Source organism: Urocampus carinirostris, chromosome 9 (genome assembly GCF_059441175.1).
Source record: "Urocampus carinirostris isolate Australia breed hairy pipefish chromosome 9, RoL_Ucar_1.0, whole genome shotgun sequence".
Taxonomy (NCBI): Eukaryota; Metazoa; Chordata; class Actinopteri; order Syngnathiformes; family Syngnathidae; genus Urocampus; species Urocampus carinirostris.
This window is the reverse complement of record NC_142357.1, coordinates 14993167-15247842: the sequence shown is the minus strand read 5'-3', so window position 1 is coordinate 15247842 and position 254676 is coordinate 14993167. Positions and strand designations below refer to the sequence as shown.

Sequence of the window (254676 nt, the reverse complement as noted above, 5' to 3'; positions counted from 1 at the left end):
CTCCAAAGAACGGCATTCATTGATTAAAAAGTTGATTTTATAGGTTCTTCCCTCTCCAGAGGTGCTAAAAATTGTTGGCTGTTCAGCTAAAACGATTTCCAATGCCTTAAAATGGGTAGAAATACCAGACACACGTGGAGGAAAACTATTTAAATGGACGGGAGAAAAACCAGAATGGCAAAGGCTCAGCCAATGATCATCTCCAGGATGATCAAACAGTCTGCAGAAAATGTATTTTCAAGATTACCACGCAAAGTCCTTCTGTTAAAAATAGGCATGCCAAGAAGAGGTTACAATTCGCCAAAGAACACATCAACTGGCCTGAAGAAAAATGGAGGAATATTTTGTGGACTGATGAAAGTAAAATTGTCCTTTATGGGTCCAGGTGCCACCGACAGTGTGTGAGTCACCCACAAACTCAGAATTTAACCCTCAGTACACGTTTGAGACAGTGAAGCATAGGGGTGCAAATATCATGGTCTGTGCATGTTTCTCCTACTCTGGTGTTGGGGCCATTTATCCCATGCCCGGAACACCTCCCGAGGGAGGCGTCCAGGAGGGATCCTTATCAGATGCACGAGTCACCACAACTGGCTCCTCTCAATGCGGAGGAGCAGTGGCTCTACACAGAGTCCCTCCCGGATGACTGAGCTTATCACCTTATCTTTAAGGGAGAGCCCAGCCACCCTGCGGCGGAAACTCATTTCAGCCACTTGTATCCGAGATCCTGTTGTTCGGTCATAACTCATAGTTCATGACCATAGGTTAGGGTAGGAACAAAGATCGGCCAGTAAATAGAGAGCCTTGCCTTCTGGCTCAGCTCCTTATTCACCACGACAGACCAATACAGGGTCCGCATGACGGCAGACACTGCACCGACCCGTCTGTCAATCTCCTGTTCCATCCTACCCTTACTCGTAAACAAAACCCCAAGATATTTAAACTCCTCCACCTGGGGCAAGATATCATCCCCAACCGAGAAGGAACATGCGACCCTTTTCCGGTTGAGTAATGTACCATGGTCTCAGACTTGAGGTGCTGATCTTCACACTCGACTGCAAATCGCTCCAGTGAGAGCTGAAAATCATGGCCTGAGAAAGCCAATAGCACCAATTCATCTGCCAAAAGCATAGATGCAATGCCGAGGCCTGCAATCTGGACCCCTTCCCCACCAAGGCTGCACCTAGAAATTCTGTCTGTAAAAATTATGAACAGAATCAGTGACAAAGGGCAGCCCTGGCGGAGTCCAACTCGTACTGGAAACCAACCCGACGGCTTACTGCCAGAAATGCGGACCAGACTCTGGTACTGGGCATACAGAGACTGCACAGCCATGATAAGGTGTGGTACCCCATACTCCCTAAGCACCTCCCACAGGGCTTCCCGAGGAACACGGTTGAATGGCTTCTCCAAGTCCACAAAACACACGTAGACTGGATAGGCAAACTCCCATGCACCCTCAAGGAACCTGCAGAGTGTGTAGAGCTGGTCCACTGTTCCACGGCCAAGACGAAAACCACACTGCTTCTCTTTAATCGGAGATTCAACTTCCTGATGGACCCTCCTCCGCAGTACCCTGGAATAGACCTTACCTGGGAGGCTGAAAAGTGTGATTCCCCTGTAGTTGGAACAGACTCTCCGGTCCCCCTTCTTAAAAAGGGGAACCACCACCCCAGTCAGCCAATCCAGAGGCACTGTTCCGATGTCCATGTAATGTTGCAGACGCATGTCAACCATCAACATACAGAGCCTTAATGAACTCCAGGCAGATCTCATCAACCCCTGGGGCCTTGCCACCAAGGAGCTTTTTGACCACCTCTGTGACTTCAACCCCACAAGTTGGTGGACTCTATGCAACACAGATGTGAAGCAGTTGTAAAAAACTGGTCATGCAAAGATATACTAAAATCTCAGATATTCTGCTCAGTCACATTACATGACAGCAAGGGAAGTAACAGGAAAGTGCAGACCTCACTCTCTCCAGCCTTTCCTTCCAGCTCAGGGGTCAGCAACCAGAAATGTCAAAGAGCCATATTGGGCGTAAGAAATAACTTTGCCTGGAGCCGCAAAATTTTAAAGCATTCTATAAGTTTTTTTACTGAATGTAACACATGTTGTATGTATCTATTTTAGCTATATTAGCCTAATATTAAAATGACAAAGTTGGATGCAGCACACGTGGGCCTGAGCAAGAAAACACAATATTATTCCCCAAGTGTCATTCCAAATATATACAAAATAAATCAGCAGTCATTCTATAAAAACAGCTACTTGGTTACTAAATAAGCACCTATAACAGGTTTGTTATAGTGATCTTACCCGCTTAACGTGACTTCTGTGTTGAAATAAGGGGTGCAGCTGGAAGCAGTTGCATTGTGACTTGGTCCCTTTAAAAGGGGCAATGTTCAGGCCTGCACAGCTGAGCTCTAACACAGGTGACACAGGAGAGAGAGCAAAAGAATGGAAGAAATTCCTATGAGTTTAACATTGCAGCTAAGTTCTCCTGGCAGGAGTTCAAATCATGAGAGCCGCAACTTAATGTAACAATACATGACGTTTATGCATTCGAGGCGTCAACTTGTATCCCGTTTTTTTCAACAGCCGGTACCAGTGAGAGAGCGTCAGTCAAACCGGTCACTTCCACCTGTGAACCCATACCAGCTGATATTCCTTCTCGTCTCACCGTTACATCCCTAGTTGAAATATTTTTAAAAATCTACACATTTTTAAAGCATTGGAAAACATTAAAATGTTTGTAGCTTGTTTGCCTTATTAAAAGAAACCATATTAAAACAAAAATATATTGCCTCCCCAGTCTTTTTAAATTCGTAAACATTTCTGGAAAAGCCCCAGCGCTAAAAAGCTGCATACAGCTCCTAAGCCACAGGTTACCAACCCCCGATCCTGCTCATCCGACGGGATCCTGAGCCACACCCAGGTCAGCCTGAAGATGTAGTCTCTCCAGCGTGTCCTAGGTCATTTTTTAACATGTTTCACCAATTTGTGAGTCTATAGCAGGGCACTCAAACTCAATTTACATGGGGGCTGCCAGAGTAGGGTCAGAGTGAAGTTGAGCTAAACGGGTTTTCCACAAAAAAAAAAACGCTTATAAAAACATTCCTCGTTTTCAAATGTTTTACAATTTCTCACTCAAAAAAAGATTTAAAAATTTAAAAAAACATTAAGAATTATTGTTTAAAAATAAATAAATCAATCAATCAGTAACAAATGAATCCATAATCTAAGTGGGTTACGCTTAGAGGGACACTGCCATTTGTGCATTTTAGTGGTTAAAATCTTAAAAAAAAATAATATTTGAATAATAAGGAAACATCCTTGAACTATTATAAAAATAGATAGATAGATAGATAGATAGATAGATACTTTGTTCATCCCCGAAGGGAAATTCACATTTCCAGCAGCATCCCTGAGCTGAGAACAATCGAGAACAATCGAAAATAACACGGGAGCTGCTGGAGTGGCTGCCATTCGTGACGGCGCCGGAAGAAAAGATTCAATTTGAATCATTTACAAACAAACAAACAATTGAATCATGTACAAACAAACAAACAAAATATGTATATTTTTTTAAAATGATTAGGTCGAGAATCTTATTTCACATAACACAAGGCATGTAACATATTGTCCTCCATCTTGCTGCCACAGGTACCCCCCAAAAAATCTTGCTAGAGACAGGGAAAAAAATTAAAACATTTCTTTATGATCACTTTGAATCTCTAGTTTATAAATTCCTTGTGCTTTATGGCACTTGTTTTCGGTCATATAACAGGGTACAGCAGCCTCTTGTGGTCAAATAATACACGCTGTACATTTAATATTAAACTTCCATATCATCCTATGAGCAGCAATTGGCCCAAGGACTGCTAGTTTGAGACTACTGATATAGTATTGATCCACCTTTGTTTTGTCTGTGTTGTATTATTCTATTTAATAGTCATTTACATTGCATTACATTTAATATAATTCTAACATAGTGAAATCACTTATTTTAATGGTGAATTGAAGTAGCAAATAAAAAACTTCTTAAAACAAAAGTTTGATGAATTACAAGTGAAGATCGATGGAACTCTTTGTCCATAATACTAAATTTCAGACATGGTTAAATAAAAAAATAATACTAATAATAATAATCCACCAAGTTACGTACAAAACACATGGAAGCAATGTAGAAACAACTTAATGTCAACATATTTTTGAAGGATCTTTAATCCATTGACCCTTTGAAATCATCTGCAGATGTGACATAAAAGTAGAAAAGTGTCAAGCTTAGAAACATCTTGAACGTTTTTGAGTACAAAGAACTGACGAGTCCTACAAAGTATAACAAACTGAATGTCGGCATGGCGACCATCCACCTGTTTGAGATTTACTGGATCAGAAAATGTCCGTGTAATGGCCTGATGCGGTCCTTTGCCTATAGGAGGCATTTGAGTGTGAGTGCGTCCAGTGACTTGACTGTGAAGGTCCAAAATAACTGCTAAAAGGCCGAAGAACGTCGTAAAAAGATGTCGTAGCCTCCCAGGACCATCGAAATCGGCCTGCAGCCTACAGGGCCGCGACCTTCTTGGTCGTCATTGTTGGACGCACCCCGCTGTCACTCGACGTTAAGAAGGTTCAGCATGACTTTGCCTCGTGCGTGAGATCCCAAGCGTTTTCCGGGGGATCATATGCCACCACAGGGCGGCGCTGTGAACCCTTGGAGATAAGGAGGCCTGACTGAAGTGAGCAGGAAGGTGGACCTCAAGAATAACCTTGCTTGTCACTCCACTTTCTTAATGAAAATCTGTTGAAAACAACACACTATCAAAACATGCTCATGGTCATCACGTTTCTCATCCCAAACTCATTCAAGGTCTAGTACACGGGTCAGGAACCTTTTTGACACAGAGCCATGAAAGCATTTTTTTTTTAACTTGAGAGCCACACCATATATTTTAGGACAAAATTCAACAAAACGGACAAACCCGCTCTCCAGACAATGATGCTTACTTTTCACATAAGGCAAAATAAGCCTAGATTTTTTTGTGCCTTAATAAATGAAAAAAAAAAAAAAACAGTTTAAAACGGCATTTTGTATTTACTTGAGTTGTCTCTGTGTGATATTTTACTTTGTTTGATGATCTTAACCCTTTGTGAGTGATAAGTATGCAAAAAACGGGAAGGAGGAAAATACTTTTTTCATGGCACTGCATTTCGGGCAGTGTGCTTTGTGTGCAGCGATCCACGAAGCCCTACGGCTCACCCAATCAAATTGCCCTGGTTGTTTTGCTGTCGTTTTCGGGCGTTTACAGTTTGTTGACGGAAAGGATAAAATCTTTGTTTTTGGGGATACCTGTAGCAGCAATTTGGCCAACAATGATATCAGCTCCATCTAATTGAAGCTAATGATACATACAATAAATGCAAATTTCCCTACCCATGAGTATTTTAAAACATGGATGTTCATTTAATAGTTCATATATTTTCAAAACAGTATTTGTTTCTTTAATAAATGATATTTTTCCCACCGGAAATAATAATACACACTGTCCATTTAGACATTCTTTTTAAGGCTGGGGCTTCAAACTATTACCACATAGGCCGCAATTAGCCCCCAGGCAGTGACTTAGAGACCCCTGACAAAGTATTATTTAGAAACAAAAAGGAGTCTGTTGGTGTAACACCATGAGTGTAAACTGTAGTTGAAACTTTGCCCCATATATTTTGGACCAACCCGTTGGTTTTACAAGTGTTCCTTTTGCTTTGCATACACTACAATTGAAAAAGTCACATGGAAGTCTACTGAGGCCCATAATTTATCTGCGAGCCAAATGTACTTGTGAAAAGAGCCATATCTGGCTTACGAGCCATACGTTCCTGACCCCTGCTCTAGGACGACCACAACATACGTGCGAGAAATTATCTCTTCCTTCCTGGAATCAAAATCAATTGGTTTGGGTTTCACATGCTTTAACAAAGAGGCCCAATTAAGTCATTTGACTATTTTGTACGATCTTGGTTGCAGGAAGGAAGCCACTGCGAGCAGCAGCACGAGCATCCCCACCTCACTAAGGATGATCCACACGGGGGAGTCGCTGATCACGCTAAGGCGCATGGCCTCCAAGGGCCCAAAGGCAGGATCCACTTCCCCTTCAGCAACGCCCTTCTGGAACATTCCTGAGTCGAAGAAAAGGTGGGCAAAGGGAGGATCATTGGAGGCCATAGAAAAGCCTTTTGGGGGGTTTCATCACCTCCACTGGGTATGTTATTATGCATGGTATAGTCAGTGTGAGATCGTAATTTGGGTTTTAGAATAAAGTGTTTACAATAGTAACACCATATACATGGGCTGATTTAGTTTCTGCATTTTAAGTTTCACACGAAATCAAATATTTATTCCATGTTACTCACCACAATCAATAAAGTACTGTGGTTGCTTCAAAAGTGTTTTGTTCTCATGTGTGTTACAAGTTAGGCTTGTATGTTGCCTGCCAGAATGAAGACTTACACGATATATGGATGTATACAAATGCGGCATTTTTGTCAAATGAAAAGATCCCAGGGAGGCTTGTTGAGCGAGTTAGCTTCTATGATTAATTTCTCTTCAATGAGAACAAAGTTAAATGCAGCACCAACAAAGACAGGAACGAACAGGTTTACATGAATAAGTAGTCCTCGTAAGAGAAGAATAACGTCACCGTCTAATTCATACTATAAGCAGTCCGATTAAAAAGCAAATTCAGTTTTTTGCAGGTTAACGTAAGATTCCACAAAACCCAAATAACGGCAATATTCTGATCATAATCCGACTAGTCCCTACATGTGGACTTAATGACTCTTAATGCACTTCTCTGCATTCGACTTTGCACGAGGACTTATCGGTCATAATCCACCTCGTCCCCCCTCCCAAACCCATCAAAGTGTAGCAAAAAAGGCCGTCAAAAAGGCACATAAAGGGGTGTAAATCTTGCGACGTCCGGTGATAATATCATTGCCATTACTTCACGTGTGACGGTAATGTGGAATCTTAAAGATGTGGCTACTATGATCAAGGTATTACATTACCGGTGTAGGATAATTATCAAAATCAAACAGCTAGCTAATTTGTCATCATTTACACCTTTTCTCAAACGACATTACATCCAATAAATTCTGCATAACCTAGCACCTATGTCCTCTTCAAGTTTTTTTTTTTTTAATTATTTGAAGAACAACTAGTTCAGATATAGTCCAGCATCCGTTAAGGGTGACTATCAAGTCAACCTTTGATCTTTTACAATTGGATCAAACTGCTTCTCAAAGATTCAGAATGTGCAATTATTTTCCAGTAGCTATCAATACGCAACATTTCAGGATACACCTTCTACAGTGGTAGCTCTAATTTAATTTGTTCTGTAAGTGCCATCGTGACCTGAAAATTTGTAAGTATGGGCGCATTTTGAATGTAAATGTGTCAATCTGTTCCAAGCCCCGCAAAATTACAGTGTGATATTATTTTAATAAATTATAAAAGAATCAGAACATGAAACAAATACACGTTAAAATCACATTACCGCACAATAAACATAAAACGTAATGTGAAAAAACAAAGAATGAAGGGAAATACATTAAATATTAATTTACCTTTTTGCCTCAAGTTTTTTGAAAAATGATCCAATCACGTCTGCTCTTGCCAGCTTTTGACAATCTGTCGGAAATGTGTGGGGCAGAAGTAGCGATAGCCCGTCTTGTCAAAATTTTCCAGGTGATTCCTTTCCGGTGAGACATTAATCATGGAATTTTGCTAAAATGTATTTAATTTGGGCTTATTGAATAATGGCTGCGTCCTCCTCTCTGCTATCTTGCCAGAACCCCTCCTACTCATCTCTGAACTTTGAACTGGGACGGTGACATGAAGAGCATGCTGGGAGCACGCATGGACACTGGGTTGCCTGGCAGCTTTTAAGCGATAGCCAGTTTGTTCACGTTTGGGAAACTCTGGGAGCGGTTAATAGCATCGCGTACTTTACTTCATTTTTTAAATTAGTGTCCTGAAACGCTTTTGTAACTAGAGGCAATAGGTTACCCGTTCAGCTACTTCGTGACCTGAAACTTTCCTATGTAGAGACACTTGTAAGTAAAGGTACCACTGTATTAAACAAAAATGGGAAATGGGTAGATATTTGTTGAATTGAACGTGTTTTTGTTGCAACACGTTTCTTTTACAAAAAATAGCTTATAGTTAAATCTTGTCCATGCAACATCTATGTTAAACTTTAATAAAAAGAGCACTGGCTTAATGTGTGGAGGCAGCATGCACGAATCATTAAGAGACCTGCAAGGCGTCCATTAAAGGCACGGTGCCACCGCCGCTTATGCACGATTAATGCACAACAGAGCTGCTGGTAGAGAGTGAAAGTGGGGGAGGGGCTTGAGGTTAAAGTCAGCACTCATTATAATCCGCACGCTCCCCTATGCAGTCCCATCTCCCCGCTCGGGATGCTCGTAAGCTCTAATGGGACAACAGGCGTGTCGTTGATTGCTTCGAACTATTGCCATCATATGCTTTTTTTGTGTCTTCTAATGCTTTTGGGTGGTTTAGCCACCATTAGCGGTCGCAGTTTTTTTCCATCCTCAAAACATTTAACGGGATGATCTTATGTTTGTTTTGGACAATAAGTGCGGACTGCGAAATTATTTATTTGAACACAAGAAATGTGCTGTTGTGTCAGAGTGTTGAGAAAACTTTATGAAGCGGACTTGCCTAACAAATCTATTAGGAACCATTATTGAAAATATGCAAACGTAAAACAGGTGATGTTGACCAACCAATTCGGAGGAATCCGTCCTCCATTCGTTGATATTTGCCTTTTTGATCCCTGCCATCTGCCAGAGCTTCTTTTTCTGCCTGAATATTCTAGAAAATAGCATGTGCAGGTGTATAGTCAGACTTTCGTTTGTTTCCTCGGGTCAGCTCGAAGGAGAGAGGTCTCACGTCGAAGGGGAGCACCTCCACCGAGGCATTTAGCAGTTTGTCCCCGGGATGCTCTGGGTTTCCGCTTCGGAAAAAATACCTAGAAGGAAACACCACAAGGGTTTTTCTTGCTTCAGGCACACAGAAACGCCATCGCGCACACAGATTGACACCCACCTGTGGACGCGCACGGGTGTAAAGAACCGAATGCGGATGAAGTCACCCGCCACAGGGGTGAACGCCCAGAAAAAGTCCTCCCCCAGGTAGGCTTTCTCCAGGGTGAAGTGCTGGTATGTCTTAAGGCTGGTGCTGAGCTCGGCCAAGGGATTGGCATGACCCTTGTGGAGGCCCTGCTTGCCAAAGTCCTTGTCCTTAGAGTAAAAATTAAGCCATGGATGTGACCTGTTGGTTGACCTTTCCCCACTTTGCCCCATTGCTACCCAGCCCGACTCACCTTCAATTTCTGGATCTTGCCAGCCAGTGACGAATGCGTCCCCACGTGCTGGAAGAGGGATGGCTTGAAGCGGATCCTCAAGTTTGCCTTCTGGCGGTCGCAGTGTTTCTGAAGGGCCCAGATGGGCACAAACGGTCCATGAAAAACAACAAGGAGAGGGAGAAATCCTCATTTGCGAGAAAGGCAACTATATTTTCTCAGTGGTTGTTTGTGGTCTTTTCCTTTATGGATGAGCCTACTGACTGTGTTTGTATTCTTTAAATGAATGTTATTCATCATGATCAATTACGTCCTAATTTGTAACTGCGCACTGCCATCTTCTGTTGGACTGCTGCATCACTATTTTGAAAGGGCGGGCTCCCGGTTTGAGTGCAAAGTTTTACCTCCGCCGTGGAGGTCACACTGTGCAGGGTAAGGACTTACCGCATCCTTCTCTGGGTTGCAGACTTTGACCCACATGATGTGATCAAGGAGCCAGTCTATTGGCTTGTCCTTGTAGAACATCAACATGAACTCCACAATCAGGGACAGGTCGGATGACTTAAACATCTTCCCTGTGCACAAACAAGTGTCAACCCCCCTTTGTCTGAGGCATATGCGCAGGAAGAGCTCACCGATAAAGCCGAGCTGTGAGAATTCCAAGATCATCCATTCCTCGGAAGGCTGCTGCAGCGCAAACTTCTTCATGGTGCTCAAGTAGGCGGGCCGTGCCACGATGTCGTCCTCCAGCTGCCAGGACGCAAGTCAACTTGGAAAAGTGACGGATATGTGTGTGTGTGTATATGAGCTTGCATACTTGCACATAATATGTCCCTTTGGAGCGGGCGTACATCATCAGGAAGCAGTAGTCCAGATTCTGCTTGGTGCGCCACCTGGGCCGAAAACAAGGTTAACCCTTCAGAGGATGCTTGTCTTTGAGGCACATTGAGCGGAAGGATGGCCGTGACATTTCAACATAACAAGGTTCCAAATCCCCTTCCCGCTTTCCCCTCCATCCATGATTGCCTCATGTTCCTACTTTCTCGATTGTTATCCTTTTCTTTGCAAGATTCAAGTGAACTTGTTTTGATAAACGGAAACAAAAAGACATTTTAATTGCATTCTAACTAGATGGTATCCGACTGTATCCTGAGCGTTTGATTCGTCCTACTCAGTCGTGCAGGGTTTTTGTGTTTTTACGCCTTTTTATCATTGCCACCTACCTGACTCTCTCTTTTGGGTCTCCAAACGATTCACGGAGTTGCGAAAAGTCCGGGTAGAAGTGAACTGAAGGCGAGACCACCTCCAGAAGGCCTGTCTGGATCTCTGATGGAAACCTGTCAAGTGAACAGAGATCAGCTGCGCTCACTTTTTCTAATCGGAGGGAAAAGAATGGACAGGAGAACACACATACAGTACGGACATTTAAGACACAGTATAGACCTGCACAGGCACACACACACACTATTGCACACTTACACACATTTTGTCTCACGTAAGGGGAAACACACAGCCAGCAGAGACGAAAGGGCAGACAGGGAGTGAGGAAACATGTTGCCACGGTACAACCCATCATGCAGACCACTCACAGGAGCTTCAGGTTGTCTGCCACACTCGCGGCATATTGATGGTCAGCCTGCATGCACGCATACATGTCGGTGAAGAAAAGTTTGTCATTGCGTGCCAACATGTGTCGTCAGTTGAAGTAAGCGTCAAGCAAACCTCGGCAATGAGCACAACGATGACACAGTCGTCTTTCTCGGCTGGGCTGAGTTGTGTCATCAGAGAGTTGAGTGTGTCAGTCAAGTACGAATGGACCTCCCGCTTCACGCTGGGAACACCCATTACGATGGAAACTGTGACACACACACACACGCAGATTTGGGATGTACGTTGTGGAACTTAGTCATGCCTGAGAGATTAGGACGCAATGGGAGAAACTAGGGACGGAGGCCGTCTTGTGACTTTTTCCACTTTTAATGATCTGTCCCTTGCTAATCTTAGCCAGCTCGCGAGTGGGGCCAAACAGACCGCCAGCTTGACAAGCTTCTTAGCTCACTGGCAAACATTTTTTTTGTAGATCTTAGAACTTTTGGTTTTAAATATTATTAATAATATGCCACTCCCGGGTATTGCAGCTTTCTAATCTGCAATTATTAAACCCATACTTAGGCGACCTAACCTTGACCCAGAATACCTATGTAATCATAAACCAGTTTCATATTTATAATTCTTTTGGTAAAATTACTTGAAAAAGTTGTCGCACAGCAGCTGAATTACATTGTCTAGAAATATTTTCGAATTTGTGCAGTCAAGACTTAGGGCTAATCATTCTCCTGAAACAGTCCTGGTTTGAGTAAGCAATGATCTTCTCCTGGCCATAGATTCTGGCGTCTCTTAAATATTAGTGCTCCTGGATGTCAGCGCTCCCTTTGACACCATTGACCACAATATACTACTGGATCATCTAGAAAAATGAATTGGTAGTCTAATTGTTTAGGTAATACCTTTCATACAGGACACATTGTGTTAGTCATTGCAATATTACCTCAGAGCCTTTTGGTGTCAGCTGTGGTGTTCCACAAGGTTCAGGACTTGCACCCCTACTATTCAGTGATTATACGATTGCGCTAGGTGATATTACAGTATTCATAAATATGATAGTGTATTACTGCTATGCAGATGACATTCAACTGTTTCTACCATTGGAGACATCAGCTCAGTTTACTTGTGAAAATTTGAAGGCTTGCCTCACTTGGATTAAAGTATGTGTATCGTAACTTTTTTACACCTTAACCTTGAAAAGAAAGCTATTAAATGTTTGTCCAGCTCAATGTCATGTCTTCAAAACTGCTCCGAACCTTGACAAATGTAAACTCACCCAGAGTTACTCTATTAAAAATCTTGTCATATTTGACTAATCTTTCATCTTGGTAACATGAAATGATCTGCATTTATATAGCGCTTTTCAAGTCAAGATTTCCCAAAGGGCTTAAAATTTAATCCTTCGAGCCATGTGAAAAATATTACCCGAACAGGTTTTTTCATCTTTGCAGTAGAGCATAGTGTCGCCCAATGTTGTCCCAATCCGATGCTGAGATCATAATTCATGTGTTTGTTTCACACTTTCTTGATTAGTGTACTGATCTCTGGTCTCCCAATGTCTAGCCACAAAAGCTTCGCAATTTGTACAAAATGCAGCATAGAGACATTTGACTAGGATGAGAACCTTTGATCATATTTGGATCTTTGTCCATTCAAAATGTGACTTTAAGGTTCCGTTACTAACATACAAAAGGTTGGAAGGTCTTGCTCCCTCCAAACTGTCTGATTTTGTTGTGCTTTATGCTCCTGCTGACCTCCGCTGCGTCCTTGTCCTACATGGACGGCAGGCTGCAGGCTGTCTTCTCTGTTGACAAGGTGAGGAAGATGATGGAGGACAGAAGGAAGTTGTAGGAAGTTCTTGCTGATGCTCACATTCCACAACTTCATGCGGGTCTCCTCTGTAAATAACACAAAACAGCAAGCGGTTCAGAATCCAAAAGATATCTCACCAGCTGACGGTTGACCCCAAAACAAAAAATTGCTCCGAAAAGCGTTCCATTAGCCATGTGTGTCTATTCATACCTGAAAGACTGCTCCAGGTACGGTTGATGTCCCTGAGCACCTGCTTTTCTGCAATGGCTTGCTTAATCTCATCAAGGACCAGGCTCAACTCTTTGGAGCGACGCAGGTTCTCCTGCTCAGCTGAGTGCAGGCGCTCTTTCAGGGCTAGGAAGTCGCGCTGGTAAATGTCCACGTCTCCTAAAAGAGACACACAATATATGTCAACACATACCTGTGTCCAGTACCAAGTCCAAATCTGTTGCCTGACCCTTGTGCTGGTCACGGATGTATTACAGCACCAACCTGAAAGACTGCCACACAGACCACAACCTTAAATCAACAGCAAACCATAACTTATGGCAGGCCAGTACATAGAGTACAGATCAAAATGTGTCATGGCCGTGGATCACAATAGGATTACAACCTAGATGACAGACCGAGAATAATATAGACAATCCCGTTGTTTAAAGACTGAAAGAATAGGCCAAAAACCAAGACCAGGATGAAAGTCGTGGACTTTGATACGCAAAAGGAAGAAGATCACCAATGGACCGCAACAGACAATGGATGAAAAGATAAACCTGACTGAGAATCAGAACTCAGACCAGACTATGGATCAGATTACTCGTACCAGGCTCGGATGAATACAAGCCTGACATTTATCGATCAAAGGCTCACTTCTGCACAGTCGTAGACTGAAACAAGAGCTTCCATTTCTCAAGTCACACAAAAACACAAACCTACACATTCACACACAACATTGTTTCACATCATTGTTTTCAAAGTCTTAGTCAAAGTTCTACATAAAAGGAATATGCTGGCAACATGTGTGCAGATTTCATGTTGGGAAGATATTAGAGGTTCTGTAAATAGTCAACAAATACCATGAAAACAATACAATCTGAGTGGGAACTTTAAGGACAATACTGTTCGGTCAAAGGGTTTATAAAAGCACAAAATGCATCCTTTTTGCTTAACATACACGTACTACCGCAGTATAAAAAATGTTTTCAAGGGAAAATACTTAGCTAATGTAAAGTTGAGTTGCGCAACGGCCCATCAAGAAAAATAATAGATTGTTCATCATGGTTTGGTGGAAAAATATTGACACTCAAATATTTGAATTCTTTAGTGTACTCATACAAAAGTCAAACAGTCGGAGTCATCATGGCAAACAGGCACAAAACGACTAGTGAGGTTGAGGGCTTCTACGACCCTGACTTTGATCCTCCGTCTGGGATGTCTGCAACACTTCTGTCCGCCTCCATCAACTTGCAGACAGTAAGTCCTTCACAGCCAGGCCAAGGTGCCAACAGGAAATGGCTCAAATCAGTAGAAATTGGTCACCCCGCCCAGAAACAGTATTTAAATTCTAAGATAATTTTCTGGAATCAACCTGTTGAGACTTACACTCCTAAAATGTTGTCTTGCTAAGACAACAATGACAAAAGACATGCTATTGATTTTTGCTATCAGGTGAATGACGTCTAAGATGTATTTTCTTGTAAAAAATTTAAACAAGGAATAACAAATATTTTTTCACTGATTGAAATAATTTGAATTATTTGATCATTTAGTTTGACGATCAGATATTTATCACAATGTGTTTCTCATCAAAATGTAATATTTCATTTAAATGGCAAGTTATACTTTTATTTATTATTTTGTAACTTTCTTTTAATGGTCATTACACATGCAAGTGGCAAAATGATATGATTTTCACTTGCACCACTTGCAGCGGGCCTCTTTTACCAGACTGCAGTGCAGCCACCATGCATGCTGCCTGGCGGTGCCCACCATCTCAAATGGCAGCTGCCACACCCAGCTGGCAAGCGGCACACCAGCATCCTTGTGCTTTGCGGAGGCCTGCCTGAAGGTGCTGAGCAAGCCTGTGGCAGCCTGCCCAATAGCTTTTCTACACAGCTTGTCTCTTTCACCCAGGACCAGAGTTGAGCTCAAGTGAACAGGAGTGACATGCAGCAGGTTGCTTGCAATAATTAAAATATCTGCCAAACTTTTTTTTTTTTAAATTCTATTCTATCTGTAAAATTTTATATGACATATACCGCATTTTCCGCACTGCAGATGCATCGACCTATAAAGGTGCATAAATCTGAGGGCTACTGTATGCATTTGTGTATAACTTTAGGGCTTTTATACACTAATGATATAATAAATGCAAAGGTTGATCAGTTGACAAGTGTTGCTGACCAAAATCGCAAAGGTTAATCAAACCTGAGTAGTGGCGGCGAAAGTGCAAAAATTTTACAACTAAACTATCAGAGGTACAGATGACATACAAAAAGGCATTGGAGCTTCTCATCACCACACTATTTTCAGTCACGGTGCCAAGAACATGATTTGCATGGTGCATTTTGACAGGTCAAACATTCTCTCAGCTTCTTCACCTGCATGTCAATAACGTTGTGGTTCAATATGTGAATGTACATAAAACAAATTGTTTAGTGTTTTGATGAAAGTTTTTTTTTCCATTTTCTAACATTTTTGGCAAAGAAATCGAACGACTGTTTAACATGTAAGAATGCACTATGTAAATCAGTGTTTCTTGAACTGTGAGTATAATAGTTTGATAACAAGATAATTTCTAATGCTTTGTTTTTTGTCACCTGTAACACTTGTTGTCTGGTGATTAAGTGTCAGCGCTCGGCATGTTGCTGTTCTGGTTCGAATTCCAGTTGTTAAATTCCAATGTAATGCAGGTTTGGTCAGCAAACATTATCGATTGATCAATCATTGCACAAATACAGTAGTATACTATAAAACATCTTATGGTATAGTAATGCATACCTAAAAATACTGAATGCATTAGCAATCTTATCCACCTTATTATGCAGTATATAGGCGCACCTAGTGATTAGACACACTTTCAAATCCTGGCCAAAAATTGAGTTTTTCTGGTGCGCCTTATCTTCCATAAAATATAGTAATATAAGTAGTCATCGATTACTGTACATGCTCAAGTGAGAGTCATTGCAAGATGGATCCTTCAGACTGTCCTTGCCAACACTCTAACACCAGATTTTCTGTGTGTGTGCACGTGCATGTGTGTGCATGGCCATCTGCAAAACACCGCACAGTCTTCTATTTCACCCAATGTTAGGACATCCGCTGACGTCATGCATTTTCTAGCTGTCAAGGCTACCCGAACCTCAAACAGCACATCGGATTGCCCAACAGGGACCAAAATCAATTTAAAGCCTTAGCTGGAAAACTAAGTCTTGACCCTCAAAGCAAAGTCTGCAGTTGTAATGACCGGCAAAACTGTTCTCGCCCTGTCGTTAAAAACACATTCCGGTACCCACACTGACCAGAGTACAAAAACAAAACACACACAAGTGTGCAGAGGGTTTTGTCAGAGGGAGAAATGGTAGATGATTTAGCACTGCGAGTTGTTCTCCTCAAGCCCAGTAAATCTTACTAAACATGACTACATTTTTGTAGTTGTCATCTACAGATACATGCACGTCAACACTCAAGCAGACCCATTAATTGTCCTTTTTGTTTAGGTTGGTTTGCTGCTCTAACAAAACAGGAGAAGGAATCTTCACGATGAAAGCGGAGCTCTCGTCAAATATTCAGCAGGTCTTACACTCGCACACAAAATCATGCACGCACACAGGACAAAACAAGGGCCTGTTAGTTAATTTGTGTGCAAATGTGTGTGTGTGTTTCAATGCCGTCATGAAGCATTTATGAGGCCGGAAAAAGAAAGAGGATCGCAGGAAGCAACAAGTCAAGTGGTCCTAAAAGTGAAGAGCCCCCAGAGGATAATTTTGACACACACACACACACACACACACACACACACACACACACACACACACACACACACACACACACACACACACACACAAGAAAGTGAGGCTCTTAAACAAACGCAGCCAAAATGAAACATTTTTTCCACGACAGGGCACAACTCCCACATAGAGGCGACTTAGAGAATGTTGCGCTTTGTTTTGGCATTTCAGACAGGCAGCCCTTGATTTGGAATGTCAGATCTCAGAGGACAACACACATCACAACACTGTTTACATTTTTACCATGCGAGAAGCTTATACATGTACGTTGCTTGACAAGTGGCTTCCACACGCAACCTTCAGGAGATGATTTTATCATGTAACACGCCCAAATGAGTAACATTGCAAAGGGGCATTAAAGAAGCGAGCTCATCGTTTGATAAGACCCTTTAAACTTGATTCATCATTAGCCTCAGAAGTTCATTTGCTTTGCTTTTCCCCCCAGAGAAGTTCAATATTTACGGAGGTGATTAATTAGTACATTTTGTTGAAGGTGGGGTGGGTCTGTTGAGTCGTCCTTAACGAGTTGGAAGTAAAATATTTTCTCTATTAAGTACGTACCAACAATCACTAACTGAGTTCAAAGAACACTTATGTTTTAATTTATTTTCAACTGCATTTATCCGATTTTAATCTTACTATTCACAGAGCTGTTCGGGGCAGAACACATTAGGTGGGATGAATGTAGGGTGGACTGAGTGCTGGAGATCAATGTCATGCTCATCACCGCAGGTTTTTTTATACTTGTATTTGTGGCATGGAAAGGTCTAAAGTAAGAAAATATCTGCTTCAAGTAGAGTACATACACCAAACACCAAGATAGTTTAGCCGAGCGCATCAAGAAATGCTTGTACTTGCACGCGCATTATGAATAAGCTGAGGCTGCGATATTTATACAAGCCACGAGATGGTGGCAGGGAGTAACAAAGTTCCGCATTCCGTACAGCTCATTTAAATGATCCGTTTTAGGTGTTGTATCACCTTGTGTGATGAAATCTAAAACCTGAGCTGTCGCTGCTACGCATGTCAAGAATGATGGTATCAAGCTAAGCACATTTGCTGAAAGTGTTTTTTTGACCCACAAATAACTGACGAATTCTTGTTCACCTGGATTGAGTTTATTGTAAAAATAAAGTCTGTGGCATTAATTTAAAAAATGCTCTTGTCAAAAAGGAGGGCAACCCAAGGGATTGCATAGAAATAATATATTTGCCATTAGTCCAAACATGGCATTTTGCCGAATATTTAATTTATAGGGTGGTTTCCCATAACCACTAAGGTTGTAGGTGGACCATTGCCTGTGGTGTGTCTTGGGCAAGTACAGCCTGGTGACGCCCATCCCTATTCAGGCCAACAAATGTTTCCACTCAGTCTTTAACGGGGCAGCCATTTTTAGAATGCTGTTCTACCCGCTTTCTGAAGCAGATACAGTACATTGTCATTAGCTTAAATCTGAGCGTTTGCAATGTCTTCCTCCTTTTCAACCAACTCTCAGGTTGGCCAGCCACAGTGATTGTTTAAAACGGATGGGTATTACTTCTTAAATTAAATTGTACAAATTACAAACTGCCATATTTAGAATTACAGGGATCCACACGACGTAAAACCGTTTAGAAATCATTATGTTTGACTTTTATTCTAAATATAAAACCAAAAAAAATCTGCAATAGGAGAGGGACTTTGACGTGAGCGCCAATGGCATTGACGGAATCATGGTAGGACCTGAAATCAAATGTGGACAGGCGCTACCAGTAAAGAATGAGTGAATTAGTGTGCAAAGATTTCACTGTTGCATTTGCTTACAAATCACAACCGATTTCTGGGAACTTTGTTAAGTCAGGTTTTGGGCATCTTCCGTTGGACCTGACCCTCGAGCGATAAAATGAGAAAATGTTTGCTTGCTGTGTCCCAGTAGATTTACAGGCCCAAGTTTTACTCTGTCCAAGAACACATTTTTTAAAAAGTCACCAAGAGAGCTTGTGTTAACTTGCCCCTTGCACACACACGTGACTCACGCTGGCCCCGCAGTCAAACACTGCGACAGTTGTTAGCAAGTAAAACTTTGTTTTAGAAGGGCGGCACCTGAAAGGAACACAGCACAGCGTTGTCAATGCGTCGGACACACGCAGATGCACTAGTACAGATAATTTCTCAATGAGAGACCACTGCTACTCACCACTTTCTTGGAGAAGTGCCGGTATAAAATAAACAACAATTTTCAGAATTACCTCCATGTGTTTGTCAACATTGACCGAGGCAATTATTCGTATGTTTTTACAAATTTACTTTAACAGGTAATACGTTTACAACAGTGCGACTTCATGGGAATTGTGTCATTTGTTGAAAAGGATTTGATGTATTCCCTTTTTCAAATGTGCAATGGGCATTAAATCATTCCATACTAAACTAAGGGATGAACAATGCCTTTTCTTATCAATTAAAATGTATTTTTGTGACATCAGGAAGTATGACGCTTTGTTTGGCTTATAATCCGTTGTGCCTTGGATGATTTTGAAATACATAGTTACAATTAAACAATACTGCATACAGTAACTATTTTGCCTTTAAGAAACAAAGTGGTCTTTAGGTGCCCTATAGGAATTAACATGTTAATTGTTTGTTGTTACAAGGAAACAAAGGAGAAATGCAGAACTTTGACGGCAGCACTTACAACAGCTCTCGAATGCTCATTTAAAATAATTTGTTGTTTCTTTGGATAATAATGGTCTTTAAGTCTTAACAGATTGTACTTACTTGAAGATTTTTGTTTATAGTAGCATTTTGAACAAAATGACATACTCTTGTTTGAATTGTTGTTGCCGTGTCTTGGCTTATTATGTATCTGTATGGTGAGCAAGCTAACTGGATTTTTTTTATGCTTTCATTTTAGTTTTTGAGGATAATGGTTGTAGCCATTGTCTGAATAAACAGCATCTAAAGAAGAGAAGTCTGGTTATATGATGTCGTTCACTAGCTGGCAAAAAAGGGGATACTTTGGAGTGAGGACAGTACAGTAACCATTTATGAATTAGTTAATGGCGAAACCTGATGTTATTATGTTGATTTATGTTATATGAAATACATTCTTTTAATTTAGATGTTTTCATGCAACCTTTGCTCTTACTGTGGTTTTAATCATATGAGCTTCGTAGTCCAGTGTGCCATATACATGAAAAATATATCAAAAAGGTTTGTGTTTCTCGTGGGGTGCACCTTGTAACTTGGTGCGTCTTATAGTCACTTGATAAACGGTAATCGTAAATAAAACGAAGTATGGCTCAGAAAGCCATTTATCAGTAAAGTTGTGAATACAAAAGTATGAACCCAGGCGTTTTGACGAGATTGTGCTTGAATTTCGCTGATGGCCAATTGGAACAACAGACTGGTTTTGTTTGAGTGAATGATTGTCATTAAAAAGACAAAAAGCTTCAACAAGATATGTTCCCTTTAAGGTCATCTCTCACGTTTAAAACAAGCGGCACACTATCTAAAGGTAGGAGATTATAGACCATTGATTTATTGTTTGGTTTTGAAAAGCCATTTGACCAGCATGCATTTGCTCATCCGGGTGGGGAGAAGCTGTGAGTCTAAATCATTTAAAAGATCACCAATTTCCAAAGGAAGCACATTTTAGTCATCCCTTGACCTTGTGGCCTTTGCCAACAAACGTTGCAGTTGGTTGTCAGGCAGCCTTTCCAATGACAAGCCCTTTGGTACTGGCACCATCTTGAGAAGTAGTAAAGCTGGGTTTTTTGGGTCGGGAACTTCAAGGTGTTCACAATTGCAACTCACGTAGTGTCATGCAAGGACACCCGCCAATTCACACTTGGTCTCAGCCTGTATGGTATGCGCTGCAACGCAAAACAAGCCCCCCCTTTAAAATAAAACATGTCCCTCGACACACTGTGCAGTTGTATGAGCAGGAAACATCTGTGAGAAGCCAACACACGCTCAAACAAAATGTAGGAATACAAACACACTCACATAGTCAAAAAGTCCACAAGTATCACACAGGACCTGATATACCATAGATTTACTCAAATATTAAATCATAAACACTAAGCTTACACATACAAACACAGCACGCATTTGCTCTCACATGCACAAACAGTTCTCACAAAAGACATACCTCTGGGTACACACTGATGCAGTAAAACACTGCGACTCCCACAGGCCTTCACTACATAAAAATTAGATGTGCCCCTTCACTCCCCCCTGTACGTGTCGTACCAATAACCAAGTGCACCCTGGATACGCAACTCAATCAAGACAAGTGTTAAGTGCAGTCCGCATATCAAGCAGTTTTTACTTGACACATTTTGATCAGCAGAGCGAAAAGCAAAAGAGCAAAGGACATGACGAAATGTTTCCTTTCACCTAAAGAAAACATGTGACGAGAGGCAAAAACAAGCGCGGTCTTCAGGCCACATGGACATTTGCACCGATGCTTTAGTGCAATCCAAGCACTCCTTCAATGACGAGGCCCCTTAATGGGTGCGTTGAATTGACATTTTAAAGTTTGCTTAAAATGTATCAGCAGACATACGGTACTTTTTTCGAAGTAAGTTTCACTTGCTAAACAGTAATTGTAACTAACAGAGTATGGCTAAGAAAACCATTCCATTGCAAAGAGTCCCCAAAGTTGTGGATAAAAAAGTATGAACCCAGACGTTTTCACAAGATGGGTGGACACTTGAGCAATCAAGTCCATCCCTCCATTTTCTGCACCGCTTATCAGGAATGCGGGGGTGCTTGTGTGCATCCCAGCCACTTTCCGGCAGTGGGCAGGGGACACCCTTGTCTGGTTGCCAGCCAGTAGAGGAGCAATGGAGACAGACAACTCACTCACTCATTCACACCTAGGGACAATTAGGACCTAGGGACGATTTGGACCAGCCAATGAACCTGACATGCATGTTTTTGGAAAGTGGAGTGCCAGAGGAAACGCACATAGGCATGGGGAGAACATGCAAACTCCTCACGGGGAAGCCGCGGAAGCTGGAATTGAACCCTGGACCTCGGCACTGTGGGACTGGGCGCTCACCGTCCATCCGCCGTGCCGCCCAATAACTGAGTCGATTTTTTTTTTTTTATTATTCAAAGTATGTTCAATATCTTCTTTAGTGTACTACTGCAACATAATATAGATGATACTGATGAACAAATATTGGACGGGGGCATTTTAGGATCACTAGTACAATACCTACCAAATACACAGAGTTTTGGACTACTAGTGCAGCGGAGTTTGCCATGAATGTTGCATTGTTTTTAATAAAGCAGCATTGGAACAAAATTTCCACTAAAACACTTGATGAAAAGACTAAATTCTTTGTCTTTGAGTACTTGACATATGAGTAGCAAAGTACCACTGCCTGTGATGCAAAAATAGTGGTTGTTATAAGTGCACAGTGCATGCCAAGTGTTGCCTTACACTCTAAAAACAGTTGGGTAAAAAATAACCTTATGTCCTGTGTTGCTTTGGAGAAAAACCCAAAACAAAATTGTATCATGTTTTACTTTTCCACGTACAAGGGAATTCTGCAGAATTTAGTATTTTTGTTTAAAATAACGACCCCAGAAATTGGCTAATTTTATTCTAGAGTCATTTTCATCTTGTTTAGAGCAGTAGTGTTCAACCAGTCTGACTTCAAGACGCACCATCTCAATCTAATAACAAGCCGCGACCCACATTAAGAAGGATATTCCACTAGATTGTGCGGTTTAAACTTAAGATAGTAGATGATATGTTTTTTTTTAAAAACAAAAAATAAAAAAATGACGAGTAAAACCAAAACGACCTCAATAACAATATTCCGGTGTGTACTTTTTAAAGACTCATAGTGGTAAAAAAAAAAACATAAATCATTAAAAAACAATATTTACAACAGATTTGTTAGCCATCTTGCTGCTACGGGTACCTGTGAACAAAAAGCTTTTTAAAAACTGGGAAAAAAAAAAAAAAGAAAATTGGTGCGATTTGGGGGCAGCACGGCGGCGCAGTTGTTAGCGCGTGTGCAGCACAGTTCTGAGGTCGTGGGAACCTCCTGCGTGGGTTCAAATCCAGCTACCGGCCTTACTGTGCGGAGTTTGTATGTTCTCCCCGTGCTTACGTGGGTTTCCTCCGGGCACTCCGGTTTCCTCCCACATTCCAAAGACATGCATTTCAGGTGGATTGGCCGGTCCTAGGCGTGACTGAGCGAGTGAGTTGTCTGTCCCCTGCCCACTGCCCGGAGATGGCTAGGATGGGCTCCAGCCCCCCCGCGACCCTAATAAGGATAAGCGGTACAGCTAATGAGATGAGATGAGGTGCGATTTGGTCACTTAGTTGCCGTTGTTTGTATTCTTGTGCTTTTTAGCACTAGTTTTCTGTTGCACTACACAATACAGAGACATTTAGTGGTCCTACAATATCCACTGTTGCTTTAATGCTCAATTAGCTACATCTTTAATCAAATTTAATATGCTTCATTTCAGTAGCTTTGTATTTGATACAATCTTTATATTCTTCACTGTATCCCAGTTTGGCAATTCTCAAAATTAGAAGACAAGCTTGATTAGTCTTTCTGTGACGTGAAATTGTATGTGTCAACTACTATTTTCAGGGCATTGCATACCTGTCAACCTGTACGGTTTTGCTGTACAAAGTACGTTTATTATGCATTTTAAGACATGTACAACGTACAAGAAAATCTGTACGGGAAAACGCAAATTTGTCAATTATGGGTACCATCCGGTATACACCAACTATCACGAAACAGCAAATCAATCAAGTCAAACGAGTTCGCCGCGGAAGCCTCAATCTCGGTATCGTTTTTTTCGTTGCAAACGAAGCGAGCGGTTTGATGTAGTGAAAGGAAGTCCGTCTCTTTTTAGAGAACCGGCTTTTTCAGTTCAACTCATTAAAGCGACCCGTCTCTCAAATGGCTCACTTGCTTTGATGCATTATATTACGAATTATTATGTTGTATAAACAAGTTGGAAAAAGGAAGAATTAAATTAGAAAATGAAAAAAAGACAGGTCTGTGGTTTTCCTTTTAATCAGTAAATTACAAACAATAATTTAATGCAGAAAATGAATTGATAATTTGAATAAGAAAATGTATTATTCTACCTAATTATATTTGCATGCATCTTTCCTTCTACAGTGAACATCCAAGCTACTTAAGTTTTGAACTTTTTTGTAATAAACCTCATTCATGTCTAGCAACTCAGGATCTCACAACAAAATGTTAATTAACAATATGTATGATATTGCGAAACACATAAACAATATAACATATTAAACTACATAAATGAATACGTTTGAAAAAAAATAAATGTTGTGAGATGATTTTGTATTTTCTAAGGGAAAATACGACAATTTGTAAGGGCATGGAGCCGTGGAGGTTGACAGGTATGGCATTGTCACCATCTACTGTTAAGTAGTGCAATTGACCCCCAGTTCTTTTTTTCTTTTCTTAGCATTATTTTGATAAGGCAAAGGCCAGCGAACCACTGAAAACGGGTCTCCGACCCACCTACCCACCACGTAAGAAACAGTTTTAGAGCAACCCAAACAATTGTGTCATTTTTGTGTAAAACGACCCAGACAAAAAGGTTAAATTGATCCAAATACTGTATTGGGTAAGTCTCATTTTTTAACCAAGTAGTTTTAGAGTGTAAGATAGAGGTATGACCCGAGCCAGCCCGCAATTTTTAAAGCCTGAGCCCAACAAATTAACTTGATTTGAGGGTCCGAGCCCGAAGCAAACTTTCATATCTTATGTTTGAGGACTCGGAAGGAGAAAATAGGGTTCTCCTTTAAGTGCACAGATGCGGGGAGCCTTGCACAATAGGGGTATGGAATCCATTGTGTGGACCCTCAACAAAGAAAAAAAAAACAATGACAAGTGGATGATTTAATATATATATATATATATATATATATATATATAGGGCAGCACGGCGGCGCAGTGGTTAGCGCTTGTGCGGCACAGTTCATGTCATGGGAACCTGTCGTGGGTTCAAATCCAGCTCCAGACTTCCTGTGCGGAGTTTGTATGTTCTCCCCGTGCTTGCGTGGGTTTCCTCCGGGCACTCCGGTTTCCTCCCACATTCCAAAGACATGCATTTCAGGTGAATTGGCCGGTCCAAATTGTCCCTAGGTGTGAATGAGCGAAAGAGTTGTCTGTCCCTGTGTGCCCTGCGATTGGCTGGCAACCAGTTCAGGGTGTCCCCTGCCCACTGCCCGGAGATGGCTGGGATGGGCTCCAGCCCCCCCGCGACCCTAATGAGGATAAGTGGTACGGCTAATGAGATGATATACATATATATATATATATATATATATATATATCAGCCCAAACCCGAACCTAATGATTGACATTTTACTGCCGACAAGAATTTCGGGCCGGGCTTCAGATCTTACCTCTAATGTAATATCACTTGAGGGAGTAGTTTTGGCATGGACGGAGGGGACGTGTGCCCACCAATAACGAACAATCAATGTCTTGCCCCCATCACCATTATGTGATCACTTAAAAGAAGAGCTATCTCGCCACAAATACCAAGACAAAACCTATACACTTGAGATCATGCAGTCTCCTGGTGCACAGGATTGTACTATTAGTGAGGACTGAGACCAAGGAAAGTTCTCATTCTGCAAGAGTATCAAGTATGTTAGGCCTCCTTCTGGGCCTCTTGTTTGATTTCTTGTTTTAATTCCCACACTGATTCCACGTGTCGCAGGCCACCAAACGAGTAGCCAACACAGCGACTCAGCATGGAGCGTCATGTCACGTGATTTGCCTGCAAACAAATGCACTATTTGGAAGCCCCCACCTCACCTAACTCAAACGACCAGCCCCCCCAAACCAATGACGTGATTTTATTGCATTGCTTTGCTTTCTCCCTGCGAAGCCTAGTGTTTTATTATCAAGACAGCATCAGCCTCACCGCGATCTCCATCATCTTGCTCCTTTTTTTCCTACCCGAGGCGACGTACAGGGACGCAGAGAGGGTCGGAGGTGTAAAGCCAGTCTTACCTCTGGAGGAGCTGAAGGCGGTGTACCAGGACAGCGAGACCAACCCGCACAATCCGAACAACAAAAGCGTCAAGAAGGACACATTGCGGAACCTCATCTCCACACCGACTGCAGCATGTCCGCACCGAGAGGAGGGATGAAACAGGGTGGTTTGGGCAGCTGTTAAGCGAGGGGAAAATGAGGGATTCAGCTAGGAGGCGGAGGAGGGACACAGCCAGGTAAACACATTGGAGAGCGACACACGAGAGAGAGAGCAAGAAAAAGAATGCGTGGAAGAGGGAGAGAGGGTGGACATCAGTGCAGCTAGCGAGCAACTAAATTGACTTGGAGAGAAGGGGCGGGGGAGGCAAAACTAGGGAGAGGGGAGGAGACAAAACCGGGAGGAAGAGCCCGAAACAGGTAGGCAGTAGGGGTGGGCGATACTGGGAATTTTAATATCGATCAGCTCCAAGTAAATTTAGAGTAGTATCGATCGACAGAGATACTTTTTCCTCGGAAATGTCGTAATCGTTGGATAATTGAACACCTGCCTTATAATTATGATAAATACACGATTATTTTCATTTTTATTGAATAACTACATTGAAAACGTAAACCATAGAACAAATAATGCTGTTTCTGAACAAAAGCCAAGAGCCATACTTCTTACCACCTTCTTTCACCTGCTGCCCTCAGGGAGGCGATATGACTCAGTAACAGCCTCAGCATCTAGATTGGCTAACAGTCAATTTTCACCAGTGTCTGAAATAACGTTTGCCCGGACGTGCATCTTTTACGTCGGGCGTACAACTTACAAAACGTCTCCGCCCGGGTGGCCGACAACTTTTTAAAGGAAAAAAAATAATATATATATATTTTTCAAATCAAACGTTTGCTTTATTCCAATTTCGAAATCTTCGTTCGGTTTGGAAATTTTGGTTCGTTTGGCAATTTGCATACTCGGCAGCCAATCAGAAGCCTGCATCGAATAACCTTGTGCTTCCGGACTCTCCCGAGCGTTATGAGGCCGTACATTTACATATCATTTTTCCAATTTAGACGCACAGAGAACTCACAAAAAATGGAGACGTGGTTAGGAATTAACCTAAAACCTCAGCCCCAGAAGAAAGATTCAAAAGAAGCTAACAAAATGCATGACTCTACAAAACGTAAATGTACATTAAAAGCATCACGGAAAGAGGAGTTCACGTGCAGACGACGCAACGCAAACATTGCATGAATGAAAATGAGTAAATGCGGGTACATACTGGTGGCAGATGGAAAACAGCGATGTCATGTGCATGCAATGAATGTTATAAGTAGATCTATAAAAAACTCAATTTTAAAGTGTTGTTCTGTTATATATTCTGATTCTGCCACCACTGCAGCGACTTAGTGTGGGGGCTGCTTGGCTTCTTGTGTCAAGGTACTTTGCAATAATTGCTTTTTTGCGATTAGTCGTCTTATTGTGTTTCAAGTTGGGAAAAATGGGGCAGACAACTTTATGGCTGGACAGGCAACTTTTCACAGTGGTCTGCCCTGGTGTCCGGGAACTTTTTGTCATGAGTTTCGGACACTGTTTACACGTTTTTGTTAAAAACAGCAACATGTTTACATTTTCGGTTGCAGCTGGTTTTTCATGTGTCTTGTCAAATTTGTGGTGTTGCCACAGTTGCAGACCACTTTTCCACACAAATCATACCTCAACTTCTGATTTCATTGTCAAATATGAACAGCATACAGCACAGATGAAATTACTTCATCTTCCCCTTCCCCGCATGCAAACATGCAATAAACAAGATACAATACGAGAATCAAATAGCAGCAAACTTCCTATTTGCTTGTGTCATTTTTGCATATTGTAGAGGTGGACACATCCATGTTGGCCTTCTCTTCTACCAGGCAAACGGGATGGAGCAGCCGGCCAGAAAAGGAAAGTTGCTAAAAGTGTGCCAGTTAGTCACACAATCAGGCATAAACTTAGCCCTAGAGGACACATGGGTTATAATTCTCCAAAGAAGAAAATAATTCTCGTTTTTTTCCTGGGTTAGAGAATACATGTGGAGTGTGTGTAAAGGGATGCACTATCTAGAAAAAAAGCAGCGCTTTGAGTGAATTGTCGATTCCAGGAGAATAGTGTCGATCCGGTGCAAGTACTAACGTAGTATGGTTAATATCAACATTTGGATCGATCTGCACACCCGTAGCAGTCAGCTGACCTCTGCTAGTGTTGGGGATCCCGGCTCTTTTGGAAGAGCCTTGCTCACTAAAAATAGCCTCTTTCGCCACCCAAACGGATCTTCAGATTTGGCTCAACGGTTCCCAAGTGCCTGTAGTGTTGTCGGTTGAGGCAACTCTTTCGGAAATATTGGTCTTGCAGACAATACAATTTGCTTTTGAGCCATCAATATCATACCTGTCAACCTGTACGGTTTTGCCATACAAAGTACGTTTATTATGCATTTTAAGACATGCACGACGTACGTGAAAATCAGTACTGAAAAACGCAAATTTGTCAACTATGGGTACCATCCGGTATACACCGACTATCCCAGCCATCTCCGGGCAGTGGGCAGGGGACACCCTGAACTGGTTGCCAGCCAATCGCAGGACACACGGGGACAGACAACTCACTCGCTCATTCACACTTACATTCATTTAAATCCCACTGTGCTGTTCGACACAATGAAACCGATTGTGGTGGATTTAGGCGGAGTCAATACGACACCTTGCGGCCATTTTCTGTAGGTGCATCTTGGGTGCGAACAGAAAATGCCCTTGCTATTTTAATTAGATCAATCCAGGACTTGTGGCTTGGATTGCGGCATACGAGTTACCTTGAAACGGTGACAAATAATCCAGGTCATTTTATTACAGTTGCAATACTCAAAATACACCAACAAGGAAGACGGCCTTTGAATGGGGAGAAAACAGGAAGCAGCAAACGATCAAGCGGGAAGTGACGCTTCTCTTCGCTTGTTGACTTTCAGTGTATTGACGTGAGGGCGGGTGTCGTGATCCCAGCAAGAGGAAGCCTCCTTAATCGTCATCAGCGAGTAGGCGAAACGCGCAACATGTGGAAAGGCAAAGGGCGGGGGACTCATACCGGCTTGCAATGTCACAGGTCGAACGTAAAAAAATCCTCTTGGTGGCAAACGCGACATACGTGGTCATCGAACGTGTTTATTGTTTTCAATCAGGTGCATGACGTGACTGGAAGCGAAGTATGGCGGACAGCAGAGCGACTCGAGAGGAAGCCGTGGACGGTAGCATTGCGAGCCCAGCGGCAAGGCTGGAGAGACCCCTGCAGGACTCTCGGACTTTGGGTCACAGCTTCAAGAGGGTGACACTCACCAAGCCCACCTTCTGCCACCACTGCAGCGACTTCGTGTGGGGGCTGCTTGGCTTCTTGTGTCAAGGTACTTTGCAAACATGTCGACGTCCAGTTAAGCGTTTCCAATCAGCCCTCGTTGTGTCTTTAAAGCATCGCCATGCATGTCCAAGGGAATCAATCCCAAGAGTCTTTTAAATTTCCCCTTTCGACAGGTTCATTTGTAATCTGCCGGTGTTGTGCCTCAAATACACCCCATGAAATAAAACGGCTTCGTATCTAATTTTGAGTGGCATGGTTTTGAGCAATTTAAAAATACTTACTTTGGCAAAATGACACCACCTTTTGAAACCAATCGATGTACATGTTTAAGAGTTGCCTTTATTGCTGTTAGTCAGCGATTCAAATCAGTAATCTACCCAATATGTAATGTATTGAAAACCTATGTGTTCTACCATAAAGCTTATTACACTGAAAAGAAATGTCAAATTCAAAACAGAAAAAATGGTAGACAAACGTTTAGAAAAAAATGCGTCATTTATTTTCATCTTGCTCAGAAGTGATTTCTACTACAAGCTATACAAAGTGCAAATGCTCCCTGCTTTACTGATCTATTATATTTCCCAAACAATAAAAGGTTGTTTTACTAGCGTTTGTGCAAAGGGGGACATTTTATGCAGGGGGGCTGGGGTGGGTTTGTGGTTGTGGCATTTTTCAGCACAACACCGGCCTCTCAAGGAACAAACAGTGCAAGGAAACCTATGCTTGAAAACAGTGGTGGGCAAAGTATGGCTTACGAGCCAGATATAGCTCTTTTCAAGAGTACATCTGGCAGGGAGTTCAGAGTATTTGTCTCTGTGTGTTTCCAATTATAATGTACGCAAAGCCAAAGCAACACAGAAAACCATGTTTTGTTTTAAAATATAATGAGGCAAAGTTTCAATTATAGTTTATAGTCAAAGTGTCACATATCCAAGGAATCATTTATATGGAATATGTTGTTTGTTTAGACACTTTATGATGAAAACCTACGAAACCAACTGTAAACAACTCAAAACGCCAGCCACCTTCCGGAATGAAGATCGATAAAACCCAATACCCACAAATAACTCAGTATAGACATTAAAAGTGAAGACCTAGTACCAGAATAACTCAATAGCAGCATAATTAAATGGGTCAAAGTGGAATTGTGTTCGACTATCATCATCGTTCCCATTAGTAGTTTGATTGATAAAGATGTTGAGTAAACACCCGAAAACGCCAGCTAAGCACCCAGAGGATTTTGAATGGTTGAGCGGTGGAGTGTGTGGATGTCTGCACACATAGCGCACTCCCCTAAATACATCTGTATCCTTTACATCTGCACTGTTTTGTTAAAATTTTAGAAAACAACTCTGCTCGCACCTTGTTTTAAAACTCTGATTTCTGACAAAAATGAGAGTCAAATTAAGCCTCTATGATCTTCAGTAACTCTGGGAGAAAAACACATTTTAAGCCGTATATTTGTTTTTATGGGACACAGGCTCTTGCATTGTTATTATTTTAGAGATCTTATCAAATCATTAGACGTCACACAGTGAAGCAAAATGTGCTTAAAAAAATTATCAGGTTCTATGGTTTATAATCTTTCATGGATCTTTGAGTTAAAAAGGTTCCTGACCCCTGCTCTAAAATAATGAATTTTCAAAATTGGCTAGCAAAACTGTCAGCTACATGACACTCCTTGATATACTAGATTGATAACTTGTACAGTTTTTTTTTCTGTCATTAGAGGTGGGGTCGTTTTAGGAACTCATTGTCCCTTTAAATCATCTAGGACCACGGTCCCTTCTAGAAGTCTGAAATTTCACTTGTCCTGTCGTGGTGCAATGATAGACTGGCAGTGCGTTTGGACTTGGGCGGACATACACTTATGCAGACCACAAAAAAACCTTTTGAAGGTGTTTTGGCTGTTAGAAACGTAATGTTTGTGGATCGGTCATAATGTTGCAATGGGTGCACTCTTTACGACTGGATGACAAAAGGTGCAACATATCCAGTGGAAATAAATAGCCATTATACAGTAGATCAATCTGGACGTCACAGAAACGTGCGTCTTCCCTTGTGTTTGTATGTCCTATAAATGTTCCGTTGAATACGTTGCTTTCGTGATGACGATTGTGCGCTGTCCTTCGTTGCCATGGTAATTGCATTTTCAATGCGGTGCTTGAAATAGATGAGGGTGATTCCAAATGGTGAAAGGCAAATCCGGTCCTTGAGTGTGGAGCGTTTTAGAGGTTTTTCACATTTACCACACTTGAGCAGGGCTTTTTATGATGATATGCATCAGCTTTAATGGGGGAGAGAAAGCTCCTAAACGTGCAGGGCTGGGTGGATGCTGATTTTAAGTGTGTCTGTATTGCCATGGAAACTGCAGTTGTGTTGTCCTGTTGTTGCCATGGTGACCCCACCTGTTCTCTTCAGAGTGCAACCTAATGTGTCATGAGAAATGTCTGAAGACGTTGGGCTCACTGTGCTCCGGAATGATGCCGTCGGGGGTACGGGTGAGTGATGCACAGTTGCACTGAAACATGATGACACAGCAGTGACGTTGCTCTATCCCCCGCCCCCACCCGCTCCGTAGGTTCCCGTGGCTCACTGCTTTGGTCCAGACACCCACAAGAAGCGTGTGTGCTCCTTGTGCAGGAAGCCCACCGAGGGAGACAGCGCTCTTCGTTGTGAAGGTCAGACCAATGCCCAGGAGCGTTATGGGGCACTAAGAAAGAAATGACACTTACAAATGTTTGATACCAAACTTTATTTACTGTATTTGTCGGACTATTCGACACAAGCAAAAACCCAAAATTGGCCAGAAATTCAAATGTATGCCTTATTACCCACTGATATTTATCACTGACCACAATTGCATAACAATGGTGGCAACACGAATTAAACCCAGATAGCTGTGTTAGCCTAGGTCAGGGGTGTGAAACTCAATTGCAGTGCCTAAACTCAAACCACACCTTTGGTTGTGGGCCGAACAGGATAAATATTTATTGAATACACTAAAACTTGATTAAAAAAAACAAAACAAACGAAAATATGAATTAAAAACAGACGGGAATATTATTCCAGAATAAACAAACTTGTAAGTAACAGCTAGGAAAAAATTAACACAATGAGATTTTTTTTAAAAAAGAAATTTAAAAAAAAGTAGAGAAAAAAACACGGAAAAATGAAGAAAATTTCCAATTATATCAAGTGAATCTTGTTGCCAACATTGTACTTCCACTGAAAATGTGATTAAATACAGTTGTGTATCGTGCAACCGACTAAATAAGCCCCCCAAAATGTTAGTATTATGCGACAAAAGATAACAGAAAAAAAAATGGAAATCTTGTGAAAGAATTGTAAAAACAAATGACGTTTGTAGGCCGTACAACCTTTGCAATAATACATTAGTCAATTCATTCAAAAGTGAAAATGTTTTTTGCATTGCGGGAAATTCAGCAAAATGTAACGTGATGTCAAGTTTTGGACATGTTTGATAATGGATTAGTTGCCACTTTTGGGGTTGCTGTTGCCCACTGTTGTTTCAGGCGTTGCTCTCCGACTTTGTGTGAACGCTCAGACCCGTGGAAAATTACAGGGAACATTGGTTAGAGCTGCCGCTTTTTTCACAAGCAGTCATCTTGTCTTATCAAAAAGGGTAATACTGTACTTGAATTTTATGTCAATATGAACTTGTTTAAAATTTAAGTTTGTTTTGAATCCTTTGATTTAAAATCGTCAATATTTTTAAAGCGTCGCCATACCTAATTGATATTTACAAGGAAGTTGCAAGGGGGTCGAACTGAGTCTCGCCAGTGCTAAGTGGAGCTAGCCCAATGGGTGTTGCTAACACCGCTAATGCTATCACATACACATAGTTATTGCCGGCTGCCGCTCCTATGTGTTCTTCTCCCCCAGCTGACTTCTACACAAACCACAAAATTGCGTGTTCTCTAATTCGATTCTCATTGGGGGTACTTTTAATTTATCAAAGACATAAAAATAGAACTCTTAATATTGGTCATCTGTGAGCATGGTATCAATGACCTCTGTCTGATTCACTCAGCCATTCCCAAATATTTGTTTGTTACACTGCTACTCACTGTACAGAAACTACAAATTCATGCCCAAGGCATGTTAACCCGATACGTCATCTCCAAAGCCCTTTCAACTGCTAAGTTGCAATGGTCTGGGTAATTCTTCTGGGCTTGTCTTTCAGTGTGTGAACTGCACCTGCACGCCAACTGTGCTGCCTTCACGTGCGCCGACTGCCGCCTTTGTCACACAGACGTCTCTTTGCAGCAGGTGAGTGCCCGCCGCTCACCTTGCAGGGGGTTTCACCACCTCGTCTCAAAAGAAGCACTTGTCATCCACAAATTGCTGTGGCATACCCACAGGAGCTGTTCCATCACCATTGGCGGGAAGGCAACCTGGCACAGGGCGCACGTTGCCAGCTGTGTCGGCGCTCTTGCAGTTCGTCCGAGGTCCTGGCTGGGATGAGGTGCGAGTGGTGCGGCATCACGGTAAGATACATCTCGCGGCGACTCTACAAGCAAGTCAGTGGCCTGACTGACTTTACCTGCCTGAATGTTAAAAGTCCAAATAGACTGCTTCGCTCTTCCATACTTTCAGTCAAAGCTAGACTTTATTTTGTATTTACTTGATCATTTTTCTTGGTTGCATTTGAAAACAAATCTCTTTACTTTTTCTTCCTTACATTGATTTATATCGATTTAATAGTGTGTTTTGCAAAGCAAAATCTGTAAGTTCAGCAGATAATGCATTTTTTGAGCCAACCATGTGTGAGTTGGATGGCTCGGGGCCCTGCTACCCACAATAATTTTTCATGTTCTGCATATTCAGTCATGTCAAATATGTTAGAGGAGCTGTACATAATTTGGAACTTTTTTACATGCTGAAACCATCTCTTGTCTTGTGTCATAATTGCAGCCTTTATCAAGCTCCTTATGTTACGCGGTGAAGTATGTGCATTTCTTACAAGCGCAAGAGTTAACTGTCCTTTTTTCATTTTTCTTGTTGTTGGAGTTGACTTTACTTGCTGCAGGCTTTTTTTTCTTACACCATTTTCATGATACACTAACAAATATAAAAAAGGACCCAAAAGTAAGCATGACAACACTTTCCAGCGCTCCCCCCCTCGATTCCTTTTCCCCATAGGGTTCTGCCCCCAACAGCTTTGCGAAAAGTAATTTTAAAGATGAAAGGCACAGTTGAAAAGAAGCTCAGTTAGGCTTTAACACATACTTCCATTTCACACATACTTCCATCCATCCATTAGTTGCACTGCTTGTCCTCCGTAGAGTCGCAGGGGGCGCTGGAGCCCATCCCTATCCTCAGGCACTCTGCAGTGGACACCCTCAACTGGTTGCCATCCAGTTGCAGGGCACAGAGACGGACAACTCACTCGCTCATTCACACCCAGGGACAATTTGGACCGGCCAATCAACCTAACTTGCTTCTTTTTGGAATGTGGGATGAAACCGGAGTGGCGAGGAAACCCACGCAGGGACAGAACATGCAAACTCCGCACAGGAATGCTAGTAGCGGGATTTGAACCCATGACCTCAGAACTTTGCCACGGACACCCTAACCACTGCGCTGCCGTGGCGCCTGTCAACACATACTTAATAGATAAAATATCCTATTTTTAACTTTTTAAAGGACATATCGAAAGACGCACCACACAGTTTTGTTGTGCCAACTTCTTAAAACTTCTTTTTTTGAACATCTACTGCAGTGTCATGCAGCGTGTCGCCTGCGAGTGGCCCCGGAATGCACACTAGGCCCTCGGCGGCACATGATTCTGCATCCCGGCTGCATCTTCCTCCAGTCCAGAAACTTCAGCAAGCGCCATTGCTTTCGCATCACGGAGGACAATGGCCAGCAGCTGGGTACTGTCCCGCCTCAGTCCCATGGTGTACATGGCGATGATGTTGAGTGGCGCTTTTCCTTACCTTCCACAGATGCTGATGAGGGCGCAGATGCGCCCGTCGTGGCGTTCATCGACGGGCAACCGGGAACGCCTGAGCACGGTGGGTGGTGTCCCGGCTGCACTAGTGGTTATAAATGGGCAGTGTTCACTCATCTGCCGTCTGTGGCTCAGGCAAGCGGGTTCTTCAAGTCTTTGATGGTGACGACGCCCTTCAGCGTGGCCACTCCTGTTCGGTCTCTGTCACTAAAGCCACCGGAAACCAGGAAGTTGTGGTAAGATCGGGGAGCGCCACTAATCGCAGTCTTTCAACTTAAACACATATTTGCCATTTTTGTGCCACCGAGCACTTTGCTTTGTCTTTGGCATAGGCATTCTCATGTGAAGTCCCTACATATGCTGTGGTGGTTGATTGAACACTTGATGGAAATGAGAAAAGAATGGAGACTGGTTTCTCTCTTCATAACATTTAACAATGCACATCCGTAGCTTGCAGTGCAAGTCACCAAAGTAAAACAGCTGCTTCAGTTCAAATTGAAATCAAATGTGAACAAATCATCAAAAGTTGTGCATATACAAATAATTATGAATGTTTAGTCAGATTAAAATCGGGTTCTGCATTTATATATCGCTTTTCAAGTCAACGAGGACCTCCCAAAGTGCTAATCAATGTGCTTCACACGTTTCTCTTTTACACACCAACTAACCAATAGCAGTGTTAGCCATGCAAGGCAATTATCTGGTATCGGGGACATTAGGGACTCAGTGTCTTGCCCAAGGATACTTTGACATATATGACGGAAGAGCTAAATCATATATTTTAAGAAAATTTGGCTACAGATACAAAGAGCTGAGAAACTTGGATGAATCGTGGAACAAGTTTTAGTTCAAGATTTTGGAAGAAATCAATTAAAAAAAAAAAAAAAAACTTTTTCACATTTTCTCTGATATCGCTGCGTGAGAAAAAACTGCTGATAAAAGCTACTTTTCCGATCAAGGCCCTAACGGCTCTTACAGTACCACCGACATCTCCGCACACCTCTTGCTGAAAGTCAACACGTAAGAATCTGTTGAGGCGCTATTGAGCTGTGTGATGGTTTACACCATAGGCAGGGGCATTGCGGGCCTTCCACTTGCCAGGCCGACCAGAGGATTTCCAGCTGTGGGAAGTGGGCCGACCGGAGCATCTCCAATGTGACGATGACCTCAACCGCAACAGCGGTGACGCTTGGATGCTAAGGGCCAAGAATGTCGGCGCCGAGATCCTGCAAGTGTACGGGGGCGACCCAAGGTCCCACCTCTTCTTTTGCAGGATGATGTGGGTGCACACCAGCACTAGGAAGTCAACAACTATGTCTTCACCTTACAGATATGGTCAGTATCACATAGATGTGCACGTGACAGAGGACAGCACGGCGGCGTCAGTCCTCGCCGAGGTCTTGGTGCAGCTCGAGCTTGGCGTACGCGTCTCACTCACTAACCTTTCAAAACTAGAAGGCAATTTCGAAAGTGTAACATAGACATTCTGCTTTTCCTTTTAGAAAGATGATACCACGACCGCGTTTGAATTGCAGGAGGTCCTCATGAGCGGCAAACAAGGTCAGCGACTCTTGATTTTGGCTGCACAATTTTGGAAAAAAAACTTAGTTGCGATTTTTCAGCCCAGTATCACAATTTCAATGTGATTTTCAATTTTAAAAACAAAAGTGAATTTTCTGTGCTAGTTATTTTTGTGGATACTTGATAATAGTGACATGCTTAAACCTTTAAACAGCGCACACTTCGGAGGAGCTTCGTTAAGGGTTGTTGTCTCCTGAGCATTATTTAGTTTTTGAATTCCTTATTCGGTGTAAGTACCTAATAGGTACAAGGGTCAAACCTACCTCAAGATGATGTCATTATTGACTGAGCATATACTACTGTAACAAAATGACAACTATGGATCTACATATAAAAAGTAAGACAAAAGTACAACAAAATTGGTGGTCTTCTCCTTTCAGAGTAAAAAAGCAATTTAGGTAAAAACTGGCTAGCCGTTCCCTTGCATCGGGTAACTGCAACCTCAGCAAGATCTCCGCGAAAATTAAAATACAAGAGTCATAAATGTAGCGGTTTCCCATGAGTTGTACATCCAGGTCACCCGTTTCATGGGTAATTGATCCGGCGTTGATTGGCTGCATGCTCTGTATTATTGGTTTAAGAGAATTGTTGGCCTCCCCGTATCAGTGGGCCAGACCAGCAGCTTCGCTATTGCTTTCTCTCTGACGCTGCCTTAGTCGATTCCAGGACATGATAACAATACACGAAGCACCTGCTGGTGATCAGCATTTCTTTGCGCTCTTATGACTTTCCACAGAGTAGGAATTATTTGATTAATGTCTTTTCAATGTAACGAGCCGTTATAACCACTAGCTGTCACGTTTGTTTTGGTGGCCAGTTGTGCCCCGCTCTTTGACTGACAGCCTAAACCAGCCTATCACAGTCGTGCACAGTCACTCCACCCAACACACACTTTCCTCTAAATGGTCGGCATTGTTAAAACCCGAACTATAATTTTTGGCTGTCCAAACCCTCTTTAACTTATACTTAAAGTATAAATCTTTGAAAAAAACGCCGTGTCTTGTGATTACACAATCGCACTACGTCACATCACAATACCGATTAGATTTCCGTTAACCGTGCAGCCGCACCCCTGATTTTTGGTTGCTAATCAGGGACAAGGCACACTGAAAGTCTTTACCTTTGTGTCCAGTGCTGAGGCTAACACTGACACCGCAGCAGATGATCCTGGCCAGACTTCACACCATTAGGAAGGTCCGAGTCGGCGCCGTTGTCATCGCTATTAATGACAGTCACTGTAGATGTACTGGTGTGGAGATGCCTGTGTTCTACGTGCATTCGTTCCCAGACGTCTTTGCGACACATGAACCAGACTCGGTTTTATGTGGTGAGGAGGCAGAGCCAAGTGGTGAAAGTTAACCTGCTGATATTAGGTCTACCTCCCTGCCTGTCAAAAGAGGAATACTGGCGGCTCATGGAAGAGCAGCTGACTGTCAAGAGTGAGCGTACACTCTTAAACATGCGTGCCAGCTGCACCTTTGCAGTGTGACCAATTCTTGTCTCATACGCAGGTCACCTGGTGGACGTCAGCCACGTGTACACCAACCAAGGTGAGGCCGCGGCCGCAGCCGGTTGGCAGTGCCCTTACCTGTGCGTGTGTGTATGTGTGTGTGCGCGTTCAGGCGCGGTGGTGTTGCAGTTTTCGTGTTTTTCTGAAGCCGAGCGCGTTTTCATGTTGGCCAAAGACGTCGCCATCGACCACAAGCCCCTTCTGCCACTCGTTATCCCGGACCTCCAGGTACACTGGCGAGACAGAATCAGGCATTTCTTTTTTTTTTTTGGGTTCAATTTATTTCATTCATATTTTCTATCTATACCAAACCAACGCTATAACAGTAGTGTTACAATGTATCCATACAAAGGTAGATCTTAAAATGAAATAGTCCAAGTGTTTAGACTCTAGAAAGATAAAAGAAAAAACACACCAATCAAACTAAATATTCCGGCAATCGGGCAACCAATAAAAAAGGGATAAAAAGATACAGTATTCAGGTGTATAATAAAGTTTAGGCACCTATGATCATTTTCAAGGTTCTTCTAAATCATTGGTTGTTTAGATCAGCAATATGAGTTGAATAAAAAGTAGAAAAACAGTTATATTTGAGGAGTGAAATGAAGCTTATAGGTTGTACAGAAAGTGTGCTATAACTAAAACAAAAGTACAATATTTTGGCCCCACTGCTGTTTTATATATTTGAATATTTTTAGGACTATTTGGAACACAAACTGTTTTGGTATACTCATTGAGCCTATCATAAGAAATGGTAAGGTGGCTGGTTGCAAGTTGTTCTCCTTTTTGCATCTTCTCTGAAAAGTAGCCATTTGGGAGCTTCAAAACAACTGTCGAGTGATATAAAGAAATATTGTTCAAACTCATGGTTTAAGGGAAGGATACAAAAGGCTAGATCAGAGATTTTAGCTTTCAGTTTCCACTGTGAGAAACTCAACTCAAGTCAATTCAAGTCATTTTTATTTTTATAGCCCTTAATCACAAAGAGTTTCAAAGGGCTTCACAGGAGGAAATTGAAGGGTCACCGTTCTAGGTAAGATAAACAGAGGGGCATTGTGAGAATAATCGAGCTACACCAACAGACGAGCCTTTTAATAATTTTAACCTAATTTATCAGCTGCCTCGTTCCCAGGTTATAATTTTTTGGGGCGTTTTTCTCTATTAATTTGTGCACTTGCTAATCAAAGATGTAATAAGAAGCGTGGAAGATAAATTTCCCAAATTCTTGCCTGTGTTCAGTGAAAATATCGGTTGTGGGTGTTGCTGGCCTGATGTGGCGTTTTTTGCAGCTCAGCCTGTTGGTAGACGGCGCATGCCCTCTGCTGGTGTTTGTCAACACCAAGAGCGGCGGCTTGAAGGGTAAAGATCTTCTATACGCCTTCCGCAAGATTCTTAACCCGCACCAGGTCTTTGACCTCTCCAACGGTGGACCGCTGCCGGGGTGACCTTTCTGGCCCTTTTTGATCAGCATCATGATTGGGACATCAAGAATCTTATCAGGGAGTTTGTATGTATTGGTGTGTGCATGCAGGCTCCACATGTTCCGGGACATTCCCAGCTTCCGGGTGTTGGTATGCGGTGGCGACGGCACGGTGGGCTGGGTGCTGGGCGAGCTGGAGGCAATGCGTCACCGGCTGGCCTGCCGGGAGCCACCGGTTGGCATAGTCCCACTCGGAACAGGTCTAGAGAACTGTGTGTTTTGAGTGCGAGTACGCAGCTTACATTATTGATCAAACGCCAGCGTTCCTCCCCAGGCAATGACTTGTCCCGCGTGATGCGCTGGGGCGCAGGCTATGGTGGTGAAGAGCCAGCTCATCTCCTAGCGTGGGTGGATGAGGCAGATGAGGTTCTGTTGGACCGTTGGACCATCCTGATGGATGCACAGGACCTTGGCGAGAACGGCACCGACAGCTTCCTGGAAGCGCCCAAGGTGTGCTGTGCTGGCGCAAAGTCTCCCAATATAATTATATCATCCAACAGCATTCATCATTCTTGTAGATTGTCCACATGAACAACTACTTTGGCGTGGGTATAGATGCTGAGCTCAGCCTAGACTTCCACCTGGCCCGCCAAGGCCACCCGGATAAGTTCACCAGCAGGTGGGCCATTGACACTGTGTGCAGCCTCACACCACTGCACCACAGTCACTAGTTTGAATAAGACTGCTGCAAAATAAGATCAATTTTGAGATCAATTGATCGATTGTAACACTCTCAATTTGATTTTTGATCAAATAATTATACTGTCTGCTGAGTGCTTTGCTAACCTACGGTCGTATTTTAGAATATTACGTAAGGAATTGTTGTTTTTGTTGAGGGTGGTTGAAATTGGAGAATATTGACTTTTAAAATAATTGCAAACAAAGGCCGGCAAGTTTAAAAAACGTTAGTATGGTGCTTTTGTTAACAAATGCATGAGATTATAAAAAGGGTTTAATGTTTCAATTGTATAATAATTGTAAAAAATGTAATGGTTTCTACTTTACTTATTTTGCCAACTAACAAGTTCATTTTTTAACGTGACCCCTGTGATGATCAAGGAGTAATTTAAACATGGCGTTTTTTCAAAGGAAATTGTCTAGTAGCCACCAGTAGTCGAGAATCTTTTCAATTCCTTGGAATTGTTAGCTTTTTGGTTTACGTTATGGATTCCGCACTGGACTTAACTATTATGTTAATACTTGCTATTTAGTCCACCTTCCTGTTAGTTCTCCCACTAGAGTTTGTAAGAGAACCAATTGTCGCCAGTCTAATCATAAAGCTAATAAGAAAATAAAATTGGAATCGTGTAAACCCCAAAATTTCCCGTCTCAATTCCTATGTCAATGCAACAATTGGTTGTAGACCAGGGTTGCGGTAACGTGAATTAAACCAACCCCACAAAATAGATTATTTTAGAAATCGACAGCGATTGGCTGTGGTGTAGTCCCCAAAACTCGGGTATGCCAGGTTGAAAATGTCCATGTTCATTTTGGAGTTCTAGTCCATCTGCATTGCAACGGGGCAAAATCCAGTTAAGTGTTGTCTCCCACCGCCACCCTTTTCACTAGCTCTTGTCTTTCAGGTTCCACAACAAGGGTGTTTATGTCAAGGTGGGTCTGCAGAAGATAAGCGCCACCCGCAGTCTTCACAGGGAACTGCAGCTGCAGGTGGACGGTCGCCTCGTTGAGCTGCCCAACATTGAGGGTCTCATCTTCCTCAACATTCCAAGGTAAGGACCGGCCTGTGCCCTGCCGGTCCCGCGCCAACCTTTTGAGTTTTTACACAGCTGGGGATCCGGGGCCGACCTGTGGGGTTCTGAAGTTGACGCCCGCTTCGTCGAGCCCAGAGTGGACGACGGCCTGCTGGAAGTTGTTGGCGTCACCGGCGTGCTTCACATGGTAAGCAGACACAGACTTCGGATTCATTAGCTTCTATCGAGTGCTTCGAGAGCTCCTGCTTTTGTTTGCACAGGGCCAGGTGCAGAGTGGCCTTCGTTCGGGCATCCGCCTTGCCCAAGGCACCTACATGCGTGTGTTGCTTAGGAAGGCCTTCCCCGTGCAGGTGGACGGAGAACCGTGGTTGCAGCCCCCGGGGCACATAGTCATCTCAGCCGCCGGACCCAAGGTCTGTTCTCGATCTCTGTCTCCCGACTTATTGAGCAAAAGTAGAGTCCTACAGGTTTCCATTAGTCTGTAGGCTTGAGTTTAGCAGTGGAGGAGCGTTTGTCCCGACTGCCTTTGCTTTGATGGGGAAACTTCTTCGCCGAGTCTTAAACTTGTCACTTCAGCCAATCATAGATTGCTGCGGGCCAGTGGCGTAAGAGCAGTTTGCTTTCAAAAGAGAGAAAGCTTTCTTCTTTGTAACATGTGCACTGAACATGGGTCACTTTTTGCGTAGCTACTTGCTAAGTTTCATAGGGGGCAACTTGGCAGCTGAGAAAAAGGTTCACACTAGGTCGTGGCTCATTAGCGGCAGACGCCTCAGTTCGGAATACAGTCATCCCTCTGTATCACGATTTACTTATATCGGTTTCACTATACTTAACGACCAGTGTGTTTTGCATTCTGATTGGCTAAACAATCGCCTCACCCTTCTCTTTGCTGTGCGTCAAAAGCGTTGCAGTCTGAGTTGTTCACGTACTTAAAACCACTTGATTGACCTACACAACGTTCGATTTCATGTTTCTCTAAAAGTCATAATGTCATGCTCTAGAGTCTAGACCTACAAAAGTACTGGCAGCCTGGGACAAAAGGCAAAGGAAGATGCTTTCTACCGCCAACAAAAGTGGACTTCTCAACCCACTAAACATGCTCTGGAAAAAATTAAGGGCGGGGGTTTCATTATGGCTCTTGCAACATTTTCGGTTGCCGACACCTTCCTGAAGAAAGGTAAATGCAGTTTTCCATTACGTCTATATGATCAAGACAAAGTATGATGTAAAGTAAAAATGTGGTGTCCAGAAATAATTTCTGCCTCTCAATGCAAAATTATTTTTAAAATTATGATTTTACAGTACATAAGTTATTTAAACGACATAGTATATAAATGACAGTAGTTTTAATTGACCTGAATTACATTTGTTATAGAGATGCTTGACTCTGTAATCTGGGTTTGTTCCTTGGTTTTAATGTATAGTACAGTATTTAATAAATAAATAAAGGTGCATACTTTGCGGTTTTTACTATAGCTGGACCTTTTTGGAACGCAAGGGATTACAAAATGCAATGAAATGTGTTGGACTCTACCTTCAAAAAAGATGTAAGAGTTGAAACTCCAACTGAGGAGCAAATTTGTGTCAATTGGGGATCCCTGGTGTCCCCAATGAAGTGACTATGGCTGTCCCGCAGGCGAGCATGCTGAGGAAATCCAAACACAAGCACAGCAAGTTGGCGCGGAACACCAAGGAAGGGCGCTCGAACAGCTCCGCTTCTTAGGGCAGGGTGCTCAGAACGCTACGTCTGCTCTGTCTGTTTAGCTGTGGCGTCAGATTTTGACGCCAACTGGGCACAGGTAATCAAAAGAAATTTGAGGCAGCACTTTTTGTGATGACTTGTGTGGTTTATCCAAATGCAACAGTTTTAAAAATATCAAGTGTGAAATTATATGAATTGCATTTTTTATTAATTTATTTATAAGTTTTTTACTTGAAAATGTTGACACGCACTGAACAAAATGGGCTGCGGATTCTTTTTTTTTTTTACCTTATATTTAGTACTGTTTTATGGATAAAAATTAATGGCTGCTGCTATAAATTTCTGATTATCTAAGAATTCTCCTGCTCCCCATTCCGGACAACTGTACAGAAGATACTTCTATTTTGGCGGGCAAAAACGAATCCAATCAAAATCCCAACGAGGACTCCAGCTACTTTCTCTCTAGGTCCGAAAATAAACAATTGGCCCACGGTTACTACACGTAAATACATTCCTATTTTGTTTTTTCCTTAGACAAAGTACATTTAATTGCTGGAATATTCTGGCTTGTTTTCTTTTAAAAAATACTTCAGTTGTCTTTCCAATAGAAAGTTAATTTTTGTTCTGGAAACATGTTGTCCTGGAGTGGGACGAGCGCCTTCAGGCTGTACTTGCCCAAGACACACCACATCAAATGGTGCCGCTATGACCCTAGTGGTTAAGGGATCCAACCAACCTAACGCTGTAACACCGTTCCACCAAATATTCAGGTTTCCTGAAGCTCTGAAAGTGTTGGACGAATAACATTGATTCTTTAACTTTCAAGATTTGTTTATAACCTTCAAAAAAGTAACAACCATACGTGCTGCCAAACCAGTCTGATAGAGTTTTGCAAAAATGTATTTGAATAGTATGTCTTTATATTGTCTCATGTTGTAACATATTCGTGTGTAAATCCTAAAAGCAATTTTAAGTGTGAGATTTTCGGCGGATGGAACATCAGGCAAATGTAAATCTGTTGCCGTTGTGGGAAATGTTGTTTGAACCTGCAAAGGAGTTGAAAGCCGGCTCAAAGGAAATGCTGGCACTGGTGTCTGAGTTCTGACGCTCTTATACCTGTCAACCTCAAAGTCTCCATGGCCTTACAAACCGTATTTTTCCTTACAAAATAATCTTACGCTCTTTTTTTCTGTGTTTTACATTTTTCAAATGTAAAAAAACAAAAAAGAAATTAAAAAGTGGAGTATTAACGCTCCAATGCTATAAACAACTATTAAATACCCCAAAAACTATTTTCAATACAATTTAGACCAAAAAACCCTTGAAAAAGACTGACACGCCAAAAAATGTTTTAAACCTGAGATCAGCAGTCTTTTGTAATGGTTAGAGTCTAGAAAGTGCCTCAGCTTTGAGGGACTGACTCAACTTCTTCTGCCACTGATAGACAGTGCACTCTGCTTTGGAGCCATCAATATCATTAAATTAGTCTAAATTTGACTCCTTTTCATTCTTTGACTCATTCTTATTCTTTTTACATAATGTACTTTTTTGTCCTCAGTATTGAACATCAGGCTTCTGCCCCTCCCTCCTTTGCTTACAGCACAAAGCAGGCAGACACAGACACCAGTCTTATTGACCAGTCTCAAGTGCCTTCATAAGAGGATGAGAGAAAAACAGAGACTGAAAGTGTTTTGAAGGGAGCCAGTCTTATTGATGCAGAGCCAACTCTTAGGGCTTTTTTGTTCGCGAATGACCCATTGCTGGTTTGTAACAAAAAAATTATAGACAATGAAGGCTAGCACCGCAAGCTCGTTTGATTTGCCATTCTTTGATATTTGGTGCATACTCGATGGTACCCATACTTGGCAAATATGCTTTTTTTCCATACAGATTTTCTTCTAAGCCCTACACATCTTAAAATGCATTAAAAAAACTACTTTGTACGGAAAAAAACGGACTGGTTGACCGGTATGTGCAGCTAGCACCCCACTAAAATGCACATAGGTTGGCCAACAAAAATTTGGCATTTAAACGAGGCTTTTGACGAATTCAAATAATTTTGGACTGACGTTTAGCGGTGCTGCCCACAAGGGCATTTAATTCTTGGCTGGCAGTAAAATTACGAGTCTGCCTTGCTCCAGCATAACATGTTTTTCCTACTTGTTGAAAGGAAGGGCAGAGCTTTGGCATGGATGAAGGGGAAGTGTCCCCACCAATATTTTGTAATCACTTAAATGTGCCATGCCCCCACCAATACCGAGCAATCATATGTGATTGCTTAAAAAATGTCCCCACCAACCCCGTCGCCAGACATCTTTCTTAAGGGGGGCATATCGAAAGCCTAGGGGGCGGGGGGCACAATTACTACCCACAAAAAAACGCCATCTGGCTTCCAGTGGGGGGTGGGCACAACCTTAGTAGGGATGTCAGGCCCACTATTGTCCCCACAAATAACAAGACCAAACATATGTACTTGGTGGAAAGCACAGCACATACTACGGGTACCTTTACTCTTGTATCAGGTGGTCTTGTACTAGGTGGTAACCAATGCGTGACACATGTCCTCTTAGATGGTGTTGTCGTGCCACTAGTCCACCACAGTCATTACACAGAACGCTGGAATCTATTCAAACAAATCTGTTTTTCTCTGTGAGTACAAAACTATTTACTGGTTAGAAGTTGTCCCTGTGTGCTTTTTGACTTGCTTGATTAACGATGGACAAAGAGCATACTAGTAACATCCTAGTTGCTGAATTTACCAGTGAGGTTTGACACAAGATTGTCATTATAATTTTGTGAATAAAAGGCAAGCCATTCCAACTACTAATGGTGTCGTTCTTGCTTTGTTTTAATGTCTGAACATTTTGGAATGTTTGCTAAAATAAAAGAAAATTAGAAAACCAGTTTATCTTTAAAATTATAACTGCAGCTGCTGCTGAGTGTTTAGCCCGTCCGCAGGACAGTTCTGAAGTCCCGGGTTCAAATTCAGCTACCGGCCATCCTGTGCAGAGTTTGCATGTTCACCTTGGGCCTGTGTGTGTTTCCTCCCATCTTTCAAATGCATGCATAGAAAGTTAATTGGTACTCCAAATTATCCCCAAGAATGAGTAGTGTGTAAATGGTTGTATGCCTGTGTGCTAGGGTTGGCAAAATGAAGCCCCATAAAGCAGTGAAGCCCTGTAGGGAATTGCTCTTCACACACTTAAGGGCTTCAAGATGATTTCCTAGACTATGCAATCAATTGGACAGAAAATATATTACATGCTTGGTGCATGCATTAAAGCAGTGGGATGTAAATATGCTCTTAATGAAAATATATATATTTGAGGAATGTACAGTATTAAGAGGTAACAGAGTATGAGTTTATCGTGAATTTCTCTTACTTTGTGCCTATTCTAGAGGCATAAGGGAGCTAAGCAACCACTAAGGGGCCCTAAGAGTGGTTCTTTTTTTTGGGTGCCAACATTGTCCTCATTGTCACTTTGTGTTTCCACTCAAAAATACTTCTACAGAAATACAACACAAATACTACACAATAATTACAAAACTAAATATCAAATATAGTGCTAAAAAACAGGGACCTCATATGTTATTTTGCTTTCATTCTGAAAAAGAATAGTATTGAATTACTACAAAAATACTACAAAAAGACAACTACAGTAAAATTACAAAAATAATAAAGAAATCTGACAAATACTACTATAGAAGTACTCCAACAATTCCACAAAAATACTGCTTTGAAAATACATCAATTATACTTCTACTGAAATACTCAAAAAATACCAATACATAGTACTCTAATATATATAAAAAAAACACCACTACTAGAGACAACAGAAATACTGCAAATTACACCTATAGCGATCCTACAAAAATTCTATGGAAATATAAAAATACTACTAGAAAAATTCTTCAGAAATACAACAAACATTCTTAAGCAGAAATACTACGAAATACAACGACAATAGTACAAAACTACTAAAAAAGATAATACTACAGTTGTAAGACAACACTCCGGCGCCGTCACGAATGGCAGCCACTCCAGCAGCTCCCGTGTTATTTTCGATTGTTCTCAGCTCAGGGATGCTGCTGGAAAAGTGAATTTCCCTTCGGGGATGAATAAAGTATCTATCTATCTATCTATCTATCATAAAACTACTGTAATACTATGAAAATGCTACAGCTTAACGACAAAAAACTACTTTTGAAATACAACTGTACTACAGTACAGAAATACTTTATGAAAATTACTTCAGAAATACCACAAAAAATATAGAACTTCAATAAAAATCCAACTTCAGAAATACTAAAAAAAAAAAAACTAAACTATGGTAATACTTCAAAACTAAAATGAAGTGCTTAAAACAGGGACCTACACTATTTTGCTCTAACCAATTTGATGAAAAAAATCCATACCTGTCAACCTGTACGATTTTGCCATACAAAGTACGTTTTTTATGCATTTTAAGGCGAGTACGACATACAAGGAAATCTGTACGGAAAAACGCAAATTTGTCAATGATGGGTACATCCGGTATACACCGACTATCACGAAACGGCAAATCAATCAAGTCAAACGAGTTTGCTGCGGTTAGCCTCTATCTCGGTATCATTTTTTTTATTTTTTTTTCGTTTCAAACAAGCGAGCGGTTTGATGCTACTGTGTGCATGCGTATGCCGCCTGGGGATTTCCCATTTGGCATCATTCAGAAAAAAACAAAAATATGGTGTACGATTATTTTGTACGGGAAAATACGACAGTTTGTACGGGCATGGAGCCGTGGAGGCTGACAGGTATGCAAATCTGTTCAAAAAGAAGTATAACATGTCACATGTGGCCACTGAATCCAAACAGTTGCCCACCCCTGGAATAGAACATGGGATGAGTTCTGCTAGGTATGTAAATTAAGAAGTAATAGGGGGCCCCAAACCTAATTTTGCTTAGGGCTCCATGAAAGCTTGGGCCGGTCCTAGCTTAAGCAACAAGTGAAAAAGGGAAATAAACTGGTACAATAAAGTGCTTTTTCATTTTTAATTTAATTTTTTTTCCAATGTTTTTGGACCCTGGTGTTTTTTTAATAGAGAATTTCACCCACTTTTGACAAAACTTAACTGCTACAGATGAAGCAGGGGTGCCTTGTTGTGTGATGGCAAGTTTGTGAATAATTGGAAGCGCATATTTCTGTGATTACTACTCGGTGGACTTTCAACTCTGGGGGTGTTTGTTTTATTTCGAACCACACATAATTCTGGCAGATCATTTCCTGAATCGGTCACGTGGTATTCAAACGTCTCTGCATACTGGAATTAAATATATTAAAATGTACCGTTTACGAAATTGTTCGAATTAGTTATCTGACTCCATTAACCAAACACAACCTACATTCTCCTAACAATGCGCGCTCCTTTCTTGATGGAAAAATGAACCAGAGACCGGCATTTCCACACGGGGCAGATTTAATTTCTTAAATAATTTAACCAAGTGAACTCCATCGAATATACAGCCGAATTAGTGTCACTCGAGTCTCTGTCAAGCCTCCTCTCTCGATCTTCTGCCTTTCTTCCTCTGCCCACGGTTTTTCCGCAAGCTGGTGGGCCGGCTCCTCTCATGGGCGTGCCATTGAAAGCCCCCACGTGGTGTCCACCCCCGGCCTCGATGTCTGGAGAAACTCGAAACAACACCGAGCGTTTATCAAAACAATGCCTGACGTCCTTCGTCAGAGTCTTGTTATCAAAATTCCCCCGCCAAAACATTCCGAATTTGGAACAGCGTGACCTGAAGCCCACTCAGTGAAAATCTTCATTGCAATCGATAAATGTAACTTGTATTTAATCGTATAAAATCCTTTATAGTAAAATTTTATAAAATAATTTAGTACACTAACGTACCTTAAACCGCGGTTCATGAACCACTCATTTAAAATACTCGGCACACGCTTTAGGGATATTAGCCGAGAAGGAAGTCACTACTGTGTGCCCACTGCCCTGCGACCGGATGGAAACCACTTTCTGGGCGTCTCTTGCCCACTGCCCGAAGACAATTGGGATGGGCAGTGCAGAAAATGGATTGATAGACTATAATCGCAACTTTTGGGAAAACAAAACAAACTAAGCGGAAGTAGAAACACTGCAGTGTTTCAAATGCCCACCAGGTGGCAGGAGGTCCATTGGAGACGAGTGAAGAGCGCTCACTCTGCAGTGGTAAACTAAAACAACTGCAAGCCGAGCGCCATTTAATTTAATTATCAAATTGGCTAACTTCAAAGTTGTTGTACACTTGTAAGGCAACAAGATCGTACGTAGGCTAAACTGAGCGTACTTGGAAGGCGTGGCTACCGTGCCAAACACGTTTTGATACCGTGCTTTTCGAAATTGTTAATAATCACGGGGCAATAGGACTTCAAAATCGAAGAGGAAAAAAAAACAGCTTGAAAACCAGCTTTATGTCACGATCCACTGCCACGTTTCATTGCAAGCAACAATGGTAGCGGAGGCATCTTTTGAGACATTATCAGAGTGAGACATCTCATTATTTGCCAAATCTCGACTTCATCACGGGGAAGTTCCCGAACGGAAGCAAATCGACTTTACTATTTGCTTTTGGTTATTTCGTCTTGTTTTGCTTATGTCCTACTCCATTAACGAAACAGATATGCGTCCAGTACATTTGTTTGAATTTATTCTGTTATAAAAACTACTGCTTCCCGTTGCGTATAGTGACGTCACGGCGGCTTGTGATTGTAATGGCCGCGCCGCGCGTTCCAATGAAGTTGTCAAATTGACAACAAAGGCCGTGAAACGACCGAGGCCCCTTCCATTGGAAAGGTAAGGGAACGTGCTGGTGTGAATTTTTTACAAACTCTCCAAGAATTCGCAAAGTCGTGCGGGCGATTGCGCTGACTTCCTTGTTGTGGTCTCGCTCCTTTACTGGCCGCTTCCCAAAGTCACCGAATTTCGATCAGACACCCGCTTGCAACCCCGGGATCGATCAGACTTGCAAAAAAGGCATCTTGAAAGCTGTTGTCTTGCTGGGATTTGGGTGACTAAGTGCAAGTTTCCCATACGATTAGGGACCAGGTTGGATGTGTGATGTATCTGGTGTGAGCAGAATGAAAGACGAGATCTGACACCACACATTAAGTTGCTTCGTTTTGCTAGCTACTACAGTAGGCGAAAAGAAATCTCATGTTATTTTTTTATGGCCACCCGTTGACTAAATATTCATAAAAGGTCTTGAAAAATGTCCCTTTCCACTCAAGGGACACTGTAATATTTGACCACTAGATGTCGTAATATTATTCTGTAGTGCAACTGAATACGTGTTCTAAGGGATGGGCAGGGCACCCGTATGATGCAGCAGGGGTAAACCACTGAAAGATGTCGGGCCCTTCCTTTGAACATGAGGGTGTGTTGTGTCACCCTGACCCGAGTGACACGGCCGCTTTCTAGTGTCCCGTTTCATCTGGAGGGACGAAAGCATGACCAACTTGCCGAGGTGCTTAACTTGTTTGGGTGTTTGGACATTTGGGTTCGCAAGATTATTTTTTTTTTGTGCTACTTTTCCCCTTTTTTATTTTCTTTGTTTTTGTGTATGTGTTTGTCTTGCTGTCGTCCACCCATCTCGAGGGATATGACCGGGGTAGATAGACCGAAAATAAGTGCGACAAAGCACAATAAATAATACAAACTAGGGAGTTAAAGTACTCAAACTGTATCATTTTTCTTCTTTTTTTTGCCCAGCCTTTTACCACCTTTAGCAGCAAGATGCCGGACAATCATATCAGCTCCCTCTAGGTCAGGAGTGGCGACACGTGGCTCTAGAGCCGCATGCGGCTCTTGGCCAATAAGAGTGCGGCTCTTTGCCTCATCATATTTTTTATATACTTTGGCTCTCTGCCATGTTTCATGTTTAGTTTTTTTTTGTGTGTATTGATGCTGGAAACTTTCCTTGAAATCAACATAAGAAGAATAATTGTTGTATTCTAAGGAGAGGAATGTGTTATGGGAAATAAAACGTTTTTAATTGTGTGTGTTTGTGTGTGTCTGTCTGTCGTGGCAGGTCAGTGCGTGGTGTGGCTCTTTGACGCTCCCAGTTAAAAAAAATCGGCTCTTTGTGTCAAACTTTTTCGCCACCCCTGCTCTAGGTGAACTTACCGTCCTGTAAAACCAATATACATTTCGTGATCTAAAACTATTTCTAAAATTTAGAATTGTCGTTATTGTCATTGGTTTCAACGTGGTGAAACATTGTAGACATGTAAGAAAAACGTTCAAAAGAAAAATGGGATTAAAGGCTGTCAGAATAGATAGGAAAATATTCACAAAGTACTGTTGAGGGACTGGCCCAAGTTATAATAATAGTGCAATGAAGTGTAGTACATCATGGCAATAAAATTGGCAGCAGCAAAAATTCCCCAATAAGTTGCAATATATACATTTTTTTTTTCAGTTTTGCGCGCTTGTTTGGGGTGGTGATGGATGTTGGGAAGAAACTGTCACTGTAGTTCATGTATTTTGCTTATTCAAATCATTGGTTTCTGTTTTAGGAATGGAAGGTTTTTGTTTTACCACTAGAAGGTATTTAAACATACACAATGTCCATTTAACGCTCTAATAACTGGAAAGAGTTACCAACTACCCACTGTAGCTGTCTGGGTCTCTGCAAAAGTGACACATGAGTGCTGGTGTTAGATATCATGTCCACAGTGAAAAGTATTGTGTTTGCTCCACAACCGTGGGACATAAAGAGTACGATTGTACTGGTTTAGTTTGTGTTTTTGGCTAAGAAGTCAACAAATGGGAAACTGAAAAATTGCACCAGTTAGGTTCTGCTCTTCAATTCTAGTAATGGACAGTGCAGTGACTGGCTGATTAGAAAAGAGATATAACTATCATCGTACCCCATGGGCAAGAAGGATGTTGCCTCAACTGACAATTATTAGCTTTGAGAGAGCACGACGTTGCCATAAACCTGGGTTTAAGAACAAACAACCTAGATTGCAAGGGCAACGGACAAAAATAAATGATTAAGCACACATGATAATGTCTCTATGAAAGCATCTCAATTATGATGAGGGACATGCAAAATGATGGTAGAAAAGCTTTGAAAATGCCAAGGGTGTATTACACTGGAAAAAGGCAGCCCGCTGCTTTTGCTTTATAAGGAAAACAACAAAGTGTAACGGACTTTATCATCTTGGGGGGAAGTTATCACAGCATTGCTGAAGTTAGTGGATACTTTAAAAGACCTTTTTTAGTGGCACAATCATCCAGGGGGTTATTCTAAAAGTATGAAGTCATATGCAATTCATAAAGCACATACACATGAAGACATCACCTTTGCAAATTTTAAAACTAAGCCATGAAAACTTGGAAATGACTTATAAAATAAATGAAACTGAGTCAAGTGACAGTGATGAAAACTAAAGGGATGAGAGCCTGGCATTCCACTAAAACAAAAAAGACAGTCTGATGGTGTGCTTCAAGTCTTGCAAAGAAGGACATGCTTTGACATGCAAAGATATTCTTGTGAAAAGTGTCATGGTGAAAGCCAGAGAACAACATGTGAAGAACAGGTGAATATGTAAAAAGGTCTTGGGAACTACAACCACAAGATATTTCGCGTTTTCAAATGCATGATCAGGGCTTCAGTGTGGCTCCCTGTTAGCAATCTTATTTAAATGCAACAAAAATGAATTGTCATTTTTTTGTCGGGGCGGCATTAGCTCCGGAGGTAGAGCGCTCGTCTTGGGATCAAGAGATCGCAGGTTCGGTTCCCGGCTCCTCCGTGTTATATGTCGAAGTGTCCTTGGGCAAGACACTGAATCCCTAATGCCCCCAATAAGCAGGTTGGCGCCTTGCATGGCTGCATGGCCGCTATTGGTGTGTGCGTGTGTGTGGGAATGGGTAAGTGTGAATCACATTGTAAAGCGCTTTGGGAGGTCTTCAATTACTTCAAAAGCGCTATAGAAATGCAGACCATTTCATTTCCATTTCATTATGTAAAGGGAAGCTGTTGGAAGTCTTGGATATCTACCAAGCCAGGCTTAAGCTATGTGCTAAGCAGGTTATCTCAGTATTGGCTAAATCTTTAGTGGAGCAGTGGGTTACAGTAAAACGTTCTGAGACACTTCAAAGACCCTTCTCGAAAAGAATTGCGTTTCAAAAGCCACAACAAACTGGGCTTACAGACTTACATCAATGTAGACAGGGCATTAATACCAGTTACAGACACAGGAAGCATGACAGGATAATGGGTGTTTCTGAGTTTAAGTAGTTCTCCACTTTCGTGGAAAACAGAAGCAACTTACAGTAGCGGTCTCTAGCTCATTCGTGTTGTCATGTTGAGTTGCACAAGTGTATTGTAAAGGGTAGATTGATAGACAAGCTTCACTGGGAGAGTCCGGTTTAGTTAATTTGAGTGGAGTAGCACTAGGTGATGATGAATGGAAGCTGACCTAAGAAGTCAAATAAATGCAGACAAAAGCATTTCATTTTCTTAATCTGCAAAATTGCAAGACCAAATAAACTGACAAACATTTGGGTGAACCATTGCAATTATTTTTTTTCTTTTTCAGAGGCACCATGGCCGGTGATGAGCACTTCCTTCCTGTTGGCAGTCAGGTGCGTGCATTCAAGTCAAAGAAGACTGTTTTTTGGTCGTTAAAAAAAAATAAAAAATCAGATGGTTGGTTTTGGTTTGTGACGTCAGATCCTGGACACGCTGTTAATGGAACCGGCTTGGGACTTCCCGCAATGCCCTGCCCAGCAATCACAGCCATTGTCCAACAGGACAGGTAAATTATAACACACTGCTTCCAATGCACCAAGTGGTTGAAACAAGAACTTCCCTACGTTAGAACCTGAAAGAAGAACTTCCCTATGTTAGTAAGCGCTGATGCATTTGCATTTTGGACCATCTGAGGAAAAAAAGGGATTGATTTGATTTGTTGATAGATTTTCGGATGCTTGCATTTCATTACCCTTTTTGGAGAAGACAGTTCTCTAGAACAGTGTTTTTCAAACTTTTTTGAGCCAGGGCATGTTTTTTTACATTGCAAAAATTTTGCGGCACACCACTAACCAAAGATGTTATAAAATGACACTGAACAGTATGTTTAATTGCAATATAATCGATGATGCCCCCAGTTTTTACAACACAGACACTTGACAATGACATATTTGCAGAAAATGATTCATAAATGTTTCATAAAATTTTAAATTTTAAAAAGTGACATTGGATAATTTCTCATGGCACACCTGACGATCTCTCACGGCACACTTGTGTGTCGCGGCACAGTGGTAGAAAATCACTGCCCTAAAAATATTTGTACACATACATTGATTTAAAATATATAATTTTAAAATGATTTTGAAATGTGTGCGGCACGGTGTCTGTGTGGTTTGCGCGTCAGCCCCACAGTTCAGAGGTTCAGGCTTCAAATCCAGCCACCAACCTCCCCGTGCAGTTTGCATGTTCTCTCCGTGCCTGTGTGAGTTACCTACAGGCACTCTGGTTTCCTCCCACATTCCAAAAAATGCATATCAGGTTAATTGACACGTATGAATGAGCGTGTGTCTCTATGTGCCCTGCCACTGGCTGGCAACCGGTTCAGGGTGTCCCTGCCCACTGCCTATAGATGGCTGGAATGGGTTTGAGCACCCCGAGACTTTATTGAGGATAAGCGGTCCAGAAAATGGACGGACGGATGGATTTTGAAATGCATGCTACTTATATGGAAAATATTCCCATTAGTGTATACGCACCAGTTTGAGGAAAACTGCAACAACAGACCAAGCTCACAATTACTTCTTATAATCAATCTGTTACCCTCCAAAACAAGGTTATCCAAAACAATCATCATGGGCTTCTGTATAATTGTCTGTGACTCTTTCATGGGAAAAGAGAGGAGCAACAAATGTGAATGTTTGCATGTCATGTTGGGGAATTAACCTTTTGAGAAAAATGTTTGTTTTGCTTTTCAGGGGACGGGCCCTTCCTACACATCATAGAGCAGCCAAAACAGGTCCGTGCAAACACCAAAAAGTCATTGCCATTCCTGACTGCAGTTACCAAAAGTAAAACGGCCTCTTTGTCTTTGGTGTACCGAAATACTTTACTACAACAAAACCACAACTGCCCGAATATCACAATTGTATAAAAAATGGGGGATTAATTAGCAAAATTTTGACTAATCTTTTCTAAACTAAACAAGATAAAAATACATTTAGAATAATTATCCAATTTCCCAAAATGTTTTAGTTTGCATTATGCAAATAAGAATGTGTAATCATTATGCATTTATGCCAACAGTGCTTGATGCTAATGCTATTGAACATGTTTGCGAAGCTAGCATTAGCGGCAAAAGGCCCTTGGCAAGGCAGTGGCATTGGCAGCTTCCAGCTGCGATGCCAGCATTCGTGCCTAGTGACTGTAACACAAGCGTTAGATGCTTTGATTTTTAAGTCTTTCATCATCTAACATCAATGTATTAGCCAATTCAACATTAGTGCCACTTGCGGCTTCTCTTACTATTCCAAGACTACATTTTCTCCTTTAGTCTGTGGGGTTCCCTGGTCATCCAAGTGAGCGATAAAACTTCCGAAAAAACGCTTGTCTAATTTTGCGTGTTTGTGATTTTCCAGCGAGGCTTCCGCTTCCGTTATGGTTGTGAAGGTCCGTCGCACGGCGGTCTGCCAGGAGCCAGCAGCGAGAAGAACAAGAAGACGTACCCTGCGGTCAAGGTAAGCTATCCACAGGGAAGATCGCGTTTAAATAATCCAGCCCGACCCAACTCGAGCCCAACCAATTACCTTAATTAGCAGGACAGAGCGTGAAGTAAACCCCAAATTTTATATTTTTTTCTGAGTAATTGGGAGGGGAAAGGTGATTTATAATAACAAATTAAAGCCTGTCTTTTGTAACAAAATGAAATTTTAATAAGACTGTGTAAACATTTACTTCTCTTATATATCCGTTTCTGCAGAGGTAATATTACCTGACAGTTTTGATGTGAATATTTTAGGCCCTCTGTTGACTGGTTGAAAATTGAACCACAAAACTACAGCAGCAGTATTTTCTTAAAAATCTCGTGCGACACTTTAAGAAAGAGAAGCAAAAAAACAATGCCCACTGACGATAAAAAACAATGACTGGTGAATGATTGAACAAAATAAAAAAGGCAGCGAGATGGAAACCTGGCCTGACCTGAACGTAATGATTGACATTTAAGGCCCAGAGTCGGGCTAAAGATCTCACGTCTGAAGCTAACTCCGAAACAAAGGCGCCTTAGCATGTCATGCAAGTTTTTAACATGCGCCTAGATGAGCTGTCCAGTCTGTAGTAGTACTTAGAACAGTCACATGCTAACAAGATAGCATATACAGTAAGCTTTATTCTCTTTCGCATTGATCAGCTATTCTGCTTAGGTGTTATTTGTGGCTGCAAACATTTGGCTTCCCCATCCTGGCATGTGGGCCTCTGTGTTTGCGAGAGTCGGACTACATAGAGGGTGTCAAACATATAGCCCACAGTCCAGATGAGGCCTGCCAACAGATCAAATCTGGCCCGTGAGACAATGCTTAGCGAAGCTCAAAAGAAAAATTAGCCGCATCACATCAAACAATGATCTGCAGTTTTTGATATGTCCACTGGACGTTGCCAAGGCTTTGGCCAACTCGCAAAGCAGACCAGCCACTAGAGTTGTATTTGCTGACTACCATTTATCAACCAGAGAACGTTTGAGGAAACACCCATCCCAATGTTATTTTACTTAAGAGTCACAGACACACTGTTTAAGGCGATTGTATTGACTTGTGGTGCATGGATGTCTCTTAACTGTTACATTCACTACAACACGACACTTTTCATCCCCATTAATTGGAAACTATTGGTGAGCATTTGGAATTAAAAAATTCACACCAATAGCACCTTGCTGTCTTTGCAGAGGTTTAAAGAAGCTTTGGCCCCCTTCTATAACATTATATCAAACACTGAACATTTCAAATTCAGGTAAACATTTTCATTAAAAGAATCGATATAAAGCAAACAAATACTTTTACCTCATTATATCATTTGCATATGTTTTCCTGAGTTAAATAAACTGTAGAGAAAATGTATTTATTTGTTTTCCCTTTTTTAAACACAAGTTGATAAACACTACATGAGATTAAATCTTAGCGAGGGAAAATAAATATTAAGGAAAGAAAACCTCGATAACTGAATTTTACATCTGTAAATCAAAGCCATAATTCAATTTTTGAGTCTCCTAAAGATCCCTAACCCTACAGCTAAGGCACACTTTTATGCCATTAATTTGCTAGTCCGGCCACTGTGAGTCTTTTTTTTCTACAGCGTGACCCCTGAGCTAAAATGAATTTGACATCCCTGGTCTACACGTTTGGTACCAAACTTCAGTGGCAGCCGCAGTGCGTCCATGAAAAATTGTCATCAATTCCTGAATTGTGACTTTGTACTTTGCACAGATCTGCAACTACCAGGGCTCGGCCCGCCTGGCAGTTCAGCTGGTGACGGCCCTGACTCCACTACCCAGACTGCACGCGCACAGTTTGGTGGGAAAGCAGTGCGACAAGGGAGTCTGCATCCTCGATGTGCCCCCCAAGGATGACGCTATTACGTAGGTTACAACTCTTGCAATATTTTTTTTTAAACATCCAAGTCAAAATTAAAAATCTTTTTTGTGTGTTTGTGTGTTGCTCTTCATTTAGGCAATGCACAAAAAACAACATCGACCACCAATTAACAAAAGGAAACATTGAACTGTTTGCACAAAAAACAACTGTACAATTCGGGAATATAATACATAAACATGTCCCCAAAGGGAATGGACTGAAGTCTAAGCTTTTAAGTGCCTACTCCTATTCAATTTATTCCTTGTTAGGAAAACATATTTAAAATTAAAACACAAATACGGAACTTTACCCCACAAAGAAAAATTTAAAAACAAATTACATTTTAAACTTACAATAGTGTTGCTAGTGACTCCTGTTACATATTATACACAAATAAACTTTTCATTTATTATTTTACTCCAGCATATTTATGTTAAATATTTGTAGTATATAATTGGTTGAATTGATTTAAATGTGGGACATTTTTAAAGTAATCATCTGAATCGTTCAGTAAATGGAAACCTTTCTTGGTGGTACAATGACTTTTTAATGTTGTGTGAGAATTTGACTTTGAAGTTATGGATTTCCCTGAGATGACAAATGTCTGCTCTGTAGAGAAACAACTGTTAAATATTTATTGGGAGTTTGTGTTTACTTGTTTTGTATACTATTAGAGATTTAAGATTACCTACAGCAGGGGTCGGGAACCTATGGCTCGCGAGCCATACATGGCTCTTTCTATGAGTATCTGTGGCTCAGAGTCAAATTTGATTGCATGCAAAATTTCTCCATCTTGTTCAAAACTTGAACTGTCTATCCTATTCAGGTTCACGCAAAGCCAAACCAAAGCTAAATAACATGGTATTACTTCGCAGTATATATAGGGCACGTTTTTCACTACAATTTACAGTCAAGGTGTCACTCAAAAAAAGGGGGGGAAAAACTCGTTTTGGCTGTACAACGCTAAGGAATCCTTTATATAAAAGTTCACTATACAATCTGTGTTCAGTGTTCAGATACCTTATGATGAATCCACAGAACTGTAAATACGCCAAAACACCGGAAGAGAACTTAGTTATTTGATTGGGTGAGTGGGAGGGATGGGTGGAGCTATGCAAAAAGTGCAAGCACTCCCTCCCATCTCTCGCCCTACGCCGTCTGCGCCAAAAGTGAGCTCATCAGGCTCCCTATTTGCAGAATGTTGTGACGTTTTTACACAATAACTGCTTGCATCTGGTTTTGAAACCAATATGTATGAAAAAAAGGGTCAAAAGGAGTTTAACCGATCTTGAGTAATTGCAAGAAAGAGACAAGTTTAAAGTGGTATGTTTGTTGATTTTGGGACAGGGGCTCTGGCATTATTCTCTTTTCATAATTTTTTATCAAATCATCAAAAATAAATGTGCTGAAGACTAAGCTTTTGTTTGGGGCGCGGGTTTAGCAATTTAGTAAATTTGTCTCATAATATATGGTGTGGCTCTTTCCCAAAATAAAATTAATATTTTTTGCTTTTATGGCTCTTTGAGTCAAAAAGGTCCCCGACCCCTGACCTACAGTATATCTTTCAAGTGTTTTAATATGTTTGATTTTAAAAAACGTTTTTTTGTTCTTCATACCTAGTGTTATGCACAATCCTCACTGCTTTGTTCTGTAATAATATTCATATGTATTTCCCCATATCTGGTAGATAACTTAAAAATAATTAAATCATATGAAGGGTTTTTAGTCAACTCAATCTTGCAAGGTTCTCTGCTAATTTGGATTGTACGCACATATTTATATATATTTGGTCTTCAGATAATATCATCACTTAAACTTTTTAGCTTTTTCTATTTAAACACAACCTACCTTAATATGTATTTAATAGTCTTTTTTTTTATTCCCAAATACCATAACCTCTGTTTTTGATACATTTATTCATAATTGGTTTTGGGGTTGCAGTAGCTCAGGATGTAAATCGCTCGTCTGGGGATCAAAAGGTTGCAGGTTCGAGTACAATTGAAGTGTCCTTGGGCAAGGCACTAAATCCCTAAAGCCCCCTGTGAGCACGTAAATGCCTTGCATGGCTGACGCTGCTATTGGTTAGTTAATGTGTGTAAAAGGGAAATTGTGAAGCACTTTACAAAGTGCTTGGGAGGTCTTCAATGACTTGAAAAGCGCTATATAAATGCATACATCAAACTATTACAATACTTTGTTAATTTCTTTGGTTATTTTTGCCCGCAATTCTTGTACATTTTTACCTGAGCCGAAAAATGTTCTTTTGTTAGCAAAAGGATTTTTTTTAAATTGTTGTGATACATTAAACAAGTCTCATTTATATAAAATAAAACCAGTAAAGGTCCTAACACAGACCCTTTAGGAACACCACATCCAATGCTCATCAGAATTGTCGGCAATCTGTACGTATTAGGATCTATTTGAGATATATCGCTTTAGCCAGCGACTCCGTATTACTGTAACGTTTGTATTAGTATATTAGGATTTGTTGTGTTATATTTTTACTGTGTTATATTTCCTTAAATCTAAGAAAATACCAACGGAATATACCATGTTGACGATTTTACGCGATATATCTTCTACAAGATCAATTAATGCCAGAGTTGTAAAATGTTTTTCTCTAAAGGTATACTATATCATTTAGTAATACACATTTGTTTATGCAGATTTTTAAACTTGTAACAGATAGCTTTTCTAGAATGTTTGATAGGTGAGAAGGTAGAAACCTTACGTATGAAATCAAAAGTTAAAAGTGATTCGTTTAATAATTTCTCAAGGTTTAATATTTGTTTGCATGGATCACCTGTGATTAATTTTTATCTAGATCAGAGTGTTTTGTGATTATGTTCACCCTGATAAGCGCATGCTTGTTTTTTGTTGGCAGCTTCCCCAACTTGGGCATCCAGCATGTGACTAAGAAGAACGTAGCCAAGACGTTGGAGGATCGCATGTGCGAGGCAGTCAGCGCTGGGTACAACTTGGGGGTCTCCATCCACCCGGACGTGGACTCCCCACGCGGTCATGCCTGCCTACCCCGACAGCTCTCCGGTTCGTTTGTGTGTCTCTCTCGAATCTGCAGGTCTCCAACCTGCCGTATGAAATGGGTCGGCCCAGTAAATGTTGCATGCAGTGAAGGCCTCAATGTTTCTGAATTGAACGCACGCTGCTTCTTCCACTTTAAAACATGGCAAAGTAGAGCACCAAAAAAATGTCCTATCATGTCTGCAGCCAAGTAACATTTCCGTCTTTTGGAATTTGTCTATCAAAAAGAATAATCGCCCCGAAGGGGCGGGCATGGTAGAAAATAAAACATATGGGCTCTTTGAACTCAGTTAGGCATTGTTTAAACATACCAAAGAGAGAAAATATTTATATGCCATGAAATACTGTGGATACGATTGGAAATGCATACAGTATTTGTAGGTGTTCGTTAGAGGAATGAGTGTACATATGTGTTTGAGCCCAGATTGCAATATATTCAGTCACATTACCACTAGACCACCAGTGGTACAGATGACATATGAAAAAGCGTTCAACTTTATCTCTTTATCACACTCTACCAGCTCGGTAGCCTAGATGGTAGGGCGCCCGCTCCGAGACTGGGAGGTCGCTGGTTCAAGCCTCGGCCGAGTCACACCTAAGACTTACAACATTGGTACCCATTGCCTCCCTGCTTGGCGCTTGGCATTAAGGGTTGAAATTGGGGGGTTCGGTCACCTAATGACTCCCAACACAGCAGTTGGGTCTAAAAACCCGGCGCCGATCGAAGGCGACGAGTCACGTCGATAGCTTCGCGTGACAAAATGATTTCCGGTAGATATCATGTTGATGGTTGATACTGGCTGAATAATAAATAAATTAATTAAAATACTTTTACTCACGGTGCCAGTAACACTGATTTGCATAGTGCATTCTGATAAGTTACAGTCTCTCCACTTCTTCACATGTGCATCAATAATTTTGCAAGAAACAAAAAACGGAAAGACCTCAACAAAATACTATGCAAGTTCTTTTACTTGGTTGGCGGGTTGGATCCCTTAATTACTAGGGTTGTAAAGGCACCATTTCCTGTGGTGTGTCTTGTGCAAGTACATCCTGGTGGCGCCCATCCGTCTCCAAGCCAACATGTTTTCACCCGGTCTCGAACCGGGGACCTTTCACGTGCTAGACGATTGTGCGAACCATTGCATTACAGTAACATTTTTTGTATACATATTAAACCAAGAGGTTATAGATGCACAGGTGAGGAAGTGGAGAGACCGTTTAATCTATCAGAATGCATTTTTCTTATCAGTTTTTCTATTTGAGTAAAAATAGTTTGATAATGAGCTCAGCTCCAATCTATTTCATCTAAATAATCTTTACCACTAGTGGTAAAATGTTACCGCCCTCACCGCCGCGATCTGTGTTCAATTCCCATTGCAAGCAATGTTTTGCAACTTTATTCAGTGATATAACTATCAACTGATTAATCGATGCATTATTATATGCAGTGAGCATACAAAGAGACCACAAATTTATGCGGTAGCTCTTACTGTAGTCTCAACTTCATGCGCTTTATAGTCCAGTGTGCTGTACGTATGACAAATATACGACAAAAGACTTTACCTGTTCCCCTTATTGTGAAGAAATTCGTTAGTTATATGATTAGTTGCTCTATGTTGTTTCAATACGTGTTGAAATATTCATTCGATGTGCATTGTCAGCGCCCCCATTTTTTTTTTAGCTTTGAGCTAGCAGGCTAATGATGCTGCCGTTCCCCTTTCATATGTCTATCTACGATGCTTCAATTGCCCTCAATGTGCGTCATTTTGTGGCCTGTGCAGAGAAGCAACGCAGCGCCATCGCCAGTGCGGCGTGCACACAGGCCAAAGAAATGGACCTGAGTGTGGTGCGTCTCATGTTCACAGCCTTCCTGCCCGACAGCGACGGCGCCTTCACCAGGCCGCTCCAGCCCGTCCTATCCCACCCCATCTTTGACAGTAGTCAGTTACACACATACACACTGGCCCAGAAAAGTCTCAATTTTATCAATGTTGACCTGTCAAAAATATTTCCACACGCACTGTTCAAATCTACAATTATATTCCTGATTTACCCAAGATTAAATAATTGTATATGTCTTGATAAATGCACACGTGAGATTAAAGATCGCATATGTAAATGCAGATATTTTTGGGGCTCTCCAAAATACATGAGTCACACCTGATTTCTTATTTAAAAGTACTGGAGAAATTGGAAAATTTGCTTTGAAAGTTCTGTAAAAGTGCTTGAATTTGGTAACGGAAAAGGTGTATGAATCCAGAATACGAAAATAACCACTTCCGACCCAACATGATGGAACGCCAAATACACAATTCAGTCAGATTTATGGCAATAATACAGTTTATGGTGTCAACCTTTGGTGAATCAAGAATGTCATCATCAAAGATATTTAAAAGTGAAAAATAGTTTTGCATATAAAAGCAAAATACAATTTTACATTTTTAAAATCAAAAGGTTAAATAAAACTACAAATTGAAAACAACATTGAAAAAAAATGAGTGGAAATAAATACCGTATTTTCCGCACTATAAGGCGCACCTAAAAGTCTTAATTTTTTTCAAAAGCTGACCATGCGCCTTATAATACAGTGCGCCTTATTTATGGATCATTATTAATTCGCAAAGTCTTCCAACTAACTTGCAGCCGCCGACTAGATTTTCCCCCGAACGCCAAGTAGTCTGCGGTGTATGCTGGGATTTATTTACCGGCGTTTCATTGGCTAACCGATGTGTCAATCATCATTTGAATCGATCACTATTGGCTAAAGTTATTCTGAGGTCAAGGGGTGGATCCTTTTTATCATTTACAGGCTGGCATAGGCTTGAACTGTAAAACAAAGCCTGCAATTGGCCGAAAAAGATGTGTCAATCATCAGTTGAATCGATCATTTGGCTAAAGTTATTCGGAGGTCAAGGGGAGGATCCTTTTTATCATTTACAGGCTGGCATTGGCTGAAGCGGCAAAACAAAGCCTGCAATTGGCCGAAAAAGATGAATGCGTATAGCACGTGGTTGACGGCATACAGAAAGCATTTTTTTACTATTCTGTATTTGTAAATATTTTATTCTCCTGGATTTACTAAACTCACGGATATAAGAGGACCATGGCTGCACATTATTATTGAACACAACGACTTTGGTGAGCTACTCTGGCTATATGTTTTCCCAGTATCTTGTTTCAGACTGAACTCGATGTTTCTGTGATAAGCGGTGCAGATAATGGATGGAATGGAGTGTCTATTTTTAAAATAAAATCAATTCCAAGTGTTTGTTGTCATATGCACAGTAAAGTTGCGAGCGAAAAAGAAAATAGAAACTAAGGAATAGTTGGCATTTCTTGAATCACAAAACTTTAACCTTCCGAATGATGGAACAATGCATTTGAGTGACATCGTACGGACACCGCTTCCGCACGTGTTCTCGACATGTATTTGCGTAGTTGCAAGCGTTGGGAATGTTAAGGGGGTAATAAGTTTGACTGAACTATCTGACTGTTTTGTCGACGTTCCCATTGTAGCGCCTTATAATCCGGTGCGTTTTATGTATGTCAAATATAGGACCAAAAACATTTTTTTCGGGGTGCGCCCTATAACGTCCATATAGTGCGGAAAATATGGTACAATAAATACGTGACAAAAGAAAATTACAAATACGTACCTGTTTTTAGTACATGTTGCATGCTGCTTGGTGTGCCATAAAATGTTATCCCTACATTTTTTTATATTTATGTTTGTATTTAATCACATTTTTTGAATGCATTTTAAAAAATGATGTTTATATATTTCAGTACTGTACTTTGATTTTATTTTCACTTCATTTTTGGAGTATATATTTCTTTCTATTTTTTGTCTTCTATACATAAAGGTTTCCCTTTTAGTCTGTTTGAACCATGTGAATTTCATCACCAAAAAGACAAATGGATGAAGTAATAATTTATCAGCATATAATTTGTTTCCACTCAAAGAAAAACTACAACCTTAAGACAATTAGGTGTTTTCTCCCAGCAGAAACTCATTGTAATTTGCCTGGAGTTTGCATGTTACCTGATGAAAAACAACATTCGCCGTTTGCTCTTTGTATGCAGAAGCTCCAAACGCATCCAACCTGAAGATCGTGCGCATGGACCGTACGGCCGGCTGTGTCAGCGGCGGCGACGAAGTCTACCTCCTCTGTGACAAAGTACAAAAAGGTGTAATACGTCGACCATTTAAACACATTGAGCAACCTGCAGTGTCACATGACCAACCTGTACGTTTGTCAGATGACATCCAAGTGCGCTTCTTCGAGGAGGACGACTCTGGTGTCACCTGGGAAGCTCTGGGCGACTTCTCCCCTACTGATGTGCATCGGCAGGTAAGGGCTGTTGTCACGTGGTGCACGAAATACAACACAATCCTGGAAGAAAATCAACTCCCACCCAAAATGCATTCTTTATTTTGCAACACAGGTTAGTGTAAAAACAGAATATACAGGAGCGCTTAATATAAAATTAGCTATTAAAGAGCAAATTCTTCAGACATCGGAATGATGACAATATTCTTGCTTCCCCTTAATCTTGCTCCATACTCAAGCAATATGAATTTACAATGAGCCAAATAGTCTCATTCCTCTGCAAATCTTAAAGATAAAAGAGTGAGGGACACGAGCCTATTTTCACCAAGTCAGGTTGAGAGAGCCCCAGCTACTTCCTAGTCACGCCCCCTCGACATTACTGACAAGCAGGTACCAATCATGAGAGGGAGTGAACCAATTATGTGTTTTTCGTGTTGCATTGTGGAAAGTATATTACTACTGAGCCACCACAAGACAAGGAAATACAGGTGAGGTAGTTCTAAGGCAGATGAGGAAGAATAAATGAGTGAAGCTCAGTACCTGTCCAACAGCATACTTCTTTCTTGAACACTATTGATGTTCTATCCAGTTACAGTGTTGCTGTTTTGAGGTGAGTGGGGGGAAAAAGAATGGGAAAGTTACATTTCAAGTGCAGCTCAAAGGTTGGGGCATCATTACCAGGAGATACGTTTCAAACTCCAAGATGAATTTTGACTTTTGACTAAGTCAGCATGGTGACAAATGGCAAAATATTATGCTAACGGTAGCTCTGTGCGTCTCTCCGCCAGTTTGCCATCGTTTTCAAGACACCCAGGTATCGCGACCAGAACCTGCAGAAGCCCAGGTCTGTCTTGGTGCAGCTTAAGAGGAAGTCTGACAGCGAGACCAGCGAGCCCAAGCCCTTTACGTACCACCCACAGATCCTCGGTGCGACCTCACCGCTACAGCCAAGCGAAACATAAAGCTGTGACACACAAATCTGTCTTTGTGTGTAGACAAGGAAGAGGTGCAGCGTAAACGTCAGAAGACATTGCCCAACTTCCAAGATTTCAGCGGCCTAGGTGGAGGAGGGAGCGTTTACCGGGGAGGCCCGGGGACAGGTGGAGGGCCTGGCTCCACTGCAGGAGGTAAAAGCTGTGGCTCTGAGGCAGGCTTAACAGTGATTTGATCATGCCCACTCATAGTGTTGCTCCATTAGGCTATTTTCAAGGTCTGTCTACCTTCAACTATGGGGGAGGAGTTGGAGGTGGAGCTTGCCCCACCAGCTACACAGCCAGTCTTGAAGGAGGCGGGGTCAACCATGGTGAGGACCTAGGCCTCAGTCTTCACGTCAGTCAAATGAAGCCGATGTACTGTATTTTCTGCACTATAAGGTGCATGCACCATTGTGCATTTTATACACTTATAGTATCACACTGTTTTTGACTCTCAGTGTCTAAAACAAATGTTAGACAATGGAGAAAACAGAAAGCCGTCCTGAAAACTATAAATAAAAGCAAAAAAAAACCAACCCAAAAATGCTTTGAAGTATCTGATAATGAATCAGATTTGGCATTTATTTCTGTCTTCACGACCAAATATCTGTTTTCAAAATTCTCGAGCATTCGATTCTGGCACTATAAAGATAGTGTAACAATAAGATAAAGTCGGATTCCTTTGCGTAGGGCATCACTGGTGATTTATTAGTTAAATGACAGCCCTTTCACTGCTGCAACCTGGGTTTGATTCCGGTTGCGTACAATGCTTTGCGATTTTGGTCAGCCATTTTATCTTGCATAAATACGGTAATATACCGCAAGACCTTGTGTAGAACCACACATGTATTCATTCTACTGTCTATGCATTTCCAATATTATCCTCTGTATTTTGCGGTACATAAATTGCTATATAAAGCACACCGGGTTATATGGTGCACTTTCAAATTTCTGTCAAATTTGGGGTTTTTAAGTGTGCCTAATAGTTCGGAAAATACGGTACTCACCAAACAATACTTAAAAATTGTGGGAAAATGAAAATTGCCAATGCCATTTCTCAATTAGATAGCTCAGCGGGCAACGTGGCAGACAAGGACGGAAACAGGCATCCCAACGACGATTCGGGATGGGATGTACATCGAAATAAGGAAGACGCGGCAAACGTTGGGGTTTCCTCAGCCTTCTTGTCCACCATGACGGGCAACACGACATACTTGCTGGCCTCCCGGAGTGCCGGGATGGCCCAGCAAGACTGCAGCGGAGACACGTGAGTACGCCTGCATGCTGGCCTTCTTCACTCACCGCTATCAAATGCTAACTTTGGGCCGCCGCATCATGTGTCAGGGGACTCAACCTGGCCGTCTTCAACAGCCAACGGCGTAAACCGGATAGTCTGACAAGGGGGCTGCTGACAGGAAACCCACATCTCACCACGAGGAAGCGGCCCTACCAGGTGAGACTACTTAACTGCCAAGGTTGCAGGGTTCGAACAATTTGGGAGGGTTTTTTTTTAATTTGAGAAGCTTTTCGTAAATATTCTAATTCCTTTGAAGATTGCATAGATTTTTTTTCACTTTCATTAAAATATAGTGTGTCGTCCATTATTTTTTAATTTCATTTATTATGGATTTTGGGACCTTAACTTAAGTCACACACAAACAAGAAGTATGCTTTCTTTCCTTTTAAATTTCAAAAAAATTACCCATCCAAGCAAGGAGGAAACTCCTTTGCTGACAAAAATACCCTGTAGTTTTTAGTCAAGTGGAGTGACATTAGTTGTATGGCCCTTAATCATAAAACATTTCAAAGGACCGCACAAGTCAGAATTCACCATCACCCTTAGAAGGGGTCTAAGAAGTGGTAATCCCCCTTCCAGGACAACCAGAGTGCAATCGATTTAGCATTGGGTAACAATACACAAAACATAGTGAATATCAATAAATAAAAACACACGGCCAATATGTAAAAATTTGTCTTAAAAGTCAGCTTCCCATCTCTGCCGGCTGGTCGATGCAGATGTTAACATGCTTCAGGTCCAGACGCTAGTCCGCTGACTCATCTTAATTCGACCTTCTCCCTTGAACCACCAGCAGCCGAGCAGCCGGAAAGAACAGGAAAAGAAAAGTATTACCAAGTCATAAGAAAGAGTTGCAACAATTGGTCAATGAATTTACACCAAGACAATTATTATCTAATCTGTATGCAATATTCACAACAAATGCGTATATTCAGGCCGCAAATTTTAGTGGAACAAGGTCAAAAAGACTCTGTCCTAAGGCTGGTAAATAAATTAATTCATTTAATTAGTCACGATAAATTCACTTATTAAAAATGTTCCTAATTTGGGAATTTAATTACAAATACTAAAACCTGGTGATAATTTTAAAACAATTGTTTCTAACCAGACTATGAGACCTATTTTCTATCAAGCCATTAGTGCGAGGTTTGCATTAAATGTGATTTAAGATCAGCTATTGTTGTCTTAACATTTTGCACAATATTTGTTTTTCATACAACAAAACTTGTGTGTTGGGTTTGTTATTAAAAATCCCATGAAATTGTAATCATCCTCTGCGTATGTGGTCGCCAGGGCAACGCTAAGTTGGACTGCCGGAACTTGGGCGGCCCCACCCTTCTGCACACGGCCGCTGGACGGGGCTACGCCGCTCTCGGGGCGCTATATATGGACGCCGGTATGTTTGCTTAAGCACCCTCCGCACATGTGTTGTGCATTGTGCCTGTGGGTGGCGTGCTTACGTTAATGGCCCACGTGTTCAGGCGCAGACACTCACAAGTACGACCTAAAGCCTCTCTTCTTCAAGAAGGAGGAAGATGATGAGGATGAAGACGAGGGCTATGGTCCAGGGACAAGCCCTATACACAGGCAGGTACGCTGTCACTTTCAAAACTTTGCATTTGCTAGACAAGACAGATTCACTTTCAAATGATAAGCTGAAATTACTTTTTTGCTTAACAAGGCCATCAATTCCTTACATAACATCATTTGTACAAAATGTATCCTGCGCCTTTGATACTTCCCGAGCATGTGCCAAGTACGTTTAGGAGTCATTCTTTCATGTCTGTTCTGGTATTTTCAGAAGTGTATTTCAGCCAGTCTTAGGAATGTCCTGGATGAAATTGTTTTTCCAGAGGATGACAAGCGTCACCGAACAACCACAGGTGAGCTGCGAAGCAAACACAACTGCTGACGTTCGTCAACTCTTTGCTGGTGTCAAAAGGAATTTGTTGTCACCTCCTACAGGCGGCGCTGTCAGTGACAACCATATAGAGGACTTCAAGGTGGACAAGCGTCGGGATACTGGCGTATGCGACTGCAGGATGGAGCTTTCTTTTGCCTGAGTGTCTGATTAATTGCAGGCAAATCCTGGCAGATACCTCCTTGCTCCAGTATGACCTAAGACTTTCTTGGGAAGGAAAGAAACTCAACTTCGAAGGCTATCAATTCAAGAAGTCACTCACGGACACCTGTTGCGCTCAAACACACACATCACAGCACTCTGGAAGCAGCCAAGCATGTGTTGTACCACTTTTGACTGCACGGCAGTGATTAGCCGGATCTTCCTTGAAACCTGAACAGGAAATGCAATGCAGGCTTTGTGTCTATCATATCTTCAGGAAGTGAAAACCTGAAGTTGCAAACATAATCAACCACCCCGACGCCCCTGTCCGCATTAAAATTAAACGCGTTGGGCCTTAACAAGGTCTGAAATCAATATTTGCCTAAAGCACTCCTGGAACCTGTTATCGATTGAAAACTGGTTTCCACATGAGTTTACTTGCGTTCTTTGAGCTCTCAGCCGTCTTTGGTCATACTGTCAAGTTCTCTCGCGAAATCTCTGAAACTTCCAGGTAAAGCAAATGGGCCCTTATCTTAATTTACCGGCATAGGTTAGTCAAGTGAAATCATGTTTATTTGTATAGCCCTTAATCACAAAGAGTCTCAAAGGGCTGCACAGACCACAGATTATTGCAAACCACAGAATGTTACTACACCATCCCCTGATCTACAACCTACATGAGGGCAAGGAAAAACTCCAAAAACCTCAACATGGGGAAAATGTAGAAACCTTGAGAAGGGACTGCACATGAGATCATCCCCCTTGGTTCTTGATTACCATTCATTTTAAAGCGCATAATTTCTTGAAAGCAGCCTTGGGATGGCTCCAACATGTTGTCATCAGCAAATCAAGACTTTACTTGTTGATAACTGGGACCTTTACAAGCCTTTGACCAGTAAATATCGGCCTTCTGCCTGCATTTGTCGTGACGTGTGAAGCGCGTGAATAAAGAAGCAAGTGTGTTCATTTATTTGTTGCCTAGATGTGGTAGTGAAGTGCCAAAACTCAATTTTTTTATATAGAGCATCTTAAAAGTCATCTTACTGGATTTAGCACCAGGTATGCCAATAAAGATGAAAATAAGCAAAGTTTTCAATGGAGTCCATGTCTAATGCCATCAGAATGTACTGGCCTTTTCGATACGTGCATGCGTTAGTTTGAAAAGCTATCAAAAGCTGGCATGTTGTCCTTCAAATCTGTGTCTGTCTCTGAAGCTACTCAAGCACTACAAGTAACCTGCAGGGGTTACACAGGTAAAGTCACACTGTGATAATGGTTTTGCTGCCAACAACAAAATGATTGTCGATTATCAGAATGCTCGCCCATGTTTCATTTCTGCACATGTGCCAATCCAATCCTGAAAATGTTTTTGTAGCCTACTTTTAGCTCATATGGTTTGTAATGTGCAGAGTTTCTGTTACGAGTTGAGACTTTTAGGGTTCCTTGCAGCAACTTATTCACCTTATTTTTCTTTTGTTTTCTTCAAGAACTAGATATGGTTGCCAAAACCCAGAAAGCTCTCACAGATTGTCTGCTGTGGCACGGTCAGATTTACAAATAAATGAACCTGCATTTTATTCGTGGTATGATTGGCAGTGCAAAAAAAGCAAGATACAAACTACCATTTAAAAAAAAACAATGTTATTGTCTTACTTTAAAGGTGGTGTCCACAACTTCAAAATGTACTACCTCCTGACGCTATCTTCTGGCTGAAATCCTCATTGCAGCCTCTGCCAAGCTGTGGCGTGCGCACGTATGTGTCTTTGATGCGCTTGAATAAACCTTTCTTCTTTTTCATCTTTTTGGGGGTTTGGGTTGGCATCTGGACTGTATTTGAAACAGTCCGTTTCCTACTTTCACCATTCTATCCTGGAAAATCTCCAGCACGCGGTTCAAATCACTCTTTTTCTATGCTCTCCCGCCCCTGCTTTGTGCTGTATTTTGATAAAGTTAAGATAAAAGCAGATGGGTACGGTGAAAAAAATATATAAGGCTCTTTGAATTCTGTTGGGCATTGTTATCACAAACTTCAGAGAGAATATTTAATTTCAAACTTTTTAAGAACACCTCAAAGTACGCACCCTACCATTAACATATAAAGTATGTCTATACGTTCCTTTTGAATAACAGCATCGATAGGTATTCCTCAACATTCATTTGGACAGGTAACTTAAAATTAGTTTTACCTGGTTATATCAGTATCAGAAATTATTTCCCCCCCATTTTATTAACACTCCACTTATTGAAACATAAATATTTTGTTTGTTTGTTGTACATGATTCAATTGTTTGTTTGTTTGTACATGATTCAGATTGAATCGTTTCTTGTACATGATTCAATTGTTTGTTTGTTTGTACATGATTCAAATTGAATCGTTTCTCCGGCGCCGTCACGAATGGCAGCCACTCCAGCAGCTCCCGTGTTATTTTCGATTGTTCTCAGTTATTTTCGATTGTTCTTAGCTTAGGGATGCTGCTGGAAAAGTGAATTTCCCTTCGGGGATGAATAAAGTATCTATCTATCTATCTATCTATCTATTATGAAAAGTCCATGCAGCAGAAAAAAAATACAGAATAGTTTGATTTGGTGTCAGCTTGCTCATACTCTGACTAATTCCATTGTTTGAGGTGCGTGTCAAAGCAGAATCTGATCTCACGAGCGCCCTCTGCCACGAGGCAGGAGAATTGCGTGCCTCACTGCTTTCCCCCAGCTCACTAATACATTAAATACTAATTGTATTGTATTCGTAAGTTGGGAGGATTTAGTCATTATGAAATATCAAATCCAAATATAGTGATATTAAATGAGAAAGACATTAAAAATATAACATCACAAATGTATTAAATTGTTGTATATCCGTGATGACAGGTGAGGCACAGAGAAAACCCTGACTGCACATCATAGCTGGGGACAGCTGCAGTTACAGTACAGAAACATCTTGCTACTTTACGCTTCGGTAATCGCTGGGTTGCTCCTTAGCGGATTTTTAAAAGAATTGTCTTTATTATCATTGAAATCAACGCATCACATTGGGTAACAATACACAAAGCAAGCGCTGCACGGGACTGTGTGTGTGAGTGTGGTTGTGTTAGTTAGGTGGGCATGATTAACTACGTGATAGGCTGATATATGTTGTCAGTCAAACACGAATGGCCGCTCAAATCAATGTGGCATCAAAGCAAACTAGGAAGCACAGGAACCGCTAGCCTTTAGCGGGTCATTACCTCGAAGAGAAATTCAATTAAATCGGACTCTGAGGAAAGTGAGAAAACTGGTCTGGCGTAATGATACAGCTAAGCTAACCGCTCTCCTAGGCCACCGCTGCTGACCTTTTTATATTGCCAACGGCATGTCCATTAGCCATGAAATGGATGACAAGGAACAACAACTCGTGGGAAACTGCTACACCTGGGACGGTTTTATTCAAATCACCCAGAGACCTGGCTCAATTCGAGGATAACCAATGCTGACGTGCAGCTAGCCAGCCTTGCTCTAAAATGTTTTCTTTCACTGAAAAGAGATTCATTCCAATTTTGTTTTACTTTTGTATGATGACAATAAAACAACGTAAACTACAATTATGAGTTGTATGTTATTATTTGTTGATCTCTCATTACTATTTTGTTACAGTGATAAAGGGCTTTACAAAAACACTTGACTTGACACTGGTATACTCTAAGTCGGTAATGACGTCACGTCAAAGTAAGTTCAACCCTTGGGGCTTTTAATTAATGTGCAAGGCTACTTCGCGGATTTTCATTTTGAGCTGGCGGTTCTGATTCCCATTAATTGTGAAAACCGAGGGATCTGCTTCTAGAGGTGGACGCAATCCTCTAAAAAGTTTAGCAGTTCCGAGGATGGCCACGAGATGCCTTTTGGCGCTATTTCTCCTGCTTTTGTTTAACAGCGCTACCCTCTCCTCTTGCGAAGAAGAAAAAGCGGACGACGCGCGCAGTCGTTTTGCTATTGTAGTGGTCTGTCTCTGGTCTTTTTCCTTTGCGTAGCATCAAATGTACGACCAGGACGAAGGTGAGTTCCTCAATGTGAATATTTGGCGGAGCTGCCTGCGTTTGAACAAGAAAGCACGTCAGCGTACTGACAATTATCCGACTAAATGGGGTCTTTGCCGACCACTCTGTAGCTCGCGGTTAGCATTGCTAAGCTGAGTTTGGCATCAACTGCGGGCATAATGGCTCCTGACCAACCAAAAAGAATGAAATCTATGTTGCAAAATAAAGTAGTTTGATCTCAAGGCCCTTTGTTTTGCCCCGCTTTAGCCTGATATTTTTTTCTGCTGCGCAATAGTCGTAGAACTTGATATAGCATGAACAGTGTCGCCCTCAGTAATAGCGGCTTGATTTATTTCAAGGGTGTCAAAACTTTTCGGAGAGCGGGTCTGATTTGGTTCGATGAAAATGTGTGAGGGAGGACTATTCAACTAGGCATTCTTTAAACAATCCTTAATAAATTTACCCATCGTGAAAGGTTTGCAATACTTTGCGATCAGCGCCCTGACCTCGTAGCTCGCCTTCGTAGCATTTTCATTTGACTTGTAGTCTCTTGAAAAAGCGCTGCTGTGCCGTTAATAACGCTTCCAGTTGCGTCACATTTTCACAGCATTTGTTTCCAATTAGCTTTTATTAGTCAGCATGTTTTGTCTGGTGGTGCCTCATGATTTTATCTTATTTCAAGATGACCACAGTCTCTTGACAAATTAGGCATACAACGTCTTTTCGGATTTTCGGGAAAAAATACTCCCAATTTCCACTTGTCCTCATAGCAGCGGCTCTAGCAGCCAACTTTCCCTATTTTTCGGAAATGGGGTGGGCCAAAATTCTCACGGAAGGGCAAGGTGGCAAAATGGTTACTGCCATCATCTGGGGACATTGTGATTTCTTTTTGATACAAATGTTTAATACTGCTGTTATTATTACTGACAGGCCCCACACTATTATTTTTTGACAGAGGCTACAGGCCAGTAAAATTTTGATTTGAGGCCGTAACTGGCCCCTAGGCCGGATTTTGGACAAGCCTGATGTATTTATTGACCAGCATCTCTCAGTTTTAGTTTGATGGGAGGTGTTAAATAATTACAAGTGCTGTGACTATGCTTTACCAATTGGGACCCATGCAACATATATTTCAGCATAACATCTATTGCCCTGCACACCGTATTTTACACCAATTTCTTGCAGTCAGTCATGAGTTGTAAACAATATGTGACGTGTGTTGTAGTTCTTTAAATATCAATCAGCCAACAATATTTTTTTAAAAAGCTCAAGACATAATGGCACTCTGAGAGATGCCTGGTAATGCTGCTAGGAGTTGTTACATTTTTACAAAAAAAAAACCTTTAAAAAGTTTTCATTTGTGATATACAAGGCAGGAGGAACTATGACTGGCACATGGCCCAATGAGAAGTGTTTGCATCAAAACTAAAGCAGGAGCATTACTTAAGATGGCAAAGTATCCGTAACTGAATGCTTGTGCTGTATTGTACTGTGGCCTCTGTTGACCATTCTCGCATGTGTAGATAACCAGTACGATGAAGACGACGACGAGATCACGCCAGATCTGTGGCAGGAAGCCTGCTGGATTGTCATCAGGTGTGTAACCTTCTGAAGGAGTTGTTTGTTCGGGTGACTGCATCTCATTTTTTCCCTCAAACGGTTCCCAGTTCGTATTTTGACGAGAAAGGCTTGGTGCGGCAGCAGCTGGATTCATTTGATGAGTTCATCCAAATGTCAGTCCAGAGGATTGTGGAAGATGCGCCGCCCATCGACCTCCAAGCTGAAGCCCAGCACACCTCGGGAGAAGTGGAAGAGCCCGTAAGTTTTGTCCCGCAATGCCATCTGCTAGAAATAAGGAATCGGGGAAAGGGTTTTTCACTTGTTGGCCACTTGCTCATTGCTCCTCGTGTGTTGCAGCCACGTTACCTGTTGAAGTTTGAACAGATCTACCTGTCCAAGCCTACCCACTGGGAAAGAGATGGAGCACCATCCCCGATGATGCCCAACGAGGCCAGACTGCGAAATCTTACGTAGGGCAGCCCGCTGGACTACATTCTCTTGCATCCAGTCTCAACTCATCCTTGTGTCTTCTCTCCCCATCAGGTACTCGGCCCCCCTGTATGTGGACATCACCAAGACCATCATCAAGGAAGGGGAAGAACAACTGCAGACGCAGCACCAAAAGACTTTCATCGGCAAAATTCCCATCATGTTGCGCTCCACCTATTGCCTACTCAGCGGCCTGACTGACAGAGACTTGTGTGAGCTCAACGAGTGCCCACTCGACCCTGGCGGCTACTTTATCATCAACGGCTCAGAGAAGGTGCGCAGATGCACTATTCGGATGCTAGTCTTTTCCATGAGACTGGACTAGAAACAGAATTGATGTTCACATTGGAAAGTTTGTCAAAGTTTGTATTTCCTTAAATCCAGGTCAAATCTCTATCTTTCCACAATGGACTTTTGCCTCTTTGATGAATGTCGTCATACCTGCATGTAGCTCCTGCGCTAATGCTGCTGTTTGTTAAAATCCGCTTAGCTTTCCTTATGAATGTTTTCGTTGTTTCGATGAGAGAAAATAACATAAGAGATCGATAACATGGTTTGAAAGACACTAAATTCCAGAAGCCTCAAATGTTATAAGGAATTCTCCAAATATTTGGAATGGGTCAAAAACACAGACTAGTTGACGTAAAACTGTGCAACTGTCTCCAGGTGCTGATTGCTCAGGAGAAGATGGCCACCAACACAGTATACGTGTTTGCCAAGAAGGATTCCAAGTATGCTTTCACAGGCGAGTGCCGTTCTTGCTTGGAGAATTCGTCGCGTCCCACCAGCACCATTTGGGTCAGCATGATGGCGCGAGGAGGGCAGGTCAGTCAACACGGCTACGGCAAACAATAGGTGGTAACAATGTTGCATCCAACCATTGTTGGTTAGTTGTATTGGAAACTCTCACAGTCAAGACGATAATCTGATCATTGAGCACGTTTACATTGCTTTACATAAACCCTATTTTCCAGACTTTAAATTGTCCATTGTTTTTTTTTATATATAATGGCCGGGGGCGCGATTTATAACTCGGTGAGACTTATCTGTGAAATTATTAACACATTATAATATTGAGTTTTACATTTTTATTACCGGTACAGTATATCATTTTACATGTTTTCACACTAAATTGTAAGAGGACGCTCTTGGACTGTGTTGATAATTTCCACCTTGTAAAACCGGATGGAGGAAGCCGGAGCATCGTTGATCTACTGGTAGTTGTTTACCGGTAGAAGGGACACAGAGGATGAAGATTTGATAGGATTTTGTGATTTGGAATGAAGATGTTAGTTTGGTAAAAAATTCTATATGCTAGAGTTATCTGAATAACTCCTAATATGTTATGTCGTTACTGACTAGCGTGTCTTAAGAAATGCAAATATTTGTAGCATTAGAATACAAATGACATGTATTTTTCTGGTGTTAAAATTTATCAAATAAATTCTCCTCAAAAATGCGACTAATATTCAGAGTTTGACTTATACATGTTTTGCCTTAATTGTGTATTTTTTTGGCTGGTGCAATTTATAGTCCGGAAAATACAGTAAATGGTTTACTGGCAATACTCAGTTTTCATTTGGGTTGCCCCCGACATGTAAATGTGCGCATTTTAATGTACTATGGCCTGTGTCACATTAGTGGCACAGCCTGCCGTCAAACACAAGTAAGTAATCATACTTTTTTGTGTTGCAGGGGGTGAAGAAGAGCGCCATTGGCCAGCGGATCGTGTCCACGCTGCCATACATTCGCCAGGAAGTTCCCATCATCATTGTCTTCAGAGCGCTGGGCTTTGTGTCGGACAGAGATATTCTGGAGCACATCATCTACGACTTTGATGACCCCGAGATGATGGAGATGGTGCGTAACGAAGTTTTGGGCTTCCGGCGCAGAGCCGCCGCCTCCTGACTCACCCGTCTTTACCCGCTTAGGTCAAGCCCTCGCTGGACGAAGCGTTTGTCATCCAGGAGCAGAACGTGGCCCTGAACTTCATTGGCTCCAGAGGTGCCAAGCCGGGAGTCACCAAAGAGCGCCGAATCAAGTACGCCAAAGAGGTCCTGCAAAAAGAAATGCTGCCACATGTTGGTGTCAGTGACTTCTGTGAGACAAAGAAAGCCTACTTCCTTGGGTGAGCAAACAGTTGAGGGTTTTCAATGCTTATTAAGTTTCAGGACAAATGGAATGGACAGGAGCCAGATTTGTTGTTTGCTGCGAAGGCTTCGTCGTGTTAACCCTGTAGTGTTAGCATTCCTCACAGCAAAGCACTTGTCATGTTTCACACTTATGATGCCTGAAACACCCAAACTTTGCGTTCCGTTTCAAGCGTGGATTCTGCCTTTTGCCTTTAGGTACATGGTCCACAGACTGCTGCTGGCTGCTTTGGGCAGACGAGAGCTGGACGACAGAGATCATTACGGAAACAAGAGGCTGGACCTGGCTGGCCCGCTCCTGGCCTTCCTCTTTAGAGGGTTGGTGGCCTATTTCCTTGTGTGCTTATTGTTTTGCATCACTGGCTGAAACTTAGGCTGTTTATTTCTCATCAGGATGTTTAAGAACCTGCTGAAGGAGATAAGGATATACGCGCAGAAATTCATTGACAGAGGCAAGGATTTCAACCTGGAACTGGCAATCAAGACCAGGATCATCTCGGACGGCCTCAAGTACTCACTAGCCACTGGAAATTGGGGGGATGTCAAGAAGGCCCACCAGGCCCGGGCCGGCGTGTCCCAGGTTTGGCTTTCTTGGCACAAGCGCTGGCTGTTCCACCGATCTGACCTAGATACTCTTCTCACAGGTGCTTAACCGCCTTACCTTCGCTTCCACCCTGTCTCACTTGCGCCGCGTCAACTCTCCAATCGGGCGCGATGGCAAGCTCGCCAAACCAAGACAGCTGCACAACACCTTATGGGGGATGGTGTGTCCAGCCGAGACTCCAGAGGTGGGTGTTCTTTGCCACAATTGCGCCAAATTGTGGCCGCCAGACAGCAGATTAAGTGTGTGCGTGTCTTTGGTCCGTAGGGTCATGCCGTGGGCCTGGTAAAGAACTTGGCCCTGATGGCTTACATTTCTGTTGGATCTCAACCTTCTCCCATCCTGGAGTTCTTAGAAGAGTGGAGCATGGAAAACCTTGAAGAGATCTCGCCTGCCGCCATTGCTGAGTCGGTCAAACACATATACGTGAAAGTTACTATGCTGCCACAAGTCTTATCGTTTTAATGATCAATTGTTGGCTACCACTGTATTTAACTTATATATTTTTGTGAGAAAACTTTAAGTCGGGCGTTCGCGTGCGTGTTTGTGTGTGAGAGATTGAACAGAAACTATTATTCTAAAACCCACCAAAGACAACTGTGTCCAAAGTGTCTTTGCTCCTGAGCCTTTTTCCCCATTTCAACAATTTACTAGGGTTTATCTTAGAAAATGTATCCCCACCATACTTTTACACTACTGTTGGGCCAAAAATCTAGTTGTGTGTTTACCGTTGATCATTTGTGGTAGTGCCACAAAGATCTTTGTGAACGGCTGCTGGGTCGGAATCCACAAGGATCCGGAGCAGCTGATGAACACGCTGCGGAAACTACGCCGCCAAATGGACATCATCGTGTCTGAGGTGACTCACTCGGCATGATGACGCATGCTGCTCTTTGTCTCAATCTGTTTACGCTCCTCAACTGCCTTTGACTTTTTAGGTGTCAATGATCAGAGACATCAGAGAGCGCGAGATTCGGATCTACACTGATGCTGGACGCATCTGCAGACCGCTGCTGATTGTCGAAAAGCAGAAATTGTTGCTCAAGAGGCGCCACATCGACCAGCTCAAAGAGCGAGAGTACAACAACTACAGGTGAGGCTGTACACGGCAGCTCATTTTCATATCATTCAGATAATAACAGTGAAGAGGCTGTCCAGAAAATAAAGCTTAAAGAGTTCAAATATAGTAAAGTATCCAAGTGGTACTTACTGAGTTTGCAAAACAAATGTGAGCTGTGAGTCTAAACTAACCTTGCTTTTTCTCAGCTGGCAAGACTTGGTGGCGAGCGGCGTGGTGGAGTACATTGACACTCTTGAAGAGGAGACAGTGATGCTGGCCATGACCCCCGATGATCTTCAGGAGAAAGGTGTGGCTTACTGTTCCACCTACACCCACTGCGAAATCCACCCGTCCATGATACTGGGAGTGTGCGCATCTATCATTCCTTTCCCTGATCACAACCAGGTAAGTCATTGCTCTGCTCTAAACCAGTGCTTCTCAATTATTTTCTCTCGCGCCCCCTCAAGAAGACTGTACCGTCATTATTTTCTCATGGAGTCGATTCATACTCGATTCTTAAAGCTATATGCACGGCGTGGAGGTCAAATGTAAACAAAACACTGCCAATGAGGGCGCAACTTTTCGCTAGTGTAGTGGAGGCGAAATTGTACTTTATTCTTTGGAAAGTTGATCATCTCATCAAATCTATTTTGGCTCAGACTAGTACGTTTCCCAACAAGTAAGCCAGACTTATTGTTCTTAGTTTATGTCTGCCTTCAGTCTCCTAGAAACACGTACCAGTCGGCTATGGGCAAGCAGGCCATGGGCGTATACATCACCAACTTCCACGTTCGCATGGACACGCTGGCACACGTCTTGTACTACCCTCAGAAGCCTCTCGTCACCACGCGGTCTATGGAGTACTTACGATTCAGGGAACTGCCAGCAGGTAGGCGTGTGGCGCTGCTGTTTGCTGACCATCCCCCGCTAACCTTTGCTTCCATCCGGCGACAGGCATCAACTCTATCGTGGCCATCGCCTCGTACACGGGATACAACCAAGAGGACTCTGTCATTATGAACCGTTCGGCTGTGGACCGAGGCTTCTTCAGGTCTGTCTTCTATCGTTCCTACAAGGAACAGGAGTCCAAGAAGGGGTTCGACCAGGAAGAAATCTTTGAGAAGCCCAGCAAGGAAACATGCCAAGGTGAGCGCTGACGCACCTTTCTCACTCTTGTTTTTAATTGTCATATTGAGCCAGCATCATCTCTGATGCCAAAGTTCTGCGGGGTTATCTCGTCTTGATATCACAGCTATAATATTTGTTTTTTAACAAGTTTGGAGCTAGCTGTTCAAATGTATATGGATGGACACACTTTTGCATACTTATCTCAGTCAAATGTCCACTTACAGAAAACATCATTTTGCTAAATTATAAACAAGAATTCTGCTTTTAAGGATCTAATTTTTGGTCCGCACAATATAGGTCCAGAAAAAAAGTGACAAGTCAATGAATTGAAGTGGAGGCTTGGTCAGTGAGTGGCCGCTGAGAATGGCTTCTGTGCATGTCCACAAGTCGGCGGGTTCTTCACAAATCAATTACATGCAGTTCATGGTCTTTAAGTACCGTATTTTCCGCACTATAAGGCGCACCGGGTTATAGGGCACACCCCGAAAAAATAGTTTTTGGTCCTATTTTTGACATACATAAGACGCACCGGATTATAAGGCGCTACAATGGGAACGTGGACAAAACAGTCAGATAGTTCAGTCCAACTTATTACCCCCTTAACATTCCCAAAGACGCAAATACGTGTCGAGAACACGTGCGGATGCGGTGTCCGTACGATGTCACTCAAATGCATCGTTCCATCATTCGGAAGGTTAAAGTCTTGGGATTCAAGAAATGCCAAACATTCCTTAGTGTCTATTTTCTTTTTCGCTCGCAACTTTACTGTGCATATGACAATAAACACTTGGAATTGAGTTTAATTTAAAAATAGACACTCCATTCCATCCATTATCTGCACCGCTTATCACAGAAACATCGAGTTCAGTCTGAAACAAGATACAGGGACAATATAAAACCCGGAGTAGCTCACCGAAGTCGTTGTGTTCATAATAATGTGCAGCCAATGTCCTCTTATATCCGTGAGTGTAGTAAATCCAGGAGAATAAAATATTTACAAATACAGAATAGAAAAAAAACCTTCCTTTATGCCGTCAGCCACGTGCTATACGCATTCATCTTTTTTGTCCAATTGCAGGCTTTGTTTTGCCGTTCAAGCCAATGCCAGCCTGTAAATGATAAAAAGGATCCTCCCCTTGACCTCCGAATAACTTTAGCCAATAGTGATCCATTCAAATGATGATTGACACATTGGTTAGCCAATGAAACGCCGGTAAATAAATCCCAGCATACACCGCGTACAACTTGGCGTTCGGGGGAAAATCTAGTCGGCGGCGGCAAGTTATTTTGCAAGACTTTGCGAATTAATTTTGTTCCATAAATAAGGCGCACTGTATTATAAGGCGCATGGTCAGCTTTTGAAAAAAATAAAGGCTTTTAGGTGCGCTTTATAGTGCGGAAAATACGGTAAATATTTGGATTGGGGCATTCAGTTTCTTAAAAATACAAAAAAAATATATTCATGTCATGTGACTAGGACACACACGCATCATGATATCCTCCTCTTATATCTTAGGACGCCAAACTATGTTACCATCTCATCATGTCTCATCCGCTTGGTATAATGTAACACCCATGCCCATTTTCAGGGATGCGCCACGCCATCTACGACAAACTGGATGATGACGGTCTGATCGCCCCTGGCGTGCGCGTTTCGGGCGAGGATGTCATCATCGGCAAGACTGTTACTCTGCCCGACAACGACGACGAGCTGGACAGCAGCAATCGGCGTTACACCAAGCGCGACTGCAGCACTTTTCTTCGCACCAGCGAGACTGGAATTGTGGACCAGGTCATGGTCACGCTCAATCAGGAAGGCTACAAGTTCTGCAAAATACGGGTGAGTCCTGCCCCCACCGTTGTCGGTTCGCTTAACATAACATCTTTGGCCTTTGCTTTTGCAGGTCCGTTCAGTCCGGATCCCTCAAATCGGAGACAAGTTTGCCAGTAGGCACGGACAGAAGGGAACTTGCGGCATCCAGTACAGACAGGAGGTAATGTGATAGCGCTGAGCGGAAGTTGACAGGTGGTAAACCAGTGTTTCTTTGTCTGACAGGACATGCCTTTTACATGCGAGGGCATTACACCCGACATCATCATCAACCCGCACGCCATTCCGTCCAGAATGACAGTTGGCCATCTTATCGAGTGCCTGCAAGGCAAGGTGAGTAGCCGTGTACCCACGTTGGGATCTGCCTCGAGACCAGATCAGCTCTGCCTTGTAGCCTCACTTGCTGTTCTTCCCCACAGGTGTCTGCCAATAAGGGTGAGATTGGTGACGCTACACCTTTCAATGACGCAGTCAACGTGCAGAAGGTCTCCAACCTGCTCTCGGAGTACGGTTATCACCTGAGGGGTAACGAGGTGAGCACCGTTTGGACAGTTGACATTTTTAAGTGTCTGATCCACTGAAATGTGGATGGGTGGCTGGTTTTCAGGTTCTGTACAACGGTTTCACTGGCCGCAAGCTGACGTCACAGATCTTCATTGGGCCCACCTACTACCAGCGACTCAAGCACATGGTGGACGACAAAATCCATTCCAGGGCACGCGGACCTGTGCAGATCCTTAATAGGCAGCCCATGGAGGGACGATCCCGGTGAGACTATGACTATATGGACTCCTTTAGACACATACACATTTCAGGCTATGGTTTAAGACTGTAGTATGTACATGATTTGCATACTATATTAGCCAACCTGGCTTTTTATATGTGACCACTAAAAGTGCATTGCCTCATTCCTTAGTCAATACTTCCCGATCATCAAATTGCCACATGGGCCAATATGGTTGGGCAGATCAATCCAAATATTGCTAATATCGATACTGCTACTTGAATTGGATCACTACAATAGTCCAGCGATCCATACTTTACTCCCCCACCAATTTCCTCAAAGCACTGCTGCTCGATGTGGATAGACCAGCCTCTATTTGATCCAGCCTCTTTTATATGATGCCTCGGTGTGTGACTTGAAAGGCACACTTGTAATACCTATGTTTAATCTCAGAATTGTGTTGTCCCCCCCCTTGCCTGCCCGTCCGTGTGTTCGAACAGCGTGTGTTTTGTGTTTCAGTGACGGTGGCCTTCGTTTTGGCGAGATGGAGCGTGATTGCCAGATTGCTCACGGCGCTGCTCAGTTCCTGCGCGAGCGTCTCTTCGAGGCGTCCGATCCCTACCAGGTACACGTGTGCAACCTGTGTGGGCTGATGGCCATCGCCAACACACGCACGCATACGTACGAGTGCCGCGGCTGCCGCAACAAGACTCAGGTAATGCACAAAAACACGCTCGCAAGAAACGATTCAATTGCTCTTGTGTGTCGGATTCTGACAATGTTGCAAAACGGCCAATCACAGAACTGGACTGTTTGACAGTTTAGGGATTTACGTCGGGCGTTTTCAAAACCCGAAATGTCGGCTTTTAGCCTCACTGCTCTTCCCATTTGTTGGCCTCAATCCAAGCTGACTTGAAATATACTCTCACAAGCAAATGAATTGGTTCATCTACTAAAGTCATGAGAGTTATGTGTAATTGAATTTGGTCGTTTGACAGCTTATTCGAAAGGCTCACGTAGAGATGTACAATAAGCAGAGGTTCACTTTTTTCAAATTAAAGCTACAAAGATATAGAAAAAAAAGTAAAAGCTGTTCAGTGTGGATTCCTTTAGAACAGGGTTGTTATACTCATTTTTACTGAGGGCCACATAAGTTAGTGACTTCAAAATGTAATTAAGTTGTATGTAAAGTAAATAACTACTGCATATTGGGAAATAATTCTGAAATTTAGTACTTCTTACAGTCACAAACATTACAATTCCGAATATACTTCGGTCTGCATCAAATTTGCTATTCTCGGGCATTATTTTGATTATTTCTTAATTCCAATCATTGGTACTGATAGGAAAACAATGCCATGCATTGGCACTAAGCTGTCACTTAGTTAACAGGCATTATGGGATGTGTAATTTTTGATTAGAGCATTCTTGACCCAATAGACAAACTGACATTTTAAGCATGGGCCACATAAAATGATGCGGAGGCCAACATTTACATGAGGCCCATGAATTTAACACGTCTTTAATAACTTGATAACATAGTTTGACATCCTATCTCATCATGCCTCATCTGATTAATGAAAAGGTGGTCGTGGGCGCTTGCAAGGACCCGAAAATCTTTCATGTGACAGCAGCAAGTAATTGATGAAAGGACGAGTTTTGTAACATTGTTAAATATACTTCTTGCCATTTAAATCTTGGTTCATATGTTGATGAAAATTACATTTTTACCTAATACTTGGATGATACTGGAAAAATCCTTGTGATGTGATTTCTGTTTTTGAGTCTTCAGCTTCTGTCCTTTTTGCCGTTTTCAGATCTCGCTGGTGCGCATGCCGTATGCCTGCAAGCTTCTTTTCCAGGAGTTAATGTCCATGAGCATCGCTCCTCGCATGATGACGACGTAGCCAGCCTGGACATTTTCCATCATGTTTCGTTTCTTTGTCATTTGTAATCTTTAATAAAAGTGACTTTAGTGCACTATTTTACATTGCAGGTGTGCTTTATCCGGATTTGTTGCTTAAAGGTTAGAAAAGTTACGTTTAGATTTTATAGTTTGCAACAACTGTTTACCGTAAAATTCAGACTATAATGTGCACCTGATTATAAGCCGCACCGGGTATATTTTTTAAAGAATAAACATTTTGTACCCACATAAGCCGTAGCTGACTATAAGCCGCATGTGCCCACATTGAAACGTGAGAATTTTACAAAGAAAGATGGTACACAGTTTTCCATACGTGTCTACGATGTTACTAGCCAATGCAATTTGTCGTGGCAAATTTAATTGGGTAGCTTATACTCTTGTGATTCAAGATATAACCATCTCAAAATATACTCATCAGAGAAACACCACTGTTACTCTTATACAAGTTACCCAAAAGCTATAAAGCTGAGGTAACTAATCATTACGTCCCTCGGCTGTCTTCATCTTCTTTGAATGTCTGCGAAAATGGCTTTGTTACATCAAGGACAATCCATAGAATCCAACTGTGCCAAATATTTATTCCAAAAAAACAATAATGCAGACAGATAAATAATAATAATAATAATAATAATAATTTCCTTGTATTGTCATTCTGTGTAACAATGTACACAGAACGAAATGTCGATTGCACCTGACCCGATGCAGCCGCAGCCAAGAGAGGGCGCCGCCGACCACTTTTTAAGTCTTAGGAATGACTCGGCCGGGGCGCGAACCCGAACCTCCCAGTCTCAAAGCGGGCGCCTTACCATCTAGGCTACTGAGCTGGTATCCGCCTTAAACATTTCTGTCTCATTGGGCGTTGCTTATTTGCCATGTTTTGCCACATTATTTCCGTTCACAGATAGACTTGAAGAATTATTCCCAATATGGTGGATAGCCTTCCCCTTTTAACACAATTTCTATGATAATTGTCTGTTCAGGCTAGTTTTATTAAGATAGATAGATAGATAGATAGATAGATACTTTATTCATCCCCGAAGGGTAATGCACAAAGCGCATAGTTACATTAAACTTGCGTCTTCCTGGACCCATATATTGCACCTGTCTTACTACTCGTATTGCTCTGGTGCCTCTGGTGGCAGTTAAAAAAAAACATACATTAGCCTGACATTGCATTAGCAGCAAGGTTGAAAGCTTGGGAAAGAAGATGCGGCTTACAGTCCGAATTTTACGGTTATTGGATGTTTTTTGTAGTTTTCCAAGAAAAGCAAGTGCTCTTAAATGAAGCAGCAGAACAATGATCGATACACACCAGCAAGTCCACCTCTGAAAGGCTGAAAAAAGGGTTCTGGAGTGGCCATGTCAATGTCTGGATCTAAACCCAAGAGAAATGCCGTGTGTTGACTAGGGCCAGAGTGGACCCCCTTTTCAGCCCGCGAGTTTAGCTATGGAGGAGAAATCTGAATGAATGGAACAGCAGCGAGCACTTATGGTGCATTTTTCTATCTATCGATCTATCTACCCTGGTCATATCCTTTGAGAGGGGTGACGGACAGTAAGACAAACACAAAAACAAAATAAAAAAGGGTAAATAGGTTCAGGGGGAAATTACGTTTTCATATAGAGCCAGATTTTTTTGTGCCTTAGTGAATAGCATCAAGATTTTAAAACTCTGTTTTGTATTTTTGGGGGGTTGTCTCTTTTGACATTAAAATTGGTTTGATCATATGAACATTTTGGTGAGGGATAAATATGCAAAAGATACAGAAATCAGGAAGGGGAAAATACTTTTTCACAGCACTGTATCCTGCAATTGGCTGCAGTTCTGGAGGCGTGAGCTGCCGCCTTTCAAATATGAAAAAAACTTGCAGCTATGTACCGTGAACTTTGACTTGGAGGTATTTCATGAACCTGGGTGAAGATAAAGTGTTCTTGTATGCTCCATTTTAGCTATCAATGTGTTAACAAGACACAAGCATACATTGGAACTCTCTGTTTTTACGACTGTATATCAATTCACAGGACTATCTCATTGACCTGCTCCGTCCAGTCGTGCGCCATGAACTTTGACCGCTGAATCGGAGTGTGTGGAAAGTCAACAATTGTGCACACGCACATTGAGTTCCATGTTTTTGAACATTAAGATGTCACCTTTCATGCGATCATTTGGCCCCAAAACACCTTTACAATAGAGTTTTGATCCGACCTTTAATGGTTCAAGCCCGGTGCGATTTTAGGTTCTACGTTTTGGGGGGGTTGTGCACCCAGAGTGTCTGTCTGGTTAATTTCTTTTTTCACTTAAAGTGATTGAGAATCATTTACGACTGTTCGGAAGTATCAATTCCCATGTGCGAACATCATATTACACTTTGTGGTTAGCAGAAACACACACGGTTTTTACTCGTTTATTTCAATTAGAGCACACACAAACATTCAGAATAAGAAGCATGGAACATATTAGAAAATCGTGCATTCTATTCAACACTTCACATAGTTTTTTTATTAGTATAACATATCCTGACCATAATACTCCGAAGCTCCCACAGACTTTGCCGTTCTGCAGCAAGTGACACTGGCCGAGCAGAAGAGCGGGGAGGGGGACTGAAGTGCGTTGTTCACATTTTTGTTTTGATTTACTTCTTATTTTTTTAAATAGTGTTTTATAAATCATTTTTAGGGGTGGTTGGGTTGAATTTGGTTATGCTTGAGCACCCCCAAAATGGGCTGTTTACTCCCATGCACTAACTCACTGTTGTGAAGTAGCCCCACTACACACATTTTAGGTCGGCTACTCAAAACATCAAAATCAAAGCACTGGTCGCCTTAACTTTGATGAGGACAACGTCAGACATGAGTATTTCCTTTTCAGTGTACATCTCCACGAGGCACCCTAAAGTTTCTGAGACAGTAAATTTCTTGGCCTAGTTTTCACACATTTTAAAGCAGAGAAGCTCCACTCACATGCAACCTGAGTACAGGAAAGGGTCAACAGGACGGGTTATGTCCATGGTTACAGCATATTGTCTGCAGATGTGAAGTCATTGTGAAGAGAAATCTTTACGTTTTAGCAGCAAGAAGCAGTAGTGATTCAAAATTCAATTTCTTGGAGGGAGCTATTCGTGATTTATAAAAAAAATATTTTTGACCCCGACCTCCCATCCCGTCTATCGACTTGTTTTTAGACCCCGACCACGTTTTGCCCTCCTGTCCCTGCTATCGACCTTTTTTTTTAACGTCTACTACTCTACGATCTCCTGCTCCGGAAGATCCACTTCCGCATTTGGAACACGTTCCGATTCTGTGAATGGCTTGCTTCCCGCGTCCAGCGAGCACCGGATCGTGGGCGCTGCCTTTCCTCTATATCTCAATAAACTTGTGGTTAACGTTACGCATCTGGGTCCTAATTCCGTTCTGGCCGTGACACTTATACCAATAATACATCAAATTCATTTCCCTTTACAAAATATAGCTGCTGTCTTTACCTTTAAATCCAAACATGATATTTTCCATAATATTACATATGTTAAATGGCAATATACAATTTCTTTGATTTTTGTTTCCTGATTGTAAAAAGGCCATTTATAGGTGCGCCAAATACTGATATCTTGAAAAAGACCAGTATCAGTACGCAAGCTTCCCAATGCCTTAAAGAGCATTGAATCAGGTTTCTTAAATATCAAGTAGTGCTTCCTCACGGTAAAATAAATTGATTCATCAATAAAAAATATATATTAATTTGAAAAACAAGTAAAAATTCACAAACTATCACATGTTTTAAATTCTCATAGTTTGAAGAAATTACTTTAACATTACTTTAAAAAGTAATAGTCAAAGTTACTCACTACTACTTCCAAAAAGTAACTGAGTTAGTAACTGAGTTACTTTCAAGTAAAAGTAACTAGTTACTAGGGAAAGTAACTATTTCCGTGACTTAAAAAAGAAGTTGTATGTCAAAAAAATTGAAATTTTCTGAGCAGTATTCAAGTCAGTTAAACGGAGGACAGGTAATTGTGTTATAGAACCTTATAATACTTGTTGCACCTCACCGGCGACAGATGGATCCTACACTTGAAACAGAATATATAGTTAACAATATAAGAAATAACAATCAGAAGTAAACAATATGAAGTGAGTTTAATAAAATAAATCTAACTCCAATGGTCCGTTGTTGAGATGGGAATTCTGACTCTTTTTAGACAACCAGCTTTTTCGGCTTGGCTCCCAAATGGCTCTTTAGGTTGTTTTTGTCGTTTAATTCATATATCACTTTTTGGTATGAATTATTTTGAATTACTTAAAAATGGTAAAATAAATAATTAACACGTACACTTTAATACTGGGGCAGCACGGCAGCGCAGTGGATAGCGCGTGTGCGGCAGTTTTAAGGTCTTGGGAACCTCCTGTGTGGGTTCAAATCCAGCTTCCTGTGCGGAGTTTGTATGTTCTCCCAGTGCTTGCGTGGGTTTCCTCCGGACACTCCGGTTTCCTCCCACATTCTAAAGACATGCATTTCAGGTGTATAGGCCGGTCCAGATTGTCCCTAGGTGTGAATGAGCGAGCGAGTTGTCTGTCCTTGTGTGCCCTGCGATTGACTGGCAACCAGTTCAGGGTGTCCCCTGCCCACTGCCCGATGGTTGCTAGGCAGTGCAGCTAATTCAGATTTCAGATTTCAGATCTACTTTATTGTCATTCTAGTACACGTGTATACAGAACGAAATGTCGATACATCTGACCCGCACAGTTTCCTTGAATGTACAGATATAAGTAAAAGTTGTATTGTATTATGGCTACGTATAGTATTTTACCATAGTGCCGATAGTGCAAGAGGAGAGGAGTAGCTAACCGGATGTGCAAAATGGGCAGTCAGGTTAACAAGTCAGGTAAACAGTAACATTAACACTGTAACAATAACGCTCTAAGTACAGTAGTGCAGGGAGCAAATGTGCAAGGAGTGGCAAGCTATAATGAGATGAGATGAGATGAGATGAGACTTTAATACTGAAAAACAAATGAAACACAAATTCAAGTATTTATCAATCTAAAAAGAAAAATATTTCAAAAATTGTCAAGAACCGGAAAAGCCTTTTATTTTAAGGGAAATGGGGAGTCATGCACGTTAGACAGCGGTCTCGCGTGGAAAGACAGGAAGCCAGAGACAAACGAGATAGATTACAATTGCCCGAGCAGATATCATACAGATGGGGTCGATACCGGACAGGACGGAACAGACAGGATTGATAATGAAACAGGATATCGAAATTAAACAAGCCAAACTAGACGGGAGCGAAAACTGGAGAAAATAATAAACAGGACAAAAATAGACAGCAACAAAACTGGAAACCGATATTAAACAGGACAAAATAAATGAGAACAATACCGGACAGGAAATACCAACAGGAAAACAGGACCGAGTCAGAACCCACTTCTTGTGGGGCAGAGGTTCGTTGATGGACTGACAAGCACTGAGTTTAAATAGACGTAAAGCCAATCTGTCAATGAGCCGCAGCTGGCGCCAAACGGGCGGGGCCAATTGGGCGCCACGTCAACAGCACGGATCCCTGAAAAAAATGCATTTTGACCGACCACAAGAGAAAAATAGCGTCTCGAAGGGAACTGGCTCTCGATTGGTGGGTAGTTGGCTCCCACTTCCAAGAGACGGCTCATAGAGCCGTTTCGTTTGTGAACGATATGAGTCGGTTGTGACGCAGCCCTCATTCGCCTTTTCGTTCGGGGGATTAGTTAGTATCTGTACTCGCTATCTAACTATACGGTTGTCTCTATTTTGAATGATGATACGAACCAAAAAGACGTGATGTAGACAACTCGGAGGAGAGCTGAAAACCGTGACGCTGGTGTGCCGGGACACGCCACCATTGGCATTCTACACCCAAAGTAACACACCGCTTTTGATCGTCAGTAACGATAACGGCGTTGTAACGGCGGGAAAAAGTAATACGTTAAATTTTCCCGTTACTGGAAAAAATAACTCCGCTACATAACGCCGTTATTTATTCCCAACACTGGAAATTTGTATTGATTTGACCTAACATGAGGCTCACCTAGAGGCAGCTAAAGATATACCTAAAAACAAAAACCTTGTGAAAGGCTGGGATAAATATTACACACTGTCCCTTTAAAAAAATCGGCTATATTACTCTGAACACAACACTTAAAAAAGTCTGAAGGCTCTCAGAAACAGGCACTTTCAGATGACATTTATTCATTAATTTAATGAAGAATAAGGGCTTTATTGATCCATCGTGAATATTGAAAACAAAAATAATTAATTGTACTATTGATTATTCTTCTTTTTTAACAAATTGTTTTCCATTTTTTTTTCAAGGTTTTAGAGGTGGATTAAGTTGAAAATGCCACCACCTTTTCAGCTCAACCAGAATTGAGCTAAGCCCAACCTGCACAATGATGCAATGTTGCACAAAGGCACAGTGCAGTTCTGCGCGTCGTCAGCACTTAGAAAAAACAAAAAAAAAAACAAGCCTGGTCAGGTTGTGGTCCTGTTCCTGCTCCTGACTATGAGGGACCTTAGGACTTCTTCTTCATCGTATAATATTCATCTTCATTATCTTCTGGTGAGTCTGCTTTGTTATTTAACAAGTTTGTTATTGTTTTGTTCTATCCTCGCTGTTGTTTTTGTTGTAAATATTCTGCGGACCTAGGACGGAATAGCCCCTTCCCCTCCCTCTGACACCCCCACTGCACTACCATTGGCTACATCCTTTCCTCCACCTCATGGCCCCATTTTTATATATATACGAATATATAAAGTGCCAAATGAGGGACCTAAACTAATCGGGCATTTTTGACAGGACAGCTTTACAATTTAGTCGCTTTTTTCTCCCTTTTTTAATTTTGTTTCGATTTTTCTCCAAAGTAAAGTTTGCGAGAGGACAATGGAGCACGGTAAGTGGGAGTTTAACTGGAAATTTGTGTCTTTAATTTTGCCTTTGGTGTCACCTTAATCAACATTTAGATTTGACTTCCGTCGAATGTAGAAATAAATGCATACGTACATCTATGCCTACAAATATATGCTAGAAACGAACACATAAATCACATAATACCGCCAATTATTAGATAAAATATGGAATTTATTTATTCATACCATTAGTCATTTATTTTGTCCTTTATTTTTTTCGGTATTCATTTTATCATGTATTTTGTTGTGTATTTTGTATTGTATTATGTCGATTATTTTGTCGTGTATTGTGTCGCGTTCAGTAACCCCTCGTTTATCGCAGGGATTCCGTTACGAAAATAAAAATAGGTGAAATCCATGAAGTAGAAACCTATAATTTTTTTACAATAATTATACATTTATATACTCTATTTCTACTAAACTAAAACCAAAGAACAAACCTTTTTTACAAGCTTAAGCATTTGTTTCACAAATACAGTACTGTATGAATGTTTTTTTTATTTTTATTTTTTACAAATAACAATAAACGGTGAGAATAGAGAACCCAATGCATGACGCAAATCCTGAAGTACTGAAACCGTGAAAAATACATTATAGTGTAGTGAAGGATGACTGTATTTTATCCTTAATCTGTCAATTATATTGTCATGTATTTTTTGTGTATTTTGGGGTGTATTTTCTCAAATGAAGAGACAACCTACTTTCCTGAGCTTTTCACCTATTGGTTGATCAGTGATAAACGATCGGTGCACTCATCATCGGTCCACCAATTACTGATAAGCTCAGCCAATTTGACCCGTCCCCTAATTTGAATAACATTTTGTTGTGACAAAATACTTAACAAAAAAAAAGACAAAATACACGTCAAAATTCATGAAAAAATACGAGAACAAAAACATGAAATAATTAATACTGAAAAATATAAATGTATAATATTTAAAATAAATGATAAAATGCATGAATAAATTGCAAGTAATATATATGTGATATATTTTGGTATTAAGTATGTTTTTGTGTTTGACTAGTTATATACCACATAATTAGGTATTTATACAGCTAAACATGTAAGGGAATAGTAAAATGATTTACTTTAGTTTTTACAATAAAATGATGAATTACTAAAGATCAATGTCTGAGTGACTAATCAGGAAGAACGGGATAAGTCCCGAAGGGCCGGCTCATGTTGGCCACATTCAGTGCAACAGATGAGGTGAGTTTTACGATCTGGAGGAATTCTCCCTTCCTGAACTTTAGGTTGGTTCGACCCACCACTCTTTTTTTCTGTAGGGGTAAAATGAACACGGAACAGCTTGAATGATATGAGCCAGGTATGAGGAGGGAAAAAGGGTAGCTCCTTTCAAATAAGCTCATAGACAAAGTGATGCGAATTCCATCTCTTTTATGAGAAGCGGCTTTTTCGGCTCGGCTCACTAAAAAGAGTCATCTCTTTCAGCTTCCAGAAGCCTCTTCAGATTGTTTTTGTTGCTTTCTCTCATATATTAAAATGTATTCTGTGACACTATGCACAAAATGACTTTAGCGGGACAAATAAAGCTTAAAGAAGAAAAAAAGACTGCAATGAAAAAAGAAACAACAGAAGGCAAAAAGAGAGAAAAAGGAAGATACAATCATAAAGGGGGACAACAAAATTAAAAGGTTAGAAGAATCAAAAGAATACAAGGAAAATGACAAAACAGAAGGAAAAAGAAGGAATAAAATAAGAAAAAGAGGATCAATGCTTGAAAGAAGAAGAAGAAATAAGCTTGAAAATAGGAAACAAAAGAAGAAAATAGAAAAGAAAACAAAGTAGAAAAAAGCAGGTCCTCTCATAATATAACGTCCTCACATATGCCTTCCATGTATGTAAAAAAGACAACAATGAAAAAAACAAACAACAGGAAAAACAAAAAAGAGAGAAAAAAGAAGAAACAAAAATAAAAGAAGAAAAAGAAGTAAAAGCTAGAAGAATCAAAAGAAAAAAGGGAGGAAAAATCTGGAAAAAATTAAGAAAAAAAAGAAAAAAAACATTAAAAAATGAAAAAAACTTGAGAAAAAAACAAAAGAAGAAAAATGAAAAGAAAAAAATGAAAAAGAAGAAAATCGCAGGTCCTCTCACAATATAAGCTCCTCACAGATGCCAACCATGTCATTGGGCTGTCATATAAGTTGCTGTTGAGCCTTTCCTGTTCTCAGGTTGCGCGTGAGCGGAGCTTCTCTGCTTTAAAATGTGTGAAAACAAGGCCAAGAAGTTCACTGTCTTAGGAACGTTCTGAGGCCCTTATGTTGATGTCCACTGAAAAGGAAATTCTCATCTATATACAATGACATTGTCATCATCAACATTGCAGTAACCAGTGCTTTGCTTCGGAGGATTTTGATGTTTAAAGTAGCTTCTTAAACGTGTGTAGGGATGCGAATACAGAAGAGTTGTAAGAGTTTAGTGTAACAATTTGTTGGGAAGATAAATGCAATTTTGATTTCGAATTACAGATACTGTACATAGGTGAATATCTTGTCATCTATATCAGCATCAATATCTAATTTTTCTTTAAATAAAAATGAATAAAAATATTTCCTGTTGACGTATTAAGATATACCTGAATTTCTTCCCAGGGAAAATGCATCATAAGAGCTCACTGCTGTTCCATTTATTCAAATTCCTTCCCCATAAGTGGGCTGGCTTTGGGTATAAAACTCTCGGGCTAAAAAGGGGGCCCACTCCGGCCCTGCAAGAGATATAAAAATAAGAGAGAAATATAATTAGAATAAACTAATGATCTGTCAATCAATTTTCTGGGATTGTATACGATTGATCATTTCTCCAATGCTGATATTTACATTAGCATGAATAGGTTTATACTGTAGTACCAGTTGGATTAGTCACTTAATGATTTGATTTTAATACTAAAATTTTAATAATTGGCAGTTTTATTTTTCAGTTTTTACAAATATGAATTAAGTTAACAAAGAATAAAATGAAGACTAATTTAGAATAGAATAGAATAGAATATACCCTTATTGTCATTGTTACAAAATGGGGTGAACATATTGTGACAACGAAATTGGGCGTGGCTCTCCAGTTTCACATTTAACAGTACAGTGAGGATAAAAGAAAACGAAGAAGATAAAGGAGCTAAGAAGATAAGGTTATAATTTACACAAAAGGTGAGAGGTATAAGAACACTGAAAGTAAAAAGATTAACTGGAAGCCATGTGAAACCGCTGCACTCGCGCGCGCCGCCATCTTGGAGGTTATGTTTTTTTTTTCAAGTTACAGGAAAACTGTGTTGAAAGTTTCTTTTGAAGGGACAGTGTGTAATATTTTACTACTAGATGTCTCTGTTATATGTAGTGCAACCGTAAACGAGTGCTACAACGCACAAGGAAGATTACAAACTACAGAAACTCATAGTGTATTGTATTCATTGTATTCTTTTGGCTTATTATTGTACTGTTCTCAGCTCAGGGATGCTGCTGGAAATGTGAATTTCCCTTCGGGGATGAATAAAGTATCTATCTATCTATCTATCTATCTATCTATCTATCTATCTATCTATCTATCTATCTATCTATCTATCTATCTATCTATCTATCTATCTATCTATCTATCTATCTATCTATCTATCTATCTATCTATCTATCTATCTATCTATCTATCTATCTATCTATCTATCTATCTATCTATCTATCTATCTATCTATCTATCTATCTATCTATCTATCTATCTATCTATCTATCTATCTATCTATCTATCTATCTATCTAGTGACCAAACAGGCTAATTTTTCTTCTCAACTCTTTTGCCCAGCCTTTTACAAGTGTTTTTTTTTTTACCCTAAGTAGCAAAATGGCAGATAATCATGTCAGCTCCCTCGATACGATTCTCATTTTATGTAAAAATAAATAAATATGTATAAAGATTGTCTTCATCCGTATCCTATTCGTCTGTTCCTGATATCCCGTTTGTCTCCGGCTATTGACCCGTTTATGACCACCAACCACGCTCCGATCTCACGCTCCGGCTATTGACCCGTTTTGTCTTTTTGACCACGCTCTGATCTCCCGCTCCGGCTAACGACCCCTTTTTGACCACCATCTTCTCCGTTTGTTTCCTCTATATTCCAATAAACTTTTGTGTGATACCATTTGTTCTGGAAGTGCAAAATTATACACAATTTTTCCGTGAGTCCTGTGTCTGGCTTAATAGACCATTATGCTTACATTTACTTGTAGATATCAATATCATCATTTGTACCACTATCCGTTTGCAAAAGTATCAAATTTGACTTGTTTTCAGACATTCTGTTATTGCATACAGTTTTCAAATGTGGCCAATTAACTGGATATACGTTTGATTGATTGAGGTGAACTGTGTTTAGTGCGCAGTACCATGACAGAGTTTTGGAAGGAGCACTCCAAGGAGGCCACGGTTCAGGAGATGATGCTGGACTCTCGTGCGACCGACTTGGCGCAGCATGAACTGCCTGAAATCTTGTCCATGCTGCCTTCACTGGCCGGATGTCGGATTCTGGAGCTTGGGGCCGGTATCGGGTGAGCTTGTACATCACCCATTTCAGTGTAAATATATATCTGATGATATATTCCAATATTCAACCCTGACCGGCCAAGCATCCAACTATCCACCTTGAAAAGAATGGATTTTTAGTTAAGGATGAGTGAGGGAATGGTGCTGAAACCAGCCTTCTTTGGAGATGTGAGCGTTGGGAGTAACGCGTTCCTGAAACACAAATACTTTTCTCGGTAACGAGGACCGATACTGTAACATGTTATCGATATGATTTTTATAACTCAAACTGTTGTTACTCCTCTATCTGAAAAACGCAGATTATGAATTCCAATGTTTTCTGTACTTTGTCCACTCCACGCATCGGGAACGGTGCATTCGCAATGATCGCAGCAAGGCTTTAGGGCTAGGACCTTAGCTTGGCCTTTTGGCTGAGAGTAAGTGTCCCGGCTCCTAGGCTTTGTAGCGTATTATGAACTGACCGATAACGGATAATGGATATAATGAATAACGAAGATAGACCAATAACCCTTAAAAACCCCCACTTTGACAATCCTCCATCGGTCAGGAAGTAACATACAACCCTAATGCGGCTAGCAACACAGCGCAGAATATAGCAGTAGAGAATGGCAAATGAAAGGGGATGTTTATATGCACCAACAAATACAACTATATGCACCGATTGTAAAAGCTGAAAACAGCAAAGAGCAACAATTTGACAACATTTTAGAATGTCGAAGTTACAAGACTAAGATGCTCACTTTTAATGGAACAGTCGCTACACCAGTCACCTACTTAAAAGGGCGGCCCACGTGACCGCTGTGGATTTCATGGAGAGCTTTGTGGAGAAGAACAAGCAGAACAACGGGCATCACTCCAATGTCACCTTCCTCCAATCTGATGTCACCAAGCTGGAATTGCCTTCAAACAGGTTGGTGTTTATCACCGCACCCCTAAAATGATGTGGACCTTAAACGCCATCCTCGCGTCTTTTTCAGCTTTGACTTCATCTTCTCCAACTGGCTGCTGATGTACCTCAGCGATGAGGAGCTGCATCTTCTGTTGAAGAAGATGATGACGTGGTTGCGGCCCGGTGGCTTGCTCTTCTTCAGAGAGTCGTGCAATCATCGCTCAGGTGACAAGGAAAAACAGGACCAGTGTTGGGCACGTTACCGAAAAATCATGCCGTATATTCTGGACTGTAAGCCGCACCTAAAAACCCCAATTTGGCCAGAATTGACAAAGTGCGCCTTATAAAGCAAAGAATAGTGTGGATAAGGTTGTAAATGCATACGGTCGCTATAGGTGAGGTTTACGGTACGTTACCGCAGTTGTATCTCGTGGTTTAGTGGCCGCGCTCTCACCGCCGCCACCTGAGTTCAATTTCCGTGATATACAAGTTTTAGGATTTTGTTCAGAAACTCATATCGAGTGATATATTATTGCACTACCAAAATGTGGCTACATTATATGTATAGAATAACCGTTGGGTTACACATGAATGAACGCGGTAGCTCTTGCTGTATCTCAATGTCTTGCGCCTTGTAATCCTGTACTCCTTAAATATGAAAAATATATTACAAAATACTATTTTTGTGGTGCGCCTTATAACTCAGTGCACCTTATATTGTGGAAAATACGTTTATTAGTTTTAGGTACCAGTTACTCCATTTAAAATGTAACTCAGTTACCCTCCACATTACTGGCACCAAGAAGTAGCACGTTACTCTAAAAGCAACTACTGTATCTCCTTACAAATTACTGTATATACTCTCATAATAGCCGACTCCCTACATTTAAAAAAAAATAGAAATGAAAGTAAACGTGTGTGCCAAACTGTGAACCCATTGTATAAATTGGCTTGTGCAATCTTGAGAGCTTGCATAAGAACCCTTAGCCGACACACTCCATATCCATTGTGTTACCATGCATCAAACCACTTGAAGATCTCCTTAACTATTTCTAGATACGTCCAAGACGTTTTGTTCCTCCAAAAATGTTGCTAATTGATCGATAATCGTCTGTGATAACTTGAGTGACGTAGGAGTTTTCAGCAATCAGACGACATTGTAATAAAAAATCTGCATTGAATGATTAGCTGAATAACTTAGTAATCCAATAACAGACCCTTTAGTAATGGCAATAGAGTTTTATTAACAACGCGATCCATGACTTGTTACAGAGGAAAGTAATTGCGTTCCAGGATCACATTCCTTTTAACGCATTTGTTCTAATGCTGGTCTACACGTTTGTTGGGTTTCCTGACCGTGAGTTTGTGCACGCTTGCAGGTGACTGCAAAAGGGAGTTCAACCCGACATGTTATCGCACTGAAGCCCAGTACAACCATATAACCAAATCGTTCCAAGTGGAGGATGAAAAAACGGGTCAGAAGTTTGGTTTCGATGTCATACTCAGGAGGAGGGTCAAAACATACATTGAGGTACGAAGTTTTGGATCTTTTACCAATTTGAATGCAACGGACGGAAATTCCTTTCAAAGAAAACCCAGTCGAGGAGTGCTATCCATTTTGGCAAGGACAGTGGCTATGTCTCCCCACCAATATCGAGCAATTATTGTTTTGTCCCCACAGATGTGAGGCGATCACTTTAAAAAATGCGCCATGTCGAATGCTAAGACCAAACCTATGTCCTTGGTGCTATTGACAGGAATTTCTATAAACTTTGTACTAACCCTAATAAAACAGTGTACTTAAAAAATATGATTTCACGCTTCGACCGAGCAGACTTATGTTCAATTCTACTAAAATTGTCATAAAACAGTTTCACTCAATCCAAAGACATCCAACCTTCATTTCGTAACAAATTTCCAATATCACCTCTCTTACTTTCAATCCTACTACAATCACACACATTCAGCACCCCAAGTCCTAGGGTGGTTGAGGGCACCCCTCTTCCGGCTTCTGCGCGTCCTTGAATTTTTCTGGGAGACAGAGGTTGAATACCCAGCCCCCTCATTCCGCTACTTTTAATTCTTATTTTCTGCAGCAGTAAGCAGATATAAGCATTTGTAAGCATATTACTCACACCGCGGGATTAGCCCCTGTCCAACATATATACATTTATATAATTGTTTCCATGTCTTTTATAAACCTGTGTGCCTTAAATATGAAAAGCATATGGCAAAAAACTACTTAAGGGTGCACGCCTTACATTCCTGTGGGCCTTGTAGTGCGGAAATTTCGATACTTTATTAAAGTGTTTTCCATGGGCATTGATTGTCGTATCCTGAATCCGCCACTAAGGGAGGCAACGAGACCACCTCTTGGAAAGCGCAAACTGTGTTCAGCACTGAATTGTTTATACTTCATTATGCTGCTTACTAAGTATTCATGTTATCTATACAGATCTGTGTTCTGTTCATTCATTTTTTAGCTTGACCATTAGAGGAACAAACAACCAGCATGTTCTAGCACACCATGTTCTGTTCTCTTCATATGGTTGAACATATGTGGTACAATGACTCTCGCTTATTGCATTTTATTCAATATTCTAAGAAAACTGACATTACTTAACCCAATGCAACATTGGAAAGACAGAGCTCAATTGTGAGTTTAGAAAGAGGCAATAAAATCAATCAGATTCTTCCATTCATTCATCCATTTATCAATTTTCTGCACCGCTTATCCTTACTAGGGTTGCAGGGGGTGCTGGAGCCCATCCCAGTTATCTTCAGTGTGCAGGGGACACCCTGAACTGGTTACCAGCCAGTCACAGTGCGCAAAGAGACATACCACTCACTCGCTCATTCACACCTAGGGAGAATTTGGACCAGCCAATCAACTTGACATTCATGTTTTTGGAATGTGGGAGGAAACCGGAGTAGAACATGCCAACTCTGCATGGGGAGGCTGTGGCAGCTGGAATCAAACCCTGGACCTAGTGCGTCATGGGGCTCCATGTAAACCACCCAACCGCCATGCCGCCCCAATCTGAGTCATTCGTCTTTAAGAAAAACAATTGCGAAAAAACGTTTAATCTTAAAACCAAGATACATAACAACACTTACAGTCTTGTGTTTGTTGTTTTTCTGGACTATTGAAAGCTGTTTTTTTGTTGGCATGGATTATTGGAACCATTTCCTTTGCTTCTTAAAACCAAAATGAAGTCCAAAATTTCGACCAAGTCGGTTCAATTACAAATTATGTTGGTGCAAATATTGAATTTGGGAAATGTAGCCAGGAAACACATATAAGGTGGTCAATCGAGCTCATTTCAGTTTAAGAGTAGTTTTGCTGAAGCTAGGATTAGCATTAGCGACTAGTGTGGCTAAGTGAGAGTTCAGCAACTTCATTTTTATCTAAAAATGAAACCCAATTGCGTTCATATGTGTTTTTTTCTTTTTGTGTTTTTATAACATATTCAATTTATACGGACATTTGAAAACATAGGATAGCATCCAAAAGAATAAATATTTTAGCATCAGCTGTTACCGTATTGCAGCAGCCGTATGGCACCTAATTTAGAATTGTGTAATACTAAAAACTATAGTTCTGATTTGAAGGAACTCTGGCAACAACACATTTTTTGTTGGTAGTTTTTTGTTTTGTTTTTTTATTACCATTTATACACATATTATAGTGATATTTTTAACATCTTCTGAGGTGGGTCTGATTAAAAGCCTCACGGGCCATATGTGGCCTGTGGGCCGTAGTTTGCCAACCACTGACCTAGCATCTACTGGCCCTTTTACAATCAAAAACTAAACATCCAAATTTGAAGGTAAACTGAATTGGAAGGAGGTTTGATACCTATTTTTTCCATAATAATAGTAGATGCGTAAATCACAAATACTTTCTAAACCCGAGTGCAGTGACACCCTTTCAGTCACTTTAGTTTGTATTCTTCCTCGTGCTCCATAGCACTTGTTTTCAGTTGCACTACACAATACAGTACAACAACAGTGGTAAAAAGTATCTCTTCAATAAATAAATGCCCCTGATGTCTTCACCTGCAGATGAAGAACAACCCCAACCAGGTCTGCTGGTTGTTGGAGAAGGTTGCTCGTTCTCCGGAAACCAATGAGTCGTTCAGCACCTTCCAGATGTTCCTGGACAACAAGCAATACACCAGGCGGGGCATCTTGCGCTACGAGAAGATGTTCGGCTCAGGTTATGTCAGCACAGGCGGGCCTAGCACCACTAAGGTCACAGCAAATCGCTCTCTTTTGGAATAGAAATCATATTTTAAAAAAATTGTTAAAAATCTTTGATATTGTAACGACAGGAATTTGTTGATCTTCTCAACTTGCAACCTGGCCAGAAGGTTTTGGATGTTGGTTGTGGTATCGGTGGTGGCGATTTTTACATGGCAAAGGTTAGAAAGTCAGGAATCTCCCCCCAAAAATTGTAACAGTGTATCCAACATTGACCTATAACAGTTGTTCCTCACCTATTCCAGACATTTGGAGTGGAGGTGCTTGGCTTGGACCTTTCGGAGAACATGGTGGATATAGCGATGGAGAGGGCACTTGCTGAAAGGTTGCCGACGGTATGCTCACAAGTGAACGCCCACAGTCACATTGACAGTCACACTCCCAGTAACTGGAAATGACGATGGCCAGGTGGAATTTGAAGTTGCGGATGCCACCAAAAGGTCTTTTCCAGAGGGTTCCTTTGACGTCATCTACAGCAGAGACACCATCCTCCACATCACAGACAAGCTCGCGCTCTTCAAACGTTTTCATGTAAGTGCCTTCTTGCCATAAAGCAGTAACGGAAAATTAAGGGCGGGCAAAGTACGGCCCGTGGGCCGAATACTAAAAATACTAAAAATCATCCTTTGTAATCTGGCCTCCCATACAAAAATAGTAATACTATTATCATCACACTGGTATCATAAATAAGTGCATAGCTTACTTTTTTGGGCCTACTTGGAAACTGTTTAGCCAATCAGAATGCAGAACACGATGCATGATGAAAATTCCTGAAGCATTGATACCGCAATTGTCAGGACCAAAACGGAATTAGGACCCACTCGAGTAACGTTTCTCACAAGTTTTATTAGAAGAAAGGGAAGGGGATGCGCCCACGATCCGGGGATTGCTGGACGCGGGAAGCAGGTCGCTCTGAACGTGGAAGCGGGACTTTCGTGGCGAGTGATGGCGGTGTCGGGAACGGAAAAAATTGTAGACGTGGTCGAGATAAAAAACGGATCATAACTCAGGACGGGAGAGCTGACGTGGTCGAGATCAAAACAGATCGTAGCGGGAGACGTGGTCGAGATCAAAACAGATCGTAGCGGGAGACAAACAGGAGCAAAAAACGGGACAGGCGAAAAAGGGCTTGCAGTTTAAAAAACAGATTCGCAGACGGACCGACAAAAGGGGACTGACAGGACAGAGTTTAAATACTGACAGGGAGCCAATCTGTCAACAAGCTGCAGCTGGCGCCACACGAGCGGGGCCAATTGGGCGCCAGGGCAACGATGACAGCGCTAAGTTAACAGTGTATCGCAAAGGATTACAGTATATTTCAAAATGCATGTTTGATTTGATAGTTAATGTCATTTTGCTCATCTAAAAAAATATATACCGGTATGTATTTTTTTATGATTTATGTTTTTTACCACCAGGAGGCACTAAATGATGCACGCCCAACCTTATATGTTGAATAATAATAATAATAATAACAATGCACACGGAACGAAATGTCGAATGCACCTGACCCGCTGTAGGGAGCCGATGCAGGCGCAGCCAACAGAGGGCGCCGCCGACCACTTTTTAAGTCTTAGGCTGAATGACTCGGCCGGGGCGCGAACCACCGACCACCCAGTCTCAAAGCGGGCGCCTTACCATCTAGGCTACTGAGCTGGTTAAAGAGTAGGGGGCAGAAATATGTATTAATACTAATATGTATATTATTTTGCTGTTTAGTCCTGGTTAAAGCCTCAAGGCCAGCTGCTTATCACTGACTACTGCTGCGGGGAGAAGCCGTGGACCCCCAAGTTTGAGGCTTATGTAAAGCAGAGAGGATACATCCTCTACACACCGTTACAGTATGGAAAGGTAAGAAAACAGTTAATTATCTCCAGGTTTATGAAACAGATATTGTTCACAACAACCAGAATTATTGAATAAATGATGGTTTCGTCCTCAAATTGTACATGTAATTTACAAACCATTGGTAGCAGAGCCAGCCCAAGGCATAAGCAAGCTAAGCGGCTGCCAAGGGCCTGGCAACCACTAGAGAGCATCCAAGAGTTGTTAAAGAATTACTACAAACATATTACTTCAGTAATACTTAACAGTATTACAAAATACTACTACAGAATGATTTACTCCAAAAATACTACAAAAAGACAACTACAGTAATATTACAAAAATACTAGATAAACTAAAGAAATATGACAACATTACTACTATGGAAATACTACGAAATTTTACAAAAATACTGGTTTGGAAATATATCAATTATACTTCTACTGGAATACAAAAATTATATTAATACATAATACTATAATATAAAAACTACTGGAGAAGTATTAATGCAAAAATACTACTACAAAGTGTTTACAACGGAAATACTGCAAATTACACCAATAGCGATACTACAAAAATTGTACTATGGAAATATCATAAAAATACTACAAAAATAAAACTACAATAACACTGTAGTACAAAAATGCTACAGAAATACTGCAGATATACAACAAACATTCTTAGATGGAAATACTACAAAATGCAACAGAGATAGTACAATACTGAACAAAAACACTACAGTCATACTGCAAAAACACTACAATTATAAAACTACTATAATAATACAAAATTACTACGAGAATACTACAGATATACAAGAAAAAAACCTATTTTCAAATTACAACTAAAGTACAACAGATATACCCCAAAAATACGACTATGGAAATACAACAAAAAAATTACTTTAGAAATACTACAAGAATAGTACAAAAATAAAACTACAGTAACACTACAAAAAACTTTAATAAAAATCAGACTTCAGAAATACTAAAAAAAGAAAAAATTCTACAGCAATACTTCAAAAGTAAATAACAAATGAAGTGCCTTAAAACAGGGACCTAGTATAGTATTTTGCTCTAATTGTGGTCGTTTCAGAACCAATCTATTCAAAAAGAAGTCTATCATGTCACATGCTACCCCTGACTTCAGATAGTTGCCCAGCCCTGGAGTAAAACATGGAATGAGTTCTAGTAGGTATGCAAAATAACAATTGATAGGGGGCCCCAAATCAAATTTTGCTTGGGTCCCCATGAAGGCTTGGGCGTGTCCTGATTGATGGCTTCATGAATCCTAAAGAATATTTTCTTCCTCCGCTGTTGCTTGCTAAAAACATACATGTTTTTGTGTGATTTTCCAATAGTAATTTAGGCAATACATATATTAAATACATTGTTTTCCGAACTGTAAGGTGCACATTAAAAAAACAAAACCTTTCAAATAAAGCGCACCTTATGAACCAGTCTTTCCTAAACATCAGAAAATACGGTCCATAAAATTGGGAGTGAATAATTAAAATGAAATGCTACGATACTTTCTATGTTTATAATTTAGTAGACACTCAAAATGAGGAGAGAATACAGCAATGAATCCTGAACAAGAGATGAGGAACAGGAGAGTATTGTAAAGAAAACCCCCACATGAGGCCAAATTCCAAATACTTGGAACAGATTTATTCCGTTCTAAAATGCCACCTCAGATCCCTTTATTATTTTAAATATTCTAGGTTACAAAAAGCAGATCAAAAAGGGTGTGGACATCAAAGCAAAGCAACATAATTAGCCGATAGTGAAAATGATGCAAACAGTGCATAATAATCAAAACAACAGTCAACAGTGATGAATAATTGTCAAAATAACACCCCACCATGCACTCTTCTTTGCAGGTCTTCAAGATTAAAAAACAGAATAAAAATATCAATGCGGTAACCAGTTCAGAATTAATTCATTCATTTTAGAGGTCAAACCAGAAGTTTTCCCCCCCAGCTCTTACAATAGCTTTAATTTCATCCACCCAATAGGCTACTATGTGCCTTATGTGCCAAATATTTCCTAAAGTACTATTTTTGAAGGTGCGCCTTATATACCAGGTGCGTCTTATAGTCCTCAAAAGATGGTACTTTCTAAAGATCACTGGTTCTCAACTGTTCTGACATCAGGACCAACCATTCCGCCATTTTGACAAACCGACCCAAATAAAAAAGAAATCCACTACTTAAATTAATCGAATGAAAAGATTGTAGAGTTTGAACCAGAGATAGTAGAATATATTTTTGTATTTAAAAACAAAAACAAATGAAAAGCAAAACCAAAATGACTTCAAGTACCGTATATACTTGCATATAAGCATATATCACATACAAGTGATCCTCTTAAATGGCTTTAAAATGGCCACATGCAAAAAAAGAAATAAGTTTACACTATACCTAAACAGCAATCGTTATTTGATTATGTAAATAATAAGATTAATATACTGGTAAAAAGCTGAAAACATCACATTTTAAAATAATTTACCGTACCTTCTAGCAGCGCTTCAATGACTCTCGTACACCATTTTCATATTTCACAATCGTTTCCTTTTTTGACTCGATTGTTTGGGATCCAGTGTTATAGGTAGAAAAGGAAATAAAATCAACAAAATCAAAATAAAATGAGATGCAGTCCCTTCTCTACAAGCTGATTTACTGAACAGGAAGAAGAAATTAAGCGGGGCATTATCGCCATCTACTGGTATGAAGTGCAATCGACCCTCCATTTTTTTACTTCTTCTCAACATTATTTTGCCAAGGCAAAGGCGCGGGACGCAATGAAAACAGGTTCGCCACCCACTTTTGGGTCCCTGCTTCTCGAAAATGTAACTTGAAGCTTAATTTGGGCTACGTCACCTCCTCACTAATTTTGTCTCCGTCTCACAACAAAGTTCATTGAGGAGGCCGGATTCTGCAACGTGCAGGCGAGCGACCGGACAGCTCAGTTCATCAAAGTCATAAAGGAAGAACTCCAAAGAGCGGAAGAAATCAAGAGTGAATTTATCGAGGTTGCCCCCTTCCCAAATGGTCATATTTAGAAAATCTCCTCTCTAAAACTTCGGTGTCTGTGCAGGAATTCTCTCAAGAGGACTACAGTGCTATTGTGGACGGATGGAGGGAAAAACTGGAGCGTTCCAACAGCGGAGACCAACGATGGGGACTCTTTCATGCAAAAAGGAACTGAGCGTTTGCCTCAAAAAATGAAATTTTAAAGTGGGCGGGGCAGGTGGGGGCTGAATCCGATTTCCTCAAGTAAGGAAAATTGATTGACGACTTATATTGTAAGATTTATTATGTATCATAATACAATTACAGTATATCCTATTAACAAGACTATAAGGAACACCTAAAACCCCCAAGTTGGTCATAAATTTAAAATGGGGTCTTACAACCCCATGTGTCTTATATACTGCAAAATACAGTGGATTAGATTGTAAATGCATACAATATTTAAATGTGTGCATTACTATACACGGTTTTACAGTGTACTACTGTATTTGTGCAATGATTGATTAAATCGATGAACATCGCTGACCTAAAACCCAAGTTGTGGGGTGAAAGTTCTGGCACTAAGCCACTCAACCTCATTATCACACTATTTTTACTCACAGTGCCAGAAAAAAATGTTAGATAATGGAGAAAACAGAAAGTCATCCTGAAAGATGTAAATAAATGCAAAGTCTGACTCATTTGGATGAACCAAAGTGTTGTTACCCTCATCATGCTTTTTTGTGTTGATTTCTATATTTCAGGACGACTTTCTGTTCTCTCCATTCACTCACACTCATTTCAAAAATACTGTGATAATGAGGTAAAGTGTAATGCCTTTTCGCATGTGAGCTGCATCACTAGTGGTCTAGTAAATAGGTTTCTCACTGCTGCAACCCGGGTTCGTTTCCTGTTATATAAAAAGATTATCAAATTTGATTAGGGTCAGAGAGAGAGTTTAAGACAGGGGGCTCTAACATTTTTGTAGCTAAGAGCTACATTTTGTTACTAAATAGCGCAAAGCGCACCCGATTTGATATACATTTTGAAAATAACTACTTGGCATGCTTTTACCATGTTGTGACTATATTATTACCAGGTCAATTATTGGAAGTAGTGTTAAATAGACAACCACTAAAAAATACCATTATCAGGACAGGTCCGCGGGCACCTCAGCTGTCCTAAGGGAGCCCGCGGGCACCACGTTAGAGACCCCTTGTCTAACATGTGCAATGAATAAATACGGTTGCTCTTACTGTAAATTACGCAATGTGCGTTCAAAGTGTCGATGATCAATGTGTCCTAATAGTCTGGTGCGCCTCATATATGAAAAATATATGCCTGTCAGGTTCATTGAGCCATTTCTATTTAAAAAAAAAATACCCAAAAGAAGAGTTATTAACTATTTTCCAGCTGAGGGAAGGCTGAGGAACAACCGCACATGGAAGCATGCTCGTCATCTTGCTGTGTCCCTCAGACTATTTTGGGGGTGTGCCTCCTAATCCTGTGCGCTTTATAATCCTGTGCACTTTACAATGCAGACAATGCGGTACTTTTTCAAGAGTGCATTCCATGGGCATTGATTGTCATATCTTTAATTCGCCACTAAAAAGCTGTGTTCAGAATTGTATGTTTCATACTTCATTATACAGCTTACCACGTACTCATGTTATTCTTTCTTATCAGTGTCCTGTTCATGCATTAGTTAGCTTGTCCATTAGAGCAACAAACAACCATCATGATCCAGCACACCCCGTTCTGTTCTATTAATATGGTTGAACACATGCGGTGAAGTTCCTTTCGCGTATCGCATTTTATTCAATATGCTAATGAAACTGACTTTACATAACCCAATGCAACAGCAAAACAACTGCACCATCGGAATAACAGAACTCAATTGTGTGAGATTAGAAAGAGGTAATAAGATCAATTGGATTCGCTTGTCTTTTAAATAATATAACCAGCGGATAAATGTTTAATCTTAAAACCGAGACGCATAACAACACTGACACTCTTGCAGAGCCAGCCCAAGGCGTAAGCGAGCTAAGTGGCTCCTTAGGGCCCCACAACCACTAGGAGTCCCCCAAGATTGGTTAACCATTTTGGTACCGTTGTCACTTTGTGTTTCCACTCAAAAATACTTCTACAGAAATACAATAACAATACTACACAATCACTAAAAAACTAAATATCAAATATACAAATAACAGGGACCTCATCTATTATTTTGCTTTTATTCTGAAAATAAATTTTAAAAATGTATAGAATTACTACAAAAATACTATAACAGTAATACTGTACGATATTACAAAATACTACTACAGAATTATTTACAACAAAAAATAAATATATATATAAATAAAAATTCTACAAAAAGACAATTGCAGTAATATTACAAAAAATGCTAAAGAAAAATGACATTACTACCATGGAAATACTACAAAATTCTAAAAAAAAACCACTAAAATAATGCTTTGAAATTACATCTGTCAGGAACCAGGACGGAATATCGGACCCAATTGCGTTCGTTTTAAAGGAATCTTTATGGGAATGAGTTGTCAGAGCTTGCTTTGGACGCCGGTGTTTGTCGGTCATCAGCAGCGTTGGACGGAATGGCAGTTTTGTGACAGGTAGGCAGAATCGATACAGCTTAGGGCCCGGTCACACAGCCTTTCACAGGCGTATCGAGGCTGAATCACGGCCAGAAATTTCTGCCTGTGAAGCAGACGCTGTTGGAAGCTTTGAGATCGCCATACAGATAAGATACAGCAGTGCTTTACACGCGGTCGGAAATTCACACGCGGTTGGCCGCGCGAAAAAGTTTTGCGCTGCTCAAAACTTTAGACCATGTGTATCCGCGGGCGGCACACGTGGTACACAAGAGGTAATGACGCGATACAGACACGGAACGACGTGCTACGGCCGCGGCCAGGGCGTGGTTACACGCGGGTAGGACGCGAAATTTTAGCGGGTAATCGTGGGTGGAGCACGGTCATAGCACGTTTGTTCTGCGCCTGTATCGCGGTGTTATCACGTGAATTAGCGTGTGTAACGCGTGTGACGGTCAAACGCCTTTCTCCGCGTATATACAGCTCGATTTGCCGAGCGCACGTCAGTTGTGCTCGAGACGTCAAGGGGTGAACATGGATCCCCATCACCGTAGTGACCTCGTCTTAATCCATTTTTATTTCTTGACATTTCTTTTCATTTCATAACAAGATAATAAAATAAAAATGAAAAACTATTACAAGAATAACATATTGGCTTCTTCAGTGCCATAGCTTGAAATCTTGATCTTCACGGGACTGTGTCTTGAGCGGTTATGATTTCTAGAGCCCGGAGTTGTGCCGAAAAATGCATCCCATGCCGAGATTTGCATCCCCTCGCTACTATAACCACTTTTACTTCGTTTTATCTCACTTTTATATCATTTTTTGAGAATGTGATGGCGAAGATATAACCAAAAGCACTTCAACTTGCATTTGTTGGGAATGTATACAATTTAAACCATTCTGTCTTTGTATTTGTTGTGAATGTAATCGAACGGTAATGCACACCGTATATAAATCACTTTTGAGAACTGTTATGCACTCTACCATAAAGCTTATTATGCTGAAATAAGCTTTATGGTAGAGTCCATAACAGTTTCAATACAAGCGATTTGAATAGAAAAGGGCAAAATAAACATGTTACCTGCTCAAAAGTGATTTATAAACGGTGTGCATTACCGTTCGATTACATTAACAACAAATACAAAGACGGAACGGTTCCCAACAAATGCAAGACAAAGTGGTTTTGGTTATATGTCCGCTATTACATTCCTGAAAAGTGATATAAAAGTGAGATAAAACCAGGTCAAAGTGGTTATAGTAGCCAGGGGATGCAAATCTCGGCAGGGATGCATTTCTCGGCACAACACCGGCTCGGCAGCTTTTATACCCGTGGTCCACACGCGGAAATGACGCGGAAATTACGCGATGAGGAAGCGGAACAGTCGCCGGCGTCTGTTTTGCGGGCATACCACCGATGAACAGCGGGTTGGCCAATTTTGCGCATTTTCCATCGCGGGCAACCACGGGCAAAAAAAAAAAAAATCGCAAAATTTTACCCGCGATACAGACGCAAACGGCTGTGTGACCGGGCCCTTAGCGGACAGGTCGGTGGCCAGGGCAGAAAAGTAGATTGCAAATATGGGACAGAAACAGGTCGAAACAGGAGGCAGGCAGGAATCAAGCATGAGAAGTCTTTGGTACTGGTAATCTGGCGAAACACACAGAGAGACACAAGTACGATCTGACACTCCCCTCTGGGTGCTGACAGCTTAAGAGGGGAGTGCCAGCCAATCAGAGAGCGAGCTCCTGCACGCCAGACGATTGCCCCAGGTGCCTTCATTTTGGCAATCATGACAACATCAATTATACTTCTACTAAAATTCTAATAAAATATAAATACATAATACCATAATTTAAAAAACTCCTGGAAAAATATTACTGCAAAAATACTACTACAAGATGTTTACAACAGGAATACTGCAAATTACACCTATAGCGATACTACAGAAATTCCCCTGTATAACACAAAAATACTCATCATCATCATCATCAGCCGCACCGCTTATCCTCAGTAGGGTCGCGGGGGTGCTGGAGCCCATCCCAGCAATCATCGGGCAGTGGGCAGGGGACACCCTGAACTGGTTGCCAGCCAATTGAAGGGCACACAGGGACAGACAACTCACTCGCTCATTCACACCTAGGGACAATTTGGACCGGCCAATTCACCTGAAATGCATGTTTTTGGAATGTGGGAGGAAACCGGAGTGCCCGGAGGAAACCCACGCAAGCACGAGAAGAACATACAAACTCCGCACAGGAAGTCTGGAGCTGGATTTGAACCCACGCAGGAGGTTCCCATGACATGAACTGTGCCGCACATGCGCTAACCACTGATCCGCCGTGCTGCCTACACACACAAAAATACTACAAAAATAAAACTACAGTAACACTGTACTACAAATATATCACAGAAATACTACAGATATACAACAAAAATTGTTATATAGAATAGTACAAAAATACTAAAAACATAATACTTCAGTAACACTAATAATACTACAACCATAAAACTACTGTAATAATACAAAAATACTGCAAAAATACTACATATATACGACCAAAAAATCTATTTTGGAATTACAACAAAAGTACGACAGAAATATTAAAAAAAATACTCCTATAGAAATACTACCCCGGTACACAAAATTACTTTAGAAATACAAAAAAAGTATTACAAAAATAAAACCACAGTAACATTACAAAAAAACGACATAACTTAGATAAAAATCAGACTTCAGAAATACTAAAAAAAAAGGGAAAAAAACTTCAGTAAAAAGTCAAAATCAATTAACAAATGAAGTGCTTAAAACAGGGACCTAAAATACTATTTCGCTTAAGTTGTGGTCGGTTCAAAACCAATTTGATAAAACTATTTAAAAAGGAGTATAACATGTTACATGCGGCCCCCGACTCCAAATCGTTGTCCAAATAGTTGGGGTGTGTTCATTTTTCTCCTCTAAATGGTGCAACTGGTTTTAAAAAAAAACTAGTTCAATACTTTTCCGTGCCATTAACATATATCAATATTGCATGAACTTTATGAAGCCATTGGGCCATATCTATGTATATTTGAATCACTAAATCAGTTGATTGTTGTCAAACAGTTATAATTTTACCAAATTTTGACAATAAAATTATTGATGATCGCTACTTTGTTGCTTGCCGTCCTAATAGGTGATAACGTTGTCCAAGAAGCACTTTCTACCTGCGCTCTGGAATGCTGCTGGGATTTATTAATATAATATTTTTTGTTTTATTTTTTTCAAGATCTGAGAATCCCCTTTATTCACTCTGATATACCAGTTGCAATATTTTTCAGCTCTGTAGGTGAAAGTAATGTAAAAACGAGTATGAAAACAATATGTTCATTATATCATAAAAGTGTGTACACCTGTCACGAGACGTGGTGGCGTGGAAGGTGACCGGACCAGAACGGAGGCAGGAGGCATGAAGGGAGAACTCAAATGCGTTGACGATCCATAGGTTTTATTTAATAAAATAAAAGTCGCCCAATACTCCGAGGCAAAACAGAACAATACAGAGTTCCTCCGGCACGAACTCAACAGGACAAGGCATAACAGACTAAAACAGGACAAGGCATAACAGACCGGGATTGTGAATAATGAGTAATGAACCAGCACCCGCCAAACCCAAAATCCAGCCTTAAATAGCAGAACAGCAATCAGCTGATCTGCTTCAGCTTGAGTTCGGGGGCGTGGCATACTGGTCGTCATGGCGACCGTGACAGAGCCCCCCTCTTAAGGGACAGCTCCCGAGGTCCCAAAAAAGAAAAAATTACTACCTCGCGCCCCGGAATGTTGACGATCGCGATTGGGGCAACCCTGCTCCCTCCTCCGAACACGCAGGAACGGGGAGAGGCAGGCGCCATCTGCGTCGGGCGGATCGGAATCGGCGCTCGGCAGGGGGGGTCTGGTGGCCAACTGGACAGGGGATGACAGACAGGTAGAACCGACGAGAACAGGACAGATAAACAGGACAGGCCGATGCAGAAGAGTCGCACTCAGGACAGGCCGATGCAGAAGAGTCGCACTCAGGACAGGCCGATGCAGAAGAGTCGCACTCAGGACAGGCCGATGCAGAAGAGTCGCACTCAGGACAGGCCGATGCAGAAGAGTCGCACTCAGGTCAGGCCGATGCAGAAGAGTCGCACTCAGGTCAGGCCGATGCAGAAGAGTCGCACTCAGGTCAGGCCGATGCAGAAGAGTCGCACTCAGGTCAGGCCGATGCAGAAGAGTCGCACTCAGGTCAAGCCGATGCAGAAGAGTCGCACTCAGGGGGGTCAGATTCAGAAGAGTCGCACTCAGGGGGGTCAGATTCAGAAGAGTCAGGCTCAGGGGTTCAGGTTCAGAAGTGGCGATTCAGACAGGACAGGCGGAATCAGAACAGGCAAGACATGAGAGGGTCAAAATCAAAACAGAAAAGACATGAGAGGGTCAAAATCAAAACAGACAAGACATGAGAGAGTCAAAATCAAAACAGACAAGACATGAGAGAGTCAAAATCAGAACAGACAAGACATGAGAGTCAAAATCAGAACCGGCAAAACAGGAGGAGCGGAGTCGGGCTGGCCTGGCAGGCAGCGGAGTCGGAGTCGGCCCGACGGGCAGCGGAGTCGGAGTCGGCCCGACGGGCAGCGGAGTCGGCCCGACGGGCAGCAGAGTCGGAGTCGGGCTGGCACGCAGGGGAGACGGAATAGCAGGCAATCGGCATGGGAGTCGGGCAGGCAGGCATGAGAGTCGAACAGGCAGGCGTCAATTCTTCCCGGGACCCCATTCGAGGCACAGCAAGGGCCACGACGGGCGGGGCCGTGGTTCGAACGGGCAGGGAAGGCCAACTCAGTAGGCGCCTGCCGAACTGCGCTCTCCAGCTCTCCCAAGTCGCGCTGGGATCGTTCGCTGAGTTCTATTTGTTGGCTGGTTCATTCTGTCACGAGACGTGGTGGCGTGGAAGGTGACCGGACCAGAACGGAGGCAGGAGGCATGAAGGGAGAACTCAAATGCGTTGACGATCCATAGGTTTTATTTAATAAAATAAAAGTCGCCCAATACTCCGAGGCAAAACAGAACAATACAGAGTTCCTCCGGCACGAACTCAACAGGACAAGGCATAACAGACTAAAACAGGACAAGGCATAACAGACCGGGATTGTGAATAATGAGTAATGAACCAGCACCCGCCAAACCCAAAATCCAGCCTTAAATAGCAGAACAGCAATCAGCTGATCTGCTTCAGCTTGAGTTCGGGGGCGTGGCATACTGGTCGTCATGGCGACCGTGACACACCCCTCATATTTCTGCCAGGATTTCATCATAATGTTTAATTGAACAAAATTGAAGAAACATCGCTTTGACACAATGAAAGATAGTCTGTGCAAAGCTTACATAGCAGTGTACATTTAATTACGGCCTCAAAAAAACTCGAAGTTTTGCCATTGGTAGCTAAACCCCTTGTCAAAAAAAGTGAGTACACCATTAAGTAAAATTTCCTCAAGTTCAATATTTTTTTGGGCCCCCATGATTTGGCAGAACCACTTTCATCCTCCTGGCAATGACTTTCACCAGAGCCTCACAAATTGCCGCTGGAATGCTCTTCCACTCCTCCATAAACCCATGACTGAGTGGGGGATATTCAAGATGTTTTGCTTCCCCATCTTCCACTTGAGGTTGCCCAAAAGATGTTCAATTGGGTTTAGATTGGGAGACATGCTTGGCCGGTCCATTCCCTTTACCCTGAGCCTCTTTAGACAAGCTCTGGTCATCTTAGAAGTGTATTTGGGATCATTATCAGGCTGGAAAATTGCCCTGCGACCCAATTTCTGGAGGGAGGGGATAACTCTCTGATTTTGTGTTTCCCTTAATGAAATGCAACTCCCCAATTTAATTTGCACTTATGCAGCCCCAAACCATGACATTCCCAACAATATGCCTGACATTAAGCACGACACAAACATATTTGTACTCCTTACCTGGTTGCTGCCATACATGCTTCAAATAAATTAATCTTTGCCTTATAAGACCAGAGTATATATTTCCAGTAAACCACGGCCTTTGTTTACATACCTTTTTTCATTGTGTCAAAGTGATCTACTATTGAACATTGAAATGAAATCTCTGCAGAAATGTGAGGGCGGTACTCACTTTTGTGGCATACTGTCAGGCCATTTTTATCAATAATGCTCATTTTAAGGCCATTTTTATCAATAGAATCTTACTTTTTTAATCAAATTATGACACTGTTTTTGTTTTGCTTTACTTGTTTATATTTTAACTAGTGTTATTCATTATATTTAAACCTACCCTGTCCTTTATTAGGGAAAAGAGAGTTTTTAAAATGCTATAATTTTTTAGGGTGCGTGCGTTTGAACAGGCTGGTTACGCCCATGGTGTAGTGCTACAAGTCACAGGGAAGAATGCAAACCAGGGAGATTCAAGGTGACCAAACCACACCACTTTTCATCTCATTTTGTGGGCCAGCATTTCACAAAGTTTTGGGGGGTACCTGTAGCAGCAAGATGTCAGAAAATCACGTCAGCTCCCTCTATTGGTGAATCTCATGTTATGTAAAATGAATATACATTTATTGACCGACGACTATTTGAATTAAAATTGACATGTACAATTGCAATAAATCATTTCCTGTTCTACTTCATTACTCTACTAGTCTACTGTTTTAACTTAATGGAAAATTACCATTCAATGAATTTCTTGTTTCTGATTGATACACAGCCATTAGAGTCTGTACTCGATAGGCTTAATAATAATTAATTCGTAATAATGTAATATTTCTTCTTTCACTACAAAAACTTCAAATTAAATACACTATAATCTCAAAAAGATCACCGGCTTTTACTTTAATAATTGTTGCTTTCTTTCACAATAAAACGACAATATTACTTATCACGTTACCACCAGCTGTGACAACACGCATGAGTGCACCCTGGACTTGGACGTGTTTTCCACCACACCAGATTAAAAAAAAAAACGTTTCCTCGTCCTTTTCGCTCACCCCCCTACACAAGCACAAACACTAAGTCCGTGCAGCCTTTTTTCTGCCCACCCACCGGCGCACTTTTGCTATATTTGCTCCCACTTAAGGGGAAACGCGCACAAAATTCATCCGAGTTGCGCGCAACTGCGCACAAAAATTGATAATGGCGCGCTCACTTTTGCGTCTGCTGCTGCTGTTGTGCGCTTTTAGCGGCCGTGAGAGCAAAACCGTGAGGGAGTATTTCATCGCTGCCGTGGAAATTGGCTGGGACTATCTTAGTGTGGAAGACAGTGACCAAAGGTGAGTGGATGAATGTTTGATTTGGAATAGTTGAGCGAGGCTTTACATTTTAGAAGCTACATTTGAGTTTGCTTTCAGGTGGTTACCAAAAGATTCACCTCAGAAATACATCAAAGCGGTTTACAGGGAGTACACGGACTCCACGTACACCGTCCTCAAACCGAGACAACCTTGGGAAGGTTAGTAAAACAAGCAAACAATAAAATATGGCTTTTGTAGTTTACCTCTCTCTCGGCCAGGGTCGTCAGGTCACTATTATTTGAGGTCATTGCTGAGCAAGTACAGCCTGGAAGCGCCCATCTTTCTCGAGGTCGTTTTTTGGGGTGATGTTATGAAAAAGATATTAACGGTTTTCATGATAGCAGGAGATGTCGCCTGATCAGATACAACACCTCCATCATCTGGTCGCCGTTGTTTTGAGTAAAGCGTTACCCAAACCTTTAGAGATGCGCCGGACCTTGGCATTGATAAGCAGCGGCGTGTGACAATACTGATATTGCATCCTAAATCACTGTGAAAAAATATTTTGTTTTTGAAACAAGTATCTCATCGAACAATACGCGTTGTATCTCTTGTGGCTTTCCTGTTTTTGTTGATAAAAGAACTTTGTCGACTCCTATGTGCTCTCTTTAAAAGAATTGACCTTAAAGGGACAGTGAGTATCTAGGGCAGGGCAGGACAAACTACTACCTGGGTGCTACAGACAGCTTTCCAAATGAAAAGGGTACAAAAATTATGCTAACAATTGTTTAGAAAAAGTATTACGAATACAAATGTGTTGTTTTGGACCCTTATCATATTTGTGAGCTCCCATAAAAACGATAATTTTCATTGAGCTCACGGTGAAGAGTCAAACAGCTGGATGCATTTTTATTGACTTTTTTTTATCATTAATTTTATTTATCCAGATTGATCAAATTTAATTAAATAGCTCCTTTTAAATGCAAATGATCGAATTGAGTTCTTTAAAAGGGAGATACTGTACTGTATATCACTTCACTTTTACTTTAAGTTTTTATAATACATCTATTTGTAAATTTCACAATTTATAACCCGATGACATATGACCCGTGACTCTAAAGTTCAACCACCCATAATCTACAATTTAGCTCTACCGAGTGGTGAACTAACCGTTTACGGTATATTAAAAAGCTACTAATTGTAAAAATATGCAAACCAGTTCTTCTATATTAGTGTGAATCTTTAAAACTGTACTGTACATCAGGTGATCTTTATTTACATTTCATATATTGCGCTACATCTTACCTAAAGCTTACTCATCCACACTACTATCTTTCGTGTTTCCCTCCCTTAAAAACTGCTAAAGGTTTTTTTTTTCAGTCTACGGCTGCTTAATTTCAAAGCAAAAACAAGTCTTTGTGAGCGAATGACCGCTCCAACGATCGCATTAGATTTGGAAAAGGCTGCCAATTTTGGTTTTAAACAACCGTTTTTTTTTTTTTTTTTTCAAATTCTGGAAATGGATTGTGTTTTGGGCATATTTTCGATTGTTCTCGATTGTTCTCAGCTCAGGGATGCTGCTGGAAATGTGAATTTCCCTTCGGGGATGAACAAAGTATCTATCTATCTATCTATCTATCTATCTATCTATCTATCTATCTAGAAATACAGTGTGCAGTGAAATCTGCCTCTTTTTTATGACAAAGGGTTGGCAAGTATGCTATGGCTGCTTACTTTCTGCTTCCCCGACAGAGTAAGAGCCATAACTGACGGCAGAAGCTCTTGAATATGTGTCGAAACAAATATCAATAATGACGACAAGAATATAACCACCACTATAAGTTATTAATGACCTACATTTGTTTGCAATCTATGTAATGTTAATGCTACATCTATTGCAACCTGATCATCCTGGAAAGGGGATTACCTTATGTGCGGTCCCTTCTTCATTTCCTCATGCTAATGTTTTTGAGTTTTTCCTTGCCCTCATGTAGGTTTTAGATCAGAGGATGGTGTAATAAGTCTGTAGTTTGCAATAGTCTGTGGTCTGTGCAGACCTTTGAGGCTCCTTGTGGTTAAGGGCTATACAAATAAACATGACTATTAAAAGCGGACAGAGAATAACTTTGATAATAATTCAGTGATTGGTTTTGTCATCTACAAAAAGTGTTTGCTCTTGCATTCTATGACTTCACAACTGGATGGCAACACATTCCAAGCGCATGACATTATTTCAAATCCGTCCGATGTTTGAGGGTCTCTTCATGGTCTTGGTTGCGTTTTCTCACTCGCAGGTATTCAAGGTCCGGTGATTGTGACTCAGCCTGGTGAAAGTGTGGTGGTTCACTTCAAGAACTTGGCAAAACAGCCTTACAGTATCAGCCCTGTTGGAATCACGTACTGGAAGCAGTATGAAGGTAATGAACTAGAACTGAACAAGATGGTTAAGCAATAGAACCAGGACCAGTGACATGAAGTCAGGGGAGGCAGGTGAAAATATAACATTCAAACTGTTTTAAGTGGTTATATTTAAGGAGTGTTAAAGTAATTTCTCATTTGACTTTGCAATTTTTGGATTTTATTTTTCAAAATTGCTTAATTGTCACATTATATTATGAATATTATTAGTACAATTAGTATGTGACGTATTTCTGTTATCGGCGTTTGCAGATGCAGAGTGAGGCACGCAATTCTCTTGCCTCATGGCAGAGGGCGATGATGAGACCAATTTGGCGCACACCTAAGCCCCAAACAATAGAATTAGTGATAGTATTAGCAAGATAACAGCAAGTCAGGTCATTCAGTAATTATTTTCCTGTTCCATGGACCTTTTTTCACAATGGAGGATTACGTATACATTCATGCTTTAATATCAAAAGGAGCAGCACATTAAAATTTATAGCTGGGGTGACCCGTCTAAGGCGTGCTTAAAAAAATTCAAATTGAAATATTTCCTCTATTAAGTATGTGTTAACAATACCTAACTGAATTCAAAGAGCCGTTTTTCCACCCTGCCTATCTGCTTTTATTTCTTTACACTGTTTAGGATGCGCAACATATTAAGTAGAAGGAAAGGGGAGAGGAGGGGAGGTTGGTTAGTAACTTTATGCTCATCATCAGTTTTCTGCGTAGCATGAACATAGTAAAAGTAAGATGTTTTCAAATACAGTCCAAACGCCAAACCATACCCCCAAAAAGCTGGGAAAAAAACAGTTAAACTGAGTGCGTTTAAGAAATGCACATACTCGCACGTGCATTATAAATGAGCTGACCGAGGCTGCAATAATGAATTTAAGCCAGGAGAGGGTTGCAGTGAGCCATAGAGTTTCCAATTCAGTACAGCTCCTTTAAGATAATACATTACTCCTACATCAAATCTGAAGTAGAAAAAAATATTTATTGGCTATATAATGTGAAAGAGTTCATACAATTATTTAAGACTCCCAGTATATCTGTCTTCCTTAACTAATGAAGATGTAGGTTGATTTAAATGTAAATCTAACTGTCCCTCACCAGAAACCAACTTCAATTAATGTCACTGAAAGGGACACAAGTTACAAGTTCATTTTAAGTGTAGCAATTGAGTTAAACAATAAAACAACACACTATCCTCCTCATTTTTCGGAAAAAGCCGTTGACAATCATCTCCTTACTATCAGTCAAAAGTTCACGTCCAAAATTCAGCCATGATGCACCGCGGCCCGGTGTCATTTCCCTGAAAGCGCCTGGTGTCTTCCTGCCACAGGATGACGTCCCACGGTGGACTTTATCGTAAACCACCTCCGGCAATCTGAACTCTGGAGCAAGATTGTAAGATTTGTTTTGGTGGATCACTGTATTTTTTTTTCTAATTTCCTCAAAAACAGGAGCTGGTTACGACGACTCCACAGCAGGCAAAGAGAAGGAGGACGATGCCGTTTCTCCCGGGAAGTACCACAAATACGTGTGGGACATCAGCGGTGCCGATGGACCGACACTAAATGATCCCGAGTGTCTTACCTACTCGTATTCGTCCCAAGTGGACCCCGTCCGTGACGTCAACTCCGGCCTCATTGGTGCCCTGCTCATCTGCCGATCAAGTCAGTGCATGTCTGGTCTGTGTTTTTGAGTTAGAACAACAAACTGTTAGAGAAAATAAGAATTGTGGAAAGCGGATGGATAATTCGTCTTCTTGCTTGAGTCATTATACTACGGTGGCAGTGGCTCAGGAGGTAGAGCACTCGTCTTGGGATCAAGAGATCGCAGTTCGAATCCCGGCTCCTCCGTGTTACATGTCGAAGTGTCCTTGGGTAAGACACTGAACCCCTAATACCCCCAATAAGCAGGTTAGCGCCTTACATGGCTGCACGGCTGCTATTGAGAAATGTGAAGCACGCTGTAAAGCGCTTTGGGAAGTCTTGACTTGAAAAGCGCTATATAAATGCAGATCATTTCATTTCATTTCTCAAGTGGATTTTAACAACAATAACCAGGAATGCCATTGAAGGCGGTGGACATAATTCAAGTTGCAAAAGGCAGGGAAATCTGTAACTCTAAATTTCACATATTCAAATCTATACATTTTCTCCTCTCTGCCTTCATATATTACAATTAAATTTTGGAAACTAGTAAAGTAGTGAACATTGTTTTCAACGAGATTAGACATGGCACTCCGGAATAAACATCTAATAAAAGCCATAAGAGGAAAAAAAGTTAAAAAGAATGTTAGGATACATGAATAAATAAAATAAAGCATGTTGAGCCCATAAAACAAGAGTCCAAGGATTGACCCTTTAGAAACATTCTAATAAAATGTATAAATGTGTAATGTATAAATATACAAAAATATTGACAAAGTAGGAAATTTCACCTCCTCAGACATGATGATAGAATTGTCAGAATTGTCTTTATTGGCAATGATAACAATCATTGTATACAGCGAGATTAGGCCTGGCACTCCAGGATAAACATGTAAAAAAGACTTAAAACATGAAAATGAAATAGAAACAAGTTAGGGTGGATAAATACATAAAGGAAAGCCCCAAGATTGGCCCTTGAGGAACACCCCAAGAAAATCTATACATGTATCATGTATAATTCTCAGGTTAAACAGGCTCTTTTTTTAGATATTTACAAGGTAGTGCTTGGAGACAGGCCTAATTTTTAAGTGCATGTTGACAACAGTACAATGAAAATATAGTGCATCACATAAATAATGCAATGAAAAATAGTCCAAACACATTTATGGGCAACGAAATTCCAAAATAAGTCAATTGGCTCGTTACAGTTTAACTGTACGGGTCAGGTGTATCGACATTTCGTTCTGTGTGCATAGTTACAAAGAATGACAATAAAAGTCAATTCTATTCTATTCTATTCTATTCTATTCTATTCTATTCTATTCTATATTCTATTCTAATATTTTCTTGGACCAAGATGTAATAATTAATTAAAGTGTGACAAAAATGATTGATTCATTAGAATTATAACAGTTGGATAAATTGTTTATTATTGTTATAAGTAATTAATACCATATAAGACATTTTAGTGCTTTCAGGAGGTTGGCATTTTCATCGTTTGAAGTACAGTGGAACCTCGGTTCTCGACCATAATCCGTTCCAGAACCCTGTTCGAAAACCGATTTGTTCGATCACGGAAATCCTTTTTCCCATTAAAAATAATGTAAATCGTTTTAATCCGTTCCAACACACTGAATGTTTACCATGAACGTTTAACGTAAACATAAAGCTAACCCAGGCTAATCACACGTTCGCGTTATCGTAATCTTCCGTATGAAAGATTACGCTAACATGAACGTGTAAAAATAAAAAAATCAGGTCATTTACAAGTCTTTTAGCACCCGGGTCTCCACAACAAGTGGTGAGCGGTTCATTGGAAAGGGGGCTCAGTTCCAACACCCTGACAGTTGGGCTCCGTTCCAACACCCACATAAAGCTAACCCAGGCTAATCCTACGTTCGCGTTATCGTAATCTTATGAATAGGATTTCTTACCTTTGTGGTGGTCAGCAGAAGGCGCTCACACACCTCCTTCATATTTGGCAATTATTTCTTTCTTAAATGCAATAGTTGTACGCACTACTTTTCTTTTTTCACCTGTAGCAACTTTGCTGCTTGCACTGACTTTCTTCGGAGGCATAATTAGGGGCTAAAACACCCGTACGCCGCTCAGCATCGCACCCTAGCATACGCACTCGCGCATTACTGGCGTCCGAACTCCGATTTTTTGACCAAACAGCGAAGCAAGAATTTCTCGAAATTTTTGGTCGGACACCGATTTGTTCGAACTGAGAGGCGTTCGAAAACCGAGGTTCCACTGTAGTTTACGATCATTTGCGAAACAAGTGATTCGAGATATGAGCATAGTCACATAAAACATGAGTTGACAGGTTTAAGGGTCCACTGTCAACATAATTATTCCAGAGGTACCTTGGCTGACAGAAATTGGAACATCAAGACATAAAACATCCCATGACAATTAGAAACAAGAAAGTGTTTGAAAAAAATTGAGAAAGAAATTGCGATACAATGAGTGAGACAGATGTGGTCAGCAGTCAAAAAACGGTGGTTCCGCGATTGCGTTATTCACAGGTTACTGTAGTATTTACCACATACATCCTTCCTCCTTCGAAGTGAGTTGCTACATACCTGTACATTGTATCATGAAGCCACATGATTTTCTCCACTATTATGAATGTAATCTGAAAACTGGTTACAGTAAATGATCCTTATTTATTTCATATTTGCAAGGAATCCATTAGTAAAATTTTCACAAGTGTTCACTAGACTAAAAACTATACAAACTAAGTACACACAAAAAGTCCTTAGGCTTTGTGTCATCACCACACTATTTTTAGTCACAGTGCCAGTCACAGTTGTTAATGTTATTATTGAGCCGGGCTCGGATCATATTGTCAGGTTTTAAACTGGTCCATGGTACGAAAAAAGGTCGGGGACCACTAAAATACAGCGATGTACAGCAAACTCGGAAAGTCTTTATGAAGTGGAGATTCTGAGCTTAATATAGAGAAAGGCATGGTGGGAAGTAATTATTTTATGTTGAAAGGTTAAAAAAACGCATGGCTGCACATATTCAACAACGCTAGTTTGATCTAAGAACAAGTGAAACCAAATTTTATACTGATTTTTAATCATTTTCTATTTTCTCATTTCTTGAACATTTGGATTGGTAAAAAATAAGAAATAGCATGATAATGAGATAAGACCTATGCCTTTTCCTACTCATATATATTCATAGTGCCCTGGTGATTGTTATCTGGTCCAAATTGTCACTAGGTGTGACTGGGCAAGTGAGTTTTCTGTCTTTGTGCCCTGTGACTGGCTGGAAACCAGTTCAGTGTCCGCTACCCATTGCCTGAAGATGGCTGTGATGGGTTCCAGCACCCCCGTGGCCCTAGTGAGGATAAGAAGTACAGGAAATGGATGGATGCACAATTTTTTTCCGCAAGGCACACCGAATTATAAGGCGTACTTTCAAATTTCCGCACAATTTGGCGTTATTAAGAGAAAACTCTATACAGTGGAACCTCGGTTCTCGACCATAATCCGTTCCACAACCCTGTTCGAGAACCGATTTGTTCGATCACCGAAATCATTTTTCCCATTAAATATAATGTTAATCGTTTTAATCCGTTCCAACACCCTGAATGTTTACCATAAGCTAACCCAGGCTAATCGTACGTTCGCGATATCGTAATCTTCCGTACGAAAGATTACGCTAACAAAAGATAAAGAAAAGAATTATGAATAGGATTTCTTATCTTTGTAGTGGTCAGCAGAAGGCGCATGCTGTATTCCCTAGCAAGATCGGAAACTCGCACACCTCTTTCATATTTAGCCATTATTTCTTTCTTAAAGGCAATAGTTGTACGAACAAATTTTCTTTTTTCACCTGTCCTGCTTGCACCGACCTTCTTCGGAGGCATAGTTAGGGGCTAAAGCACTCCGTTCACCGATATTAAAAGCGAAAGCAAAAAGAGGCAAGTGCGCACGTGATAACAGTTGGTCACGAGGGGTGGGGGCGATCTACACCATCTACACCCGTACGCCGCTCAGCATCACACTCTAGCATACGCACTCACGCATTACCGGCGTTCGAACTCCGAATTTTTGACCAAACAGCGAAGCAAGAATTTCTTGAAATTTTTGGTCGAACACCGATTTATTCGAACTGAGAGGCCTTCGAAAACCGAGGTTCTACTGTATAACAATTACATCAAAGTTTCATTATGAACCTAACCCTCACGATAAACGAGGGATCACTGTAATCCAAAGCCAATTAGTCTTGTTTGTTTAATTTTATGCCTCTCTAGGCGCATTCATCAGGGACAACCAGAGATTTAGCAAAAGCTTCGTGCTGTTTTTTGCCGTTTTTGACGAGAGCAAGACCTGGTATGGGGAGCTGAGGACCAAATGGGGCAGGGAAATTGTTCCAAGCAACAACAGCAAAGAATATCACACCATCAATGGCTTTGTCAACTCTACTTTGCCCGGTGGGTGCCAACACAGAAAAGACACAATGCTGCTTTTTCAGTGGTTACTGCGGTCCGTAATGGTTGGGTTTGCTCACCCAGGTTTGACCATGTGCCAAAAACATGTATTCTGGCATCTGATCGGAGTCGGCACCACACCGGAGATCCACTCGATCCAGTTCCAGGATCACACTCTGAAGGTGCAGTTAATATATGTATATATTTATCGCTTGACAATATTGTATTAAGGATACTGTGTCTTTTTTGCGGAGGAGCTGTTATTTGTTTGATAAACTATTATTGGGTTTTTTTCCCCCCTCAATATAGTTTTCCTTCACTAAGATTTATTCTCTTGCAGTGTTGTTTCTGTAGTGCCGTGGTTAGCTCATTCGCCTACCATGCAAAAGGTCCGGGTGGTAACATTCGTTGGCCTGGATAGGGATGAGCGCCACCAGCTGTAATTGCCCAAGACACACCACAAGTAATGGTAGCCACCTGTGTGGTTAAGGGATCCAAAGTACAAAGTCAAGTCAAGTCATGTTTATTTGTCCTTAATCACAAAGAGTCTCAAAGGGCTACACAGACCACAGATTATTGCAAACCACAAATTATTATTACACCCAGCCCTGATCTAAAACCTACATGAGGGCAAAGAAAAACTCAAAAACCTCAACATCAGGAAAATGAAGTAACCTTGAGAAGGGACCGCACATGAGGTAATCCCCCTTCCAGGAGGACCAGGCTGCAATGGATGTTGCAATTGTGAATTTCCCTGCAGGGATGAAAAAAGTATCTATCTATCTATCTATCTATCTATCTATCTATCTATCTATCTATCTATCTATCTATCTATCTATCTATCTATCTATCTATCTATCTATCTATCTATCTATCTATCTATCTATCTATCTATCTATCTATCTATCTATCTATCTATCTATCTATCTATCTATCTATCTATCTATCTATCTATCTATCCATCTATCTATCTATCTATCTATCTATCTATCTATCTATCTATCTATCTATCTATCTATCTATCTATCTATCTATCTATCTATCTATCTATCTATCTATCTATCTATCTATCTATCTATCTATCTAACAAATAATACACAGTGTTTATCAACTTTGCATTTGTAAAAAGAAATACTGAATTCATTTCCACTATAGTTTATGTAAGTCAGGGAAACTCAAGCAAACTGGAAAGTGACAGAAATACCATATGAACACTAATTTAAGTGCAAACGATTCAAAAGTCTTCGTCTTATTTTCAAAGAGTTTTTTTCCAAATAAATCTTAATTTCGGAACTTTACAGTTAGATTCTATAACAGAAAAGGGCTGAAACTTCTTTAAACTCCTGCAAAGACACACAGGTGCCTTTTTTGAATCTATTGTTTTTAATCCAATCTGTGACTTCGATTTTAAGTAAAATAATATTTGGACTAATTGCCTGAGGGGTTTCAGTGTCTTGCCCAAGGAGCCTTTGACATTTAACTCAGAGGAGCCGGGAATTGAACATGCAACCTTTTGCTTTGTTACAAAGTTTACATTAAAACAATCAAATGCTCAATAAAAAAGGATTTAAAAAGATGCAAGACACTTGTGCTTGTCAGCATTGTCTCGTGTCTTATACGGCCTGCGGGCTGTATGTTTGACACCACTGATCTACATCATTAAATGTCTACCTTTTCGTGTGGCACAATGTTGTATGAGAGTATTAATGATGGGTGGCTGCCCTGTGAAAAACAACTGTTAAATATTTGTTGAGAGTTGATGCTTATTTTTTTGTGTACCAATAACAAAGAGTTTAACCATACCGTATTTTCAAGTTTTACATGTTTGATTTTAAATACAGCTTGTTTGTTTGTATACATAAAACTTTTTATGATATTTTATTGTCACTCATGTCATAAGATTTATTTTTATGTCCTGCATGTTCCAGGTAATGAAACATCGTAAAGTGACTTTAGAACTGACCCCGATGACGTTTGTCACAGCCGAAATGAAGCCAGGCAACGTAGGCCAATTCCTCATCAGCTGCCGAATACATGCGCACCGCCTGGGTAAGACTTGCCGGTTAACATCAAATTCACCCACATGAGCCAGAATGATTGATTTTCTGCACAAGTTATAAGGCGCACCCCTAGAAAATAGCCCTTTGTGATTTTATAATCTATAAAGTACACTGGAATAAGGCACATGAAATTAAAAATACAGTAAAAGCTAGCATATTTATCTGTGATTTAAAGGAAATCATTGGTTAGTTAAAAATTTTACTGACCTCAATCTCAATACATTGTGTGCGATGGGAATCAAACCCTGGTCACGGCGGTGAGAGCACCAGGGGTTCATACGTTTATATGTAAAGGCATGAGATTTAATCTCATTATCACACTATTTTTACAGTGCCAGAATGGAGAAAACAGAAAGTATTAATAATTGCAAAAAAAAAAAAAATGATGGAAACAACTCTTTGGTCACTCTACCTGATGATGAATCAGACATTGCGTTTATTTGTATCTTTCATGACAAATTTCTGTTTCTTCCATTCGGGCACCGTAACACAGTGTGATGTTAAAAGTGAATGTCTTTCATATGTCATCTGTATCATCGGTGGTCTTGTGGTAACATTCCCATTGCATACTGTATGGTTTTGCGATTTTAAACAGCAATGTTTTTGAATGATCAATCATTGCAAAATATGGTAGTATACCATAAAACCCTGTGTACTTACGCACACGAATAAATACTGAATACATTTCCAATTTTATGCACCAGTATTTTTGGTATATAAGGTTTTGAGGCGCACTTTCAAATTTTGGGCCAATTTTTTTTTTTTTTTCGTAGTCCGGAAAATATGGTAATCCCCCGTTATCCACACTCAGATGGCATGAAAGCAACATTCAAAGTGGAGAACTGCCCGGGGCCCGATACTCGCAAGGTTAACGAAGAAGATTACGACGCGTTTGATGAGGACTATTTCAATACAGTAAATTTTCAAAACCCGAGCCCGCGGGCGCTGGGTGGTTCCAGCTGGAGAAGGCACTACAAAATATGGAGACATTACATTGCAGCTGAGGAGCTGACCTGGGACTACGCGCCTCACCTGGCCGCCGCCTCCAACAGGTAACACTTGTAACGTGTTAGGTTAAAGAGTCAAACTTAATGTTTGTCTTAAATTCATCTTGCCATTGGAGCACCACAGCAGTTCTTTTTGAGGATATTTTAATCAGGAAAATTGAAGAACCTTGAGATCAAATCACATAGTCCAAAGTGTGATTCTATACACAAAGACGTATTTCACGATGTAGGCTACTTTGTACTTTAATTAAGACACAAACACTCGAAATATCAAAATAGTTTATCACAAATCTACGGATGAAAATTGAATACAACATAATATTGGGACAAACAAAACTGAGGGACAGAGGGGAAAGCTTAAGATGTGGGAAAACAAATACAGTGCGCTTAAGACAGAACAATTAGGCAACTTGGCGTTATTCTAATCCAATGGTTCCCAAAATCTTTGCAGGCTGGCGTTCCCTTGGCTCCCCAGAGTATCACTAGGGCCCAACGAACCCCCAACACTAGAACACTATTAGATAATTTTAGCTAGAGTCACAGCATTTGTGATTTCTTTGTGCCCTAGCGAACTTTTTTTGTATGGCGTGAAAATCGCAAATGCCGCTTTGATGGAGGTTTCTTTGCCTCCCAGTCCAATTGTAGATGCACCTTCTTCACCTTTTACTTGTAATCGTTTTTACATGCTGTGATGATTTTTAAGGTGCTGGTACGAATGACTTGTGTTTCCTCTGGACCTAGCGACAACACAAAAGTAATTTCTGCAAAGGGCGTTTTCTTCTGTTCCACGTCCGCTTCGTCAAAACCAAAATAGGTCCAAACAAGTTACAGGTATATTAAAGAAGCGTTCTTTTTGAGCTCGGAGGTTTTGTTTGGTAGCTTGCCTAACAAAAAGACAATCAAATACAACAATAAAACACATCCCCATGTCAGCCAGAAGTGTTGAACGTCAAGAGGAGGGGCTGGCAGAACGCGTGTGTGCGTGTTTCAATTTGATATTTTCTGTTACAAGATTTAATTGGTGAATAGTATGGTAGCTGACCATATCACTTGTTTTTTGATTATAGTTCATTGTTGATGAAGAATGGTTGATTGTGGTCAAAAGTTGAAGTCATGGATGTCTACAGGCCTTTCCACGCGTTGCTCACATTCATTTTTTAGTTTATTGATGAACAAGAATAGTGCTAAATAAATAGGTCAGTTATACGATTTCAATGTCTATCCATGTTGTATATTTGGACTAGTGTACGTATAATGACAGCTCTGTTGGATATAAAAAAATGTTGTGCGAGTCATTAATTTTGAGGTGGCACACTGATTTACAAGGACATTTAAAAGTGGCACTCCTCACCGAAAAGGTTGCTGACCCCTGGCTTAGACCAACAGTGGGCAACATCATTCCTGCCTGTGTTGAAAACCTGAGATCAAATAAAGCCTAATTTTTCCGAGTTTTTGGCAATGGTAAATTATTTTTACACGATAATGAATTAGGTAATGTACAATTGGAAGGGTTGCACGGCCCACAAACGTGTTGTTTTTACAACAACTTTTACAAGTATCTTTTGTTACATAATACTAAGATTTTGTGGATTTATTTTCTTTGGCTGCAAAATACAGAACTGTATTTTATCACACTTTTTAGTGGAAGGAGTGTTGGCAAAAAGATTGACCATCTCCTCGATGACAACTGCCCCTGCTTTTACAGTGCCACCACCCCAACCCTCCTCTCTCCAGCTCACATGCGCTCTTACTTTAGTTTACTCAATCTCGTGTTGATATTGACTTCAAAATATCACGTCTAACACACAGAGGAAACCCACATTGTTTTTACCAACATGCACTGTGATTCTGTCTGAATATTGTAGGGTGTTAATTTTGCAATTTCCAGGCCTGATTTTTATGCGCTCAATAGATTTTCTTGTGTGCTGAGAAGGTCTGTGTCAGGGACCGGACCAGGAGGCAGGAAGTGTGAACTCAATTGCGTAACGATCAGTTACTTTTATTTAGAAAATAAAAGTTGTCCAACACGCAGGGACAAAAACAAAACAAAAACAGACTTACAGGCAATCAGAAATTCAGACTAGGTAATGCTCACAAAACAGGCTTAAAGTTACTAACTCAGACAAACGGGCATGACAGGTCTTCCTTGAGTCAAACAAAACAGAACAGAGCAAAACAGAACCGAACAATGCAATGCAGTAAAAAAATAATGATCTCGCAACCGGCAGACCCCAAAACCCGCCCTTAAGAGGCACACACGCAATTTAGACTGTTACAGTTGGTGCCAAGGGGCGGGACCAGCTGGTTGTCATGGCGACCATGCTGGACATGACAGAGCCCCCACTTTAAGGGACAGCTCCTGAGGTCCCAAAAGAAAATAAATACCTCGCACCCCGGGATAGGTCGACGCTCCCGGTACGGGTAACCCCGCTCCCTCCTCCGAACACGCAGGAACGGGGAGAGGCAGGTGCTGTCGGCGTCGGACCAGTCGGACTGGCACTCGGCATGGGGGGGGTCGGACTGGGGGTCGGCAGCGGAGTCGGACAGGCGATCATCAGGGGAGTCGGACAGGCGATCAGCAGGGGAGTCAGGCAGGCGATCAGCAGGGGAGTCCGACGGGCGATCATCAGGGGAGTCTGGCGGGCGATCATCAGGGGAGCCAGGCGGGCGATCAGCAGGGGAGTCAGACAGGCAATCAGCAGGGGAGTCAGACAGGCAATCCGTGGAGTCAGACAGGTAAGCAGGGGAGTCAGGCAGGTAAGCAGGAGTCAGACAGGCAAGCAGCAGGGGAATCAGACAGGCGATCAGCAGGAGAATCAGACAGGCAAGCAGGAGAGTCAGACAGGCAAGCAGGGGAGTCAAACCAGTAGCAGGGAATGGAAGGTCGGCCGACAGGCGCGGCGTTGAGGCCGACAGGCGCTTTGGACAGCTCGGCGCCAAATCCTCCCGGAACCCCATTCAAGCACAGCAATGGCCACGACGGGCGGGGCCGTGGTTCGAATGGGCAGGGAAGGTGACGTCGCGGCCAGAAAAGGAGCTGCGGAAGGCGGGCCGTTGTCTATAGGAGCTCTTTCCGGAAACCCCACTCGAGGCACAGCAATTGCCACGACGGGCGGGCCGTGGCTCGAGTGGACAGGAAAGGCGACCTCACTGGGCAATTGCCAAACGGCGTCCTCCAACCTTCCCCAAATTGGGTTGGGATCGTTCGCTGAGTTCACATGAGTGGCTGGATCATTCTGTCAAGGAACCGGACCGGGAGGCAGGAAGTGTGAACTCAATTGCGTAACGATCAGTTACTTTTATTTAGAAAATAAAAGTTGTCCAACACGCAGGGACAAAAACAGACTTACAGGCAATCAGAAATTCACACTAGGTAATGCTCACAAAACAGGCTTAAAGTTACTAACTCAGACAAACGGGCATGACAGGTCTTCCCTGAGTCAAACAAAACAGAACAGAGCAAAACAGAACTGAACAATGCAATGCAGAAAAGAATAATGATCTCGCAACCGGCAGTCCCCAAAACCAGCCCTTAAGAAGCACACACGCAATGTAGACAATCTGTTACAGCCGATGGCAAGGGGCGGGACCAGCTGGTTGTTATGGCGACCATGCTGGACATGACAGTCTGGGCAGTGCACAATTGATGACGGCCGCAGCTTAGATAGATAGATAGATAGATAGATAGATAGAGAGACCATTCACGGTATGAGTTACAAATTGCATTGAAAAGCATTCAATTCGATTTTCAATACCTGCAGAAATCCTGACGCTCCTCATCGCCATGACTACAAATATAAAAAGGTTGCTTACGTGGCCTATACAGACAAATCTTTCACTCGGAGGAAAAAAAAAGATAGGAAGCTGCCGGGTCCGCTGCTGAAAGGAAAAGTCAGTGATCACATCCACGTAAGTCTGCAAACCTTCAGAAAGAAAGATTTGCTTTATCCAAAGATCTGCCGTATTTGTACATTCCCTAAAATCATTTTGAATTCTGCTTACAGATTACATTCAAAAACCTGGCCACTCGTCCTTTTAATATCTACCCGAATGACCTCACTAAAATCTATCCACTAGAGACAGCTATGAATGGTAAGGCAATAAACGATAAACTTCCAACACTGGTTACTAAAGACCAAACCTGTCATATTTAAAAATGAATGTATAAATAAATACCTACAAATCTATACCATGTAAATAGATGAACACATAGATCACGTAATACCTGAATATATGACATTAAGGAAATTTATTAAAAAAATTATGCATTTTGTCATGTATTTATTAAAAATACATGACAAAAATATACAAAAAAACACGCTAAAATACACGACAAAGTAAATGACTAAATAAATGACAAGGTATAGGAAAAATGACACAGCAGAATACACTACAAAATAAACAGCGAAATAAATCCCAACATATACTACAAAATACGAACAGTACCTCATAAAATACACAACAAAATAAACGACAAAATACACAACAAAATACACGACTAATACATGACAAAATATAAGATAAAACTAACAACAAAACACACGACAAAAAGGTGACAAAATAAATGACAAAATGGACGTATTTATAAATGCACGACAAAATACATGACAAACTAAAAGACTGGATATATGACAAAATACATGACAAAAACCAGGACAAAGTATGCGACAAAGTACTTGGAAAAAAAAGTCAAAGTAAATGACAAGACAGGACAAAATACACTAAAAATCTCATCTCATCTCATTAGCCATACCGCTTATCCTCAGTAGGGCCGTGGGGGGGCTGGAGCCCATCCCAGCCATCTCCGGGCAGGGGACAACCTGAACTGGTCGCCAGCCAATTGCAGGACACACAGGGACAGACAACTCATTCGATCATTCACACCTAGGGACAATTTGGACCGGCCAATCCACCTGAAATGCATGTTTTTGGAACGTGGGAGGAAACCGGAGTGCCCGGAGGAAACCCACGCAAGCACGGAGAGAACATACAAACTCCGCACAGGAAGTCTGGAGCTGGATTTGAACCCACGACAGGTTCCCATGACATGAACTGTGCCGCACAAGCGCTAACCACTGCTCCGCCGTGCTGCCCTACACTAAAAATATACAACAAAATACATGACAACATAAATAAACGACAAAATAAATCACAAAAAGCATAAAAAACAAATTATATTTATGTCATAAATGTAAGTATTACATGATTTATATGTGTGTTTTTTCTATCGCACATATTTGCAACTATTTATTTATTTATACAATTATTTCTGTATATGGCATGTTTGGTCCTCCATGTCCGATGTCAATCTAATATCTAAGAACAACACCTGTCAACGTTACAGAAAAAAATTTGCGCTCAATGGAGGTACCCCCAAATGGGACCTTCACGTACGTGTGGGAGATAACCACGGACGACGGGCCCTTGGAGGAGGACACCGAATGCCTGTCGCAGCTTTACCAGAGCACCGTGTCTCCGGAGAGGGACTTGGCCTCAGGCCTGGTGGGCATCTTGCTCGTCTGCAAGTCCAAAGCCATCGACACCAGAGGACGCTTGGTGAGAAGAGCTTTTCCTCATTCCATCCATCCATTATCCGCACCGCTTATCTTCAGTAGGGTCGCAGGGTGCTGGAGCCCATCCCAGCTATCTTCGGTGGGCAGGGGACACCCTGAACTGGTTGCCAGCCAGTCGCAGGGCACACAGGGTCAGACAATTCACTCGCTCATTCACACCAAGGGACAATTTAGACCGTCCAATTAACCTAACATGCATGTTTTTGGAATGTGGGAGGAAACCGGCGTGCCCGAAGGAAACCCACGCAAGCACAGGAAGAACATGCAAACTCCACACAGGAAGTTCGACCTCAGAACTACTGCGCCGCCGTGCCTCCCGCTATTCCTCATTGTTTCTCCTTATTCTCTATACAATGATAACTCTACATAAGAGATTCTTCTGATAGAGCTTGTATCTAGAATTTCTTGTATCTCGAGCGAATTATCACCATATGGAATAACTGAAAACCAGGTCCTTCGTTCTCAGGCTCCCAAAGGCATCCAAGTTAACCCTAGATAGCTGTGAAACACATTTTCCTGTTCACTAAAAACTCATTCAAGTAATAATTGAACGTAAAAATACAGTAATTACAAAACTAAGATGATATTGACCAAATAAAATGCACTTAACATGGAGGAAGTTCACAGTTGCTAATGTAAATGAGGCGTACGTGTCCAACTGTCACGACCAGAACAGAAGTAGGACCCTGATGGGTAACGTTAATCACAAAAAATATAGAAATATAGAGGAAAGGCAGCGCCCACGAACCGGTGCTCTCTGGAAGCGGGAAGCAAACCGCTCATGGGATCGGAACGTGTTCCGAATACGGAAGTGGATCTTCCGGAGCGGCAGATCGTAGCGTAGTAGATGGAAAAACAGGTCATTAGCTGGAACGGAAGATCAGAACGTGGTCGGGTCAAAACAACGGGTTGTTAGCCGGGACGGGAGATCGAAACACGGTCGGGGTCAAAAAACAGGTCGTAGCAGGAGACAAACGGGGAAATCAGGAACAGACGAGTGGAAAACAGTTGACAAATACGGGACCGACGGGAGTCAGAGTAAAAAAAGCTTGCCTTGTGAAAACAGTGGTTCGCTGACGGACTGACAACAGGCGAGTGAAAGGACTGAGCTTAAGTAGGACGGGGAACCAATCAGGTTGCCAGCGGTAGCTGGCGCCAAACAAGCGGGCACAGGTGATTGTCATGACACCAACGTTTTAATTGTCAAAACAGGCTATAATAAAACATAAGTTGACAAGTTCAATTTGTTCCTATCAAGTGTCTTTAATAGGTAGCAATTTTTCACGGCTTTTCTTCGCTTCTGTTGAATATTTCTTCTGGGGCTGAGGTTTTGGCTTGATTCCTAACCGCTAATCCATTTTTCTTGTGTTCTCTGTGCGTCAATGATATGCAAATGCGCAACCTTATAACACTCCGGAACGTCCGCAAGCAGGAAATTATTCGATGCAGGCTCCTGATTGGCTGCCGAGTATGCAAACTGCCAAACGAACCGAAATTCCGAAATTTCCAAACCGAACATAGATTTAATAAATAAAATGATAAAGCAAACATTTTGTAAGTTGTACGCCCGACGTAAGAGCTGCACGCCCCAGGCGTCCGGTCAGACGTTGTTACAGACACTTTTGGGGGGTAAATGTATTTGATGAAATCTATTACAAAAAAGATTGACGTCTTCTTGAAAGGTCATTGAAAATTAAACTCAAATAGAGAGCGACAGGCTGAATAAGTGTAATGTACATGAACGTTACATGATTGACATGGCTGGTAATGTCAGCAACAACGTTTAAATGTTATTCAGATAATTCTAGCACTAAGAACATGCTTGCCAACCTTTTAGTTTTACTCCAAATCACAAACTCCAATGATATTTTTATCCTCGGTGTCACGGCGGATGATCCCCCGTCGGCCCCAGTCCTCTTCTACGTCGTTTACGTCAGGCTCATCGTCACCCTGGCTTTTTGCTTGTCCCTTAAAAGTCTGACGCTTACTCCAAACTTTCTTTTTGTTTTTCGGCTCCATACTTCACTATTTGCATCTTGTAATCCGCAGATCATGATTTTCTTTTCGGTGCCATTTTGTTCATACTTCTCAGTTGTTTTTATAAATTACCGGTGTTGTGAAGAATAGTATCCCTCAAAAACAAGTGTTATACCAAAGAATGCCCCCCAACATGACGCGTCCCCCTTGGCAGGAGTGCGCATACATCACTAGTGCAAATATCACAAAAACGACTTTATATCTGATTATGGGGGAAACGTAATAGAAGAGTGAAGCACAGAGCATTTGCACTTTTTATAGAAATCCCTTTTGAGCACGTTGAAAATATTTATGTAGCAGAAATGACTTCTTATCTTCTGAACATTCGTTTCCCGATTGGTAAAGTAAAAGTGGTACTATTTTGCCAAAGTAAATATTTTCAACCTAACTCAAAGGAGTTTTTTTATACAAAATGCAAATATTCTGTGCTTTACCGTTCAATTACAGTTCTCCCCAAAAAAGATACAAGTAATTTTAGTGACTTTTTCGCGTGTGACGTATGCTATGCTAAGGGTGGCATTTAACGCAGGGGGACAGTTTTTGGCACGACATGGCAAGGTTGATATTATTAACACAGGGCTTGAGCGCCCTCCTGTGGTTTAATGTTAAAATAACCTGTGAAATGATAAAACCCGGTAATAATGTGTGCGAATATCACATATAAGTTTCACCCGGTGTAAAAGTCCCAACCCCGGACAAACTATGAAAATAATGTAATTTATAGTCCCCAAAATCCATATTTGAAACGCTTAAAGTCCCACCGGACTGATTAAATGTTTCAAGACACTTAAGGACTTGGCTTGGCTCAAAGGTATTACTCGAGGAATGGGCTGACCGAGGCTGCTATCTTGACTTTAAGCGGGGAGATGGTGGCAGGGAGTAGCAAAATTTCATGTGCAGACACCACCTTTAACGTATCCCTTTGGCAATATTTTTCCGTTTTGTTTTATAATTGTTTTTTAAGTCATTATCTACCGTTGCAGGTGGCCCCTGATATAGAACGGAGTGTTATGTTTGCTACTTTTGATGAGAACCAAAGTTGGTATGTGGACGAAAACATTCCCAAACACCACAACTCTTCCGAAACCACAAATTCGGAACTATATAACTCCAACATCATCCACAGTGAGTTCACCGTACATTTTGACTCTTCTGAGTCAGGACAAAGATTCAAAAACTGTTTTACATCATCTCTATATTCCAGGTATAAACGGCATCTTGTTTAGTAGGCAGCATTTCTTTATGTGTGAGACCGACGTCGCCTTCTGGCACGTGGCCAACGTTGGCACCAGGAGCGACTTCCTGTCAGTTTACTTTACTGGAAATCTCTTTCAGTATAACGGTGTCTCTCGGTCTGTCGTCACCCTTTTTCCAATGGCTAGCACGACCATCGTCATGCAGATGGACATGCCAGGTAATCAATAAAATGTGACGTCCTGAGTCAATTGTCAAAGATAATGATCAAGGTGTTGGGCGCATTACTGAAAAAAAAAGAGTACCGGTCGTTACATTTTCTAGTGTTACCTCCCCAGGTTACTGACCCAGCGCGTTACTCTAAAAGTAAATATATAGTTGGAAATTACTGTGTACACTCACATTGAAGCCAACCTACTAAAGGTGTTTAAAATAGGCACAGAATGAAAGAAATAGAAGAACACCTGTACACCAACCTATTGAAGCAGTGAACCCATCATTTTTCTTGGCTTATGCAATCTTGAGAGCTTGTCACGTAATTTGGGTGGTCAAACAACTAATTAATTGATTAGCCAATAAAGATAAAGAGCCGAGTTTATTTCTTTGGATGTGAATATATAGAGTAGGGAGAATATCAGAATATCAAAAGGGAGACATTCTGCAATCTTGTACTTTGTGCTTGAGACGTATTTAGTTGTACTTTTATAAGTAGATATTAACATGCCCACCCTCTATTGACCTTAAGTGCTTTGTTACTCGCGGTTTGAGTATGTTGCTGTATGTTGCTTTGTAAGAGAAGGAAGAACCGTAAATATTTAGGAGACATTATAATCAATGTTTACTTAAAAAAAGTAACGAAATAACACACCATGTTGCAAATGACCATTGAGTTACAAAATTATATTAATAACGTGTTACAGTACTCGTCACTGAGAAAAGGGATAGCGTTCTAGGAATGCGTTACTTTGAAATGTGTGACTGCCAACACTGTCAAGAACCATTGGTTGATAACGTTCTCTTCTTCCTCTCACAAGGGGAGTGGGAGATTAGCGCCTATGATGCCAAACTCAAGCGTCAGGGATTGACGGTTCGTTACAGCGTTTGTACATGCAACCTCGGAGACAGGACAGTCGACCGAGACGAGGACATTGACGACGTCACCAACTGCATGGATATGCTGCCAAGGAGCAGGAGACCCCAGAATACGGCAATATGGGTGTGCAAAAACATCACTGCCAGTCACGATGACATTGACAGCGATACAGAGTGGACCGTGAAAGGAGACAAAATGTGTCATCGGAAAAGGGTGCCTATTGCGAGCGTGGATGCATTAGAAGAAGGAATCCCAACTGATATCTTGAAAGAGTTACAAAGAAACGAGGAGTGGTTCGCCAATTCGAACAAGACTGACCATGTAAGAAGTCGAAGGCCGGGAAGACAAGTCAAGGGAAACTGGACACATGATGACTATGGTTCTGCAGACGGCGGAGCTGAAGGCAATGACCCAAACTGGCAGTCAGGAGGGGAAACTAAAAAGAACGTAACAGATGTAGATATTGGGGTGAACCTGCTTGAAATCAATGTAACGAGAGAAGAGAGCAACGAGATTATTCCGGGCAAAAATGCAAACCTCATGAAGAGTCTTTTAACAGAGAGCATTTCATTGGAAATGGACAAAATCCTTAGAGAAAGCCACATTGAGAGTGTTTCTGAGGAACTCCCTGTTGTTTCGCTGCAAATGGACTCTGATTCTACGGCGACAAAAGACACAACAATCAACACGTCTTTGGATTATGACGACTACAGCCAAGTGGTGATGTAGCCTTACGATGAATGTGGTGTGTCCGCTTAATTACTTTAACACAAAATTGGTTGTCACAATTACAGGAGGAGAATAACACATCCAATTTGAAAGGCTTGGACAAAATTGACTTACGCTCTAGAAAAACAATTTATCGCCACTTTTACATTGCAGCAGAGGAGATCGGCTGGGACTATGGCTTCAAAAAAGCTTCTCATCCAATCCAATATGGGTAGGACGGAATGCTGTGTTTTAGGTTATGAATATGATTATGGGAACATTATTTTTCTTTTCGTAAAACCGCCAAAGGGACCATGTCTCTTTACCAGGTCAAACATTGGAAGTCGGGTTAAATAGACCAAGTCAACCACTAAAAAATCAATTTAAATTACTGGTAATTTCATTTTAGTTTAAATCAAATTCATACATTTTTTTAAAGTACGTTTTGTGCAAAACTACCAAATTAAGGGTTTGTTTTACAAGACGATTTAATACATTTTGTAGAGTAAAACCTTATGTATTTTAAGTTAATGTACAATTGTATTTTATTGTTGCTTTACACAACATGATGTTGGTGGTTTTAGCGCAAAATTGCCATATTGTTGTTTTCAACCAAGCAACCCATTTTTGGGTCACAGTGTGTTGCGTACATTTTTACCTCATAATTTATTAATGTATATGTAATAATTAAAGTAACTTATTCACTGCAAACCCAGTTTAAATACTTTTTTAGCATCAAGACCCATCAATGGCTGTGAATTATTGTAGTCTCATTCAACATTTAAAATTGTAACGTTGCTGTAAAATGAAAATGTTTCTGGATTAGTACAAGCAAATGAACTAATGTACCTTCTTTACTCCAGAGAGATGCCTCAAGGGATAATAAAGCTCCTGCCAGAGTACAAAAAGGTGGTGTATACGCTCTACATTGACAAACAATTTCGGAAACCTGCCAGCAGAGGAGAACTTGATAGGCACTTGGGAATCATGGGGCCGTTCATCAAAGTAAAAGTTAAAGAGTTCCTCACTGTAAGTGGAATATTTTACATTAAATTAAACAAACAGAAGCAGTAAATTTTGTTCACATCATCCGTTTTGTTCAAGGTCACATTCAAAAACAAAGCGTCGAGGCCATACTCGTTTCACCTTCAGGGAGTTTATGATCGTGCTGATGCCCTTTCAACTGATGCCCCAGGGGATCCTGTCCCACCCGGAGAAGCTCGCACATATAGCTGGAGAATCACAGAGAAACAAGGTCCCACCGACACTGAATTCGATTGCAAGGCTGGAGCGTATTATTCCACTGTCGACAAGGTATGCACTGATTATGAAATTGACAACATTCATAATCATAATTTGAATTTAAATATTTCAGAAGAAATATATGTATTTACTCACAGAATGCCATGATGTATTTATCAGAGCAACTCTCTGCAACAGTTGGAGAAATGATCTATGAAAGTGCCACCCACTGGGGCTGTTTTAGACATCTAAGATTACCCAATACTGTATTACCTTCTAAACTCTATTACTCACAGGTTCACTCATTTAGGGAAAGGGTAAATTGGTATGACAACCATAGCTGTCAATTACATCAAACGTGTAAAGAAGCCAAAGCATTGGTTCTCAAATGGACACTGATATTTTAAAACAAATTCTAAAAAGCATGCATACAAATCACAGCATTTTCTTTTAACCTACATAAATCTTTATCCCATTAATGATAATTTGGCTCATTTTAAAGTGTTGTGTTTATTACTATACATCATTTTAACATATTTTTCTTGAAACATGTTTTTGTAATACAAAAAACAATTGAACTGGTTGCCAGCCAGTCGCAGGGGACACAGAGACAAACAACTCACTCACTCATTCACACCTAATTTGGACCGGCCAATTAACTTGACATGCATGTTTTTAGAATGGGAGGAAACCAGAGTGCCCGGACGAAACCCACGCAAGCACGGGGAGAACATGCAAACACCCCACAGGAAGGTTCGATCTGGTGACCTCAGAACTGTGCCGCACACGCCCTAATGACTGCGCTTGTCAGAACCAGAACAGATACAGGACCCAATCTAGAGACGTTCTCACACAAGCTTTTTATTTTATGGGAAATGGGGAGTCATGCACGTTAGGAAGACAGTCTGGCATGGAAGGACGCCAGAGATCTACGAGATTGATAACAAATCAGGGTAACGAAAATAAACAGGAGAAACTAGACGGGAACCAAAACTGGAGAAACTAACCAACAAGACAAGAATAAACGGAAAACAAAACTGGAACCCGAAACAGTACAAAAGTAAACAGGAACAATATCGGACGGCAGATATCACAGGAAAACAGGACAGGACCCACATCCTGTGGGGCAGAAGTTCGTTGACAGGAAAACAGGACAGAACCTACGTCTTGTGGGGCAGAAGTTCGTTGACAGGAAAACAGGACAGAACCCATGCCTTGTGGGGCAGAAGTTCACTGACGGGCTGACCCTGAAGCAAGAGAACGCTGAGCTTTATATACACAGAAAGTCAATCTCCAAACGAACCGCAGCTGGCACAACACGGGTGGGGCCAATTGCATGGCAACCGTGACACACACGGGCAGGGCCAATGGGGCTGCATATATATCTATGTATATATATACTGGACTGTCTCAGAAAATTAGAATATTGTGATAAAGTTCTTTATTTTCTGTAATGCAATTAAAAAAACAAAAATGTCATACATTCTGGATTCATTACACATCAACTGAACTATGTCAAGCCTTTTATTATTTGAATATTGCTGAATTTGGCTTACAGCTTAAGAAAACTCAAAAATCCTATCTCAAAATATTAGAATATCATAGAAATGTATACAAGTAGGCTATTCAACTAATCACCTGAATCATCTAAATAAGTCGAAACACCTTGCAAGGGTTTCCTGAGCCTTAAAAACACTCAGCTTGGTTCAGTAAACTAAATCACAAGTATGGGGAAGACTGCTGTCCAGAGGACCATCATTGATGCCCTCCATCAGGAGGGTAAGACACAAAAAGGAAATTTCTCAAAGAGCAGGCTTTTTCACAAAGTGCAGTTTCAAAGCATATCCACAAAAAGTCTGTTGGAACGGAAAAATGTGGCCGGAAACGCAACACAACCAAGAGAGATAACCGCAGCCTTAACAAAATTGTGAAGAAGAGCCGCTTCCAGAATTTGGGGGAGCTTCAAAGACAGTGGGCTGAAGCTGGAGTCCAGGTATCAAAAGCCACAGTTCACAGACGTGTCCGGGAAATGGGCTACAATAGCCGTATTCCCATGGTCAAGCCACTTCTGAACTCAAGACAACGGAAGAAGCGTCTGACTTGGGCTATGGAGAAGAAGCACAGGACAGTTGCAGAGTGGTCCAAAGTCTTCTTTTCAGACGAAAGCAAGTTTTGCATTTCATTTGGAAGTCAAGGCGCCAGAGTCTGGAGAAAGGCTGGAGAGGAGCAAAATCCAAGTTGCTTGAAATCCAGTGTGAAGTTCCCACAGTCAGCAATGGCTTGGGGAGCCATGTCAGCTGCTGGTGTTGGTCCACTGTGTTTCATCAAGTCCAGAGTAAATGCAACTGTGTACCAAGAGATTTTAGAGCACTACATGCTTCCATCTGCTGAAAAGCTCTATGGAGATGAGGATTTCATTTTCCAGCATGATCTGGCACCTGCTCACAGTGCCAAAACCACCAGTCACTGGTGCACTGACCATGGCATCACTGTCCTTGATTGGCCTGCTAATTCCCCTGACCTGAACCCCATCGAGAATTTGTGGGGTATAGTTAAGAAGAAGATGAAAGACACCAGACCTACAAATGCAAATGAGCTGAAGGCCGCTATCGAAGCATCCTGGGCATCAATAACACCTCAGCAATGCTACAGGCTGATTGCCTCCATGCCACGCCGGATTGATGCAGTAATCCGTGCAAAAGGATTCCCAACCAAGTACTGAGTGCATCAATGGACATTTTCAGATGTTTGATTTAGTTTTGCTGTTATAAAATTATTTTTTTACTCTGTCTGAGGAAGTATTCTAATATTTTGAGATAGGATTTTTGAGTTTTCTTAAGCTGTAAGCCAAATTCAGCAATATTAATATAATAAAAGGCTTGAAATAGTTCAGTTGATGTGTAATGAATCCAGAATGTATGACATTTTTGTTTTTTTAATTGCATTACAGAAAATAAAAAATAAAGAACTTTATCACAATATTCTAATTTTCTGAGACAGTCCAGCATATATATATATATATATATATATATATATATATATATATATATATATATATATATATATATATATATATATATATATATATATATATATATATATATATATATATATATATATATATATGTGTGTGTGTGTGTGTGTATACATGAAAAGGGAGGTTTGAAAAACCTTACTGAAAGATTTATTTGTCTGATTTTCATACATTTTTGTGTTGCTGTGCCAGGAGAGGGACGTTCACTCGGGTCTAATCGGCCCCCTGCTTGTATGCAAGGCTGACACTTTGCTGCCAGTTGAAAACTCTGCTGTCAGACAAACCATTCAGGATTTCAGTCTCTTATTCCACACATTTGACGAGACCAAAAGCTGGTATCTGGAGGAGAATCTCAAGAAGTATTGTGCCCCCCCATGCAAGGTCATCAAAAATAAGTTTGCAAGTAGGGAATGTTTTGATATTGAGGTCCGAGTACCTCCTGTGAATGTTGATATACATTAATCAGAAAAATGTTTTATATTTTTTCTCCATAGCAATAAATGGCTATGAGGCGGGGACACTTCCCGGCCTTTTGGTTGCCCAGGGGCAGCGAGTCGCCTGGCACCTTTTGAATGTAGGAAGTGATGGAGAGTACCATGCTGTGCACTTCCATGGTTTACCTTTCACACTGCACACTGAAGAGGAACATCGCATGGGAGTTTTTAATCTCTTCCCAGGTAAGTACGCAACGATACTCAAAATGATAAGTTTAGTACAGTGGTTCTTGACCTGGATTGACCGAACTCTTGGGGTAAGGTGAGTCAGTCTCAGGGGTTCGGTGGAGCCACTGCAGCGGTGGTCAAGACACACGACTTATCATGTCCATATGCAATGACAAGTGGCCATCACTGGCTGCGGACCATAATGTGACATCGGTTAGCCAATAATAGCTGCTCGGAATTTAGCGCACTCAGGAGTGATCCAATGTGTGACAGTGATCTTATGTTATCTTTTTTTTAAAATCTTTTTTTTTTTTGGTGCGGAACGACGAATCAGTGGTTTGCGTGTCCGTGACCAGCTCTGAGGTCATGGGTTCAGATCCACCCAACGGCCTTCCTTTGTGGATTTTGCATGTTCCCCCCGTGCCTGCGTGGGTTTCATCCCACATTCCCAAAACATGCATCCGTAGGTTAATCGGTGACTCCAAATTGTCCCCAGCGTATGAATGGTTGTCTGTCTCTGCCTGCGACTGGCTGGCAACCAGTTCAGGGTGTCCCCTGCCTACTGCCCAAAGATACCTGGGATGGGCGCCAGTGCCCCCGTGACCCTACTAAGGATAAGCACATTTATAAAAGGATGTTTTTACTTTTGGTTTGAATTTAATTGATTCCTGGCCATTCAAAGTGGCTTCTATCAACCTTTTCATCACAACACCTCTGTTGATTTTTCTTAACTTTTAAATATTGATTATTCAAAATAATAAGAACAATAATAATAAACATTAAAAAAAATCATTTTAGAATCTCTTTTAAAATCTCATTTCCACCTAATTGAAATCTGTTGTAATAAATGATGCAAAGAAATTGTACAAAAAACAAATCAAATTTATTTGTAAAGCACTTTTCAGGCAAAAAAATGCCACTCAAATTGCTGTATAAAAACATTTAGCATACAACAAGAAGGTAAAATCCCCACCAAAAAAAAAAAATCCCCTACCCCTCCGTCCTTGACAACCCAAAACAACTCATAAACATACACACACGATGGGAAAATACAATAAAATCAAAATAAGTAGTGATAGATATAAAATATGGTGATGGCAAGGCACAGACTAGCCATGTGAGGAAAGGGACCTGAGGGAGGCTGATATTGATGGCAGCCGATGGCCCCGAGATTTTCAGCCTTTGAGTCACACCCTACCAGTGTGGTACCCCCAAACACTGAAATATAAAAATAGAAATTAAATATACAAACTACTGTCGAATAAAACATAAAAGTATGGAATAAATGTAAGGTATTATAATGTAAAAGATGAGAATTTAAACAGATCAAAACCAAACAGATCAATTAAAGGCCACTTTGAAAATGCGGGTCTTGAGCCTTCTGTCAAAAATATCAAGGGTCCCTGCAGACCTCCAGCAGACTGTTCCATACAAAAACCCACATCGTTTCAATGTGTTGACTATCATATAGTCACCCCTGAACCCCTACCTATAACTGCTATTTTAGGGGTCCATTTTTAGTGAGTGAATTGCCAGATGTGCCCAGTTCTGTACATCAAAACTCCCAGCAAAGTTTTACGTCTTCTAAATGTTGTAAGAGAAATAAAGAGTTTGTCATTGAATTTGGTCTTACTTCGTAATATCTTTTATCTGCTCAATTTAGGTGTATTTGGCACTGTGGAGATGATCCCCCTCAGACTCGGAACATGGCTGGTTGAGTGCACTGTCGGAGACTACCAACTGGCCGGAATGAGAGCTAAATTATTGGTCTATGATCCAGGTGGGAGTATCAATCCTCATTTGACTGTTAACGTCAAAAACAAAAACAAAAAACAACAAGTCTGGGAATCTCTGATTAATGTTGTATTCATTCACTTTCACATTGGAGGAAAATGTCGTCCAAAATTGGTTCGAATATTTACTGTAGGTATGATGCAGTGACAATCAAAATTGCTAAATTTACATTTTTGGGGGTCAGTGAATGCATGTGCATGATTATGATTTAGATTCAGACATACTTTTCAGATATATTGTCATTCTGGTACACATGTAGATAGAACGAAATGTTGATACATTCAGCCTGCACAATACACAAATTAAAAAATATATATGGATGTGCAATAGTAGCTAGATATTTTTAGCTGCATACTGTACAGTGGCGCAAAAGAAACATCTGGGATGGATGTGCGAAATAACAAGTCAGGTAAACATACCTACTGACAACACAGTACAGTGCATAGTACAATAGTGCGGTGAACAGATGTGCTATTACCAACTCGGGCAAACATTCAACTTTCTGTGTGGCAAGTGTCACAGTAGGAGGCATTTTAAAGGAGGCAATTGATGCTTTATGGCCCAGAAAGATCACATATCATCTCAAAGTCACCAAAAAAGCCTGAACTATACATTGGATGGATATATTAATAATTCAATTGTTGAAAAGTTTGATGAAATTCTCCAGATTCAGGCAAAAATTTACAGGTCACAATGTAAATGTGATAAACCCTGTCTGATCGTCATCACTATCTTAAACAACAATATAGAGGATCAGCGTTGTTCATGCAGTGCTGGGTAAAATATGTAATTTACCTTCATTTAATTAACCTAACTTGGGTAAAAATACACACCATCGCCCAGCTTCTCTGGATACTTCTTATTAGAGAGTGGGAAAGGTGAGATGGCACAACATTCATTTGGACAGGTAACTTAAAATTTGTTTTACCTGGTTATATCAGTATCAGAAATTATTTTCCCCCCATTTTATTAACACTCCACTTATTGAAACATGAATATTTTGTTTGTTTGTTTATTTGTACATGATTCAATTGTTTGTTTGTTTGTACATGATTCAAATTGAATCTTTTCTTCCGGCGCCGTCACGAATGGCAGCCACTCCAGCAGCTCCCGTGTTATTTTCGATTGTTCTCGATTGTTCTCAGCTCAGGGATGCTGCTGGAAATGTGAATTTCCCTTCGGGGATGAACAAAGTATCTATCTATCTATCTATCTATCTATCTATCTATCTATCTATCTATCTATCTATCTATCTATCTATCTATCTATCTATCTATCTATCTATCTATCTATCTATCTATCTATCTATCTATCTATCTATCTATCTATCTATCTATCTATCTATCTATCTATCTATCTATCTATCTATCTATCTATCTATCTATCTATCTATCTATCTATCTATCTATCTATCTATCTATCTATCTATCTATCTATCTATCTATCTATCTATCTATCTATCTATCTAGATTTGCATGTACTCCATGCATACCGTCTGACCTTTTTAAAGTTTAAAATGTACAAAAAAAACATACAAACTAACTAACAAAAAACAAAAACTGATGAACTGCAATGCATTTCTATGGACGAGGGAGCTCATAATGTCTCATTATATGGGTTCACTAGGTGTACTGTGATTGGCTCATTACGTTTGAGGGCAGAGCTTAGCCATAGGTCAAATGTGCAGTGAGTGGATAGGTACTATGGGAACTGCCTGTTGTGCAAAGAAAAACAGATGGGCAGTTTTGGCAGATAGGTTGGCTTGCTTAATTGATCGTTTAACTGTTTAATGCCCAGATGGACAAAGCTGTTTCAGTACCTGGTGATCCTGCACCGCATACTGTTGAACCTCTTACCAGACGCTAGAAGTATTACTGGGGTTTAAGGGCTCCCTAACGATTTTTTTTGGCAAGGTTTAGGCGGCACTTCGGGCCAATGTCCTGAATGGGAGGGAAAGAAGTCACGATGATTATCTTTGCTGTTCTCAACACCAAAGTCAGAGGCACTGCAGCCTCCACGCCAATAAAACCTAACCTAAAGTTAATATTCTCTTGCAGGATGTGCCTTACCGCTGGGAATGGAATCTGGAAACATTGATGATTCACAGATCACTGCTTCAGACCACATAGGTAAAAGGTTAAGATAATATTTATATTGCACAGAGTACATTGAGAAGAATTTTCTTCATTTGTAAGGTTGATCATATTTAATTTTTATTTTTGTGTTTGCGCAGGCAATTGGGGGCCCCAACTGGCGAGACTGCACCAGTCAGGAATCATCAATGCTTGGATTGGTACCGACAAATCCTCATGGATACAGGTTGAACATGCTGGCAACCGATTATATTACTTCTCATCTCATTAGCTGTACCGCTTATCCTTATTAGGGTCGCAGGGTGATATTACTTATTAATCAATTTAACATGCAGAAAAAAGCCCTTCATTGTATATGACTAATGTTTCATCAGGTGGACTTGCTGAAGCCGACCCTTCTGCACGGCATCGAGACGCAGGGAGTAAGCGCATGGTTGAGAGAGCACTACATCTCTCTTTTTGTCGTTGCTTACAGCATGGACCAGGAAACGTGGATCACCTACCAAGGGAATGACACCGGACGGCCAAAAGTACATTATAGTTTCACCCTTTTTGCTTTGATTCCATTTATGATTTAAGCCTAAATTCAGTAGTTCCTTGTTTTACGCAAGGGTTATGTCCGTATAGCAGAAGGCTTAACTTTTTTAGAGGTATTATGAAGTTAGAAACTCTATTATAAATTGAAACTGAAAATAAAACATTTACAGGCTTAAGTATTTATTTAATGAATGAATGTACTGCATAAACCATACTGTATTCATTCATTTATTTTAACTAATATCTACTATAGCCAATCAGAATGCAGAACACAATGCTCGATGCAATTTGTGAAGTAGTGAAACCGTGAAAACTAAACTGCATTATAGCAAACATTTACTGTACACACTGTTATATGTATTATTGCAAATTTACATTTTTTTTTACATTCTTTTTTTCAACATCCAATTTTTTTAACTGTGTAAAGTTGTAAAGTTCTATCTGGTTTGTTACTGTAATTAGTTTTACAGCATTATACTGTATTACTACCTGGAAAATATTGTATTGTAAATCAGTTAATACTGTTCTGTAAAATACTCATATTTTTTTCTGGCTAATAGTAGAATTTTAGATAACCTAATTAATCCAACAATTATGTTTGGTAGATTTGTGGATTACTCATAGAAATCTTTTCCTACAGTTTTTCACTGCAGATTTATACAGCAGGGTAATTTATATTGTGTTACCCTAATGTAGGGTGGGCAAACAACGGCTTTTACAGTTATTTATTTAAATAGGACAATATTTATTACTTTGCTTGAATCCCAATTGTTTTAAAACCAGTTTGATTAAAGTGGTTGTATACAGACAACATAAAAAATAGCATGTAACTATAAATGTCTGCATCTTTGTTTAATCATAAATGCATATCATCCCTGCTATTCTAAAAATAACTTATTTCCATTTTGTTAACCTTTTTTATTTTTGCCTGGATGGAATGTGCAAAAATTGCAAAAGATATTTCTTCTTAATAAGCCTACAACTTTTTCCCTCATGTATTGATATCAGATTTGAGACTATATTGATAGATACAAAAAAGAAAATGAGCAGTAGCTCAGGAGGTAGAGCGCTCGTCTTGGGATCAAGGGATCCCAGTTCGAATCCCGGCTCGTCCGTGTTACATGTCGAAGTGTCCTTGGGTAAGACACTGAACCCCTAATACCCCCAATAAGCAGGTTAGCGCCTTACATGGCTGCAAGGCCGCTATTGGGAAATGTGGAGCACATTGTAGAGCGCTTTGGGAAGTCATTGACTTGAAAAGCGCTATATAAAATGCAGATCATTTCATTTCATTTCAAATGCTTTTTCTTCCTGGCCCTTTGCCAAATTATTGAACTAAATGTGGCCCGTGACTCAAAAGGTTTGCGAAGCCCTGCCCCGATGCATTGCAGATTATATGCAAAATACAAGAAAATACTGTATTTTATGCAGAATTTTAAAAAATATTTCTCTGTATAACTACTTTTATTGAGAAATGTAACACATTTTAAACGTTTCTGTGACATATAAAGATGTTTCACGGGAACATGGACAACTCCAAAGTGAAGCATAACCAGTTTGTCCCTCCGTTCGTGGCCCGCTACATAAGGATTCACCCCGAAAGTTTCATGCTGAGGCCTGCACTGCGACTGGAGCTGCTGGGCTGCGACCTCAACAGTGAGCTTTAGTGTTTGTTTTGTTGTACTAACTGCATAACTGTATACTGTAACTCAGGATCAGGGAGGGGCATTACATCATTTGTATTTGCGGCTGTGTGCAGGTTGCTCAAATCCACTGGGCCTCAGGAGCGGACTGATCACAAACATAACAGCGTCCTCCACTCTAACATCAATGCTGCGCACCTGGAGCCCCAGCCTCGCCCGGCTCCATCAGCAGGGTGCGGCCAATGCTTGGAGACCCCAGGTGGAGTCATTTGCAATACAATGCACCTTGTTACTGATAGCCAGTATCTTGGTTTGCAATAACCTGTGCAGCCCTTTGAGACTCTTTGTGACTAAGGGGTATACCAATAAAATGACTTGAAATGACTTAACTTATTCAATTTGGGGCTGAAAATGAGGTCATGGGATCAAACCTTCCTGTGTGGAGTTTGCATGTTCTCCTTGTGCTTGTGTGGGTTTCCTCCGGGCATTCCGGTTTCTTCCTACATTCCAAAGACATGCATATCAGGTTTTTTGGATTGTCCAAATTGTCCTTGGGTGTGAAGATGAGAGCGATTGAGTTGTCTGTCTTTGTGAGCCCTGCGACTGACTAGCGAAAAGTTCAGGGTGTCACCTGCCTACTGCCCGAGGACTGCTGAGATGTGCCTAAGCACCCTTGCGACCATAAGAGAATGATGGATGTTAATGCTCGTTTCTAATGTTGTGTTTGTTGCAGCTACTGACCTGCAAAGGAATGCTAAACAAGACCAAAGCTAACAACTAATCACAAAAGTTAAATGTTCAGTTTATCCTGACAACAGCCAAATCCATCATTCCATTTTCTGCACCGCTTATCCACAGTAGGTGGGCGGCAGCCCATCCTAGCCACCTTTGGGCAGTGGGCTGGTTGCCAGCTAGTCGCAGAACACACAAGAGACAACTAGTGATGTACTCCTCAGTTTGATGGAGTCCTAAAGGGCTGTACAGACCACACATTATTGCAAACCTCAGACTACTATTACACCACCCCCTGATATAAAACCTACAGTAGGGGAAGGAAAAACTCAAAAACTTAAACATGAGGAAAATGAAGAAACCTTGAGAAGGGACCGCACATGAGGTAATCCCCCTTCCAGGGTGATCAGGCTGCAATGGATGTTGAAATAACAAATAAGACACAGATATTTTCAACATGAAATATCAGTCATTCATAAGCTATAGAATAGAATTTTTTTCTTTATTTCACATTTTCACTTGTTGCATTGACAAGATAACATTGAAAATTCCTGTTAAAACACTCTTCAAATATAATTATTTTTTGTATTTAGAAAATAATCTTCGCTCCATTATGTTATTGCGTGCACTAAGCATGTTACACATTATTCTGTCCACATTATGGCGTTCAAGAAAAGATTCATCTTGAAGGCCCTACGTGTGTGTGAAACATTTCCCTGCAGAGCTTCACTGCTTTATGGGGCTTCATTTTGCCATCACTACATACAGCCATTCACACTCATTCAATTTGCAGTTACAAATCAACCTGCCATGCACATACCTGTTAACCTCCACGGCTCCATGCCCGTACAAACTGTCATATTTTCCCGTACAAAATACAAAATAATCGTACACCATAATTATTTTTTTCGGAATGATGCATGATGGGGGCAGCACGGCGGCGCAGTGGTTAGCGCGTGTGTGACACAGTTCTAAGGTCTTGGAAACCTCCTGTGTGGGTTCAAATCCAGCTACCGGACTTCCTGTGCGAAGTTTGTATGTTCTCCCCGTGTTTGCGTGGGTTTCCTCCGGGCACTCTGGTTTCTTCCCACATTCCAAAGACGTGCATTTCAAGTGGATTGGCCGGTCCACATTGTTCCTAGGTGTGAATGAGCGAGCGAGTTGTCTGTCCCTGTGTGCCCCGCGATTGGCTGGCAACCAGTTCATGTCCCCTGCCCACTGCCCGATGATTTCTGGGATGGGATCCAGCACCCCCGCGACCCTACTGAGGATAAGCGGTGCAGCTAATGATGATACATGATGGGAAATCCCCAGGCGGCAGACGCATGTGCACAGTAGCATCAAACCGCTCGGTTCGTTTGCAACAAAAACAACCATACCCAAATAGAGGCTTCCGCGGCGAACTCCTTTGACTTGATTGATTTGCCGTTGCGTGATAGTCGGTGTATACCGGATGGTACTCATCATTGACAAATTTGCGTTTTTCTGTACAGATTTCCTTGTACGTCATACTCATCTTGAAATGCATAAAAAACGTACTTTGTACGGCAAAACCGTACAGGTTAACAGGTATGCATGCATGCATGTCTTTGGAATGTGAGGGGAAATGACGCAGACACAGAGAGAACATGTAAACTCCGGGAGGCCAATAGTCTGGATTTGAACCAAGGACCTCCGAACTGCGGTGCGCTATGCCGCCAACAGCTAAAAATAATACCTGAAATAAGAAAAAAAATATTTGTTTGCAGTGCATTATTAATATTTTTTTAATGTCTTAATTCAGAGGATTGATGCAATGAGCTTTCTCAGCAACTCCATGCAGTAATGCTAATACAGCCAGTGGCAGTGTCTGTAATGTCGGCTGAATTGACGCACATTTATCAGAGTATGTCAAGAAACATTGTTTCACTTGTTTCTGGGAAGTCCCGTCATTTTCTAATCAAGTTGTGTGTTATCAGTCTTCCAAGTTATTTTCATGTTTATTATTTTAAGCTGAATACCTTTTGTCTTTTTCACACAAAGCAACACAGACGCTTGATACTGCGGCTTTATACTGTTGCACTTGTTTTTGAAGGTCACATGGTAAGTTAGTGAACCTTGGTGAAAACACTAGCACAAGTTGCCAAACATTACAAATACACCACAAATAGGGACTTTATTTATCATTAATGTCGGGTGCTTCGTAAATCCACCACACCTCCGGAGTAAGTCAAACATTGATGGCTTTAAGTCAATCATGCGAAAACTACACTTAATAATGCTAAGCTAATTCTAGTCAGCAGAGTGGTATTTTTTTCCCATTTTTAAGTATTAAATTTAATAACATGCGTTAAAAAATGCAAAATTGTTTCATTTGTATGACATTTGTATGACATAAATAGAACATATGGGAAAACAAAGCAAATGCAGGGAAAAACACATTTCAGTTTGGCGCAGTATAAATTATTGTGAAAAATATATTTTCATGGACAGAAACACATAGAGACAATGGACACAAGAGTGACACCAATTTTTTTTTGTTTTTTTTATCTTTTGGTTTGGCAGGTTGGATTAAAAAGGCTGAGGGTTGCTCACCATTTATAGAAGCTAAGCAACCATTGATTTCCTCCCTAAATTAAAGAAAAAAATCTTCTTCGTCCCAGGAGAACAACCCTCATGAATGGCTTCAAGTGGACCTGACTTCAGTCAAGCGCCTCACGGGTGTCATCACCCAGGGTGCAAAGTCCTTCAGAAAACAGATGATGGTCACAGAATTCTCAGTGGCAGTCAGTCTCGATGGAGTCTTGTGGAACAGTGTGCTGGACAGGAACTCGCAAAGGGAAATGGTAAATGCCACTCATCTCCATATTTGCCTTTCTTGGAATATTTGCATTCCAAGTCTCAACTTGCCGGAAAGAAGATTTCTTGAAAAATTAAAAATTAAGTAGGGATATTTCCTTACGACTGTTGCACAGCGGTGTTATCATATTAATGCAAAAACAATTTAAATTGCACAAGAAAAAAAATGTAAACATTCCTAAAGAAAATTATGTGTGTATATAATGTGTATATATATATATATATATATATATATATATAGGGGTGCTGATTGGAGAAACTAGCTATTTTCAAACAACGTTTACAATTTAAAGGTGAAGTTTAGTTGAAGTTGCCTCTGCTGTTCAGTTTCCTTCGTGCTCTGAAGTTTTTCAGCGTAGGCCCCGCGTCGCGTGTCAGTGAAGGACGGCAATGCAGGCTTGTTTGGTCGACTACTTACGGGCGAGTCCAGGAAGAAAAGAGAGCTAATTGTTGTCAACATCTCTTTTCAAAGGAGCAGTCACGCTTCCTTTTTATCGGGGAAGGTGTCTATTTTGTCGTAGGTGTCATCTTCCTCCCGATAGGGTGACATTTGACGATGGGCCGATGGACCCTGATTAAGATTGTTTTGAAGTCAATGGGTGGAAATCTGGCGGAGTGAATCTGTACGCAGGAATGTCCCCCAAACGACACATTTACTAATTATGGGGAAATAATCTCATCAATACATAGCCTTAAATGAATCAAAAACATCATGCTTTTAGACTTTATTGTTATCCCCTGTAGATTTGTGGTCACTGTTGGGAGACCTGGTTACATCCAGGACCTGTCCATCAGGGAGTGCAGTCATTCCACCCATTCCAAAGGCCTGAGTTCTTTGAACTGGGTTGAAATATGAATGTTCAGTTCTGCCTGTTTTGATGGGAAAATAAAAGGGAAAAAAGGTGGTCCTGACGAATAAAAAGTGTACATAGCCTGATGGTCCAGTGGGAATGTAAGGAAGGAGAGTCTTTGAAAAGAAGGGGGAGGTCTTTTGAGTCCACGGCCAACATGAAAAGGAGTAAAATAAGAATGAGGTAGTTGTTATTTATTGAGCTACTACTACTTCGACGCCAAAGCGCCTTCTTTGGCTGAAGTACGTTCGGCTCGAAATGCAACGCCAACGTGCAGCTTTGGGTTTACCCCAGGCTCGGTCCCTCAAATATAGTGTGCACTTTGGCGCCAGAGGTGAAGAGCCAAAGCGTGTTACTCAAGTAAAAGTACAGTTACTTCAGAATAATATCACTCAAGTAGAAGTTAAAAGTAGTCATCCAAACAATTACTTGCAGATCCTCCATGAAGAAAAATAAACAAATAAATGGCAAGAGAGAAGCCTGGCCCAGCCCGGCCCGACCTAATCATTGACATTTTTGGGCTGGGTTTGTACCAGCTTTGAGTCCAGGCCCAAGATCCTACATTTACTTTACACTAAACCCTTTTAACTCTTATGAAGTAGTTTCACAACACACTTTTTAAGTAGGTTACTTAAAACATTGAAATCGTCCTAAGCAAAGCACGGGTCTCTGCAACATTGTTGATGACAATGTCATTGGTTTTAAGGTATGAGAATTTCCTTTTCAGTGTACATCAGCATGAAAGAATCCAAAAGTTCCTGAGACCGTGAGCTTCTTAGCCTAGTTTTCACACATTTTAACCCATAGATGCTTCACTCACATGCAACCAGAGTACCTAAAAGGCTCAATGGAAACATATATGCCAGCCCAACGACATGGTAGGCATCTGTGAGGTTATATTGTGAGAGAACTTTTTTTTTCTTTTCTTTTTTCTTCTCATTTTTGTTCAAGCATTTTCTCTCTTATTTTCCCTGCTTTTGGTCCTTTTTCTCATTTTCCTTGTATTGTTTTTATTATTCTAGCCATTTACTTGTTTTTACTTTTTTCATTATTGTTTCTTCGGTTTTCTCTCTTTTTGCCATCATTTTCCCCTCATTTTATTTTTTTCGTCTGTTATTTGTTTTTTCGTAGTATTTTTTTTCCTTTTTTTAAGATGTATTTGTACTTTTGTGCATAATGTTACACGATAATTCTTAATATATGGATAAAAGCAATAAAAACAATATGAAGAGGCTTTTGGGAGCTGAAGAACGGGCTTTTTTAGTGAGCCAAGCCAAAAGAGTCGCTTCTCTAAAGAGAGACATGCTGTCTCTCTTTCGAGTGAGAGGAGACACTCGGTAAAGGTAGTTAACTGCTAAATTCTGCAAACATATAACACAACACACAACTGAGGACACACAAATGTGAAAGATGAGTGAAATAAATGAAGACAGAATTTATTTAATGCGTTTCTATTTCTCTTTTGGCTTCGGCTTGCACCTTTCTGCCCTCCATTGTACCTGACTCATATGAATCACGCTGTTCTATGATATTTTACCACTACAGAAAAGTTTGTGGGCCGAACCAAGTTAAAATTTGGGAGGGGAGAACTTCCCCATATGGTAAAACTCACCTGATCTGCTACGATGTTTGGGTTGGGCTAAATGTAGCCAACAGCTGACGAGAGAATGAATGCATGAGTAAAGGTTAGATAGAGCAAGTTACAGTTACATGCTCAAATTATTTTTCTCATTCAGCCAGCCCAAACTCCACCTTGAAATGAAACGGCCCTTCGATTCTTCCCGTTCTTCCCGGTTAGTCACTCCGGCATTGGTTGTTAATGCAGCCTGGATGGGTGTATAAGCGGTGATAAGCATATCAGTATATCAGTAGGGAGAAATTCTGTGTCCTCGTACCTTGTGCTTGAGACGGCACCACCAGATGTGTATTCAATTGTACTTTGTAGGTAGATATAAACTTGCGCACCCTTATTTAAAGTTGTGTTCAGTGTTCTATTGCTGGCATATTGTGGGTAGTACATTCGTCAGCAAAGGAGGAACATTCAAACAACGGCAGACATTGTAATTCTTCTTCTTCTTTTAAATAGTAACAAAGTAACGCACAATGCTGTAATGACACTCAAGTTGCAAAAGGATATCAATAACGTGTTACAGCACTCGTTACAAAGAAAAAATAATTGCGTTCCAGGAACTCGACCCTTTGCAACGAGTAGCTCCAAAAACTGTATAAGGAATGTTCATGTTTTCCTTCTCAAAGATACTTGTTTCTGTGCCTCCTTAGATCTACACAGGAAACACGGACCCAGATGAGGAGGCCCTCACTGTTTTCGAGTCGGCCGTATTCGGACGTTACTTGCGGATTCAACCTCGTGGCTGGGTCAACGACATCGCCCTGCGCCTGGAAGTGCTTGGATGCGAAACGCAGCAAGACGGCTAACGAATAACAAGCAGCTATACAAAGATGCACATTTACTCTGCACAAAACTTAATGGTATTGGGTCTGTTTGCCCTGTTAAGAAAATAACATATGTTGTGGAATGAACAAAAAACTGTATTAACTTTTTTCAAGTATTTTGCCTCTGACATCCGAACACCCTCAAAATGTAAGCTTGTGTAAATAGTTCACACCATAATGGACGGATGTTTGAATGCCTGTTGTCATTTATAGGAAAGGAATGGAATGACAAAAGTATAAGTGAAAGTAATGTATTTTTCTGCTGTGGTAAAGGAAAAAAAAATACATAAAATGAATCTTGGAAGAAATGCAGTGATCATTGAATATTTTGAAGTGTCAGTGAGTAAAAGTTCTCCACCAAAGGTGGATATAATTTTGAATGGAGCTCAAAAACAAAAAACGCACTACGGGAGCTTAAAGGATTCCACTTCACAAATTTTGCTAGCCTGCATCAAAACCTTTAGCGTGAGCACAGAGGAATTTCGGCGAGCCACAGGACATAAAAGTTTGTACATAAAAGTTTGTGTAAATGGTAAATGGTCTGCATTTATCTAGCGCTTTTCAAGTCAATGACCTCCCAAAGCGCTTTACAATGTGCTTCACACTTACCCATTCACACACTCACACACCAATAGTGGCTATAAGCCTACCTGCTTATTTGGGGCATTAGGGATTCAGTGTGTTTCCAAAGGACACTTCGACATATAACACGGAGGAGCCGGGAATCGAACCTGCGATCTCTTGATCCCAAGACGAGTGCTCTACCTCCTTAGCTAATGCCGCGCTTGCGACAACCATCAACCTCTGGCGTTATGTACTTCAAAGGAGCAGTCAAGTGGATTCAGCTGCTAGTGAAGGAAGCAACTAAAAACTGAGTAAAAAATCTCATCTCATTATCTCATCTCATTAGCTGCACCGCTTATCCTCAGTAGGGTCGCGGGGGTAATGGAGCCCATCCCAGCAATCATCGGGCAGTGGGCAGGGGACACCCTGAACTTGTTGCCAGCCAATCGCAGGGCACACTCGCTCGCTCTTTCACACCTAGGGACAATTTGGACCGGCCAATCCACCTGAAATGCATGTCTTTGGAATGTGGAAAGAAACTCACACAAGCACGGGGAGAACATACAAACTCTGCACAGGAAGTCCGATAGCTGGATTTGAACCCACACAGGAGGTTCCCAAGACCTTAGAACTGTGCCACACACGCGCTAACCACTGCGCCGCCGTGCTGCTGAGTAAAAAATACAAGAGAAAATAGAAATGGTCCAGCTTAAGCTGCTAGCCGAGGAAGGTACTGAAAAAGCGTTAAAAGATTACAAGAGAAAACAGAAATGGTCAAGCGACGGGATCCTGAATCACAAGACCGAGCCACATTCCCTTGTACGACTAACTTTCGAAGGCAACAAACACCAAAAGACATAGCAAGCTTTATTTACATGTAGCAGCTAACTATTACAACAGCAACTAGCGAGGCGCCTTAGGCAAAACCTTAATAACTAGCATAGAAAACAAGTAGAAAAAGGCTAGTTCAAGCATTTTGCAGACCTAATAAACATTTGTACAACGCCACTGGCGATTGGTATTTTGCTTTCAGAGTGAGGTGTGCGTGGGATTTTTTTTAAAGGTAACAGACACCAAAGGCGCAGAAAATCGATCAAGTTTGATCATTTTGGTGTTCGGCCGACAAATTACTCTCGTGTGCCGGGGACAGGTAGAAACCCCAGACTGCGATTTTAAGACAAGTCATGTTTATTTGTATGGCCCTTAATCACAAGAAGTCTCAAAGAGCAGCACAGACCACGTGCTATTGCGTACTACTGTCGTGATTACCTAACTGGAGCCACCTGAGGTAATCAGCTGGCGTGCTGGATTGCGCTTCCTGATTGGTGGAAGCTTTCTACTTAAGCTGTCAGTGTCCAGAGATGGACGTTCGAGTGTACTCCTCGTTTCCATGAGTGAGCCTCCAACATTCAAGGTACCCACGATCCCTTTGTCTATTCCAAGCCTGCTTCTCGTTGCCTGCTACGTTGCTCGTCACGCGTTTCACCACGGAGCTGCCATTCCGTCCAAAGAGGCTTTCTGCCACCAAGACCCGACGTCTCAAGCCTGCTCCACCGACCCTTGTCCAAATAAACTATAATACTGACGCTATTGGATCCGAGTGCTTGTTCTGGTCCATGACAGAACACTCGAACCAAAGAATGGATCCAGCGACATTTTTTCCCACCTCCGAAGAATGCGGAAATGCCGAGCAGCAATCCGCGCTACAGCGCCTACTGCACACCGAAGGCGCGGTACAACAGATGGCCCATGACGTGTCCACACTGGTTCGGCAAGTACAACGTCACCAGCAATTGTTCGAGCAACAGTGCGACACTTCCCTGGCAGCCCGACCACAAAATCCGGCTCCGCCCCTTTCCGATCAGGCCGGCACCGGCATTGCTGAACCATGAGTAGGTTCGCCAGAGAAATTCAGTGGAGAGCCCGCCCAGATCCGCCCCTTCCTCATAAATTGCCGACTAATTTTTGATCTACAGCCGCGCACCTTTGTGAACGAAAAGACGAAGGTGGCTTATGTAATAAATCATTTGACTGGAAGAGCCCGCCTTTGGGGAACGGCTGAATACGAACGGGGGGCGACAGCATGCACCTCTTTTAGTTTGCTAAGCCAGGAAATGATTAAAGTATTTGATTCTGGTTCCTCATCGGTCGACGCTGCTCGTTCGATCATGAACATCCGCCAGGGGAGATGTTCCATTGCCGACTATGCCATCGACTTTCGCACACTAGCAGCCCAGAGTCACTGGAACAAAGAGGCGCTGGTCGACGCCTACCTCCACAGTTTTTCCGGTTATCTCAAGGATGAATTGGTATCCCACGCTCCTCCAGTAACACTTGACGACGCTATCGACTTGACCGCCCGGATCGACCGTAGGGTCCAGGCAAGACGCCGAGAGAGAGAAGGTCCCAGCCAATTCATCACCAGGCAAAGTCAAGACGTTAGTAAGGTACCGAACCCCCCAACCACTTCTACCACACCTTATGAGATGATGGAGGTGGACCGCACCTCTCTCTCTGTCGAAGAGCGCCAGCGAAGGCGTTCCGAACGGCTATGTTTTTACTGCGGCGGCCAGGGACATAGGGTGGTCAATTGCCCGTTAAAAGCCAACGCTCGTCGGACATAGGGGACGTCCGATTGAGCTCGGCTTTAGTTTCGTTCCCCAAGACTGATAGACCTGTTCTCCGGGGAAATCCCATTCTTTCCGGTTCATCTCAGCCCTTACATGCCCTGATCGATTCTGGCGCCGAAGCAAATATCCTGGATCTGTCACTCGCACACAAGATGGGGATACCTGTTAAAACCCTTCCTAATCCGGTTGGGTGCCTCAGTCAGCCTCTCATCGGGGTTCCACCCTTAATCCAACGGTCAGTCTGAGCGAGTGAACCAAGATCTGGAAACGGCACTTCGCTGTATGGTCTCTAGTGAACCGTTGTCTTGGGCTCGGCAATTGGCATGGGTGGAGTATGCTCACAATTCTTTGGTTAGCTCCTCCACGGGAATGTCCCCTTTCCAGTGCGTATATGGCTACCAACCTCCTATGTTCCCTAGTCAAGAAGAGGAAGTTAACTGCCCGTCAGCTACGGCGAATGCACGCCGCTGTCGGCGAACCTGGGCTCGTGCTCGGGCCACACTCCTTCGGGCAGGCAAGGCTCATTCAGTCGGGGCTAATCGACGGAGGAGTCCTGCTCGGAATTACCAGGTGGGCCAGAAGGTGTGGCTTGCATCCGCTGATCTACCACTGAAGGTTGAGTCGAGGAAACTGGCTCCTCGGTATCTTGGCCCGTTTCCTATTGTAAGAATTATCAACTCCTCAGCAGTCCGTCTCCGTCTACCAAGATCTATGAGAGTGCACCCCACGTTTCATGTCTCCCGGATCAAGCCCGTCAGCCAGAGTCCATTGGCGCCCATTCCACCTCCTCCCCCGGCTCCACGCTCCTTGGACGGGGAGCCTATCTATACAGTGCGCCGCCTGCTCCGCTCTCGACGCAGGGTTCGGGGCTTCAAGTACTTGGTCGACTGGGAGGGATATGGTCCGGAGGAGAGATCATGGGTTCCCAGCAGGCAGATCTTGGACCGGTCTCTTGTGGCGGAGTTCCATCGACTACATCCAGACCAACCAGCGCCGCGCCGTGGTCGTCCTCGTGGGTCTGGCGCTGCTACTCCTCCGCCTGCGGACCCACCCGCTACCGCCCCTTCAGATGCGGACGATGGGGTGTCCGTCCACTCGGAAGAATTCTGAGGGGCCTTCTGGGGTTCGTCGGACGACCACTGGGCCCTCTATTTTGGATTATCGATGACGTATTTTGGGTTTTGGGGGATTAGTCGTAACTGGCCTATGACTTTTTGTTCCCTTGGATTACCTGTGTTTCCATGTGACGTGTTTTGGATTAATTTTTTCCCTGGGGGACTTCTGGAGCCGTCCCTTGAGGGGGGGGTTCTGTCGTGATTACCTAACTGGAGCCACCTGAGGTAATCAGCTGGCGTGCTGGATTGCGCTTCCTGATTGGTGGAAGCTTTCTACTTAAGCTGTCAGCGTCCAGAGATGGACGTTCGAGTGTACTCCTCGTTTCCATGAGTGAGCCTCCAACATTCAAGGTACCCACGATCCCTTTGTCTATTCCAAGCCTGCTTCTCGTTGCCCAACCCTTTTCTGTTACAAGTTTACGATCTACTCTCCCGCCCCGGCCACCGACTTACCTGCTACGTTGCTCGTCACGCGTTTCACCACGGAGCTGCCATTCCGTCCAAAGAGGCTTTCTGCCACCAAGACCCGACGTCTCAAGCCTGCTCCACCGACCCTTGTCCAAATAAACTATAAAACTGACGCTATTGGATCCGAGTGCTTGTTCTGGTCCATGACAACTACAGACTATTATTACACCCTGATCTAAAACCTACATGAGGGCAAGGACAAACTCAAAAACGCGCGCTAAATACAAAACACCTCAACATTGCAGTGACATCTGAACACAGACATCCTTCTATAGCATGTGAATAACCAATGTTTTTATATTGACAATATATGTGTATTATTTAATTATTGCAACATCCATTGCAGCCTGGTCATCCTGGAAGGGGGATTACCTCATGTGCGGTCCTTTCTCAAGGTTTCTTCATTTTCCCCATGTTGAGGTTTTTGAGTTTTTCCTGGCCCTCGTGTAGATGTTAGATCAGGGGATGATGTAATAATAGTCTGTGATTTGCAATAATCTGTGGTCTGTGCAGCCCTTTGAGACTCTTTATGATTAAGGGCTATACAAATAAACATGACTTGACTTAAATTGCCAAGTGTTTTCAGCCACTAAAAGCAGACCCGGCAACAAACACCACCAAAGCCAGGAATAAACCAATGAACACGGCAGGCTAGCCGGCTGCTCGCAGAGCTAGCCTGGACCAAACAAAACAGGAAGCCTTCGGCGGCCTCAATGCTATTGGGAGCTAGCTACAATTGCCTGGCTAAAAGGTGGCGAGAGCAAAAAAGGAACGCACGCTGCAATGGTGGCAGGCAAACTTACCTCACGAAGCTTTTGGAGATCGAAGCATGAACCCCGACAAAACAGTCACAAGACCCCCAGCGACACAGTAAGCAAAGCCCCGATTTCTCCAAGCAAAAATAAGCGCTATGCAATCGCAGTATACTACAATGGCTGTCTGTTCCGGTGCTGTCTCGTGTTTTATTTCAACGAGACCCACCATCTTGTTTCCATCTAATGACATCTGTAGAGGATGTGAGCCAAATCGGTCAACTCTGAGACAAAATTTCTCGAGTCCCCCTGGGGTGTCGAATGTTTTGAAACATATCTGCATGATTGTTGGGAGGAACACTACATGTTCTGTTCCTAATTGAAAAAAAAAAATGGTCTTCTATAAAACCTTTAATCTTTAAGGAATGATGACAATTTGGTTCAATACCGTAGCAACCACCGATAAAAACAACAGAAAACAACATCTTTTCAGAATAGCGTTGTTTTTTTATGGTGATGTCCATAGCGCCCTGGCGCTGTCGTCTCAAAAAATAGGGCTTACTCCACATTTTCTGCGCAGTAGTAGATATACGCTCGTCTTCGGAAACACTAACTCTGTGGTAGTCACCATCTTAAATGTTCGGGCACATGAACCAAAAACATGTGACCTAGACAATTCTGAGTATACAGCTGAAAACGGTGCTGCTAGAAACGGTTTGCGTGATTGGGTTTATATTTTACACACACAAAAAATAGAACATAGTAAAAATTGGCCGGTCCAAATTGTCCCTAAGTGTGAATGAGCGAATGAGTTGTCTGTCCCTGTGTGCCCTGCGATTGGCTGGCAACCAGTTCAGGGTGTCCCCTGCCCACTGCCCGGAGATGGCTGGGATGGGCTCCAGCCTCCCCGCGACCCTAATGAGGATAAGCGGTACGGCTGATGAGATGAGATGAGATGAAAAAATATACACTATAAACATTTTTTTCCCATTTTAAAGGGGCAGTGTGTATTATTTAGTGCCTCCTAGTCCTAAAAAAAGACATTCATTTAAAAAAACAATAATAATTGAAATATCAAGCAGAATACATGAACAATCATGTAAACATGCATTTTTTTAAAATACTTTTACATAACATGTGCTTAAATCTTGCTGCTACTGGTACCCAAAACCCCCCAAAAAGGGTGATTAAAAAAGATGAGAAGCGAAATGATTTATTTTGGTCATTCTGAGTCTCTGTAGTTGCACAACAACACCACAACGTGACATATAGTTTACTTTATAAGTATTTCTGATTTTTCTACAAAGATAAGACATTGTAAAACTTTAACAATAGGTTTAAAATAAAATAAAATCCAACATTACCGCTAAATTTTCAACCACGATAGCCAAAAATGATAATTAAAAACTTTATTCTCTTTTTTTTTTTCACCATGATTATATACGTAAGTTTAAAAAACAAAACTGGTGTTATCAATTGCAATTACATTTTTAACATTTTCGAGACATTGTGTCCCTCGAGACTTTTCAATGACAAAAAGTTTGGCTTTGGTTTTAGACCAGGGGATGGTGTAGTAATAGTATCTGTAGTACCTTGGAGACTCCTTGTGATTAAGGGCTATACAAAGGAACATGACTTGACTTGCCTTGACTTAAAAAGGTGGAGAAACAATACACAAGGGCTTCAGAATACCCACCCCACCCCATTCACGTTTCGTTCTTGGACTCAATTTGTACTTTTGCTTCTCTACGTTGTCCTCAATGTACCAAAACTGTTATGATGGCTTATCCTGCCTCAACAGAGTGTCCCGAGGCACACAATGAGCAACTGCGCTCCCACGTTGTTCCATGGCAACAAGCACTAAGGAGGCTTGTCTAAAGAATGTGCGCCAAGGTAGCCTGAAAACACCATCAGCTTGTTTGTTTGCTCCAATTTATCTTTTATCGACTTTTTATCTGCTGAGGAAGTTTCTGGGCAAAGAGTGCAAGGGAGAGGAACTGCGGACAGGACGTGCATTCGCAGAGACATTGGCAGCGGCTTTGTCACGCTTTGCTGATAGGGCTCAGAAAACAATAGCGACGTGCGAAATGTCAATCGCAGAGCAAGAAGTTGCTTTGGAACGTCAAGTGAGTTAGGCTTGACAGGGGAACGCCGGGGTCGTTACTTCTTGGATTACTCGCGATCTGAGATAGAAACAGCCGACATTAATCATCCTTTTAATCAGGGGTCATCAAGTTGCCCCAGTGCAAAACACAAGGAGCTCTTGGGAGCTTTCCCTCCAAAAATGTTCCATGAAAAGGCATAATTGGGATTTCTCTTGGAAAATTAGAAAATGTACACATTTGTAAAGGCTCTGTGACCTTATAAGTATGGACAGTGTCTTTACATCAGGGATCTCACAATCGCGGCCCTCATGATGATAGTTTGAGGCCCCTGACCTAAAGGAACTGTACAGAATTTGGAACTCTGTTACTCTCTGCTGCCAGCTCCTGGCTTGTGTCATCTTTGCAGCCTCAGTAAACTCGTTTATGGTGCACGTGCAAGTATGTGAATTTCTTAGACGTGCCCAAATAAACTCTTCTTTTTTCATCTTTCTTGTGGTTTGGGTTGCTGTTTGGACTTTACTCAAGGCAGGCTTTTTATTATCTCAACCGTTTTCATGCTACACTGACAAATAGAAGTTGAAAAAAAATCTGCCAGGATGAGGATGATATCACTGTGCAGGACTCCACCAGCCCCCGTTCCTCAAATTAATGCGTTTCTCCCCGAGCAGCTCAGCTAAAAGTAAGATACAAGCATATAGGCGCAGTGAGAAAAAAGCATAAGTGCTCTTTGAACTCAGTTGGGGATTATTCACAAATACTTAATAGAGAAAATTATCTATCAACTCTTTAAGGACACTTACAACGACGCATCCCATCTTTAATATGAAAGTTTCAGATGTTGCGTATGTATGCTAACTCCACGCTAAATCTAACCAATAATTAGAATACACACGAGATTTAAAAAAAAAAAACTATTAGTTAGCAAAACGCAACTTCCTTCTGTGGTGTGCTTTAAACGCGTTCTTTGAAAGTTTGTGTACCTAAAAGAGAAATAGAAAGGAAAAGCATGCACCTCCACTTGTGAGTAATAAGATTTTTCCACTCAGATACTATATTAGATTTCTTAAGTCTTATGTTCCTTATCATTTTTATTTACTTATTACTGGTATGTTTATATTCATATTCACTTTATAATGGTTACTTTTTTATCTTTAGATCTTATTTTGTGTAGAGGAAAATATTTGACAATAGGGGAGTGTTTTTAAATTGCGGAAAACTCCATGTGGCCTCCACTGGACACTAATACAGCGGCTCCCCAGTAAATGATCTCTTAAATAAAGCAGTGGTGTTAAAACTATAACCTGAGGGCCATTAATGGCCTGCCTTCCCTTCAATGTTTTGAAGCCAGTGGCCAACAGTTCAAATAACTTTTGGTACTTTTTATTGGCTGAAAAGTATTTTAAGTATGTTAATATGTAAATATAAACTAGTGAAGTATTGAGTAAGTACCATTTTTATCAATCCATCTATCAAAAAAGTGTCTTCCATTTTCTCTCTGTTTCAAGTGTAAACCTTTACAGAACTGATCCCAAATAGCTCGAAATAATCCCCAAACTGCTTCTCTTTTGGTTTGGATGTAAAGATGGAAAAGGAAAAAGGAGCAAATCTCAACTACTGGGTGAGGGTAAGTTAAAAGGTTTTACATTTACATTTCCTTTTAAAATTGAAGCCAGATAATGGATGGATGGATGGATGGAAACCGAACTTAATATATATATACTGGACTGTCTCAGAAAATTAGAATATTGTGATAAAGTTCTTTATTTTCTGTAATGCAATTAAAAAAACAAAAATGTCATACATTCTGGATTCATTACACATCAACTGAACTATTTCAAGCCTTTTATTATTTGAATATTGCTGATTTTGGCTTACAGCTGAAAAAAACTCAAAAATCCTATCTCAAAATATTAGAATACTTCCTCAGACCAAGTAAAAAAATAATTTTATAACAGCAAAACTAAATCAAACATTTGAAAATGTCCATTGATGCACTCAGTACTTGGTTGGGAATCCTTTTGCACGGATTACTGCATCAATCCGGCGTGGCATGGAGGCAATCAGCCTGTGGCATTGCTGAGGTGTCATTGATGCCCAGGATGCTTCGATAGCGGCCTTCAGCTCATTTGCATTTGTAGGTCTGGTGTCTTTCATCTTCTTCTTAACTATACCCCACAAATTCTCGATGGGGTTCAGGTCAGGGGAATTAGCAGGCCAATCAAGGACAGTGATGCCATGGTCAGTGCACCAGTTACTGGTGGTTTTGGCACTGTGGGCAGGTGCCAGATCATGCTGGAAAATGAAATCCTCATCTCCATAGAGCTTTTCAGCAGATGGAAGCGTGTAGTGCTCTAAAATCTCTTGGTACACAGTTGCATTTACTCTGGACTTGATGAAACACAGTGGACCAACACCAGCAGCTGACATGGCTCCCCAAACCATTGCTGACTGTGGGAACTTCACACTGGATTTCAAGCAACTTGGATTTTGCTCCTCTCCAGCCTTTCTCCAGACTCTGGCACCTTGACTTCCAAATGAAATGCAAAACTTGCTTTCGTCTGAAAAGAGGACTTTGGACCACTCTGCAACTGTCCTGTGCTTCTTCTCCATAGCCCAAGTCAGACGCTTCTTCCGTTGTCTTGAGTTCAGAAGTGGCTTGACCATGGGAATACGGCTATTGTAGCCCATTTCCCGGACACGTCTGTGAACTGTGGCTTTTGATACCTGGACTCCAGCTTCAGCCCACTGTCTTTGAAGCTCCCCCAAATTCTGGAAGCGGCTCTTCGTCACAATTTTGTTAAGGCTGCGGTCATCTCTCTTGGTTGTGCAGCGTTTCCGGCAACATTTTTCCCTTCCAACAGACTTTTTGTGGATATGCTTTGAAACTGCACTCTGTGAACAGCCTGCTCTTTGAGAATTTTCCTTTTGTGTCTTACCCTCCTGATGGAGGGTATCAATGATGGTCCTCTGGACAGCAGTCTTCCCCATACTTGTGATTTAGTTTACTGAACCAAGCTGAGTGTTTTTAAGGCTCAGGAAATCCTCGCAAGGTGTTTCGAGTTAATTAGATGATTCAGGTGATTAGTTGAATAGCCTACTTGTATACTTTTTCATGATATTCTAATATTTTGAGATAGGATTTTTGAGTTTTCTTAAGCTGTAAGCCAAATTCAGCAATATTAAAATAATAAAAGGCTTGAAATAGTTCAGTTGATGTGTAATGAATCCAGAATGTATGACATTTTTGTTTTTTTAATTGCATTACAGAAAATAAAGAACTTTATCACAATATTCTAATTTTCTGAGACAGTCCAGTATATATCCATCCATCCATTATCCTCAGAGCCCATCCCAGCTATCTTCGAGCAGTGGGCAGGGGCCAGTCACAAGGCACACAGAGACAGACAATTCGCTCGCTCATTCACACCTAAGGACAATTTGGACAGGCCAATTAACCTAACATGCATGTTTTTGGAATGTGGGTGGAAACCGGAGTGCCCGGAGAAAACCCACGCAAGCACGGGGAGAACATGCAAACTCCACACAGGAGGTTCGATCTCAAGACCTCAGAACTGTGCCGCACACGCGCTTAACACTGCGCCGCCAAGCTGTCCTAAGTTCGGTCTATTGGTTTAAATGTACTTTTGCTACAATGTAAATTTTATCGTATGCATTCTGCAAAATATACTCACACAATATTGAATGAACACCTTTCATATCAAAACAAAGCCCAAGGGTGTGAACAATTTTAATCCAGATTTGGTCTTGAGAACCATTACATTTTACCAAGTGCAGAATTACATATGAAAATGGGTATCTTGACAAACTACTGTACTTGCGTGTTATTAAAAATTTGTAAACGAATGAAAGTCAGTGTTGATATTTTCCTAAATGGAGACACAACTGTGTTCAAATCTCTTGAATTTCTTTTCCACCTTCCGCTCTCACAACCTCGAAGCCCCCTTACAACATTTCCTGCTGTAAGCTTCCTGGTTATGAAAAGATAACCATTTTGTAACTTTTTTAACTTTCTTATATGTTAATCAGGGTAAAGGTATTTACTACATCATGTATGTGTTTAGTTTTACTTATTTTCCTAATATATCATGTTGCAGTTACTCATATGAACTAAACTTACCATCTGGTTGGTTACCCAGTCACACTATTCTGGATAAATATACTAAGTTTATATACCAAGAGTTTCTTTAGGAGTTAGATGTCATAAGAACCACTAGCGGTACAATTACTGGCCTGGAATGTAGTGTTCTTTTTTTTTTCTGGGTAGGTTTTGTTCTCCTGTTTTGATTTTGAATACAGGCGCTCTCCTACTTACGAGTTATGAAAAATGGTACGAACATTTTTTCAGGATGTCGAAAAGTATCCGGCCAGTGCTATAAGTTAGATTTCGTATCGTGTGCACCTTTTTCCGAGTACTGCAGTGCTTTTTTCCGCCGCTACTGGCATGTGGCGCAGTGAGAGCTCACCCAGCATCCACTGGCCTCCGCTTCCCGTCACAGCCCCAGTTCTTGTGTAAACATACTGTACTGTATCCCGCTAAGAACTTTGACATTTTATTGTTTAATATCTCGTGCATCCATTCAATATGGTTGGTGTAAAGTGTAAAGAAGAGGTGAGCCGTTTCTTCAAAAGTGGAATAAGAAAGATTGATGCGGTTGAGAAAATGGTCTGATAACTTTTCTTGGCCACTTTCTACAACGGAGGAGAATGTCGCCTAACTTTTGAAGCTTATCTTACAAAAATAAGTTAAACTTAATTTTATTTCTCTTTATAAAGGGTATTGTTTTATGAAAATGTTATCTTTTAGTACAAAACAATAAAGGTTACTTATATAAACCTTAAACATAAAAAAATATAGCACTGAAGCAACTTATCAACAAATCTCGTTCGTAAGTAGGGAAGCGTCTGTATGTCTTTCCGACAAGATATATTGTAACGTGGGTAGGTACTTAAAAACGCCAGCTTCAGCTTACTCCCTTGATTATGATCTTGTTGTCTGCCACAGCTACTTGTGTACACATATTATGTTGTTTCATTTTGTTGTTTATAGTTGATACGGTCAAAGTAAATGACAAGACAGGACAAAATACACTAAAAATCTCATCTCATCTCATCTCATTAGCCGTACCGCTTATCCTCAGTAGGGTCGCTGGGGTGCTGGCGCCCATCCCAGCAATCATCGGGCAGTGGGCAGGGGACACCCTGAACTGGTTGCCAGCCAATCGCAGGGCACACAGGGACAGACACAAAAGGTGTTCAAAATAAATAGGCACATTTTAATTTTAGTGCTTGAATATTACATCTCAATCACAATAAGGCGAGGTCTCCAATGCGGTAGCCACATAGATTAGCTATTTTAGAAAATAAAAATAACAACAAAAACATGAGCCTCAAGTATGGTGAGCAGACATACTTGCCTGACATCTTGCTGCTACGGGTACCTAAAAACCCCGAAAATTATGGGGGGAAAAATGAAAAGTGAAATAGTGCGTTTGGGTCAACAACATAATACGAACATGATAAGGTGTTACTTTTAACAATTCATTTCAAACTAGAAGCCATTTGCGCCAATCAGTTATAAAATGAGCTCTTAACTTCAGAAAGGTTGGTGGCCTCTGTTATAAAGGTACATGACGCCCTCTATTGGATTTATACAGTGTTACATTTATTGTTTGACAAATACTCATGTAGAGCTGTGTATTACTAACTTTTTTCCTGGTACAAAATGATTCACTTTGGTCCGTGATGAAAATCCTTTGTAAAATCTAAGTGTCTTGCGTTAACCCGTATGAATTTAAGAGATCAAAAGAGGTTTTTACTATCAAAAGGGCCAATTGACATTGTGACAGTTATGCACTTTTTACCATTTTGTACAAGTAGAGTACTATATTGTAATTCAATCCGTGGTCTTGTGATTAATTAATTACTTCATGGTATGCACAAAAAAACAACATGATTGGATCTGATTGGATCACTGATGCATAATGGAGCATGACAAGTGACCGTGAGGACTGGATGCCTCATTGAATTCAGCCGTGTTGCTGCAGTGACAACAAGTACACGATGTCACATGTTCGAGGACACGTTTGGCCCTTACACAGTGCTGTATTGTATTTCGCTTCCCAACTGACATAGTGTGTCTTTGTGCACAAAAGGAGATCATCAATGCATGTCTGGAAAACTCTTAATACTGTAAACTGTCAACATTTACAAGGTCAACTGGGGGTACACAATCATGAAGAAGACCTGAAAATGAAAGAGTTTGTCTCTGAACATATTGACGAAGGTGTGTGATGGGAATTCTCTTGTGTATCTGTTTTCCTTTGATGTAACAGGATCAACATGCAGGTACAGTCAGCATTGAGGGACATGACGCCAATAACCTCCGCTTTGCTTATGACAAACTGGCAGGAGAGAGAACAGGAACTCAGAGGTCTGGTCAACCGTCTGGACTAAGCATCAACCCAGTATGGGATGAAAATCAGACCAACAATCCCCAAGGTATCACCACAAACAACACCGTCAACCACCTTGAACCTGTCAACAAATGTCGATATCTTGGAGCTGTCATATCAGAAGAGGGGTCGGAACTAAAAATCTTGACCAGGATACCTTAAACCACAGCCACACTTGCCAGACCTAATCCCGTCTGGAGGGACAAGAACAAAGCAAGCGCTTGTTATTCCTGTCTTCCTCTACGCTTGCGAAACGTGGACTCACACAGAAAAGCTGGGAAGGAAAGTCAAGGCCATGGAGATCCAAGAAACTTCTGGGCAACAGCTACACAGCCCGTGTGACAAACGAAACGGTGCTCAACACCATCAGAGGGCACATTAGACCCTACAAAAAACTGCTGTCAACTGTGTGCAGACGGAAACTTTAGTGGTATGGTAACGTCACAAGATCATCAGGACTGGCCAAGATCATTCTTCAAGGCATAATCCATGGTTGCAGGGTGAGAGGAAGACAGAAAGAGACATGTGCTACAACATTAAGGAATGGACTTGTGCCAACTTTGCCATGACCCAAACTCAGGCCAAGAACCGCCAGCAGTGGGGAAAGCTGCTAGAGTTGCATCTTCAGGGATGCCCCAACAATCTAGGCGGTTAAGAGATCCATTAACTGTAAACTTCATTGTCACCATGCCTCTGCATACAACGTCAATTATGTCAAAAAGACTACATGGACAAAAAAATGTATGGCTTCAAACCGAAAGCCTATTTTATAATGGCAAAGTCACCTCCAAAAGACACTGAGTTTGTGAACACGTTGGGGGTTTCCTTACAACTGCTATAAATTGTCTTTCTTTCTTTCGTGTGGTCGTTTGATCCCTGGTGGGCCTTCAGATCAAAGGCTGAAAAAGGACGCGCAGTTCCTTCGAATGTTTTCTTTACAAAATATTGTTTGCTCAAATGAGTCACAGACAATGGCTGTAGAACAGGGGTCACTAAGCTTTTTAAAGCTAATGGCTACTTTTTGTTACTGACATAAGGGCTACCAGTTTGACATGCATTTCTAAAGTGACTATAATGTTATAACCATCTAATTACCAGGTTGTATACATTAGAAGTTGAGTTAAATTAGGTTCAAACACCTACAAAAACGTAATTTCCGTTAAAAATCAGATTTCCTGCAAAGTTACCATGACCCATCACTTTTGAGGGGCTACCTGGTTTTGTGGGCACCATGTTTGCTCCCTGCTTTAGACAGTTCAAAATTGCAAAGACTAAAATGACCTACGATCCTTCTTCTAAAGTATTACCTCGTTTTTCGTGGGGTGCGCATTCCAAAAAGGACCCACAATAGTCAAAATCCATAAGATAGAAACCTTTTTATTTATTCATTAAATACTCGATTATACGTTGAAACTTAAGAACAAACTCAATGTACAGGCTCAAGCATTTGTTTAACATGGATATTGTTATGTTAAGGGGAAGCACGGCAGCGCAGTAGTTAGCGCGTGTGCGACACAGTTCTGAGGTCATGAGTTCGAACCTTCCTGTGTGGACTTTACATCTTCTCCCCGTGCTTGCATGGGTTTCCTCCGGGCACTCCGGTTTCCTCCCACCTTCCAAAAACATGCATGTTAGGTTAATTGGCCGGTCTAAATTGTCCCTAGACGTGAATGAGCGAGTGAATTGTCTGTCTCTGTGTGCCCTGCGACAGGCTGGCAACTGGTTTGGGGTGTCCGCTACCCACTGCCCAAAGATAGCTGGGATGGGCTCCAGCATCCCCGCGACCCGAATGAGAATAAGCGGTGTAGATAATGGATGGATGGATGTTATGTTTGTCACGGAGCGGAGCAGGTAAAAGGAAAGGACCCATTCGCGTAGACGAACTCACAATTTATTGGGGGAGGATGAAGAGGGTGCGCACACTCGATCCAGGGATCAATGGTCGCGGATTGGATTAGAAATCCAAACAAAAGAAAAGTTGTCCAAAACGGATCAGACCAAAAACAAAACAGGATCAAATACGGGCAGATTCACAGAACTAGGCATTTAACAGGGTTTAACAGAAGTCTCACAGAAGTCTCACAGAGTTTAACCAGGATTAACAAACGTTCCATTAAAGCAAGTTAGAAGGAACGTGTTTAAGTACTCTAAAAAGCAATCAGTCAGATACGTCTCAGCTGGTGTTCATGGGCGGGGTCAACTGGTCCCTGAGGCAATCGCGCTAGAATCTGGCGCCACCCAGCTGGAACCAACTGGGCGCCATGGCAACCGCGCCAGACATGACAGAATCCCCCCTCAAGGGACAGCCCCTGAGGTCCCAAAAAACCCCCAAATACATCGCCCCCCAGAATGGGCTGATGTTCCCGAGGAAAAAGCAGGAACAGGGAGAGGCAAGGCCGGTAGGTGGATGAATCGGAGTGGCAGGCAGACAAACCTGACTGGTAAGCAGACGAATCGGAGTGGCGAGCAGACGAGTCGGATTGGCAGGTAGAAGAATCAGACAGGCGGATGGGTGAATCAGGCAGGTAGACAGGTCGACAAACAGCCGGTGTTCATGGACGGGGCCAACTGGTCGCAGAGGAAATTCACCCGGCTGGAACCAGCTGGGCGCCATGGCAACCGCGCCAGACATGACAATGTTAGGATCTAGTATGCCACTTTCCGCTACAGGGCACCAACCCGGACCTGAGTAGAGGTGTGCCCAATCACCCCACACTGGTCTTTAATTATCCTGTCCCTTTATAATGACATTTTGGACAGCTGACGTGGAGGGGTCATTTAATTTCCACTGTCTGGTTTGGTTTATTGTTTTTTTTGTTAGTAGTTTTGCGCCTACTTGTTTGTTTGTCACTTTGTTGCTAGCATTTTACACCGCCTAGCCAGGTTTGTTTTCTTTTGTTTCTGGTTTGTAATTTGGACATTTTGTAAGTAGTTTAGTGCCTAGTTGTTAGTTTCTTACGTTCTTTGCATTTTCCATCTCTGGTTTCAGTTTTTGTTTCTGGTTTGGACTTTGACAGGTTTGATTTCCTTTTGACATGTCAACCTTGTTTGTTTGTTTCTTTGTTCCTGGTTTTGTTACTGAGCACCCTTACCTCAGTTCCTGCTTCCCCTAACATGCGTCCGCCCCTAATACCTAACAGATATGAATTGGAGTTTGCTTAATGTTATTTTCTACCCCCACACTGGCATTCAGGAACCTGCCTGTTTACGGACCACATTTGCAATTTTGTCCCCTCGAAGTGAAAGAGCCCCCTTTACCCTAAATGTGTCTGATTTAATTCTTATCAAGAAGATGATTTGTTGCAACCCAGATGAGATTCAGGACTTGATCTCTTCTCCTCCTGAAATTTGCATTTCCTGTATTTCAATGAAGTTAGTTGATAGACGTAACAATGGTGGCTAAGGCCATTTCTTGTTACAAAATAAAACACAACTTAGAATACATGATTAGAACTAAATAAATGAAGTTATAAATGAATAAATTATACAATCTGGACTAAATGTAGACAGTGACCTTTCAATATTACGTATTCGTTTACTTCCGTGTTTATGTTGCTGTACGGTCGTTACGTCATATGAAATGTACGGCGTAAGAGACATGAGCTTGATGCGTAAAGATGAAAAAAAAATGGTTAACATGCCTTTCAAACATTACAAAAACATTAGCAAAATAATGACAACCAACCATTTGTTTATATTAGGTCTTTAATGTTGTTTTAATAGAAAAAATGCCTTGTAACACAGAATACCTCGACAAAAACAAAAAAAGGTTTTCTAGCAGCTTGCTAATTCAGTTTTAGTAACAATAAGCCAAATAGATTTTTTTTCTTTTTCGGTAATGGTCATATAAAAAGTTGCCTGCAAAGCCATGAGTTAGGCAAACAGCTTTAAAGAGAGGCAATTTTGGTTTGCGTGCAAGCAGCCCCGAGTCTAGAGGTCATCATCTGTGACGGAAGAATGAAGCTTCAATATTTTTCAATTCTTCTAAATCGGCTGTCACCAAGGTTCTAGAAACTGAGAGCTACTTTTGATTATCAATTAGCGCAAAGGGCTAGCGGTTTTATATGCATTTTTTAAATATTTTATTGTGTTATTACTATGTTATTATTGTGTTATTAACACTTTGAAATTATTAGTAGTACTGTAAGATTTGCCTTGTGTGTATATATATATATATATATATATATATATATATATATATATATATATATATATATATATATATATATATATATATACACGTTAGACTTTTTAAGAAGAATTTTGGAAGGATTGACAATGTAATTAAAGACTATGATAATGTCAATGAGTTTTCATGCCAGTTTGAAATCAAATTTCCTAGAGAATCACTATGACCCATTCACTGGTGAATGCACCAAGTTGGTGACTCCTGCTCTGGATGTTGGAATTTATTTAAGCTTTCCACACTTCTTAGACCCAAATGTGACATCTAGGGCAGTTTTTCCTAACTGAGGGTTTGGGACACAAAAGTGGGTTAAGGACTAGGTTTTAGTGGGTCGCAGGCCTTTCGACCAAGGGTCGATTACTCTCCTTAACAGTGGATGGCGATATTGGACAGCTCAATCTCTTCTTCATGTTCAATCAGTGTGTTTGAGAGGGACCACATGGATTTTAGGGAATTTTGATTTCTTTTTTCCTACTCTGCCCACAATAATAGGTTTGTTAGTGATAAAGGGAAAGAAAAGTGGAAAATAGTGATAACAGCGATCAAGCCGAAAAAGGAACCAATTAGGGAATGTGAGTGTCTGCCATTGAAGCGCTGTAGGAAGGTACACTAAATGGTTCAGCTTTTTACCAGTACAGTATATTAAAGCATATTACCTACATACAGTAATTAGATAATTATCAATGTTTAGGTACACTCTTCAATAATATTTTGAATTTCTTTTAGTACGTGGCTATTTTAAATCGGTTTAGGGAGGTCCCTTATTGACCCTTTGCACGTGACGTCACAATGCCTTTTCCGGCAGAATGGGAGACATGAAGGACGGCAAAAAACAGTTGAGCACACGGCAGTTAAAACAAAAGACAACAACTAGAATATAAGCACCACATTTTTTATCATGGTGACAAATTTCTGTGCGGTGGACAAGCTTCTAATCCCAATTTAGAATTTTATCCCTTAATAAGACAGAAGACGCTATGTTTATCCGCGGTCAAACGAAGGGAGGCACAACATTGGCAGGCTGGCAGCCCTCAAGTACTCTAGGATTTGCAGCGAACATTTTTACAAGTTAACATTTCCGAGCAATTTTATGTTGAGTAGGTACGAGTCACGTCAAGGACACGCAATATAATAGGTTAGCTAGTGCTAACTAGCTACGTTTGTGTCATACCGTTGCTATTTCTAACTACAGAAAAACTAATCTTTCGAATATTACATGTATTGAAAACTGTTATGTGCTCCACCTTAAAGCCTTTTACGCCGAAATGACCTGACAAATTACAACAGATAGAATAAAAGACGAACGTTGGGAAGACAAATCTTAGCTTTGCTAAAATACATATTTAAACATGCTCAAAAGTGATTTCTATACAAGGTCCAAATATGTTCTTTCCTGTTCTATTCCCCAAAAATTGTAGATACGAAGTTGGTTAAGTTACGCTTGCACGAGGGGGACATTTCACGCCATGCAGGAAGCCAAGTAATGCGGGTGAGCATTCAGAATTTATAAGGTTTAAGATCAGCACAGGTGTATGGGGATACTCCATTTACAATAAAGTGGCACAGATCATGTGGAGTGAAGTTAGCCAGACTGGACGATTTGTTTAAATGTGTAAATATTTCAGGAGGAAGAATGTATCGCTCACTAGCTAGCATTGCTAATGCCATTCTCTGTTTCTCTTTCTGCTTTCTGACAAGGTGAGCAACCTCATCTGACAGCTGCACAATATTCATTTGACTAGTTATTGCCAATGGTGTTGAATAGTATAGCTTTGGTTGTTGTCTACTGTTTTCAATGGGCGACTACCGTCCGTCATGGTGTCGTTACGTGGTTTTGTCACGTGTGTACAAAGGGTCAACATGTGATGTAGTCTTTTATGCGAGTATATAACGTGCTTGAAGTGGTCATTTTTGCTTGTTAATTTGTTTCAATTTTTTTTATTATTTTATCCTAACTCTGCTTTAAAATGCACAATATTTTAATTTGATACAATTTTTTTCTTGTGTGGACCGCAGCTTGTTATTAGAATTTATGATGGGTCCTGCAAAAAGTCCAGCTGATCTAGGGGAGTCCAAAAATGAAGCAAGTGCTTCATGAAGCTTCATTTTCCCCCCACTAATGATCACACAGCTGTATGCGTGTGTTAACAAGTAAAAACAGGGGCACAAAGGAAAAGCTTACAAATACAGTAAAAGGCGGTGAGAGTTGCCATCATTAAAATGACAGTTGAAAAGGTTTGAGTAAGGTTGGGTTGGGGTAACATCCACTAAAAGTGTTTTTAGTGATAGCACCCACGGCAGAGTATCCTTGCTGGAATCACACGCTGGCAGTGTGATTGAGGCGTTGCTGTGTATATTTTCGCAAAGTCATGGCTCAGTTTTGTTTGAATAACATGTAGACATTAAGCTCCTGCTTACAGATTGTTGGTACGGTTCACAAACAAACAAAACGAGAGATTGAGGTCAGACGATTAGCAGAACAAACGGCACATTTTTCAGAGAAAAACAACAGAAATTTCAACACAGAGTGACAGACTTGTTCTGTGGGATTAACAGTTTGTCAGTTAAATGAAATATAGCTCAAAATAAAAACTACACAGGTGGATATATATACATGTACATATACTGTAAGTGAAAGCATCCTGTAGCTTCTTTCATCCGTATGTGAAACCAGATAAAGCAAAAGCTATTTTTACTGTCATAAATGGACAACAAGAAAGGCTCTTTTCAATTACCGTACATAGTGTTTCAAGTCAGATATCTGGCGCATACACTTGGTTAATGATAGAAATTTAGTTTGTTTTAGTCAAGGAACCCGTGAACAATATAGAACGATAGACTACAGACAGCCGACCGCGAGCAAGAAGCAGTTTTATCATTCGACATTTCATTTCTTTTTTGTTTTTTATCCCGACTTTCTTTTGACATAAAAACGGGATTTTACACAGTGGAACCACCCAAAAACCGTAAAATCATTTCAATTTAAGAAAATTCTTTTTCAAATCACAATCTATCGTTGACATAAGAAAAATAGTGGTTGCTTCTCAGGCCCTTAGTACTGTACGCTGGTAACTGATATAGTGTGCTATGTTTAGCTATGAGTGACCCAGGTTTGAAAAAAATGGGATACAATAACAAAATAAACACCAGCACAAGAAGAATCTCAGTACATATTGAACAGTTCTTCAAAAAAGTGGCCTAAGCATAATTAATTTTTACACTGGTCTGAAATCAATACATTTGGCGTAGTTTGTACATAATGTCTACTGAGTTGAGGAAGAAAAACTTCATTTATTTATTTGTTGTTACTGTATATTAAAAGGAGCATAATCAAAGTGTAACATTATCTTAATAAAAGGCACATTACTGTAATGTTTGGTGGATTCTTTTTCATGATACCTAACCTGGTCTTTCAAGGCGCTGCTGTTTTCCTGTATAGTTAGCCCCAAAAATATTTGGACGGATACACAATTTTCACAAGCTAGGCTCTAAATGCAACCACAGTGAACATTAAATGAAATTTCTTGACCAGAACGCAACTGCAGACAGTAATGTTTAGGTCAAGTGGTTGAACAACAACATCTGACTGACATTGCATTTCAAGCGCTCAAAAGAAATTGGACAATTAAGTGTAATCTAAATCCAAAGTTTTTTGTCAATCTTTAGTTGCAAATCCTTTTGAAGCAATTATTGCCTGAAGTTCTGGAACCAACAGACAACACCAGACACCGAGTTTCCTCCTCATCAATGCGTTGCCAAGCCTTGAGTTGTTGTTTTTTGGTAAGTCTGTCCGCTTTAGGCCTCGTCTTCAGCAAGTGAAATGCATGCTCGATTGGGTTGAGATCTGGAGATTGACTTGGCCAAAAATATTCCACTCCTTTGGCTTAATAAACTACATTGTCCATCTGCAATGTCATGCGCCGTCCAATTAACTCTACAGCATTTGGCTCAATCTGAGCAGAACATATACCGTGAATTCCGGACTATAAGCCGCTACTTTTTTCCTAAACCTTCAACCCTGCGGCTTATTCAGTGATGCGGCCAATTTATGGAATTTTTCTAACGGTTGCCAGCGGCGCTCGAGTACAAGAGGTAAGATTTAGACTGCAACTTTTTAGCTTGTGCACAAATTAAATTAGCGTAGACATATTTTCATCATGCAAATTGCAAAAAGAAAGGCACATGACGCAACATTCAAGCTAAACGCAATTGGGCAGTCCGAAATAGAAGGCAACAGCTATCGCGCGCAAACTTTACTTTGCGAGCGTGATGCTAGCGTGTTTTTAATTAAGGGAGCGTGGGACGACGTCTATATGAGAAAGTCTCTTTCCCAGACCAAAGGAAAACGACTTTGATGACGTCAGCTATAAGGAGGAAGATGAGGATGGCTTACCGTGCTCACCATAAGTACGATATGTTGTTTTAACAGAGCTGTTTGCTGTGTTGCGAGCGTGTTCCTAGTAGCGTTTTGCTACCCTTCACAGGCACGGTTTGGGATGAAAGTTAGAATATTATTATTAAAGCTTTGAAAACTCGCTCGGTGTACCATCTTTCTTTGTAAATATGTGTAACCATGTATAATATGTATTTGCAACTGTATATTTTTGTAATGTATTTATTTTAGAAACTTATTCTGATATGTTTTGTACGAGCAAATGAGAAAGAAGGGGCGGGGCAAATGCGGGCTGACGGGAAGTGGAGTAAAGGTGAGACGTATTTGTGGATGCGGCCGACAATAGTGGATATATACTTTTCCCACCCTTACCTTTGGAAATATACACTTTTTTCCTTGGATTACTTTCAACGGGCACCTGGACTCCGCAGGTCTGCATTAAATGTTAAGTACCGGTATTATTTTCCGTTCATTTTGACGGCTGTTTTTTGGACTGTATCGAGTATGGGTTAATTTCGTGTTTGTATTGCGTTTGTTCAATGTGGGCGCATGCGGCTAATATACAAGTGCGGCTTGTGTATGTACAAAATCGGTTTTCCCCCCGAAATGTGGTGGGTGCGGCTTATAATCAGGTGCGCTCTATAGTCCGGAATTTACTGTATCCCTGTATACTTCAGAACTCATCCGCCTTCCTTTATCTGTTGTAATGACATAAATGAAAACAAGTGACCCAGTGCCCTTGGAAGCCAAGAATGCTCATGCCATCACACTGTCTCTACCATGTTGCACCGATGATGTGATATGGATCATTTTCTTTTCCCTTTTATTCTCAAAACTTTCTTCTACCCGTCATTCTGGTACAGGTTTTATCTTTGTCTCATATGTCCATTGAACACTTGTTTTTTTGTCTGAGTCAAGTCTGGCCTGTCGGTTTTTGGACTGATGAAAGCATTGAACCTAATGGTGAACCCTCTCTTTATTGTAGACTTCCTGGAGAGTGTTCCTTACTTCAGTAGACTTTATAAATTGATTTTTTTTCCTTTTTACTATAGAGCGCATTTAGCGATCGTCCGTTGCTTTTGTCCTCCGTGGGTGTCCGGGCCTTTTTGAATTGTTAACGACTCTAGTGTATTCCTTTTTTTTTTAGAATGTACAAAACTGTGGATTTGGCGTCTCCAAGTATTTCAGAAAATATTTCTTATGGAATTCTTCCTTTTTTGTGCCGGGATCCTTTGCTTTAACTTCATTGAGAGCTCCTCTGAACAGAGGATGTGTGATCACAACAGCATCCCTATGCAAAACCACATCCTTAGAATCAACTCAAGACCTTAACACTACTTAATTGATGGCAGGTAAACAAGGGGGGATCCTTCTGAGTCAATCACAGCCCTCTGAGTCAATTATCCAATTACTATACTATCCGGTATCGATCCCGTTTGTCTCGTCCTGTCCGGTATCGTGCTCCAGTATCCGGTATCGATCTCGTCTGTCCCGTCCGGTAGCTACCCGTGTGTCCTGTATTGATCCCATCTGTTCGGTCTGGCCTCGATCTTGTTTGTCTCTGACTTCTCTGTCTCACTTCTTCCGCCTAGCGATCCCTGGCGTTTGTGTTCACGCGCATGACTGCCTCATTCCCGTAAAATAAAGCTTTTGTGAAAACGGTACGCGCTTGGGTCCTCCGTCTGTTCGGGTTCTGACAGTAAAGGGCTATTAATCCTGAATCCTTATCCCGATTTGGATGTGAGAAGTCTCAAATGGCAGCCAATATTGTGCACTTTAAGCCCAAATCAATTTCGGAATGTGTTTATGTGAACATCTAAAACAACAAAGCTTGTGTTTTTGGGCCTAACTGTGTTGCATAAAAACGTATGAAGAAATGGAAAATATTTACACAGTGGTGGTCTTTCATAGCTTTATATTTTGTAGACAAAACATATCGTACAATTTGTCATACTTGCCAATCACTGACATCGCTCAAAAATGTTGCTGTCATATCTTAAGTTTTCTCAAATTAAATTTGAACCTTTGAGGAATATTTTTGTCCTGAAGCTGAACTAATCCACTTTTGACAAGTTCGGCTTTGGTGGTTCCACTGCACACGTAGCAAACTTTTCGCTTTTCACAACGCTGGTATGTACTTTAAACCCTCAATGAGAAAGAGCAGGCTCAGTTTTGACTAATGCTGTCAACATTTGATGAAATTGGAATGAGGTGAACCTGAGTTAACTGAAAAGGTAGATTTGTTTTGAGGTTACTGCTGTGAGTCAAGTGTCTCACGTGTAGTACTTGTTCCACTGTCCAAAAAAAACAACAGAAAATAACAGAATAAAACAAGACGCTAAGTACTGCAACAGAATAACAATGCTTTGAACGGAACAATACTAAAAATGATATGAAATTTAACATATACAAATAACATGTGCATAGACCTTGATGCTTACTTTTTCTAAATTATATTATATGGTGGTAGCCTTACTATCGCGTTCTAGAAATGTTTGATCTGTTATTAAGTAACAAAAATTAGTCAGTGAATGATTAAGGGGATGTGCAGTATAATCTATGTTTTATTTAAAGGCCAAGCTAGTTTGCAAGACTAGCATACAGCTGATAAATGCAAAACATGAGTAGCCTGTTCTTAATTTATCCAATAATATTTGTCAAACTGGAGGTAAAAAAATGTAATATGATTTAATCAAATCAGCATCCTGTGTTTTTATGCTTAAACGCATATTTTTGCACACAGGATGTTGTACACCATCTGCCATAGCACATGCTTGCAATAATAAATCTCACTTCACCATTCAGTTTAATAAAATATACCATTTGTAAATGTTTGAGTAATTAAAAGCAAATTATTCAACATGAATTATAATTGGAATACGAGAAAGGCCCGTACTTTTCCCATGTTCGATTTTGAGTTGATTTAGCTAATGTGGCTAGCTAGACCTAACCTGATTGAAGTAGCTTGATGGTTCCATTTTGTGGTCTATTATTTTGTTTGGAAAATAATTGTAAAAATCTCAGTCTATCGATGGTCCTATTTGCTCATCTTTACACTCAATTAAGGGTTTGTGTCTCTTTGGAAATCACATGAAATAAAATGTTTGTTAAATATCTACAGATAAAAAAAAAATGGTAAGAGGTAATCTGCCTTATTCCCCGGACAAGGAGAGAAAAGAGATTTCTCGTGAGAACAGTGCAGAGAAACACATTGCTGGGCACTTTTTTGTGAGACATTAGTGTGTATTTTTAATGTTTTCTGTAAGCTGCGGCTATAAAGCTTGTAGGGTCTAGGAATAAGGTAGATAAAAGACGGAATGAAAGGATTAGTGAATAAGAGAAAAAGAAGACTGATTACATTTTGTCTTCAGTCAAATGACCCAGTTCAAGTTTACATCTATTAACAATAGAAGGGTAGGATGAAGACTTTCTTTCGTTCAAGGGAAACGTTCCAAGAGGCTGAAAATATCTTTTTCAAGAGCGAGAAATCTCTTAAGATGACCCTACATTAATATCATTTACAGTGTAAAACTACTGAGAAAAATCTGCAGAATATGTGGCGTTCTTTAGACCACTTAGCCAATATTTTAACAGAAAAATCTGACGAAAATCTGAGTTTTTGCATGACCTAGCTTTACGTTATCTCTCAACCATTCCTTATAGAATGCAACACAATGTTTTTTGTGCTCACATAGGAAATGCTTTTTCATTTGCACTTCTGTTCCCGACAAATCTCTCTGGTAAAATAGTGGTATGGTATGGGTTTGGTTGAGGCGGATTATGTTTTCCTCTTCTGACATTAGAACAACATTTTCTCTGGGTGAGAAAATCGTGAAGATAATGGAGGGATAGTAAAAGCTGTAATCATTAGCAGATTTGAGCAAGTTTCCCTCTAAGAAGACTGTTTGTCAATAATGCAGATGTGATACACTATTTCCCGCTATGACTGAGGCCAAATGACCAGGTGATTAAGGTTATGTGTTGTTTTATCACTCTGGCAACAAAAAAACTAAAAAAACATCAGTTTCCTTTTTGTTTTTTTTGTAATTCAACTGCTGTCACGACTTGAGGCAAAAATTGTATACCATGGAACGTATTAATAGTTCCATTTAAAGCAGAAGTAAACCTAAACAGAAATTCTTTATAATATGTTCTGTACCTGCTAGTTAACCTAGAAATATTTTTTTTCTTCTTTTGGAATATGAATTATAGGCAAAATAAATCTGTTTTGTACACCTCGGGAACGTGTTGATTTGGCTATTTGCTGTCCATTGAAAATGACATTGCAATGCTGTGGCTTTAGGTAAAGGCCACTTATGGCTCTGTTTAGAACAGGGATGACAAACTCAGTTAGGTTTTGGGTCCGATTGAGACTTTCTGTTCTCAGGCAGCCCAATCAGTAAAAGAATGTTAACATTTTTTGCTCACTGTAGTGTTTCAGTATTATGGTTCATCATTCAGCCTACTTTAGTAGTATACCCAACATATCATAATAATAAATGAAAAGGGATCATTTCTAAGCATAACAAATTTGTTCACAAACAATGGGCAAAAAATGATACTTATGTTAGGCGGCAGTGGCTCAGGAGGTAGTGTGCTCGTCTTGGGATCAAGAGATCGCAGTTCGAATCCCGGCTCCTCCGTGTTACATGTCGAAGTGTCCTTGGGTAAGACACTGAACCCCTAATACAGCCAATAAGCAGGTTAGCGCCTTACATGGCTGCACAGCCGCTATTGGGAAATGTGAAGCAGACTGTAAAGCGCTTTGTGAAGTCTTCACTTGAAAAGCGCTATATAAATGCAGATCATTTACCTGGTGTGCGTTACCTGGTGTATTTTAACAGTTGAGTAAATACAGTTTTACATTTGAGCAAGCTATACAAGTTCAAGTGGGAGCAATAAAAAAAAAATCTAATTTTTGCGTTATCCGTCATACTGGTTTGAAATTGATTAAAAATAAATATAAAACATAAGTTGTAGCAGTGCATGGTCATTAAGATTAGACTACAACAGATCTTATTCCAAAGCTGGGCCGACTAAAGCTGAGAGTATATCTTTTACTGTTATCTAGCAGCCAGAGGGAGCTTTTGGTTTGCATTTACTTAAAGAAATCCCACCTGTAGATTGAAATGACCTACAGGGTTTCATACACCTTTTTCATGGCCAAATTCAAGCAATTTTTAAGGACTTTCAAAGCCAATTTTCCAATTTCTCCAGTACTTAACAGAAAAAAAATCTGCTATGAATCATGGATTTTGCAGAGGCACAAATATATCTGTGATTTACATATGCAAATTTTAATCTTGCGTGTGCATTTGTGTCTTGCGCCATACATTTTAAGAAATGGTCTTTAGATCTTGAGTAAATCGCAAATATATCTGTATTTGAAATCTCTCCCCAAATAGGTTTTGGGTAAAAATATGTAATGTGCAGCTTACATTTTCAGCCCATAATAAATGGCCATAACTGATACTTAATTCTTGCACTAACACAAATTGTGCCCTGTTAAGGTGTAGCATGCACTTGTCCTCTGATGGTGCTTCATAAGACAATACCATTCAAACTAATGCCAGATGGAGTTAATCACGAGGGAAGAAGAAACGCAATGGCAAAGGGAAGCCACGAGAGACGAGTGTCGCTGTCAATGTTAGGCGGACTTGTTGAGAAACATTGCAACACTTTCAAGCATTTACAAGCACATCTCCCAAAATTCAAGCACTTTCCAATCCTTAAAAACACAAGATTAAAATTCAAGCATTTTTAAGGAGGAAATTGGACAATTATTGGTCGTTGCTCAGCTCTGATGTCACCTCCAGTGGATAGCAGGTAGCGGCTCAAAAGATGGGTAGAAAAATGCGAATATTTTTTCTTGTAACTCATAGTGAAAAAATATTATATTAATTGAACATCTGTTTGGCCTAATGTACCTAATATTTGTTAGGATAACGTATAGGTTGACTTCTGCTTTAAACAGCCTGAATCCTACTTATTTAGAAAAAATTACACTGTAAAATAATTGTATTTTTACACTGAGGACTTTGCCGCATCTCAAATAATGAAGATCTACATGTAGCGGCAATCAGAATTTCGGTACACTACACCATCAATGAGTATTTTGATTGCAAAACCCGGGGACAATTTCTTAAAAATGTGAATGTTTTTTTTGACTATTTATTTTTTTTGTACAAAAATATTGGAACTAGGGGAAATTCCCGGACAAAAAGATGCCAAACCGTGACTATGCGGGTTTCGATTGTGCATTGTTTACATTCATATCTTTAAAAGATACTCTATTTGGGCTTCCAAATCAAAGCAAAATATCATTTTGGGTTTTCAGGTAAATCCCAATTAATTGAAAAAAAAAACCCATTAATTTCATTCCTCTTGGAGGACATTTTGTTGCCTTCTCAGATTGTGCTTCGTTTCACCTCCTGAACTCGGGCTTCAATTTCAATCACGCTCGCTTTCTCGCTTTTCATCGCTTCGACGGTGAACCAACAAGCAAGTTCAGCGAGGAGGCGAAATCAAAGATGAGGCAAAGAGGGCGCTCCTGCCAATCCAATCAGGAGAAGGGCAATCTAAGGGAGGAGAAAACGGTTTTAGAGACAATACATCGGAAAATGAAAGATGTAAAATGATTACCGGGTACTTTAAATTTCGGACTATGTAGCGTATCTGATTATGGCAATTACAAAGGGCTCCATTGCACAAAATGTGAGCCTTATATGGACAACAGCGCCGGGGCAAGCATATTGTGGAGAATAGTGACAGAATTGCAACACAGCCCTGTCTTTTTGTGTTGTTCTCATTGGTAGTCGACGCGGTTAATGGACCACATTTCAGCGACGTGCCATTGAGGCCGATGATACGGACACAGAAATGTAGCGTTTTTAATAGCTAACTTCAGACGTTGAGGACTTGATTTGTGGGTAAAAGGTTAAAATATCGTGAGTATGCGGTAAATACAGTGGCATCGCTTCCTACGAGTTTAATCGTTCCAGGATCGTGCTCTTAGCTCAAATTGCTCGCGTAACGGACAAATATTCCCGATGATTAAAAACAAATTGGTCTGCTCCCGTCCTCCCAAAAATATTTGAAACCTAAATAGCTATAAATAACATATAATAATTAAACATAAAAAAATACATCAATACAAAAAACAAAATAATTAACTAAATAAAATGTGAGTTTATTATAAGCGTATTGAATGTGTGTACATGCTGCGGAGGAAGCGGGGGCGGATACACGGAGGAGTCACGGAGATCACATACTTGTCAACTTATACATTTTACCCGTATTTTATACGTGAGTTGATCACTTCACAGTGTGTACGCCGTATAACAATTTGTTTACTGGAATTTTATTTTTTAATCCCTCAAACCTGTAGCAGAGTGACAACATCATCTAACAGCGTGCTATTCTACATAGTTTGAATTCAATTAATAAGTAGAGAAGTTAGTGGAGGATGACAGATATGAGATTGAGAAACTGTTGATCATGCGTAAGCACTTACTGTACACACAAAATTAAAACTACAGTAACTTTAAATGAACTTACACACCAAAATATTTTACAGTACAATTTTCATTTTTTGCCTGAAGTACTATGAACGCGCAAACTGGATGAGCTGATGCTGGCGGTAGCAAGTCAAGAGCGGAAAGTGGTATAAAGTGGTCTCTAGTGGTAGCATCTGGGACTACTCATGAACTGGATTTTCCAACGTATCGCGACAAAGATTTTTGTAACTAAAAAAGAAAACCTCATATACCAAAATCCTCGTGTTTAGAGTTGCCTGTATAAAGAGGTACTACTGCATTGAATGAATTAGTTTCAAAACTCCTGTTTTGCTACTGTGATGTATTATATGTATAATGTTAGCAAAAATATGGACTCATTGCTCTCGAAGGGCGTCATAAAGGTTTCCAGGGGTCACCTCGGTATAAAGTGCATGAGTTGCGGAAAAGAGAAGCTTGCCGTTTTCCTCGGTGTAGCGCACACTTGGGGAACTTGTGAAGATAACAGAAGCTGTGATTAATCATTAAATTTGATTGGAACTCTGTGAACTACTTGTTTATCTAATTGCTTTACTGTTGCAGTGCAAAATTTTTATCCCACGACAAAAACACAAAAAGAATAAGCAGCTCTGTACTTAAAACCGCAGCGTTAAAAATGGAGCAAAAATAGAAGCGGCTTCTAGTAAGGAATTTATGGTACATTTACCGTTCTGATTCAGATATGCGTCTCGGCGTCAGTGTAACCAGGTAGCATGTCTCCATTGGAGCAGCCTTTTTGTGTGGGCCGGGCACTAGGTAACATGTGAGTGGTCGTTTCTTCAGGGGCTGCCGCCATTCTTTCGCCTTCAAGTCGGCGGTGAATCAAGGGGACAAAGAAAAGAACCACCCCTCCGATCATCGGGGGAACACCGGCCACAGAAAAGGCCACCAGGTAGTCCCCAAAATAGTCGTGTAACAGACCTGTAGGGTGGAGAGGAAAAGATGAGTGTGTTTTATGTTTTTTATGTAAAGTAACTTCCTGACTCCAATCCGCCTTGGCCGGTGCCTAGCAGCTGGCTTAGATCTGGTGCGGACCAGGGGGATCCAACTGCACACGGCGGGTGATGACGCAATGTAATTTTTTTTAGTGAAGAAATTCAATAAAACGTGGGTAAACGGCGGGAGTAACTATGACTCCCTTCGGTAGCAGAGTGAGTGGTCATTTAATTAGTGACGTGCATGAATGGATGAACAAGATTTCCAGTGTCCCTAAGGAGTAAGAAAGTTATCTCTGCAGAATCAGCGGGAAATTGTTTAGTACAAAAAAGGAACACATCGTGCCGTGATTAAGGCACTTGTTTGCAGACTGTCATTATTAATCAACTACTGCAGAATTCAATATGAATCAAATTTGCATTAACATATATTCAAGAGTGCGAGAGAACAAAACTCAATGTACTGTACTAACTAAAATTCAGAATCCTGTACAATCACAACAGCCTATAGACGTGCATAGCCTTGCGAATGACCCTAAGCTCTCCCATCCTTTTCACACGTGACAAAGTGATAGAGAAGAGAACAAGTATTGTTCCTACTAAACAACAAAACCTTATACACACTAGTTACTAACTAAGGAGTCGTACACTATAATTATCGAACTGACAGTTATAGAACAGATAACAGACTAATATGACGTCACCGTTTTTGGCCCTAGAGGAAAAAAAATAATCAGTGTTGGGAATAGCGCTGTTATAAATAATGTCGTCACATTACTTTTTCAGTAACTGGGTAATCTAACCAATTGTCTTTTTTTCCGCGGTTACAACGCTGTTACAATTACTGACGGTCAAAATCAGTGCATTACTTTGGCTTCAGAACGCCAATGGCGGCGTGCCCCCGCAAACTAGATGCCGTTTGCAGTGTCACGGTTTTCCGCTTTCCTCTGAGTTGTTTACATCTTGTCTTTTCAGATCTTGTCACTATCAAAAAAAAACGTATAGTTAGATAGCGATTACTAATATAGTATTTACTAATGCGGCAGAAGAAAAGGCGAATGAGGGCTGAGTCATGAAAAATGTGGGCCCTATATTTGTCAGCAGCTGTTGTCATTGCTGAATGTCACTACAAACAACTTGTGGGCTTTATGAGCCAGCTCTTGGAAGTGAATGAAGACAACCGACTTCCAACCAATAAACAGCTGGTTCCCCCTGAGACGCCTTTTTTCTCTTATGATTAGTCAATATGGATTTTGGGGGAATTCCTTGTTGTTGACATAACATTTGTTAAGCTTAAAAAAAAATTGTTTGCTTTTTATGTCAAATTTATAAATATTTCAATTTTATTTCCTGTGTTTTTCAGTGTTAATGTGCTAGAATAAAAATGTAAAGTTTTTTTTTCTTTGTTGCATTTTCATTTCTTTTGTTTATGTTTTTCATTATCTTTCCATTTAATTTATCAAACTCACTTTATATTGTTTATTGTTCATAGCAGTTGAACTTCATGTGTGGTATACATCCGTTACTACATACACACACATACATACAATATATATATATACATACATACATTATCTGCATCGCTTATCCTCAGCGGGGTCGCTGGAGCCCATCCCAGCTAATCTTCAGGCAGTGGGCAGGGGACACCCTGAACTAGTTGCCAGCCAATCGCAGGGCCCACAGGGACAGACAACGCGCTCGCTCATTCACATCAAGGGACAATTTGGACCGGCCAATTCACCTGAAATGCATGTTTTTGGAATGTGGGAGGAAACCGGAGTGCCCAGAGGAAACCCACGCAAGCACAGGGAGAACATACAAACTCCGCACAGGAAGCTGGATTTGAACCCATGACCTCAAAACTGTGCCGCACACGCGCTAAACACTGCGCCGCCATGCTGCACAGGATGATGGCGCAGGACGATGGACCAGTGGTTAGCGCGTTGTTCTGAGGTCTTGAGATCAAACCTCCTGTGTGGAGCTTGCACTGGTTTGAATACTTCAGTGTGGTAGAGGGTGATTCATTCTCGGCAGTCCTGGGCATATTATTTAAAAAAATATTTAGTTACTTACTGCTTCTTCCAAAAAATAACTGAGTTAATGACTGAATTCTTCTATAGCAAAAGTAACTACTTACCAGGGAAAGTAACCTTTTCTGTTACTTTGAAAAGAAGTTGTTATATGTCTGGGAATTTTTTTTTTTTCTCATCAGTATTTGAGTCTGTTAGATAGAGAATAGACAGGTAGTTGTGTTGTAGAACCTTTTATTGCTCCTTACCAGTAACGGATGTATACTACACTTAAAGTTCATATATATAATAAACGTTTATGAGACTTTGGCGGGACCAGTTAAACTCTGGCGGCCTACCAAAATATTTCTATGTATGGGATTGGAAATGTATTTACTTATTGTAATAATGTTAAAATTTGTTGTGAAATATTATTTTCATCAAGGTGTAATATAATAGACACAACTTGTCTATTAAATATAATTTCATTAAGGCAATTCGTATTTCATCCTTTTTTTCCCAAGTTGTTTTAACTTAACATTATTTTCTTATTGTGAAGGTTACAGGAAGGCTATGAATATGTATTGTGAAGTACATTTTCCGGTACCTACAATTGACTTAACATTCCTTAAATGTCGGAAATATTCCCTGCCCGTTCTAACTTCCCCCTGCCGAAGGTGCCAGTCGTACAGCTGATCTTCAGCTGCTCAGCACCTCCTCTCCTTACAGAGGACATAAAACCAATGCATAGAAAACAGAGCGGCAAGGGGGGTCGGCGAGTTCAACGCTGCAGCATGTGATTTATCTGAGGGCTGGTTTGTAAATTCTCAGTGGCCGACGGTTGCTGCCTGTTCTGCCGGAACGGCTGCTCGAATCATCCACTTGGGTGCAGAGTGTTGTTTCGCAAGGAGCTAAAACTGCATGAAGAAAAGTTATGCCTGAATTTCAAAAGTATGGAAGTTTTACAAAAATGATCGCAAATGTTTTTTCAGAGAAACATAAGAGTAGTTGGAGGAGTCATTTTCATGAAAACATATATTTACAATAAATTACAACTTATAATTTGGTGCTACTCCCCCTCTATCATATATCAGTGACATCTGGGACGAGCACCTTTCTACAGTATTCCAACAACAATCCCTGTTGGATTGAAACCAGTCAAGTGGACTTTCCAATTTCCATTTTTATATGTTGTTTATGTGTTTAACGAGGGTGGAGTGGAATTTCATGAATGCAAAATGGAGGAATTGGTTGTCATAACGAGAATGCAATTGAGAGGGTAGTAAAAATTGATGTTGATATAAAATGCTCCTTGCGCCCCCACGTGTCTTAACATTAAATTTTATATCATTATGGCATTTGTACATTATGAATTAGGTTGTAAAATTCACCGGTTTGTATCCATATCAAGGGGTGATCGTCCTTTAATATGTGTCGACTGTAAATCAAATTGTAGCTTAGCTTAAAAATTTCACCAGAACAAACCCTGAAAAATGTTGAACATGAAAAGAAAATTCTTAGACTAAATCAGAGTATTCTTACTCTTAAACATAGCAATGCTATGATATCTTATAATTCTTAGAAAACTATTGATAATTTATTCATAGAAGAAAAACTTTTTCTTAGACTTTGAAATCCATATTTCAGAATGGGTAAAGAGAACTTTCAGATTTTGAAATAAGTAGTAGCATTTTAAACAACCATTTTTAAGTTGAAAGTGGTTCTTAGACATTGCTTCAAAATAAACCGCAGATGGCAGGAATGTGCTATAAATAACCACGGAACTATAAACATTGTCAACACATATTAGCATTGCTTTCTTTTTTGTAGTTTTCGTAAAAATAACACATATATCGGAATTTGCTATAAACTGTCTTAGTAAACAACGGAAGATTTGTTGTATTTGGTGGCACTCTAGTTTTGTATTCATTCAATTATTTTAACTGTGCTGCCCTGCAATAAACTGATCATCCCTTTGTCAGAAAATTAAGCCGATTTTATAAGAATAAGAATACCGTAATATACCTGTTTTCTCTCTAGTAGAATGATAAAATAACTAAACTGAACAAAATGATTTCAGATGCCGGATATCAAAATCATTTAACGTGTTTTGAAGGTGGCGTCCGTAACTTCAAAATATTCTACTTGTTGATGCCATCTTCTGGCTGAAATCATCATTGCAGCCTCTGTCAAGCTGCTTGTATGGCGTGTGCAAGTACGTGTCTCTCTTAGATGCGGTCGAATAAGCTCTTCTTTACTCACATTTTTGGGGGTTTGTGTTGGCATGTGGACTGTACTTTTTAAAAATAGCCTCTTACTTTCACCATTTTCATCCTGGAATAAAAGGAAACCTTAAGCACGCATGTGTAATCACTCTCTTCCTCCTACCTCCTTTCCTCCAGTCTAATACACTTGTGCCCGGAACACCAAGAATAAGAGTAAGATAAAAGCAGATAGGTGCGGTAAAAGAATAAAATGAAGGCTCTTTGAATAAACACTTAATAGAGAAAATATTAAATTTTCATTTTTTTGAGGACACCTCAAACCCTTAAGAAATACTTTGTGAATAAAATAAGATAAACAATACTTCAATACGCAAAATTAACACGTCAGATGATATATGATGAGATATATATATACCGTATTTTCCACACTACAGTATAAGGCGCACCTAAAAGCCTTTATTTTTTTCAAAAGCTGACCATGTGCCTTAAAATACAGTGCGCCTTGTATATGGATCAATATTAAGTCACAAAGTCTTGCAACTAAAGCAAGCAGCCGCCGACTAGATCTTCCCCCGAAGGCGAAGTAGTCCGCGGTGTATGCTGGGATTTATATACCGGCGTTTCATTTCCTAACCAATGTGTCAATCATCATTTGAATCAGTCACTATTGGCTAAAGTTATTCTGAGGTAAAGGGGGTGGATCCTTTTTATCATTTACAGGCTCGCAAAGGCTAAAGGGGAGAAACAAAGCCTGCAATTGGCCGAAAAAGATGAATGTGAATCACACGTTGGGTTGCACTACGACACAGAGAAAACATTTTTTACTATTGACTTGAAAAGCGCTATAGAAATGCAGATCATTATTCTGTATTTGTAAATATTTTACTCTCCTGGATTTACTACACTCACAGTTGTAGGAAGACCATGGTTACGTATCATTAATGAACGTGAAGGCTGCAAGAGAACTTAGGTGAGCTATGCGGCTTTATATTTTCCCGGTATCTTGTTTTAGAACGATCTTGATGTTTCTGTGATGAGTCTATTTTTAAACTAAATTCAATTCAAAGTGTTTATTGTCATATGCACAGTAAAGAACCCCGTTTCCTTGCACAATAATATTCTTACTTTGCTGTCCACAGAGTTGCCAGCAAAAAAATATATATATATATATATATATATATACATATATATATACATATATACATATACATATACAGAATATATATATACATATATATATACATATACATATATATATATACATATATATATACATATACATATATATATATACATATACATATATATATATACATATATATACATATACATATATATATATATACATATATATATATATACATATACATATATATATATATACATATACATATACATATATACATATATATATACATATATATATATACATATACATATATATGAGGATAAGCGGTACAGCTAATGAGTTGAGTTGAGTATATACATATATATATACATATATATATATATATATATATATATATATATATATACATATACATACATATATATATACATATACATATATATATACATATATATATATATACATATACATACATATATACATACATATATATATACATATACATATATATATACATATATATATATATACATATACATACATATATATATACATATATATATACATATATACATACATATATATATACATATATACATACATATATATATACATATATACATATATACATATATATATATATATATATATATATATATATATACATATATACATATATATACATATATATATATATATATATATATATATATATATATATATATCAGCGTATTGTATAGGTATATTCACCTGCATGGCAGCACAAAATACTTTTGGTGGTACTGTTAATTGATTAAAAATCGTAACCAAGTGATCAGGGTTTGCACATCTTTTTATGGCCTAATTCAAGCACATTTTAAGGATTTTTTAAGCCAATTTTCAAATTTCTCCGATACCATTAAAAGAAGACATTTTGTGTGAATCATGTATTTTGCGGAGCCAAAAATATATCAGTGATTTACATGTGATTTTTAATCTTGCCTGTGCATTTTTCAAGACATAAGTTTGTTTTTGAGACAAATGTCTCCCTAAATAGGTGTTGGGTAAAAAAGACAGTAAAATTTAGGTTACATTTTCAGGTGCAGGAAATTCTTACTCTTACAATTTGCCACTGGGGAATGCAACCTTAATTTCTAATTTAAAAGTTGATAATTGATCCATGAGCTTTGCACCAATACACATTTTGTTGAAACATTTTGTTGAGACTTTAGGTGTAGCAAGCACCTGTCCTCTTGGGCACGACCTATATTGGGCGATTACGCTTCATAGGAAAATGCCATCTGCTGGAAAATCCACCAAAGCAAAGCCACCAAAGGGCAGTGTTGGTGTCATTTTAAGGCAGATTTATGAAAAAGCATGGTAACAATTTCAAGCATTTTTCAATCCTTGAAAACACAACGTTAAAATTCAAACATTTTCAAGGATTTCAAGCACCCGTACAAACAAAGTCCTGTTCAGAACCTGCTGGATTGAGAAGGAACATTAAAAGGAGTCTTGGGAAAGAGCATTCCTGAGCCAGTTAATGAACCCTTTGTCCTGTGCTCTTATTAAACGGCTGCAAGGACAACAGAGAGAAAGGAGGTTCGCTTGGGGGAAGCTCGGGAAATGAACAAGAATCTGAGGACAGTGAGTCTAATATGTACACTTGAAGACAAATCTTCAAAACACACAACAAATGGCTGCGGGCCCATATCTTCCGCTCTATAATTACACAGCTGTACTTCCTGCACCGCATTTCTCATTCTTTATCCTCACAATATGACTTTGCTCATATGTTTGATCGGGCTATTAGGACGATTAGTCGACAATGTTGACAAAAATCGATAATACAAATAATAGTCAATTGAATTCATCGTCGACTATTGTCGCCGGACACGTTTTTTCCAACGGACTGGGGATACTTGTTATGCGACGATAGACCTACAATCCGTCAGTACAGCCATTATCGCATGCTAGGTATGTAAGTGGTTATGGCCATTATCAAATGCAAACAGTTAAATTATGGAATTCAAAATATTAATAAGATGAATATTAAAAAGTTAATAAAGATATAAATAACTGAGACGGTCTCTACCTCACGAGCATAAAAGAAAAAAAATCGAATACTGTTTCGGTGGTGACATTTTGGCATGAGGTTATATAAAGTATCTATCTATCTATGTATTATTAATATATGTTTTTACTTCATCTCTGCTGAGAGTCACACATGCGGAGTAGAGTTTGTCTCGAGCAGTAATATAAACAAACAGAAATGGAGGCATCAACATCAAGTACGCATACCATCCATTAATCCATCTGCACCGCTTATCCTCAGTAGGGTCGCGGGGGTGCTGGAGCCCATCCCAGCAGTCTTAGGGCAATGGGCAGGGGACACCCTGAACTGGTTGCCAGCCAGTCGCAGGGCACACAGAGACAACTCACTCGCTCTTTCACACCAAGGGACAATTTGGACCGGTCAATTAACCTGACATGCATGTTTTTTGGAATGTGTTGAGAAACCGGAGTGCCCGGAGGAAACCCACGCAAGCACAGGGAGAACATGCAAACTCCACACAGGAAAGTTTGATCTCATGACCTCAGAACTGCGTCGCACATTCGCTAACCACTTCGCCGCCGTGCTGCCCTAGTAGCCAGAGTTAAGGATAAGCGGCTAGCGGCATTATAAGTCTTCAGTGCCGTCCGTGATCATGGTAAATGTGAATTCTCTACCAAATAAGACCGACAAACTGGCTGTGCTGGTGAAAAACATCAAAGCCTAAAGGGAGTGCAGTTTGCTGTGTTTTAAGGAAACGTGGCTCACGTCTAGCATCCCGGACGCTAACGTGGAGCTATCCGGAGCTACCCGGCTTCAGCGCTGTTAGGGACAGAGACACAAAAGCCTGCGGGAAGCGGAGAGGAGGTGGACTCGCTATCTACGTGAACACAAGGTAGTGTAAACCTGGGCACAAAGATTTCCATTTGCTGCAGGGACGTCGAACTTTTGGACTAGCGTGTGACGTCATCCAACTACAACACAGCACCCCAAGGCCATCTTGTTAATCTGTTAATAACAACAAAAGGATACTGCTGGAAGTGTGAATTTCCCTACGGGAATGAATAAAGTATCTATCTATCTCTATCTCTCTCTCTCTCTCTCTCTCTCTCTCTCTCCCTATATATATATATATATATATATATATATATATAGTACGCATACCAAATACCAAAACTACTTTTAAAGTTTGCATAGCCTTTGTGTATCATGGCAGTAGCTGGGTGATGCACAAACATTTAAAGACTGCGTCGGGTAGTATAACGAAACACAGTGTGACTCGCCTTGATAAGATTCAAGTAACATTTCCCCCAGTATGGTTTTTATGACATGATTGTACATTTTATACGTGTATATTTTTCGATTAAGAGATCTTAAGAGTTAGGCCAGACAGTGCCTTACATATGTATTTGATTTTAAAGGGATGCAATCTGAAGACATGTCAGTTGTTAACACGTTAAAAACGACAAACGTCAGTTGTTAAAACGGTTTGATTGCAAACTGTTCAGAGCTGTTACGTTTATTTAGTAACAGACTATGCAGTTGACTACTGAATGTACGGTACTTTAAAAAATGCACATAAAATTTGCTTTATTTACTGTTTTACTTCTGCTAATGAGCCTGTTCTTAGTGTACAGGGATAAAAAATTGGTTCACAGCTCACAGATCCCTTAACTGCCAGGGTCATCAGAGCACCACATACTTTGAGTGTCTTGGGCAAGTACAGCCTTGCGGCACCGATCACTCTCCAGGCAATTTTTGGGGGCTTTGGGTTTGCTCTCCCACATGAAAAAGTACCGGGTTTCATGGTTACCAGTCATAGAAGAAGCCTCCTGATCTGACTCAGATAAAGCACCTTCATCATCTGGTTGCCGTTGTTTTTCGCTGTCCTCGACAGCTGTGTTTGTGTGACAATAGACCCTAAATCACTGGGGAAAAACTATTTTGTTTCGAAATCACATAGTTCAATACGCATTGCATTATTTGTGGCTTTCCAATTTTTGGGGAAAAATAAACTTTGTGGCGATGACGTTACACCTTTTGCTTTTGTGGCATATTAAAGGCACAGGTGCATATCATTAATTCGTGCATTTAATTTAGGGTCATTTATGTAAATAAATTCATCATATCCAATCTTTTAGGTTGCGGCAAAGGAAAACAAATAAATAATGACTACATGTAAAATTAAAACTGATAAATTTAGATGCTAATTAGAGCATTTGTGCATAGTGCTTGTGTGTAATACTGTATATCTCTTCCTTATCCACTAAGATTGTAGGGGCACCCTTTCCTGTGGTGTGTCTTGGGCAAGTACAGCATGGTGGTGCCCGTCCCTTTGTTCCCACCCAGTCTACTAAACCATAAACTTAATATAATGTCTCACCAATCTGTCCCATAATGTCTGGGAAGGAACTACTGCATAAAAAAGGAAGAAGGAAAAAAGTGAACGACCACCTCAAAAAAATCAATGTGCAGTACTTTGGGACTTAATTCACTCACAATAAGTCAAAAACAATTTACTTGATTTTAATTTATTATTTATTTGCCGTTGCTAAAAATGGAGATTTATTCTTGGATTTATGTCTACTGCAAAGAATTGGTTTTAAAATTTTAGAAAAAATATTAGTTATTTAATCATTTGACTTATAATTTTAATAGTCTGTTACTAGTTGACTATTAAAATAATTGTTAGTTCTTATGTTTACACTCGGAAGTTTTATTCAGATTAGAGCCAACGAAACAGGTTGAGCAATGATTTACCTGCAATGGGTGGGCCTGCAGTCATTGGAAGAGACATGAGTCCCAGCAAGTAACCTATGGCCTGCGAGGCCTGCATGGGCCCGACCAGCTCGAATGCGATTGGAGCCATCATGGTGAGGAAGCAGCCGTCACAAAGTCCCAAGAACACGCACACCGCTACAAGTGCCTCAAAGACTGTGCACTGGGGGATCAGGATGGACATGAGCCCCAGAGCAATAAAGGAGGCCACCTATAAACGACAAAGGGAACGTGAAAATTTGTATTTGATTATAAAAGCACATTGTGTGTAATGATCGATTAGAGCACAATTCAGATCCACTAAACAGCATGTGCATTATTATGATTGTTTAAAGGGACACTGCGTAGTATTTGACCACTAGCTATCACTGTGTTGGTGTATTGCCGGGGTCAGCAACCTGCAGCAATAGAGCTGGTTGTGGTTCCAAGAGCAGGCACCTCAAATTCAGTTTGGTTCGGGGGCCAGATCCAGACTTTATGGACGCATCAGTAAATCAAATGTCAACACCAAATATTGAGCTTTGCTTTCATTTTGCTTACATTTGTAGCCTACCCTACAAATTAAAATCAAGGCACAGATTTATTCACAAACAGTGGAAAAAATATTTTCATGTTTGGCATTAAATGTGTTAAAAATTTGTTTGTATTTACACTTGAGTAAATGCAGATTTACATCCGTACCAACTCACCACAAGCATAAACACAATTAAGCTATAAATAAAAACACAAAAATACAAAACAAGATATTTAGTACTGAATGACAAAGCTGGACCTACTTTAACACCTTTACTGCCCCTTAGCAGTGAGAAGGAGAATTTGGTTTGTATTTACTAAAACAAAATTATAACTTTTGCTAGAAATGAGACTTGCTCAGAAATTTAAGGTCGGCTAGATCATCCAGATCATCCTGCCCTAGAGAAGTTTTAGACATGTTTGAAAATCGAAAAAGATGATAGTGGGGAAAATATATGCTTTTTTTGGTGAAATATTTTCTTTAAGAATAAGTATTAAATACTGAATATTTAACTTTTCTTTTAATTTAAAAAAAGGTTTTTAAAAGGCTTTTTTGCAGCTCCAGAGATATGTGGTGGCGCTGTGAGAGGTCAGCCAGCATCCAGCCCGAAGAAGAAATCCGGCTTCTACTTCCTAGTTGGTGTGTAAACATTCTATAGTGTCTATACTATGTTTATACTACCTCCAGCGCGCTAAGAACTTTGACATTTTCATCGTTTAATATCTCGTGCAGCCATTCAACATGGTTGGTGTAAAGTGTAAAGAAGAGGCGAGCTGTTTCTTTTGAAACAAAAGTGGAATAAGAAAGCTTGATGCGGTTGAGAAAATGGTTGGTTTGCTTTTTTTGCCACTCTCTAACACAGAGGAGGAGCTTTTGAAGTTTATCTTCCAAAAGTAAGTTACACTTAGTTTTAATTATCTTTATAGAGCATATTATTTTATTAAACGTTTATTTTTCAGTTTCAAAACAATACAGGTTACTTATACAAGCCTTAAACATACTTATATAAACCTCAAGCATACATTCCGTACAAAATATAGCACTGAAGCAACTTACGAACAAATTCAACTTATGAACGATCGTCCGGAATCTCATTCGTAAGTAGGGCAGCGTCTGTATGACTAATCAAGTTACCATAATTGTGCTGCTCCTTTCATTGTAAGCAGTAAATGTCACTTAACCATCAACAAAACACCTAAAAAAAACTGACATTATTGCATAGCAAGCTCGTAAATAAAGTGTTTATTTTATTCATTTTATTGATTTAAGATAACAATTATATGCTTGTGAGTGGTGACTAGTGCTTGATTATCAGTCTGTTATTCTACTGTTAGTTTTTAAGTGTTTGGAAACCTTTTTCATGGTACAATTTAAGTACTTTTAAAGGACTTTTCAAGCCAATTTTTCACTTTCTAGAGTCAAGTCAAGTCATGTTTATTTGTGTAGCCCTTAATCACACAGAGTCTCAGATGGTAGCACAGACCACAGATTATTGCAAATCACAGACTATTATGACACCATCACCTGATCTAAAACCTACATGAGGGCAAATAATACATATGGGGAAATTAAATCTGAAAGATATTAGGGAGCAAGTCCATGCATGATTTTGTATTCTACCAACAGAACCTTAAAATCACATCTTAAGCCAACAGGGAGCCAATGCAGGTTAGCTAAATTGGGGTAATGTGATCAAACTTTCTTGTCTTAGTTAAAAGCCTCTCTGCAGCATTTTGTAACAAACGCATGAATTGTAATCCCCGCATCTGACTGAGACAGCATAGGGCGAATTTTAGCAATGTTGCAAAGATGGAAAAAAGCTGTTCTAGTAACACCAATTTTAAGAAAAAAATCTGTTAATAATCAAGCATTTTGCAGACCTACAAATATATCAGTGATCTTGGGTGTGCATTTATTAAGAGATGTTATTTGTAAATCTTGGGAAAATCCCAGATATATTTGTGTTTGAGAGAAATCTCTCCCAATATGGGTGTTGTATCTTACATTCTCAGTAACAGAAGTTCTTCCAATTACAATTTACCACTGGGAAACACTACCTTGATTTTTGTGTGGCCCATAATAAATGTCCACATTTGTAGTGTCCGGTTTAGGTGTAGAATGCACTTGTCTTGGCCGTATAGAAAAATACCATTCAAACCTATCCCGGCTCCCGTTAATCACGAGGCAAGATGAAATGTAATACAAAGCGAAGCTTCCAGAGAGCATTGTTGGTGTCCTTTCTAAGCGGAATTGTTGAAAAAGCAATGGAACAATTTCAAGCATTTACCCTTTTATATACTTTTTTAAGTGTAGCGTTTCTTCAAAGCTTCAGACTAGCCTTGTGAAAAGATTGACTTCTTTATTTTTTTTTTCATGTCTTGGCCTCTTTTTTAAGGTGAGCACACAAGAACACCTCCTTTAGAAAATGAGAACATCTCTTGTTAAAAAGAAAGGCACATTTTGAGGACAGGGACAAAGTGCTGTGATTTGGACTACAAGTGCGTATGACAAGTTGCAGTTCACCTCAAAAGTACTCTGTTCTTTTCAACTCTGCTTTCTCTTAGTACTGAATCAGCGCTACCAATATCCAGCAGTTTTTCATTATAAAACTCCTGTGAGTGCGCAAATTAGGATTTATCTGCAGCCAAACTATTTTAATTTACACTGAATGAACTTTGATTCTGTGTACTACTATTACTGTTATTCCAAGAGCTTGGTTAAATACAAATACTAGTTAATAGTTAATTTAAAGTTACCTATTAAATGCAAAGTTTGTTCCCTGTTTTTTTTGTTGTAGTCTTTGGGGATGAGGGGTGGGGTTAATGTGGGAAGGTTAGTTGGGCGCATTTTGTGATAAGTTTATTCTGCTTGCTTCTGTTTTTAAAGATGGACACTTGCAAAAGGGATCGCATAGGATGCCAGTGTTGTTTGACATTTTGACTAGAATTGCTCGGTGTTGTTCTTGATTTTTACTATTACGCACTGTCACTAATGGCCAATATTGTTGTTGTTCTTTCATTACAACACTCTTTAGGGCCGATCTTTTTGTAACTTAGTGATTTATTAAAAGGAAAGCCCTAATGGAGGGCCTTTAGAACTGAATTCTGCATCTTGAGGGTTTTTGTACAGCGCTCTCCTGTTCTCAAATTCATTAAAGACTTCGCTCTTTATTTTGAGTGTCTTGAGTGTTTTGAGCTTCACAATACACTACCTCACATGGTCCCCGCTTTTTTCTGTAATTTCTGTAATTTTTGTATTTATTGTTTGTTTTTATTTTTGTTTTTATTGATACCACTGTTTTATCTTCTGTTTACAGTGACCCGGGTGTCCGAAAAAGGCCCTTTGAAATGGGATGTATTATTTTCATTGTCATTATTATTATTAATAAGTGAGTGGTATTGTTGGTGGTTAGCGCGCAGCCCCATAGTGCAGATGTCTAGGGTCCAATTTCAGCTACCGCAGACTCCCCCGTGCGGAGTTTGCATTTTCTCCCCCCGCTTCCATGGGTTTCCTCCGGGGACTACGGATTCCTCCCACATTCTAAAAACATGCGTGCCAGGTTATTTGGCCCATCAAAATTGTCCTTAGCTGTGAATGAGCGAGTGAATTGTCTGTCTCAGTGTGTCCTGCTGAGGATAAGCAGCACAGGAAATAGATGGATTGATTTTTAATTAAGTTTTGCAGTTTTATGGATTATTAAATGGCAAATTAATATATTAGAGGATGCAGAACAACACGTATTAGGTCATTCTGCAAAAAAAAAAAAAAAAAAAAAAAAAAAAAAATCACCACACCTGATACAGTACAATTATTCATAGAGGCCATAAAAAAACAATCCTCAAATTTTTCTAATCTTATTTCTCTTTTAAAGGAGGGGTCGGGAACCTATGGCTTGCGAGCCATATACTGCTCTTTTCATGAGTACATACAGCTCGGAGAGAAAAGAGAACTCATGCAATAATTTTATGTACAGTTACACAAGTAGTCCTAAATGCAAAGCATAAACTATATGCATGTCAGGTTAATTGGCCGGTCCAAATTGTCCCTAAGTGTGAACGAGGCACTGGTTGTATGCCTTTGTGTGCCCTGTGATTGGCCGGCAACCAGTTGAAGGTGTCCCCTGCCCACTTCCCCAAAATAGCTGGGATGGGCTCCAGCACCCCCGCGACCCTATTGAGGATAAGCGGTGCAGATAATGGATGGATGGAAATTTGGGAATTTTTCTTCAGTACAAAACACTGCAATTTAGCAATTTACAATCGTCTTCTGCTACCAGTGACCGAGACTATCTGGATTAGTGCTAAAATAGGCAAGGTGGGATCAGTCTAACATAAAAACTAGTTTTTTAAAATGTTTTTTTTTTAAATGTCATCATCCCAGGCTTCAACACCATGCAATCAAGAAGAGACATTCACCTTTGCTACTCTAATTTCGTGCAAAGATAACATGAAAAAATCTTTTTACATATAAGTTTTTTTCTTTGTTGTTGTCAAACAGTTTTTTAAAGGTTCTGATAATTGAACTGCTAAAGCCCCTGGCATACAAAACCATGACAAAAACGTGTCTTTCAAGTAACAAAAATGCATACTAATATGGTAATAATTTATCACTGGCTTCGAGTGACATCCCGAGACTACATCAGGATCATTAGGTAGGTACTGTAGGTGCATTTTGTCCAATGGAGCGACGCAAACCACCTGCACCTGAACACCACAAAGACCAGGGAGATGGTGGTGGACTTCAGGAGAACTAGAACTCACCCGGTTCCTGTAACCATCAAAGGAGAATGTGTACAATTTGGACTGGACTGCCAACACAGAAGCTCTATGTAGGAAAGGTCAAAGCCGACTTTACTTCCTCAGAAGGCTGGCCTCCTTCAACATCTGCAAAAAGCTCCTGAAAATATTCTACGAGACAGTTGTGGCAAGCGCCCTCTTCTATGCGGCAGCGTGTTGAGGCAGCGTCATGAAGAAGGATGCCTCTCGTCTCAATAAACTGGCGAGGAAAGCGAGCTCTGTTGTGGGCACAGAGCTGGACAGCCTGACAACAGTAGCTGAGAAACGGGCACTGGAAAAGCTGCCGTCAATCATGGACAATTCATCACATCCACTACACAGCATTATATCCAGACAGAAGAGCAGCTTCAGCGACAGACTGCTGTCACTGTCTTGCACTACGGACAGACTGAAGAGATCTTTTCTTTCTCATGCCATGAGGCTCTTTAACTCCACCTGGCAGAGTAAAGGCCCACATCAAACCACACCCCCTACATTGCATATTACCGAATTTTATTGCAAAATTTATTCTGTGTATCTAGATACTCTTTATAACACGCTACAGTGGGTATTTGTATATTGTATTCTTTTTGCTTTATTATTGTATTGTTCTCGGCTCAGGGATGCTGCTGGAAATGTGAATTTCCCTGCGGGGATGAATAAAGTATCTATCTATTTATCTATCTATCCATCTATTTTAGAATCAGAATCACATTTGTTATCATTGGATTGCTACAACGAAATTACGGTTGCTGGTCTGGATTTATGTAGCGCTTTTCAAGTCAATGAATACCCACACTTGCCCATTCACACACACCGAAAGCAGCGTCAGCCATGCAAGGCAACTACCTACTCAATGGGGGTATTGGGGATTCAGTGTCTTGCCCATGGCGATGACGTCAAGGCAAGGTACCATGCGGTACGACTGTAATGGAAAAGGAGACTAAGTAAAGTACTTGGTACCGGGGGCGAGGCGAGGCAGGGTTGGAACCGTGTCGTAGGAAATGGGGTTAAGTGAGCCGTATGTCATGTAAGTAAATTGACCTACGAGTATTTATATGATAGTTCATGCACTTATGCTCATTATTTAAATCAGAACTGTTTTTTTTTAATGAACCTAATACGGGTTTTTTTACCACTAAGGGGCGCTATTTACTACAAAAGTTCCTTTAACTTTTATAAAAATGTTTATCCAGGATGCCACATCTAATCTAGTTGTAACGATGGAAACTAATTGTAATCAATGACAATAAAAACTAATATATCCTATGCCACCGTCATTAGTTTCCTAACCTGCATGTAGATCTTCTTCAAACCAGGAATAAGGTCCCCAACTTTGCCAAAGGTGAGACGCCCTACTCCCGATGATGCTCCGATGCACACAAGGAGTACCCATTCTTTCTTGGTGCCCTTGAACTGCTCCTCCACAAAGTTCATCTGTCGCACAAAAACAAATATGAGTGGTGTTATAGAAAATTGTGACAATATTATTTATTTCCATGGCAGATGGGCGGATTGTCTCTAGGTGACACAGATGACAATCAACAACCATTATTTAATTTTCTACATTTTTGTTGGCCAGTATAATCAATAACAACCTATAACTGATATTTTGGAAGTTTTTTTACAACTTTATTGTCATGGTTGCCATGGCACCCAATTGGCCTCACTCGTGTGTGTCACGGTTGCCATGGTGCCCAATTGGCCCCGCCCGTGTGTGTCACGGTTGCCATGGTGCCCAATTGGCCTCGCCCGTAGGACACCAGCTGCGGCTCGTTGAGAGATTGGATTTATTTCTATATTAAGCTCAGCGCCCTCTTGCTGTTTTGTCAGCCCGTCAAACGAACTTCTGCCCCACAAAACGTGCGTTCTGACTTGGTCCTGCTTTCCTGTTGATATCTTCAGTCCGGTATTGTTCCCATTTGTTTTTGTCCCGTTTAATTTCGGGTTCCAGTTTTGTTTCTGTCTTTTTTGGTCCTGTTTATTATTTTCTCCAGTTTCGTTCCCGTGTAGTTTCTCCTGTTAATTATCGATACCGTGATTTGTTGTCAATCCTTTCTGTCCCTTCCTGTCCGCTATCGACCCCATCTGCCCGATATCAACTCGGGCAATTGGAATCAGTCTCGTCGGTCTCTGGCTTCCTGTCCGGCTTCCGGACGTGCATGACTCCCCATTTCACGTAAAATAAAAGGCTTGTGTGAGAACGTCACGCGATTGGGTCCTGATCCTATTCTGGTTTCTGACCTTTTTTTAATATTAAAAAAATGATTCCCATGGCTGACTTAAAAGAGAAAAGTAAAAATAAAACCTTAATAATTTTTTTCCACACGTTCAAAATGCTTTATATGTACTATATATTGTAATAGTGCTGTTACCGGTTTGATATTTTTTGCAAAAACGACAAGGAAGAACAAGAGTCAATGGCATCTTATAAAGTTAATGGAAATTTCTCTCAAAAATTGTGCTCAGTTGCATGTCGCTTCAAGAGGAAGGGGTACAGGAAGATCCGCATCACCAGTAACAGACTGAGAGACGGCTTTTTTCCCAGAGCTGTCAAGTCCATCATACAGTATACAGTAAGCCTTATAAGGAAGGCATTACATACTGTATGTATATACTGTATATATATATATATCTCATCTCATCTCATTAGCCGTACCGCTTATCCTCATTAGGGTCGCGGGGGGCTGGAGCCCATCCCAGCCATCTCCGGGCAGTGGGCAGGGGACACCCTGAACTGGTTGCCAGCCAATCGCAGGGCACACACGGACAGACAACTCATTCGCTCATTCACACCTATGGACAATTTGGACCGACCAATTCACCTGAAATGCATGTTTTTGGAACGTGGGAGGAAACCGGAGTGCCCGGAGGAAACCCACGCAAGCACGGGGAGAACATACAAACTCCGCACAGGAAGTCTGGAGCTGGATTTGAACCCACGACAGGTTCCCATGACATGAACTGTGCCGCACAAGCGCTAACCACTGCGCCGCCGTGCTGCCCTATATATATATATATATATATATATATATATATATATATATATATATATATATATATATATATATATATATATATATATACTGTATACATCCATATTCATTGGAAACATTAAGAATATTCGTGTCATTTTTGTCCTCCTACAGAAACCATATAATTTTCCATTATCAAACGTTTTTCAAAAGTACCAGGGATCCACTAGGAAGTGCCAAAGAGGGGCATGCGGCTCCAGAGCTGCTTGCTGCTGACCCCAGGTTTACACCATGGTCATCCAAGTATCCACCAGGGCCCATTTACAGCCCACCAGTGGCTCCGTAGTGTATACAAAGCATAAGAAAAATAAGACGAATCATTTGAAACTGTGTACAGAAGTTTTTCTAGATATGCAAACGTCCAAAGATCATTCATGACTGAAATAACAATGTGGAAAAAACCCTTTCAGTTGTTGTGTATTTCCATTGTGCCAATGTCTGATCAGTGAAAGTTAATAAACCAATTTTAAATAATAAACGGTGAACTTATATTGTATTGTTTTGAATTGTCTTGATTTTGAAGTTAAAATGAGATGTTTCTGTGCAGCGCTCGGGCAGATCTATGGCTGGAAACTATATATCCATCTGGGCGTTGGCCGAGCTTGCATGACAGAAAAAAAAAATCTTTAACATAAATTTCAAAACTTCGCAATGCCTTTGAAATAGCAGAGCGGGAACTGAAGACAGCCACTCCCCAAAACCCTGAAATCAGATTCAAAACAAATCCACCCTTTCTCCTGAACATGCTGAACTATACACTGTACTTTGAAGAGTTTGTTATGCATAAATGGTTATAGGATAGCATGTTTTGGGACACAGAGGGGTCATACAGGAAATGTTTCCTGAAGCAGTTGAATTATTACAAAAGCCGGGGCTGTGTTTACATCTGGTATTCGGCCTGAAACAACAGGTCTAACAGAGGGAGGCCGGACACGGAACATCCCACATCTGGATAAAGGGGTGTCAATTGTTTTTCCCTGCTTCCTTGATAACAAAGACTGAAATACATCGATATAATAATTAATAAAAGTGTTCGTGAGTTAATCAAGTGCTCTGTCATAGGATGTTTAATTATGATTTGCTTATACTTTCCACAGCAAATGAGTTATTACAGCAATCATGAGCGGTATAATCCTCAACTGATCCTCACCACTAAAACGCCCAGCACACATTTCGGTTCCGGGGCAAAAAGAACATTCCGATCTTCCATAAAGTAGAAGTCTGATATAAATGCTCTCTTTCACCATACATCCTACATAGAGAAAGGTCGTAAAAAGTTACATTTACTCCGTTACATTTACTTGAGTAGGTTTCTGGACATTTTGTACTTTTATGAGTATTTTCTATTCATTACACTTTTTACTTCTACTCAAGCAGATTTGTGAAGAAGAAGCTGTATTCTTACTCCCTACATTAGGTGACATTGAACCAGTTATTACGTAACTTATACATACCTGACAACCTGTACGGTTTTGCCATACAAAGTAAGTTTTTTATGCATTTTAAGACGAGTACAACGTCCAAGGAAATTTGTACAGAAAAACGCAAATTTGTCATCCGGTAAACACCGACTATCACGAAACGGCAAATCAATCAAGTCAAACAAGTTCGCCGTTGTAGCCTCTATCTCCGTATCGTGTTTATTGTTGCAAACGAAGCGAGCGGTTTGATGCTACTGTGTGCATGCGTCTGCCGCCTGGGAATTTTCCATCATGCATCATTCTGAAAAAAAAAAAAAAATATGGTGTACGATTATTTTGTATTTTGTATGGGAAAATACGACAGTTTGTACGGGCATGGAGCCACGGAGGTTGACAGGTATGCTTATATCCCCTCCACGTAGGTACGCTTTTGTCTGTCTCAATGGCATTAGTGATGTGTCATTTGCGGACGAACTGGGTCAATTTTCATAGTTTATTTGTTGTTTTACTAAATAATCAATATTTTTAATTGTCATTGACCATCGCACGCAAGACGACGCTCCGCATTTACAACCTCGCCGTACTCTCTATCCTGCTTTATGGCTCAAAAACATGGCCCCTGAACGACACCCTGGCCACAAGAATCGACGGTTTTGATAGCAGGGCTCTCAAAACCATCGAGAACATCAGGTGGCCCCAGCGAGTCTTCAATAAAGAGCTCAGAGCCCGCACGTGCCAGCCCCGAGCATCTTCCTTGGTCGCACAACGCCGCACCCGCTGGTTTGGCCATGTCATTCGTCTACCACCAGACCATCCGACACGAGCCATTCTCCAGTTTGACCCAAAGGCAGCAGGCTGGAGACGACCACGAGGGAAACCCCGCACTCGATGGCTCGACGTTGTTGCGGGCGACCTCCAACAACACGGAGTTGCTGTAGAGGATGCAGAACAGCTGGCACAAGACCGCCAGCATTGGAAAAACCTGGTTCATCTGGTCGGCTCAACGCACAGGGACCTTCGCTGGAGCAATAATCAATCAATCATTTTTAATTAAGATCTTGTGTGGTTTTCAGGGATTCTTAATTGCTTGAAGTTGTTATTGAAAATGCTTAGTATACAAAATTGTTCAAAATTTAGATGAGTTACACAACACAGCGACATCTTGTCATAGAACTCTTAAGGAGTAGCATGAACCTGTCCTCTTGGGCGCTACCTGTAGGGGGCGATGATGCTTCATAGGACAACGCCATAAAAACTCATGCCAGCTGCCGTTAATCACAAGGACAGAAGAAATGAAATGGCACGGCAAAGCCACCAGGCAGCGGCGTCAGTGTCATTTTTAAGCAGACTTGTAAGAAACATGGCAACAATTTCGGGCATTTACAAGCACTTCACCACAAATTCGTGCACATTTTAATACTTGAAAACACAATATTTAGGTTCAAGAATTTTAAAAGGATTTCAAGTACCCATACGAACCCTGTATATCATCACAGAATGGTAAAAGGCTTATTCCCCAAAGAAGTGCACCCCAGTTTAAATATTTTTCTTTAGCTTAACTCCCACAAAACTCTCCATATCTTGTCCCATTAGCAGATATTTTTGATCATTCTTTTTTTTAATTTACTTAATTTTTTTTCTTCTTTTTAAAGTTTATGAGATCTTCTCATTTGACTACATTTTAACCTTTTCTAGTAAAATAAACCCCTTGTTAAGTATTAATTTATTATTGAAAAGATTTTTAAAAATATTCAAAAACATTCAATTGACAAAAGAATAGCAACTTAGAATTAGTCTTATTCTATTCTATAAAAAAGTGCTTGAAAATCTAAAATTTATTATGACTTTATGAAAAAAAAAAAACAAGTCAAGCAGTCACATTTATTTGTATTGCCGTTAATCACAAAATGTCTCAAAGGACTGCACAGGTTATAATTACACAATATCCTGATCTTAAACCAATATGCAGGCAAGGAAAAACTCAAAAACCTCAGCATGGGGAAAATAAGAAACCTTGGAAGACGCTAACAAGATAAAAGTATAAGATTAAAAAAAAAAAAACTCTTACTTAAAAATTGTGTTTTGTTTTACTTGAAATCTACCTTCTAAAATACACTTCATTTTGTTCATTTTAAGTACTGTTTTATTTAATAAAATGTTATCCTATTTTACAATTTAAAATATAATTCTGATTACTGCATTTTTTCAGACTACATGGCTTATTACCTAAAAATACAAAATTCAACAGAAATTCGAAAGCGTACTGTCATGATTACTGACTAATATCACCTGTGCCCGCTCATTTGGCGCCAGCCACTGCGGGCTACTTAATTGGTTCCCTGTCCCTTTTTAAGCCCAGTCCTCTTACTCTCCGGTTGTCAGTCCGTCAGCAAACTCTATTATTACTAGGCAAGCATTTTGACCCTGATTTCCGCCTGTCCTGTTTTTTTGCACCCGTTTTTCATCCTGTCCGTTCCTGATCTCCCCTTTTGACTCCGGCTACGACCTGTTTTTGATTCCGACCACGTCTGCATGAGGGGATTGCTTCCTGCGTCCAGCGAGCTGCCCTTCCTTTTTCTATCAATAAACTTGTGGTTAACGCTACGCATTTGGGTCCTGATTCAATTCTGATTGTGACACATACAGAGTAGATCAATTCAAAATGAACAAATTGGTTTATTTTAGTTGTGAAAACAAATATTCTAGTAAGAAATATATATTTTTAATGATTCTGACTTTATTTAGTCCAACACTCGCTCTAACTGTCGTCATGAATTCATGCGCCTCATAGTCCGGAAAATACGGTAGATATTTTTCCTCTTTGTAAGGATTACTGTTCAAATAGATCATGCAGTGGAACAAGAGCATAATGTTCTTACCAGATGGACATAAGGCACAAAGTAGCCCAACACAGCTGTAGCAACTCCAAATGCCCACACACGGTAAGTTAGGATTCGAAACACTCGGAGGTTGAAGTACTTTCGGACCCCCGCCAAAGCTTTGTGCCACCAGTTGCCGCTCTGAGGCGTGGCCCCTGCCTGGGTTTGGGGTTCGGCTGGGCCCATGCGAGGTCCAGCAGGTAGCAAGGGCTTGAATGTTAGAGCCAAAAATGCTTGCGCAAGCATGAAAAGGCTGAGGATCTGGAAGGTTCTGCTGAGTCCCAGGGGCTCCACTATTTTGTTAAGCAGAACAGGGAGGCCCATAGAGAAGAGGCTGGCGCCGGCCGTCACGACGCCGTTGACCAAGCCCAGACGTTGGCGAAAGTAGTGGCCCAGGATAACCAAGGAGGGTTGAAAAGCAAAGGAGGATCCACAGCCAAATAGTATGCCATAAGTAAAATAGCGAAGACTCAGGGAGCTACAATAGAGAAACAGACAAAGACAAATTCTTTGAATAGCGGGAATTATATCATGATTTTACCAACAGGTCTCCAGCTATTTTTCTATTTCTCACCATTTTCTTCCTATTTAACCTGAAAGTCTTTTTATTTTTTACCCCCTTTAAAGCTTTTATACCATGTTTATCCTGGAATGCCAAGTCTAATCTTGTTGCCAGCAATGTTTCACAATGTTGATTTCAATGACAATAAAGACAATTCAGTTAAATTCAATTTGAGACCTAACATTTCTCCTCATGATTTAATCTTTCTTTCTTTTTTCTTTTGTAATGATATTTTGCAGGGAAGGTTAAGATACTTACCATTGAAACATTAATTACATCTTGAATCACAGGCCGCAATGAGGGTTAAAACAATTTGGCCAAGAGCCCATCCAATATTTCTCATTTATGAATACTGTAAATACAAATGCATCTACATGCTATATTTCTCTTTATAATTGCTTTTAATAAAAGTAGTCTTATCAAATTGGTTTTAAAACGCTAAAACAATATATTAGGTCCCTGTTTTAAGCACTAAATTTGATATTTTGTTCTGTAGTATTTCTGTAGCTGTATTTTGTAGTATTTTTGTAGTATTTCTCTGGTAGGATTTTGGTAGTACTTCTATAGTAATGTATTTGTAGTACTGTATTTTTGTAGTATTTTTTTGAGTATTACTGTTTGGAATATTTCTGTTCTATAGTCTTATTATAGTAGTATGTTTGTAGTACTTCAGAAGAAGTCCATCCATCCATTATCTGCACCGCTTATCCTCAGCAGGGTCGCGGGGGTGCTGGAGCCTATCCCAGCTATCTTCTGGCAGTGGGCAGGGGACACCCTGAAATGGTTGCCAGCCAGTCGCAGGGCATTCAGTAGAAGTCATTTTTTAGTATTTAGTATTTAATGTTTTTGTAGTATTACTGTAGTCAAGTATAGCCCTTAATCACAAGAAGTGTCAAAGGGCTACAAAAACCATCCAGCAGCACCACCAGTGATGAAACGGCGGAGTCCATTGCCAGAAGAGAATCCTTGGTTACTTACACCAGGGCTGTCTCAGTAGAGCGATATGCCCTTAATCCTGACTGCATGAATTCAAAACAAATATTCTCAGACATAAAGTGATTCAACTTCTGTGCAACTGTAGTGGTATTTCTGTAATGTTTTGTCGTATTTTTGTAGTAGTATTTTGTTATAGTATTTCTATAGTAGTATTCCTGTCCTATAGTATTACTTTAGTAGTATTTTGTGGTATATCTGTAGTATTTCTTTCTTTTCAAAACGAAAGCCGAATTATATATTGAGTCCCTGTTTTTTAAGCACTTAATTTGATATCTTGTTTTGTAGTAAATATGTAGTATTTTTGGAGTATTTCTGTAATCATATTTTTGTAGCAGAGACAGAAAGGCACAATGGGGACAAAGATGGCTTAAAAAATAACTAGTTTTTATAAGTAGTATTTTATTTACGATGCTCCATTGATTTTGTATTATATATATATATATATATATATATATATATATATATATAAATAAATGTGTGTGTGTGTGTGTGTGTTTGTTACTGTTACAGTTTTGTCTTGTACTTGTATGTTTTTTGTAGTCCAGAAAGTACGATTTTGTGGTAGTTTACTCATCAAAAATCAGTGACAAATGGCGGTATAAAGTGTAATTGTAACCTGTTCAGTCTTTTGAAACATTTTTGATTAAAGGCTATACAAATAAATGTGATTTAAATTGACATGACATTGTCGTCTGCTCCCTTTGACAGAGATGATCGGATTGGAGCCAAAAAGGCCAAGACAAAATTGGTCTTTTTATTTCTTTAGAAAAGAAATGTCTCATATAAAAATTGTTACACAGCATACACAATGTAAAATGAGAAAAAAAACGTATAACATACTGGGAAAACTTATAAGTTGACAGGTATGTGATTTGTGTAACTTCTCCTTGCAACCCCTTTCTTTGCACCACGCGCACACATTTATTGTGGCGCATATAATCAACTTTTATTTTAGTAATATCTTCTTAATTATCTGATAGACCCTTTCATGTCGTGAGGTTACAGTCTAAGCCCGAGGCTAAATAATTTACCGTGCTGGTCAACACACTGAAGAAACCAAGCATTTGTTTCTGCTAGTTCGGTGTTAAAATATCCTTTTTTGTGTCTGTGTGCCAGAATCAGAGAAAAAAACGTTACTGATCATAAATTGATTTTTACAGGATCCTAGCAGACACTCCTAATCAAAGAAAAAGAAGAGTTGTGGTAAATGCATTAAAGCAGAAAGATTGGACCGAGGCACTCATAAGAATAACTGGGTTTGCAGCACACTCTTCGTATCAGGTAAGAGAAATCAAACGTTTATGATTGTTGCTATCGAGTCCATATTACTCATTATATCGAAAAAGTATCTTGTTATTTAATTAGTTTCAGCTAACAGTTAGTGTGTAGTATAATCAAGAAATGCTTCTCCTAAATAAATAAAAACATGAATAGTTAAATGTATCTAATAAATTACTTGGATTGTGTTCCGAAGGATTGTTGGCAAAGCATGCCTATTTTCATTTGTGACCCGCAAAGTGTTTACAAGGCTTAGTTTAGTATTTATGCTACATGCTAACATTAAGTTATGCTAAGAAAATAAGATATTTTGCCAATATAATAAGTAATACAGACTCAATAGCAACAACATAAATATTTAATTTTGCTTACCTGATATGAAGTTTGCGCTGCAAACCCAAGTATCTTGAATGAGTGCCTCGGTCCAGTCTTTTTACTTAAATGCATTTACCACAACTCTATCCTGTTTCTTGGACAATGAGTGTCCGCTGGATCCTGTAAAACTTCAATTTACGATGACTAACGTTTTTGGCACACAAACAAACTACAGCTTGCAGCAACGACAGCTTTCATTTCATCGGTCTTCTGACTAGCACAAGTATTTTTCGCTTAAAGGCTAAGTCCAGCCCACCGGAAATGTCACGGTGAAAACAAAAGAAATGGTTTAATACTGTATTTTTTATGTGGTTTTAGTGATCAGGAAGATATGTTTTTTAGCTATTTAAGGTTCTCTTGTATGCTTTTGAGAGGATGAGAGCAAACCCATTAGGTTTTCATTTTTCCATATCAGGGAGATTTGCTCGTAATATGAGCAATTCGAGCTAAGAGCACGATTTCGGAACGAATTAAGCCAATGAGAAGAGGTACCACTGTCCTTTGTGCACTGGTGTCAAATAAATAAATGTGGAGAATTACATCTTACTTTGCAAAAGATGTACTGAGCAATCCAACGAAGGCCAGGAGCGCCCCACTGACGGCAGTTTTCCGACAGCCGAAATGGTCGGTGAACATGCTGACCACCGGCGAACAGAAGAAAATCATCCCCATGGCGAGAGCCCCGACCCAGGCTACAAACATAAAAGAGACAGGATGTGAAAAAGGACAATAGGAGCTCAAGACCATCCGTAGCAGACATAGCCTGATGAAAAGAAATAAACAAACTGAACAATTATGGAAATGAATTACATAGAAAGTTAACACAGTTATAATTAATATGTTACACAGTTGTGTGAACATTCCATTTCCAACAACTGATTTTAATGGAGTTGTTTAATGGACACAATATTTGTATGAAAGTTAATCGTCAGGTTTACACTAATACTAATCTCTTATTAATGCAGGGTCATCACAGTTGAAATTGGTTCTGCTCTTTAAGGTCTACACTCCCCACGATTCAGGTCTTTTTATATTATTTAACAATTCCTACAGCAAAATAAATAATTAGAAAAACGTCCTCAACCGCTTATGTGACTACAATTAGTATACAAATTTTAGAAATTAAGAAAAAGAAACAACTTGGATAATAATATGTGTCTATTTTAAGAATTAACTATATCATGTGAAATGGGAGTTTGGTTTCTATTTGTGGCTTTTTATGTAGGTACAGCACAAAAACCAACATCAACCACTAATTAACAAAATGAAACAACAAAATATTTGCACAAAAAATGCTGTAGAATAACAGATTATAATACATGAAAATGTGCCCGAAGGGAGTAGGCTGAAGCAGAATATTTTAACAGCCTACCCCCCTTTCCATTTTTTTTTGCAGGAAATATATATTCAAAATCAAAACAACAGATCCATACCCCAACAAAAGGAAAGATTAGAAAAAAATTACATTTCAGATCTGCAGTATCTATCAGCATTTGAAGAGACCCTTGTTCCTAATATTAAATTTGGCTATCCTAGTAAACTTTTGTACTTGTCCATAAACAAGACAATTCATTTGTTTTGCTGTTGTCCTTTTATTTGACATCCAAGAAAAAAAATCACCGAATGGCCTTTTTTCTTATATACAAGTAGAACGGGTGATTTAAAAGTCAATTTATACTTTGTTCTCCCCCAAAATCAATAAATAAACTAAAACAGATGGTTAGTTACATCATACAGTCAACCCGGGGTGCAATGTCAATAATTTGACCAAAAAACAAGGTTGAAATGATAACACAAAAGAATCAAAGGGCAGATAAACAACAGTCTGGCTGTCGTTACCTGGGGAGCAAGGTATAACAGCCCTGGCATTGTCCTGAAACTGGAGGTTGTATTAAACCAGGGTTTGGCAACCCAAAATGTTGAAATAGCCATATTGGACCAAAAACAACAACAACAACAAACATTTGGATGGGTCTGCACAGAAAATGAAAGCTCGATATAAGCCTTCGAAGGTAGGCAACACATCCTGTACATATACTGTTTATATATTTATATTCATTGGAAAATGTTAAGAATATTTGTGTCATCCATGTCCTTCTACATAAACCATATAATTTTCCACTAACAAAAAACTTTGAAAAAGTGCCAGGGAACAACTAGTGAGCGACAAAGAGCCACATACTGTATGGCTCCAGGGCCGATTGTTGCTGATCGCCGTACTGCAATAGGTACTTTGCCAAGACCGAGACAAAATGTTCTAATTACCCTGTCACAAATTGCAGGTCACGTTCACGGCATTCTTTATACAAGCCACTGCGTATGACTACCAAAACTTGTATTTTTTTTTTTACACTTCTTATTTGGCACCAAGTTACCAGCATGCATTTTGCATCTCTGTGATGTTTATGTAACATGCAAATAGTTTCCAAATGAGTCCTAGATACCATGAGGTGATTGAGTTCAAGTTCATATTGCTGTTAGTCTGCAGGCTGAAGAAGATGTGCAGGTGTGTGTACACTAAATACAATAAATGTATTACTGTCTGTACTGTGTGTAAAAAGCCCTAGAGCTTAACTAAAGAAAAACATGTGAGCAGCTTGGACTTTTTCACAAAAGTGGGCATGTATAACCTCTAAAAGGCCTCTAGAAAAGGGGAAAAGAAACCTTAATAGATCCCACAGAGCAAATGTTTGAATAAAATAGTATTAAAACAACAAGCCAGCATCACGTTAAAAAATACAAAAACATAGTTAAAACTTGAAAGTGTTTTCATTTTCGGTGCATTTATGGAAGTGCTACAGTAAATGTTATCTATCAATTGGCATTGTGGAATCTAATTTCTGGGTCGCTTAAGCCTCAATGTGTGATAGAAGATGTCACTCCATTGTGTAATTGGAACGAAAACCAATGCCACAGAGCACAACGTAGCAGGAAGTTGCCAGACAAACATGATGGCAAATTCCAGGTAAGGTTTCCACTATGTAAAAGAAATACAAATTTCTCGACCTTTGATTTTTTTTATAAGATTCAGCATTGGTATAATAGTTCCGGTATTTTTGCCGGGTATTCAAATCAATGTTTTTTTAACATAGAACAAAAGTATGGCAGTTTTGGGAATAGGAGAAGGCATCCATTTTCTGCGCCTCTTATCCTCATTAGGGTCGCCCATCTGAGCTATCTTCTCGCAGTTCGCAGGGGACACCCTGACCTGATTTCCCACAAGTCCAAGGTACATAGATATACAACTCACTTGCTCATTCACACCTAGGGACAATTTGGACTGGCCAATTTTGAACATGGGAGAAGACCGGAGTACTTGGAGGAAACCCAAGCAGGAAAACGAACACCATGAAAACTCCGCACGCAGAGGCTGCAGTATCTGGAATTGAACCCTCCGCATTGCGGGGCTCAGCGCTAACCACCTATTTGCCGTGCCACCTTAAGAAGACAATACTTAAAATCTTAATGGCAGAAGATAACAGATAGGATTATTGTAAATCTATAATGCATTAACTACAAATATTGAGCATTACAGCAAACTTAACAGTTGAGAGGTATTGCCTTACCTCAAAGAGCCTTTTCACCTTGTGAACCACCCAAACTAATCAACTATTTACCTGAGGAGAACTGCATTGTTATTTTTGTGTTACTCCGGTATTTTAGATGTTCCTTTTTTATGGTAGTGCCCTCTTGATGTGTATAAACATCCTTCCCTCAACTTGTTACAAAATAGAGGAGCTGCCCAGGTTAAGGTCAGATGAGAATCAGGCCCTGAAATAACTAGAACTCCTCATGAGCTAAGATTATATGTCTCTTGTCTCCCATTGTATGTTTTTTTCAGAGAAGGAATGTGATAGACCAAACAATAACAACACTACAGTTTCAGCATAGAGGAGGAAGCTAGTTTTGGATAACAATGAGGACAACTATGGTATAGATGGAGATGGGGCAATATTTACGCACAAAGAAAGAGGATTCTAGTTTTGAATCCAAAAAACCTTAAGATTTTGGTATATAAGTTGATACCAATTTCCAGCATAGAAGCAGATGGTGCATCTTTTCAATTGAAAAGATGATACAAGTTTGTGTCTATTTTTTGTCCTATCGTTTTGTAAAAAAGCTGGTTCTCATAGGCGGGCTATGTCATGCCCGTAGGGCTTTAGTTTTTAGACCCTTAATTTAATTGCTGGTTTAGCATAGATCTTTATGAGTACATCTTCAAGCATTTAAGTAAAACACTCAATTAAAGGATGGAAAGTGATGCCTATGACAAATGTCAACTTGGATAAAAAAAAATCTTTGCCACGTCCTCAATGGAGATTTATATGGAGATATATACTGTAAATAAATAAATAATCAGTGTTATGGCTAAGTCCTTGGTTGGCAAATGACAAATGCACTAAGCGCTTACACTCGTATCAGGTCCATTCTGAGACTGCCAAACTTTCCCCAGTTCCAGTTCCATAATATTCAAGTCTGAAGCTTTGAAGCAATGTATACAGACCCAACTTGTCACTCTTGTTTCTCTCCAATTTGTTACTGAAACGGATGAATTGTGTGTACCAATTACCGTGCATAGCACAAAGAATCTTTGTAGGTAGCGGAAAGAAATGTGTAGATAAAATGAGTCCAAGAACGGGAGGGACAAAAGGTGTTTGTGTGAAAGAGAAAAAGAGGGCAATAATCTTACACAAAAGCACTTGTTGAAGATCCCAACACATGCAGTGGAAATATATTTTCTCAGACATTGGAATTTTCACTCAAAAAAAGTTGGTATTTATACAATGGTCCGAAATTGTTATTGAGATGGATGTCTTTTTTAAACAAAATTTAAGCCCTTGAAATGTAACCTATTGTCAAATATAATTCAATTTGTGATGATCAGTTAGTGCGGGGTCCAGCAACAAGGGGCTCTGGAGCCGCTTGTGGCTTTTTGGCACTCCCTATTGGCTCCCTGGCGCTTTTTCAAAAATGTTTGATAAGGGAAAATTATATGGTTTCTGTAGAATGACAAAAACATTCGTAACCTTTTTCAACGAATATAGATGTATACAGTATATACTAGGGCTGCACGATTTTGGGGAAAAAAGAATAATTGCGATTTTAGAGACCAGCATTGGAATTTTGATGCGATTTTCTATTTCAAAAGGAAAGGAGCATTTTCTGTGATAGTTTTGTTTCCGTAGTGCAGTGGTGAACACATTCCCTTAACACACGAAAGGTCCCCAGTTCGAGACCAGGTGGAAATTATTGTTAGCCTCGTATGTGCCCAAGCCACACCACTGGAAACGGTGCCCCTACGAACCTAGTGGTTAAGGGATACACCCAACACACCCACCCACCACTAATAATCGCGACATGCTATAAACTTAAGTAAACGGTGCCCTTCCAAAGAGCTTTGTTAGTGTTTCGCTCTGCTCCCACGAGGTTCAAACTTGCCTCTGATTGGCCGGCACTGTTAAAACCCGAACTGTGTCCACTCTGGTTGGCCAAACACTCTATCACTCAAATAACAAAGGGGAACTAAATCCATGAAAAAAATCGCAGTGTCTTGCGATGACATAAACACACTACGTCACATCGCAATATTGATTAGGTTTCATTTAACCGTGAAGCCCTAGTTTATACTGTAGATACAATATGCTTTGCCTGTCTAATATTTTTGGCAGCTACAAAAATAATTATTTTTGGTCCAGTATTTCAACAACATTTTGGGGTACCAACCCCTCACGTGCCTTAGTAGTTCCCAAACTTGCCGAGCAGATGAGATTTTCTATGTAACGGCCACCAGGATGTCAATGTATAGCAATGGCCAACCAAACACCCTTCTCCCATTCACAAGTACGCACCCATTAAAAAAATTTATGTCATTGCTTAATATAAAAAGTATACATTTGTACTCTAACAACAGGTTAAAAAGAGGTTTTGCATACATTTTCTAATTCGTAATGTTATGAAACCAGCTTAAAAACTCCAAGCCAATTTTTGTGATACTAGTAGTACACTGGCACTGACATAATGGCAAACTGCATATTTGGAACCGGTTATACATGCAGTCAAAAATAATTGATATTTGTTGCCTTCCAAATTCGGCCTGGACAGCAAACTAAATCAATCATATGCTTGAATTACAACCATCAAATCAAGATATCCAATCCGGATATCATACATACACAAAGTCATTAAAGAAAATAAAACTAATGCTTGAATATGTAATTCAGATGCAATCGAACTCGGTCAGAAAGGAATGAAATGCAAGCCGGTAACATCGAAGCATTTGTAAGTTTAATATAATTTGTGTCTGGGTAACACACACATGTTTACGAAATGAGGTATCGGTTCGAGACAGAACTGAAATCAAACACGGCGGCTGGTTGGTTAGCGTGTCCGAAGCACAGTTCTGAGGTCATAAGACCAAATTGAGAAACCAAGCCTTCTTGTCCGGAGTTTGCATGTTCTCCTCGTGCTTGCTTGGGTTTCCTTCGGGCTTCCTTCGGGCACTCAGGTTTCCTCCCGCATTAAAAAAATCATGCATGTCAGGTTAATTGGCCCGTCCAAATTGTGCAAAGGTGTGAATGAGCGAGTGGTTGTATGTCTCTGTGTAACCTGCGACTGGCTGGCAACCAGTTCGCAGTGTCCCCTGCCCGAAGACAGCTGGGATGGCTCCAGCACCCCTGTGAACCTACTGAGATAAGTGCTGCAGATAACGGATGGATGGCAAAATATTTTAATTGATGAAAAAATATTGATTTCAATTTAAATAATTATCAATCCTATATGAAAAGTGTATACATATGTGCCTTGTTTTAAGAATACTCATTATTTATTTCACGTATCGTTAACCTCAGCTAGAGGAAAATTTCATAATTGTCCGCCATCTTGCTGCTACGGGTACCCCCCAAAAAAACTCGGGCCAAAAAGGTAGCAGAAAAATGGCGCTTTATGATCCCTTTACATTTTTGTGATTTTAATTCTTACTATTGATTTCGGCCCTGAGGTATTGGAACAATTAATCGATTACAATTTTTTTTAGATTGATTTGTTAGTCAATTACTCATGGATCAATCCAATAATTATTGCACGTTCCCATTGTTGATCAAATAATCAACCAGTCACAAAGAGTTTTTACTTCACAAAAACACATTTTGGTGGGGGGTGAGAGAGGAAACTGGAGCATCTAAAGCAAATTCGCAAGAACGATCTTCCTTCCTCACCCTTTCCCACAAGCGTACTGTTTTTGTTTCTCTCTTCAATGAGGTGATTGACAAAGCAGAGTACAGCTGAGTACACACCCTGGTATTGCACATCTTTTGTATAAATTGGCACAAAAAGGATGAAAGTTCTTGCATACCATGGTGCAATTACTGAGAAATACCGGACCACCTACAAGGGAATAAAAAGTCCACCTGCTAGAGGTTGAAAAAGGAATCTCAGTCTAGAAAAAAAGGAGCCCATTAAAAGTGGACCTGACTAAACCCCAAAGCTCGTTAGGACTCAAACCAAAGTTGTCAAAGAAACAAGTTTCTTACAATGTAGCTACATACAGAAAAAAAACGAATCACAATAAGTCCAAATAAATGTATACTTTGTTCCAGTATATTAAAAAAAGGACTCAAAAATGTCAGCATGTTGTATGTACATTAGCTCGAGTGACCTTGGTTAAGCATGCAATGGTGATTTGCTTTTTGTGTTGTGTTTTAGATACGTATAAAATTTACCTAATGAGGGGAAACTTCGAAATGGGTTAAGGCGGATAATTGCCGTGAGAAAGAAAATAATGTAATGCTTCAAGGACAAAATCTGTCAAGATTACCGATTAGTATCACCTGTGCCCGCTCATTTGGCGCAAGCCGCTGCGGGCTATCTGATTGGTTCCCTGTCCCTTTTTAAGCCCAGTCCCGTCATTATCCTGTTGTCAGTCCGTCAGCGAACCTCTGTTGTTACAAGGCAAGCATTTTGACCCTGACTACCGCCTGTCTCGTTTTTGCACCCGATTTTTCCACCCGTCCATTCCTGATCTCCCCGTTTGTCTCCGGCTCCGACCTGTTTTTGATTCTGACCATGTTTGCTCTCCCTTCCCGGCTATCGACCTGTCTTTTCCGTCCTTGACACTGTCATCACCCGCTACAGAAGATCCACTTCCGTATCCGGATCACGATCCGATTGCATGAGCGGCTTGCTTCCCGCGTCCAGCGAGCACCGGGTCGGGGGCGCTGCCCTTCCTCTTTCTATAAATAAACTTGTGGTTAATGCTACGCATTTGGGTCCTGATTCCATCCTGGTCGTGACAAAATCAGTCTTGGATGCTTATTAAAAAAAATACAAAATGATATGGCATCGTACGATTGACCCGTGCGGGTTTATTTGTATTCTCAGAATCTCCATTCCTAGTACCACGTTTTCAATCCAAAAGGATATGAAGTTCACTCGCATCCAATAATGATTAACTTGATAAAGCCAGGTCTCAAATTAAATATTAGTATGCTGATTCAATTATGAGTCAGTAGTTTTTTTCTAATTGGATTTTGAAAAAAATGTATTGATCAGATTCACTCCAACATAATCCAATAATGATTAAAAAAAATCCTATTAATTTATGTTTTTTTGTTATGGAAATAAACTTAAAAACATTTGATTATTTTTGTGCAATACAACTTTCATAATAGTATTTAAATTTGAAAAATACATATTTTAAAAGGATAAGAGCAAGATAAAAAAATGAAGGCCTGTCAAATTGCACACTGAAAAAAATGCTCTTTTGCCCAAACAATTAGCTTCATTTTTTTTCTACCAAATATTTATTATAATTAGAAAAATAATCATCTGCAATTGGAGACCTGTCAAAATATAGTAGACATCTTAAACGTTTTAGACATAAATGACAAAACAAAATAATGCCATATTTTACGGACTATAAGGTGCAACTAAAAACCCCAAAATGCCCGGAAATTCAAAAGTGCACCTTATAGACCGGAAATCAAATATATAAAATTGTAAATGCATAATAACAACTAAATGCTTCAACATTCAGTAACCATTTATAAACTAATGAAGTTTATTGTAGTTGTGAAACCATGTTTCCTGAATGTTTATGTAAGGTGAGCCTTATAATCAGGAGTCTGGAAAATGCAGTAGATTTCAATTATAATTTTTGTAGTTTACTTGAAAAACAGGTTCAAATATAGTGAAATGAAAAGTATCATACCTCGAATTTTCTGGGGCTGATTTTTAGCCATGCATTTTTTCATTATTTTATTCAAAGGTGGTGTCCGTAACTTGAAAATACTGTAGTGGCCGACACCATCTTCTAGCAGAAGTCATCGTTGCACATCCTTTTGATGTGTGTGCAAGTATGTGAGAATCCTAGACATGCTAAAATAAACTCTTCCTTTCCCCCCCATTCCAACCCCCAGCCCCCTTCATTCCAGCGTAATGTGCTCCGTGGCCGAAACACCAAAAGTAAAATTAAGATTAAATCGGATAGATGTGGTGTAAAAAAGTATATAAAGGCTCTCTGAACTCAGTTGGGCATTGTTAACACATAAATAATAGATAAAATGTTTAATATTTTATGTAAATAATCAATTAATTACATTATGAATCAATATAAAAAGATCCTTAATGAAATTTGTTGAATATCCATTAAACGATTTTTGAACACAGCCTTGGTTTTTGACCTCAGAATTGTCTGTAATTCACCTACAGTTTATAGTCATACTAATAATATAATAGACAAATTTTGGGGGGGGACTTTTGAGCAAATAAAACATAGAAAAAGAAATAAGAGGAAAAAAATGCCTAAATCAAGTTCATGAGTTTGGCAAACAATGTTGTTTTCATCATTATTTGCAATACGATTGGTTGACTAACTAGGGCACTTGCGCAGACTGAGAAGCTTTCTATGGCCAGTGAGTTCAGCACTGATGTTTTTAGTGTGACAAATAATGAAGAATTAAAAAAAAAAACATCACACAAAACATCACCAGCACTAAATATTTTTCAAAAGTTCATTGAGTGCAGAAGACTCACTATCAAACCAAGCAGTTATCCACTAAAGATGGGGACTGAAAGAGATTATAGATAAGCACGCATGACGGATCAGAGGAAAACCTCTTTTTTTTCTTTTTCTTGAGTTAAGCACTGTTCCTCTTGTTTCATTCATTCAAGTGTTTTACTATCTGTACTTGGGTGGGATTGATTCTAATCCTTTTACATTGGACACATCCAAGAATTACGAAAGTAGTCTGAAATGGGAGACACGATAAATCTCTATTTTTTTACTGAAGAATCTCTTGGGTTAAACAGAAAGAACAATTTAAAAAAAAAACAGAATCATTTGACATTTGTTTTTGGGCTCAGTGGACAATATTCTGCTGACACATGACAACCCCCACCCCAGTTTAGACTTTCTTAACGGCTTCCACGCCGATAACAGAGTGAGGGCCAACAATGTCCGGGGGAACAAGCAAAGAATCTTAATCCCCTCCCGCATCTTGACCTTAAGCTTCCCTTGCACTTGTGCATCCAGCCTGGAACCGATTCAAAGAGCAGCGCTTAAGAGTTTTGTGTTTCGAACTTTGTTTTGGAACACACAAATTCCTTAAAATCATCTGGGGAATATTTGAGGCGTGAGACCTTCACAAACTTTGTTAAACATTGACAATAGTCTGTTATAGTAACTAGCTTGCAGGTAAACAGAGGGGAAACAATGGTGTGATTCCGGTGGAGGCTAGCTTTATGAACAACCCAAGTCAATACCTGGAAATTTAATTTGCAGAAACTTTTCATAACATATTTCCCGTATAAGTTATTACACCCTGCCAAGACTTTTCCAACATTGTCCTATCACACGAAAATGTGCAAAACGCAATTGGGCAATAAGTTTACAATATTTTGGGACTTAGCAAATCTCTAGGTGACAGAAAATTTTGGAGGGGATTTTGCACATTTCCAGGTGTGAGAAAAGCTCCAAGATTGATAGCGAAAAGACATCTTTCAAACCCAAACGAGAAATTTTCTACTTTCGGATTTGATGAGTATATTTTGTTTTTTAATATTGGACAAATGCAAAGGAGATTTAAAAGGACGCCAGTTCCTTGTTTTGACAATGATAACACACTGTTGGTCATTATTTTTACTGTTACGTCATTGTCGATATCAGCCAATCTAGTTGCTGTTCTTTGATTCCACGCCCTTTAGGGCTGATCTGTTTTTGTAGATTTAATGAAAAGAGAGGATCGGGGGAAGGACTTTTGGACGAGATGGAATTCTCTTATCGGAAGGCCCCTCTCCTTGCAAGTTCAAAATCCATATTGTGAGTGTCTACTAAAGTCTAAACTTAACAGGAGTATATTAAAACTGTGTAAAACTGGAAAAACTACTGGCTTGATCTTAAATTAATTTCCTGCAATTTTTAAGAAACATGAGAATTGCAGATATCCATCAGTAAATACATTTACTAAATTTTTCCGAACTGCAGTATTAAACACACCTAAAACCCCCAAATTGCCCTAAAATGTTAAAGTTATATGACACTTGAGAATAAGCCTTATACACTGCAGAATATGGCAAACAAGATTGGAAATGCACACACTAATTATATGTGTCCTATTTCCACTCACTTTGCCAGAAACAAATGTTTCAGAATGGAGAAAACAGAAAGTTGTCCTGAAAGTTATAAATAATTGAGAAATCCCTTTCATCATCAGGTACACAAGAGTTTTTCTCTCCTCATGTTTTATTCATTTATATCTTTATGTTCTTTCTATTCTTTAACGTTTATTTCTAGCACTGTGAGTAAAAAATAGTGTGACTAATCTAATGCCTTATCGTTCGTCATCACTAGTGGTCGAGTGGTATTCACTGTTCACTGCCAAAATCTGGGTTTAATTCCCATTGCATGCAATGTTTAGCATTTTAGACTGATCAATATACGCTGATGTGCAAATCAAATACGCACAAATACATTCGTTAGCTCCTTCTGTAGTCTTAATTGCATGAGCCTTATAGTTCAGTGCACCTTGAATATCAAAAATATGACAAAAGACTACTTTTTGGGAGTGCTCCTTATAGTGTGAGTACGGTAAATTTCAATTATTTGCTCAACGGATTTAAACATTGTCCTTGACAAATATAACCTCAAGAAAAATGCCCTTGTTGATTAACAAAGATGTCTACAAAGAAACCATTTAATATGTAGGAATATTAAATGTTGTACACTATTTTCATGGCCAAATTCAAAAACTTTCAAAGCCAATTTTGCATATATTTCCAGTACCGTTAAAAGAAGAATTTAGGTACAAATCATGAAATTTGCAGAGCCTCAAATATAACTTGGGATTTAGATATGCCATTTTTAATCTTTAGTGCGCATTTATCAAGACATATGATTTTTAGATCTTGAGTAAATCGTGAATATATTTGTGGATTTAAACAATATGTGTGTAAATATTTTTGAGACAAATCTCTGGCCAAGTGAAGCCAAAAGAGAGCAGTATCAGCATCATTTTTAAGCAGACTTGTTGTGGCTACACTAAAATTCAAGCATTTACAGATTCTTGAAAACACCAAAATTCAAGGATTTCAAGCACCCATGTGAACCCTTAACACATCAGCTTTTGCCCAAAGAGAACATTGCTGTTCAAGAACATCCTGCCAGAATAAGTGATGTTTTGCTTCCCTCCTTATCAAGGGGAATCAAGTTTATGAGTTCTGAAGACGCCTAAAACATTGAGATGGCGTGACGAGAAAGTTCACACATGACTCCTTTCAGGAGAGTGTGGCATTATAGGCCGGTAAATGTGCATGACCTCGACCTCCTGGGGATTGGTCTGAGAAGGAAAATGTGTAGTTAAGATTCAAAGTACATCCCAGTCGTGACACCAGCCCTGACCTTTTTGACTACTTTGGGTAGAATGCTCGCTGTTTTTCTGTGAAAAACACTACTCAATGGTTTTCTGAGCAAGAGTCAACCAGATTTACAGAACGTTGTTGTCAATGTCAAACCAAAGGGTGCATTTTGCCGGGGTAGCCTTGTTTAAATGTATTATATATTATTTTATAATAGCAACCCTTTCGAAATACAAATATGTGTTAAAAAACTAAATCTAAAAGTTGTAAAAACTTTCTAAGGTTATTTTAAAAATAAAGGTAAAATAAACAAGAAAGTGAAATAGAATTTCACCAACTAAAATGGTTTATAGTTCATTTGACTCATTTTATGTATTTTGTTTTAGATTTATTTAGAAAACCAACACCTATATTATCACTGATAATGAGGTATGGTGATACGTTTTTTTACTTTTAAAGGGACATTAGGTATTATGTAATATTGTGGATTAATTTTTAAATACTTGTAGGGTACGTATTTTTTTTAATATAACATAACACGAGGCTCGCCTAAAGGGAACTGAGATGATTGTCCACCATCTTGCTTCTAGTCGCCTAAAAAAGAAAAACTTGGTTTAAGGCTATGCGGAAAAAAAAGAAAAAAATTGTGCCGTTTGGTCAATTTGAGTCTTTGTAGTCTGTATTCTATTGCTTTTGGTTGCACTAAATACAGCCACATTTAGTGGTCAAATATTAGACAGTGTCCCTTTCATATCCTTTTTCTTGTTTTACTTATTTTTTTTAATTTATGAACTAAACCTAACTTCAAAATAAGCTAAATCATTGGTATGCTGTCAATTTTAGATATTATTTTCCTACAACCAAAAAAACACCCATCTAAATTTTGGTAAAATTATAATGATTATTCCTAGAATATGCTAACAATTTCTGGACAGTATAAAATGTTATCACAATTATATGGAAGTATTTAAACAATTATCTAAAATAAAATGAAATAGTGAATGGCTTGCGAAACAACATTTATTTTATGTACGATCGATACTTTTAATAAATGACATAATGTAATCATTCGTTTGAAATTATCTTGATATGAACACTTTTTGAAAAATGTATTAAATTCTCACATTTCTCCTGGATTGCTCTCACCATACCTGTCACTTAAATTTATACGTTTTTTGACATTTTCAAATTGAGTACCGGATTTATTTGTTTTTTAAAATGCTGCTACGTATAATAAGCAACAATGAATTTACTATAAGTGGGTAAAAAAACTAAGAAAGATGCTAAAATAATTGTGTTGTTTATTGGGCCAATAAAACAAACTTGTGAACTCAACAGCAACAGGTATTATTTCAATCCATCAATTTTCTTCAAGATTGGACTGTTCAAAGATGGTCTACATGTTGCAAGTGTGGCAATGGGAGAGGTGCGCTGATACATGCTTTGTGGGAACCTTCCAAAATTGCTCCCTTATGGGAAATTTTTGTTAAATGTAAGGGAAAATGGTTTAAATGTATTCTCCCAAAATCAATAAAACTGTGTCTTCTTGCAGACAGAACTGTGGTCCCCTACTTGGACACATCTCTCAAAGTACTAAACACTGGACTTATGACCTCCGCTCGGACAATTTGGAGACACTAGAAGCTCCCGGATAGCCCAGCCGTAAACCTTTGGAAAACACTGATGATGGACGCTATAGTTTGTGAAAAAATGATGGAGAGATTCAACAGGTTGAATGTGACTAATGACTTTTGGTAACTTTTTATCCCAACCACAATCTGCAACATCTCTGTATTCACTGTGCATTGCACCACTCTCCTAGTAAATCATACCGTTTTTTTTTTCTTTTTCAACATGAAGCTTAACTGCTCTTTTGTTTATCTGTTTTGAGTTTGTTTGGGTTTGGAGTTTAGTTTATTTTTGTATGTAAAATTGTTAAAAACTCAATTCAAACAGTGAATTTAAAAAAAAATCCACAACATAAATTATTTTTGTTTTCATTCAACATAGTCTTTCTTGCATTGAGTATAACGGTGCTGAGTTGTACAGGTAAAGTCTATATTTACTTATTAAGGTGAATTGCAAGATAAGGATAAGAGAAGCAATTGGCTGATGTTGACAAGTACAGTATGTCTCACAACGCCCAAGGGGGTAAACGTTCCCCTATTTGAGAGCTATGGATCATTCCGATCAGTATGAATGAGCCTCCCTCACGTCTCTTTCCTCACATGGTTAGTCTGTCCCTTGCCATTACTATAGTTTTTCAATTACTGTTTATTTTGTATCATTTTTTGGGCAGGGCTGTTTTTATACAGCACTTTTGAGTGGCACTGAATTGACCAAGAAGTGTTTTACAAATAAATAAGATGACTTTCTTGATTTGGATTCAACCTGTCATTAGGGTGGGATAGTGGTTCCTGGTGTCATACCAGTTGCGAACCGCTTGTTTAATCATTAGTTTGAGCTGAATTTAATACGAAAAGTATATCAAGATCTAACGTACCTCTTGGGGTACCCCCAGGGGTACACGTCCCCTCATTTGAGAACTATGAAAGGAATGCAGGTGTCCTACTTACCCACTTTAAACTGAGACGTCTTGTCCTGGGGGTCGGCATGCTCCCTCACCAGCATCATGTGAAGGATGCCGAAAGAGTTCTGAATCCCGAAGATGGAGCCGTTGCACCATGTGGCTGCCAGAACCACCAGCCAGCCGAAGCCTCCTTCGGGGGGCGCGAAGCCTCCCCCGGCGCCGCCGCCTCGCCTTTCGAGAGCCGGGGACGAGCTCGCCTTGAGTCCAGGTTCGATGAGCTGCGCGGTGCTGTCCTCCTGCGGGAGCGGACGCTCATCATTCTTCCAGCCCGACTCTTGGGCAGCATCGTCCCGCTCGTCCTGCTGGAAACCCGTGGTCAACTGTTCCGCCCCGGGCGCCCCAAAAGACGGCTGCTCGTCTAGCCCGTTTGTCCCCATGCTGTCTAGTCTAGCGTTGAGGTGATTGCGGGCTCTTGGCGCACATACATGCGATATAGGTCACTGACATAAGCGTGGATTTCAACAGCGGATCTGATTGGCTCGCTTTCAAAACATAGCATGCGCCACTCGCATTATGTGTCGCCGTCAACAAATAAAGCCGATTTCAACGCTAGGCTACAATGCTCACCGTTGTAGTGTTCTTTCAATGTAATAAGCGAGTCTTAACAGTAAGACAGCGTGTTTACTTTTTGCTTCCTCGCTCAGCGCAGAACCCGCCAGACCACCAACCTGCGAGCACCTCGCCTCGGCCTACGCAGCACTTTTGTCTTCCTTCTACAAAACAACAAATATCGACAAAGTTATGCCCCTTTTGCGCAATGTGGTAAATGTTGTTGTCTATATTCCACAGGCTGTCTCGTCTCGTCCCATCCACGAGAGGACCAACGGACTGCCGCCGGTGTCGGGCAGTCATTCAACAAATAAGTTACGCCCTCTTTTCCTGGCAGTTGTGCGAGCCGGATCGATACAAACATCGATACGGCTACCGATAGTGTTGGAATCATGGGCGTAACCAGGCCATTTCGGGGTGTGTCAAAGCACCCCCACATTCAACCCGAGCACCCCTAAAATTGAAGCATTTTCAAAAGTCTCTTCTATTTAATAAAGGACAGTGTACTCTTACAAAATATGAAAACACGAAAAAATAAAAACAAAAAACATGTTTAAAAAATAAGTGAACAACGCAGTGTCAGAAACTCCACTGCCAACTCCTCTTTCGCTTAGTTAGTTTCACATGCGGCATAGCGGCGGAATCTGTAGAGCAGGAGTCTCCAACCTTTTTCAAGATGAGAACTACTTTTTCTAATTAAATAGCGCAAAGGGCAACCAGTTTGATATGAATTTCTAAAATAGCAACTTAGCTAGATGGCTTGCTAAATAGTTTAATAGCAATAAGAGTTAGTTAGAAAAGTAAACAGATAAATAAAAACGAAAAGGGGGCTAAATAGCTATCTAAAAGAGTAAAAATCTAATTAAATAACTCGATACAAAGCTAAAAAAAAAAGCTGGATAGCTAGCTCGAAAAGAGACCAACATTTAGTTTGATAGCCACCCAAAAAACGTTAAAATGTTAGCTAGATGACATGAAAAAAATTGTAAAAATTAACAAGAAGAAGAATAAAAAAAAATAGCTACATAGCTTGCTATTTAGCTAAAAAGATAGCTTGATTGTTAGCCAGAAAGGCAAACAGGTTAAAAAAAAACTACAAGGGAGCTCGTGAGCTAGCCAAAAGAGTGACAAGCCTTCCAAGTAGCCAGACAGAAACTTAAAAAGCTAGATAACTAGCCACAAACGAGCCAAAATTTAGCTTGATACCTAGGAAAAAAAGATAAAATGTTTGTTAAGAATAGGGTGTTATAACCAAGTTAATTATTAAAAATAGGGTAAAATAGACCACCAATAATTTGTTTCTTACTAGAAAATCACAATGACCCAGCACTGGTGAACTATTTTCAGAACAGGTCCTGGGCACCTCAACTATCCTGAGGGGGCACCCTGGTGCCCGCGGGTACCACATTGGAGACCCCTGCTGTAGAGGTTCAAATGTATTATGATGATGACACTCTTGAACAGTGTTGAATGACCCTGAATATCTTTAAAGGGACAGTGTGTAATATTTAGTGCCTCCTAATGGTAAAAAAAAAATAATTTAGTAATAAAAAAACATTGATTCGAATACTAAGTAAAAATAATGAAATATCATACCCATGTTAATTTTTATTTAAAAAAAATAGGTAGGGAAAATTGTATTTCTTTTACATAGTGGAATCGCTACTTAGGTCGCCGCCATGTTTGTCCGACATCCCTCTGCCACAATCAACACCCCTAAAACTCTAAACCAAAAATCGCCCCCTTTTGGACTAAAGCATTACAAATGAATATGTTCCAGGAACACAATTCCCTTTCTCGGTAACAAGTACTGTAACCCGTTATTAATTTTTAAAACATTTTGCTCAGCTGTCGTTACAACATGATGCATTACTTTGCTACGTCTCCGAATCAGATCATGAATTACAATGTCGTCTAATCGCTAACTATTCGTCTTTTGCTCACGTTGTAACATACAACCCTCGGTCCGCGAGGAGCAATGCTTAAAAAGGGAGGGGGTTTATATCTACTTACAAAGTACAACGGAATACAAATACGATGACGCAATCTAAAGCAAAGAGTATGAAGGCGCTAGGTTTGTCCTTATAGAGATATTCTCCCTACTTTATATACTTGCATCCTGACCATACTTACAACTATAAAATAAAATACTGAAATCAGGGAGTCAGCTTATATGCACATATTTGAATGTATGTCACAGGCTGTGAATGGCAGTGTTAGACCGTGCATTTTACATAAAGCCTGTGTTTTGTAACAAAATCTAGGTTAAACAAGACTCTATAATCTGAGACCTAGAATAAAAATGACAAGTGGACAATAAAAAAAAGTCAGCTAAAGAAGAGCTCGGCTTAACACGAACACAATGATTGACAACCCAGGTTTGGGCTAGGGCTTGAAATCATACCTCTAGGCTGAAAGTGGCTGACAAAACATTTTGCCGCTTGCGAAAGACTTGCTTGCTCGGGAGTTGCCCGACCTTTCTTGAGGATTTCGACCTTTTCCCGAGAAGTCTCTATTAAAAGTAAATCTTTGTCAGTAAATCTTTGACCAAATTAATTTTTTCTCCTCCTACAGCCATTGTGAGTGGACAAAACGCTTTTAAATCAAGCCAATAATACATTTCTTTGTGCAGATCTTCCCTTCAGGTTTAACGGCCGTTGGCGTGATTGCTTTGGTGGATTACCCCCTACCCCCATCCCCCAGCCAATCATAGTTTTCCAATCGTTGACATTTCCATAAGGCCAATTTCCACCGACACGGAATTTGATTTGTTAAACCAACAACTTGATGGAACACTGATGTTACCATGCCATGCCACGACCCTTGGAATTTTTTTGGTGAAGACCTCAGGGTAGATTTCTGAGCCTAGCAACAACTAATGACTGATATGTGTCACGGTCGCCATGACTACCAGTATGCCACGCCCCGAACTCAAGCTGAAGCAGATCAGCTGATTGCTGTTCTGCTTTTTAAGGCTGGATTTTGGGTTTGGCGGGTGCTGGTTCATTACTCATTATATACAATCCCGGTCTGTTATGCTTGTCCTGTTTTAGTCTGTTATGCCTTGTCATGTTTTAGTCTGTTATGCCTTGTCCTGTTGAGTTCGTGCCGGAGGAACTCTGTATTGTTCTGTTTTGCCCCGGAGTATTGGGCGACTATTATTTTATTAAATAAAACCTATGGATCGTCAACGCATTTGAGTTCTCCCTTCATGCCTCCTGCCTCCGTTCTGGTCCGGTCACCTTCCACGCCACCACGTCTCGTGACAGAATGAACCAGCCAACAAATAGAACTCAGCGAACGATCCCAGCGCGACTTGGGGAGAGCTGGAGAGCGCAGTTCGGCAGGCGCCTACTGAGTTGGCCTTCCCTGCCCGTTCGAACCACGGCCCCGCCCGTCGTGGCCCTTGCTGTGCCTCGAATGGGGTCCCGGGAAGAATTGACGCCTGCCTGTTCAACTCTCATGCCTGCCTGCCCGACTCCCGTGCCGATTGCCTGCTATTCCGTCTCCCCTGCGTGCCAGCCCGACTCCGACTCTGCTGCCCGTCGGGCCGACTCCGACTCCGCTGCCCGTCGGGCCGACTCCGACTCCGCTTCCTGCCAGTCCGACTCCGCTCCTCCTGTTTTGTCTGTTCTGGTTTTGACTCTCATGTCTTGCCGGTTCTGATTTTGACTCTCTCATGTCTTGTCTGTTCTGATTTTGACTCTCTCATGTCTTGTCTGTTCTGATTTTGACTCTCTCATGTCTTGTCTGTTCTGATTTTGACTCTCTCATGTCTTGTCTGTTTTGATTTTGACCCTCTCATGTCTTGCCTGTTCTGATTCCGCCTGTTCTGTCTGAATCGCCACTTCTGAACCTGAACCCCTGAGCCTGACTCTTCTGAATCTGACCCCCCCTGAGTGCGACTCCTCTGAATCTGACCCCCCTGAGTGCGACTCTTCTGCATCGGCCTGACCTGAGTGCGACTCTTCTGCATCGGCCTGACCTGAGTGCGACTCTTCTGCATCTGACCCCCCTGAGTGCGACTCTTCTGCATCGGCCTGACCTGAGTGCGACTCTTCTGCATCGGCCTGACCTGAGTGCGACTCTTCTGCATCGGCCTGACCTGAGTGCGACTCTTCTGCATCGGCCTGACCTGAGTGCGACTCTTCTGCATCGGCCTGACCTGAGTGCGACTCTTCTGCATCGGCCTGACCTGAGTGCGACTCTTCTGCATCGGCCTGACCTGAGTGCGACTCTTCTGCATCGGCCTGACCTGAGTGCGACTCTTCTGCATCGGCCTGACCTGAGTGCGACTCTTCTGCATCGGCCTGACCTGAGTGCGACTCTTCTGCATCGGCCTGACCTGAGTGCGACTCTTCTGCATCGGCCTGACCTGAGTGCGACTCTTCTGCATCGGCCTGACCTGAGTGCGACTCTTCTGCATCGGCCTGACCTGAGTGCGACTCTTCTGCATCGGCCTGACCTGAGTGCGACTCTTCTGCATCGGCCTGACCTGAGTGCGACTCTTCTGCATCGGCCTGACCTGAGTGCGACTCTTCTGCATCGGCCTGTCCTGAGTGCGACTCTTCTGCATCGGCCTGTCCTGAGTGCGACTCTTCTGCATCGGCCTGTCCTGAGTGCGACTCTTCTGCATCGGCCTGTCCTGTTTACCTGTTCTGATTTTGCCTGTCCTGTTTACCTGTCCTGTTCTCGTCGGTTCTGCCTGTCTGTCATCCCCTGTCCAGTTGGCCACCAGACCCCCCCTGCCGAGCGCCGATTCCGATCCGCCCGACGCAGATGGCGCCTGCCTCTCCCCGTTCCTGCGTGTTCGGAGGAGGGAGCAGGGTTGCCCCAATCGCGATCGTCAACATTCCGGGGCGCGAGGTAGTAATTTTTTCTTTTTTGGGACCTCGGGAGCTGTCCCTTAAGAGGGGGGGCTCTGTCACGGTCGCCATGACTACCAGTATGCCACGCCCCGAACTCAAGCTGAAGCAGATCAGCTGATTGCTGTTCTGCTTTTTAAGGCTGGATTTTGGGTTTGGCGGGTGCTGGTTCATTACTCATTATATACAATCCCGGTCTGTTATGCTTGTCCTGTTTTAGTCTGTTATGCCTTGTCATGTTTTAGTCTGTTATGCCTTGTCCTGTTGAGTTCGTGCCGGAGGAACTCTGTATTGTTCTGTTTTGCCCCGGAGTATTGGGCGACTATTATTTTATTAAATAAAACCTATGGATCGTCAACGCATTTGAGTTCTCCCTTCATGCCTCCTGCCTCCGTTCTGGTCCGGTCACCTTCCACGCCACCACGTCTCGTGACAATATGTGATTGGTTGAATGCTAAAATATGGAAGCATACATCTGGAAGCAGTTTAAACAGGGAGACTCAATAAAAGGAAAATGACAGACATTTGATGGATAAAATATAAATAATATCACATGATTCCGATGTTTTCAGTCCAGCAGACAAGACTTGCAGGCCCTGACCGCCTACCACTGGTGAATGGTGGGCAATGTATGGGGAGGCGGCCTGGCTTATACAGAAACAACTAAATCACTGGGCCAAACGTGAGCACAAAAGGGTAAAAGTGTGCTAAATTTTTGGTCTTTTTTTGTAAAATGATTTTTGCAAAACACCATGCATGGAGAAAAAAACCTCTTGGACAGTACCCAACATTGGAGGAGATCTTTGAGATGTTTAAAGCCCAGAGGCAAAAATAAGACAAGGGAAACATAATATTTAAAGTCCAAATTCAAGGAAGTATACATTGTTCTGTAACAAATTTTCACAAAAAAAATACAATCATTTGGATGCTCACAAAAGAGCAATCTAGCCAATGAATATTTGTTTTGGTGTTGTCACGTGAAATATTTTGTTAAACCCCTTGCCCCAGTTAATGTGATAAAATAGATACATTTGAATAAAACATAAAAAGTTTCATCAATAATAAGGAAAACTTTTTCTGTATCATCACCAATACTCTTGTAGAAACATGTCAGAAGTGCAGTGGCAAGCACGTTCGCCTGTCCTGTGAAAGGTCCTGGGTTCAGGATCAGGTATGAAACATATGCCCGGAGAGGGATAGGTGCTGTCAGGCTGTACATGCTCAAGACACACCACTGAAAATGGTGCTCCTACGACCCTAGTGGTTAATGGATCTAACCAACCAACAAATCAGGGTACAGATGCTCCCCAACTTACGACCATTCGAGTTACGAAAAATGGTAGATACAAATTTTTTTTTAGGGACGTCGAAAAATATTTGGGCATTGCTGTAAGTTAGATTTTGTATTGTGTGCACTTTTTCCGAGTACAGGAAATTGCTGTAGTGCTTCTTTCCGCCTCTACTGGCGTGTGGTGGCGATGTGAGAGCTCACTCAGGATCCACCCCGAAGAATACTTCCTCGTTTGTGTGTCAACATAACAAAGTGTACTGTATCACTAACGCGTGGAGAACTTTGACATCTTTATTGTTTTATATCTCGTGCATCCATTCAATATGGTTGGTGTAAATTTGAGAAAATGGTCAGAACGCTTTTTTTCGGCCACTTTTTTACCACAGAGAAGGAAGTCGCCTAACTCTTGAAGCTCATCTCCCAAAAGTAAGTTAAACTGCACTTTATTTATCTTTATGGAGCATATTATTTTGTTAAACGTTATTTTTTTAGTACAAAACTATACAAGTTACTTATTCAAGCCTTAAATATACTATTATATACCTTAAACATACAAAATATAGCACCGACGCAACCTACGGACACGTTCAACTAACGAACTATCGTCTGATCGTAAGTAGGGCAGCGTCTGTTCCGTATCAGACCGATACCAGCTTTAGAATGACGGCTCTCGTTTATACTCCGGCTTTTTTTCGGATTCTACGGAGAAACACGAACGTGAGTTAGTTGATTCTTGGGTTATGTGCGCTTGCCGTCCTGCTCTATTCAGACGAATATTTGCTAACAACATACAAAGAAGAATTATTAAATGAATAGGTCACCCATAAAACAAAAGACCCAATCCTCATTTTATGCGTTATGAAGGTTAGGCGGGAAAACTAATTACCTGCAGTGGTTGGTTGATTGAACTACCATCACAAAAATCGTTTTAAAATTCGAATTATTATGCTTTTATTTGTACCCAGTAAATTATTTAGTAAAGAACATACGAGACAATATTATTATTCGTATTTTGCAAGTAAAGTTTCATACTTGGCTGTCAATCTCAGCCAAACGACCCCCCTATTAATGATTGCAATTCCCTTTATTAATAATAATAATAATAATAATGCATTTTATTTAAAAGCGCCTTTCAGGCCACCCAAGGACACTGTACAAACAATGAAAAAATACAATTTAAAAAGTTGTAAACGAAATAATAAATAAAAACAGGACATAAAATCATAAAAACAAAGGAAATGGAGAAGCTATGTGTTGTAGGCAGTCCTGAACAGGTGTGTTTTTAGACGGGACTTAAAAGTGGAGAGAGATGTGCAGTATTGGAGGTCCGGAGGTAGATTATTCCAAAGCTTGGGAGCAGCGCAACTGAAGGCTCTGGCTCCCATGGTGCTCAGGTGGGCAGGGGGCACTGACAGTCGGAGGGAGGACGAGGATCTGAGGGAGCGAGTGGGGACGTGCACCTGGAGAAGGTCGGACAGGTAAGGAGGAGCCAGGTTGTGGATGGCCATATATGTATATAGGATGAGTTTGTAGCTGATGCGATGCTGAACAGGAAGCCAGTGTAGCTGTTGGAGAACGGGGGTGATGTGCTGCTGGGAAGATGTTTTTGTGATGATGCGAGCAGAGGCGTTTTGAACCAGCTGAATTTTATGGAGGGACTTTTGAGGAAGGCCGAAGAGGAGAGCATTGCAGTAGTCAAGGCGGGATGTGACAAGACTGTGGACGAGAATAGCAGTGGTGCGGGGGGTGAGGGAAGGGCGGAGTCTGTTAATATTGCGGAGGTGGAAGTAAGCAGTGCGGGTGATGGTGTTGATATGTGAGTGGAAGGTAAGCATGCTATCCAGGATGACACCCAGACTCTTGACCTGGGGGGAGGGGGACACTAAGGAGCTGTCGATGTTGAGAGAGAAGTTGTTTACTTTGGATAAAGTGGATTTGGTGCCAAGAAGGAGGAATTCAGTTTTATTGGCATTTAATTTAAGAAAGTTTGTTGTGAACCATGTTTTGAGTTCGGAAAGGCAAGAGGTGAGGGAGGGAGGTGGGAGTATGGAGTTTGGTTTGCAGGAGAGGTAGAGTTGGGTGTCATCAGCAAAGCAGTGAAATTGGATATTAAATTTGCAGAGGATATGACCAAGAGGCAAGAGGTAGATGATGAAGAGAAGAGGACCTAAGACAGATCCCTGGGGTACACCTGTGGTGACTAGGGAGGGCTTTGAGGTGAAAGATTTCAGCTGGACAAACTGAGTGCGGCCAGTGAGATAGGAATGGAACCAGCTGAGGGGCGTATGAGTGAGACCAATGGAGGAGAGTCTATTGAGGAGGATAGGGTGAGAGATTGTGTCGAAGGCGGCGCTCAAGTCTAGGAGGATGAGGATGGAGACCAAACCGGAGTCAGATGCTATGAGGAGATCATTTACAATACGGATTAGGGCAGTCTCTGTGCTGTGGCGGGGGCGGAAACCAGACTGAAAGGGCTCATAGAGAGAGTGGAGGGACAGGTGCGAGTGGAGTTGAGCAGCAACAGTTTTTTCAAGGATTTTTGAAATAAATGGAAGGTTGGAGATGGGGCGAAGGTTGTCAAAGTTGTTGGGGTCGGCACCATGTTTTTTCAGCGTAGGGGTAACAGCAGCGGTTTTGAAAAGTGATGGGACGATACCAGAAGAGAGTGAGGAGTGGATAATGGCAGATATGAGAGGAAGCAGAGAAGGGAGGCAGGATTTAACAAGGGATGAAGGGAGGGGATCAAGCTGGCAAGTGGTGGGCTTGGATTTGAGTATGAGGTTGGATAATTCAGCAGTCGTGGGTGGAGCAAAACTGGAGAAGAAGTGACAAGCAGAAGGAAATTCAGATGGGGAGGGAGCAGACAGGTTTTGATGGAGTTGGTGGTGAATCTTAAGGATTTTGTGATTGAAGTACTCCATTATGGAGTTGCAGGTTGCTGTGGAGTACAGGTGGAGGGGGAGAGAATTTGGTGGCTGGAGGATTTTGTTCATGACAGAGAAGAGAGTTCTTGAATTTCCTTCGTTGGAAAGGATGAGGCCGGAATAGTAGCTGGATTTGGTTTGTGTAATTTGGTCCTTGTATTTAGCAGTATGGGTAGTGTACATGTCCTTATGGATGGTGAGGCCGGTTTTCTTATAAAGTCGCTCAAGTTGGCGGTTCTTTGATTTCAATGACCGAAGAGCGGGTGTAAACCAGGGGGCAGATGTGGAGAATGAGGCAGTCCTGGTTTTCAGGGGGGCAATAGAATTTAGAATATTTGTGAGGCAGGTATTGTAGTGAGAGGTGAGCTCATCCGGGCTTGAAAGAGCTTCTGGGGGTGGGGAACGGTCAATAATGGAGCAGAGGGTGTCAATGTTGATATTTTTGGTATTACGAAAAGAAATGAGACGGGAGGTTTTGACAGTAGAGAGACAGAGTACGGTGTTAAAAGTGAGGAGGACATGATCAGATTCAGGAAAGACGTTGGAAGTGGGCATGGAAGTAGAGAGGCCGGAGCAGCAGACCAGGTCCAATGTGTATTAAGCAACCATAAACCTTACAAACACAACACGGCGCCTATTTACTATCAGTAGACTCTGGGAATAAAAAAAACAAAGCTATTTTGTGTAAATCAAGATTATTTTGTTAACCAAAACACAAACAGCTGTTTTAGCATATTTCTTAGTTATTTCCCCACTTGCCTTGCAATGAATTTACCGTAGCTTCCTATATATTTTTATTTAATTTATTTTAAATTCCGTAAAATGTTATACAGGGTACACAATTTAAATGATCAGAAACGTGTAAAAACGGTGAAAATGTTTAAATTGACAAATATGCGGTCCCAAGTTTAATTTCAAGAGATACATTGCATTGTTTTCGTCATTTGTTTAATTAAATTGAAGCGTGATAAATGGTCGCCACCATGGGTCGCTGCAACTCTTTGCAAGAGTTGCTTATACTGTGGCAGCTAAGATCTCGAAAAAAAAAGAAAATAATGGCCGCCTTGTAATAGCAACTGTCATTTGTGTACTGATGAAACCCACGAACACATATTTTATGCATAATTTTCTGACACTGAAGCAGAAAATGTTTAGCTAATGTTTGATTATCTTATTTTAAGATCATTCCCCGTATTCTTACTCAACATTAAAATCAGGACCAGCCCAAGCCTTCATGGGGCCCTAAGCAAAAGAATTGGGGCCCTCTATTTCGTGATTTCTTCTATACCTACTAGAACTCATTCCATGTTCTTCTCCAAGGGTGGGCAACTATTTGGATTCGGGGGCCGCATGTGACATGTTATACTTCTTTTTAAATAGATGAGTTTTATCAAATTGGTTTTGAAACGACCACAATGAGAGCAAAATAGTATATTAGGGCCCTATTTGTTATTTAGTTTTGAAGTATTACTGTAGGTTTTTTAGTTTTTTTTTAGTTTCTAAAGTCGGATTTTTATCAAAGTTCTGTAGTTTTTTTTGTAGTATTTTTGTGGTTTTATTTTTGTAGTATTTTTTATGTATTTCCATAGTAGTATTGTATTAGTATTTCTGTCATACCTTTGTTGTATTTTGAAAGTAGATTGTTTGTTGTGGGCAGCATGGCAGCGCAGTGGTTAGCGCTTGTGCGGCACAGTTCATGTCATGGGAACCTGTCGTTGGTTCAAATCCAGCTCCAGACTTCCTGTGCGGAGTTTCTATGTTCTCCCCGTGCTTGCGTGGGTTTTCCTCCCACATTCCAAAAACATGCATTTCAGGTGAATTGGCCGGTCCAAATTGTCCCTAGGTGTGAATGAGCGAATGAGTTGTCTGTCCCTGTGTGCCCTGCGATTGGCTGGCAACCAGTTCAGGGTGTCCCCTGCCCACTGCCTGGAGATGGCTGGGATGGGCTCCAGCCCCCCGCGACCCTAATGAGGATAAGCGGTACGGCTAATGAGATGAGATGAGATTGTTTGTTGTATATCTGTAGTATTATTTTATCATTACAGTAGTTTTATGCAGGTCGGCGCCTTGCATGGCCGCTATTGGTGTGTGAGTGTGTAAATGGGTAAGTGTGAAGCACATTGTAAAGCGCTTTGGGAGGTCTTCATTGACTTGAAAAGCGCTATATAAATGCAGACCATTTACCATTAAAGTATTTTTGTAGTATTGCTGTAGTCTTAGTTTTTTTAGTATTTCTGTACTATCTATTGTATTTTGTTGCATTTCCATATAACAATGTTTATTGTATTTCTGCAGTATTACTGTAGTATATTTGCAGTACAGTGTTTCTGTAGTTTTATTTTGTTAGAATACTTGTGATATTTCCATCCGAAGATTTTTGTAGTATCGCAATAGGTGTAATTTGCAAATACTCTTGTAGTTTGTAGTAGTATTTTTGCAGTAATACTTCTCTGGTATTTCTTTTTATATTATAGTATTACGTATTTATACTTTTTTAAAATTTCAGTAGAAGAGTAATTGGTGTATTTCCAAAGCCGCGTTTTAGTCGTCTTCTTGAAGAATCTTTGTAGTATTTCCATAGTAGTATTTTTGTCAGATTTCTTTAGTATTTTTGTAATATTACTGTAGTTGTATTTTTGTAGTATTTTTCGTGTAAATAATTGTGTAGTAGTATTTTATAATAAAGTATTACTATAGTAGTATTTTTGTAGTAATTCTATGCTATTTTTTATTTTTAGAATGAAAGCAAAATAATATGTTAGGTCCCTGTTTTAGGCTTAATATATTTAATATTTAGTTTTGTAGGTATTGTGTAGTACTTTTCGTTGTATTTACGTAGAAGTATTTTTGAGTGGACACACAAAGTGCCAATGTTAGCACCAAAAAAAGCTGACCACCTTTGGGGGCCTCCTAGTGATTGCGGGGCCATAAGCAACTGCTTATCTCGCTTATGCTCTGAATAAAATACATCAACATTAAAATATTCAAATACTTTAAAATATCAATTTCTAAGCTTATATGCTTCCCAATCCATGATCAAAGAAGATTTTTTTTTTCTTCAACGCGTGGATTTTAGCTAGCATAATGTATATCCTGATAGGCATTTCGACGAGAAGCCAGCTCTCTACAAAAAAAAAAAACACCAAATGTCGAGTGAGTTGTTGGGCCTTAGGGAGCAACCTAACTAGCCTGAAAGCACATTAAAATAAAATGAAAGTTATTTTACTGCATGTACAGTATGAATAATTTACATGTTTGTGCAATTAGAGGATCCACATCATTCGTAATGTACAGCTTGAATAGATCAAATTAGTGCGAGTGTGCGTGTATTTGTGTGTGTTTCCAAGGATATTTCGTTTCTCATCTTATCTGTGTTTATCCAAGCTTTTATATTAGCTGTAGATACTGTGCTGCTAGAGCACATCTGTCAAAAAGGTGGCCCGCGGGCCGGACTAGGCCCGCCAATGGGTTTTGATATGGCCCACGAGACTACACTGAGAGAGGCGCAAGAGAAAAATTAGCTGCAGTTTGAAATGTGTCCACTTGATGTCACCCAAGCAAGGCACCACTTGCAACACAAGCTACTCTAGTAATATGTATTTCTCTCTCTCTCTCTTCGGTTTTCCTTTATTTTCTCTCCCTCTCTCTCATTTTCTCTCTTTTTTTTCCTTTTCACTCTCTCTGTCTTTCTTTTTATCTATTTCTTTTTTTCCTGATCTTGTTCTTTTTTCTCTCCTTTGCTCTCTAGTTCTCTCTCTTTTACTCTCCCTTTCTGTCTCTCTTTATCTCATTTCCTTTTGTTCTATTTCTCCCCGTCTCTTTCTCTCTATTTCTTGTCTTTTGCTCTTACCTTCTTTTTACTAATTTCTCTCTAACTTCATCTTTCCCTCTCACTCCCCTTTTCACATTCACTATCGTTTTCTTATTTTTCTTCTGTCTTTTTCTCTTCTCTCATTCTTTTTCTTTCTTTGTTTATTTTTCTTTTCTGTCTTTTTTTCTCTCTTTTTTCTCCTTTTCCTTCTCTTTCTTTCTCCATTTTAATCCATTTTTCTGTCTAATGTGCTCTCTCTCTATATTCTGCCCTTCAATTTCTCTCACTCTTTCTCCCTATTTCTGTCACTCCTACCATTTCTCTCTCTCCCTCTTTAACTCTCCCTCTCTCTCTGTCTCTCTCTCTCTTACTCAGTCTCCCTTTTTATCTCTCTTTTTCTCTCTCTTTCTCCCTCTCTATTTCTTTCTTTTTTTCTCTCTTTCTTTTAAACCTACTAGTGCGGCCCCTGTGAGATTTTGTTTTTCTAGCATGTGGCCCCCAGCTTTAATTAGTTTGACACCCGTGTGCTGCAGGCATGATCACAATGTAACACTCCCAAGGGTGTTCAGCCATGTTGACATTTTCTGATTGCAGGGGAACAGCAACTTAAACGGACTGCTTTGTTTTTTCAGCAATTATTTTCGCCAAAGTACCCTGGATATTTGATTAGATTATTAGAGCGTGAAACCATCCTGAAGCCATTAGTCTTATATATATGGTAGAGTGAATCAATTCACTCGGGAAACAATGTTTAATCAGCATTACTGTATTTATTTATGTTAATAAATACTTTCATTACTATCACGTGCCTTAAGTTACTGGATATTTAATCTGTTAGGTCCCTGTTTGGCCCTCTCTTAGTGCATACTTTCGATTTTGTATAGTCAATGTAAGTGTTTTTTTTCTCCTCTTCTTGATAATAAAAATCAGGTACCGTAAACGGACACTGTGTACTAATCGACCACGAGATGCTGTTTTTCTCTGTAGTGCAATTGAAAACAAGTTGGTACGAGGCACAAGGAAGAATACAAACTAAGGAGACTTGAAGTGACAAAACTGCAACGTTTTTCTATTCATCTTACACACAGCCTTTTTAAAAGGTTTTTGGGGTACCCGTAGCAGCAAAACGGCAGACAATCATGTCAGCTTTCTCAAAGAGAGCAACATTTTTTGTAAAATGAATAGACATTACTCAACCTACAAGTATTTTAAAAAATGTTTGTATTTCTTTATTTTTGCTTCCTATTCAATTAACACTTTTTAGTTTATTTATATATGAATTAAGGCGCTAAATAATACAAAATGTCCCTTCAAAGAAAAAAAAAAGAATTCTGAAGTAAAATACAAATAATTTCCTTGGGAAATGTTTTTTCAATATACGGTCAGAATTGAATGGAGGAATAATTCCTACTATAATTATTTTCCCTATGTTAAAAAATGATTGCAAATTTTAAAAATATTGTTTTTCTTGTGTAAATATATTAATCCAGCATCTTCTAAATGAGGAAAAAAAATCCTTATAATACGCAGAATTATCTCATCTAGCAGATAAGAGGTACAATAAGAAATACTGTCTACCAAGATAAGAAAGATATACTTCAAGTCGATACACAATCCACCCCCTACTTGACAAGACAAATTTGTTTGTTTTGAATATAATTGTTTTTATTTCGCTGGAAGTTAAAATGTATCGGAAAATACAGTACTTCAAAAACGACTACAAAAAATACACTTAAGATAAGAAACATTTTCTGCCAATGTGGCATGATTTGTTTTACTTTTGTAGTGCAAAAAGCTCATCCATGAGTTAGCCTACCAACCAATTCCACGACTCCAATTTGAATTCTTAAAAGTAATCGTGAGCTCAAAAATGGCTTCTAATGCGAGAAGGATGTTTAAGATTTTTAAGGGGACAGTTTGTATTATTTGTGCCTCCTAGTGGTAAAAAAAACAACCTTTATTCATTAACCAAAAAATATTGATTCGAATAATAAACCAAAAACTTTCACATGAACATGCATTTTTTTCAACTAAATTGTGCGTTTCAGTCACTTAGAGTCTCTGTAGTTTGTATTTTTCGATTTCCTTTTTAACATTTGTTTTCGGTTGCACAGCATCATAAAGCTTCACCTAGTGGTCAAATAATAAACACAGTCCTTTTGATCTTTTTTTGCTTATTTCTTGGGGGTTAAGCCAGCTAGCGCATAGCGCCGCGGTGCAGAGATTCAGGGTTCAAGTCCAGCTAGCGCAGCCTCCCCTTGTGGAGTTTGCATGTTTCTGCATGGGTTTCTTTTGGGCACTCAAGTTTCCTCCTAGATTCCCCCAAAAATAAGCATGTCAGGTTGATGGGCCGGTCCAATTTGTGCTTAGGTGTGAGTTGTCTGCTTCTGTGTGCCCTGCGACCGGCAACCAGTTCAGGGTGTCCCCCTGCCCACTACCTGAAAATGGGCTCCAGCACCCCCGCAACCCTACTGAGGATAAGCAGTGCAGGTAACGGATGGATGGATATTTCTGAGATGTGGTCAAGATGTCACTCAAATGAAATTAACAACAGTTTTTTTTCACATACTTTACACAGGGAAACATCCCAGTAATGTTATACAATTACAAAGTTAAAACACTGCATTAAGACAACAATCAGTTGCAGTAAACTGCGAGTCACATGAATTTAACACATCCATTCGAAAGCTTTCGAGACGTTTTCGTTTTGCCCTCATTCAACATGTGCTGAACAAATGAGTCATTACTCGGGGATGCGACGTCATCATGGTCACATGTTACCATTCAGCCCTTTCAGAAATAGCGTCGCAGCGTTGTTCCCATGAGACTATCAGTGGGAGGGGGGAAAAAAGGACCTTAAAATAGATTTTTTTGTAGCGGCAATTCACAAAGGCTGGTTAAAACAACCATATGATTTTGCTTGTAATGTAACGCAGTGCCCAGAGTGACGATAAGACAGATTTCCCTTAAAATGGGAACATTCAAATCAATGGAGAAGTTCGGCAAGAGTTGTATGTCGAGAGGCCTACAAATTTCTCAGACGTATGATTCCTGAGATGAACACAGACGAAGGGAATTTATTAGTCTGAACTTGCTCAGTGGGTGTAAGTCAACATCTTGAATGTTGGCGCTCCCTCCATTGAGAAATAGCCAGGATCATGTTTTATCAGTCCGTGCTGACGCGGAGACCCCACCCACAATCTCATAATGGTTTGGATGGCAGCGTTTGCGAGACACGCTCAAACTCGCTGAGTCGCTGGGATTGGAATTCCGCACTGGCAAGCGGCTTTTTATTTGCAGTAGCATGACTCACTCTGGGTTCGTTTATTCCTCAGGGGCCTTATAGTACCAAAGTTTGTACAAAACATTGACAGGCTGAAGCCAAAGCATGATCAATTCATAGGAAATTAATGCTCTTTTTTCCTTTTCTAGCACCGGTGAGCTGTCAGGGCCTGCAAGGCTTTCTCAGCTGGCCTATAAAATATCTTTATCATCCATCCATCCATTATCTGCACCGCTCGTTCTCAGTAGGGTCACGGGGGGCTGGAGCCCATCCCAGCTGTTGTCGGGCAGTGGGCAAGGGACACCCTGAACAGGTTGCCAGGCAGTCGCAGGGCACAGAGAGACAGACAATTCACTCGAACATTCACACCTAGGGAGAATTTAGATTGGCCAATTAACCTGACATGCATGTTTTAGGAATGTGGGAGAAAACCGGATTGCCCGAAGGTAACCCATGCAAGCACGGGGAGCATATGCAAACTCCGAACAGAAAGACTGGTAGTTGGTTTTTAATCCATGACTTTAAAACTGCACCGCGGACGCGCCAACCACTCAGTCGCTTTGCCGCCCTATCTTAATCCTGTGATGGTAATTCTATTTTGACCTTGAATACTTATTAAGTAATTCCTAATTGTGTGTTAGCCTTCTTTTATTGCTTTCCCCTGCTTCCATATATGTGTTTTCATATTTCAAACATTTAACAAATCACATCTGAGTTATTGTCTGTTGCCAGGGTCAGAAATCGTCCCTGAGGCCTTTACAATCATACTGCAGGCACCGAGGCATAACATCATTGTCAATAAAGCTGTTGGTTTAGCCAATTAGATTTTGAGTTGGCAGAGCGGGGCTTTCTCGAAGGCGTATGGAAACATCAGCAGTTTCACAGACTATGATTGGCTAGGCAAACGGAAGTATCACAAGCAAAAAGTGAAGAAAAAAATAGTGTCCACTGCTTCTGTCGAACAAACTGTTCCAGCCCCAAGTCAAATAAAAACATATACCAGAAATATGACAGGACAGGTTCAACTTTCAGCATTAGCCTTGATGACGATAGAAGTTCTTGCTGGAACTGAAACGTGCGGATAATCTGTTCAACAGAGTAATTGAAATCATCTTGAGGAATACAGGAGAATGGATTTTGTGCAAAAATAAAAAGGAATTTTAGTGAGTAAAATTTGGCTTCATTCCTCAATGATGCAATTTTATGAAGTATTATTTAACTTTTTTTTCAATATGTGTCGCAGCTGTTGCGGCAGTCAATGCTTTATAGCCACAGAATAGTTATTGAGGGTTGGTCTGATTTAGACATAGCGCCACTGAAGGCCTGGTTATGAAATGCACGGCCCGCCATCAGACTTTAGGAATTCGACCTGTGATCAAATCACATTTTTACTTATACAGAGTACGTCAGGTGGGCGAATTGCAGAAGTCTAAACAAGCGTATCAGCACTGGAATCTGCATTGTGCGGGCTGACTTCTATTGCATACCTTGAGAGGTGAGTCAACTGTTTTATGAAATGTGCCACTCTTTCTTTTCTCTTCATCATGCTCGAACAGGTACATGTAATAATTCACATTATGGGGACAAAACCAATTAAAAAAAAGGGATTGGGGGAAAAATCACTTCACAACCAACGTCAATCCCCTTCGTACTTCCACCACATTCCTTTTTCTCCAGATAAGCTCCTTATCCTTCAGTTGCTTTCCTATGTAAAATTATTAGACCCCCATGTCTCAGAGTTAGCTAAAAGAGTGTTTCCAACCTTTTCTTTCTAAAAAAAAAAACTTGAGGCACATTGTTCAGCAAAAATATTGAAAAAAAAACATTTCCCTGAAGCAGTTTCATGTTTTTTTTTAGGTTTAGATTATCATGTTGCCTAAATTGACAGTATTAAGATTTCGTGGTCACCACTACTCCGTAAGTCAGTGTTTTTCAACCAGTGTGCCAGGGCACACTAGTGTGCCGTGAGACCTTGCCTAGTGTGCTTGCCAAATTGTATCATTCCAAAAAATCCAGTCATTAGTCAGTATTTTTTGCTTTCTTCAGACGAGGAACTGTAATAGTCATCCATATCAGTAGGTGGCAGTAGATTGTTATACACTTTTTATATACTAGTTATCTGCTCATGAGGTAGCACACAACATTTAATAACTTAAGTTGTTTAACAAAGCAGTTTAAGATTGCTCTGTAGAAAATAAAAACATAAATAAAGCACATCATTCTTTTTTAAGTAATATTTTCTTCTTTTTATATACTAATTATCTGCTTAAGAGGTAGTACAGTGAAATATTTGACATAACTTAATTTTCGACGGACGGTGTGCTTCGCAACTTTTTTATAAATAAAAGTGTACCTTGGTTCAAAAAGGGTTAAAAAACACTGCCGTAAATAATACAGGTTATTGATTTTGGTCAAATATTTTGCTGTTATTTGGAATTTTACTATTTTTTAACCAACTTATTATTTTATTACACTTTCATCTTGTTGTTCTTTTCTAGAAAGAAAATACTAAAAATAAACATAAATTATCTGCCACTGGAACGAAAAAAAGTATGACTAGGTTCTAACTTCTCCCAGTTTTATCTTTTCGTAAAATCATTAAAATCAGCAAAACTGTGTGATATTTTTACTTTATGAAATTATACTTTATTTGATTTAGTTTGGATTTTCTGTGGAGCAATCTTAAACAGCCTCATAAACAGATCACATCATTAAATATATTCCTTGTAGCACCTCACGAGCAGATAATTAATATACAAAAAGAAAAAAACAGTATTCTGCTGCCATCTACTGACATGGATGAATGTTGCAGATACTCGTCTTATCAATGGAAGGGAGCAAAGATACTGAACAATGGTATTCTTTTTTTTTTGCAAAAAGAAAATTGGGCTATTACCTGTGGCACACTAGACAAGGTCTCGTTGCACACTAGATTCCCCGACACACTGGTTAAATGGCATTTTTCAAAATGTCACTATAAGACAAAAAATAGCATAAAAATCAGCGGCCAGACTTTTAGTTAAAAAAATGACCATTGTCACTTTGCTACAACAAATAATAATGGAAAGAAACAAACCCCAAGCATATATAAGACAAATATATTTACATTGAATAGCAACAAGCATGGTATTACAAAATAAGCTAGTTTAAACTAACTGTTACCCGTTATAAAACCCAGAAGAAATCTTCCCAAATCTTAAATTATCTATCGCGCTATTACAGGAGGGAAAGCATTGCTTAATAGCATCATGAAAGTCGACCCCAGGGATTTTTTTAACATGTGTTGAGGGTCTCCACTTGTATAAATTGTGCATTTTTCTTAATGTGAAACATGAAAAGTATTAATCAAAATTCAACAGTTATTATATTTGGGGTACACATTTTGAGAACTATGTTGAGTTAAGAAAACGACCAATCCCATATGACCTGCTTTTGAAGCTAAAGCGATCCAACCAAACCCATGATTTCCTGTTAGCTTAGCAACTATGATCTCGATTACAAAAGGGTAGTCCCCTGAGATGGATACAAACAGGTGGATATTGCAACTGAACTCGTATTTTACAAACAGAAAATGCCATGATTATAGTGGTAATGGATCACTTTGCATGAATACATGAACAATCTTGAATGGCTGTTTGCGACTAGAGCATCACTCGCGTTGAGAATCAAAATAATTTTTGGGTGGCATTTCCCTTTGTGGCAGGGTTATTCCCCTCTAGGTTGACCTATCTGATTGCTTGTCAAGGATTGCAATGCTCTGACATGGGATTGTAGAATGCGTTTCGGGGGAAGTTGCTCCTTCAGGAAAATAAAAAAGGCCACGTCAGGTTTTTGGGCAGTTTTCACATCTGGGGTAATCTACCTGCCTCTAAAAGATGCTGTTGATATACAATGTCATTCTGGCCTGGGAGAGTGGAATTTATTTTTCGAGTCAGTGTGGAGTCAGCTTTTTTTGGAATTTTTCACATCTAGGGTTACCAACGTGACTGCCTGTGAGTGATGGTGTAGATCAGGGGTCGGGAACCTTTTTGACTCAAAGAGCCATAAAAGCAAAAAATATTAATTTTATTTTGGGAAAGAGCCACACCATATATTATGAGACAAATTTACTAAATTGCTAAACCCGCGCCCCAGGCAAAAGCTTAGTCTTCAGCACTTTTATTTTTGATGATTTGATAAAAATTATGAAAAGAGAATAATGCCAGAGCCCCTGTCCCAAATTCAACAAACAGACCACTTTAAACTTGACTCTTTCTTGCAATTACTCAAGATCGGTTAAACTCCTTTTGACCCTTTTTTTCATACATATTGGTTTCAAAACCAGATGCAAGCATTTATTTTGTAAAAACGTCACAACATTCTGAGAATAGGGAGCCTTATGTGCTTACCTTTGGCGAGAGATGGGAGGGAATGCTTGTACTTTTTGCATAGCTCCACCCATCCCTCCCACTCACCCAATCAAATGACTAAGTTCTCTTCCGGTGTTTTGGCGTATTTACAGTTCTGTGGATTCATCATAAAGTATCTGAACACTGAACACAGATTATATAGTGAACTTTTAAATAAAGGATTCTTTAGCGTTGTACAGCCAAAACGAGTTTTTTCCCCCCCCTTTTTTTGTGTGACACCTTGACTGTAAATTGTAGTGAAAAACGTGCCCTATATATACTGCGAAGTGTTTCCTCTGCATTTGGCTTCGGTTTGGCTGTACGTGTACCTGAATAGGATAGACAATCCCGGTTTTGAACAAGATGGAAAAATTTTGCATGCAATCAAATTGGTCTCTGAGCCACAGATACTCATAGAAAGAGCCATATATGGCTCGCGAGCCATAGGTTCCCGACCCCTGGTGTAGATATTCAATGACATTCTGCCCTGCAAAAGTTGAATGTCTTTCTGGGGAAAAATGCTGGGTCAACAAAACCAAAAGTGCTTAATAAGTTTTTTGTTGTTGCATTTTTTACATCAAGGGTAACTTATCCGACAGTGAACGATGGTGTTCATACTGTATCTAAAGTCATTCCCCTCTTTTTGGGTGGACAGACAAATAAACAAAAATGCCGACTCAACGAAACCAGAAGTGCTGTGTCAGGTTTTATGTTGTTGCAATCTTCGCATCCAGGGTAACCTATCGGACTCTCTTTGAAAGATGGATATCATAAAACACCTTCCTTCTTATCTTGGGTGAACAAGCAAGCAAGCAAACAAACAAACATTCTTATTTGCAAAGAATGTTCTTTTTGCTTGAGGGTTAATCTGATTTGGACGTAGCAGTACTGAAGGCCTGGTTATGAAATGCACGGCCCACCATCAGGCGATAAATATTCTTTTAAGAAGGAGCTTAAAAATACTTTCACATTTTAAGGATCGCTTTATTTGTCACTTTTATAGCCGCCAGGAGTGTTAGCTTATCCACATTGAAGAAACAATGGATAAAAACAATGGCTGGCTGGATAGGTGGCAAGATGGAATTATTCATTTTTTTAACATTGCTTATGAATCAAACAGAGCATGTGAATAAAAATGATGATGTGTTTCTAATTACTAGTTAACAACTTTCTGTGGCTAGATTGAAGAAGCAAATGCATCACCATTTATGAAAATGCCAAAAATGACAAATCAGTGTCTCACCATGCATTATCGCCTCTTTACGCAAAGTGTATTGCTCTCTCATTCAAGTGTCATGAGCCTGTCATCATCTTTGACGCGTCTTACCGCATCTCCCATTTCCTTAAAAGTGGATTCATAGTTTTATTGACCACAATGGGTTTATTAATAGTTGTTGTTCTAGCTAAAAACTTTGACATCAATTGCATAGTCACAAATAACATATCATTCCATTCATACCTGGCGTCTCAAACACTTGTTCGAGGGCCAGTTGCAGCCCGCTGGCGGATATTGTGAGGCCCGCTCACCTTAATATGCAAGTTTAATGTAATGCAATTCGCAGAATAGATCATCCCTGCAGTTGAATTAAATCTGACAGGATAGTGGATGCATCTTGCAGATAAATTTTAGTGAGTTTCTTTTTGTGCGGGGGTCAGCAACCAGCGGCTCTGGAGCTGCATGCGGCCTTTTGGCGCTCCGTTGTGGCTCTCTGGTGCTTTTTCAAAAAAAAAAAAAAAATGGAAAAATGTAGGGTTACTGTAGTAGGACAAACAGGACACAAACATTCTTAACACTTTCCAATGAGTAAAAATAGATACAGTAAAAAAGGCTTATATAAAGCTTTCAATCCTGTTACAGCTCCAGACTGTCGTGATTGCCTAAGTGAAGTCACCTGGGGCAATCGTTTGGCGCGCTGGTGTGCACTTCTTTATTGGCTGACGTTCTCCATTTAAGCGGTCTGCGTCCAGAGATGGACGTTCGAGTGTACTCTTCGTATCCCTGAGTGTTTCTCCAGACTACAAGGTACCCACGACTTCTCTTGCCTGATTCATGCCTGCCTCCCGTTTTTGACCTGTTTCCGTCCCACGTTTTGAGACCTACTCTCCCGCCCCGGCCATCGACTTACCCGCTAAGCTGCACCTTTCTTCTATTCGTCACGGAGCTGCCGTTCCGCCCGAAGAGGCTGACGACCAACAAGCGCCAACGTCCCAAGCCAGCTCCAACAACTCTTTCAAATAAAAACTATTCTGAAACTAACGCTATTGGATCCGAGAGTCTGTTCTGGTCATATATACATTTTTTTCTTTTTAGTCCAACTTGGCTCTTGCAAAATTTTGGGTTGTCGACTCATGCGCTTCTAAAACATGTTTTATCCACTCGACCGTAGTTCTAAAACTTTATATGGTAATGGACTACCGTAAAACCTTGTGTTTAACCCGCACCCAAAATTTGACTTATTTTTTTAGGTAAAAAAAAAGCACAAATCTATGTTTAAATAAATATGGCAATTTCTATTGAAGAAAACAAATGTAAAACATAATTAAGAACAAAGGTATATTTTTACAAAGGCTTTTCCTGTGGTTTAGTGGATGTGGTCTAACCTCACCCAGATCCTGACCCCTGGCGGCCCCTCAAGAAAATCGAGTTTGAAACCCCTGATTTACACCATAAAACATCAAGTGTGGACTTCAATATGAAAGGATAACGGCTGTTCAGAAAATGTAGGCTGAGTCCAAGTCTGATAAGGCACATCAGCATGTACCATCCAGTTACAGGTTTGTGCAACTTATCAGCACCACCATTTCTGAACCACATAGTGCATGGGGGCCCGATGAGATTATACAACTTGGCATAAAGTCAACTCTACTTCCAGACATGCATAAAAGAGTGACTCCTCTATGTTACCACAGAAAGGTTTGCCGCCATATTGTAAAACTCTGACCTTTTGTCCTTTACAACAACTAATAAAGACGTGACTTCTTTCCTCCCAAAACTCCCACACATTCAATGAATCATAAGCGACACTTTATACGAGAGGAATTATGAAATGCAAAACACAGCCTCTGTCAATGAGAGACCATTTGAGAAGTAAATCATAATTGCTTTCACATATATCAATATACTCTCACACATGTACGACTATATTCTTATACAGACTCATTAATACCCTTGCACAAACAATACTATACTGTATGATTCACATTACTATATTTTCGTACACATACTATCATACTCTCATACACACAGTACTATACTCTCTCATACATACTACTATACTCGTATACACACACTACTATGCTTTCACACAGCTATACTCACAACAACACACACACACACACAATACTATAGACTCCTCTCACATACACTACTATATACTCTTTTACACACATTTGTCAGGACCAGAACAGGGAGTAGAACCCAATCGCGTAACGTTATATAGTATATTTGAACGAGTATAGTAGTGTATATGTGTGACAGCATAGTAGTGTGTGTATGAGAATACAGTAATATAAGTGAGAAAGTATATATGCTTAGTGTGTATAAGAGTACAGTATGTGTGTGAGAGAGTATAGTACTGCATTTGAGATGATATAGTAGTGTGTGTATGAGAGTGTAGTTGTATGTGTGAGAGAGTATATAAGTGTGTTTGAGAGTAGTCGTTTGTTCGAGTGAGTACAGTATTGTTTGAGTAGGGATATGATTGTGTCTGAATGTGAGTATAGGTGTGCATATGTGGGAGTATGATGTTATATGTGAGAGCAAGTATGATTTATTTATCAAACAGCCTCTCATATCTGTCCGGCTGGATGTAAATGGACTGTATGCTTGTAAACCATTTTGTATGTTTGTCTTCACCATTAATGTTTTCCATCTGTTCAGACTCAGTCATTGTGGGTAAAGTTGACATTTGACACACTCGCACAAACGCTTTCTTATCCGGGACATCTGGCTAATATATCCACGCGTGCATTCAACTGCGTCCACATTTAAACATCACATTTTTCAGCGTCATGTCTAATGTGCAAACACATTATGACTCTTCGAGTCCATGTACTGTAGTCTTGTTTGGATGAACACTTCAAAGAGTTTGTTAATCCTTCCCATGATTTGTTTATTGTTTTTCTTTTTTTTAATGTGCGTGTGTGCGCGTATTTGTGATCTTCAGTATATCTCTTCATAATACTCCGGCCATTTCCGCGTATCTTTGACTCCTAGCTGGTTTAGGCAGACAGGATCCCACATAGATGAATAATAGATGTAACATTGGGATACCTAATTTCATCATCAACTCAGCATTCTGAAACTGAAAGCTTAAAATAATTTTGGGAGGGAGAGGGGCTTCTGAGGTGATGGTTTTGACAAGCACCTAGTCTTCCCTTTATCTGCCAGTTCAATCTTACCGAGGCCAGTGCCTACCTTCCGAAGAAAACAACAGGAGGAATGAGAATGAAATTAGCATAGGCAGATTGTAAAACACAAATACCAGTATCATCTGAATAATCTTAAAACAGGATTATTCTCCCGAAACATGCAAAAAATAAAAAATAAACCCACATCATAGCCC

General features: G+C 40.5%; 7 protein-coding genes and 1 long non-coding RNA gene across 14 annotated transcripts; 5 read left to right on the top strand and 3 right to left on the bottom strand.

Moving 5' to 3' along the window:
- Positions 1-4182: 4182 nt before the first annotated feature.
- Positions 4183-26171, bottom strand: mgat4b (alpha-1,3-mannosyl-glycoprotein 4-beta-N-acetylglucosaminyltransferase B). The gene is made up of 15 exons (XM_088344629.1): positions 25834-26171; positions 13014-13190; positions 12746-12889; positions 11109-11242; positions 10976-11022; positions 10610-10723; positions 10204-10279; positions 10022-10136; positions 9831-9961; positions 9408-9515; positions 9131-9324; positions 8975-9053; positions 8809-8896; positions 6065-6177; positions 4183-4804 (listed from the first exon to the last, which is right to left on the bottom strand). Exons 1-15 carry the CDS (start codon positions 25928-25930, stop codon positions 4781-4783), a joined length of 1641 nt encoding a protein of 546 aa, XP_088200755.1. The 5' UTR covers positions 25931-26171; the 3' UTR covers positions 4183-4780.
- Positions 26172-28786: 2615 nt separating this feature from the next.
- dgkq (diacylglycerol kinase theta) lies at positions 28787-45970 on the top strand. Of its 4 annotated transcripts, none has more exons than XR_015851419.1 (26): positions 28787-28936; positions 29013-29231; positions 31607-31686; positions 31767-31866; positions 33393-33478; positions 33571-33696; positions 34932-35085; positions 35158-35226; positions 35298-35398; positions 36233-36396; positions 36493-36583; positions 36665-36722; positions 37876-37937; positions 38032-38182; positions 38255-38293; positions 38366-38481; positions 39543-39694; positions 39785-39933; positions 40008-40183; positions 40252-40352; positions 41317-41463; positions 41521-41632; positions 41706-41858; positions 42447-42622; positions 42922-42992; positions 43082-45970. XR_015851419.1 is itself a non-coding variant. In XM_088344626.1 (24 exons), the coding sequence occupies exons 2-24, from the start codon at positions 29039-29041 to the stop codon at positions 43166-43168; spliced, it is 2685 nt and encodes an 894-aa protein (XP_088200752.1). In that variant the 5' UTR covers positions 28787-28936; positions 29013-29038; the 3' UTR covers positions 43169-45970. The 4 variants fall into 4 exon arrangements, 2 of the variants coding, with proteins under 2 accessions (XP_088200752.1, XP_088200751.1); XR_015851418.1 differs by having other exon boundaries at positions 36233-36414; XM_088344626.1 differs by lacking the exons at positions 42447-42622; positions 42922-42992 and having other exon boundaries at positions 36233-36414.
- A 3721-nt stretch (positions 45971-49691) lies between these two features.
- On the top strand, positions 49692-71064 carry nfkb1 (nuclear factor of kappa light polypeptide gene enhancer in B-cells 1). Of its 2 annotated transcripts, none has more exons than XM_088344624.1 (19): positions 49692-49972; positions 53725-53770; positions 53859-53943; positions 55133-55173; positions 55793-55891; positions 57632-57783; positions 60663-60826; positions 62605-62763; positions 64907-65011; positions 65084-65175; positions 65943-66081; positions 66150-66281; positions 66353-66457; positions 67194-67395; positions 67473-67581; positions 68719-68821; positions 68907-69012; positions 69227-69308; positions 69391-71064. In XM_088344624.1, exons 2-19 carry the CDS (start codon positions 53732-53734, stop codon positions 69415-69417), a joined length of 1941 nt encoding a protein of 646 aa, XP_088200750.1. In that variant the 5' UTR covers positions 49692-49972; positions 53725-53731; the 3' UTR covers positions 69418-71064. The 2 variants fall into 2 exon arrangements, with proteins under 2 accessions (XP_088200750.1, XP_088200748.1); XM_088344622.1 differs by having other exon boundaries at positions 49693-49972; positions 68907-69016.
- Positions 71065-73375: 2311 nt separating this feature from the next.
- Positions 73376-85023, top strand: polr2b (RNA polymerase II subunit B). The gene is made up of 24 exons (XM_088344621.1): positions 73376-73516; positions 75021-75093; positions 75165-75315; positions 75415-75527; positions 75601-75820; positions 76213-76371; positions 77242-77406; positions 77478-77674; positions 77895-78014; positions 78090-78276; positions 78341-78484; positions 78565-78704; positions 79045-79156; positions 79236-79390; positions 79564-79762; positions 80078-80246; positions 80312-80503; positions 82075-82325; positions 82390-82479; positions 82542-82649; positions 82736-82849; positions 82924-83084; positions 83560-83755; positions 84858-85023. The coding sequence occupies exons 1-24, from the start codon at positions 73498-73500 to the stop codon at positions 84945-84947; spliced, it is 3525 nt and encodes a 1174-aa protein (XP_088200747.1). The 5' UTR covers positions 73376-73497; the 3' UTR covers positions 84948-85023.
- Positions 85024-91456: 6433 nt separating this feature from the next.
- On the top strand, positions 91457-108025 carry pmt (phosphoethanolamine methyltransferase). Of its 2 annotated transcripts, none has more exons than XM_088344011.1 (12): positions 91457-91557; positions 96283-96454; positions 97204-97359; positions 97427-97563; positions 98718-98869; positions 101404-101592; positions 101673-101762; positions 101847-101936; positions 102010-102132; positions 103321-103452; positions 106342-106458; positions 106524-108025. In XM_088344011.1, the coding sequence occupies exons 2-12, from the start codon at positions 96294-96296 to the stop codon at positions 106632-106634; spliced, it is 1458 nt and encodes a 485-aa protein (XP_088200137.1). In that variant the 5' UTR covers positions 91457-91557; positions 96283-96293; the 3' UTR covers positions 106635-108025. The 2 variants fall into 2 exon arrangements, with proteins under 2 accessions (XP_088200137.1, XP_088200136.1); XM_088344010.1 differs by lacking the exon at positions 91457-91557 and adding an exon at positions 91774-91888.
- An 8104-nt stretch (positions 108026-116129) lies between these two features.
- On the top strand, positions 116130-156681 carry f8 (coagulation factor VIII, procoagulant component). The gene is made up of 27 exons (XM_088344620.1): positions 116130-116358; positions 116437-116537; positions 118614-118736; positions 120186-120398; positions 124651-124830; positions 124912-125009; positions 126756-126876; positions 127699-127939; positions 131656-131803; positions 131899-131986; positions 133239-133450; positions 136488-136629; positions 136709-136918; positions 137733-138511; positions 138586-138731; positions 139363-139528; positions 139604-139813; positions 142968-143178; positions 143270-143452; positions 145101-145217; positions 147289-147360; positions 147465-147550; positions 147699-147854; positions 149373-149517; positions 149621-149763; positions 152879-153061; positions 156206-156681. Exons 1-27 carry the CDS (start codon positions 116222-116224, stop codon positions 156359-156361), a joined length of 4767 nt encoding a protein of 1588 aa, XP_088200746.1. The 5' UTR covers positions 116130-116221; the 3' UTR covers positions 156362-156681.
- Positions 120323-135379, bottom strand: LOC148359395 (uncharacterized). 2 transcript variants are annotated; one of them, XR_015851416.1, is made up of 3 exons: positions 135298-135379; positions 126791-126872; positions 120323-120415 (listed from the first exon to the last, which is right to left on the bottom strand). It is a non-coding gene; the product is annotated as an uncharacterized LOC148359395 (long non-coding RNA). The 2 variants fall into 2 exon arrangements; XR_015851417.1 differs by lacking the exon at positions 135298-135379 and adding an exon at positions 127095-127131.
- Positions 156682-174173: 17492 nt separating the features above from the next.
- On the bottom strand, positions 174174-229842 carry slc16a2 (solute carrier family 16 member 2). Its single transcript, XM_088344614.1, has 7 exons — positions 228987-229842; positions 214109-214253; positions 210351-210828; positions 204309-204452; positions 197709-197937; positions 187286-187539; positions 174174-185643 (listed from the first exon to the last, which is right to left on the bottom strand). Exons 1-6 carry the CDS (start codon positions 229375-229377, stop codon positions 187295-187297), a joined length of 1632 nt encoding a protein of 543 aa, XP_088200740.1. The 5' UTR covers positions 229378-229842; the 3' UTR covers positions 174174-185643; positions 187286-187294.
- Between the last annotated feature and the right edge of the window lie 24834 nt (positions 229843-254676).

What these genes read in the sequence shown, in the direction of transcription:
- mgat4b (XM_088344629.1), bottom strand. Translation starts at nt 25,930, where the DNA reads ATGAGGTTCCGCAATGTGTCCTTCTTGACGCTTTTGTTGTTCGGATTG. An exon ending in CTCACAGCTCGGCTTTATCG is followed by an intron (nt 9,962 to 10,021) that starts GTGAGCTCTTCC and finishes GTTTGTGCACAG; the next exon opens with GGAAGATGTTTAAGTCATCC. An exon ending in GCAACCCAGAGAAGGATGCG is followed by an intron (nt 9,516 to 9,830) that starts GTAAGTCCTTAC and finishes TGGGCCCTTCAG; the next exon opens with AAACACTGCGACCGCCAGAA.
- dgkq (XM_088344625.1), top strand. Translation starts at nt 29,039, where the DNA reads ATGGCGGACAGCAGAGCGACTCGAGAGGAAGCCGTGGACGGTAGCATT. An exon ending in GCTTGGCTTCTTGTGTCAAG is followed by an intron (nt 29,232 to 31,606) that starts GTACTTTGCAAA and finishes TGTTCTCTTCAG; the next exon opens with AGTGCAACCTAATGTGTCAT. An exon ending in CCACGTGTACACCAACCAAG is followed by an intron (nt 38,294 to 38,365) that starts GTGAGGCCGCGG and finishes GTGCGCGTTCAG; the next exon opens with GCGCGGTGGTGTTGCAGTTT.
- nfkb1 (XM_088344622.1), top strand. Translation starts at nt 53,732, where the DNA reads ATGGCCGGTGATGAGCACTTCCTTCCTGTTGGCAGTCAG. An exon ending in CCTACCCCGACAGCTCTCCG is followed by an intron (nt 60,827 to 62,604) that starts GTTCGTTTGTGT and finishes TGGCCTGTGCAG; the next exon opens with AGAAGCAACGCAGCGCCATC. An exon ending in CAAGCCCTATACACAGGCAG is followed by an intron (nt 69,017 to 69,226) that starts GTACGCTGTCAC and finishes TGGTATTTTCAG; the next exon opens with AAGTGTATTTCAGCCAGTCT.
- polr2b (XM_088344621.1), top strand. An exon ending in TCGCCTGCCGCCATTGCTGA is followed by an intron (nt 78,705 to 79,044) that starts GTCGGTCAAACA and finishes CATTTGTGGTAG; the next exon opens with TGCCACAAAGATCTTTGTGA. An exon ending in CCCATGGAGGGACGATCCCG is followed by an intron (nt 83,085 to 83,559) that starts GTGAGACTATGA and finishes TTTGTGTTTCAG; the next exon opens with TGACGGTGGCCTTCGTTTTG.
- pmt (XM_088344010.1), top strand. An exon ending in GAGCTTGGGGCCGGTATCGG is followed by an intron (nt 96,455 to 97,203) that starts GTGAGCTTGTAC and finishes TTAATGGAACAG; the next exon opens with TCGCTACACCAGTCACCTAC. An exon ending in GTCGTGCAATCATCGCTCAG is followed by an intron (nt 97,564 to 98,717) that starts GTGACAAGGAAA and finishes GCACGCTTGCAG; the next exon opens with GTGACTGCAAAAGGGAGTTC.
- f8 (XM_088344620.1), top strand. Translation starts at nt 116,222, where the DNA reads ATGGCGCGCTCACTTTTGCGTCTGCTGCTGCTGTTGTGCGCTTTTAGC. An exon ending in AAGTCAGTGATCACATCCAC is followed by an intron (nt 131,804 to 131,898) that starts GTAAGTCTGCAA and finishes TTCTGCTTACAG; the next exon opens with ATTACATTCAAAAACCTGGC. An exon ending in GGAACTCGCAAAGGGAAATG is followed by an intron (nt 153,062 to 156,205) that starts GTAAATGCCACT and finishes GTGCCTCCTTAG; the next exon opens with ATCTACACAGGAAACACGGA.
- slc16a2 (XM_088344614.1), bottom strand. Translation starts at nt 229,377, where the DNA reads ATGGGGACAAACGGGCTAGACGAGCAGCCGTCTTTTGGGGCGCCCGGG. An exon ending in CTCAGTACATCTTTTGCAAA is followed by an intron (nt 210,829 to 214,108) that starts GTAAGATGTAAT and finishes TCTCTATTGTAG; the next exon opens with CTCCCTGAGTCTTCGCTATT. An exon ending in TGCAGGCCCACCCATTGCAG is followed by an intron (nt 187,540 to 197,708) that starts GTAAATCATTGC and finishes TCCACCCTACAG; the next exon opens with GTCTGTTACACGACTATTTT.